This window comes from Cherax quadricarinatus, chromosome 22 (genome assembly GCF_038502225.1).
Source record: "Cherax quadricarinatus isolate ZL_2023a chromosome 22, ASM3850222v1, whole genome shotgun sequence".
Taxonomy (NCBI): domain Eukaryota; kingdom Metazoa; phylum Arthropoda; class Malacostraca; order Decapoda; family Parastacidae; genus Cherax; species Cherax quadricarinatus.
The window spans coordinates 40,928,605-41,141,104 of NC_091313.1; the positions used below are offsets into that span (position 1 = coordinate 40,928,605).

A 212,500-nucleotide genomic window follows, 5' to 3' on the forward strand; every position below is an offset into this window, starting at 1 on the left:
TATTGTTCTCAAACTACTACCTGACAAGCCAAGATTGTAATCTACTCCCTCTTTGAAAGCATACAGCTTAGCCAATTTATCAGTTCTATCATGCATCTGAAGACCAATGTGCTCTGTTCCACAAGGCACAGTACTCGCTCCCATCTTGTTCCTCATCCTCATATCCGACATAGACAAGGATGTCAGCCACAGCACCGTGTCTTCCTTTGCAGATGACACCCGAATCTGCATGACAGTGTCTTCCATTGCAGACACTGCAAGGCTCCAGGCGGACATCAACCGAATCTTTCAGTGGGCTGCAGAAAACAATATGAAGTTCAACGATGAGAAATTTCAATTACTCAGATATGGTAAACACGAGGAAATTAAATCTTTATCAGAGTACAAAACAAATTCTGGCCACAAAATAGAGCGAAACACCAACGTCAAAGACCTGGGAGTGATCATGTCGGAGGATCTCGCCTTCAAGGACCATAACATTGTATCAATCGCATCTGCTAGAAAAATGGCAGGATGGATAATGAGAACCTTCAAAACTAGGGAGGCCAAGCCCATGATGACACTCTTCAGGTCACTTGTTCTATCTAGGCTGGAATATTGCTGCACACTAACAGCACCTTTCAAGGCAGGTGAAATTGCTGACCTAGAAAATGTACAAAGAACCTTCACGGCGCGCATAACGGAGATAAAACACCTCAATTACTGGGAGCGCTTGAGGTTCCTAAAACTGTATTCCCTGGAACGCAGGCGGGAGAAATACATGATTATATACACCTGGAAAATCCTAGAGGGACTAGTACCGAACTTGCACACGAAAATCACTCACCACGAAAGCAAAAGACTTGGCGGACGATGCAACATCCCCCAATGAAAAGCAGGGGTGTCACTAGCACGTTAAGAGACCATACAATAAGTGTCAGGGGCCCAAGACTGTTCAACTGCCTCCCAGCATACATAAGGGGGATTACCAACAGACCCCTGGCAGTCTTCAAGCTGGCACTGGACAAGCACCTCAAGTCGGTTCCTGATCAGCCGGGCTGTGGCTCGTACGTTGGTTTGCGTGCAGCCAGCAGCAACAGCCTGGTTGATCAGGCTCTGATCCACTAGGAGGCCTGGTCACAGACCGGGATGCGGGGGCATTGACCCCCGGAACTCTCTCCAGGTAAACTCTAGGTAAACTCCAGCGCACGTGGGAGGGGGGATGGAAAGTATTCAGGCTCAATTCAGGGAACCGGATCACGGATCCAATTCCCTAGATCAAGAGCCCCTCACCAGCGTTAAGGAACCTCCCTTGAGGGATCAATAGACAGCCTATTGTACATTTGCTACTAATTATAGACCAGACTATCACAGATGTTGGATGGTTAAAAGGTGTTCGCCACACATTCAGGATGTAATTCCTCAGTAACACGCCTTCTTATAAACTAATATTTGTCATACACGTTACTTGAAACACCGATTCATCACTGAAACAAATTTGCAACGAAAGTAAGACAGACGTTTGTAGGCATGAAAAATGTTGAAGCCTTCCACACAAATTTTTGTCGAACATTCAAATCAATAATAATGTAACATATTGCTAAAAAAAAAAATCCTTGATTATCAAACTGACTTACTTGCCGATTTTCAGTCATCTGCAGTGAAGGTAGAGTACTTCTTTGCCCATTTTAAGCACTTTTCAACTTGGGATTTTTAAGTGGGCGACAAGTTTTCAGCATCCCTTCGATGCAGAGTGTGTAGGTTCGGATCCTGCTGTGGACTGAGAGATAATGTTTGTAAATAATTTCGCTTGTTTGCAAATTGTTAAGCATTTCAAAATCTATTTTGTAGTTCACTGCATGTGACAGGATTTGATGAAATAACACAGGTTCGATTTCCGGCTAGCTGCAGTTTGTTATAACCATTTATAAACTCTTGTTCGTGGTTACTTTAATATGTATACAACTCATGAAGGCTAGTAGTATATCAAACGGGAAATAGAATGAAATTAGTTCTTAGCTTACGAACCAGTGACCTATAGATTAGGTACATATGGTTCATGTATATTTATAAAAATTATGCCAATAAATTTGGCTAATTGAGTGGACTACATAATTATAAAGACGTTATTTAGGCTTGACAGCGTTAAGTAATTATTGGTCTACTATTTTTCAAATACAATTGTAAACTATTGAATATATCATTTCAATAACTGAAGAACATTTTAATTACCAGGCTATTATCCTAACGCTTTTCAACAGAAAATCAAACTAATATTGGCCAATACGTAACTACCTTATGTGTAGTGTTGGGTAATACACACTGGGAAACGTACATTAATTATTATTTGATATATGTGGCAGGCAATATGGCATCTTATTCATTAAAGCCTTCTATTTTTTTCATCCATATCATCCTTTATGATTACCAAATGTATTGCCTCTTCACTTGTCATGTAGTGAAGAATCTCCATCGATAATATTTCTATCAGCCACGATTACACTCGATCAGATAAGATTTTCTTCGGATTTTTAAAGCCGGAGGGTTAGCCACCCAGGATAACCCAAGAAAGTCAATGCGTCATCGAGGACTAACTTATTTCCTTAATCTTGTCCCCCAGGATACGACCCACACCAGTCGACTAACACTCAAGTACCTATTTGCTGCTAGGTGAACAGGACAACGGGTGTAAGGAAACTCGTCGAAATGTTTCCACCCGCCGGGAATCGAACCCGGGCCCTCCGTGTGTGAGGCAAGAGCTTTAGCCACCAGGCCACCCTACCAGGCCTGGTCCGTCGGTCCGTTGTCCCAGTACGTCATGTTTTTTTCTCCTGCGACGATAATCTTGTACACATAATGTGAGGGAGAAGGCCTCAATAACTTTAAAAAAGTGGGGGTTATGGTTGTTCAGACACCCAGGAACCATTAACGTGTTACTGCCGGCACTACCATCTAGCGGGCTGAGGCTAAACTTCAGTTTCCTTGGGTCTGATTTGCTTTAATTCTACTCCTGGGATTATTAAGCTTACCTGGTGTAGGCTAAAGTTTGTAGAAGTACTTCGCCACCACTCTTCTCCTGATCGGGTGAGGTGATCTATCAGGAGTATTTCTGTTGTTTCTGATTTTCCTGGTTACCAGCAGCAACAGCCTGGTTGATCAGGCTCTGATCCACCAGGAGGCCTGGTCACAGACCGGGCCACGGGGGCGTTGACCCCCGGAACTCTCTCCAGGTAAACTCCAGGTTACCAGTAATGACAATGAAGTAGAATACCACCCTTTGTCTTTCTTCAATGTTATACTTATTTAACCCTTATGTAACCAATGTTTTTTTTTCATTATCAGCTCTGCATGGAAGGAGTGTGCATCATTGCATTGCCACCTTTCTCACCCTGCACACTGACAGCTCATACACTACCTTCCTTGACCTTAAATCTGCTTTTGATGTAGCCAACCGACATGTAATTATTAGTGAACTTGCCAGAATGGATGTTGGAGGATGACTTCTCCGCTGGATTAAAGGCTGCCTGTCCAACAGAAAATCGTCTGTGTTGTTCCATGGGTATAGAGGTATAACTGAAGACTTTGAATTAGGAACCCCACAGGGAGGTGTACTCAGTCCCACCCTAATCAATGTTCTAATTAATACTTTATTTAATGCTTTGCCTAGTCAGCCCCATCATTATATGATTAGTTTTGCTGATGATATAATGATTCACACCACCGGCTTTTCCAACACCCAAAGCATTCTTAATCATGCACGAGCCTCGTGTCAGGACCTGGGGTTGATAATCTCTACTGATAAAACAGATACTCAATAGGCGTCCTCCTCAACAGAGAGGCGCAGCTCACCATATCCAGTTACATGATGGGTCTCTTCTAGAATATGTAACCAGATACAGGTACCTAGGCTTTGAGTTCCCACTATTTGGACCTGTTGTAACGAGACTTTGTCGCCAATACAAAGAAAGACTGAGAGCACTTAAAGTTGTGGCAGGTTTTCACCCCAGGTATGGTGCTAATGTTAAAATTGTAAAAATTATGTATCTTGCTTATAATAGATCATTGGTTGATTATGCTGCGCCACTACTTGCTCTTGTGTCTGACTGGAATCTTGAAGGGCTGGAAAAACTGCAGAACGAAGCAATGAGGATCATCCTAGGATGCCCTCGTACTGCTAAAATTTTAAATATGCGTGAAGAACTTGATATTCCAAGCATCAGAGATCGTGTTACTGAAAGAAATATCCTAATTGGGGTTAATATGCTCAGGCAAGCCCATTCAAACCCTTGCAAAGAAGCCCTCCAAACTTTCCTCAGCACTGGTGAACACTCCACCAGATGGATCGAAAAAACTGAAACCGACCTCCGCATGAACCAGATATATGATTTTTGTCAAATAAGGCAACAGCGGCACTTCTCTGCTGCATGGAATATTACCCCATTCCAAACAATCATCCCTCCATCCCCCCCCCTCCCCCCCAAAAAAAACTACTACTTAAATCACAACCAAAGCTTCGCCTAGAAGCCAAACAAGATGCCTTAAGCTGTATTGATACCTGAGTCACGCAGCACACTCTTTCACAAATTTTTATTTACGTTGATGGTTCTCTTCACCAATCCACTGGTGCAGCTGGTAGTGCTGCTGTTGTCGTACAGAGTGATGGCTCTCATAAAGAAATTGGAGTACGCATCAATAACTGGGCCTCTACCTTTCAAAACGAACTGTTTGCCATACTCCTTGCACTCAAATGCGTCCAAGTATCTGAGGTTGACACTTTATTTGTAACTGATTCTCTGTCATCCATAAATGCTCTCAAGTATAAATTGTGGCATGCTTGTGTCAGAAGCCAGACACAGGTATGGTAAGATTGTGGACAGTGGAGTCAGAGTGCACATGTGGCTTCCATCTCAAATTGAAGACCAATTTGAGATGGAAGCCACATGTGCACTCTGACTCCACTGTCCACAATCTTACCATACCTGTGTCTGGCTTCTGACACATGATAGAACTGATGAAATGGCTAAGTTGTATGCTCTCAAAGAGGGAGTAGATTACAATCTTGGGTTGTCAGTTAGCAGTTTGAGAACAATAATACGAAAAGAACTTCAACTGAATTTTACTGACTTTAGACTCAGGGAGATTGACACCAGTCAGTCCATCTATCATCATTCTATCATGCAGGAGGAGCCACATGTCTATGGTGCATCCAACAAAATAAGCAGACTCTTGGATGTCACTAGTGCCCGGCTCCGGCTGGGTTATAAGTATCTATGGCAGGTTAAATCACCACAATCAGATGTAGACCAAGCGAAATGTAAACTTTGCCAGATGGACTATTGTCACACCCTGCGTCATTATGTACTGGAGTGTGATAAAATTAATGAATTTAGAAACAACTCACTCAGAAATGTTCAAGAAATGTCTAAGTATTTTATCCACAGTGGTATATTACAGACCATTCTGGAGAAATACCCTGACTTTGCTCCTGAAAATAAAGCATTATTATGTGTGTGTGTGTGTGACCCAGTTAATATTTGCACTAATAACTCATTACAGTTGTGACCGGGTGTGGACATGTGAATGGCTCATTATTTTATAATTTGTTCATGATTAAAACCATGTATAGACATGTAGATGATTCATAACCTTGTAACTTGGTCATGATTGTGACCAGATCTGCCTGAGTTCATTACCTTTGTACCTTGTTCAGCTATCAAAACTTTGAGGCTCAGTCCCTGGACCCATTATGTACCTCTGTAATCATTTGAGTACCACCCACAGAAATATAATGATATTTCCAGGTGTCTGATACATTTTCCTTATCAGAATATTATTTTTCCAATATTACAATAATTATATTTTACTTAATTAACTAATTACAATAAATAAGGAAATTGTATTATTATTATTATAATCAAGGGGGAAGCGCTAAACCCGGAGGACTATACAGCGCCTGGATGGGGGGGGGGATGTGGAAGGCATTCAGGCTTAATTCGGGGAACTGGAGCACAGATCCAATTCCCTAAATCAAGAGCCCCTCACCAACATCAAGGAACCCTCCTTGAGGGGAAGGAAATTGTAGGGGACGTGTTGGTTCCCCCTTTCAAGTTTGATCATCACCACACACCTGCATTATTATATAAAGATTACTTTCCTATCAGTTACCAGTCAAATCACAAGGAAATTATTAAAATTTTCAGCATATTTATTTCTATCTTTTCTGCCTAGACATAATGACCCAGAACCACTAAACTCACCTTCATCATACCCTCGTATCTTACTCCATTTTCTTCTAAATAGCTTATTCATCTGAGCAACCTCTTCTCCAAGGCATGAATTGCACCCTACATAACGCAGATTATGCAACATAACTATAAATTGTTCTAAGAAGTCTTTAAAAAATAGTAAAGTGATAACTGCAGGAGACGCGTCAGTCGGCAGCCCAGCAGCAACACTCAGTTTAATGTTGGTCCTTGACGGAGAGAAGCACCGTCAACCACAGCTCCGTATTAGTCTTCTCAACTTTGCTGCTGTCATACTGTAAGCATTATAAAGTTATTTTCATGACTTTAAAGTTTATCGGCAACCATCAATCAAAAACACTGTGTTCCCTTAAATGGGAATTAATATAGCGGACCTGCCAGTCGTTCTAAATTTTATTTTTAAACTGTGGGTTATTGGTTTTATTAATAAGTGTACTCTCGGTACATAAATACCGAAGTAGAAAAATATCGCCACGCATGTTGAAAATGATATAAAATACTGATAATTTAATGATTAAGAGACATGTGCAGCAGTTGGGTATCTTTACTGTTGAAACGTTTCGTCTACACAGTAGACTTCTTCAGTCAAATACAGAGGCAGCAGATGTAGTAGTGAAGTGAAGATTATGTAATCAGTTCATCAACCTTGGGGAAATAGCATTTGAGGTGGTCAGTCCCTCAGCTTCACGGTCTGGAATAACATGAAGCTGAAACTTAAGCTTTATGTCGTTACCTAATTACCTTCCTATACTTGTGGGCCATGCCGCTCCTGTCGTCAATATTTTCTCTGCAAAATCCTCTTCAAGGGGGGGGGGGCTCCTTGGAATATTGAAGAGGCTCTTGGTTTGAGGAATGAGACCTTTTGGTCTCCTTCCTCAGACCGAACCTAATTACCCCCCCAATCCTCCCTTCCTTATCCCATTCTCCTTTTTCCCTTTCCTCCCCCCTCCCAACCTTCCCTCTTCCCCAACCCGTTTGTAGCCTCTGGGGTCCTCCCCTCTGGCATTACGGTTTCTAGATGGGGAGAAGTGTGCCGGGGTTCATCCCACTCCGTGGGGTTCCTCGGGAGTTGGTGTAGTTTGCCGTGGAATCTTGATTATCTGGAGGCACCCTGCTGTCTTCCTGGATTTCCGAGAGGTGAGGCGGGGTGTCCTGCAAGTGACGGGTGTAGCTCCAGAGGCTGCCTGTCAGTTATGGGAGGTGGCAGCTTAATTAAGGAGGTATGCTTTGTGGTGGGTTTCCGACCACCCTCTCTTTTGTCCGCTGTGGTGGCTTGGTAAGTGTGAGGTTGTTATTCCGGAGTGCTGGTTTACCAGCGTGAAGCGTAGGGTATGGCACGGGTTCCATGCTGCATCTGCACTGCTGGCGGTCTCGAGGTCCTCTCGGATGAAAGGGGGAACTTATGGCCCTTTCATGCCTTCTAGTGACCGTCCTGCTGTTTCTCTTTTTTCTTTCTATCTTTCATTTTTTCTTTAATATAATAAGAAAGGAGTACCACCATCATGGAGCCGTCGTTCCGTGATAACCCTCCTCCTCCCAGGCCCCTTTTTATTACCACATCCTGTTCTGACCCGGCTTCATTACTGGACCATTCTCCAGACTTTTCCCATACCCCTGTATCTTCTGCTGGTGACGCTACATCACCTGCTCCAGGTGGTGAGGCTCCGCTCATTTCTTCTAATGCCTCTGCCTTCCTCCTTCATGATAAAGTTGATAAGTTAGCCAAGAAGAGTACCCAGAAGGAGAATGTAGAATAAAACTTTGGTATATATGTGTCTAGCATAAGGAATAATATTAATAATGAAGGACTGCAGTTAGAAGCCTGAGTAGATCTATAACCCACTATGATAACATGAACGTAGATATGTTTATGGTGCAACTTGCAATGTGAACAGACTGACTGATGTTGTAGTGGCCAGGCTTAGACTTTGTTGCAAGTACTTTTGGCAGTTTGGGAGACACACAGATGATGCTCAAACTAAATGTAAATTATGTGATCAGGTATATGGTTACTCTCTTGAACACTATGTGCTTAGTTGTCCACTTATTGAGGAATACAGAGATAGACAGTATAATAACCTATGTGACATGTCAAGATATCTTATTAATGAAAATAAGATACCAGATATACTAAGCAAATTTCCTAAATTTGCTTGTAACAGATAAGTGAACTATAGATATGTAGATATAAATCCATATGTAGTCCTGTTAACCCTTTGGGGCCTAGTTCCTAGGCCTTTTGTGTATCCATATGCTCTTACGCTACCGTCCACAGGATGGATATGGGGTGCACAATAAACTAGCCACTTCGGTGGCAAAATCTCTATCTTGCATGCATTTAACTATGTGTCTGGTTTCCTCGAATATGGTGCAATGGTTTTTGGATCACCCACTAACATCAGGTTGGGCTACCCGCAGAACTACACCTAAACATTCCAGATACGCGACACCCACTTTCTTTACACACCATGTTTACAAGTACACAGTGGATTAAATTCTTTTCCCTACAACCAACATCTCCAACTGATTATCTTTCAGACCATAGTATTGGTAAAGCTGTTTTACAACACGTTGGTCAAATATATCCTTTCGCGCTCTTCAAAGTGGTGCTCACATTGTTACAGTTCAGAATGGAGAACAAGCTCGTGATCTTTCCCTTCAGGACCTTCCAGTTCTCAAAGTGGATACATATGTCCTGCCTGCTCATGGGTGGAGGCGGTTTTCCAGTAACATCGCTCGCTTAACATTTGACTGCCCTGAACTCCCGTTCTCCGTTTATATCGTGGGCCATTGCTTAGGGGTCCATAAAGTGGTCCCTATGCCCCAACAGTGTCAAAATTGCTGGTGCTTCAGACACCCCGCTAAATACTGCAAATCTGCAGTGGAGTGCACGGTCTGTGGTGCCAGGGATCATGCTGATACATTTTGCAGTCTTCCCCCACTTGTCTTAATTGCAATGAACCTCATCCTTCTTTTTTCCCATTGATGTCAGGTCTATCCTAATGAATAAGAAATTCGTTGTCTTAAGGAGAGTGAAGACCTTACTTATGCTATGGCTGTTTCTCGGCTCTGCCTTCAGGGAAATCTTCCTTGTGTTTCTAATTTTCGAGTAGCTAGGAGACCTCCAACATTGACGGTCCCCCTGCCTACCAGCTTCACTGGGGCCATGTCTTCCAGGGTCACCCCCATCTCTAGTCCTTTTGTGGTTTTAACCTCTGAAACCCCTACCTCCTTACCTCTTCCTACCTCTACCTCTTCACCTTCTCACCCACTAGTTTCTCAGTCTGCAAGGCCTTGCATGCCTGCACCTTCTTTGGGCCTATCACCTGCGAAATTGAACCTGTCTCCTATGCCCAAGTCTCTTCGTATTCCTCTAGTGCTTACAATTCCCCAACAGTTCTCCTTTTCGGACTCGGTGCCTAGTTCTCACATCCTTTCTAACTCTCACATAAAGGTGGAGGTTCACCCCCCTCATGTGGTCCCCTCTTCTCCTTTTCCCCTCCAAACTTCTTTCCCAGTCCCCCTCCAGCCTCCTTCCTCTCCCGTTCCACTGCAGGACTCTTCTGTTCCCGCCGGCACATCTCTCCAGGTTCATACTCCCCTCCCCTCTCAGACCTCTTTGGTTCCATCCAGTCTCCTCAATCTCTACTTGCTCTACCTCAACTGACTGAAGTCATGGTATCGGCATCTTCCTTGTCCGCTGAAACGCTTGATGCTGTCTCCAACTATACTGCAGAGATGAAACCCTCAATGGACACCTGTGCATCTCCTTATGCCCCTTCTTATTTTTCACAACCGTCACAGCAGTCTTTTCCTTCACAGCATTCTGATTCCTCCTTGCTTACACGCTTTCTATTCTCTCCACACATTGACTTCACTAACCCTAACAGCCCATAGATTTTATCGCTTCTCATTATTAGCATACCTGTTTTTGTGAATAATGACTTATTTACAATGGAATATTCGTGGCCTCAGGGGTAATTGGGGAGAGCTCCATGTGTTGCTATCCCCGAAGGTTCGTTCAACAGTTATTTATCCTGTTTCAGGCTATGTGCTGTTGCGTTCTTCTGATCCCTTACCTGATGGAACTTTTAATGAGTGTGCACTTCTTGTGCACATTGCTATACCGTTTCAACAGGTATTTGTTCGTTTTCAGCTGCATTATACCGCAGCCTGTATTTATTTGCACAGTTGGTGTGCAGTTTGCTCTCTATATCTCTCCCTTTTTTGTGCATTCTGTATCTAGGATATTGCATTCTTGAGCTCTTCTCTGCCGTCTTCCATCTTGTTGTTAGGTGATTTTAACACTCGCCACCATCTTTGGGGAGGGTACCACTGTGACTCTTGTGGTGATCAGTTGAAGACTCTTCTCACTTCTCATCCTCTTCATGTTTTAAATACAGGTGCTCCCACCCATTTTGACTCTCTCGCATTAATCTTTCTATCTGTTCCTCGTCAATTGCCCTTAATTACACTTGGTCTGTTCTCACGGGTTTGCATGACAATAATCACTTTCCTATTATTTTTACTTACACTGCATATTTCCAGCTGCCTCATAGCCCCTATTGGCAATTTGGATGAGCAAACTGGGACTTATATTCTCGTCTTACCGATTTATGTGAGGACCCTTTTTCGTCATCTTGATGAACTGGTGCAGCAGTTTTCGACCTTAGTTTTGACTGCAGCATCACGTTCTATTCCTCAAACCTCAGGCAGTCATTCTCAGACATGTGTACCTTGGCGGTCTTCTGCGTGTGCCCGTGCGGTGTGTTTGAAACGTGCTGTTTGGGACCGTTATCGATATAATCAGACTGCAGATCATCTTATGGATTTTAAGAGAGCAAGGGCAGTTGCTTGCCTCATCATACGCGACGCTAAACGCACTTGTTGGCAAGATTACGTTTCTACTGTTACCTTGACTTTCCCTGTGTGCGGTTTGGAAGAAGGTACGGAAGTTGTGTGGCAAATACACTCTGGACCCAGCTCCCATTTTTTGAGTTGCTGGTGTTGGTGTTGCAGAACCTCTTGAGATTTCCATGGAAATCGGGAACTATCTTGTTCCTGTCTCCCAAGGGTTTCACCTCTGTCCCTCGTTTCTCACTTCTAAGTCTACCAGGGAGCAATCACCCTTGGATTTCTCTCCTAATGGGATGGAGCTGTATAACGTACCTTTTACTCACTTTGAGCTGGAGTCCACGCTTTCCGCTTGCCAGTCATCGGCAGCTGGGCCTGATAATATTCATATCCGTATGTTACAGCATCTGCATTCTACAGCCCTTTAAGCCCTTTGTGCCTTTTCAGTCTTGTCTGGATGATAGGGGTTCTCCCTCAGCAGTGGAAATCTGCCACTGTACCTCTGTTTTACAATCCAGGCACTTCGGGCTTGTTACCTTTCAGTATCGTCCCATTGCTTTAACCAGTGTAGTCTGCAAGGTGATGGAACGATTGGTGAACAGACGTCTAATATGGTATTTGGAGACTTACAATAGTCTTTCTCCTCGCCAATATGGCTTTCACAAGGGCCTCTCTACTTTGGACCCCTTGCTCCACTTAGGTACATATGTGCGAAGTTCCTTTACTAATAAACACTCCGTCCTAGCAGTCTTTTGACCTCGAGAAGGCATATGACACCACTTGGAGGTATAACATCTTAGCCCAAGCCCACTCCTTAAGCCTCCGTGGTAATCTACCGGCCTTCCTAACTTTCTTATCTGAAAGACATTTTCGTGTCCATGTTGGTGCCTCGCTTTCCCTTTTTCTCTGGCCTATAAATGATCTACCTTTCCTTCTTCCATCGCATATTTGGTCATCACTTTATGTGGATGACTTTGCTATAGCTTACGCAGACGCTGACTGTTGCCTGGTAGCAGCCTCCCTTCAGGATGCGATTGACCATGATTGAAACCATGAGAAGTGAGCCACTTCTCATGGTTTTAAATTTTCTAGTATGAAACCTCATTTCATTACCTTCACTAGATATCCTCTTGTCCCAGATATTTCATTGTATCTCCACGGCTCCGCTGGTTGACACGGAAACCTCACATTTCCTCTTTGAAGGTAGCTTGCCATGGAAGGCTGAAGCCCTTTAAAATTCTTGGCATCGTTCATGGGGAGCAGATCGCCGGACTCTCCTCCGTTTGCATTCCACCCTAGTCTTGCCCAAGCTGGATTATGGCGATCAAGTCTTGTGTGGCTTCTCCTACAACTCTTTCCAAGTTAGATCCCCTTCATCACCAGGGTCTACGTTTATGCCTTGCTGGCTTTTGTTCATCCCCTGTTGAAAGCCTCTATGCTGAGGCGAATGTTCCTTCCTTAGCCGATCGTCATGATGCTCCTTACCTTCGTTACTTTGCCCGCTCTCATGACATTCGTGTTCCTTCTATGTATAGGTTGGTCACAGATATTAGTAGAAGCCCGTTATTTGTTGAGCGCCCCTGCTTTCTCCGACCGTTTTCTCTTTGTCTTCACTCTGGTCTTCTCTCCAGTTGCCTCCCTTGTGTGTTCATATAACGTCTGCCTTTTTCCTTCCACCTTGGGAGGTTCCAACGGTTCGTTTCTGTTCTCCCCAACTATCGTGTGCCAAAGCTCTCCTACCTGTGGCTGCTTCTCACTCGCATGGGCATTCCGTCACTGTTTATACAGATGGTTCTAAATCTTTTGACAGTGTTGGGTGGGTTCCAGGTAGTATTCCCTGTCGATGTTGTCTGGGGTCATTTGTTAGAATCAGCGAGTATTTTTACCGCCGACTTGCACACCATCCTCGTAGCACTTCTCTGTATTACATATATGTCTCTGTTGGCGTTTGTGATCATTTCAGATTCCCTCAGCGCTTTACAGGCCCTTCATCCATTGGTCCTTTGTATTTAACTTTGGTTGCGCCATCTGGCTAGCAAAAACAAAGACGTCATTTTCTGTTGGATCCCTGGACATGTTGATGTGCAGGGCAATGAACAGGTGGATGCTGCTGTGCGGTCAGTGGTGTGTGACCTTCCGCTTTCCTACAGAGATATTCCATTCAGGGATTATTTTACAGTCATCTCTGCCCGTCTTCACTGCCGTTGGCAACAGTGGTGGCTGAACATGCACCAAAAGAATATGCAGCAAAAAACTCGGCAGGAGATGCAACATTTCCCCTGTGATAAGCAGGGGTGCCACAAGTACACTGAGAACACAATAAGTGTCTGGGGTCCAAGACTGTTCAACTGCCTTCCAGCATACATAAGGGGTATTACCAGTAGACCCCTGGCTGTCTTCAAGAAGGCACTGGACAGGCACCTAAAGTCAGTACCTGACCAACCGGGCTGCGGTTTGTACATCAGTTTGCATGCTGCCAGTAGTAACAGCCTGGTTGATCAGACCCTGATCCACCACGAGGCCTAGTCTCGGACCGAGCTGCGGGGGCGTTGACCCCCGAAACCCTTTACAGGTATACTCTAGGTATGACATATTGCAATCTATTAAACCACATTTAAATTTGTGGCCATCTTCTTACCACTGTTTCCGTTCCCGGGAGACTGCACTCTCCTGTCTCCGCAATGGTCATACTGGCCTTACCCATGGGTATCTCATGGAACGACACCCTATTCCTCTCTGTGAGGTTGATTGGGTCCCTATTTTGGTTCTTCACTTTCTTGTGGATTGTCTGGTTTACCAGAGAGCTGCAGGATTTACCTCCGACGCTGATGTTCTACCGCTCTTACCTTATCTTCCCTTCTTACAGACGGTTCTGCCTTTGATTTATAATCACTTTTTGACTTTTTTTCAGCAACTGCTTTACTATACAAACTTTGACGCACAGCCCCTAGCGTCCCTTTCAGCCCTTTTCTACCCTGACCTTTGATCCCCTCACCATCTAGCTGTTCATAACCCCGGCACTATTTTCTGCCCTGAAACGCTGCATGACCCTTGTCGGTTTAGCGCTTTATTATTTGATTATAATAATTATAATAATTCTTTACGTTGTTACAGAATTTGGAGCAAAACTTTTCTCCCAGCTGAGAGACTGACCATCTCAAAACTATATTTTCGAGGTTGATGGATTACCTGGAGTTTACCTGGAGAGAGTTCCAGGGGTCAACGCCCCCGCGGCCCGGTCTGTGACCAGGCCTCCTGGTGGATCAGAGCCTGATCAACCAGGCTGTTGCTGCTGGCTGCACGCAAACCAACGTACGAGCCACAGCCCGGCTGGTCAGGAACCGACTTTAGGTGCTTGTCCAGTGCCAGCTTGAAGACTGCCAGGGGTCTGTTGGTAATCCCCCTTATGTATGCTGGGAGGCAGTTGAACAGTCTCGGGCCCCTGACACTTATTGTATGGTCTCTTAACGTGCTAGTGACACCCCTGCTTTTCATTGGGGGGATGTTGCATCGTCTGCCAAGTCTTTTGCTTTCGTAGTGAGTGATTTTCGTGTGCAAGTTCGGTACTAGTCCCTCTAGGATTTTCCAGGTGTATATAATCATGTATCTCTCCCGCCTGCGTTCCAGGGAATACAGGTTTAGGAACCTCAAGCGCTCCCAGTAATTGAGGTGTTTTATCTCCGTTATGCGTGCCGTGAAGGTTCTCTGTACATTTTCTAGGTCAGCAATTTCCTTGAAAGGTGCTGTTAGTGTGCAGCAATATTCCAGCCTAGATAGAACAAGTGACCTGAAGAGTGTCATCATGGGCTTGGCCTCCCTAGTTTTGAAGGTTCTCATTATCCATCCTGTCATTTTTCTAGCAGATGCGATTGATACAATGTTATGGTCCTTGAAGGTGAGATCCTCCGACATGATCACTCCCAGGTCTTTGACGTTGGTGTTTCGCTCTATTTTGTGGCCAGAATTTGTTTTGTACTCTGATGAAGATTTAATTTCCTCGTGTTTACCATATCTGAGTAATTGAAATTTCTCATCGTTGAACTTCATATTGTTTTCTGCAGCCCACTGAAAGATTTGGTTGATGTCCGCCTGGAGCCTTGCAGTGACTGCAATGGAAGACACTGTCATGCAGATTCGGGTGTCATCTGCAAAGGATTGATTACATGGTTTTTTACATCTCTACTGCTTCTGCTGCCTTCCTTTGTATTTTACTAATAATGTTACTTTGTAGACGAAATGTTTCATAATAAAGATACCTAACTGTTGTACATGTGTCATACTTATTAACTTCTTGCTGTCGTATACCATTATTATATTCACCTAACAGTATACCAGATGAGAAATTAAGTCAAACAGTATTTAAAGATACATTAGAGAGTGAAAATTAAAGCAGTTATAGAGTGCTAGCTTTCAATATTTCTCAGTATTTTTTTTCAGTTCCATTCTGTTTAAAATTCTCTGCAGTCATCAACGAAAAAAATCAACAGATTTTATTTTATTTAAGAAAATCCAATTTAATAAAAAAATATGAAATTGCAGTTAATTAAAAATAAATTTAAGTGTGAAATCGACCTGAGGGGAATTTTGTACTTGTTACATGAAAAATAATTTATTTTATAAAGCTGGTAATTTTACATTAACAAAGCTCAAAGTTGAAGCAACTTTCCTTTTATTTAAGGTAATCATCATTAAAGTTTGAAGCCATCAGAAGAGACATTCTCCAGTAATTCCACGGATTCCAAAATTTCCAGGTTTTATCAAATAATTTAGTGTATTAACAAATTTGCTCACAGAAACTAAATTTAACGGGTCCTGACCTGGAAGTAACATGCATCACTCCATAAATACTGAGCTCATTCAGGAGAGGTAGACTTATATATACTTAATGTGATTTAATTAAAGGGAATTAAAATATCACACTCTACAAAAACTAATAGATTTGCACCTACTCTCTCGGACATAACTGTCTGCCATCTTCGAACATGGAGGCGCCTTGAAGGTAAGCGGGAGAAAAAATTTTGGCAACCCCTAATAACAATACAGCGATTTATAGTATCATAGTTTTATTTGTCTAAGACAAAACAAGTTTCTTTGTTGTCTGACACGTGCTTGAGGAATGCATTCACTTGTAACTCATTTATTAAAAGTGTTTCTATCTGTGGACGTTGATCCCTGAGATTACATGAATATTATGAGAGGACAACATACTTGTAGCGGTGGTACTATTATTAGTAACTGGTATGATTATTAGTAGACGGTGAAGGACGCTGTGAACTGGAGATGCGCTTATGTTATGGCTCTGTCACGTGGCAGTCTCGTGGAAAATATATAATGGAAAAATTATACACTACCAGCCAGTTGATTTTCAATGTAGTGCAAAGGTTATGAACTGAAGCCAACCAGAGATGAGGTAATCAGTCCTTCAGCCTTGAATAAGTGCTCAGTTCAGAAGCTTCGATCAGTCTAATGCAGAGGCAGGAAACTAGAGTCAAAAGTCATCGTCATAGGTAGAGGATATCTAGTTGAAGTGAAAACCTAACAACATGCGAATACAAAAACAATATAACACATATTCAGTGCTTGAATAACTTGATTGATGAAACGTTTCGCCCGCACAGTTGGCATCATCAGTCGAATACAGGCAATGTAATACTGGAGACAGTAAAATAATAAGTTTTGGCATGATCAGTTCATTAGACGTAATAGGAGGTCAGTCCTTGAAGCATAAAGAATAGCCATGCTGCCATACCTTATATTCAAGAACAGAGTTTGAGGGAAAATATGCTCAAAGGCAGGGAATTACCTGGAGTTTACCTGGCTATTGGCAATCCATTATCTCCCCAACTGAGCAATCTGATCCTAACGAACCTAGCCTCGAAAAACTCCATGTATATATATATATATATATATATATATATATATATATATATATATATATATATATATATATATATATATATATATATATATATATATATATAGTATACATAGACGGAAGTTAAAAGCGTCCTGATGGAGCCACTATGCTACTCTGGAAGGATAGAAAGCAGATTGCCTGGGACTACACCTGTGCCGCCACATTGGCAGACACCTACTTGCCATACTCCGTAGCTGAAGGGGGGTGGAGCTGCCAGCCACAAGGAAACCCAGAAGATCCGCAAATATGACGACCTTCCCCCTTGCTATAACTTCATCCCAATAGGGTCGGAGACCCTTGAAGCATGGGGTATGTGTGCTCTAAAGTTCCTCAAAGAGCTGGGTGAAAAGCTTATCATAGAAATCAAGGACTACAGGGCGACCAGCTTTCTCTTTCAGAGTGTTGTGGTCCAGAGAGAAAATTTCCCCTCTGGATCGCAACACTGAGTCTCTGAAAGCGGAAGCTGGCCGCCCTGTGGTCCTTGGTTTCTATGATGAGTTTTTCACCCAGATCTTTCAGGAACTTGCCCCATGCTCCAAGGGTCTCAGACCCTATTGGAATGAAGTTATAGCAGGGGGAAAGGTCGTCATATTTGCGGATCTTCTGGGTCTCCCTGTGGCTGGCAGCTCCACCCCCTTCAGCTACGGAGTATGGCAAGTAGGTGTCTGCCAATGTATATATATATATATATATATATATATATATATATATATATATATATATATATATATATATATATATATATATATATATATATATATATATATATATTATTTACCGTTTAAGCCAAATCGTCCAGTTTGGTTTACTTGTCAAAGATGCATTTTGCGAAATAATTGGAATGAAAATTTGTTTTTGCATAAATCAGCGGAATTCGATCTGAACATTACGAAAAACAGTATGTAACTGATTTTAAGTAATAGTAAATGAATTTATGTTAACCTATGATATATATAGCAGATTTTAGCTAAAAAAATACGTTTGTTTTAGGGAGGTTACGTGAGGTATCTGTGCTAGTTATAGACCCAAAATAAAAGTCTTTATATCATTGTCAATCAAAACAGATGATTTATCATTATGTAAGAAAATTTTTTGGACACACACACACACACACACACACACACACACACACACACACACACACACACACACACACACACACACACACACACACACAAAGTCATGAAGATTGGGGAGGGGCAAAGAAGACCGCAGACAGAGTATAGGTTAGGTGGACAAAGACTACAGACCTCACTCAGGGAGAAAGATCATGGGGTGACCATAACACCGAGCACGTCACCGGAGGCACACATCAACTAAATGACCGCTGCAGCATACGGGCGCCTGGCAAACCTGAGAATAGCGTTCCGATACCTTAATAAGGAATCGTTCAAGACACTGTACACTGTGTATGTTAGGCCCATACTGTAGTATGCAGCACCAGTCTAGAACCCACACCTGGTCAAGCACGTCAAGAAGTTAGAGAAAGTACAAAGGTTTGCAACAAGGCTAGCCCCAGAGTTCAGGGGAATGTCGTACGAGGAAAGGTTGAGGGAAATCGGACTGACGACACTGGAGGACAGAAGGGCCAGGGGAGACATGATAACGACATACAAGATACTGCGGGGAATAGACAAGGTGGACAGAGATAGGATGTTCAAGAGAGGGGACACAGAAACAAGGGGTCACAACTGGAAGCTGAAGACTCAGACGAGTCACAGGGACGTTAGGAAGCATTTCTTCAGTCATAGAGTCGTCAGGAAGTGGAATAGCCTAGCAAGTGAAGTAGTGGAGGCAGGAACCACACATAGTTTTAAGAAGAGGTATGACAAAGCTCAGGAAGCAGGGAGAGAGAGTACCTAGTAGCGATCAGTGAAGAGGCGGGGCCAGGAGCTGAGTCTCGACCCCTGCAACCACAATTAGGTAAGTACAATTAGGTGAGTACACACACACACACACACACAACCATAGGGAGATCGACTGGGAAAACCTGGAGCCTCACAGGGGTCCTGACACATGGAGAGCCAAAATGATGGATGTGGTGCTGGAAAACCTCATGCATCAGCACGTCAGGGACACTACCAGAGAGAGAGGGGAGGATGAACCAGCAAGACTGGACCTTGTGTTCACCCTGAGCAGTTCAGACATTGAGGACATCACATATGAGAGGCCCCTTGGAGCTAGCGATCACGTGGTTCTGAGTTTTGATTATATAATAGAGCTGCAAGTAGAGAGGGTAACAGGAGTCGACTGGGAAAAGCCAAACTATAAAAGGGGGGACTACACAGGTATGAGGAACTTCCTGCGGGAGGCTCAGTGGGACAAAGAACTGGTAGGAAAGTCAGTAAACGAAATGATGGAATATGTGACAACAAAATGTAAGGAGGAAGAGGAAAGGTTTGTTCCCAAGGGCAACAGAATCAATGGGAAGACCAAAGCGAGTCCTTGGTTTACCCGAAGGTGTAGGGAAGCAAAAACTAAGTGCATTAAAGACTGGAAGAGGTACAGAAGGCAAAGGACCCAGGAAAATAAGATCAGTCGATGAGCCAGAAACGAGTATGCACAGATAAGGAGGGAGGCCCAGTGTCAGTCAAAGACCAGGTGATCAGGCTAAGGAAAGAAAGCGGGGAACTCACACGAAATGATCAAGAGATGTGTGAGGAGCTCAACAAGAGATTTAAGGAAGTATTCACAGTGGAGATAGGAAGGACTCTTGGAAGACAGGACAGAGGGGGACACCAATAGGACACCAACAAGTGCTGGATGACATACACACAACTGAGGAGGAGGTGAGGAAGCTGCTAAGTGACCTTGATACCTCAAAGGCAATGGGACTGGACAACATCTCCCTGTGGGTCCTTAGAGAGGGAGCATAAATGCTGTATGTCCCATTAACCACAAACTTCAACACATCCCTTGAAACTGGGCAACTACCTGAGGTATGGAAGACGGCAAATGTAGTTCCCATTTTTAAAAAAAGGAGACAGAAATGAGGCACTAAACTACAGACCAGTGTCACTGACGTGTATAGTATGCAAAGTCATAGAGAAGATTATCAGGAGGAGAGTGGTGGAGCACCTGGAACGGAACAAAAGCATAAATGACAACCAGCATGGTTTCATGGAAGGCAAATTCTGTGTCACAAACCTTCTGGAGTTTTATGTAAAGTAACAGAAGTAAGAGATGAGAGAGAGGGGTGGGCTTATTGCATCTTCTTGGACTGCAAGAAGGCCTTCGACACAGTTCCTCACAAGAGATTAGTGAAGAAACTAGAGGACCAGGCGCGTATAACGGGAAGGGCACTTCAATGGATCAGAGAATACCTGACAGGGAGGCAACAACGAGTCATGGTACGTGATGAGGTATCACAGTGGGCACCTGTGATGAGCCGGGTCCCACAGGGGTCGGTCCTAGGACCAGTGCTATTTTTGGCATATGTGAATGACATGATGGAAGGGATAGACTCAGAGGTGTCCCTGTTCGCTGATGATGTGAAGTTAATGAGGAGAATTAAATCAGATGAGGATCAGGCAGGCCTTCAAAGAGACCTGGACAGGCTGGGCACATGGTCCAGCAAATGGCTTCTCGAATTCAACCCTGCCAAATGCAAAGTCATGAAGATCGGAGAAGGGCAAAGAAGGCCGCAGACAGAGTATAGGCTAGGTGGCCAATGACTGCAAACCTCGCTCAAGGAGAAAGATCTTGGCGTGAGTATAACACCGAACACGTCTCCGAAAGCACACATCAACCAGATAACTGCTGGAGCACATGGGCGCCTGGCAAACCTGAGGTTAGCATTCCGGTACCTAAGTAAGGAATCTTTCAAGACACTGTACACCGTGTACGTTAGGCCCATACTGGAGTATGCAGCACCTGTTTGGAACCCACACTTGATCAAGCACATCAAGAAATTAGAGAAAGTGCAAAGGTTTGCTGCAAGGTTAGTTCCAGAGCTAAGGGAAATGTCCTATGAAGAAAGGCTGAGGGAGATCGGCCTGACGACACTGGAGGACAGGAGGGATAGGGGAGACATGATAACGACATACAAAATACTGCGTGAAATAGACAGGGTGGACAGACAAGATGCTCCAGAGAAGGGACACAGAAACAATTGGTCACTCTTGGAAGTTGAAGACTCAGATGAGCCACAAGGATGTTAGGAAGCATTTCTTCAGTCACAGAGTGGTCAGGAAGTGGAACAGTCTGGTGAGCGAAGTAGTGGAGGCAGGAACCATACATAGCTTTAAGACGAGGTATGGTAAAGCTCATGGAGCAGGGAGAGAGAGGATCTAGTAGCGATCAGTGAAGAGGCGGGGCCAGGAGTACACACACACACACACACACAGACATACACACACACACACACACACAAACACACACACACACACACACACACACACACACACACACACACACACACACACACACACACACACACACACACACACACACACACACACACACACACACAAGCCAGTAGAAGTTATAACGATATCTACAGTGTAGATAAAATAACACGTTACTGTCATTTTAGTTTAGTCTCTCTAAGAAACATAAGATAATAAGCAAATACTGTATTTATAGTAGCGAAAAAACAGGGCACTGTCGAAGATCAGATAACGGTGTCAGGCCATCTAACAGTCGCGTCCAGTGGCAGCAAGTAGTCAGGTTGGTCTTGTATCGTATGTTTAAGGGTATTTGAGATGTTGTTGGTAGTAGCAGTTTAGAATACTTTAATACAGTGGTGCCTTATTAATATTGGATTCTCTCTAGATCAACTCTTCCTTGTTTCGGTTCCTGTGATGTTTCTCTTTAGATGTATGCAAGACACAATCATTGTTGTTGTTGTCTGTGTTGCGTGTATTTCCATGTTTTCAATCCCGTGGAAAGTGCAACATGATTTATGTTTGAAAAACATCGAGGAATCTTTCTATGCTTTCAGATTTTAAAGAGGTTTTAAAATTATCATTTATTTTATGAGTCTAAGAATTAAAACAAATGAATTTCAGGTGTGTTGTAGGCTTCCAAGGATGCGACTTCTTTTGGTGGTGTTGGTGGTGGTAGCGGTGATGCTGGGTGGTGGTACCGTGGGTCATCTGCCGCCCCGAGAGAAGTCATATAAAATTTTATTTCTTCTAATGGCATCCCCGATTAGCCACAGGAACGTCTTCATTCCTATAGCAGAGGCCTTGGCTGATCGCGGTCACCAGGTGAGTCAATTTATTACTATCTGCGCTAGTACAGTAGTCATTAAGTCAGCACCTGGTAAAATATTTTCTAAATATTAGGGATCTTCTCAGATTAAGCTGAGGGTTCCTGCTTTGAGTTTATAACCTCAGGACTGAAAATATTGGTGATGTAATTTAAAATATTAACATTAAGAATATTTTAAAGTTAATTTACAGCTGTATAACTTAATTAATATTAGGCAAAATACAAATGAAGAAGAGCAGCCAGAGATTCACTGTAAGAAGCTGCTTCATGCATATATGGGACATATGCACCTTCATAGCTACGTTTTTTCTCACTTGTTTATAACATTTCTGTCTTAATTCCATCTACTCCAGCTGCTTAACCCCCTTCCATTCTACCCACTGCCTCACTTGCCTTCACCAGACTAACGTCTGGTTCATCCTCACTTCCTGCCTCCCTTTCTTTACCAACATTAATATAATAAATAATATAATACCTTTATTTCTACAAGTACATGTACATGTACAGGCCTAGCGGACATCAGTGACAATCAGTGGACCCTCGGTTTTCGAGCGTTCCGGAAATTGAGTAATTTGGATTGAGAGCAGTTTTTTCAGCGAAATTTCGTCCCGGATTTCGAGTGTTTGAGACACGTCCACCCCGTCGGTGACGGCACAAAAGTTACTCCCTATGAAAGCAAAAGACTCATCAGGAGATACAACATTTCCCCGATGAAAAGCAGGGGCCCCACGAGTACACTGAGAGACAACACAATAAGTGACTGGGGCCCAAGACTGTTCAACTGTCTCCCAGCATACATATAGGGAATTACCAATAGACCCCTGGCTGTCATCAAGAAGGCACTAGACAGGCAACTAAAGTCAGTATCTGACCAACCGGGCTGTGGTTCATACGTCAGTTTGTGTGCAACCGGCAGTAACAGCCTGGTTGATCAGACCCTGATCCACCATGAGGCCTGGTCTCAGACCGAGCTGTGGGGGCATTGTCCCCTGAAACCCTCTTCAGGTAAACTCCAGGTAAACTCCCTCACACGTATCACACTCAGTCTGCCTATCTCTCGTTGAGTAAGGAATACTCTGCATGTTCATCCATTCATCCATTCATTTTGGTACTTGTTTATTGATTGTGACTGTGAAACAAGTCACCATGGGGCCAAAGGAAGCTAAAGGTGTGAAAGGGGTGAAAATGCTAACGAAACAGAGATCACAAACAATCGAGGATGTGGAGAAGTTGCTGTTGGTGTGGGTGAAAGAGAAACAGTTAATGGGAGATAGTATTTCGGAGGGGATAATTTGTGAGAAGGTATGGCAGTTGCATGCCGATCTCGTGAACAAAATGTCTGGAATGAGTGCTGCTGTTAGTGAATTTAAGGCCAGCAAAGGCTGGTTTGAGAGATTTAACAAGCGTAGTGGCATACACAGTGAAGTCCTTATAGAGGGGGATTCCCCTTCCAAACAATAAATCCTCCCTCTCTCCTCCTCCCTGTCTTCCATACACCAAGAAGAGTCTTCAATATAGGTATGTAATGTTTATACTATTTATTTATATTTATTTATAATTGTTTTGTGTAGGTAAAACTATAGTTAATCTTTAAAAAATTATTTTTATGTGAATATTTTTGGGTGTGTGGAACGGATTAATTGGGTTTACATTATTTTTTATGAGAAATATTAATTTGATTTTCGAATATTTCGGATTTAGAGCAACCTTTTGGAACAGATTAAGCTCGAAAACCGAGGGTCCACTGTACTACTATATAGAAAGCCACTTGTTATACCTGGAGAGGGTTTAGGGGGTCAATGCCTCCAAAACCCTGGTGGATCAGGGCCTGATCAATCAGGCTATTACTGTTGACCGCATGTAAAAAGACGTATGAACCACAGCCCAGCTGATTAGGTACTGACTTTAGTTGCCTGTCCAGCACCTTCTTGAAGAGAGCCAGGGATGGATTGGTAATCCCCCTTATGTATACTGGGAAGTAGTTGAACAGTCTTGGGCCCCTGACACTTATTGCATTGTTAGGTAAGACACATATGCAACAGTTAGGTATCTTTATTTCGAAACGTTTCGCCTACACAGTAGGCTTCTTCAGTCGAGTACATAAAAGTTGATAGAAGCAGAAGATACTTGAAGACGATGTAATCAGTCCATCACCCTTAAAGTTTTGAGGTGGTCAGTCCCTCAGTCTGGAGAAGAGCATTGTTCCATAGTATGAAACAATATGGAGATGAAGTGACAGGATGGAGCCTTATATAGCGCCATATTGTTTCATACTTTGGAACAATGCTCTTCTCCAGACTGAGGGACTGACCACCTCAAAACTTTAAGGGTGATGGACTGATTACATCGTCTTCAAGTATCTTCTGCTTCTATCAACTTTTCTGTACTCGACTGAAGAAGCCTACTGTGTAGGCGAAACGTTTCGAAATAAAGATACCTAACTGTTGCATATGTGTCTTACCTAACAACCTGTCGGTATTTTATACCATTTTAATGTTCACTTATTGCATTGTCTCTTATCGTCCTAATGGCTCCCCTGCTTTTCATTAGGGGGATGTTTCATCACCTGCCGAGTCTTCTGCTTTTATAGGGAGTGATTTTCATGCGCAAATTTAGTACTAATACCTCTAGGAATTTCAAAGTGCATATAATCATGTATCTCTCCCTCCTGTGTTCCAGGGAAAACAAGTTGAGGAACTTCGACCATTCCCAGTAATTTAGGTGTTTTATCTCACTTATGCACGCCGTGAAGGTTCTCTGTAATTTTCTAGATCAGCAGTTTCACCTGCCTTGAAAGGTGCTGTTAGTGTGCAGCAATATTCCAGCTTAGTTAGAACAAGCGACCTGAAGAGTGCCATCATGGGCTTGGCATCTCTAGTTTTGAAGGTTCTCATTATCCATCCTGTCATTTTTTTCTAGCAGATGTGATTGATACAATGTTATGGTCTTTGAAAGTGAGATCCTCTGACATTATCACTCCCAGGCCCTTTATATTAGTTTTTTGCTCTATTGTGTGGTTGGAATTTGCTTTATACTGCGATATAGATTTAATTTCCTCGCGTTTTCCATATCGGAATAATTGCAATTTCTCTTCAGTGAACTTCATTTTTTTTTTTTTGCGTCCCATTTAAAGATATGATTGATGTCCTCCTAGAGTCTAGCATTGTCTTCAATGGAGAACATTGTCATGGAAATTCGGGTGTCATCTGCATAGTGCTGTGGCTTACATCCCTGTCTGTGTCAGATATGAGGATGAGGAACAGGATGGGAGCAAGTACTGTGCCTTGTGGAATGGAACTTTTCACAGTAGCTGCCCCAGACATTGTTAACTACTGCTCTTTGTGTTCTATTTGTTAGGAAACTATAGATCCATCTACCAACTTTTCCTGTTATTCCTTTATCACGCATTTTGTGTGCTAATACACCATGGTTACACTTGTCAAAGGCCTTCGCAAAATCTGTGTATACTGCATTTGCATTTTCTTTGTCTTCATAAGCATCCAGGACCTTGTCATCGTGGTAGAGTAGTTTGGACAGGTAGGATATAAAAGGTAAGTGGTTGGGCCACTTACCTTTTATATCCTACCTCTCTCCCCCCTCCCACCCTTTTCCAATATTTCTATCCTTACCCATCCTTCTTCCTTACCCATCTTACCAAAGCTCTGGTCATAAGAAGAAGAAGAAGGAGTCAGGGTCATCTACAGAGGCAGAGGACAAAGTCGTTACTGGGACTTTATTTGGATAATTAAATGCTTTAATCTGATTTATGTGGTATGTTTTACTCTTTGAGGGCTTATTAAGGGAAGCTACCACATAATTTACATCAGATAGTTTACTTATAATTTGCATAGGTCCTATAAATCTAGCTTTTAAGGTGTGGCCAAGTATAGGTTCCTGCACCAGCACCTTCTCTCCTGGACTGAAGGAGTGAAAATTTGAGTTTCTGTCATACCTCTGTTTCATAGTGTTTTGACGGGCCACCTGCAACCTTGAAGAAAGGTTGTAGAGTGTTATGCAAGTGTCTTCTCCCATCCATCCTTCCTTGAGCACTAGCAGAGGACCTTGTACGTTGTGCCCAAAAATTAGCTCAAATGAACTGTACCCTGTGGACTCCTGCACAGTTTCTCTTATTGCGAACAACAACAGAGGAAGCGAATCATCCCAGTCTGTAGGGAAATGCATGCAATAAGTTTTCATCATGGTTTTTAATGTTTGATGAAATCTTTCCAAGGTGCCTTGGGAATGTGGATGATAGGCGGTGGATAATTTATGAGTTATTCCTCACCTAGTTAATGCTACCTTAAACGCTTTGGCAGTAAAATTAGTACCCTGGACACTCTGAATAGACTTACGAATGCCAAAATAGGATATAAATTTAGTTTGGGCTTTAAGAATAGCTTTGTATTGATACTGCGCATTGGGACTGCTTCTGGATACCTTGTAGCTTTGTCCATGATAGTGAACAAGTACCGGTTTAAAGACTTGGATTTTGGTAATGGACCCACACAGTTAATGATAAACTCTGCAAACGGTTCTCCGTCTGCAGGTATGGGATGGAGTGGTGCAGGTTTAATGGGGTGTCCAGGTTTTCTTACTTGCTGACATTCCCTACAAAAGTGGATGTGATTCTTCACATCTTGCCTTATTTTTGGCCAGTGAAATTTTTAGTATTCTATTCGAGGTTTTTGTAATTCTTAAATAACCTCCTAACGAAGAATTGTGGACTACATTTAAAATTTGTGATCTAAACATTTTAGGAACTACCAATCGATCTGTCTTTTGGCTTCCCTCTTCCTCCTTACCAGTCTCTGTGCAGATCAATAAATCGTTTTTTATATTATATTTGACTGGTTGATCTGAGTGGGATTCACCCATGGCTGCCTGAAAAGCAAAGTTTAATGAAGGATCTTTTTGCTGTTCTTCTCAACAGGACAGTCCCTTGGGCATGGAAACAGAGATAACTGGCAATCCTGCAACCCTTGAATAGGAAGGCTTGATCTGGGTTTGTTCACTAAATTTACGAGGCTCTGGCCAGTTTTCCTTATAAAACAAAGAGTCATCCAAGGATGGGTAAGCATTCTCAACAGACATTCATTGGGATTTTGCCCGAGTTATGGCCAACATTGGAGAAGAATTAGTCACTATAGGTTCTGGACATTTTGTGTTATTACCCAGTAATAACACGACATCTTTCATAGGAAATCCCTCTGAAACACCTACAGTCAAATATCCAGTGTAATATTTACTCTGCACGTATATTCTATGTAAAGGGTCAGAAAATACCGCTTCTCCAAATGCTACTAAAAGAACTGAAAAGCGCAATGAGGTTTTTTCAGAGAGGACAAGTACCCCCTCTCTTATAAGGGAACAATAAGCCCTGGTATCCCCAAATGTTCTTACATCGGCTTTCTCTGAATTCTTCTGAAGGGAGACATGACAAGTACTGTAGTATGGGGCCATACCACACTCTACTTTTTCCTGGTTCATCTCAAAAGGGAGGATATTTATTTTACCTAAAGGTTGAATATTTTACCTAAAGGTTGGGGATTAACTGAGCAGTTAACTTTAACATGACCGGGTTTAAAAACCATGAAAGCAGGTCACCTCACTTTTTACTTTGGCTCCCTGTTGATTTTGTGGCTGGTGTCACTCTGTGTACTGGCGTCGTGGTTCACCATGTTGACCATGAGTTTGAAGTTGTCGCTCACCAGGTTGGCCACGAGTATGATATCGTGGCTCACCAGATGACTTAGTTGGTTGGCGTCGTCGTTTACTTTTGTCCTGCCACTTTGTCCTCCAGTCAGAAACTCATCTCTGATGATCTCTAATCATGCCAGGCTGTTGGGAAGAAAGATTAAACTGCTTGGACAAGGAGTGATTAGCCTCAAAAGTGTCAGCCAGTCTGGTTGCTTCCAATGCAGTGGTCAATGAATGATCTTCAAGAAAGACTAACCTCTGGTCCAACAGATTCCAGCACATGGACACGGGGGTCGTCCCACAGTTACTAAAAACAACAGACATAGCCCCACTCCACAAAGGGGGCAGTAAAGCAACAGCAAAGAACTATAGACCAATAGCACTAACATCCCATATCATAAAAATCTTTGAAAGGGTCCTAAGAAGCAAGATCACCACCCATCTAGAAACCCATCAGTTACACAACCCAGGGCAACATGGGTTTAGAACAGGTCGCTCCTGTCTGTCTCAGCTATTGGATCACTACGACAAGGTCCTAAATGCACTAGAAGACAAAAAGAATGCAGATGTAATATATACAGACTTTGCAAAAGCCTTCGACAAGTGTGACCATGGCGTAATAGCGCACAAAATGCGTGCTAAAGGAATAACAGGAAAAGTCGGTCGATGGATCTATAATTTCCTCACTAACAGAACACAGAGAGTAGTCGTCAACAGAGTAAAGTCCGAGGCAGCTACGGTGAAAAGCTCTGTTCCACAAGGCACAGTACTCGCTCCCATCTTGTTCCTCATCCTCATATCCGACATAGACAAGGATGTCAGCCACAGCACCGTGTCTTCCTTTGCAGATGACACCCGAATCTGCATGACAGTGTCTTTCATTGCAGACACTGCAAGGCTCCAGGCGGACATCAACCAAATCTTTCAGTGGGCTGCAGAAAACAATATGAAGTTCAACGATGAGAAATTTCAATTACTCAGATATGGTAAACATGAGGAAATTAAATCTTCATCAGAGTACAAAACAAATTCTGGCCACAAAATAGAGCGAAACACCAACGTCAAAGACCTGGGAGTGATCATGTCGGAGGATCTCACCTTCAAGGACCATAACATTGTATCAATCGCATCTGCTAGAAAAATGACAGGATGGATAATGAGAACCTTCAAAACTAGGGAGGCCAAGCCCATGATGACACTCTTCAGGTCACTTGTTCTATCTAGGCTGGAATATTGCTGCACACTAACAGCACCTTTCAAGGCAGGTGAAATTGCCGACCTAGAAAATGTACAGAGAACTTTCATGGCGCGCATAACGGAGATAAAACACCTCAATTACTGGGAGCGCTTGAGGTTCCTAAACCTGTATTCCCTGGAACGCAGGAGGGAGAGATACATGATTATATACACCTGGAAAATCCTAGAGGGACTAGTACCGAACTTGCACACGAAAATCACTCACTATGAAAGCAAAAGACTTGGCAGACGATGCAACATCCCCCCAATGAAAAGCAGGGGTGTCACTAGCACGTTAAGAGACCATACAATAAGTGTCAGGGGCCCGAGACTGTTCAACTGCCTCCCAGTACACATAAGGGGGATTACCAACAGACCCCTGGCAGTCTTCAAGCTGGCACTGGACAAGCACCTAAAGTCAGTTCCTGATCAGCCGGGCTGTGGCTCGTACGTTGGTTTGCGTGCAGCCAGCAGCAACAGCCTGGTTGACCAGGCTCTGATCCACCAGGAGGCCTGGTCACAGACCGGGCCGCGGGGGCGTTGACCCCCGGAACTCTCTCCAGGTAAACTCCAGGTAAACATTATCCACCAAAAGTAGCTGAACTAGGTCGCTGAAGTTGGCAACACCACTTGCCTTGTAACCACTTAGTGAAGGCTTTGGACAGCTGTCTTATAAAGTCTACATAAGATTGGCCCAGCTGACGCTTGCCCAATTAGAATTCCCTCCTGTACTTGGCGGGAATATACTGATATGCTCCAAGAACCGTTGTTTTAACAACCTGATAATTAACAAATTCTTCATTATTTAAAACAGCTGTGAACTCTTGTGCTTTTCCATAAAACATTGTATGCACTAATGCTGCCCAATGCTCCTCAAGCCACCTTAATGTTCGAGCCTGGTTTTCAAATGCCTCGAAAAACTGTTCAGGCTCGACTTCAACAAAACGAGGAACTAGCCGCACTGCCTTCTGCACACTAAAGTAGTCATCCACAGTCTGCTTAATTTGCCTCCTCTCCTTTTCTTTATCAAACTCTTCCTTAGCAAATGCTCGCTGCTCCCTCGTTGTTTCAAGATTGAGTTTGGCTAACTCAGGCACCAATGAAGCAGACCCACTCTGAGACAAGCCCGGTGCACCACCTACTTCACGAGGCTGCTGGTCTGATTGCTCTGGTGTTATCCTTCCAACATTACGAAGGAACCTAAGCGTAGATCGGCGATTAACAGCTCCTGTAGCGGGAGATACTGCAGTTTGGTGTGCCATAGATGCTTCAACCCTTAACTTTGTACGAATAATATTATAAAGCTGTGCAGCAGTGAAAGTTTGTTGACATTCTATGCCAATAGAACATAAGAACATAAGAGAGAAGGAACACTGCAACAGGCCTACTGACCTGTTGCAGTGTGGAAGTGGCCTGACCACCTAGTCAGGCCACTTCCACTTAAAGAAGGAGCAAGGCACCAGACCTGGTAGCCCAAGCTAGTCAGGTCCAACTCACACCCACCCACACCCACCCACACCCACCCACACCCACCCACACCCACTCATGTATTTATCCAACCTATTTTTAAAACTACACAAGGTCTTAGCTTCTATGACGGTACTCGGGAGTTTGTTCCACTCATTCACAACTCTATTACCAAACCAGTGCTTTCCTAAGTCCTTCCTGAATCTAAATTTTTCCAACTTGAAACCATTGCTTCGAGTCCTGTCTTGGCTGGATATTTTCAGCACGCTATTTACTTCCCCTTTATTTATTCCTGTTTTCCATTTATACACCTCAATCACATCCCCCCTAATTCTATGCCTTTCTAGAGAGTGCAGATTCAGAGCCCTCAGTCTATCCTCATAGGGAAGATTTCTGATACATGGGATCAGCTTTGTCATCCTCCTCTGTACGTTTTCCAGTGCATTTATATCCATTCTGTAATGTGGTGGCCAGAACTGTGCAGCATAATCTAAATGAGGCCTAACCAAGGATTTATAGAGTTGAAGAACAACCTGAGGACTTCTATTATTTATACTTCTTGATATGAAGCCAAAGATTCTGTTAGCTTTATTGCAAACACTTATGCACTGTTGTCTTGGTTTCAGATTACTGCTGACCAGAACTCCTAAATCCTTTTCAGTTTATAAGTGGCATGGTTATTGTCCTGTCCAACATTTAGCACTTTGCATTTGTCTATATTAAACTGCATCTGCCACTTCTCCGACCACTGCATCAGTCTATTCAAATCTCCTGGATTGCACTAATGTCCTTAATAGAATGAATTGGACGGCCTATTTTGGTGTCATCAGCAAATTTGCTTATGTCGCTATTTATTCCCTCATCTATATCGTTTATGTAAATTGTGAACAACAAGGGTCCCAACACTGACCCCTGTGGAACATCGCTTGTGACGTGCCCCCATTCTGATTTCTCCCCATTTATGCAAACTCTTTGCTACCTATTTGTGAACCACGCCTTTACCCAGGAAAAAATTTCTCCTATTCCATGTGCCTTAAGTTTCCTCAAAAGTCTCTGATGTGGAGCTCTACCGAAATCCTTACTGAAGTCCATATACACAACATCATATTCGTTACCATGATCTATCTCCTCAAACACCTTGGCGAAAAAAGTTAGCAAATTCGTAAGACAGGAACGACCTTTAGTAAAACCGTGTTGAGATTCATTTATCAATTTATGCCTATCAAGATGGCTACGAATTGCCTCGGCAGTTATTGATTCCATAAATTTTCCCACTATGGAAGTAAGGCTTATTGGTCTATAGTTCGAAGCCAAGGACCTGTCACCTGCCTTGTAAATAGGTATTACATTTGCCATTTTCCACTTATCAGGCACTATGCCAGTTTGTAGTGATATGTTGAAAAGATTAGCCGAAGGTTTGCAAATTTTCTCTTTACATTCCTTTAACACCCTTGCAAACAATTCACCAGGTCCTGTGGATTTGTTAGGTTTTAATTTCTCTATTTGTCTGAGGACCATGTCACTAGTTACTGCAATCGTGCAGAGTTTATTATCGCCATGTTCTACATAATTTATTATTTCTGGAATTTCGCTAGTATCTTCCTGAGTAAAAACTGAGAGGAAGTAAGAATTGAAAATTTCACACATATCCCTATCACTGTCAGTGATCTGACCAGAGCTACTCTTAAGTGGGCCTATCTTGTCTCTAATCTTACTTCTGTATACCTGAAAGAACCCTTTTGGGTTAGTCTTTGAATCCCTTGCGACCTTAGCCTCATAATCCCTTTTTGCTTCTCTTATTCCTTTTTTTTATTTCTCTTTTTAATTGAATATATTGATTTCTTAACTGCCCATCCCGTCTTTTGATACGCCTAAAAATGCCTCTCTTTTGACCAGTGAGATGTTTTAATCTATTGTTGATCCATTTGGGATAATTTTTTTTAGATCTAATTCCCTACTAGGAACAAAAGTTTACTGAGCAGCTAGAACTATGCTCTGAAAAACGTCATATTGGCAACCAACACCACCTACCTGACCCATAGTCAGATCATCCCAATTTAGCCCACCCAGGTAGTTTTTCAGTCCCATGAAATCAACCAATCGAAAGTCTGGGACAGAGACTTGATTACAGTTTACTGGGTAATTCCATAATATACTGAAACTAAGTGATTTGTGATCACTTTCCCCAAGCTCATCATAAACCTCAAGATTATTAATTAATGAATCTTTGTTGGCAGGCAGTAAATCGAATGAGCAATTCGCCAGCAGTGCTGTAGAGATAGTTTGGGCAGATTTAGTAGAGTATATTCAGACATCAATCGCCTGACCTATGTAGGTGGCATTAATTAACGCAACGTAACACGCTGTTTGTAATGCACGCAGCAAGCAGCAATAGCACAGTATGACTTGCGGGGTACACACACACAGTAGCAATTCTGACATGCAATAATGAAATCAATTGCAAGGCTGACACGCAATATCGAAAATGACAGCAAGGTTGATATGCAATGCCAAAAGCGATAGCAAGGTAATTTGAATAATTCTAAGACTAGCTCCAGCTCCCGGACATAGCTTCCATATTACGAACACAGGTAAAGAATGGCCTGTAACCTGATTGTAATGGGTTTTTTGAAGCAAAACAAACTCAGCAGTAATATTTAACTTGTATTTCCTTCACCATATATATATATATATATATATATATATATATATATATATATATATATATATATATATATATATATATATATATATATATATATATATATAATATATAATTATGTACATTTATGTACACTATGTAAAGGAGTTGAATATAAGTGTACTACACGGTGACAAAGAATGGCAAAACAGAAGCCAGAGAGAGAGCACCGTAATCAACCAGCTGCTAGGCAAGTCTGGCAAATGCTGATGGTGTGTGAACCACATCACCTCAGCATTTGGCAGACTCGCCTGTGATTGGACAATGAACCAAGGTACTGATTTAACAACAGGTACCCTAAAAAATCGTTCAACCCTTAGCACCCGGTTTACTGGTTGGGAGGCAGCCTATATGGGAGTGTGTACAAATGCCGAATAAATGTAACATACTTGTTGCATGCCACATTTCAGGGCGGCGGCAGCAAGTACCAAGAGCAGACATGTTGGGACCCAAAAGATGGTGAACTATGCCTGGCCAGGATGAAGCCAGAGGAAACTCTGGTGGAGGTCCGTTGCATTTTCCTGTCATATGGGCACGGCATTTTCTGGGGTAGTTAAAGTTGCACATCCCACCTGTTTTTCCAGATATTCCATGCTTGTAGATACCAAAGACATAGAATTTGCATAGGTTTAATTTCTGTTTGCCTTAGTTTTTTTGTGGCTGCATTCCCTGCTGGTGGAAATAAATGGTATAAAATATTGACACAATGGAAATATAAACACATAAGCAATATAATGTGATCCTTTATTTACAACGTTTCGCCCACACAGTGGGCTTCATCAAGTCACAGACAGATCTACCTGGGTGAAAGGTACGTGAGGATTTATAGGGTGGAGTCAGGTGGAGAATGCTACATATGACAATCTTCCGAGGAGGGTGATAGAGTCTAGGACCTTGGGTAATTGTTCAACCTCTTTATAAGCTACCCAAAGTCTTAGACTCTATCACTCTACTCGGAAGATTGCCACATGCAGCATTCTCCACCTGGCTCCATCCTATAAATACTCACGTACCTTTCACCCAGGTAGATCTGCTTGTGACTTGATAAAGTCCACTGTGTGGGTAAAACGTTGCCAATAAAGGATCACATTATTTTGCTTATGTGTTTATATTTCCATTCCCTACCAGTGTATGTTTTTCTGACTCCTTACTATCTTCAGCACTTGTATTAACAAGTGCTGAAGAGAGTAAGGAGTATTTTATCTTCACTATTCATTGGGGCATCATCCCCTTGTTTACTATCTCCAGTGGCATTGCTAGTTTGCAACTTTGAGGGTTGCATATCCTTGTCTACACCTGTTTCCCCAGCACCCAGCCCCACCTGTTGTCCCAGGATTCGACCCACACCTGTCGACTAACACCCAGGTACCCAGTTTTACTGATGGGTGAACATGCACAACCGATGTAAGGAAACACATCCAGTGTTTGCACCCTTTGCCGGGAATCAAACCCGGACCCTCACCGTATGAAGAGAGAGCTTTTGCTACAAGGCCACGGCCCAACAATTTTTTTAAATATTCTCTTCATCTTCTGAGTACCAACACTTCTGTTTTTAACTGCTAAATTCATTTGTTCCTTAAGTTTCCAAGATTTATTATCATCAGCTCTCCGTCTGCATTCTCTCGTTACTCTTTTAACGTTTTTTTTTTACTCTCCACATACCCGCCCTCCGTATATCACTTCTGCATTGTTAAAACCCTTCATATACAAACTTTTTTTCCATTACCACCCTCTTCATCTCATAGCTCCTCTTGTACCCGGACCCCTATACTCACAAACTTCTCCTGCACACTCTAAAGCTGCATTTTTAATCTGCCCTATTCCTCTATAACACTCTTCATTACCTGTGCTCTTTTTAACCCATCTTTCTCCCAGTAGTTGTTTATACTTGACCCTTAACCATCTCTTCTGATTTATGAACATTCACTTCTCTTTGTACCCTCATATTCCTCTTACTCTCACTCTAGTTACTACTAAACAATGATCTGAGAGGTCCAGAGGTCTACCTAACAACTTTTTATTTACTAATACAAAGTCCAACAAACTGTTATCATCACAACCTATCATAATAATAATAATAATAATAATAATAATAATAATAATAATAATAATAATAATAATAATAATATGCTTATTTACTACCAGTACATGTACAAGGTATACAGTCCTAGCTGACATCACTGACATGCTACTATATAGAAAGTCTCCTGTCATGCAAAGCATTTCGGACAGATTAAGTCAGTTTTGTCCCAGGATGCTACCATGTTAACGAACGAAATGTTAACGAACTGACAATTATAAAACTTGATAAACGTTTGTAATACAGTAATAGTGGCAGCTTAAGATAAGATGAGATAAGATTTCGTTCGGATTTTTAACTCCGGAGGATTAGCCACTCAGGAAAACCCTAGAAAGTCAGTGCGTCATCGAGGACTGTCTAACAAAATTCCATTGGGGTCCTTAATCTTGTCCCTCAGGATGCGACCCACACCAGTCGACTAACACCCAGGTACCTATTTGCTGCTAGGTGAACAGAACTACAGGTGTTTACCTGGAGTTTACCTGGAGAGAGTTCCGGGGGTCAACGCCCCCGCGGCCCGGTCTGTGACCAGGCCTCCTGGTGGATCAGAGCCTGATCAACCAGGCTGTTGCTGCTGGCTGCACGCAAACCAACGTACGAGCCACAGCCCGGCTGGTCAGGAACCGACTTTAGGTGCTTGTCCAGTGCCAGCTTGAAGACTGCCAGGGGTCTGTTGGTAATCCCCCTTATGTATGCTGGGAGGCAGTTGAACAGTCTTGGGCCCCTGACACTTATTGTATGGTCTCTTAACGTGCTAGTGACACCCCTGCTTTTTATTGGGGGGATGTTGCATCGTCTGCCAAGTCTTTTGCTTTCGTAGTGAGTGATTTTCGTGTGCAAGTTCGGTACTAGTCCCTCTAGGATTTTCCAGGTGTATATAATCATGTATCTCTCCCGCCTGCATTCCAGGGAATACAGGTTCAGGAACCTCAAGCACTCCCAGTAATTGAGGTGTTTTATCTCCGTTATGCGCACTGTGAAGGTTCTCTGTACATTTTATAGGTCAGCAATTTCACCTGCCTTGAAAGGTGCTGTTAGTGTGCAGCAATATTCCAGCCTAGATAGAACAAGTGACCTGAAGAGTGTCATCATGGGCTTGGCCTCCCTAGTTTTGAAGGTTCTCATTATCCATATTGTCATTTTTCTAGCAGATGCGATTGATACAATGTTATGGTCCTTGAAGGTGAGATCCTCCGACATGATCACTCCCAGGTCTTTGACGTTGGTGTTTCGCTCTATTTTGTGGCCAGAATTTGTTTTGTACTCTGATGAAGATTTAATTTCCTCGTGTTTACCATATCTGAGTAATTGAAATTTCTCATCGTTGAACTTCATATAGTTTTCTGCAGCCCACTGAAAGATTCGGTTGATGTCCGCCTGGAGCCTTGCATTGTCTGTAATGCAAGACACTGTCATGCAGATTCGGGTGTCATCTGCAAAGGAAGACACGGTGCTGTGGCTGACATCCTTGTCTATGTCGGATATGAGGATGAGGAACAAGATGGGAGCGAGTACTGTGCCTTGTGGAACAGAGCTTTTCACCGTAGCTGCCTCGGACTTTACTCTGTTGACGACTACTCTCTGTGTTCTGTTAGTGAGGAAATTATAGATCCATCGACCGACTTTTCCTGTTATTCCTTTAGCACGCATTTTGTGCGCTATTACGCCATGGTCATACTTGTCGAAGGCTTTTGCAAAGTCTGTATATATTACATCTGCATTCTTTTTATCTTCTAGTGCATTTAGGACCTTGTCGTAGTGATCCAATAGTTGAGGCAGACAGGAGCGACCTGTTCTAAACCCATGTTGCCCTGGGTTGTGTAATTGATGGGTTTCTAGATGGGTGGTGATCTTGCTTCTTAGGACCCTTTCAAAGATTTTTATGATATGGGATGTTAGTGCTATCGGTCTGTAGTTCTTTGCTGTTGCTTTACTGCCCCCTTTGTGGAGTGGGGCTATGTCTGTTGTTTTTAGTAACTGTGGGACGACCCCCGTGTCCATGCTCCCTCTCCATAGGATGGAAAAGGCAGTTCTTGATGAACACGGAGTTCCATGAGTCTGGCCCTGGGGCAGAGTGCATGGGCATGTCATTTATCGCCTGTTCGAAGTCATTTGGCGTCAGGATAACATCGGATAGGCTTGTGTTAACCAAATTTTGTGGCTCTCTCATAAAAAATTAATTTTGATCTTCGACTCTCAGTCTGGTTAGCGGCTTGCTAAAAACTGAGTCATATTGGGACTTGAGTAGCTCACTCATTTCCTTGCTGTCATCTGTGTAGGACCCATCTTGTTTAAGTAGGGGCCCAATACTGGATGTTGTTCTCGACTTTGATTTGGCATAGGAGAAGAAATACTTTGGGTTTCTTTCGATTTCATTTATGGCTTTTAGTTCTTCCCGCGATTCCTGACTCCTATAAGATTCCTTTAGCTTGAGTTCGATGCTTGCTATTTCTCTGACCAGTGTCTCCCTACGCATTTCAGATATATTGACCTCTTTTAGCCGCTCTGTTATTCTTTTCCGTCGCCTGTAAAGGGAGCGCCTGTCTCTTTCTATTTTACATCTGCTCCTCCTTTTTCTTAAAGGAATAAGCCTTGTGCATACATCGAGTGCCACCAAGTTAATCTGTTCTAGGCATACGTTGGGGTCTGTGTTGCTTAGTATATCTTCCCAGCTTATATTGGTTAGGACTTGGTTTACTTGGTCCCACTTTATGTTTTTGTTATTGAAGTTGAATTTGGTGAATGCTCCCTCGTGACTAGTCTCATTATGTCGGTCTGGGGCTCCACGCATACATGTCTGAACCTCAATTATGTTGTGATCTGAGTATATTGTTTTTGATATGGTGACATTTCTTATCAGATCATCATTGTTAGTGAAGATGAGGTCTAGTGTATTCTCCAGTCTAGTAGGCTCTATTATTTGCTGGTTTAAATTGAATTTTGTGCAGAGATTTAAAAGCTCGTGTGAGTGTGAGTTTTCATCAGAGCTGCCTCCTGGTGTTATTACTGCAACAATATTATTTGCTATATTCCTCCATTTTAGGTGCCTTAAGTTGAAATCCCCCAGGAGCAAGATGTTGGGTGCAGGAGCTGGAAGATTTTCCAGACAGTGGTCAATTTTTAACAGCTGTTCCTGGAATTGCTGGGATGTTGCATCCGGAGGCTTGTAGACTACCACAATGACTAGGTTTTGGTTCTCGACCTTTGCTGCTAAAACTTCCACTACATCATTTGAGGCATTTAGCAGTTCAGTGCAAAGAAGTGACTCTGCAATGTACAGGCCAACCCCCCCCCCCCTTTTGCCTGTTCACTCTGTCACATCTGTATAGGATGTAACCTGGGATCCATATTTCGTTGTCCAAGTGATCCTTTATGTGGGTCTCAGTGAAAGCCGCGAATATTGCCTTTGCCTCTGCAAGCAGTCCAAGGATGAAAGGTATTTTGTTGTTTGTTGCTGGCTTTAGACCCTGTATATTTGCAAAGAAGAATGTCATCGGACTGGTGGTATTGTTGGTACTGGGGGGGGATTTTTTTTCCGGCATTAGGAAATGTGTCGAAATGTTTCCACCCACCGGAAATCAAACCCGGGCCCTCCGTGTGTGGAGCGGGAGCTTTAGCCACCAGGCCACCGGACCACTGAAGGACGGCATGACAAGCAATCTGAAGCCAGATTCCTGGAGTTTACCTGGAGTTTACCTGGAGAGAGTTTCGGGGGTCAACGCCCCCGCGGCCCGGTCTGTGACCAGGCCTCCTGGTGGATCAGCGCCTGATCAACCAGGCTGTTGCTGCTGGCTGCACGCAAACCAACGTACGAGCCACAGCCCGGCTGATCAGGAACTGACTTTAGGTGCTTGTCCAGTGCCAGCTTGAAGACTGCCAGGGGTCTGTTGGTAATCCCCCTTATGTGTGCTGGGAGGCAGTTGAACAGTCTCGGGCCCCTGACACTTATTGTATGGTCTCTTAACGTGCTAGTGACACCCCTGCTTTTCATTGGGGGGATGGTGCATCGTCTGCGAAGTCTTTTGCTTTCGTAGTGAGTGATTTTCGTGTGCAAGTTCGGTACTAGTCCCTCTAGGATTTTCCAGGTGTATATAATCATGTATCTCTCCCTCCTGCGTTCCAGGGAATACAGGTTTAGAAACCTCAAGCGCTCCCAGTAATTGAAGTGTTTTATCTCCGTTATGCGCGCCGTGAAAGATTTCTGTACATTTTCTAGGTCGGCAATTTCACCTGCCTTGAAAGGTGCTGTTAGAGTGCAGCAATATTCCAGCCTAGATAGAACAAGTGACCTGAAGAGTGTCATCATGGGCTTGGCCTCCCTAGTTTTGAAGGTTCTCATTATCCATCCTGTCATTTTTCTAGCAGATGCGATTGATACAATGTTATGGTCCTTGAAGGTGAGATCCTCCGACATAATCACTCCCAGGTCTTTGACGTTGGTGTTTCGCTCTATTTTGTGGCCAGAATTTGTTTTGTACTCTGATGAAGATTTAATTTCCTCATGTTTACCATATCTGAGTAATTGAAATTTCTCATCGTTGAACTTCATATTGTTTTCTGCAGCCCACTGAAAGATTTGGTTGATGTCCGCCTGGAGCCTTGCAGTGTCTGCAATGGAAGACACTGTCATGCAGATTCGGGTGTCATCCGCAAAGGAAGACACGGTGCTGTGGCTGACATCCTTGTCTATGTCGGATATGAGGATGAGGAACAAAATGGGAGCTAGTACTGTGCCTTGTGGAACAGAGCTTTTCACCGTAGCTGCCTCGGACTTTACTCTGTTGACGACTACTCTCTGTGTTCTGTTAGTGAGGAAATTATAGATCCATCGACCGACTTTTCCTGTTATTCCTTTAGCGCGCATTTTGTGCGCTATTACGCCATGGTCACACTTGTCGAAGGCTTTTGCAAAGTCTGTATATATTACATCTGCATTCTTTTTGTCTTCTAGTGCATTTAGGACCTTGTCGTAGTGATCCAGTAGTTGAGACAGACAGGAGCGACCTGTTCTAAACCCATGTTGCCCTGGGTTGTGTAACTGATGGGTTTCTAGATGGGTGGTGATCTTGCTTCTTAGGACCCTTTCAAACCCTTTCAAACTCCTACTTGAACTCCTTGGATTATCGTAAATGCAGATCTACACTAACGAATTTAGTTTCATTTTCGGCTACCAGTCAGCTGTATGGATAAACCAGCATTTACCTGAGAGTGAATTGGGCCAGCCTCTAGAAATAGGAGGGTTTTTAACTTTTTGCTGCTTCTCCATTTTCTTTGTATGCGATGATATAAAGTCTGATGGCATGTTTGTATGATAGTTGTCATGTTACTAATGATGTGGTTCATAAGTCATTGCTAAATAAGCCTCTACTTCTACTGTTTTTAATATCTTGCGCTCATCTTTCTGGTACCTGGCACTGGTCTACCTGATGATATCTCAGTCTAGCTAGAATTGTTCCCTTGAACACTTCTACTTAGACTTCCTAATCATTTGTGCAACACTGCAAGATCCTGATGTGTTGATTGCAACATGAAAGGTCTAGAGTTATCTTTAATCTCCCCCCCCCCCAAATTTTTTTGCATCTTGTATCTCTTGTTCGCAATTTTTGCATATTATGTATATATACATTATATACATGTTGTGCCGAGAAAGTAAAAATTGGTCAGTTAGCAAAAACTCATTTAAAATTAAGTCCTTACTAAAATTTTCTCTTATACGTTTAAAGATATATTTTTTCTTTTATGTTAATGTAAAAATTAATAATTTTGAACCAAATGAACCTTAGAAAACTTACCTAACTACCGTCAAGCGCAATTTAATTTAGCCTAATCCAACTAAATATATTTTAGATAGCTTAACAATAATACAATAATAAACAAACACAAAGAAATATATTTTTTCGTTAGGTTCAGAATTATTTTTGGGAAATTATTGCATACACAAATTTTTGCTTACCTTATTCAGCAAGAAGAGCATTGCTATTTGAGCCAAAATCACAAGTTTTTACCTATTCGGCATGACATATATATATCCTACGTAGTAGGTTGGTAGACAGCAACCGCACAGGGAGGTACTACCGTCCTTCCAAGTGAGTGTAAAACGGAAACCTGTAATTGTTTTACACGATGGTAAGATTGCTGGTGTCTTTTGTTTGTGTCATAAACATGCAAGATTTCAGGTACGTCTTGCTACTCCTACTTTCACTTAGGTCACACTACACATACGTGTACAAGCATATATACGTGTATACACACCCCTCTGGGTTTTCTCCTATTTTCTAACTAGTTCTTCTTGTTCTTGTTTATTCACACTTATGTCCGTGGAGAATTATTATTATAATCAAAAAGAAGTGCTAAGCCACAAGGGCTATACACCACTGCAGGGTAGGGAAGGAAGCGAGGGTATTGGGCGGCAGAAGGGGAAAGGGATGATTAGTAGGTTACAGAAAACAGCGGGGCAGGGGATAGTGCGGGGGTAGAGGGTAGCAAGAGATTGAGGTAGAAAGGGCTGAAGGTATCATCATCAGAGTTTGTGGAGTAAGTCAGTTGTTGTCAAAAAGTCAACGAGAGTCCGGATGAAAGGTGGGTCCATCAGCAAGAAGGGAAGGTAAAGAGAGAGCAACAGAGCGAAGACGACGTTGGAGGCAAATTCTGCGTGCTCGTTGATAAAGTGCGCAGTCTAACAGAATGTGGCTGATGGATACTGTAACCTGACAATTCTCACAGAGAAGAGCAGGGCGCCTGGGCGCCTCTCCATGAGATATCCATGAGTAAGACGAGTATGGCCAATGCGAAGGCGGGAGAGAGTAGTCTCCCAACCTTGACACTGGTGACAAGAAGACGGCCAGTAACCTATACTCGGTTTAATAGAACAAAGTTTGTTATTGAGCAGAGCAGACCAACGTTGTTGTCAACTGGTGTGAAGGTGGGTAGCTATTACAGCAAAATAGTCCGGAAATGGAACACCTCTATATGAAATTGGTAGGTCATGTACTGCTGACCGTACAGCAGTGTCTGCCTGTTCATTGCCCTGTACGTCAACATGACCAGGGAACCAACAAAAAACAATATCTTTATGCTTGATAGAGATACAGCGTAGCCAAAGTTGGATACGGAGAACTAGGGGGTGAGGTGTATCAAATTTCCGTATAGCCTGTAGAACACTAAGGGAGTCTGAGACAACCACAAATGATGACACAGGCATAGATGCGATATGAATAAGTGCTGCAAGAATGGCATACAATTCAGCAGTAAAAATACTAGCCGAAGATAGTAAATGCCCTCGCACAACGCTGTCCGGAAACACTGCTGCGAATCCGACGCCGTCAGAAGATTTAGAGCCATCTGTGTACATGGCAATGGTATGAGAATGAGAGTGGAAGTGGTCAAGAAAAAGAGAGTGGGAAGCCACCGTAGGCAGTTGGGCTTTCGAGCAAGGGAGTGAGAAAGAACAGACTCGAACAGCTGGAACTTCCCAGGGGGGTAGGGAAAAGTGAGATGCTACATGAACATATAAAGATGGTAACTGAAGGGAAGACAAGAGCGAATGTAGGTGAAGAGAGAAGGGACGGAGCAAATAGGGCCAGTGAACAAATAATGTCTACTAATATCAGTGACCATTCTATAAATGGAAGGATTGCGGAGAACGTGAGAGCACACATAGTAGTGAAGGCAATGGACATCACGGCAATCAGACAAGGATGGAACATTCACTTCTGCATAGAGGCTCTCAACAGGGGAAGAGCGAAAAGCACCAAGGCATAAACATAATCCTTGGTGATGGATGGGGTTAAGGCTAGGGAGAGTAGCAGGAGAGGCCACTGAATAGATCTGGTCACCATAATCGAGTTTCGATAAAATGTGGGCTGAATGTAGGCGAAGGAGAGTTCGACGATCAGCTCCCCATGAAAGATGAGCAAGGGTTTTAAGAAGGTTCAGCCGGCTGTGACAAGTTGCCTTTAGAGAGGTAATATGGGGTTTTCAGGATATCCTACGGTCAAAGAGAAGGCTTAGAAACCTGACTGTATCACGTTCAGGGATACGGGAGCCATAGAGGTACAAAGGATGATCGGAGATGACAGAGTGTCTAGTGAAAGTAAATTGGTGAGTTCAGGTACTGGAAAATTTAAACCCATGTGTGGTGGCCCAATTGGAAACACGGTCGACTGCATGCTGGAGAGAAACTGTTATGAGGTGACAGTCAGCGCCTGCACAAGCAATAGCGAAGTCATCTACATAGAGTGATGACCAAATATTGGATGGAAGAACAGAGGCCAAATCATTTATAGCAAGGAGAAAAAGTGTTGTGCTCAGAACACATCCCTGAGGGACACCTTCAGCTTGGACAAAGTCCGGGGAGAGCACATTATTGACTCGAACACGGAAATGTCTGTCAGTTAAAAAGTTCTTAAGGAAAGATGGTAGATTGCCTCGGAGGCCTAAGGAGTAGGCTTGGGCCAAAATATTATACCTCCAAGTTGTGTCATATGCTTTCTCAAGGTCAAAAAATATGGCAATAACTGAGTGGTTATTCGCAAAGGCATTACAAGCATATGTATCCAAACGTAGTAAGGGTAGAACGGCCCTTACGAAAGCCATATTGACGAGTGGAGAGACTGTTGTGTGTCTCTAAATACCACATTAAACGTCTATTTACCGGACGTTCCATCACTTTGCAAACTGCACTGGTAAGAGCGATGGGACGATAGTGGGAGGCTTCATGTCCCGTAGTACCCGGTTTGCGGAAAGGGAGAACAATGGCAGATTTCCACAGCTGTGGAAGAGCTCCTTGTGACAAAATCAGATTGAAAAGGCATAAGAGGACTGCAAGGGCTGACTGATGTAAATGTTGTAACATACGAATATGAATGTCGTCGGGCCCAGCTGTCGATGATCGGCAAGCTGAGAGTGTTGCTTCCCATTCCTGAAGTGTAAAAGGAATATTATACTGTTCTTCTCTGAGAGAAGAAAAGTCCAAGGGTGCTAACTCTCTGGCAGACTTTAAGGAAAGAAACGAGGGGCAGAGATGGAGCCCCAGAGAAATACGGACCAGATGATTGCCAGTTTCAATGGCAACATCTAGAGGGTTTGTTATATCAACACCGGCAACCCACAGAACAGGAGCCGGGTCAGGAGAATATTTATCACTCAGTTTCTGTACTTTTTTCCAGACTGCACTCATAGAGGAAGCAGAGGTGATGGTGGAGACAATCTCACCAGCAAGTGCGTTTAGCGTCACGGATGACACGGCGAGTGATCGCACGCTTTGCTTAAAATCAAGAAGTCTCTCAGTGGTTCTATTATACTGGTACCTGCCCCACGCAGCGCATTTCAAACGTACTGCACAAGCACAAGCAAGAGACCACCAAGGCACACATTTCTGAGAATGCCTGCTCTAGGTTTGTGGTATAGAATGAGAAGCTGCAGTTAAAACTGAGGACGAGAAGAGGTGTAAAAGCTCATCAATGGAGGACGAAGAAGGAACCTCACTAAAAACAGTTAGTTGTGAGTAAAGGTCCTAATTTGCCTGATCAAATAGCCAGCGTGGGTTATGAAGAGGTGGTGAATATGAAGGGGAAGTAAGAATGATTGGAAAATGATCACTGTCATGTAAATCTGGGAGAACAGACCAGGTGAAGTCTAGTGCGGCAGAGGAAGAGCAGACTGAGAGATCGATGCAAGAGAGAGTATGAGTACGAGGATCAAAATGGGTGTGAGTGCCTGTATTTAAAACATGGAGGGGGTGGGTGGCAAGAAAAGCCTCTAGCTGAATGCCACGAGAATCACAGTGAGACCCCCCAGAGGAAATGATGGGCATTAAAATCACCAAGTAACAGAAGTGTTGACTGTAATGACGAAACAAGAAAGGCAATATCTGGAATAGATAATGCTCGAGAAGGAGAGAGATACAAAGAACAGAATGTATACCACCTATGCAGGTGGATACGGGCTGCTGTGTAATGAAGCGAAGTACGAACAAATAGCTGATGGTACGGAATATCAGTGCATAGAAGAAGGGCACTATCATTAAGTGTCCCATCAGGAAAAGGATCCGAAGAATACAATAAATTATAGCCTGAGATGGGATAGATAACAGCAGAGTGTAATTATGGTTCTTGTAATCAAACACCAACAGGGGAAAATTGGGAGAGCAACATCTGAAGCTCACCCCGATTACCCCTGAGGCCGCGTATATTCCACTGTAAATAGGCCATGATTGGCAATGATAAAGATACTAGAAATCCACAGGTAAGGGTACTTACGGACTAGAGGGGTTAGAAAAGTCCAGATGCGGTGGCAGCGGAAAACGTTCAAGCAGCTAAGGAACGGTGCGCAGTGAAGAAAGTAGTTGTGCAGATGGAGAAGAGGAAAGAGAAGGAACAGAGGGTGGATCAGTGTCCATTGATGGTTTGGTCTCTGCAATATATTCAGAGATTGCTTCAAGTGTTTCGGAGTTCAGAGACGTCGTATGAGACAATATTGGAGATGGAAGGAGGAGGAGTTTGAGTAAAGATCGGAACTGTAATGGACTGTACCAAGGTAGGGGGGCGAAAGGGTGGAGGGAACTGGAGAAGTGTGGGAGGGGATGGAAGAGGCAGAAACCTGGGAGGTGGTAGAAGAGGAAGAAACTTGGGAGGGAACAGGGGAGGAAGGCACAGTACGAGGAAGGCACAGTACGAGGAGAAGGATGAACCTCCACACTTGTAACAGAGCCAGTGAAAGGGGAAGACCCAGGTAAAATGTGGAGGTGGATGAAGGGAAGGAGGGGTTAAAGGAGATTTTTTGGACTTCTGAGAAGTAGAGGGATGATTGGGAGGAGGTGTCGTACGAGGTCTTGTCGATACTGGGGTTTGTGAGGGAGAACACGAAGAAGTGAAAACAGACTGAGGTGTTGAAGTAGGGATGTCTGAGCCCAGGACAGCAAAAGAATTAGATTTTAGTAGTGGAACCAGAGTTGGTCCGACGTGGGACGGGCTGGCAATTTGAAAATTGCTGCACCATAGAGGGAGAGGCCTGAAGCCTAGTCAAAGGAGAGCGGAGGTCAGACAAATCGAAGGAGTCAGTCGAAACCCTGGCACCTGAAGCGAGTGACGAAACAGCACCAGCAAGAGGTACAGGGGCCTTAGGAGTGTCTGAAGAGTGGTCGAAAGACGAGGCGAGGTCAGAATGGGGTGCAGTAACAAGAAGGGGCCTGGGGGTAGTGGGGTCATGGATTGGGAACTCCATGGTTAGTTTACTTCTTTCTTTTTCTTTTTAAGAAAAAAAAAGAAAGAAAAAATAAAAAGAAAAAAAAGAATGAAAAAGGGAGGACCGGGGAGGGATAGTTCCTAGGAGGAATGAAAGGGCCAGAACTCTCCCTCCCTGCCCAAGAGGACCCCGGTGGCCTGGTGGCCAAAGCTCCCGCTTCACACACGGAGGGCCCGGGTTCGATTCCCGGCGGGTGGAAACATTTTGACACGTTTCCTTATACCTGTTGTCCTGTTCACCTAGCAGCAAATAGGTACCTGGGTGTTAGTCGACTGGTGTGGGTCGCATCCTGGGGGACAAGATTAAGGACCCCAATGGAAATAAGTTAGACAGTCCTCGATGACGCACTGACTTTCTTGGGTTATCCTGGGTGGCTAACCCTCCGGGGTTAAAAATCCGAACGAAATTTTATCTTATCTTATCTTAGCACCATAAGTAGTGCAGATGCAGCATGGAACCCGTGCCATACCCTACCCTTCATGCCAGTAAACCAGCAATCCGGGGTAGCAACCTCACATCTGCCGAGCTACCTCGATGGACAAAAGAAAGGGTGGCAGGATATCCACCACAAAGCATACCTCCTTTGGCCACCACCCCTGGAATCCGAAAGAGGTGGCTTCCAGAGATACACCCATCACCCAAAAGACACCCAAAGCCACCCTCCGGGATACCGGAGAGGGATCAGAACATCTTCATGCGATCCAGATTCCACGGCAAACTACACCACCGCCAAGAACCTCAATGGAATGGGATGGACCCCGGTGCCCTTTCCCCTACCTAGGAACTAGCACGCCTGTGGGAAAAATCCTAAAGGCCAAAAAGAGGAAGGGCAAAAGGGAGGGGTGTGGAGGAGGAGGAGGAAAGGAAAAAGGGGAGGATGGGGAGGATGGGATAGGGAAGGGGGGATTGGGGGGTAATTAGATTCGGTCTGAGGAAGGAGACCGACAGGTCTAATTCCTCAGACCAAGAGCCTCTTCACCACGCCAAGGAGCCCCCCTTGAAGAGGTGTCCATGGAGAAGTGGAACGGAGTTCTTCCTCCGTATGCCTGTCGTAAGAGACTTAAAATGCCAGAAGGGGCTAGTAACCCTTTCTCCTGTATACATTACTAAATTTAAATAGAGAAACTTTCACTTTTCTTTTAAGGTCACCCTGCTCCGGTTTGTTGATATAATATATACATATATATGTATATTACTTATTCGTGTCGAATAAGTAAAACTTGCGGTTTTGGCTTAAATAGCAATGTTCTTCTTGCCGAATAAGAAGAGTGTAAATTTGTGTATGCAGTAGCGTCGCAAAAATCATTCTGAACCTAAAGAAAAATTATATTTCAACTGTGTTCGTTTATTATTAAATTATTGTACCAACAATATTTGTACCAACAATACCACCCCCCCAGTACCAACAATACCACCAGTCCGATAACATTCTTCTTTGCAAATATACAGGGTCTAAAGCCAGCAACAAACAACAAAATACCTTTCATCCGTGGACTGCTTGCAGAGGCAAAGGCAATGTTCGCGGCTTTCACTGAGACCCACATAAAGGATCACTTGGACAACGAAATATGGATCCCAGGTTATAACCTATACAGATGTGACAGAGTGAACAGGCAAAAGGGGGGGGGGTTGGCCTGTACATTGCAGAGTCACTTGTTTGCACAGAACTGCTTAATGCCTCAAATGACGTAGTGGAAGTTTTAGCAGTAAAGGTCGAGAACCAAAACCTAGTCATTGTGGTAGTCTACAAGCCTCCGGATGCAACATCCCAGCAATTCCAGGAACAGCTGTTAAAAATTGACCACTGTCTGGAAAATCTTCCAGCTCCTGCACCCAACATCTTGCTCCTGGGGGATTTCAACTTAAGGCACCTAAAATGGAGGAATATAGCAAATAATATTGTTGCAGTAATAACACCAGGAGGCAGCTCTGATGAAAACTCTCACTCACACGAGCTTTTAAATCTCTGCACAAAATTCAATTTAAACCAGCAAATAATAGAGCCTACTAGACTGGAGAATACACTAGACCTCATCTTCACTAACAATGATGATCTGATAAGAAATGTCACCATATCAAAAACAATATACTCAGATCACAACATAATTGAGGTTCAGACATGTATGCGTGGAGCCCCAGACCGACAAAATGAGACTAGTCACGAGGGAGCATTCACCAAATTCAACTTCAATAACAAAAACATAAAGTGGGACCAAGTAAACCAAGTCCTAACCGATATAAGTTGGGAAGATATACTAAGCAACACAGACCCAAACTTATGCCTAGAACAGATTAACTCGGTGGCACTCGATGTATGCACAAGGCTTATTTCTCTAAGAAAAAGGAGGAGTAGATGTAAAATAGAAAGAGACAGGCGCTCCCTTTACAGGCGACGGAAAAGAATAACAGAGCGGCTAAAAGAGGTCAATATATCTGAAATGCGCAGGGAGACACTGGTCAGAGAAATAGCAAGCATCGAACTTAAGCTAAAAGAATCCTTTAGGAGTCAGGAATCGCGGGAAGAACTAAAAGCTATAAATGAAATCGAAAGAAACCCAAAGTATTTCTTCTCCTATGCCAAATCAAAATCGAGAACAACGCCCAGTATTGGGCCCCTACTTAAACAAGATGGGTCCTACACAGATGACAGCAAGGAAATGAGTGAGCTACTCAAGTCCCAATATGACTCAGTTTTTAGCAAGCCGCTAACCAGACTGAGAGTCGAAGATCAAAATGAATTTTTTTATGAGAGAGCCACAGAATTTGATTAACACAAGCCTATCCGATGTTATCCTGACGCCAAATGACTTCGAACAGGCGATAAATGACATGCCCATGCACTCTGCCCCAGGGCCAGACTCATGGAACTCTGTGTTCATCAAGAACTGCAAGAAGCCCCTATCACGAGCCTTTTCCATCCTATGGAGAGGGAGCATGGACACGGGGGTCGTCCCTCAGTTACTAAAAACAACAGACATAGCCCCACTCCACAAAGGGGGCAGTAAAGCAACAGCAAAGAACTACAGACCAATAGCACTAACATCCCATATCATAAAAATCTTTGAAAGGGTCCTAAGAAGCAAGATCACCACCCATCTAGAAACCCATCAGTTACACAACCCAGGGCAACATGGGTTTAGAACAGGTCGCTCCTGTCTGTCTCAACTACTGGATCACTACGACAAGGTCCTAAATGCACTAGAAGACAAAAAGAATGCAGATGTAATATATACAGACTTTGCAAAAGCCTTCGACAAGTGTGACCATGGCGTAATAGCGCACAAAATGCGCGCTAAAGGAATAACAGGAAAAGTCGGTCGATGGATCTATAATTTCCTCACTAACAGAACACAGAGAGTAGTCGTCAACAGAGTAAAGTCCGAGGCAGCTACGGTGAAAAGCTCTGTTCCACAAGGCACAGTACTAGCTCCCATCTTGTTCCTCATCCTCATATCCGACATAGACAAGGATGTCAGCCACAGCACCGTGTCTTCCTTTGCAGATGACACCCGAATCTGCATGACAGTGTCTTCCATTGCAGACACTGCAAGGCTCCAGGCGGACATCAACCAAATCTTTCAGTGGGCTGCAGAAAACAATATGAAGTTCAACGATGAGAAATTTCAATTACTCAGATATGGTAAACATGAGGAAATTAAATCTTCATCAGAGTACAAAACAAATTCTGGCCACAAAATAGAGCGAAACACCAACGTCAAAGACCTGGGAGTGATTATGTCGGAGGATCTCACCTTCAAGGACCATAACATTGTATCAGTCGCATCTGCTAGAAAAATGACAGGATGGATAATGAGAACCTTCAAAACTAGGGAGGCCAAGCCCATGATGACACTCTTCAGGTCACTTGTTCTATCTAGGCTGGAATATTGCTGCACTCTAACAGCACCTTTCAAGGCAGGTGAAATTGCCGACCTAGAAAATGTACAGAGAACTTTCACGGCGCGCATAACGGAGATAAAACACCTCAATTACTGGGAGCGCTTGAGGTTTCTAAACCTGTATTCCCTGGAACGCAGGAGGGAGAGATACATGATTATATACACCTGGAAAATCCTAGAGGGACTAGTACCGAACTTGCACACGAAAATCACTCACTACAAAAGCAAAAGACTTGGCAGACGATGCACCATCCCCCCAATGAAAAGCAGGGGTGTCACTAGCACGTTAAGAGACCATACAATAAGTGTCAGGGGCCCGAGACTGTTCAACTGCCTCCCAGCACACATAAGGGGGATTACCAACAGACCCCTGGCAGTCTTCAAGCTGGCACTGGACAAGCACCTAAAGTCAGTTCCTGATCAGCCGGGCTGTGGCTCGTACGTTGGCTTGCGTGCAGCCAGCAGCAACAGCCTGGTTGATCAGGCGCTGATCCACCAGGAGGCCTGGTCACAGACCGGGCCGCGGGGGCGTTGACCCCCGAAACTCTCTCCAGGTAAACTCCAGGTAAATATATTTAACTGGATTAGGGTAAATTAAATTGCGCTTGTTATAATAAGGTTAGGTAAATTTCCTAAGGTATTTTTAGTAAAAAATCATTAATTTTTATCTTACCATAAATGAAAAAATACATCTTTAAATAAGTAAGAGAAAATTTTAGAAAGGACTCAGTTTTAAATAACTTCTTGCTATTTTACCAGTTTTACCTATTCATCATGACATATATATATTTTTTATTATCACACTGGCCGATTCCCACCAAGGCAGGTTGGCCCGAAAAAGAAAAATTTTCACCATCATTCACTCCATCACTGTCTTGCCAGAATATATATATATATATATATATATATATATATATATATATATATATATATATATATATATATATATATATATATATATATATATATATATATATATATATATGTATAATATATATGTCGTGCCGAATAGGCAGAACTTGCGATCTTGGCTTAAATAGCAACGCTCATCTTGCCATATAGGACAAGTGAAAATTTGTGTATGCAATAATTTCACGAAAATCATTCTGAAACTAACGAAAAAAATATATTTCACTGTGTTTGTTTAGTATCAAATTATTGTAAACGTCTTTAAAATATATTTAGTTGGGTTAGGCTAAAATAAATTGCTCTTGTTATAATAAGGTTAGGTAAGGTTTCTAAGTTTCTTTTGGTGCAGAATAAAAAATTTTTACATTAACATTAATGAAAAAATATATCTTTAAACGTATAAGAAAAAATTTCAGAAAGGACTTAATTTTAAATGAGTTCTTGCTAATTGACCAGTTTTACATATTCGGCACGACATATTATATATATATATATATATATATATATATATATATATATATATATATATATATATATATATATATATATATATATATATATATATATATATATGCAAAACAACCACTCTGAAAAAATAGAGAAATTCCAAGCGCTTTCTTGGGTAGAATAGTTTGTGGGTGAGTTGTGCAAAGGACCTATCCAAGTTGGGTCGGCGCGCGTCAGGTGTTTAACCGTTGTGGGATCTGATAGTGAGGTGTTGGCCAGACCCCTTATATACCTTCCTTGGATGCTTTACTTTCATAGTTCCTTGATAATGTGAGTAGTCACGAAAGCGCTTGGAATTTCTATATTTTTTCAGAGTGGTTGTTTTGCATATTCCGAAATCACCTGTTTACTGTGATCTTATTGCATATATATATATATATATATAATGTATATACACAAGAAACGGTAAGTTGAGTATTGAGAAACACCAATGAGACAAATCAGCTAAAAAATTTGAAAGCTTACAAGAGTAAGCTGGACAGGCACCTAATGTCAGTACCTGACCAGCCGGGCTGTGGTTCGTATGTCGGGTTGCATGCGGCCAACAGTAACAGCCTGGTTGATCAGGCCCTGATCCACCATGAGGCCTGGTCACAGCCCGGGCCTCTGGGGCGTTGACCCCTGAAACCCTCTTCAGGTATACTCCAAGTACCCATTTTTTTTCCATGTTGCAGGTGGAGGTGTTGTCGTGCCTCCCAGAATTCTCCACCACCAGGAACATCACACAATATAACATTGGAATCGATTTTTTGAAAGATTCTAATATGTTCGAAATTCTTGAACAGGAAGTCGGTAAGGATGTAATATAATAATATCTTTATTTCCTACAAGTACAAGGTATACAGTCCTAGCTGACATCACTGACATACTACTATATAGAAAGCCACTTGTTATGCAGAGCATTTTGGGCAAATTAGGTCAGTTTTGTCCCAGGACCACTTCTAACATACAGAGGTTAAATGACATTATATATATAGGCGGAGAATGCCATGTTGGGATGAGAACGGGTAGACGATGAGATCATGTGACTCCTGTGTTGTTGGGTGGGTGGTGCTTTGCTTGTGGTTTCCAGTGTTACGTTCTATTGTATTAGTGTTGGCGATTAGCGAGGCATCTAGACACCGTTGGCGTCTAAGGTCTTGTTGTGCCTCATCCCAGTTCATCAAATGCCCCGTGGAGTCTGAAGGTTCATACAGCCCTTGATTATCAAACCCTCAAAGAGTATTTGATGTGGTTGGCTCCTCCTTTTGGAAATAAAAGGATAGAAAATTTAATAACATAATAAGATAAACAATTTTATTAATCATTAAAATTAGAAAGAATATGAAACAATAACATGAAATTATTCCTACTTAAAGCAAAAATGAAATATATAAGTAATTATTAATTCAAAGCTAATATGTACACGAAGACGTAGTGTAAATTGGTGCAGTGCCGATGTCCTGGACACGTAGCTCTGAACAGTGGCTGGGAACGTCAAGCCATTGTTGATGAGGGGGGGGGGGTCACAGCTGGTCGTTAGTGTAGAAGCAGTGTCCCCAACACGCTTATATATTCTGCCGAGGAGAGGTTGACTGATCCTCTGAACACTACAGTTCTGTTGAGGTAGCTAAGTGACCAGTCAAGAACCACCATGAACGTTGTAGTTCCAACTGGGAGAAGGCTGCTTGAATGGTGTGTAACTGACTGGGAGGTTGGTTAAGTGTTGAAAGGGGACCAGTGTAGGTAAAGAGGTCCAGGTGACGTCTCTTATCTTTACAAGATCAAGGCTGCCCTTATCTTTATCCCGCATGAGCCGGATGACCCGAGCCGACAGTCAAGGCTAAAAAAAAAAAAAAGTGTTACACACCACTTGATAAATCACTCACACGACCGGCCTTTAAAAAGAAACTGTGAGTAAAAGATGACAACACTGTGTAAATTAAAAAAAAAAGGCAGAATAATTTGGAGTCTAAAACTCCAAACAAGAGTTCAGCTCTTATTGAAACCAAATCCCAAAACATAATAATTTAGACAGGAGTGGAACGAATACTTACAGATTTGATGGGAGCCGTAAGTCAAGTGATGAACCACAGGTCGGACTCACTCGTCACCTTTCACCGGGTGGAGAAAAGGGAAGGGCGGGGGAGGGGTAGTGGGAACTAAGCACCCACCCTAACTGAACCAGCAGACTGCTCAACAAACTATCACCATCATCCATTCAAACTTCCACCACTCCTATCTAATGAATTTTTTCCCTCACAAGTCTCTGTGGAGGACACAGGTGTACCTTAAGTCGTCTCTGTTACTGGCATTTTGATGCTCGTGCAGACGGAATGCCTGTTTCGCCTACACATCTCTTGGTACAAAATCCACAGGGGATAGTGTAAACGCCTGCTGTGGACGTTAGAGGTGTGGGGCTGCGTTTCGTAGTGAACTCTTTGATATATGAAGTGTTTATGTTGAAAACATTTATGTTACTCTTAGCAAGTTCCCGGCGAGTATTCGTGGCAACATCACCACATGGGAGCACTATGAACTGCTTAGAAGGCTGTTCCATGGGCGGTTTGTTGAGGATAGCTTGTGCCTTGAGTCTGTAATCTCAGATGAAGGAAGATGGAAACTAATAACGTGTAAAGGCTTGTGTTATATAAATACATTCTTCTTCAAGAAAACAAGGGCTGGAGATGCGAAGAGCTCTCAAGAAGAAGCTAGTGAGGACTCCTCTTTTAATGCGGGTGTCTTGGTATGAATAGAGGCGTATAAGATGGTCCTTGTTGGTAGGTTTTTCTATACACTTTGAAGAGAAGTTTGTCACTGTTGGGAGATCTGCACAGGAGGACGTCGAGGAAAGGAGAGGTCACCTGAGTGTTTGAGGTGGACTTGACTGATGGTGCCCAGAAGTGCGGAAAGGCATTTGGCAAGGTGGCCAGCTAATCTGTGTTTTGCACTCCCTGTGCACGAAGTGATAGAACATAGTGGGATGCCAGGCATGTGTCTTAGGAATGCCATACAGGCGTGCTGGTTTTTTTTGACCTGGTAAAAGTTCAAGTAGTTTCTGGCCTTGTTTTAAATCTCCTCAGTGATGCCAACACATACCAGTCTGTTTCAGTGTTACTTCAAAACACCCAAACTTTTCTTCAAAAGGCTCATAGCATCTTACGAAAATCAGAAGAAGGCTAGAAACTATTTTTTTTATATATTTTATTTAAAACATTACAAAATTACAAGGAGGTATAAAAGATAGTAAAATAATACAACAATATTGGATATGAACAAGATTCGCTAAACGTCACAACTCGAGTACAGAAAATTAGAAACACCATACAAAAGGTATTGTGGGAACTAACACGCAAAATACAAACATACCATTCACTATCATGCATTATACAAAGTGGTAATATAGCTGGCGCATACACAAAAACTGGGGTTTCCCCCCTCGCCAACACACACCTATCTAGAAATTATATCCAAATCATTCACACACTTAAATGATCACAACAGTATTCAAACATTAATTTAGGTAACTGATCCTGAACCCATCAGTGACTTAACAATGGATATTTACAAATCAATGGCGATATAGAAACACCAACGTCACAAAAACATACAAAATAACTACTATGGCAAAAGTGTAAAACTTTACACCTCAAAAACACATGTAAGGTTTACATGTAGAACATACACTTTCATTAGATAAACATCAATAATAATACTACCACTATGGAGTTCAAGATCTATTACGGCTTTGCAAAAATACATTTTATGGACATACATAGTACTATTGACAACAGTACAATACAACAAAATGTATGAACATGAAATAAATAAAAAATATCATCTGTGTGGAAAGCACATCATGACACAAAAATAATAAGAAACACGCCCCGGTTGCCCAAATTCGTTTGCACCATCTGACGTGCATCAAGGCTAAAAGACTTCACAGCTCCTAAAGGGTGTATGCACAAGCCTAAACAGATATTGCCACGTCTCCGTCACATAGAGGAAGCACGTATTACACGAAATCACACAGGTGTCACTCACCTGTCATTCATAATTAAGACACTGCTGGCCAGCCCGTTATAATACGCCTGAACCTCACACTAATCTCAAATCTCGTAACTCTAAGGCTTTATACACCGACGGGAAGTCCCGCTCCCATCTCCCCCCCCCCCTATACCAACTTATTGCAACATTTAGTTCTGTAAAACGTCCCCGCTAAAACCCGAACCCTACTGTTTCCATCGACATGCCTCATAGACCAGGACACTTAAAGATAATCAGCCACGATGTATGACACCGCATGTTGAACGCTAACCTCCACCCCACCAACATCAAAACTCAACGCCCGGAGCACTGACAACCTCCTCCCCCCCCCCCCGCCACCAAACGCAAAACCCTACTGAACCACTCAGGTACTACACCTAAACTCTTGCAGAAATACACTACATGAAAAGCAGACTCATCCACCCCGCCCACCGGACAACCCCGGTTCTCCCCCAAACACCTGTTATACAGTACTACCCCGGACGGAAAATCCCATATAAAAATTTAAAAACCACTTCCCTTACATTAGCAATCAGACGCAGTAGTTTAACCCTCCCCCAAATATCACCCCACGCACACATGGGGTACATTCCTTTGACTAGCACAACGAAATGGAGGAATATAGCAAATAATGTTGTTGTAGTGATAACACCAAGAGGCAGCTCTGACGAGAACTCACACGCACACGAGCTTTTAAATCTCTGCACTGGTCACAGACCGGGCCGCGGGGGCGTTGACCCCCGGAACTCTCTCAAGGTAAACTCCAGGTAAACCAGCAAATAATAGAGCCTACTAGACTGGAGAATACACTAGACCTCATCTTCACTAACAATGATGATCTGATACTAAATGTCACCATATCAAAAACAATATACTCAGATCACAACATAATCGAGGTTCAGACATGTATGCGCGGAGCCCCAAACCGACAAAATGAGATTAGTCACGAGGGAACCTTCACCAAATTCAACTTCAATAACAAGAGCATAAAGTGGGACCAAGTAAATCAAGTCCTAACCGATATAAGCTGGGAAGATAGACTAAGCAACACAGACCCCAACTTATGCCTAGAACAGATTAACTCGGTGGCACTCGATGTATGCTCAAGGCTTATTCCTTTAAGAAAAAGGAGGAGTAGATGTAAAATAGAAAGAGACAGGTGCTCCCTTTACAGGCGACGGAAAAGAATAACAGAGTGGCTAAAAGAGGCCAATGTATCTGAAATGCGTAGGGAGTCACTGGTCAGAGAAATAGCAAACATCGAACTTAAGCTAAAGGAATCTTATAGGAGTCAGGAATCGCGGGAAGAACTAAATGCCATAAATGAAATTGAAAGAAACCCAAAGTATTTCTTCTCCTATACCAAATCAAAGTCGAGAACAAAGTCCAGTATTGGGCCCCTACTTAAACAAGATGGGTCCTACACAGATGACAGCAAGGAAATGAGTGAGCTACTCAAGTCCCAATATGACTCAGTTTTTAGCAAGCCGCTAACCAGACTGAGAGTCGAAGATCAAAATGAATTTTTTTATGAGAGAGCCACAGAATTTGGTTAACACAAGCCTATTTCATATTATCCTGACTCCAAATGACTTCGAACTGGCGATAAATGACATGGCCCTGCACTCTGCCCCAGGGCCAGGCTCACGGAACTCCGTGTTCATCAAGAACTGCAAGAAACCCCTATCACGAGCTTTTGCCATCCTATGGAGAAGGAGTATGGACACGGGGGTCGTTCCACAGTTACTAAAAACAACAGACATAGCCCCACTCCACAAAGGGGGCAGTAAAGCAATAGCAAAGAACTACAGACCGATAGCACTAACATCTCTTATCATAAAAATCTATGAAAGGGTCCTAAGAAGCAAGATCGCCACCCATCTAGATACCCATTAATTACACAACCCAGGACAACATGGGTTTAGAACAGGTCGCTCCTGTCTGTCTCAGCTACTGGATCACTACAAGGTCCTAGATGCACTAGAAGACATAAAGAATGCAGATGTAATGTATACAGGCTTTGCAAAAGCCTTCGACAAGTGTGACCATGGTGTAATAGCGCACAAAATGCGTGCTAAAGGAATAACAGGAAAAGTCGGTCGATGGATCTATAATTTCCTCACTAACAGAACACAGAGAGTAGTCGTCAACAGAGTAAAGTCCGAGGCAGCTACGGTGAAAAGCTCTGTTCCACAAGGCACAGTACTCGCTCCCATCTTGTTTCTCATCCTCATATCTGACATAGACAAGGATGTCAGCCACAGCACCGTGTCTTCCTTTGCAGATGACACTCGAATCTGCATGACAGTGTCTTCCATTGCAGACACTGCAAAGCTCCAGGCGGACATCAACCAAATCTTTCAGTGGGCTGCAGAAAACAATATGAAGTTCAACGATGAGAAATTTCAATTACTCCGATATGGTAAACATGAGGAAATTAAAACTTCATTAGAGTACAAAACAAATTCCTTCCACAAAATAGAGCGAAAAACCAACGTAAAAGACCTGGGAGTGATCATGTTGGAGGATCTCACCTTCAAGGACCATAACATTGTATCAATCGCATCTGCTAGAAAAATGACAGGATGGATAATGAGAACCTTCAAAACTAGGGATGCCAAGCCCATGATGACACACTTCAGGTCGCTTATTCTATCTAGGCTGGAATATTGCTGCACACTAACCGCACCTTTCAAGGCAGGTGAAATTGCTGACCTAGAAAATGTACAGAGAACCTTCACGGTGCACATAACGGAGATAAAACACCTCAATTACTGGGAGCGCTTGAATTTCCTGAACCTGTACTCCCTGGAACGCAGGCGGGAGAGATACATGATTATATACGCCTGGAAAATCCTAGAGGGACTAGTACCGAACTTGCCCACGAAAATCACTCACAACGAAAGCAAAAGACTCGGCAGACGATGCAACATCCCCCCAATGAAAAGCAGGGGTGTCACTAGCTCATTAAGAGACAATACAATAAGTGTCAGGGGCCCGAGACTGTTCAACTGCCTCCCAGCATACATAAGGGGGATTACCAACAGACCCCTGGCTGTCTTCAAGCAGGCACTGGACAAACACCTAAAGTCGGTGTCTGACCAGCCGGGCTGTGGCTCGTACATTGGATTGCGTGCAGTCAGCAGTAACAGCCTGGTTGATCAGGCTCTGATCCACCAGGAGGCCTGGTCACAGGCCGGGCCGCGGGGGGCGTTGACCCCTGCAACTCTCTCCAGGTCTCCAGGTAATACCCGCCCTTTCCAAGGAACATAATTTAACACACCGCACGTCCCTCACACTCAACACGCGAAGCATTGACTCATACCTAATCAAATCCCTCCCTCCCAACCACCTGCGCAGTTCTTGATGCAATTGAATTAAACCACCCTGCATCCCACCCAGGGGTAGAAATCTACGTTTAACATAAATCGCCATTACACATGCCTGTAGAGTAAAGAGACCCAACCTTCCCTGGTGCAGTGGTGTCTCCACCACCACTCTCGTGAGCCAGTCGCAACCCGATCCCCACAAAAACCGATAGACTATGCAATAGACGTTTGGCATTCCCCTGCAACAGAGGATACAGCGCAGCAACATGCCATACTTTGCTGTAAAGCAGGACATTAATGACGACCGCCCTCTGATGCAGAGTTAAATGTTGCTGCCCTAGACCATCCAGTCTCCCCAAGACTCCGTCTACTACTCTCCCAGAATTACATGCCCGCATCTGGTCCACCTCACATAATGAACACCACATATAGTTAGACGATCAACCACCGTCCACCCGTCTGAACCCACCCCATCCACCACCCACTCCCCTAACTCCATAATCTTTGATTTTTCTCTATTAACACACAGTCCCATCGCCTTACTAAATACACCAGCAATTCTCCCTACATTGCGTAAGTGTTCCCTCGTATGTAGTAGCACAGTTGTGTTATCCACATAACCCACAAGGGCCGTTCGTTCACTACCCAAACCCCAAGACGACTCCACACCTCTTCCACATACAGCCCAGTAAAATGGGTCTTGCAATCATGCAACGAGCATTTGGGACATGGGACATCCCTGACGTATGCCCCTGCTCAGCTGTACAAAACCACCTAACCTTCCATTTACTTGTACTTTAAAACCCGCACCATTGTACAACGAAGGGTCCCACATGACAACCTCATTCCCAAATCCCTACCATCTCATAAACCTCCATAGGACCTTCCTTTCCACACTATCAAACGCCGCTCTCCACATGTATCACCTTGCCAAACACTTTCTTAACCCTATTCATCAAAATTTTTGCATATGTCTTATAGTCACAGCACATCAACGATATGGGACGATAGTCCCCGATCGCTAACGGTGCATCACGTTTCCTAACTAAAACCAACGCCACAGTACGCTGTGAAGTACCTAACACCCCACTCCTCTTCATAGCATTGAGTAAGCAAACCATAAAACCTCATATTACTTCCCAATGTTGAATATAAAATTCACAAGGGATGCCATCAATGCCTGGTACCTTCCCCTTACTCATTCCTTGTGGCGTCTCCTACACCTCTGCCTCAGATATAGGCCTACCCATGAGAAGACGATCATGATCATCTAACTTGCATCGTATTCCCCTCCCCAATTCCTGAATTGCTTCCCTGTTCACTCCTTTACTCTGCACTTGTAGCCTACTCCATGCACCTATATAAAAACTTATCCCCTCAGTTGTCGTTAAGACTTGTCCCTCAGTATACCCATCAACTTCTTTATGCACCACTAAACTCATAATTTCAGTCTCCTTACGCCTTTGCGTCTGACTTCGTAAGACAGGCTGATGGCTTATCACCTCATAAAGCCTCCTCAACCCCTCCCATACCGTAATGCATGCCCCATCGAAACGCTCATTTTTCTAAACCCTAATATGTTCTTTAACAGCATCAATCTTTCCTCTGGGTAAACCCCACTCACCTCTTCCTGCACATAACAATGTCACATATGGCCCTCCAGATACCCCATGAAACCATACTCCATGCGATTGGCCTCCTTACCCCAATGCATGTAAAAATCCTTTATTTGAGGCTTCACAATCTCATCCCACCACCTCACTAAATCCCACCCCTCCCTGGAGTCAACTCCTATAGATTCCTGTAGCTCTGTGAACATTACCTTGTCATCTGTACTCTGAAGCAGCCTCGTATTCAACTTCCAGTATCCTTTAAAATGTTTCGGTAGACCTCCCCATTCTAGCTCTGCAAGGACTCCCCGATGGTCGGAGAAAAAGGCATTCAACACACACACCTTGGTTACAACCACCCGCTGGGACACATACAACCTATCTAAATGTGCCACATAACCCCTACACACGAAAGTATGCTCAATCCCCCATTCTGAACTTCCTCCCACATCCATCAACCCCAGCCCCAGACACCAAATCACCCAAAATAATCAAACAATAACCCACATCCCTCGGTTCAACATCTTGACGGCGCACTACACAATTCCAGTCCCCACCCACCACTGTAATTTCCGGCAGAGACCTCAAATAGTACACTAAGAAATCTCTAACAAAAGTATTTTTAACATTAATATGTTCCGCCGGCCCATATACTCCTACAAAATCCGCCCTTCAACTACCCCAGTCCCCCACCACTAGCACCACCCGACCCTCCCCCCCCTCCTCCCAATGTCTCAGTACAAACGGGCTGGTCGCTTTTATTAACACAGCTACTCCATCTTTCAAACGCCCTGAGTGGGTCACAAACGGCATAGCCATCAATCTCAAATGAACATCCTGCTTTATGGTTGTGTTCTTGCAGAAAATACACATCCACGTCAAAACGATTCAACCACCCACGTACTTGCACACATTTCCGTACAGATTTCAGACCATTAACATTTGTAGTTACACACCTGAGCCAAAGGTGGCTTTCCTCTAGGGGCCACCACTCCTTTTCCTTCTTTGCGTCGTAAAGTACCCAGTTCGCTCTCCCCACACCTTTGGCGATCCCCTTGACTTTACCTGCCATCCTGGAACTCCCCGACGCCCCACCTGCGATTTTCGACCACGTCTTTTTCCCTGTACGTTGTCTAGGGGTCAAGATGTCATCGGAGTCTGACTGGGTTGATGCACGCTTCCTAGAAACGTCTTCAGCTATGTCCGTACAGGGAGTTCCCTCCTTGTGGATTTCTACCTCAACAGTATGAACTCTCTGACTGATCAAATCACCCGCATCTGCTATCTTATCATTATCATCTAAGCTTAATGCACCACCTCTGAACTCTTGGGCAAAGACACACATGACACAGAATGAACTTCGTGCATCGCTAAAACTTCACTCAAGGCAGATACAACAGTAGCCTCCATGTTGCCTGCCTCTCTTGCTAGAGGCGTCTCACTGCTTACATGCCCCATATCATCAAGGGTGGCATTCCCAGACAGTCACACAAGATGAATCCTGTATTGCAGCCCGGTCCACCTCAGAACTTCATGACGTCAGATGCATTGAGTCCTCCACAAATTGTTCCCCCGGAGCCCGTTGGGGCACCTCACCATCCGGACGACGATCACGCCCCATGGGCGGCTGCTGCTTAACACATTGAGCCACCATGTGATCCAAGACGCCACAGAGGCGGCAAGTTCTTCTCTTACTAGAATACGTAACGTAAACCTGGGTTCAAAAATCCTCCAGATGCACGTACGAAGATATCGGCTGGTGCAGATACATTTTCAAAGTATATGACCCCTCTTAAAGACCAGCATAGAGGCCGTCAGACCGCCTGTCCATGGTGGCCAGGTGTATTGTCCTGTATCTCTCAAACGCCTTACGTATATCTACTTTGTTGGCCTTGAAAGGCATGTTTCGCACACGTACCCACGTGTAATTTCGCGAAACATCATGTAATTGGACTGTCACAGCCGAGTTAACCTGCTTACGTATATCTTGATACTGGGTCACAATCCGCTCGTAGATCTCAGTGGCACAAAACTTGACGAAAATCCGGGAAACGCCATTTTAAGGCTACACCACACAGAGATTCCTACTTAATGCCATATGTATCATGGATGATTCCCGGCAATAACACATGTATCGATACACTGGTTATAGAACCTCGTGTTAGCTCGATACACACAGTATTGACGCATCGTTAGTTTAGTTTAATATCTTTATTATGCACCCCATACCCATCCTGTGGGTGGTAGTCAAAAGATTACAAAGGTACATAATGGGTCCAGGGACTGGACCCCAAAGTTATGGTAGCTGAACTAGTTACAAAGGTAATGAACTCCAGGTAGATCTGGTCACAATCATGGCAAGTTACAAAGGTAATGAATCAGCTTCGCGTCGGCGAACAGCATTCGCCATTGTTGTTGATTCAACAAAAATCCGCCACCAGGTGTTGGGACAGAGCAGAAGCAGCAGACAACCACTCAGCACGACGACTAAGCAGGGAATGAAACTAAACTTTTACCAGGTCAACCAAAACCAGCACGACATATAAGCCTGACATCCCACTACATCCTATTACTTCAGGCATGGGAGTACACCACACAGATTTTCTGGCTATCTTGCCAAATACCTTTCAGCACTTCTGGGCACCATCAGTCAAGTCCACCTGAAACACTCAGGTGACCTTCTCTCTCGAATTTCCAACCTGAATGTTAAAAACAAAAGCATGGCTTCCTTCGATGTCACAGCACTCTTTACCAACGTTCCTACTGATGCTGCAATAAACATTCTGGAAAAGAGACTCACTGAAAACTACGACCTCCTTTTACCTCTTCTAGATTTCATCAGTCTACTTCTTCAAGTATACCTGGAGTTTACCTGGAGAGAGTTCCAAGGGTCAACGCCCCCGCGGCCCGGTCTGTGACCAGGCCTCCTGGTGGATCAGAGCCTGATCAACCAGGCTGTTGCTGCTGGCTGCACGCAAACCAACGTACGAGCCACAGCCCGGCTGATCCGGAACTGACTTTAGGTGCTTGTCCAGTGCCAGCTTGAAGACTGCCAGGGGTCTGTTGGTAATCCCCCTTATGTGTGCTGGGAGGCAGTTGAACAGTCTCGGGCCCCTGACACTTATTGTATGGTCTCTTAACGTGCTAGTGACACCCCTGCTTTTCATTGGGGGGATGGTGCATCGTCTGCCAAGTCTTTTGCTTTCGTAGTGAGTGATTTTCGTGTGCAAGTTCGGTACTAGTCCCTCTAGGATTTTCCAGGTGTATATAATCATGTATCTCTCCCTCCTGCGTTCCAGGGAATACAGGTTTAGGAACCTCAAGCGCTCCCAATAATTGAGGTGTTTTATCTCCGTTATGCGCGCCGTGAAAGTTCTCTGTACATTTTCTAGGTCGGCAATTTCACCTGCCTTGAAAGGTGCTGTTAGTGTGCAGCAATATTCCAGCCTAGATAGAACAAGTGACCTGAAGAGTGTCATCATGGGCTTGGCCTTCCTAGTTTCGAAGGTTCTCATTATCCATCCTGTCATTTTTCTAGCAGATGCGATTGATACAATGTTATGGTCCTTGAAGGTGAGATCCACCGACATGATCACTCCCAGGTCTTTGACGTTGGTGTTTCGCTCTATTTTGTGGCCAGAATTTGTTTTGTACTCTGATGAAGATTTAATTTCCTCATGTTTACCATATCTGAGTAATTGAAATTTCTCATCGTTGAACTTCATATTGTTTTCTGCAGCCCACTGAAAGATTTGGTTGATGTCCACCTGGAGCTTTGCAGTGTCTGCAATGGAAGACACTGTCATGCAGATTCGGGTGTCATCTGCAAAGGAAGACACGGTGCTGTGGCTGACATCCTTGTCTATGTCGGATATGAGGATGAGGAACAAGATGGGAGCGAGTACTGTGCCTTGTGGAACAGAGCTTTTCACCGTAGCTGCCTCGGACTTTACTCTGTTGACGACTACTCTCTGTGTTCTGTTAGTGAGGAAATTATAGATCCATCGACCGACTTTTCCTGTTATTCCTTTAGCACGCATTTTGTGCGCTATTACGCCATGGTCACACTTGTCGAAGGCTTTTGCAAAGTCTGTATATATTACATCTGCATTCTTTTTGTCTTCTAGTGCATTTAGGACCATGTCGTAGTGATCCAATAGTTGAGACAGACAGGAGCGACCTGTTCTAAACCCATGTTGCCCTGGGTTGTGTAACTGATGGGTTTCTAGATGGGTGGTGATCTTGCTTCTTAGGACCCTTTCAAAGATTTTTATGATATGGGATGTTAGTGCTATTGGTCTGTAGTTCTTTGCTGTTGCTTTACTGCCCCCTTTGTGGAGTGGGGCTATGTCTGTTGTTTTTAGTAACTGTGGGACGACCCCCGTTTCCATGCTCCCTCTCTGGGAGCAGCCCGCCCAGTGCTGTGCTAGAGAAAGCGAAATTCATCACCCCCATTCCCAACACCGTTACCTGGCTAAGACACGTTGATGATATATTGATTTTCTATCCGAGATGTCTCAATATCCAGGCCCTCCTCAACAAGATCAATGCAGCCGAACCATTAATAAAGTTTACACTTTAACTCGAAAAAGATGGCAAACTTCCTTTCCTCGACGTCCTCCTGTTCAGATTTGAGGAATGACAGGGCGATATTCTTACCTTCAACCCTCGAAGATACTATACTTTCCGGAATTCCCCGTGTACGACGATACAGACGGTGGGACATAATCTCAAACGGGCGAAACGTGTGTGGCAGGTTATCCTTGGTACTTATATATGTGGTATAAACCTTGGTAATAAATACCGACAAGTTGGTTTAGAAAGACACGTAAGCAAACACTATAACATATTTATTAGAAAACGTTTCGGTCCTGGGACCTTGATCACTTCTAACATACAGAGGTAGAAAGACATTATATATATATATAGGCGGAGAGTGAGGTGTGACGCACGTGACCTGAGGAATGTCATAAGAACATAAGAATGGAGGAACACTGTAAAGGCCTACTGGCCCATGCGAGGCAGGTCCTTATCAAAACAACCTATACCTATGATGAGGACGGGTAGACGATGAAATCATGTGACTCCTGTGTTGTTGGGTTGGTGCTGCTTAAGTATCATGTATGCCAATGTTTTTGAAATTTTGTAGTTTCCAGTGTTGCGTTCTATAGTGTCGGTGACGGCGATTAGTGAGGCTTCTAGGCACCGTCGGCGTCTGAGGTCTGGTTCGGTGAGAACGAGTTGTGCCTCATTCCAGTTCATCAAATGCCCCGTGGAGTCTCTGTGGAGGACACATGCGTACCTTACATCGTCTCTGTTAGAGGCATTTCGATGCTCATTCAGGCGGACTGCAAGATCTCTGCCTGTCTCGCTTACATATTTCTTGGGACAGAACCCACAGGGGATAGTGTAGACGCCTGCTGTAGAAGTTAGAGGTGTGGGGCTGCGTTTCGTAGTGAGGTCTTTGATAGATGATGTGTTTATGGTGGAAACGCAGATCTCCCGACAGTGACAAACTTCTCTTCAAAGTGTATAGAAAACCTACCAACAAGGACGATCTTATACACTTTTATTCACACCAAGACACCCGCACTAAGAGAGGAGTCCTCATTGGCTTCTTCTTGAGAGCTCTTCGCATCTCCAGCCCTTGTTTTCTAGAAGAAGAATGCACTTACATAACACAAGCCTTTACACGTCTTCAGTTCCCATCTTTCTTCATCCGAGATTGCAGACTCAAGGCACAAGCTATCCTCAACAAACCGCCCATGGAACAGCCCCCTAAACAGTTCATAGTACTCCCATGTGGCGATGTTGCCACGAATACTCGCCGGGCACTTGCTATGAGTAACATCAACGTTTCCACCATAAACACATCATCTATCAAAGACCTCACTACGAAACGCAGCCCCACACCTCTAACTTCTACAGCAGGCGTCTACACTATCCCCTGTGGGTTCTGTCCCAAGAAATATGTAGGCGAGACAGGCAGAGATCTTGCAGTCCGCCTGAATGAGCATCGAAATGCCTCTAACAGAGACGATGTAAGGTACGCCTGTGTCCTCCACAGAGACTCCACGGGGCATTTGATGAACTGGAATGAGGCACAACTCGTTCTCACCGAACCAGACCTCAGACGCCGACGGTGCCTAGAAGCCTCACTAATCGCCGTCACCGACACTATAGAACGCAACACTGGAAACTACAAAATTTCAAAAACATTGGCATACATGATACTTAAGCAACACCAACCCAACAACACAGGAGTCACATGATTTCATCGTCTACCCGTCCTCATCATAGGTAGAGGTTGTTTTGATAAGGACCTGCCTCGCATGGGCCAGTAGGCCTTCTACAGTGTTCCTCCATTCTTATGTTCTTATGACATTCCTCAGGTCACGTGCGTCACATCTCACTCTCCGCCTATATATATAATGTCTTTCTACCTCTGTATGGTTTCAGAGCACTGCTTACTCACGATGCATTACTCTAACAGAGTAAAGATCAAACCAGCGAGTGGCACAACCAATGAGTCGTCCAAACTAGCACTTGCAGCTGTCGTTAGTGGCAGGCTGCAAGTCAAATGTAATGCGATTTTATCGCTCAAAGAGGCCTTTGTTGTCGTCTGTACAGACGACACAGAGGCTGAGAAACTACTTACCACCACTGCTACTACCACTCTACGAGACCAGGGATTTCTTGTCTTGACTTCCCCAGCACTGAGGGCCAGGAGAACTGTGTTCCTCAAGCGACTCGACAACCTTATCACTGTACAGGCCACTGAAGAAATCAAGTCATCTATCGAAGCAAAGAACCCTTGGGCCAAGGTGGACTTCATTACTAAAATACCCAATGCTTCATCCATGCTGAAGGTCACCTTCAGTGACGTCAACATGGCAGCCAGAGCTCTCGCTGAGGGCCTGGCTATTCACTACTTCCACATCAACCCAGCCTTCATCGAAGCAGAGAAATTCCAACATATCTCACAGTGCTATAATTGTTACTCATACTTACACACCACAAATGATTGTCCTACCAAGGACAAGAAGTTCTGCTCCACCTGTGGCCGTGAGGGTCATGACTTCAAGAATTGCACTACTGCTTCACCACCTAAATGCTTGAACTGCAAGAATGACCACCATACTCTTGCTGCCAGGTGCCCTACCAGAAGAGACATACTCAAGAAACAACAACAACAAAAGAAACCCAACCCACAAGCAACCACATATTCTGCTATCGCCAAGCTTCAAGCAGACACTACCAAGATACTACATGCCACGCAAGCTGCTCCCACCACTTCCCTGCCAGCACCTACTGCCGACTCCACCAAGATTCTTTGTTGCATTATGTATGCTCATGTACAGAATGCAGCTGAGCCTGGTTCCTTCAACACCACCATCAATGAACTTTTCAAACTAAATAATATGCCTGGCCTCACATTCCCTGCATCACCACCTTCCACTGAGATCCTAAAATCTACTGCAAATATTACCAGCATCACCGCTGCTCCACCGCTGTCACAACCTCCACTAGACACAGAGATGGACCAATCAGAGACCTCTGAGACGTCGGCAAAACCCACCAATGAGAGTCCACTACCGCTTTCATCCACTGCTAGAGCAACTGACCAGTCGGAAATCTCGCCTTCACCAGTTCAGCCACCAGCCAAGAAAGCAAAAACACAAGACACTGCGGATGCACCTCACGGTGCCACTGTCACTGACACTGCTGCACCACAACGGGTCCGATATCTGAAGGGTGTATACTTCTACACAACCAAGGAGTATAAGAACACAATGCTGTCTTCAGAAATCCATCATCACCTCCAGGACGGAACAGTCAAGTATACCTACGACCAAACTGCTACATACACCACTGCAGACATGACCAGACTACTCACTGCCAACACCCAACACCTTGTGGAAGTCAAGTACACCTCAAAGAGGAAATTCAGGATGCTTCAGAATAGGGACCTTGAAGACGGTACCCTCGTCTAGCACGACTATCCATGACCATTCACCCAGCACTTTGCTGTCCGCTAAAGCTGGGGTGTGGCTCCAATCAACCCTGTAACTGCTGCCTCTGCCCGACTGCGCTTCTCTTTGGGGAAGTCAGCGCAAGATAGAAGAAGACGACATCCTCCAACCGGAGGGCCAAGAAAGAAGAAAGATGATTATCGTCACCCCCCACCCGGGGGGCCACTGCCGGGTCACCATCTGGAGAAGACCTGGGCCAGAAGGACCTGCGAATCAACATGAATGAAAATGAACACCAACACACGACACTCCACACAGGAGAGCACAGCGCTAGCACGATCGACACCATGCATTGCCCTTCTAGGGCATGGTTGGTGCCAGAGCCCGAGTTTGTACCTTACAAGATGAGGGGGGTACTTGTGCCTCCTCCCATGGGAGACTTAGGTCTCAGACACTCCCTAGACAGGGAGCCAGTGCCGGGCCACCACTTGGAAGGGCCCGGGCCGGGAAAATACCGGCGAATCTTTAACAACAATCTGTATGTTAGAAGTGATCAAGGTCCCAGGACCGAAACGTTTTCTAATAAATATGTTATAGTGTTTGCTTACGTGTCTTTCTAAACCAACTTGGGATTTTGTAGAGAATCCTTACTTAAGCTTGTGTCCAGTTGTCTCTACTGAATAGCAACTGAGTTTGTAGAATCCATGAGCAGAATTTTACAAGAGATTCATATCATGTTCAATTATGTTTATTTTCGTGATGGAACTATTGTGAACAATGACCTGAGCTGCTGCCCACTCCGGCGGTTGATTACAAGTACTTAAGTGGTAAAAGATTGTATTCGACTCGTGAGCCTTCCTAATCGAGTACTCATGTTGGTTTTCTCTGATTGCTAGTGAGTGGTTTACCTATCTGCCCGACGTACCGAAGAGAAGATAGTGTGCATGGGACCTTTTAAACACCACTAATAATGTTGAATTGTGCATCTTAATCAACTTCTGCTTCACTGTCCCCCTGTTACTGAAGACAATTTTTATATTGAGTTTTTTCAGTGCATCACGCAGTCTGCCCAGATTGTCATTGTGTGGTAAAACCAGTATATTTTTCCTGGAAGGTACTTCCCTAGGTTCAGTCCTGTAGAAAGTCTTCCTGGGTGTCAGTAACACATCAAGAAAATTCCTAGGATATCTCAGTTTAGTGGCTGTGTTGAACATCTAAATTTCACCATCAAAATATTCCGGGCTACAGATACGCAAAATCTCTCAAAATTGTAAGAAAGACACTCCTTTTAGCCACAGACTTATGATTGGAATAACACATTAGTTGACTTCCTGTACACTGTAAATTTAAATTTGCTTTCAACGGGGTTGATTAGAACATCTAGGAAAGACCATTTGTTTCCTACTTCTCATTCTGTTGTGTATTTAATTGAGGATACTGCACCACTGAGTGTAGGAAGAAACTCATCAACATCGTGAGCTCTAGGCGAAAGAGAAAGACCATCGTCTACGTATCTAAATCACTTAGGTTTACTTGGAAGGATATCTTTAAGGAGTCTAATCTCATAGAATTCCATACCTTGTAGCTACGAGAATGATTTCACAAGTTTTAGTGATTACAACATTTGAAACATTGACATGATTGCAGTATACATAGCAACATACGTTCGTTTCCTAGCAGCAATTGTGTAAGTTAAAGAGTAACATATTATATCTGAGGCCTGAGTTATAGGAGACATTCAGGCTTTTAAGCATATCCCGAAATGAACAGGTTTAGGTAACTGCAACTGTCACACATCAATATATAAGTGATGGCTACTGTTATACATAACAGCATGTTTGAGTTGTCCAGGATAACCTAAGTCATTCCTAAATGACAACAGACATTCAGGCTTTTATGCATATCTAGGAATATAGTTACTGTTATAATACTAAGGATATGTTAACAAGTCTCTGTGTAAAACAGGGTAGGTAAATAGAATAGTAGTAGGTAAATATGTAGGGATCTTTGTAGGGACTCTCCTCTTTGGTAGTTTTTAGGACATTGTCTGACGTCTGGTAGATTTTGCCACCGAAGTGGTTAGTCTATTGTGCACCCCATATCCATCCTGTGGACGGTAGCGCGAGAGCGTATGGATACACAAAAGGCCTAGGAACAAGGCCCCAAAGATAAGATAAGATAAGATTTCGTTCGGATTTTTAACCCCGGAGGGTTAGCCACCCAAGAAAGTCAGTGTGTCATCGAGGACTGTCTAACTTATTTCCATTGGGGTCCTTAATCTTGTCCCCCAGGATGCGACCCACACCAGTCGACTAACACCCAGGTACCTATTTGCTGCTAGGTGAACAGGACAACAGGTGTTAGGAAACGTGTCGAAATGTTTCCACCCGCCGGGAATCGAACTCGGGCCCTCCGTGTGTGAAGCGGGAGCTTTAGCCACCAGGCCACCGGATTTATATCTACATATCTATAGTTCACTTATCTGTTACAAGCAAATTTAGGAAATTTGCTTAGTATATCTGGTATCTTATTTTCATTAATAAGATATCTTGACATGTCACATAGGTTATTATACTATCTCTGTATTCCTCAATAAGTGGACAATTAAGCACATAGTGTTCAAGAGAGTGACCATATGCCTGATCACATAATTTACATTTAGTTTGATCATCATCTGTGTGTCTCCCAAACTGCCAGAAGTACTTGTAACCAAGCCTAAGCCTGGCCACTACAACATCAGTCAGTCTGTTCACATTGCACGTTGCTCCATAAACACACATAGTGGGTTATAGATTTACTCAGGCTTCTAACTGCATTCCTATAACAATCATTTTCATTATTTGATTCTCTCCTAATATTATTCCTAATGCTAGACACAGTTATACCAAAGTTATATTCTACATTCTCCTTCTGGGTACTCTTCTTGGCTAACATATCAACTTTATCATGAAGGAGTAATCCAATGTGTGATGGGATCCATAGCAATTGTACATTAATTCCTTTGTCCTTAATTTTTGAGTATCTATACCTGGCTTCTCCAATGAGCATGTTGTTGGAGTCATTATATGAGTCAAGAGCCTTCAATGATGACATAGAATCAGTAATGATGATAGAGTCAAGCTCAGTGTCATAGGTTAGCTTTAGCGCCATTAGGATTGCAAACAATTCAGTTTGCAATGTAGACGCCCAGTTGTTAATTCTTATGCCTAACTCAACAAATTTATTATCGTTTTTAACAAGGGAGGTGGCAACAAGAGCAGATGCAGCCCTACCAGAAGACTTCTGTTTAGATCCATCAGTGTATATAACTTGTGATAACTTATTACTTCCAGCTAGGTGAGAAATTTCTTCTTGAGCAGTTGCTCTAACAAGAGATTTAAGGAAGGGATTACTAGCAATGAGCTTCTTGGGAGGGACTTGCAGGTATGTGATATTAAATGAACACATCTTCCATGGAGGGGTGAAATGCTCTTGTTGCCTACAGTGATACAGTTCATGCAGGTTATAAAACTTAATGTAATTGCACGTTTTCACAATCCATTTAGATCTGTGTGTATTTACCTCTAGACACTTGGTAAGATTCATTGTGACAGTGTCTGGTTCGTTTCTCAACATTCTGATACCGAGTACAGTGTTAATCTCAATAATCCTATCACTGATACTAGAAATACCAAGCTCCTTCCTCATGTTAAGAACTTTTGTAGATCTGGGACAGCCAAGAATAATCCTGAGAGCTTCTGAAACAAGCAATTTTTAGTCATGATGGTTTTGACTGTAAAATAGTTATGTGAGACATGCGCTTTCTTCTCCAGATATTTTGTAGTCTCTAAAAGAAGTCTAATCATTCGGTATATTATATAAAATAATCCAGACGTTGTAAGGCACATATACCCTGAGCAAACAGGTTGGTTCTGCCCATATCCTTTGTAAATAATGCTGATGCTTGACCATATTCTTTCGAGTTTGCACCACATCATTAACTTAACTAAATATCTAGATCTGCTGGACATTTCCTTAAATTTCCTCTTTAACAATTCATATATTGTCTTGCACATCAGCAAAATCTGTTGGTTCAATAAAGTTTCACTTATCGCTCACATAATTACCACCAGTGCCCAATATCACTCTTTAGATTGCTTCGATATTCTGTATACTTTTGCTCACTTGCTTCCCGTCTACTTCTGGTCCTCGTTAGGTCTTCAGTTCATATGGATCACCAACACATCAAATCTTGTCAAGCTCAGCACAGAGTCTTCATTCATAGCAGCCTCAAGAAAATCCTTGTTCCAGAACAGTGTCATTGACCCTGATTAAAAAATGTCTAAAATTAGACTGTTCAAGATAATAATGCAAATTGGTATGTTTTTAAATAATGTTCGGACTCTTTTCTGTAAATTCCTGTGTGATACTTCAAAGTTTTTCGCTCCTGTATCTTGCTGAATCATGAGTCCAATCTCTGTTGACCTAGTGAATGAAAACTTATCAACATACATTTATGTGTGAAGTAATGGCTGTTCCAGTGCTTAAACCATTTCCAGGAATTTCATTTACTACACCTGATGGAAATCCAGCCTCTGCTATCAACTTTAGCCGCAAGCCAGTCAGGGGAGTTGATTCAGTTAATTTCATGACAACGGTGTTGCCTATAGCACAAACTTCCAAGCAAGCAAAGGAAGTGAGAAGTTACCGGGAAACTCTGACCACAAACATCAGTTGGTATACAGAGAAGCGAAGATTTTTCTATTAAGTTCAGCATCTACCATGAGAGAGTTGAAGGTTTTCTATTATCAAGGGTCTTGAGAGCATCTATGTAAACACTATCACACTGCTAGATTTGCCAACCATTGTAGGGCGCATAAGATCGCATTTGTTTATGAACTGCCATTCAGAGTTAAGGTCAAAAGCTTGATGAACGAGCAGATTTCACTGCATTTTCAAGATTAGGTTTTGTTCTGAGCTGAGGAATAGCAGGCGCCGAGTAGGTTGTAGTCGAGGGTAAAATTAGCTCTTATGCGAGACGGACTAAATTACACAGCATCATTGTGTGACTGCCAGACACTAGTGAAGTCCACGGCAGCCTACTTGGCAACTGATACACTTTATCATCATAATGATCCTGCTGTTGCCCACTTTAGTTACATTCTCTGCTACTTCCCAGTCATTCAGGCCATGGATCTCCGCTCAAAATCAGTAAATTAAAAGATGATCAATTTGTGTCCTTTTCCGAAAACCAAACCTGATTACTTCTTATCTGCCCAGCACGGTAGATCCTAGTACAAACTTTGATGGAAACTGGAATTCAAGGAAGGAGGTCTTGAGTTCTTACCCGTACTCTTACGTAGACACACCATCTGCTGCATTTAGTAGTCATTACCATGAGTCAGCATGGAGTCAAGACAGCTGAGAGTAACTTTCTTGTATTATGTGAGCTGCATGTCACAGGAAGAGTACCCAGAAATAGAATGTAGAATATAACTTTGGTATATCTGTGTCTAGCATTAGGAATAATATTATGAGAGATGTATAAACTGGATATAATATTATATATTATTCACTAATTTTTGCAAGAGAGCCACTTCGGTTAAACACATTGAGAGAGCCGCAGCTACTGCAAGTTAGCGTAACTCAACTAAATTAAGTAGTACTGAGCTGCTAGTGAAATATAGTAAAGGAGAAAAATTAGACATGGTAATATTAGCCTGCATATCTTGTTATTGGCGGCTCGCGAGCCGCGCAATGAATACCACTGATTTTTTAGAGAAATACAAACAAAAATATATAATGTTCTTGTTAAAACAATATAAAGCATCAGAATGTAACGTAGTGTACAAACAGTATATGAAGTATAAACAAGTAGAGTATTAAAGCTAGTCACGAGTTACAGTGGAACTTTGTAAACAGAATTAATGAACATTATATAACACTTTACAACAAGCGCAGTAGTATTAATAAATAAGTATAACCGTTGTGAATTATTATTATTATTATTATATGAGCAAATTACCTGCATGAGGTTTACAGGTTATTATCTGAATTATTACAGGCAAGTAATTTGGGTGAGATAAGTGAGACTTAAGTCACCACTCACACAAAAAGCTAGACCTGACATTAAGTTAATTATTGCAATATTTAACATTAATACCAATAATGGTAAATTATAAAATAATGTAGATTGTAAATGACTAGGCTTGCTGGGTACACAAAATGTAATTATTGGACATAAATTACAATAGTGTTATTAGAAAGGAAATTCGTATTGCCATTTACCATTTAATTGCTGTAGATGAATCACACCATAACCTGCCTGACACCTAGACCCTGCACTGGCCAGCTAGAGATCTAAATGCAAGGACTAACGGTGCACTTCCCTCTGAATGACGGTCATATCCCTTATCTTCTGCCATTCACATGTAATTCTTGAGGTCTCGGAATTTTCCTGTCCCAATTCTTCAGCAGGGGACATTACCATGGGTTGCTAATTACGAATTCAAGCCAAAACCCTCCAATTTGACTTGGAAGATGCCGGATTATCAGCAGAATTTCCCACGACAACCAGTGTTCACAAATTGCAAATGGCATCTTCCTCTGCGGTGTCACTCCCCCAGCTGTTCTACCTCTCCCCTCTCACTCGAAATCTTTCGAAAGAGTCAAATCATCACATTTTATTACACAATTATTATATTCATTTATGTGTTCTACCTTTAGGAAAATTATGTAAAAATTTTCCACAACTGTGTAAGGAGTGCAAGAAATGTTATTAAATTTAAACTTTAATAACTGGTGATGTGTTACCTTTCTCTTATGAGGCTTTTGACTTTTAGTACAAATGTGGTTGCAGGGTCCATTATAAAAATTAATTACTGGTATATCATTAGCGTCTTCTTGTGTGGAAACTGAGAGAAAATAATGATTAATAATAGAGCACATTTCATTCTCCTCGTCAGTAAGATGCCCAGAGTTATTTTTAAAAGGTAATAACTTCTATGTCTGGATAAAGCCTTTTGGGTTTATTTTAGAATCATTTGCCATTTTAATTTCACAGTCCCGTCTCCTTGAATGTGAGTATATTGATCCATGAGATGGCTCTAACCATTTTTTGATATGTTAATAAATTCCTTTCCTTTCCCCTAAAAGATGTTTGTCCCTATTTTTCATCCATCTCGGATATTTTCCATTCGATCTCATTTCTATAAACGGAATAAATGTTCTTTGGGCAGCGTGTATAGTGTTTAGAAAACTGTCATATTGATAGTTTTCTTCGTTACCCCAGTCAACAGATGATGGGAGTTCTCTAAGCCCATTGTAATCTGCTGAACGAAAATCTGGGACTGTTACTGAATTATCCCTACTACTATACTTCCAATCGATACTAATGGTAATTGATTTGTGCTCGCTTACGCCAACTTCCTCTGTAATCTTTAGTTTATTAATAAGGGTATCCTTGTTAACCAGAACCAAATCAAGCAGGTTATTTTTCCCTAATTGGTTCTGTCACAAACTTCTCCATAAAACAATCTTGAGCTACCTCCAGGAAGTCGTTTAACTCAAGATTCCTAGTTAAGGAATTCCAATAAATTTTATTAAAGTTAAAGTTTCCTAGAGCTACTACGTTATCGTGCATTATGGCCTTAACAGTTTCTTCCCAAAGCAGTCTTCCTTGATCCCCCATCCAAGCTGGGGGATGGCAAATCACACCTAAAATAAATTTTTCATTCCCTTTCAAAAATTCTACCCAGACTGTGTGTGTGTTCTTTCACGGTTTATACTCACTTTGATGTAGCAATTTAAATGTTCTCTGGCATATAGTGCCACCCCACCACCCTTCCTGTTACTTCTTTGAATGTAGAATTACATAAAATCCAGAAAGTGACATTCGGCATGCTTGTCCCGATTCTTCATTTCAAATCATGTCTCAGTTTTGGCAAATATTCGCACCTCCAACTAATCTCAACTCATTCATCTTGTTTCTAGTGCTACAACTATTTGTATAAAATGTATTTAGAAACCCTCTCTTCTTTTATCCATTCCCTGCTCATTCCTATTCCTCCACTATATCTATTACTGTCCTTATCACCTAGTGACACTGACTTTACAACATTCGCCAATAACACGACCTCATTCTGCCTGTAACTGGTTTCCCTAAAACTCATAATATCACTACACTTAGAATTCATCCAGCCCAGTTCTATTGTATCATATTGCATTGCTTTACCACAAAATCTCATACCACTAACTATTTCCAGTTTAAAGCCCTAACAGCTCCCTACACTGGCCAGTGCCCCCACACCAGGACTACATACACCTTGAGCTATGAAAAAATATAAATCTCTTTAATAGTAAGTTAATACCTTGCCACACGGTGGTAGACAGTGCAGAGCATGTCATCCTATTTTAATTATAGGCATTGTGGAACACACTCTGTCCCAGAATTGTATAATGCATAATGATCGTAAAAGTAGTGGATGAACTTGAAGGACTGATTACTTGGCACTATGGGAAAGGGAAAAGCGACAATCCCATGTCTGTCATTCCATGTATGGAATTAGAAGGTAAGCAATTTTTATCAGAGAAAGGGGAAAAATTGCTCCAATATCGTAAATCACTAGACTCTCGGCAGCTTCCATTGAACAGTGGAGTTAAGGAAGAATGTACTTCCATTTTGTGTAATTTGTAAAGTTTATACTGAAGTATAATTTATTGAAGTACTTAGTTATTGGGGAAATATTGCTAAAATACATACTGTTTTCTCAGATATATTCGACCTGATTATGCGCTCAATAGTGCCACTGGTGGATGTGATGTACCAGTCTCCCGTAGTACTGGATCTTTACGAAAGGAGGAAAACATTTGACATCTTCCTGGTGGATCACATTTGTAACGAGGTAACACTTGATACTTTGGTTGTGATGCTACTTAATGCTTTTAATTAATTAGGAGAAACGAAGAAAGATATTGTGTTTTTTTTAATTAGAATGATAAGAATAATTTAAAACTGGAAAGAAGCTGTAAAATCTAGCTTATAAAACTGAATAGAGCTTAGAAGAAGATTATTTCATTTTTTTTGTGTTATATGTATCTATAACATGTCCAAATTATTCACTTTCACAGTAATATTCACGAATTGTTTGAAAGAAAAATGCACACTGTTATCATGATCATTCATTGCTTTAAATTCTTATGTATTTTTGATAGACTGGAAGATTTAGGTAATGTTTGCGCACAGACAAGGACGATGTGCTTACGTACAAGCAAGGAGAAGTGAATTAAAAGGCTTCAAGGAAGAATATTTGGATTTCTTCCTGAAGCCGTTTGAATATTCCACTTCCCCTAACACCCCATCTTTTCATATTTTTTTTTACCAGTAGGAATATTTTATTACATAATATGGTACAGAAGATCTAAGAGATACAATGTTGACATAAAGGTGGCATATACGGTACATGTTGTTATGTGTGTATCACCAATTATAAGGTGAAAATCTCATCCAGCTCCTCAGAGCTGGGGTGTGTGCCCAAAATACAGCAGGCATTACCCCTTTGAACAGCCGCACTGAGCCGCTGGAACAGAAAACTAGCTGCCCTGGGATCCCTAGTTACCCTGATGAGTCTTTTTCCCAGCTCCTTAAGGAATTTAGATGCATTCTTTCCCCATGAGCCAAGGGTCTCTGAGCCTATGGGAACAAACATATAATGATGGGCAAGTTCTCCATATTTTCTAGACTTTTGGGACTCCCTGAAGCTGGTAGCTGCCCCTCCTTCCTCCCTGGTGTATTGGAGATAGGTATCAGCCAAGGTAGATGCACATGTATAGTATGTATATGTATATATATATATATATATATATATATATATATATATATATATATATATATATATATATATATATATATATATATATATATATATATATATATATATATATATATATATATATATATATATATATATATATATATATGGTATAAACCTTGGTAATAAATACCGACAAGTTGGTTTAGAAAGACACGTAAGCAAACACTATGAGATATTTATTAGAAAACGTTTCGGTCCTGGGACCTTGATCACTTCTAATAAATATGTCATAGTGTTTGCTTACGTGTCTTTCTAAACCATATATATATCTATGTAGGTACTACCTCTATAACTGGACTGGGGACCCTCATCCTCAGAGAAGACAATAAACGTACCTCAGGGAAACTCAAGGTTCACCCCGGAGCTGTTTGAATATTTTCTTCTCCTACCACCCCCTATATTTTTTATTCTATGGGAAATTTTATTAATAGACAGAAAACACAAACATGAATACATTGGTACAGTGCATCAAAGATTATGAATTTCCTTCAGTTCCTCCGAAGCTGGACGCGAGCCAAGTATGCAGCATGCATTTCCCCTCTGGATTTCCACACTGAGGTGCCGGAACATGAAAGTGGCTGCCCTTGGGTCCCTGGTGGTGTCGATGAGTCTGGAACCCAATTCTTTAAGGAAAAGTGTGGCATTTTTTTTCCCACAATCCCAAGGTCTCTGATCCCACTGGGACAAATTGATACTGTTGGCTTATGTTCCTGTACTTGCTGATCTTGTACTCCTCCCTGTGGTCAGCAGCTCCTCCCTGTCACCCCACACTGTGATGGATATAGGTGTCAGCCAGTGTGGACACACAGGTATAGTCCCATGCTAAGAGCTTGACATTCTTCCAAGGATAGATGGTGATCCCGTCAGGGCGGTTTGCTGGGTTGTGGGTATTGTTGGCTGCTAGTGATCGGGGCTCCCTCTCGCTCTCTATATACATGTATTTGTTTATATATATTTTATATTGACATACGTTTATAAAACCTATATTTCATTATATGCTGATTACAATAATTAAAGTTTGCTTGAACACTACATTGTGAGGGAAGAAAGAATACCTTTGGGTTTTCATAAAATTTATATGAAAAAAATGACAGAATCTTTGCTTTAAAAGAACTTTCTGTTCATGTGACCTCACAATACCTCGTTCTAGAAAAAATCTTTGAAAATTTCAATTTTTTTTTTAGAGGAAATATTGATTTTGCTGGCGTAGCTACTGCTTTAGTATGCTTCTAATGTTAATATTAATATTAATATTAATATTAATCGTGTAGAGTGAAGCGCAAGAGTTAAGAGCTGCACCGGTACATAGCATCTCAGTATTTATAGTATTTATAGTGTTAACAGGAGTATATTTGTATATATTTTTACAATTATCTTTTTATTAGTTATTAGCAAATTTAGGACACTTGGTAAAACTTTTTATATGCTCCTGTAGCTCTTAATATACCTTGATATTTCATGTAGGTTGTGATAGTCTTTCATATCTAGTTAAAACTGTAGTTGATTTAAGAAAGAGATTAGTAAACTTCTTGGAATGTGCTTCATGAAGTGTTAGATTAACTAAATTTGTCTTCCATGGATGATAAAATATATATTTATTGTATATTTTATAATAGCATTTTTCTTTTATCCAGTTTTCATGGTCAGGCTAAATTGCTATGCTAATTTTAGTACAAAATATAAAATTTGCATGTAAAATACTGGGTACCTTTATTTAATAGTTTTTGCAATTCTTGTACGACATGAGACACTTGTGTAAGTGTTTACAAAAACAAGTCTGAGGCATCGAGATCATTATTTTTATGTATCAACAGCTGGCATATCCGTTTGTGTACGAGATGCCCTTCATCACTGTAGCTACCCCGGGCATGGACCCCACGCAGAGTGCCATAATGGGCAACGTTCTCAACCCAGCCTTCACACCTACCTTAATGGGCAGCATTTTTACCCAGTGGAATGTTTACGATCGTCTTCTCAACTTACTGGCTCACATCCACTATCCATTTATCTATTACTACTGGACGTACTTACCAGCACTTCAAAAAGAGGTAATATAACAAAAAAAAAAAAACACCCACGAGGAATAATTAAAACAGAAGACAATAAAAGTAATATATATATATATATATATATATATATATATATATATATATATATATATATATATATATATATATATATATATATATATATATATGTATATATATAGGCAGGTGCCAGAAGTCACCAGAAACTTACCACAGGTCAGCTGTTTTAATAATCTTCCTGGCTTGCTAGTGTACTCTCATATAATCTAGTGATACCAGTGAATAGCAGAATACAGTGTTGTAGTAGCAACTAACCAGTATTATAATGGTACTTAGTGGAGTGGAGTGACTTTCATTAGTTTCTTTTTTCTTGAAATACCAGACGTATACTGTGAATTTCATGTAACCTGTAGTTACCAGCGGTCGCAATATACACAACGAGAAGCAATTATTACTACAGAAAAAGCGTCCTTCCTCCAAAGTTTCCACCAGTCAACTATACTGATAATATAGCATTTATTGTGGTGGAGACGGAAAAAAACTAGAAAAGCTAGATACAGCGATTGATAAACAAGGGTTGAGGCTTGACCGTTCGTCACTGTAGGAGCTGCCAGAAATCACCGGCTCTTCAACACGCAAGTTATACTTTTGTATCAATCAAATCACATATTACTCAGGTAGATAATTTCAAGTAGATCCTTCATGTGTTAGCCCAAATCACCGACCAGTATGTTTTAAATAAGTGACCCACTGATCAGATCAGATCGACTGGTCCGAACCCTCGACTGGTCCGAACCCTTGATGGTCCGAACCCTTGACTGGTTACAAACGGTTTCAAGATAAGATAAGATAAGATTTCGTTCGGATTTTTAACCCCGGAGGGTTAGCCACCCAGGATAACCCAAGAAAGTCAGTGCGTCATCGAGGACTAACTTATTTCCATTGGGGTCCTTAATCTTGTCCCCCAGGATGCGACCACACCAGTCGACTAACACCCAGGTACCTATTTGCTGCTAGGTGAACAGGACAATAGGTGTAAGGAAACGTGTCGGAATTTCCACCCGCCGGGAATCGAACCCGGGCCCTCCGTGTGTGAAGCGGGAGCTTTAGCCACCAGGCCACCGGGCCACCCAGGCCACCGGGCCACCCAGGCCACCGGGCCACCGTTGGACAATAAAGCAGACTGTAAACGGATGGGGTTGTAGGCACCCTTATCAAACACAAACAATAAATATAAATCAGGAACGTACACAGTAAGCTGTCCAATATACAAGTACAGTTAGAAATAGAAATACAAATAGCTAGAGCTTCATTTAAGGAGGTTATTAATAGAATATTCAAGAGGTTGCTAGTAGAATTACAGTAAATCAACCATTCAAATCATTATGAAGCTCTGTGTAGTCTACAGTCAATCAAACAAACGGGCTTCCACATGGATAAATTGTCATTTTTGTGGAAATTGGTGTCACGCCCCTTGTGCAGATATCCAAGAACTAGCTACAAGCAGTATTAAAACAGGGAAGTGTTTTTGGGTATGCCCAAATGAGATAAATCTGTGGACTAAAATCACAAGGGTATTAAAAGAGGACAACATCAAAGCTGCTTTCATAGACAACCTGGAAGCTTTTTACAACAGATGGGAACATAAAAAGTCTGGGCTGAATGGTACTGCCCTTGATACTGGCCATGTAGTCAGAAACTGTAAGACTGGAGGTGATGTCCTGGTAGTCAATAAATGTGGGGCTGATAGTGCTGTCCTGGGAGACAGTAATGGTGAAGCTGGAGGTGCTGCCCTGGGAGACAGTAATGGTGAAGCTGGAGGTGCTGTCCTGGGAGACAGTAATGGTGAAGCTGGAGGTGCTGTCCTGGGAGACAGTAATGGTGAAGCTGGAGATTTTGTCCAGGTAGTCGGGAATTATACGCAGGAAGGAATACATATAAATGACCTCATAGGGGACAGGAGCCGTAGTAGGGAAACAAGTGTAGTCAAAGATAAGATAAAACCAATATTGCAAACTAGAAATACTGCAGGAAATAGCAAACAAGAGGACTCCACTAGCAATAGTGAGGATATATTACCAAAAACAACTGGTGGGAGCTCCATTGTTGGTGCTAGGGAGGATAGGAATAAGACAGGGAAACATGCACCAACAGGGAATACAGTCCCAGAAACCCAAGGCAAACGGAAACCAAGCCTGTACACATACTATGCACTCGGTATCTGCAGACATGGGAAATCTGGAAAAACAGACGGGACGTGCAACTATGACCACCCTAGAAAATGCCATGCCCATATGACAACAGGAAAATGCAAACTCCCTTCCTGTAAGCTTTTTCACCCTGAAATGTGTACCTCTTCAGTACAGGAAAGACTGTGCTATAACTTAAATTGCCAGGCACACCATCTAAAGGGTACAAAAAGATACAAAACATCCAGGCCATGGGAAAACCTGGGTAGCCACAGCCACTCAAGAGGGAGAGGTTTTTCAGTGCCAGGAAGGAAAAAAAACTGGCAGGAAATGGCAGAAATCGTACACCAAATCCAGTCATTCCTGGAGTGGAACCACAGTCGATGGCCTCCACTCCAAACCAACAGATACAGATACTAATGCCGGAAAAAAAATCCCCCCCCAGTACCAACAATACCACCAGTCCGATAACATTCTTCTTGGCAAATATACAGGGTCTAAAGCCAGCAACAAACAACAAAATACCTTTCATCCGTGGACTGCTTGCAGAGGCAAAGGCAATGTTCGCGGCTTTCACTGAGACCCACATAAAGGATCACTTGGATAACGAAATATGGATCCCAGGTTACAACCTATACAGATGTGACAGAGTGAACAGGCAAAAGGGGAGGGGGGGTTGGCCTGTACATTGTAGAGTCACTTGTTTGCACAGAACTGCTAAATGCCTCAAATGATGTAGTGAAAGTTTTAGCAGTAAAGGTCGAGAACCAAAACCTAGTCATTGTGGTAGTCTACAAGCCTCCGGATGCAACATCCCAGCAATTCCAGGAACAGCTGTTAAAAATTGACCACTGTCTGGAAAATCTTCCAGCTCCTGCACCCAACATCTTGCTCCTGGGGGATTTCAACTTAAGGCACCTAAAATGGAGGAATATAGCAAATAATATTGTTGCAGTAATAACACCAGGAGGCAGCTCTGATGAAAACTCACACTCACGCGAGCTTTTAAATCTCTGCACAAAATTCAATTTAAACCAGCAAATAATAGAGCCTACTAGACTGGAGAATACACTAGACCTCATCTTCACTAACAATGATGATCTGATAAGAAATGTCACCATATCAAAAACAATATACTCAGATCACAACATAATTGAGGTTCAGTCATGTATGCGCGGAGCCCCAGACCGACATAATGAGATTAGTCACGAGGGAGCATTCACCAAATTCAACTTCAATAACAAAAACATAAAGTGGGACCAAGTAAACCAAGTCCTAACCGATATAAGCTGGGAAGATATACTAAGCAACACAGACCCCAACTTATGCCTAGAACAGATTAATTCGTTGGCACTCGATGTATGCACAAGGCTTATTCCTCTAAGAAAAAGGAGGAGTAGATGTAAAATAGAAAGAGACAGGCGCTCCCTTTACAGGCGACGGAAAAGAATAACAGAGCGGCTAAAAGAGGTCAATATATCTGAAATGCGTGGGGAGACACTGGTCAGAGAAATAGCAAGCATCGAACTTAAGCTAAAAGAATCCTTTAGGAGTCAGGAATCGCGGGAAGAACTAAAAGCCATAAATGAAATCGAAAGAAACCCAAAGTATTTCGTCTCCTATGCCAAATCAAAATCGAGAACAACGTCCAGTATTGGGCCCCTACTTAAACAAGATGGGTCCTACACAGATGACAGCAAGGAAATGAGTAAGCTACTCAAGTCCCAATATGACTCAGTTTTTAGCAAGCCGCTAACCAGACTGAGAGTCGAAGATCAAAATGAATTTTTGTGAGAGAGCCACAAAATTTGATTAACACAAGCCTATCCGTTGTTATCCTGACGCCAAATGACTTCGAACAGGCGATAAATGACATGCCCATGCACTCTGCCCCAGGGCCAGACTCATGGAACTCTGTGTTCATCAAGAACTGCAAGAAGCCCCTATCACGAGCCTTTTCCATCCTTTGGAGAGGGAGCATGGACACGGGCCTCGTCCCACAGTTACTAAAAACAACAGACATAGCCCCACTCCACAAAGGGGGCAGTAAAGCAACAGCAAATAACTACAGACCACTAGCACTAACATCCCATATCATAAAAATCTTTGAAAGGGTCCTAAGAAGCAAGATCACCACCCATCTAGAAACCCATCAGTTACACAACCCAGGGCAACATGGGTTTAGAACAGGTCGCTCCTGTCTGTCTCAATTATTGGATCACTACGACAAGGTCCTAAATGCACTAGAAGACAAAAAGAATGCAGATGTAATATATACAGACTTTGCAAAAGCCTTCGACAAGTGTGACATAAGATAAGATAAGATAAGATTTCGTTCGGATTTTTAACCCCGGAGGGTTAGCCACCCAGGATAACCCAAGAAAGTCAGTGCGTCATCGAGGACTGTCTAACTTATTTCCATTGGGGTCCTTAATCTTGTCCCCCAGGATGCGACCCACACCAGTCGACTAACACCCAGGTACCTATTTGCTGCTAGGTGAACAGGACAATAGGTGTAAGGAAACGTGTCGGAATTTCCACCCGCCGGGAATCGAACCCGGGCCCTCCGTGTGTGAAGCGGGAGCTTTAGCCACCAGACCACCGGGCCACCTATGGCGTAATAGCGCACAAAATGCGTGCTAAAGGAATAACAGGAAAAGTCGGTCGATGGATCTATAATTTCCTCACTAAAAGAACACAGAGAGTAGTCGTCAACAGAGTAAAGTCCGAGGCAGCTACGGTGAAAAGCTCTGTTCCACAAGGCACAGTACTCGCTCCCATCTTGTTCCTCATCCTCATATCCAACATAGACGAGGATGTCAGGCACAGCACCGTGTCTTCCTTTGCAGATGACACCCGAATCTGCATGACAGTGTTTTCCATTGCAGACACTGCAAAGCTCCAGGCGGACATCAACCAAATCTTTCAGTGGGCTGCAGAAAACAATATGAAGTTCAACGATGAGAAATTTCAATTACTCAGATATGGTAAACATGAGGAAATTAAATCTTCATCAGAGTACAAAACAAATTCTGGCCACAAAATAGAGCGAAACACCAACGTCAAAGACCTGGGAGTGATCATGTCGGAGGATCTCACCTTCAAGGACCATAACATTGTATCAATCGCATCTGCTAGAAAAATGACAGGATGGATAATGAGAACCTTCAAAACTAGGGAGGCCAAGCCCATGATGACACTCTTCAGGTCATTTGTTCTAACTAGGCTGGAATATTGCTGCACACTAACAGCACCTTTCAAGGCAGGTGAAATTGCCGACCTAGAAAATGTTCAGAGAACTTTCACGGCACGCATAACGGAGATAAAACACCTCAATTACTGGGAACGCTTGAGGTTCCTAAACCTGTATTCCCTGGAACGCAGGAGGGAGAGATACATGATTATATACACCTGGAAAATCCTAGATGGACTAGTACCGAACTTGCACACGAAAATCACTCACTACGGAAGCAAAAGACTTGGCAGACGATGCAACATCCCCCCAATGAAAAGCAGGGGTGTCACTAGCACGTTAAGAGACCATACAATAAGTGTCAGGGGCCCGAGACTGTTCAACTGCCTCCCAGCATACATGAGGGGGATTACCAACAGACCCCTGGCAGTCTTCAAGCTGGCACTGGACAAACACCTAAAGTCGGTTCTTGACCAGCCGGGCTGTGGCTCGTACGTTGGTTTGCGTGCAGCCAGCAGCAACAGCCTGGTTGATCAGGCTCTGATCCACCAGGAGGCCTGGTCACATACCGGGCCGCGGGGGCGTTGACCCCCGGAACTCTCTCCAGGTAATTAATAATGATAGGAATGTAACGAATTTCACAAACAACATAAAAGAATGATTGTTTTACAAACTTGTGAATTTGTTTTTGAAATATCACATTTTTTTTTATGTGGGGAAAAGAGGCAGAAATTTTGCTAAATGTAAAAACCATACTAACTTTATTTTTTTTAAAGAATGAAAACAGCATAAATTACAGTAATTAGGTTCGTGACGAATTCGGATTGGTAATTTTTTATCAGCAGGTCAGTGCCCAAACAACTTGCAGGGTCAGTACATGGCTCTCTTGCCATATATGATTTTTGGTAAATATTTTTTTCTCCTTTGTTTACTGGGCTGTCTAATTGAAACTTGGGCAATGTATGATGGAAAGAGGCTTCTTAACGTGCACCAAAAATGAGAGAAATCGGATGATAAATAAGGAAACTCATTTATAATCAACTGCCTCCCCTGAGTCTCCTTACACATGCCTATTAATCTCCCTTAGCCTGCCTTTTTTCACTTAGTATTAAATATTATTCTAGGTGTTTGTCTTTCACCTGCTGGTACTTTTCACCTAGTAAAAAAATTACCTAGATGTAAGGCTCCTTACACCTCCAGTTTACCTAGCAGTTAACAGATTCATGGCTGTAAGTCTTCCCATCATACATGCTGCTCATAAACCATACCACGGGCGGGGTAGAACCCGCGATCAGAGAGTCTCAAAACTCCAGACCGGGTTCTATCCCCGCCCGTGGTATGGTTTGTTTGCAATCGTGTCATTACGATTTCGTGAGTCATGCTGTTCATGTTTATCAAGCAGCATGTATATATGCAGCTGTTAGTCTCTACTCGCAGCTGTAGCCCATTGGTGAGGCTAGTGGCGGCGGCCGCCGAGTCTTGCTTCCCGTCACTGAGGTCTCGGGATCGATTATTATTATTATAATCAAGGGGGAAGCGCTAAACCCGTAGGATTATACAGCGCCTGTGGGGGGATGAAAGGTATTCATTGTTAATTCAGGGAACTGGAGCACAGATCCAGTTCCCTAGATCAAGAACCCCTCGCCAGCATCAAGGAACCTTCCTTGAGGGGTCTCGGGATCGAATCGCTGGACATAATTCCTGGAGGGAACCACTCTACTACCAAAATTCGAACAAGTATATGGACTAAAGACTGGTAAAAAATATGGTGACTAAGATTCTAGCCTAAGAAAGGAATATGTATTTTAGCGCTAGAGGAGCGCTAAAATACATTAACAATTGTTATGGCAGTGATTCTTGGGAACCGCCTGTGGAGAGATGGTCTTGGTGTCAAATGGTTATGTGAGCAGTCGTGTGTGGTCATTATTTGTGTTTTGTTCTAGTGAGTATTTTGAATGTTTCTAAGTATAGATTTGCAAATGTTTCTTTGAACCCATTTACATTTTGCTTGTAATGTGCGTTTGTTTGATTAAATTGTAGGTTATTTTGAATACTGTCATTTACTCTCGAGCCATTCACACCAGGCTTATGAAGGCACAAACTGCATTATACATATTACACTTTCCCCAGGAGAACTAAAGCCCTAATTGAGTACCTACTGCCTATTTTCCAGAAAATGCTACACTAAGAAACAGTACTTATCAAAACTAATACCTTACGCTTTAAATATCCAATATGATCCTGTTGGGTTTTCCTGCTCTAGCCCAATTATGTCTCTCTCTTGAGTGCTGGAACTTTACCTCCTGTCACCTATATTATTACTACTACTTCTAAACGAGCAGGTGGTGACAACATATATTCTTAATTGAGAGAATTGAGCCTTATCATTCTTTGCTGCTTATTTTTACCTATCAGTAAATAGGTACCTGGGTATAAGTCTGCTGCTGCAGATCCTGGTTGCCATAGTATGCCTGATACTTTACTATAGATTATATTGAGTAAAAGTATGATAACTGTTTCTAGGGTACATTCATTTGTGTTAAATAAGGTAATTATATCGTCTGGTCTTCCTTAATTTTTGCAGATCTCGGAAAAATTCCCGGAGTTTCCACTGTTGATAGACATAAGCAGGAATCAGAGTCTGACGCTGATGAACTCCCACTTCACTTTCTCAATGTCTTACCCACTCCTTCCCTCTCAAGTGGAGGTGGGCGCCCTCCATTGTCGTCCAGGCAAACCACTGCCACAAGTGAGTTGATCAAGTGTTGAAGCTGCATTTCATCGGTGCATTACAAGTTAAGCATGCTCTATCGATCGAAAAATATATTAATTTTTTTTTCAGCTATTATACACTAACAATATGAACCATTAGAGAAATGGAAAAAGATCGAATTTGCACAGTAAGTAAACATCTCACATCTCACACACGTGTTATTAATTAAGCAAATTTAAAATTGAATCCAGACAGGATGCAGATGAGAGATAAACTGGGCCCAGGACAACACGATGCAGTATAATTTGTCTTCTATAGATAATTTTAAAAAAGTTGCATAAAGTTATCTTTCATTTTTCAATATCCGGTAAGTAATATAGCTTTGTTTACGTGTGTGTAATGAAAAATTAGGTAAAGTGATTTAAATAAGCCCCATTTATTTCATATGTATATAATTTTAAGAGATGTGGCGTTAAAAGATAAAGAATCTAACACAAAGTGGGAGTTGTCACAGTTGCTCTTTGCTGATGACACTGTGCTCTTGGGAGATTCTGAAGAGAAGCTGCAAAGGTTAGTGGATGAATCTGGTAGGGAAGGTAAAATGAAATTAAAAGTGAATATAGGAAAGAGTAAGGTGATGAGGATAACAAGAAGTTAAGATATTGAAAGATTGGATATTAGATTGGAGGGAGAGAGTATGGAGGAGGTGAATGTATTCAGATATCAGGGAGTAGACGTGTCAGCAGATGGGTCTATGAAAGATGAGGTGAATGGTAGAATTAACGAGAGGAAAAAGGTGAGTGGTTCACTGAGGAGTCTACAGAGACAAAGAACTTCATCCATGGAAGCATGGGTAGTGAATGTTGCAACAAGGTGAAGGCTGGAGGCAGTAGAGATGTCATATTTGAGGGCAATGTATGGGTTGAATATAATGCAGAGAATCCATAGTTTGGAAGTTAGAAGTAGATGCAAGATTAATAAAACTATTATCCAGGCAGCTGACCAGGGGTTATTGAGGTGATTTGGACTTGTAGAGAGAAAACGAAATAGAATGACTTCAAGAGTGTATAAATCTGTAGTGTAGGGAAGACGTGGTAAGGGTTGGCCTAGGTAAGGTTGGAGGTTGGAGCATGCGTGAGCATGGTAGGAGTGAATGGAGATAAATAGTTTTGAGGACTTGACGTGCCATTGGAGCGTGAACAAGGTAACATTTATGAAGGGAGTCAAGGAAACCGGCAGGCTGGACTTGAGTCCTGGAGATGGAAAGTACAGTGCCGGCACTCTGAAGGAGGGGTGTTAATGTTGCAGTTTTAAACTATAGTGTGAGAGTGCCTCTGGCATGACAGTAATGAAGTGAATGACGATGAAAGTTTTTCTTTTTCGGGCCACCCTGCCTTGGTGGAAAATGGCCGATGTGTTAATAAATAAATTAATAATTTCCCATAGTATTTTCACACAATGGCTACTTCGAGCAACCTAGGGAGAAAGCACGTTACAACTCATACGAATCTGTCCTCAGAGCACACTTTAAAAGCACTTGCAGATTTTAACTGTACACACACACACACACACACACACACATACACACACACACACACACACACAAACACACACACACACATACACACACACACACACAGTATGGGTTCATGGAAGGCAAATCTTGTATCACAAACCTCCTGGAGTTTTATGACAAGGTAACAGAAGTAAGACACGAGAGAGAGGGGTGGGTAGATTGCGTTTTCCTAGACTGCAGGAAGGCCTTTGACACAGTTCCCCACAAGAGATTAGTGCAGAAGCTGGAGGATCAGGCGCACGTAAAAGGGAGGGCACTGCAATGGATAAGGGAATACCTGACAGGGAGGCAGCAACGAGTCATGGTACGTGAAGAGGTATCACAGTGGGCGCCTGTTACGAGCGGGGTCCCACAGGGGTCAGTTCTAGGACCAGTGCTATTTTTGATATATGTGAACGACATGATGGAAGGAATAGACTCTGAAGTGTCCCTGTTCGCAGATGACGTGAAGTTGATGAGAAGAATTAAATCGGACGAGGATGAGGCAGGACTGCAAAGAGACCTGGACAGGCTGGACATGTGGTCCAGTAACTGGCTTCTCGAATTCAATCCAGCCAAATGCAAAGTCATGAAGATTGGGGAGGGGCAAAGAAGACTGCAGACAGAGTATAGGCTAGGTGGACAAAGACTACAGACCTCACTCAGGGAGAAAGACCTTGGGGTGACCATAACACCGAGCACATCACCGGAGGCACACATCAACCAAATAACCGCTGCAGCATACGGGCGCCTGGCAAACCTGAGAATAGCGTTCCGATACCTTAATAAGGAATCGTTCAAGACACTGTACACTGTGTATGTTAGGCCCATACTGGAGTATGCAGCACCAGTCTGGAACCCACACCTGGTCAAGCACGTCAAGAAGTTAGAGAAAGTACAAAGGTTTGCAACAAGGGTAGTCCCAGAGCTCAAGGGAATGTCGTACGAGGAATGGTTAAGGGAAATCGGACTGACGACACTAGAGGACAGAAAGGTCAGGGGAGACATGATAACGACATACAAGATACTGCGGGGAATAGACAAGGTGGACAGAGATAGGATGTTCCAGAGAGGGGACACAGGGACAAGGGGTCACAACAGGAAGCTGAAGACTCAGACGAGTCACAGGGACGTTAGGAAGTATTTCTTCAGTCATAGAGTTGTCAGCAAGTGGAATAGCCTAGCAAGTGAAGTAGTGGAGGCAGGAACCATACATAGTTTTAAGAAGAGGTATGACAAAGCTCAGGAAGCAGAGAGAGAGAGGATCCAGTAGCGATCAGTGAAGAAGCGGGGCCAGGAGCTGAGTCTCGACCCCTGCAACCACAATTAGGTGAGTAGGTGAGTACACACACACACACACACACAGAACTGGCAGGGAAGCCAGTTAATGAGATGATGGAATATGTAGCAACAAAATGCAAGGAGGCTGAGGAGAGGTTTGTACCCAAGGGTAACAGGAATAATGAGAAAGCCAGGATGAGCCCATGGTTTACCCAAAGGTGCAGGGAGGCAAAAACCAAATGTGCTAGGGAATGGAAGAAATATAGAAGGCAAAGGACCCAGGAGAATAAGGAGAGCAGTCGTAGAGCCAGAAACGAATATGCACAGATAAGAAGGGAGGCCCAAAGACAATATGAAAACGACATAGCAGCAAAAGCCAAATCTGACCCGAAACTGTTGTACATCCACATCAGGAGGAAAACAACAGTCAAGGACCAGGTAATCAGGCTAAGGAAGGAAGGAGGAGAGACAACAAGAAATGACCGTGAAGTATGTGAGGAACTCAACAAGAGATTCAAAGAAGTGTTCACAGAGGAGACAGAAGGGGCTCCAGAAAGACGGAGAGGTGGGGCACACCACCATGTGCTGGACACAGTGCACACAACCGAGGAAGAAGTGAAGAGGCTTCTGAGTGAGCTAGATACCTCAAAGGCAATGGGGCCAGATAACATCTCCCCATGGGTATTGAGAGAGGGAGCAGAGGTGCTATGTGTACCCCTAACAACAATATTCAATACATCTATCGAAACAGGGAGATTGCCTGAGGCATGGAAGACAGCAAATGTAGTCCCAATCTTTAAAAAAGGAGACAGACATGAAGCATTAAACTACAGACCAGTGTCACTGACATGTATAGTATGCAAAATCATGGAGAAGATTATCAGGAGAAGAGTGGTGGAACACCTAGAAAGGAACGATCTCATCAACAGCAGCCAACATGGTTTCAGGGACGGGAAATCCTGTGTCACAAACCTACTGGAGTTCTATGACATGGTGACAGCAGTAAGACAAGAGAGAGAGGGGTGGGTGGATTGCATTTTCTTGGACTGCAAGAAGGCGTTTGACACAGTTCCACACAAGAGATTGGTGCAAAAACTGGAGGACCAAGCAGGGATAACAGGGAAGGCACTACAATGGATCAGGGAATACTTGTCAGGAAGACAGCAGCGAGTCATGGTACGTGGCGAGGTGTCAGAGTGGGCACCTGTGACCAGCGGGATCCCACAGAGGTCAGTCCTAGGACCAGTGCTGTTTCTGGTATTTGTGAACGACATGACGGAAGGAATAGACTCTGAGGTGTCCCTGTTTGCAGATGACGTGAAGTTGATGAGAAGAATTCACTCGATCGAAGACCAGGCAGAACTACAAAGGGATCTGGACAGGCTGCAGACCTGGTCCAGCAATTGGCTCCTGGAGTTCAATCCCACCAAGTGCAAAGTCATGAAGATTGGGGAAGGGCAAAGAAGACCGCAGACGGAGTACAGTCTAGGGGGCCAGAGACTACAAACCTCACTCAAGGAAAAAGATCTTGGGGTGAGTATAACACCAGGCACATCTCCTGAAGCGCACATCAACCAAATAACTGCTGCAGCATATGGGCGCCTAGCAAACCTCAGAACAGCATTCCGACATCTTAATAAGGAATCATTCAGGACCCTGTACACCGTGTACGTTAGGCCCATATTGGAGTATGCGGCACCAGTTTGGAACCCACACCTAGCCAAGCACGTAAAGAAACTAGAGAAAGTGCAAAGGTTTGCAACAAGACTAGTCCCAGAGCTAAGAGGTATGTCCTACGAGGAGAGGTTAAGGGAAATCAACCTGACGACACTGGAGGACAGGAGAGATAGGGGGGACATGATAACGACATACAAAATACTGAGAAGAATTGACAAGGTGGACAAAGACAGGATGTTCCAGAGATTGGACACAGAAACAAGGGGACACAGTTGGAAGCTGAAGACACAGATGAATCACAGGGATGTTAGGAAGTATTTCTTCAGCCACAGAGTAGTCAGTAAGTGGAATAGTTTGGGAAGCGATGTAGTGGAGGCAGGATCCATACATAGCTTTAAGCAGAGGTATGATAAAGCTCACGGCTCAGGGAGAGTGACCTAGTAGCGATCAGTGAAGAGGCGGGGCCAGGAGCTCGGACTCGACCCCCGCAACCTCAACTAGGTGAGTACACACACACACATATGTACATATATGTACATATATATAATTGTTTTGGTAATCCCACACCTCCTAATTTCCGAACTACAAATTCTCTGCATTATATTCACACCACACATTGCCCTCAGACATGACATCTCCACTGCCTCCAACCTTCTCCTCACTGCAACATTCATCACCCATGCTTCACATCCATACAAGAGTGTTGGTAAAACTATTCTCTCATACATTCCCTTTTTGCTTCCTCGGACAAAGTTTTATTGTCTCGACGGACTCCTAAGTGCACCACTCACCCTTTTCCCCTCATCAGTTCTATGACTCACCTTATCTTTCATAGACCCATCTGCTGACACGTCCTTCCCTAAATATCTGAATACATTCACCTCCTCCATACTCTCTCCCTCCACGAACAAGTGATATTGATCAATAACGACATTGCGACTAGCCAAGGAGTCAACCCATGCTGCTTTAGCCTGCCTCATGGTGGGCGAAAACTGATGAAGCCTAAATCCACGGGACCACACAATGCTTAAGAGTAGCACATCCAGCAAAATTGGATGTATGTCAAGCATATCTCCTTGGGTAGCGAGTACAACATCCACTTCTGTTGGATGCCCTACTACTAAGGATTGTGTGCTCCCCTGGATTAAGGGATTAAGGCGTCATGAGTTTTCGCCCACCATGAGGCAGGCCAAAGCAGCATGGGCTCGACTCCTTGGCTAGTCGCAATGTTGTTATTGATATATATGTCGTGCCGAATATGTAAAACTGGTCAATTAGCAAGAACTCATTTAAAATTAAGTCCTTTCTAAAAAAATTCTTATACGTTTAAAGATATATTTTTTCATTAATGTTAATGTAAAAATTTATAATTTTGCATTAAAAGATTCTTAGAAAACTTACCTAACCTTATTATAACAAGAGTAATTTATTTTAGCCTAACCCAACTAAATATATTTTAGATTTGTTTACAATAATTTAATACTAAACAAACACAGTGAAATATATTTTTTTTCGTTAGGTTTAGAATGACTTTGGCGAAATTATTCCATACACAAATTTTCGATTGTCCTATATGGCAAGATGAGCGTTGCTATTTAAGCCAAGATCGCAAGTTCTGCCTATTCGGCACGACATATATATATATATACATATATATATATATATATATATATATATATATATATATATATATATATTTGAACCATTTACCAAACTGCGAACCTTGTACTGCCTCCAGAAACGGCACAATGGACGCATCACCTTACCACTACGCCACTGATCCTATAAGAACCAAGCACACAGCACGTAGCTATGTGTGTTTTGCCTTGGCCCGAGGACACTCGTGGCAGTGCTATCTCAAGGATTAATTTCAACCTCATCATCTTTGAATACCCGCCTCAACAAGCAAGTCTGTATAGCAATGAAATCACGAAACAAGTGATTTTAAATCACTTGAAGAATTAATTTTCTTTAGCTAAGGATCGTTTAAAAATTGTCGCTGATTGATGCATAAAAAACGACCGACATAAACTTGTGGTGGGTTGCAACCAGTGGAGTAGCTAGAGGGAGACCAAACTTGTGATGGGTTGCATCCGGTGGAGTAGCTAGAGGGAGACCAAACTTGTGGTGGGTTGCAACCAGTGGAGTAGCTAGAGGGAGACCAAACTTGTGGTGGGTTGCAACCAGTGGAGTAGCTAGAGGGAGACCAAACTTGTGGTGGGTTGCAACCAGTGGAGTAGCTAGAGGGAGACCAAACTTGTGATGGGTTGCAACCAGTGGAGTAGCTAGAGGGAGACCAAACTTGTGGTGGGTTGCAACCAGTGGAGTAGCTAGAGGGAGACCAAACTTGTGGTGGGTTGCAACCAGTGGAGTAGCTAGAGGGAGACCAAACTTGTGATGGGTTGCAACCAGTGGAGTAGCTAGAGGGAGACCAAAATTGTGATGGGTTGCAACCAGTGGAGTAGCTAGAGGGAGACCAAACTTGTGATGGGTTGCAACCAGTGGAGTAGCTAGAGGGAGACCAAACTTGTGACGAGTTGCAACCAGTGGAGCAGCTAGAGGGAGACCAAACTTGTGATGGGTTGCAACCAGTGGAGCAGCTAGAGGGAGACCAAACTTGTGATGGATTGCAACCAGTGGAGTAGCTAGAGGGAGACTAATGTTGTGATGGGTTGCAACCGGTGGCATAGCTAGAGGGAGACCAAAGTTGTGATGGGCTGCAACCAGTGGAGTAGCTAGAGGGAGACCAAAGTTGTGATGGGCTGCAACCAGTGGAGTAGCTAGAGGGAGACCAATGTTGTGATGGGCTGCAACCAGCGGCGTGGCTAGAGGGAGACCAAAGGAACGACCGCTCCCCCTGAGCACATTTTTCAAAGTGGTGGATTTTCAGCAATTTTTTAACTCTGTAGTTCACTTTTGCCAGTGATAATTGTGATCCATCTATCCTAACGTGTTCATATTATACCACATTTTTCTGACCTTACCAATAACTAAAACAGTTACGGAACTATCCTTTAGTCTGCTCACACACATAAAGTGCTACATTGGTTCTATAATAGGCGAGGATATATTGTCTTGGCTTTGCTCTTCCTTGAAAGAGAGTTGGCTACTGAGGTGCATTATACTAAAGTAGTGGATAATAACTCTGCTAGAATAAAGACTAGACGAGAGGTACTCTTGCAGTTGCTTCAGACATTTTTCACATTGCTTTGTTTTGTTTTCATTTTACGTCTAAAATTGAAACAATTAAATAGATTACAAAACATCGAATGTCATATAAAAAAGACCTGGAAAACCCTATCTGAAATTCTAGGAACTAAAAGGATATCCAAAAACAAAACAATCAAATTAACAAAATCAGACGAACCCCTACTCACCAACTGAAACAGCAGACAGACTAAATGTTTTCTTCTCCACCATAGAAAAGAGTCTAGCAAGCAAAATCCCAAGCTCAAACACCCGTCCATCAGACTACCTCACAGGCACCTTCCCACATAAACTATTCCTAGCTCCAACCAACCCAGCAGAGGTCTTGCTCATCATCAACACCCTTAAGAACAAGGCAGGAGGCATGAACAACTTGCCTGCTTTTATGTACAAAACAGCTTCACAAGTACTGTCACCAATTATTGCAACACTCTTTAGCAAATCCATTGAATCCTCCACCTTCACAGCAGTTCTCAAAATAGTGAGGGTTACCTACCCCGATCCATAAAGGAGATGATCAAGCTAACTTGAATAACTATAGACTAATTTCTAACTTACCACTACTCTCTAAAATCTTTGAAAAATTAATTCATTGACGGATCTATTCCTACCTCATCTCATACAACATACTAAATCCCTGTCAGTTTGGATTCAGGAATAATAAGAGCACAAATGATGCTATTACACACATTTTTTTTCAACAAACCGGTCGTATCCCACCAAGGCAGGGTGGCCCAAAAAGAAAAACGAAAGTTTCTCTTTTTTAAATTTAGTAATTTATACGGGAGAACGGGTTATTAGCCCCTTGCTCCCGGCATTTTAGTCGCCTATTACAACACGCATGGCTTACGGAGGAAGAATTCTGTTCCACTTCCCCATGGAGATAAGAGGAAATAAACAACAACAAGAACTAGAAAGAAAATAGAAGAAAACCCAGAGGGATGTGTATATATACATATATATGCTTATACATGCATGTGTAGTGTGACATAAGTGTAAGTAGAAGTAGCAAGACGTACCTGAAATCTTGCATGTTTATGAGACAGAAAAAAGGACATCAGCAATCCTACCATCATGTAAAACAATTACAGGCTTTCGTTTTACACTCACTTGCTAGAACTAATATATACCGCTCTCGAGAAGAAAGAAGTCCCACTGGGAATTTTCATTGGCTTACGTAAAGCTTTTGATACAATCGACCATCAATTGCTGCACACTAAATTAACACACTATGGTATAAGAGGCCACTCTCTCAACTACCTAAAGTCATACCTTAGTAACAGAAGCCAGTACGTGTACGCAAATTGTGCAAACTCTTCCACACAACCAATCACAGTAGGAGTCCCACAGTGAAGTGTACTAGGATCACTCCTCTTTCTCATCTACGTCAATGACCTACCGAATGTATCACAACTACTCAAACCCATATTATTTGCAGATGACACAACATACGTCTTCTCACACCCAAACCCAGTCATACTCGCCAACACTGTCAATGCTGAATTGCAGAAAATATCTATCTGGATGATAACGAATAAACTTACCCTAAATACTGACAAAACCAATTTCATTCAGTTTGGAACCAGAGCTGCAAATGTTCCACTTAACACAACACTAAATGGATCACCCATCACAAGACTCACAGAGGGAAAATTCCTAGGAATCCATCTAGACAGTAGCCTCAAATTCCAGACACATATACAACAAATTTCCAAATTTCTCTAAGACAGTAGGCATACTATCAAAGATACGGTACTATGTTCCACAATCAGCTCTCCCTGCACTGTATCATTCACTCATCTACCCTTATCTCACATATGGAATTTGTGCATGGGGATCAACAACAAATCACCTAAGGCCACTAATAACCCAGCAAAAGGCTGCAGTCAGAATGACAACAAATTCCCACTTGCGATAGCATACTCCACCTCCATTCAAAAGTCTAAATTTGCTCACTATAAAGAACATCCACACTTATTCATGTGCCTACTACATACATAGAATAATACACGGAAACATAAACCCTCCACTCAAACTTCTCCTCACCAACCTTAACAGGACACACGACCATAACACAAGATACAGATCTCTTTTTGATGTACCTCGTGTCCATATCACACTGTGTAAAAACTCTATGCACATAAAGGGCCCCAAAATCTGGAATTCATTACCAGAACATACTAAAGTAACCAGGCCTGAAAATCAATTTAAGACTCTTCTAAAAAACCACTTACTCGCCCAGGTCTAAATAATCAACATTCAATATTTAACATTATCAATAATTCTCCCAATTACTTAAATCTTAAAAATTCAAGACAACATATAGCATATTGAATATCTTTTGTTATACATTGTAATGTGACAAATTTGTATAACTATAATGCTTCAGTATCGATACTGTTCAAATTTCATTGTTTCAAATACTCAATTGTACTTTATATTCTAAATTGTTTACGGTAACTTTATCTTTGAATCTTTCATTGCTTGTTAATTATAAGTTAATTTTAAGCCTACCCATAATGCTCTGTATACAAGGGACTTTTGGCATGTTCACCCAACTGCTATAATTCATTGTACGACTATGTATCATGTCCAAATAAAATATATTAATATATATATATTTGAACACACATGTATTAATTATGTTTTCAGATTTATGAGCTAATTGTAAAACTTTTTTTATTTTTTTTTATTTTAAATACAAAATAACAGTTAAATATCTCATTTAAAACTGTATCACATATGTGTTTTGATTTAAAAAACAAATAAAAATGTATAATGAATTTAAAATTAATCTGAAAGTGTCATTATTTTCAATTTATTTATTTGGTCCTCTTTGTTGTTGGTAACTTTTTTTTTTTTGGCTGAAAAATGCCAACTACTTATGAAATTTTGTCACAACTTTTCATTCCCGTTCAGTCATATTACATTTTCTAAATAATTTCATCAGAGAGAGAGAAAAAAAACATCCGTCTATTCTATCTAAATCTTATCAATTTAAACAATGTTAGAAGTTGATAGAGTTTCTTTTATTTTCTGCCGACTTCCTTTTCCACATAATCCCTTATAAGATTTTCTTTTTAACTACCACTCATATGTTCTACAGGATCTCAGTTCATGGATTGAAGGAGCCGGGGAAGCTGGTGTCGTGTACTTTAGCATAGGATCCGTCACCAAGGGAGACACAATGCCCACCAAGTACCGTGAATTGTTCATCCAAGCTTTTAGCAAACTTGAGCAGCGGGTTATCTGGAAATATGAAGGCGATCTTCCAGGAGTGTCGGACAACGTTCTCATAAAGCCCTGGCTGCCCCAGCAGGATATTTTAAGTTAGTGTAACAAACATCAGTATTGCAGAACCTGTGGATATAATTAAATCTGATATTTATATGAAGCTTTAAATTGGTGCTGGTCACTGGATACAATGAGTGAAAGTGTCTCTTCACTCTTCGGATACAGAGTACAGTTACACATTCTCAATATTTCAAAATTAAGGTTCTGAGTAACACTTTTCTTTTACATCATATATTTCTCCGAAGATGATCCAGGAGTGAAGATGTTCATAAGTCATGGAGGTCTTCTGAGTACACAGGAAGCCATCTACCATGCTACACCCATGCTGGTTCTTCCTATCTTTGCCGATCAACCAAGAAATGCTGAAAATATTGCTAGTAAGGGAATCGGACTGTACTTAAACTGGCATGAGTTATCAGTTGATCGAATTATCACGACAATTCAAGAAATAATCAATAACCCTAAGTAAGTATGGATTTGATTACTAGCTTGAATGTTCCTGGGTTTAACACATAAGATGTATCATACTGTTACCACAAAATTACTGAGGGTTTCGTGGCTTACTTGTTTTGGTTATAAATATTTTAATCTCAAGGGGAAAATATATCGACATGGACTCATATCGTGGTTTCTATGGAGTATAATTGTGTAGCGGTCGCTAAACAATTATACTCCATAGAAACCACACCACCACACCATGGTGTGTCCTTGGGTAGAGAGTACAACATCCAGTTCCGCTGGATGCCCTAGGTTCAGTGGATAAGGGCGTCATGTGTTTTCGCCCACCATGAGGCAGGCCAAAGCAGCATGGGTTCGAGTCCTTGGCTAGTGCAGTGTTGTTATTGATATATATATATATATATATATATATATATATATATATATATATATATATATATATATATATATATATATATATATATATATATATATATGTGTGTGTGTGTGTGTGTGTGTGTGTACTCACCTAGTTGTACTCACCTAGTTGAGGTTGCGGGGGTCGAGTCCGAGCTCCTGGCCCCGCCTCTTCACTGATCGCTACTAGGTCACTCTCCCTGAGCCGTGAGCTTTATCATACCTCTGCTTAAAGCTATGTATGGATCCTGCCTCCACTACATCGCTTCCCAAACTATTCCACTTACTGACTACTCTGTGGCTGAAGAAATACTTCCTAACATCCCTGTGATTCATCTGTGTCTTCAGCTTCCAACTGTGACCCCTTGTTACTGTGTCCAATCTCTGGAACATCCTGTCTTTGTCCACCTTGTCAATTCCTCTCAGTATTTTGTATGTCGTTATCATGTCCTCCCTATCTCTCCTGTCCTCCAGTGTCGTCAGGTTGATTTCCCTTAACCTCTCCTCGTAGGACATACCTCTTAGCTCTGGGACTAGTCTTGTTGCAAACCTTTGCACTTTCTCTAGTTTCTTTACGTGCTTGGCTAGGTGTGGGTTCCAAACTGGTGCCGCATACTCCAATATGGGCCTAACGTATACGGTGTACAGGGTCCTGAACGATTCCTTATTAAGATGTCGGAATGCTGTTCTGAGGTTTGCTAGGCGCCCATATGCTGCAGCAGTTATTTGGTTGATGTGCGCTTCAGGAGATGTGCCTGGTGTTATACTCACCCCAAGATCTTTTTCCTTGAGTGAGGTTTGTAGTCTCTGACCCCCTAGACTGTACTCCGTCTGCGGCCTTCTTTGCCCTTCCCCAATCTTCATGACTTTGCACTTGGTGGGATTGAACTCCAGGAGCCAATTGCTGGACCAGGTCTGCAGCCTGTCCAGATCCCTTTGTAGTTCTGCCTGGTCTTCGATCGAGTGAATTCTTCTCATCAACTTCACGTCATCTGCAAACAGGGACACCTCAGAGTCTATTCCTTCCGTCATGTCGTTCACAAATACCAGAAACAGCACTGGTCCTAGGACTGACCCCTGTGGGACCCCACTGGTCACAGGTGCCCACTCTGACACCTCGCCACGTACCATGACTCGCTGCTGTCTTCCTGACAAGTATTCCCTGATCCATTGTAGTGCCTTCCCTGTTATCCCTGCTTGGTCCTCCAGTTTTTGCACCAATCTCTTGTGTGGAACTGTGTCAAACGCCTTCTTGCAGTCCAAGAAAATGCAATCCACCCACCCCTCTCTCTCTTGTCTTACTGCTGTCACCATGTCATAGAACTCCAGTAGGTTTGTGACACAGGATTTCCCGTCCCTGAAACCCTGCTGGCTGCTGTTGATGAGATCATTCCTTTCTAGGTGTTCCACCACTCTTCTCCTGATAATCTTCTCCATGATTTTGCATACTATACATGTCAGTGACACTGGTCTGTAGTTTAATGCTTCATGTCTGTCTCCTTTTTTAAAGATTGGGACTACATTTGCTGTCTTCCATGCCTCAGGCAATCTCCCTGTTTCGATAGATGTATTGAATATTGTTGTTAGGGGTACACATAGCGCCTCTGCTCCCTCTCTCAATACCCATGGGGAGATGTTATCTGGCCCCATTGCCTTTGAGGTATCTAGCTCACTCAGAAGCCTCTTCACTTCTTCCTCGGTTGTGTGCACTGTGTCCAGCACTTGGTGGTGTGCCCCACCTCTCCGTCTTTCTGGAGTCCCTTCTGTCTCCTCTGTGAACACTTCTTTGAATCTCTTGTTGAGTTCTTCACATACTTCACGGTCATTTCCTGTTGTCTCTCCTCCTTCCTTCCTTAGCCTGATTACCTGGTCCTTGACTGTTGTTTTCCTCCTGATGTGGCTGTACAACAGTTTCGGGTCAGATTTGGCTTTCGCTGCTATGTCATTTTCATATTGTCTTTGGGCCTCCCTTCTTATCTGTGCATATTCGTTTCTGGCTCTACGACTGTTCTCCTTATTCTCCTGGGTCCTTTGCCTTCTATATTTCTTCCATTCCCTAGCACACTTGGTTTTTGCCTCCCTGCACCTTTGGTAAACCATGGGCTCATCCTGGCTTTTTCATTACTCCTGTTACCCTTGGGTACAAACCTCTCCTCAGCCTCCTTGCATTTTGTTGCTACATATTCCATCATCTCATTAACTGGCTTCCCTGCCAGTTCTCTGTCCCACTGAACCCCTTTCAGGTAGTTCCTCATTCCTGTGTAGTCCCCTTTCTTGTAGTTTGGCTTCATTCGTCCTGGCCTTCCTGCTTCTCCCTCCACTTGTAGCTCTACTGTGTATTCGAAGCTTAAAACCACATGGTCACTGGCCCCAAGGGGTCTTTCATATGTGATGTCCTCGATATCTGCACTACTGAAGGTGAATACTAAGTCCAGCCTTGCTGGTTCATCCTCTCCTCTCTCTCTTGTAGTGTCCCTTACGTGTTGGTACATGAAGTTCTCCAGTACCACCTCCATCATCTTAGCCCTCCATGTATCTTGGCCCCCATGTGGGTCCAAGTTCTCCCAATCGATCTCCTTGTGGTTAAAGTCACCCATGATCAGGAGCTTTGCCCTGCATGCATGAGCTCTTCTGGCCACTCTAGCCAGTGTGTGTGTGTGTGTGTGTGTGTGTGTGTGTGTGTGTGTGTGTGTGTGTGTGTGTGTGTGTGTGTGTGTGTGTGTGTGTCGTGCCGAATATGTAAAACTGGTCAATTAGCAAGAACTCATTTAAAATTAAGTCCTTTCTGAAATTTTCTCTTATATGTTTAAAGATATATTTTTTTCATTAATGTTAATGTAAAAATTTTTAATTTTGCACCAAAAGAATTTTAGAAAACTTACCTAACCTTATTATAACAAGAGCAATTTATTTTAGCCTAACCTAACTAAATATATTTTAAATACGTTTACAATAATTTAGTACTAAACAAACACAATCAAATATATTTTTTCCGTTAGGTTCAGAATGATTTTGGCGAAATTATTGCATACACAAATTTTCACTTGTCCTATATGGCAAGATGAGCATTGCTATTTAAGCCAAGATGGCAAGTTCTGCCTATTCGGCACGACATATATATATGTTGCAGTACCATTTATGCCAGAGACAGGGTTCACTATTCTAGGGCAGGTTTGGAGGCACTGGCCAGTGCAGTGGTGGGAGCTGTTAGGACTTTAAACTAGAAAGCAGTGAAATATGTTATAATAGATTCATGCAGGATGATTTATCAGTGTAATGATATCGTGAGTTTTAGGGAAACCATTTAGAGGTAGAATGAGGTAAAGTTACTGGTGAATGTTGGAAAGCCATTGACACTAAGCGATAAGGACAATAATAGAGAGAATGAAGGAATAAGAATGAGCAGGGAGGGAAAAGAGAAGAGAAGGGTTTCTAGACAGTTGTTATACAAATATTATTATTATTTTTTTTTTTATTATCACACCGGCCGATTCCCACCAAGGCAGGGTGGCCCGAAAAAGAAAAACTTTCACCATCATTCACTCCATCACTGTCTTGCCAGAAGGGTGCTTTACACTACAGTTTTTAAACTGCAACATTAACACCCCTCCTTCAGAGTGCAGGCACTGTACTTCCCATCTCCAGGACTCAAGTCCGGCCTGCCGGTTTCCCTGAATCCCTTCATAAATGTTACTTTGCTCACACTCCAACAGCACGTCAAGTATTAAAAACCATTTGTCTCCATTCACTCCTATCAAACACGCTCACGCATGCCTGCTGGAAGTCCAAGCCCCTCGCACACAAAACCTCCTTTACCCCCTCCCTCCAACCCTTCCTAGGCCGACCCCTACCCCGCCTTCCTTCCACTACAGACTGATACACTCTTGAAGTCATTCTGTTTCGCTCCATTCTCTCTACATGTCCGAACCACCTCAACAACCCTTCCTCAGCCCTCTGGACAACAGTTTTGGTAATCCCGCACCTCCTCCTAACTTCCAAACTACGAATTCTCTGCATTATATTCACACCACACATTGCCCTCAGACATGACATCTCCACTGCCTCCAGCCTTCTCCTCGCTGCAACATTCATCACCCACGCTTCACACCCATATAAGAGCGTTGGTAAAACTATACTCTCATACATTCCCCTCTTTGCCTCCAAGGACAAAGTTCTTTGTCTCCACAGACTCCTAAGTGCACCACTCACTCTTTTTCCCTCATCAATTCTATGATTCACCTCATCTTTCATAGACCCATCCGCTGACACGTCCACTCCCAAATATCTGAATACGTTCACCTCCTCCATACTCTCTCCCTCCAATCTGATATTCAATCTTTCATCACCTAATCTTTTTGTTATCCTCATAACCTTACTCTTTCCTGTATTCACCTTTAATTTTCTTCTTTTGCACACCCTACCAAATTCATCCACCAATCTCTGCAACTTCTCTTCAGAATCTCCCAAGAGCACAGTGTCATCGGCAAAGAGCAGCTGTGACAACTCCCACTTTGTGTGTGATTCTTTATCTTTTAACTCCACGCCTCTTGCCAAGACCCTCGCATTTACTTCTCTTACAACCCCATCTATAAATATATTAAACAACCACGGTGACATCACACATCCTTGTCTAAGGCCTACTTTTACTGGGAAAAAATTTCCCTCTTTCCTACATACTCTAACTTGAGCCTCACTATCCTCGTAAAAACTCTTCACTGCTTTCAGTAACCTACCTCCTACACCATACACTTGCAACATCTGCCACATTGCCCCCCTATCCACCCTGTCATACGCCTTTTCCAAATCCATAAATGCCACAAAGACCTCTTTAGCCTTATCTAAATACTGTTCACTTATATGTTTCACTGTAAACACCTGGTCCACACACCCCCTACCTTTCCTAAAGCCTCCTTGTTCATCTGCTATCCTATTCTCCGTCTTACTCTTAATTCTTTCAATTATAACTCTACCATACACTTTACCAGGTACACTCAACAGACTTATCCCCCTATAATTTTTGCACTCTCTTTTATCCCCTTTGCCTTTATACAAAGGAACTATGCATGCTCTCTGCCAATCCCTAGGTACCTTACCCTCTTCCATACATTTATTAAATAATTGCACCAACCACTCCAAAACTATATCCCCACCTGCTTTTAACATTTCTATCTTTATCCCATCAATCCCGGCTGCCTTACCCCCTTTCATTTTACCTACTGCCTCACGAACTTCCCCCACACTCACAACTGGCTCTTCCTCACTCCTACAAGATGTTATTCCTCCTTGCCCTATACACGAAATCACAGCTTCCCTATCTTCATCAACATTTAACAATTCCTCAAAATATTCCTTCCATCTTCCCAATACCTCTACCTCTCCATTTAATAACTCTCCTCTCCTATTTTTAACTGACAAATCCATTTGTTCTCTAGGCTTTCTTAACTTGTTAATCTCACTCCAAAACTTTTTCTTATTTTCAACAAAATTTGTTGATAACATCTCACCCACTCTCTCATTTGCTCTCTTTTTACAAATATATATACAAATATATATATATATATATATATATATATATATATATATATATATATATATATATATATATATATATATATACATAAGATAGACAGAACATTAAAATGGTATAAAATACCGACAGGTTGTTAGGTATAAATGGTATAAAATACCGACAGGTTGTTAGACAGGTTGAGATTAGTTACAAGGGTAGGTAACATTGAGATATTTGCCATAACTGAGACGTGGTTTATTATGAAGAATCGGAACATATCTGTTGAATCACATTCAGGGTTTTAAGTTATTCCACATTGATAGAAGTAGCGAGAAGGGAGGTAGGGTGTCACTGTATGCCAGAGAACACTAAATTGAGTCGATGTGGTCAGTCGATGGACTGACCACATTGACTCAAGGTTGAGGGACTGATTACCTCATTCTCCTCCTGTTCTTCAAGATTCTCCTTTGTATGGACTGATGAAGCCACTGTGTGGCGAAACGTTTCCTCAATAAAGATACCCAAGAGTTGCACATGTGTCTAATTTATCAACTGTTGATAATCTAGAGATTGCAGAAGAACTTGGTGCTAGCCACTACAAATCTATTTATTACCCTTAGTATTGGATGCAAGTATGATAGTAGGGATAATTCAGTAACAGTCCTAGACTTTCGCTTAGCATATTACATATTACCTACCTTAGCATATTACCTATCATCTGTGGACTGGGGTAACTAAGAGAACTATCAATATGTAGTATTAATATTGGTAGAATTACCGACAATATGTTAAGTAAAAGGACGCATATGCAACTAATGTGACATTTTATTGTGGCAACGTTTCGCTCTCCAGGAGCTTTATCGAGCCGTTACAAACAATACATAGACACAGAGGGTATATATAGACTTAGAGTGACGTGTAATACTAGTGGTGGTAGTAGTAGTAGTAGTAGTAATATTAGTTGTACTAGTAGTAGTAATACAATATGGTAGAACAGTCAACTTGCACATGAGTAAAAGGTTATAAAAGCTATTACTTGGGTAGCAACAAAATAGGTTAGACAAATATTTTTGGTTGGATTAGAGAAGACCTGTTTCAATGTTCGTCCTCTGTAATGTGCATGCGTAGTTTTAGCAGCAGAGACTATGTGATGGCAGGGTTTACTGTTTTCAGGAGGATTCTAGCTAAGACTTAGATGATGAAGCTGTCTTTGTTTTGTTTGTGTTAGAAATAGCGATTAATGCTGATTCGAGGCACTTGCGTCTGCGGAAATTAGGTTCTTTGATCACTAATCGGACGTCCCTGAATTTCATGAAATGATTGGTGGAATTTCATCTTGTCGGTATTATATACAATTCTTGTACTACTACTACTACTACCACCACCTCTTCCTGCCTATATATAGCCGTCCTGCTCCACCTCTGTTAGTGTGAACTTTGTCAATGGTCCAAGTCGGACCGAAACGTCGTCGTAAGCTTCTCTCTTTTATGTGCGGGTTATTTGTGTATTGTACGCAGGAGTTGTTCAAGTTATTGCTCCTACATGTATTAATGTGTTCATTGAGGCGTGTTTCGAGGTTTCTTGCTGTTTCACCTACATAAATCCTGTCATAGCCTCCACAGGGTATAGTGTAAACCCCTGCATTGACTGGTTCATGGTGCTTGGATTTTATCCATTATAACTTTGTAAAGAGTGGTGTTGGTGCGTGGAGAATTAATGATCTGAAGAGCTCTTTTCCTGCAATCTTTGATGAAAAAGGAAGGAAAATGCAAATCAGTGAAGGTTGGTTAAGTACATTCCTCGCCAGGAAACTTAGGACTACAAATTCGGTATGTTCTTAGGAAAAATCCGATGATAATGCCTCTTTTGGTCTTAGTATCTTGAATGGAATAAAAGTGTGTGAGATCATTTGTATTTGTAGGTTTCCGGTAAAGTTGAAATCTTAGATTGTTATCTACTTTGTGAATGAGGACGTCTAAAAAAGGTAGCTTGTTATTGGACTCTTCTTCTAGTGTAAACTGGATCGCCGGTTCAACTGCGTTGAGCCTTGCCTGAAGATTCCGTACATCGAAACGTTTGGGAGTTATTACGAGGACGTTGTCCACGTAATGTAACCAAGTGACGCTTTTTAAAAATCTCTAGTAGGTCGATGCATGCAGGGGATGAGATAAAAAGCTGTAAGCCACCTGCCCAGAAGCTGGCTGCCTTGGATCAAAACGTCTAGCTTGAGCTGGACTCCAAGATAATGGTCCAGTGTGGTACGATCGTTAAAAGCACTGCGTACCTTGTTCCAAGGTTCGTAGGTTCGAGTCTCCTTCGGCCAGAGATCAGTGTTTGTGAACATATATATATATATATATATATATATATATATATATATATATATATATATATATATATATATATATATATATATGTATATATATATATATATATATATATAATGCAGAGAATTAGTAGTTTGGAAGTTAGGAGGAGGTGCGGGATTACCAAAACTGTTGTCCAGAGGGCTGAGGAAGGGTTGTTGAGGTGGTTCGGACATGTAGAGAGAATGGAGCGAAACAGAATGACTTCAAGAGTGTATCCGTCTGTAGTGGAAGGAAGGTGGGGTAGGGGTCGGCCTAGGAAAGGTTAGAGGGAGGGGGTAAAGGAGGTTTTGTGTGCGAGGGGCTTGGACTTCCAGCAGGCATGCGTGAGGGTGTTTGATAGGAGTGAATGGAGACAAATGGTTTTTAATATTTGACGTGCTGTTGGAGTGTGAGCAAAGTAACATTTATGAAGGGGTTCAGGGAAACCGGCAGGCCGGACTTGAGTCCTGGAGATGGGAAGTACAGTGTCTGCACTCTGAAGGAGGGGTGTTAATGTTGCAGTTTAAAAACTGTAGTGTAAAGCACCCTTCTGGCAAGACAGTGATGGAGTGAATGATGGTGAAAGTTTTTCTTTTTCGAGCCACCCTGCCTTGGTGGGAATCGGCCAGTGTGATAATAAAATAATATTATATATATATATATATATATATATATATATATATATATATATATATATATATATATATATATATATATATATATATATATATATATATACATATGTTCACAAACACTGATCTCTGGCCAAAGGACACTCAAATCTACGAACCTTGGAACAAGGTACGCACTGTTTACCAATACCTTGGCGTCCAGCTCACGCTAGACATTTTGATCTTAGGCTGCCACCTTCTAGGCAGGTGGCTTACAGCTTCTTATCTCATCCCCTGCATGCATTAACACATCGGCCGATTCCCACCAAGGCAGGGTGGCCCGAAAAAGAAATTTTTTTATTATCATTCACTCCATCACTGTCTTGCCAGAAGGGTGCTTTACACTACAGTTATAAAACTGCAACATTAACACCCCTCCTTCAGAGTGCAGGCACTGTACTTCCCATCTCCAGGACTCAAGTCCGTCCTGCCGGTTTCCCTGAATCTCTTCATAAATGTTACTTTGTTCACACTCCAACAGCACATCAAGTATTAAAAACCATTTGTCTCCATTCACTCCTATCAAATACGCTCACGCATGATTGCTGGAAGTTCAAGCTCCTAGCACATAAAACCTCCTTTACCCCCTTTCTTAGGCCGACCCCTACCTCGCCTTCCCTCCACTACAGATTTATACACTCTCGAAGTCATTCTGTTTCATTCCATTCTCTATACATGTCCGAACCACCTCAACAACCCCTCCTCAGCCATCTGGATAATAGTTTTGGTAATCCCACACTTTCTTCTAATTTCCAAACTAGGAATTCTTCATTATATTCACACCACACATTGCCCTCAGACATGACATCTCCACTGCCTCCAGTCTTCTCCTTGCAACATTCATCACCTGTGCTTCACACCCATATAAAAGTGTTGGTATAACTATACTCATATATTCCCATCTTTGCTTCCACAGACAAAATTCTTTGTCTCCACAGACTCTTCACTGCACCACTCACCCTATTCCCCTCATCATTTCTATGACTCACCTCATCCTTCATAGACCCATCTGCTGACACGTCCACTCCTAAATATCTGAATACATTCGCCTCCTCCATACTCACTCCCTCCAATCTGATATGCAATCTTTCGTCATCTAATCTTTTTGTTATTTTCATCACCTTACTCTTTCCTATATTCACTTTTAATTTTCTTCTTTTGCATACCCTACCAAATTCATCCACCAACCTCTGCAACTTTTCTTCAGAATCTCCCAAAAGCACAACATCATCAGCAAAGAGCAACTGTGACAACTCCCTCTTTGTGTTTGATTCTTTATCTTTTAATTCCACACCTCTTGCCAACACCCTCCCATTCACTTCTTTTACATCCCCATCTATAAATATATTGAACAACCACGGTGACATCACACATCCTTGTCTAAGGCCTATTTTTATTGGGAAATAATCTTCCTATCTCATACATAATCTAACCAGAGCCTCACTATCCTCGTAAAAACTCTTCACTGCTTTCAGTAACCTACCTCTTATACCATACACCTGCAACATCTGCCACATTGCCCCCCTATCCACCCTGTCATATGCCACTAAAACCTCTTTACCCTTACTCTTCACCAATATGTTTCACTGTAAACACTTGGTCTACACACTCCCTACCTTTGCTAAAGCCTTCTTGTTCATCTGCTATCCTACTCTCCGTCGTTCAATAATTACTCTACCATACACTCTACCAGATATACTCAACAGACTCATTACCCTATAATTCTTGCACTCTCTTTTGTCCCATTGCCTTTATACAAAGGGACTATGCACGCTCTCTGCCAATCCCTAGGTACCTTACCCTCTTCCGTACATTTATTAAACAATACCACCATCCACTCCAAAACTATATCCCCACCTGCTTTTAACATTTCTATCTTCATCCCATCAATCCCTTACCCCCTTTCATTCTATCCACTGTCTCACAAACTTTCCCTACACTCACAACTGGCTCTTCCTCACTCCTACAAGAAATCACAGCTTCCCTCTCTTCATCAACATTTAACAATTCCTCAAAATCTTCCCTCCATCTTCCCGATACCTCTAACTCTCCATTTAATAACTCTCCTCTCCTATTTTTAACTAACCCATTTGTTCTCTAGGCTTCCCCAACTTATTAATCTCACTCCAATTTTTTTTTCTTATTTTCAACAAAATTTGTTGATAACATCTCACCCACTCTCTCATTTCTTCTCTTTTTACATTCCTTTACCACTTTCTTAACCTCTCTTTTTCTCTCCATATACTTTTCCCTCCTTGCATCACTTGTACTTTGTAAAAGCCTCTCATATGCTAACTTTTTCTCCCTTACTACTCTCTTTGCATCATCACTCTTCCAATTGCTCTTCTTCCCTCCCACACCCATTTTCCTGTAACTGTAAGCTTCTGCTGAACACTCTAACACTACATTCTTAAATCTACCCCATATATCTTCGACCCCATTGCCTATACTCTCACTAGGCCATCTATCCTCCAATAGTTGTTTATATCTTACCCTAACTTCAGTTTATATACCTTCACCTCTCTCTTACTTGCTGCTTCCATTTTCCTTGTATGCCATCTACCTTTTATTCTGACTGTACCTACAACTAAAATGTGATCTGATATATCTGTGGCTCCTCTGTAAACATGTACATCCTAAAGTCTACTGAACAGTCTTTTATCTACCAATACGTAGCCCAGCAAACTGTCATTATGCCCTACATCATATCTCGTATACTTATTTATCCTCTTTTTCTTAAAATATGTATTACCTATAACTAAACCCCTTTCTATACCAAAGTTCAATCAAAGGCCCCCATTATCATTTACACCTGGCACCCCAAACTTACCTTCCACACCCTCTCTAAATGTTTCTCCTACTTAAGCATTTAGGTCCCATACCACAATTACTCTCTCACTTGGTTCAAAGGCTCCTATATATTCGCTTAACATCTCCCAAAATCTCTCTCTCTCCTCTACACTCCTCTCCTCTCCAGGTGCATACACGCTTATTATGACCCACTTTTCGCATCCGACCCTTATATTAACCCAAATAATCGTTGAATTAACGCATTTATATTCCCTCTTCTTCTTCCATAACTGATCCTTCAACATTATTGCTACTCTTTCCTCAGTTCTAACTCTCTCAGATACTCCTGACATAATCCCATTTACTTCTCCCCACTGAAACTTGCCTACCCTCTTCCACGGAGCCAAACCACTGGCTCCGTGGTAAAGTACTGTGGACTCTGATACAGAGTTTGCAGGTTCGAGTCCTGTTGTGGACGTAGAGACAATGTTTATATATATATATATATATATATATATATATATATATATATATATATGTCGTGCCGAATAGGCAGAACTTGCGATCTTGGCTTAAATAGCAACGCTCATCTTGCCATGTAGGACAAGTGAAAATTTGTGTATGCAATAATTTCGCCAAAATCATTCTGAACCTAACGAAAAAAATATATTTCACTGTGTTTGTTTAGTATTAAATTATTATAAACAAATCTAAAATATATTTAGTTGGGTTAAGCTAAAATAAATTGCTCTTGTTATAATAAGGTTAAGTTCCTTTTGGTGCAAAATTATAAATTTTTACATCAACATTAATGAAAAAAATATATCTTTAAACGTATAAGAGAAAATTTTAGAAAGGATTTAAGTGTAAATGAGTTATTGCTAATTGACCAGTTTTACATATTCGGCACGACATATATATATACGTATATATATATATATATATATATATATATATATATATATATATATATATATATATATATATATATATATATATATATATATATATCAGTGTGTGTGTGTGTTTGTGTACTGTGAATGCATGAATATGATTTCACAATTATATATACCAATTTAAACTTTCAAGATACAAGAGGAACGTACAGGAGATTTCAGCCTCTTTGAGGGACCAGATTACGACACCAAAAGAACGTGCAGTGTATTGGACGGAATATGTGATCCGTCACGGAGGAGCACCTCACCTCAAGACTCCAGGTGCCAACCTCTCCTGGGTAGAATACTTGATGCTGGATGTTTTGTTACTCCTCTTCTTGGCTGTTATCATCACCTTTTTCGTCGTTAAGAAGATGGTGTTACTGATCATAAAAAAAATATTTACGAATATACAGGCAAAAGATAAGCTCGCCTAATTGATGTTATCGGTATCAATGATTTCCCACTTTCATTGAAAAAATTAACAACTTATTGTATTTCCGTCGCTACCCGATCCCAGTAAAATATTCCCATGTCACATAACCCCAGTCTCTGTTGTCTCAGTGTATGCGAGTGGAACAGTGCAGAGTGAGGCGCAAGTTGATAATGCCATTAAATATTAACGTCGATAATTTTAAGGGAATCAGAAGAGGCATTCACAAGTCATGATATAAAAAAATAATATACAAATTTCTTCTAGAAAAAAACGGTAAATTAGGGGTTACACATACATTATTTGTAACTAATATATCCAGTAATTTGATTTTTTCATTGTTGTAAATCTAGAAAATCTAAAAGCATCATAAGATGATCTTAAAACTTGAAGAGATAAAACGTGTCGTCAGTTTAACATCTGCTCAAAACAAGTTTAAATACAACGGAACAATTATCAAAGCAAGTTGCTTCATGAAAACAGAGGAAAGTATTAGTAAGAGTGAGTCCAAGAGGAAGACATTACAGCACCATCAACCTGATCGTAAGATTTATCATTGAACATGAACGTAGAGTTGTGAACAGATTTTTAACAAATAATTCCAACGAGTTTCATTAGGATCTACTAATTCAGATTCAGCAGATAATGAATTAACACAGCTGGATTATGTTACCAATAAACGTATACCAGTAAATAAATATTCTAAATATAAATTTACTATAATAGCAGAAATTTCTAAGTCTTAGCTCTTGATTCTGTACAATACTATATATATATATATATATATATATATATATATATATATATATATATATATATATATATATATATATATATATATATATATATATATATATATATATACACAAAAGTTCCACTTGATGACTTGTTAAGTTTCCTATATGTAATAACTATTTACCATTCCTATTGGTAATTATGATTTACCATTGCCAGTACCTACAGTCATTGAGCTCATTAAAGTTTGTATTGCTTTGGAAAAAGTTTGTATTTAAAGACGAGTTTTACACTCAGAAGTTTGGTATGGTAATGGGAAATCCTCTCTTACCTGTCCTTAGGAATTTGTACATGGAATATTTTGAAACGACTTCTTAAGAGTATCCTTCCCAGTAGAGCTAAGTGATACAGATATGCTGATGTTTTATGCCTAGGAATATAAATATAAACCATTTTTTTGGTTGAATTTAATAGCCTAGCTCATCCAATAAATTTTACCATTGAGTTTGAACAAAATAATTCATTGCCTTTTTTTGATATCTTAATAATTAAGGGGAGCCACGATTTCAAAATCCATATATACAGAAAACTAACAAATAAGTGTTCTTATGTGCACTGTTATTTTTCGCCTCATAATGGATCTAAACTTTCTGTATTCTCATCCATGTTCTTAAAAACTTTGCGTATTTGCCGTTCAGAGTTCATAGATGAAGAAATCTTGAAGCTTTATGATATAGCTAAAAATATTTAATTGATAAATCCTTTTTAAAGGACAATCAACCATATTCAACTAAGAATATATTGGTTCTCAGACCGGGCTGAGGGGGCGTTGACCCCCGAAACTCTCTCCAAGTATACTCCAAGTATATCATGAAAACCTTCTTGACATACCTTCTTGACTTATGAATTTTAAAGCTGAAGTTGTATTTAAATGTCTTGATACAGTAATAAAAACATCTGACTAAATATTTTCCATAAAATCCTGATAGTTGTATCAACAAGATTCCTTGTACAAAATGTAATAAATTTTATTACAATCAAACTGGAAGAAGCTTTGAACTAAGATTATAATAACATAAATATTACACTAGAGGTGGACACGTGAAAGATTTCAAACACAAACTGGTTTTCAAAAGGCCAAGAAAACTTTATTAAGCAAGTCTATGGTTGAGAGAAATATTGAATCAAGCTTCATAAAAAATAGTATTGATTTAAATATGAATAATAATTTAAGGTTATTCAAATTAGATTCATTTATAATTAATAAAATTTGGAAAGAATTTAAGCTATGCATGACAGGTCCTTGACACTTCCCACCCACATCTTATTCTGAAGGGTGTAATTTTATATCTCATTGATTATGTGAGAAATCACGAAAACGCATGGATTTTCACTATTTTTTCACAGTGGTTGTTTTGTACACACACACATACACACACATACACACACACACACACACACACACACACACACACACACACACACACACACACACACCAGGAGCTAGGACTCGACCCCTGCAACCACAAATAGGTGAGTACACACACACACACACACACACAAACACACACACACACACACCACAATCTTAGAAAAGAAGTTGAAGGTGTGGTATACAAATGCAGATGGAATAACAAATAAGTATGAGGAGTGGCACGAAAGAATCAAGGAGACATCCCCAGACATAATAGCACTCACAGAAACAAAACTCACCAGAATAATAACAGATTCAATCTTTCCATCCGGATATCAAATCCTCAGGAAAGACAGAGGGAGGAGAGGGGGAGGAGGAGTTGCACTGCTCATTAAAAACCAGTGGGGTTTTGAGAAAATGGAAGAAATGGATGGCACGGGCGAAAGGGACTACTTAGTAGGAACAATCCAGTCTGAGGGACATAAGGTGATAATTGCAGTAATGTACAACCCACCACAGAACTGCAGGAGACCAAGAGAAGAATACGATGAGAGCAACAGAGCAATGGTCGACACACTAGCCGAGGTGGCCAGGAGAGCACACATGGGAGGAGCAAAGTTACTAGTTATGGGTGATTTCAATCACAAGGAGATTGACTGGGAAAACCTGGAGCCCCATGGGGGTCCCGAAACATGGAGAGCCAAGATGATGGATGTGGTACTGGAAAACCTCATGCATCAACATGTTAGAGACACTACCAGAGAGAGAGGACAGGATGAACCAGCAAGACTGGACCTTGTATTCACCTTGAGTAGTTCTGACATAGAGGGTATCATGTATGAAAGGCCCCTGGGAGCTAGTGATCATGAGGTTCTGTGCTTCGACTACATAGTTGAGCTCCAAGTGGAAAGAGCAGCAGGAATAGGGTGGGAAAAACCAAACTACAAAAGGGGGAACTACTCAGGCTTGAGGAACTTCTTTCAAGACATTCAGTGGGAGAGGGAACTGACAAGAAACCCAGTACAAGGAATGATGGACTATGTCACAACAAAATGCAAGGAGGCAGAGGAGAGGTTTGTTCCCAAGGGAAACGGAAATAATGGGAAGAACAGAACGAGTCCTTGGTTCACCCAAAGGTGTAGGGAGGAAAAAACTAGGTGTACTAGAGAATGGAAAAAGTACAGAAGACAGAGAACTCAGGAAAATAAAGAGATTAGCCGAAGAGCCAGAAACGAATATGCACAGAGAAGAAGGGAGGCTCAGCGGCAATACGAAAATGACATAGCATCGAAAGTCAAGATTGACCCGAAGCTGTTGTACAGCCACATCAGGAGGAAAACAACAGTCAAGGACCAGGTAATCAGACTGAGGAAGGGTGATGGGGAATTCACAAGAAACGACCGGGAGGTATGTCAGGAGCTCAACACGAGATTTAAAGAAGTATTTAAAACGGAAACCAGTAGGACTCCAGGAAATCAGAGCAGGGGGGTGCACCAGCAAGTGCTGGATGAGGTACATATAACCAAGGAGGAGGTGAAGAAGCTGCTATGCGAACTTGACACCTCAAAGGCGGTGGGACCAGACAACATCTCTCCATGGGTCCTTAAAGAGGGAGCAGACATATTGTGTGTACCATTAACAAAGATCTTCAACACATCATTTGATACTGGGCAACTCCCCGAGGTATGGAAGATGACAAATGTAGTCCCAATTTTTAAAAAGGGAGACAGACATGAGGCACTAAACTACAGACCTGTATCACTAACGTGTATAGTATGCAAGGTCATGGAGAAGATCATCAGGAGGAGAGTGGTGGAGCACCTGGAAAGAAACAAGTGTATAATTGACAACCAGCATGGTTTCAGGGAGGGAAAATCCTATGTCACAAACCTACTAGAGTTTTATGACAAGGTGACAGAAGTAAGAAAAGAGAGAGAGGGGTGGACCGACTGCATTTTTTTGGACTGCAAGAAGGCCTTCGACACAGTTCCTCACAAGAGGTTACTGCAAAAGCTAGAGGATCAGGCACACATAACAGGAAAGGCACTGCAATGGATCAGAGAATACCTGACAGGGAGGCAACAACGAGTCATGGTACATGATGAGGTGTCAGAGTGGGCGCCTGTGACAAGCGGGGTTCCACTGGGGTCAGTCCTAGGACCTGTGCTGTTCTTGGTATATGTGAATGACATAACGGAAGGGATAGACTCAGAAGTGTCCTTGTTTGCTGATGATGTGAAGTTAATGAGAAGAATCAAATCGGATGAGGATCAGGCAGGACTACAAAGAGACCTGGACAGGCTACAAGCCTGGTCCAGCAACTGGCTCCTTGAGTTTAACCCTGCCAAATGCAAAGTCATGAAGATTGGGAAAGGGCAAAGAAGACCGCAGACACAATATAGTTTAGATGGCCAAAGTCTGCAAACCTCACTCAAGGAAAAAGATCTGGGGGTGAGTATAACACCGAGCATATCTCCTGAGGCGCACATCAATCAGATAACTGCTGCAGCATACGGGCGCCTGGCAAACCTACAGATAGCGTTCCGATACCTCAGTAAGGATTCGTTCAAGACTGTATACCATTTACGTCAGGCCCATACTGGAGTATGCAGCACCAGTTTGGAATCCACACCTAGTCAAGCACGTCAAGAAATTAGAGAAAGTGCAAAGGTTTGCAACAAGACTAGTCCCAGAGCTACGGGAATTGTCCTACGAAGAAAGGTTGAGGGAAATCGGCCTGACGACACTGGAGGCCAGGAGGGTCAGGGGAGACATGATAACGACATATAAAAATACTGTGCAGAATAGACGAGGTGGACAAAGACGGGATGTTCCAGAGATGGGACACAGACACAAGAGGTCACAATTGGAAGTTGAAGACTCAGATGAATCAAAGGGATGTTAGGAAGTATTTATTCAGTCATAGAGTAGTCAAGCCGTGAAATAGCCTAGAAAGTGAAGTAGTGGAGGCGGGAACCATACATAGTTTTAAGGCGAGGTATGCTAAAGCTCATGGAGCAGGGAGAGAGAGGACCTAGTAGCAGTCAGTGAAGAGGCAGGGCCAGGAGCTATGCCTCGACCCCTGCAACCACAAATAGGTGAGTACAAAAAGGTGAGTACACACACACACACACACACACCGAGCATGTCTCCGGAAGCACACATCAACCAGGTAACTGCTGCAGCATATGGGCTCCTGGCAAACCTGAGAACAGAGTTCCGATACCTTGATAAGAAATCGTTCAAGACACTGTACACCGTGTACGTCAGGCCCATACTGGAGTATGCAGCACCTGTTTGGAACCCGCACTTGATAAAGCACGTCAAGAAACTAGAGAAAGTGCATAGGTTTGCGACAAGGTTAGTTCCAGAGCTAAGAGGAATGTCTTAACGTCCAGTATTGGGCCCTTACTTAAACAAGATGGGTCCTACACAGATGACAGCAAGGAAATGAGTGAGCTACTCAAGTCCCAATATGACTCAGTTTTTAGCAAGCCACTAACCAGACTGAGAGTCGAAGATCAAAATTAATTTTTTATGAGAGAGCCACAGAATTTGGTTAACACAAGCTTATCTGATGTTATCCTGACGCCAAATGACTTCGAACAGGCGATAAATGACATGCCCATGCACTCTGCCCCAGGGCCAGACTCATGGAACTCCGTGTTCATCAAGAACTTCAAGAAGCCTGTTACAAAAAACGCGATTCTAAAAGCTTAGAGATCTCCGGTGAATACTAGAAAGGACTGCCCTTCTAGCATCCAGCCTGTTACTGGGTTTTCGTAACAATTAGTCAGTATCCTTGTCCAACTATCCATTAAAATTCAGTATTATTCAATAGTGCTTCAGGATTACAACTGGTAGGCTACTAACTAGAGAAATTAAAATTTAATAAATTTATTAAGTCTAGAGGTATATTATCAAAGTAAATTAAATTAATCACAGTAATGAAAATAATATCACTTCTCTCGAGTTCAATATTATTGTGATGAAAGCACATATCACATTTATAATTCTTAAGTACCGTCTGGTACATTAACATTTAATAAGATATTACAAATATGTACAAGTTTGTGTATGCGTGTAAGTGCTCTAAGTAGTTCGTTATGTCTCACGACTCAACTAGATTTAAATAGTGACTGACAAAGTCCTCTAATAAACTAACTTCTTGACCGACTGGCAACCAGAACAGTCTGCTTGAATAACACAAAGAATGCTAAGCCCAATAGCAATATAACAAGCGACTGCGACACAGAATCAGGAACAAGGAGATAATATAACGACACTAAGTAGGGACCATCTGCAGATCCTCCACAAAAGTCACAAAACTCCCATAATACTGAATCTAAGTTCAGCATAAGAAAATACCCGACTGTGATCATACACAGAAACCAGTACAAATTAAGTCAGAAGCAACAGCTCAGGACCTGAGATGCTCGGAGTGTCTAAGCGACACACAACCTCAGTACAACGTCGAAAATCACTAAGTCTATACAATGTTCTGTGAACAGAGTTCTACAGAACTAACAAGAATAATGAGACAGAAAATCTGTCCAACCACCAAGCGAGTCTAGAGCAGACTGAAAACTTCACGAGAGGTGAGGACACCCCCCCTCGATCACGTGATAGCCCCGTGGACAGCACAGCTCAGAAGCTGGCAGCATAACGAGTGACAAGCGATAATTACAGTTGTTTGACAATCAAGACTTGAACTGAGTACATATTATGTACATCCTAACAACATAAGTCAAATAAGAATATAAAGCAATATATTTACAATTTAGCTATTATCGCAAATATAAGCAATATAAAATTATATGAAAAGATAATATACATTATATATATACATAATAATCATTGTAACCCATTCAGGGGTTGCAACACCCCCCCCCCTCAACACGACAGACGGTCGCACTAGGAGTTGCATTAATGTCTTTCACATTATTACTGATTACTCATATCAATACAATTTAATATAAATATTAATCAAAGTCTCTCTTGTGCCAAGCACCTCTACAATTTCACAGCATCCATCACTAGGATATGCCCCTAGTATTAGGGCAGTACACAGTATCGTATCTCTGCATACTCGTGGTTATGTACATCAGTGTAGAGACAGGATAGCGCTGACAAGGAGGGCACGTTGAGGCTCGATCATAGTAGAGGAGACTGCATTCCACTCTTAAGTAGTGGTTGTGGAATGCGAGGCAGTATGAACATCTGAGTATGAAACAGCTTAAGGTGTGAAGTGAGGGGGAGGGTCTGCGACAGGACAGTGTTGCGTCACGCAGTACATCACCCGCACCACACTACCCACTCAACACTCAGCTTGTCTCCTCCTCACACAACAATACTGTGAATACATAAATATAATAATTAGACATGACATGAGTATATATAGTTAATATGGGCTGGAGGGATTAAGTTACTTTACTGAATTTGACATAGCAAGTAACAAAAGGTATTTGGGCATAAAATTACGTTAATTTAATGTAACTGATAATTATTAAGGACGAGACAGGGCGTCAGCAATTACATTACAATGACCACTTATGTGTTTTATACTAATAGAATAAGGTTGGATTCTGAGGGCCCACCTCATGATTCTAGCATTTTTACTTTTCATGGTGTTAATATAAGTGAGTGGATTGTGGTCTGAAAAAACGTTAATTTTAAATGGGGAAGTGCCCAAATACACGTCTAAATGTTCCAAGGACACCACAAGAGCTAGAGCCTCTTTCTCAATAGTGCCATAATTTTTCTGGTGTCGTTTAAGCTTAGATGAATAGTAACATATAGGATGGAGAATATCAGTGGATGTTGACTGTTAGAGCAGCACAGCGCTCACTGCATAACCACTCGCATCTATATGTAAAAAGAAGGGAAGATTGAAATTAGGACTTTTCAACACAGGAGCAGAGGATAGTAAGCGCTTCAACCTTTTGAACGAGTCTGAACAATCTCTAGTCCAGGTGAACTGAACTTTGAAGAATGAAGAAGCCGCGTTACATAGGCCGAAGGGGGTGACGAGGTAGTTAAACAATCCATCTTGAACAGTAAAAGCAGATATTTCTTGAGCACGTTCAGTAAGCGGGACTTGATAATAGCCACGTAAGAGATCTAAACGGCTGACAAACTGGGCTCCTGACACACGGTCAATAAGGTCGTCAATGCGAGGTAGAGGATAACCATCAGGTAAGGTGACAGATTTCACTTTCCTGTAATCAGTGCACATCCTGAAACTACCGTCAGGTTTAGGCACTAAAATACAGGGAGATGCCCATGGACTTTTACTGCGCTCAATAAGTCCGTGAGATAACAGAAAATCAACCTCTTCTCTCAATGCTTTATGCTTTGTTGGACTCATCCTATATGGTGATTGCTTAATGGGTGATGCTCCCTGTACATCAACGTCATGTACACCCAGAGTACAACGTTTAGGAACATCACCGAACAATTCAGGGAAATGCAAAATCATGTTTTTAATATCACCAGCTTTATCACTCCCAAGGTTACTAAGAAAATCGTCTAGTGATTGTAGAGTCACTGAATTTTCTAAACGAACCTCTATACCTCTAGAGATGTCAGGTAGACTGACGTTTTCTTCCTCTGTCCTAGGAAGAATAGAAGTAGTAGGTAGAGGACTAGCGTAGTATGCCTTAAGCTGGTTAACATGGTACACATGATTAGATTTCTTTTTCCCAGGCGTACGTAATAATTTACGTCGCTAAGCTTTTTCACTGCTTCCAGGGGACCATCATACCTGGCTTGTAGAGCATGACCTGGTACTAATTTCCGGGCCATCACCTTATCTCCTGCTTTAAAAGAACGAGAGACAGCACGCTTGTCATAATGTTGCTTCATTCTAGCTTGGGCTGAAACTAGGTTTTTCGAAGCTAGCTCTCTAGCGGCTGTCAAATGTTGCTGCATTAATGAAGGTGAAGTACTCAATGATGGATTTGATTTTCCTGTCCACACGTCTTTTAACACTGCGAGAGGACCACGCACTTGGTGTCCGAATATTAATTCAAACGGACTAAATCCGAGACTTTCTTGCTCACTTTCTCTCATAGCGAACAGAAGAAAAGGTATACCCTCATCCCAGTCTCTAGAAAAATGCTCACAATAAGCTCTCATCATAGACTTCAATGTCTGATGAAATCTCTCTAGAGCACCTTGTGACTGTGGATGATAACTGGTTGAAAGTACAGACTTTATTCCTAGGTGGGATAATGCTTCTCGAAAGATCTTAGAAGTGAAGTTAGATCCCTGATCTGATTGTATCTCTCGTGGTAATCCAACCTGGGAGAAAAATTTCATCAGCGCTCTCACAATAGCACGAGCATTAATTTTTCTCATAGGAATAGCTTCGGGATAGCGTGTTGCAGCGTCCATAATAGTAAATAAGTATTGGTTTCCTAGTTTGGTTCTAGGCAAAGGACCAACACAATCAATAATAAGACGTGAGAATGGTTCACCATGCACGGTGATAGGAATGAGAGGCGCAGGTGGAGGTGTGTGCGCTGGCTTGCCTGTCACTTGACACACGTGGCAACGTCGCACATGATAAGCTACTGTTTCCTTCATCTTTGGCCAAGTAAAATGTTTTGCCAGTTTACCGAGTGTCTTCTTGACACCCAAATGTCCTCCTATGGGACTATTGTGAGCAAAATCAATGGCTTGTTCACGAAATGTAACTGGTAACACTACTAGATGCTTGACTCTGGTGGAAACACTATCAGCTGAGAACTTACATGTATTTTTCCCCATCAGTACACCGTTACTATAATAGTAACAATTATCGAGATCCTTTGCTTCACTCTCAGTAACTGCTATATCTCTCAGTCTTTCCAGTGACTGATCAACAAACTGATCCTTGATTAAATCATCATGAGTTAGAAATTTAACGTCAGTTGTGTCCTGACTAGGTTGATGACCGGGGGGAGTCAGTGTTAATGATCCTGGGCACAGAGCGTCACTAAACAACATATTCAACCCCAAATCATTGTCATCCACTAACTCAACAGGAGACAAGGATGTTCGTTGTATCTTTGACATAGCTCTAGTAATTGTGCTGAGAGGAAATAAAATAGGTTTCTCTTTACAAGCTTCAATGGCATAATTATCATCAGTGTTATTATCAATCACAAGTGGTTCTTTACATATACCAGCATGAAGGATATCGTTCCCTATCAACAAGTCCACTGACCTGATGGGAAATACACCACTGGATATACCCACTGAAATATAACCAGTATAATAGCTTGTTTGAATATATATTTTGTGAAGAGGCACTTTTATAACAGCGCCTCCATACGCTTCTAACAATACATCTCTTCTTGCAATAGGTATCATCAGTTATGGGCAGTACATCTTCTCTTAATAACGTGAGATAACTGCCAGTGTCTCTGAATGTAATTATCTCAGTTAGATGTGATTCGTCAAATCCTATTCTACCTCTTGAAAAGTAAGGACTCATCACTGAACGAATCTTTTCGTCTGATACACTTTCTGACGCTAGTCATCTATCCTGAGTAACATTATCTAAAACAGTAGGATCAGAGTTTTTTTTTTTTTTTTTTTTTTTTTTTTTTTTTTTTTTTTTTTTTTTTTTTTAATATATATCAATTCAATGGTAACCTAAACCTACGGGCTCTATAGAGCTCCCATGAAAAAACAATATGTAATAAGAAAACAGGAATAAATCAAGCATTCTAAAAATATTTCACCCATATCATTAAAACCACTACTAAGATGTAAGTCTGTTAGCACAAAACATAACAGTGCATGACCTTCAGACGTCGATAAATACTGATGCCTTCCTACCACATGCAATACTTCATGTTTATAAATATATTTCGCATTCACACAGTGCACCCACATTGTCATTTCATTACACACATACCAATAATTTCGTTGCAGATATATAATATTCCATCACATTACGACATCTGTCGTCCTTTGTCAATTGCATAATTAATAATTAAATTGAAGAACTTGTATCGTTCACAAAACACAACCCGCTCATCACACATTCAAAGGCACTTATATCTTAGTGCTATATTCATTCTCTTCCACACTAAACCCTTTCACACTGTCCTCATTGGGAAGCCAGCCCGCCGCGACCCCTTACGTTGCACGTAAATCCCATAAATCCCTCAACCGAAAACTCCGATAGCCCTCAGTAAAAGCAGTCTCCCAATTCCCTCCATAAATTTCCCTATTACGACACTTAGTTCTGTAAAATGTCGCAGCTAACACCTTTATCCTCTCATCCACGCCCACCTCCCTCATGGCCCATGACGTATATATAAAATCCGTGACCAAATACGCCACTGCATTCTCCACCATCTTACTCACCCCACCTATATCCAAACTTAAAGCCTGCAACACCTGCAACCCTCCCCCACCCATTAACCTGAACACCTTTCCTAACTAGACCCGCACAACTTCTATACAGTCACAAAAATATACCCCATGCAAAATTGTCTCCATGCTTCCACACGCTCTACATTCCCCTCCCTCCCTTATCCTCCTATTGAATAGGACAACCCCAGACGGCAAAATCCCATGTAAAAATCTAAACATTACCTCCCGAACACCCGGTTTTACACGTAATTGTTTTAGACGCGTCCATATTTCGTTCCACGCATACATAGGGTATGCTCCTTCAACAGCAGCCACCACTGACCTACCTTCCACTCCTTTGAGGACCCGCAATTTAACACACGACGGATCCCTCACTGTCATTAATAACCTCAACATGGCCTCACCAACTATTAAATCCCTACCTCCCCACCACTGTTGCATATCGTTACGTACTCTCACAAGTCCACCTCCCCTCCCGCCCCCCTCCCTTATATAACTTCTTTTTAGGTACACGCTCATCATCCTTTTTTCCAAAGGTAAAAGTCCCAGCCCTCCTCAACTGACCGGAAGTGTTAACACCGCTCTACTTAACCATTCGCAGCCCGATCCCCATATAAACCTAAAATCCCCATGTTGTAAACGTTTCACCTCACGTCTCATCATCGGGTACATGACAACGACATGCCATATCTTGCTGTACAATAGCACGTTCGTCACTATTACTCTTTGATGCAGCGTTAGTTGCGCCGCCCTCAAACCACCAAGTCTTTTCAATACTCCATCCACTATTTGCACCAAATTCACCTCTTGAGCCACCCGTGTATTTCTCACATAAATTATCCCACATATCATTAGTTGATCCACCACCTTCCACCCACCCCCTACCACCTCATCCCCATTTGTACTTTCCTTTAGGTCTAGAAACTTAGTCTTCTCAACATTAATTTTCATACCTGAAGCCTCTCCAAACACATCCACCACCTTACCCACCCTAAGCAAGTCCCTATTACCTCTCACCAAAACAGTCGTGTCATCCACATAACCTACGATACCAGCCCCCCCTCCTCTCTCCGGTCAGTACCCTCCCCACCTCCCACAACACACCTCCGAATGGCCCTATAAAATGGATCCTGTATACACGCAAACAATATTTGTGATAGCGAGCAGCCTTGGCGCAGTCCCCGTTGCATCTGTATTTTAACTCCTAGCCTCCCGTTAACCTGCACCCTCATCGACGCCCCCTGATACAATAATTTTGCCCAAGATATTATTTCTTCCCCAAAACCTTGCCAACGCATGAACCTCCATAATGGTTCCCTTTCTACACTATCATAAGCAGCCTTCCAATCTAACGCCAATACACCTCCATCACCCAACTCCCCCCATTTCTCTATAAATTCTCGAATCATGCCATGCCCTTCATACATCGACCTTCCTGGCACCCCATATTGCCCCCTATCAATTACCTTGCCTATTACCCTCTTGATTCTGTTCCCTAATATTCTCGCAAACAACTTATAATCTCCACACATAAGCGAAAGTGCCCGATAATCCATTACCGTTGACTGCTCCCCTTTCGGTGCCAACACCACAATGGCCGTCCGTTGCTGCTCTCCCATTACCTCAGCCGCCTTAAGTATGTTAAACAGCCTTACTAAAAAACCCCTCAGAACCCCCCAATTCTTTACGTAGAAATCATTTGGCAGTCCGTCTATACCCGGCGCCTTTCCCAAGCTCACTCCTGACAACGCCTGCCAAATCTCACACTCCGTAATCGGCCCACCTAATGCCACCCGATCTTGACCATCAAGCTCACACTGCACATACTCTTCCATTTCCCCCAGTGCCACTTCACGGAAGCCCACGCTTTGCGTATATGACTTAAACCAAGCGTCTACATATCCACTAATACCCTCTGTCGTTACCAATGCTTGACCCGCTCTATACCCTTCCATCCCTACATGTACGTTTAACCCCATCATCTCCATCATCACTCTTCTCTTTCTCTGGCCTCTTAACACGCAAGCCGACGGCCGATCACCCCATAGCACTTCTTCCAAACCTCCCATAATTTGCGCACCATCAAAACGCTCATTTTGCAATACCCTAATACTCTCCTTTAAACCCTCAATGTCCTGCACTGGATAGCTTGCTCCTCCTCTTGCATAACAGTCACGCAGCTGCTCTTCAAGATATCTTTGAAACCCATACTTTAACCGATTATATTCCCTCCCACGACAAATATAATATTCTCTGATACGATTTTTAGCCACCGAATCCCACCAATATACCAGTTCATCATCCCCCGGCGCCTCATCCACCAACCGTTCCCACAATTGCGCAAAAGACTGACGACATTCCTCACCCTACAAAAGCTTCACATTTAACTTCCAATAACCTTGGCCCCTTCTAGGCAATCCCTCCCATTCTAGGTCCACCATGACTCCTCTGTGATCCGAAAAAACCGCGTCCACCACACGCACTCTACTCACTATTACTGTTCGGGGCACATACAAGCGATCCAGTCTAGCCGCATATCCACGTCTAACAAAAGTATGTTCTACAACCCCACCCCCTCCAACGTCCATTAACCCTACTCCATTTAATAATTCCACCAAAATCCCTGAACAATACCCTGCCCCTCTAGGTTCCACATCCTTACGCCTTATCACACAATTCCAATCACCACCAATTACAGCTACACCCGGCAAAGCACGCAAATAATATACTAGGACATCCTTCACAAATTTATTCTTAATACGCACATCTCCCTCTGCCGGACCATACACACACACCAAACTCATCTGTACCCTACCCCACCACCCATCTACATGAATCACCCTCCCCTCCCCACCCTCACAATGCCTCACTACGAATGGGCTAGTTTCCCTTACCAGGATGGCAACTCCTCCTTTCAACCTTATCGCATGCTCCACATTCACATTATACCCATTCACCTTCAACTCATAACCTGGTCTGTAGTTGTGTTCCTGCACGAACACCACATCAACACTATTACGTACCAAATATTCACTAAACCATACACACTTTCTCTCTGCTCTCAATCCATTAATGTTCAATGTCATGCACTCGAAGCTTACAGAGTGGTTTTCCTTCTTGACCCTGGTACTGTCTTGCCACCAGATTGTTTCGTGACACCTCGGTCCCTCTCCCCCCCCCTTTAGAAACGCTCTTAACCAACTCCTGCCCCTTAGGGCCGCTGTGTCCTCTCTGCATAACTTCCGCCCAGGACTTTTTGCCAGTGCGCTGAGCAGGCGTGATCACGTCCTCAGAGTCAAATAGCGCAGCAGCGCGCTTCCGTGATGCTCCCTCTGCTTGCATCATGTCGTCTGTTACATTGTCCCGGTGGACCTCCACCTCCACCGCTTGCATCAAAATATTCTTATCACACTGTGCAGACTGCAGATCCTGTTCCACGCCCTGATCCACAGCAGACCCAAGAACTAGGTCTGGACTCCCAACCTTCCCAATACTCTTGTCAGCCAATAACACATTTAAAGCCATGGCTAATGAGTCTTCCACATCGCTATCACTCGCAGTCGTGGTGTTCTCGTCCAACACCTGAGCTGCGTTCAATGAAGGGGTGTCCCCCCCCCTCGTCACACCTGCTGACTCCATCTCCTCCGCTCTCTCGATCTCCTCACTCCAGGACCCACCTTGTGTAGGCAGAGTCACATAAGGCAAATCTTGCTCCACACCCTTCTCTACTTCTGTATGTCGTTGCCGTTGTTCCATGTTGCCACGCCTCCTTCCACACAGAGCCGCTAGGTGATCATATGACCCACACAACCGACAGGTCCGGCGTTGCCCAGCGTATGTCACAAACACCTGGGTCCGAAATTCTGGCAGCACTACGTACGATGGAATAGGGTAACATAACATCATCTTCACAGAATACGTTCCTTCGAGTTTCCCTGCATATGGCCCAGTAGCCCACTTCCCAACAGTGGCCATATGTACTGTACCATATTTGCCCATCGCAAGATGGATGTCAGAATCATCCGCCTCGAATGGCACATTTCTAATCTTAACCCATGTGTAATGGCGAGAAACGTCGTGCAGTCGCACGGTCACAGCGGAGTTAACTGTCAAAGTAACCTCCTGGTACTTGTCTACCACCGCCTCATACACACTTGCCAAATTAAACCTGACAAAGATCCTCGTTGTGCCATTCAGCGCTACTGCATATATCTCCTCGTTAGCAATACCATATGTATCTCGTGTGATTGCAGGTAGTAGCAGGTCCATAGAAGTTCCTGTCACAGCCCCACAGATAAGCTCAACACAGACTGTGTTTATGCATCTCCGGCTAGCCTGCGCCATGCTGTGAAAATATAACTGCCACTAATCAACGCCAGGGGCAGCAGCAGCGCATGTCCTCACTACTCAAAGGTTGAGTGACGAAATGAGGTAGCTCGCCTGAAAACAGCAGAGGGGTGCAGAGCACAACCGCACTCTATCGTGGTCAGGCAGCGAATCCAAAAAGAGGCATTACTAGGATTTTGGTGCCTTTGTTGCTCGGAAGAGGATACGACTTGAGTGTGGGCGCCAGCCACACGACTGTCTCTTGTATCTCTTTCTAACTTATAGCAATACTCTCTAGCATGTCCTTTTCTGTTACAATAGGTACATTTAACTTTCTTCTTCTCGATATCAGATTTCTGTCTAGCCACAGAGACAGATTCAGGATTGTGAGTTTTCCTGGTAAAGGTACGAGAAGTTACAGTAGCAGGTACATCAGGCCGGCAATGAGCAGCTGATTTAGGTTGCCAACTTCTATGAAAATTTTTAGTTACCTTGTTTTTCTGTTTTTTAGTACGTACAAGTTTGTGAGAAATTTCGTAATTGTCTGCTAATGCTGCAGTTTCCAGAATATCCGAGGTAGTATGATCGATCAGATATTCTTGTATGTCAGCAGACATACAGTTGTTAAACTCTTCGTGTAGTAACAACTGAACAAGGCTGTCGTAGTTGTTACACTTGGCAGACCTACACCACCTCTCAAATGCAACTTTTTTCTCATGAGCAAACTCTACACAAGTTTGATCTTGTCGTCGTTGTAATGTACGAAATGCGCTTTGATAACTTACAGGTAACAAGTTATATGTCTCTAGAATAGTTTGTTTGACAGCGTCATAACTACTGTACTTGGCAAATGGTAAAGCAGCAGTACAAGTTTGAGCTCTTCCTGTCAACGCTGTATGCAACAAGGTAGCCCAGTGCTTACGTGGCCAGTTCATAGCACGTGCCTGGTTCTCAAACACATCAAAATAGGTGTCTAAGTCACTTTCAAAAAACTTAGGAACCATGGATGCAGCTTTCTGCACATTAAATGTGTCCTGTGATCTATCAGTCTGTTGTCTTCCCAGACGAACATTTTCTCTTTGGAAATCTTCTTCGTTCCATTTCCTATGTGCCTCTATTTGTGCAGTCTTCAACATAATGAGGCGTTCAAACCTCTCAAACTGTTCCTGAGAGATAGGTCCAGAGGGTAATGGAGGAATAGGGAAATTAACATGGTCTGGACGTTCCTTAGGTCGGACACTTCGTCCAGCCATCTCTAGAGATTCTAGATCTGGTCTAGGATAAGTAGATACAGGTGTAGCATACACTGTACTAGTATTAGGCTGCGTCAAGCTAACAGTTAGGAGGGAAGGCGTGAGCGAGAACTGAGCTACACTAGGCTCAGACACTAGGCTCACTTCTGCCTTAGTTGCTCTTTCTTCTACGTCATCAAATAGAGTCATACTTCCTAATTGTGACACTAGGCTTTCTGAATCTGAATCATAATCAGACATCTCTGTATGAGCAGGAAATAATATATCTTTAATTAATGCTCTGACAGTTTCTGTGATGTAATTCCTGTTATATGTCACACCGAGATATTTGGCTACTTGCCAACACGTCTGAAGTTTTAATGTACTCAACTCAGACAAGGTCAGAGTATCAATTAACTGTTTCACTTTGGCATACATCACGAAAATAATTGTACTACAAGAGAGTGATTATGGGAAACTATAATCCTGATAGGAATTTTAGTGTTGGTGGTCTTAGAGTTAGAACTCATAAACAGTATTTCCATCTCCTTGGATCAAGAGACTCAGTCAGGTACATACATCCACCTGGTATGTTGTACAAGACTAAACTCAAAGTCTTCAGATTAGGAAAGTACTCAAAGTGTTTGATCATAGAGTTACTAGTATGTCAAACTGGACAATTTCTCCAACACCTTGGATCAAGAGCATCCCGGACAGGCCCCCATTTGTTACAAAAAACGCGATTCTAAAAGCTTAGAGATCTCCAGTGAATACTAGAAAGGATTGCCCTTCTAGCATCCAGCATGTTACTGGGTTTTCGTAACAAGTAGTCAGTATCCTTGTCCAATTATCCATTAGAATTCAGTATTATTCAATAGTGCTTCAGGATTACAACTGGTAGGCTACTAACTAGAGAAATTAAAATTTAATAAATTTATTAAGTCTAGAGGTATATTATCAAATTAAATTAAATTAAATTAATCACAGTAATCAAAATAATATCACTTCTCTCGAGTTCAATATTATTGTGCTGAAAGCACATATCACATTTATAATTTTTAAGTACCGTATGGTACATTAACATTTAATAAGATATTACAAATATGTACAAGTAAGTGTGTATGTATGTGTGTAAGTGCTCTAAGTAGTTCACTATGTCTCATGACTCGACTAGACTTAAACAAGTGACTGACAAAGTCCTCAAATAAACTAACTTCTTGACCGACTGGCAACCAGAACAGTCTGCGTGAACAACAAAAAGAATGCTAAAGCCCAATAGCAATACAACAAGCAACTGCGACACAGAATCAGGAACAAGGAGATAATATAACGACACTAAGTAGGGACCATCAGCAGATCCTCCACAAAAGTTACAAAACTCCCATACTACTGAATCTAAGTTCAGCATAAGAAAATCCCCGACTGTGATAATACACAGAAACCAGTACAAATTAGGTCATAAGCTATAGTTCAGGACCTGAGTTACTCAGTGTCTATGAGACACACAACCTCAGTACAACGTCGAAAATCACTAAGTCTATACAATGTTCTGTGAACAGAGTTCTACAGAACTAACAAGAATAATGAGACAGACAATCTGTCCAACCACCAAGAGAGTCTAGAGCAGACTGAATACTTCAGGCGAGGTGAGGACACCCCCCCCCCTCGATCACGTGATAGCTCCATGGACAGCAGTCGCCCAGCAAGAAGCCGGCAATATAACTAGCAAACAGCGATAATTACAGTAGTTAGACAATCAAGACTTGAACTGAGCACATAATATGTTACATCCTACCTAACAAAGGAAACTACGTCAAATAACTATATAAAGCAATACATTTACGATTTAGCTATTATCGCAAATATAAGCAATATAAAATTAAATGAAAAAGTAATAATTATATATATACATAATAATCATTGCAACCATTCAGGGGTTGCAACAAGGCGTCATCTTGGTGTTGGGAGTTCTGCCCTCTCTCTCTCTCTCTCTCTCTCTCTCTCTCTCTCTCTCTCTCTCTCACTCTTCATTCCCTCCCCTACCTCTCCCCTCCCTCTCCTCTTCTTTCTGTCCCCTTCATTTCTTCCCATATCTTCTCCTTTTGTCTCTTCTTTCTACCCTTGTTCTTTAGTCTTTCTTCTTCTCTCCTTCCCTTATTCTCTCATCTTCTCTCCTCTTTCCCTCTTACATCCCCTCTTCTTTTCTCCCCCTCCCACTTCAGAGTATCTACCCCCTCCCCCCCCTCCCGCTTCATCCCTCTACTCACTATTTTCATCCTCCGTAAGCTCCTCTTAATTCCCTTCCTTCCTTCCTCTCTCCCTCCCTCCTCCTCTTCTTCCTCATGCCTATCTTTCCTTCGTCCTTCTGCCTCTTCTTCCTCCTCCTGCTACTGCTGCTGCCTCTCCTACTACTACTTCATATATCACTCTCGGTCTGGTCCTGGTCGTCAGTGTCACCGTAACACGGAGATGTTGTCTCTCTCCTGGCTACCATGGATCCTACTAGTTATCTCTCTCTCTCTCTCTCTCTCTCTCTCTCTCTCTCTCGTCTCCCCATTACCTATCTACCTCTAAGCTTTCCCATTGTCTCCCACTCTGCTAAGCAATTCCTCAATTTGGAAACATAAACACATATGCAGTTTAATGTGATCCTTTATTGACAACGTTTCGCCCACACAGTGGGCTTTTTCAAGTCATACACAGATCTACCTGGGGTGGAAGGTACGGGAGTATTTAAAGTCAGGTTCAGAATGTTGAGGTCAGGTGGAGAATGCTGCATCTAATGATCTACCGGGTGGGCTTATAGAGTCTTGGGTAGCTTGGCAGGGGTATTGGACAAGTTGTAGACCTTCTGCAGTGTTCTATGTTCTTATGTGGGATAGCGATGAAGAAGTTTCTTTGCAAGTGGTTCAGCTATTAGTTTCAGGCAACATTGTCTTAGTTTTGGCTAACACTGTCTTAGTTTTAAGAACATAAGAACATAAGAAAGAAGGAACACTGCAATAGGCCTACTGACCCATGTGGAGCAGGTCCATGTTTCCCCCCGGATTAGCCCAATGGCCCACCCAGTCTGGTCACCTCCACTCAAGGAAGGAGCACGACGCCAGACCCAGCAGCACAAGCTAGTCAGGTCCAACTCACACCCACCCACCCCCACTCATGCATTTATCTAACCTATTTTTAAAACTACACTATGTTTTAGCCTCAATAACTGTACTCGGGAGCTTGTTCCACTCATCCACAACACTATTACCAAACCAGTGCTTTCCTATATCCTTCCTGAATCTGAATTTTTTTCAACTTGAAACCATTGTTGCGAGTCCTAACTTGGCTGGAAATTTTCAGCACGCTATTTACATCCCCTTTATTTATTCCTGTTTTCCATTTATACACCTCGATCATATCCCCCCTAATTCTACGCCTTTCGAGAGAGTGCAGATTCAGGGCCCTCAGTCTGTCCTCATAGGGAAGATTTCTGATACATGGGATCATCTTTGTCATCCTCCCCTGTACGTTTTCCAGAGCATTTATATCCATTCTGTAATACGGTGGCCAGAACTGAGGAGCATAGTCTAAATGAGGCCTAACCAAGGATATATAGAGTTGAAGAACAACCTGAGGACTTCTAGTATTTATACTTCTAGATATGAGATCGAATATAAAGGCGAATTTGAACGTCTTTTACTCAATGAAAGCACAAATGTAGAAATAGAAGATCAAACACAGGACTACGAAGGTGAAATCAGAGAATCAAAGGTGAAACGTTGTGGGCGTTCCACCTTCGGATGTAAAAACATGGAAGTCACTAATCAAAAAGGACTTCGGCTGCATCAATGTTCTAATTGTCTCAAGATTTACACTTACGAATCCAATTTAGCGCAACACCTTCTCTTTTGCCATACTCGGGCGACTGTTCTGGATGACAAGAAACTTCCTGCTCGGGGGCTTAAAAACCCCAAGGTTTACCAGTGTACTCAATGCAACAAGACTTTTAAATATAACAGTCAGCTGGAGAGGCACTTTCTCACCCACAAAAATAAACAAGTTAGTGCAAGTAATCTTACGGTTCGTAAGATTCAGGAACAAATTATGCTAACGTCTAACAATTTACTTTGCGGGTACCCAGCTCTCTCACCAAAAACTGAGAATGTTTGTGCTGGAAGACAGCAGTGTCCTCACTGTTCCAAGATTTACACATACAAAGGCTGGCTTGAGCGACACCTAACTCACCATTCTAACTGCGAGGAGTCAAGAATCCAGGATCAGGAGATCCAGCCCTTAAAAAAAACGGGAAAAGTGTAACATTCATTAATACCCTTTCTGCTCCGAGATTGACAAGTTCAAAGCTATGTTAGAGCAATACTTCGCTGTCCAGAACGTGGCCATCAGTGTCCTCACTGTTGCAAGGTGTTCGAGTACAAATCATAGCTCTAGGCACACCTTTCTAACAAGTCCAACTTGTACTCCCGTCATTCAGTTATGGGCATTGGTTTTATTATCACATAATATTTATTGCCACCATCCTGCCTATATTATGAACTCTATTAATGGACTGCAGGCTGTCTATCTCAATTACTGTATATTGTAAACATATGTGATTTCTGCACCTTGAATTTTGTTTTACAGTTCCTTTTAGAGGTTACCTGGAGGTTACCTGGAGATTATTCCGGGGATCAACGCCCCCGCGGCCCGGTCCATGACCAGGCCTCCCGATGGATCAGGGCCTGATCAACTAGGCTGTTACTGCTGGCCGCACGCAGTCCAACGTACGAGCCACAGCCCGGCTGATCCGGCACTGACTTTAGGTATCTGTCCAGCTCTCTCTTGAAGGCAGCCAGGGGTTTATTGGCAATTCCCCTAATGCTTGATGGGAGGCTGTTGAACAGTTTTGGGCCCCGGACACTTATGGTGTTTTCTCTTAGTGTACCAATGGCGCCCCTACTTTTTATTGGGGGCATTTTGCATCGCCTGCCCAGTCTTTTACTTTCGTAGGGAGTGATTTCTGTGTGCAGATTTGGGACCATTCCTTCCAAGATTTTCCAAGTGTAGATTATGATATATCTCTCCCTCCTGCGTTCCAACGAGTACAAGTCAAGTGCTTCCAAGCGTTCCCAGTAGTTAAGGTGCTTGACAGAACTTATACGTGCAGTAAAGGATCTCTGTACACTCTCTAGATCTGCGATTTCACCTGCTTTGAATGGAGATGTTAATGTACAGCAGTATTCCAGCCTAGAGAGAACAAGTGATTTGAAAAGGATCATCATGGGCTTGGCATCTCTCGTTTTGAAAGTTCTCATTATCCATCCTATCATTTTCTTTGCACGTGCGATCGTGGCACTGTTGTGATCCTTGAAAGTGAGATCCTCAGACATTACTACTCCCAGGTCCCTTACATTATTTTTCCGCTCTATTGTATGGCCGGAGTCAGTAGTATACTCTGTTCTAGTTATTATCTCCTCCAGTTTTCCATAACGGAGTAGTTGGAATTTGTCCTCATTGAACATCATATTGTTTACCGTTGCCCACTGGAAAACTTTGTTTATATCTTCTTGGAGGTTAACCGCGTCCTCAGCAGATGACAGCCTCATGCAGATCCTAGTATCATCCGCAAAGGATGATACGGTGCTGTGGTGTATATCTCTGTTTATGTCTGATATGAGGATAAGGAATAAGATGGGGGCGAGTACTGGGCCTTGTGGAACAGAGCTCTTCACTATGGCAGCCTCCGATTTAACTCTGTTGACCACTACTCTTTGTGTTCGATTTGTTAGGAAGTTGAAGAACCATCTCCCCACTTTCCCAGTTATTCCTTTAGCACGTATTTTATGGGCTATTACGCCATGATCGCATTTGTCAAATGCTTTTGCAAAGTCTGTGTATATTACATCTGCATTCTGATTTTCTTCCAGTGCATCCAAGGCCATGTCATAGTGATCCAGTAGTTGTGAGAGGCAGGAGCGACCTGCCCTGAACCCATGTTGCCCTGGATTGTGCAGATTTTGGGAATCCAGGTGATTTGCAATCCTGCTTCTTAGCACTCTTTCAAAGATTTTTATGATGTGGGACGTCAGAGCTATTGGTCTATAGTTGTAAAGTAAAAGGACACAAGTGCAACTAATGTGACATTTATTGTAGCAACGTTTCGCTCTCCAGGAGCTTTATCAAGCCATTACAAACAATACATGGACACAGAGGGTATATAAAGGCTCAGAGTGAGGTGAATACTAGTGAGGTACCATTTCGATGTTCACTAGTGGTAGTAGTAGTAGTAGTAGTGGTAGTGACAAAAGCAATTAATTCGTACATGAGTAAAAGGATATAAAAGCTATTACTTGGGTAACATAAAAATAGGTTGGACAAATATAAACTGGAATGAGGCAGGTTGTTTCAGTGTTCACTCTCTGTGCTTTGTGTAGTATATCCTTTTACTCATGTACGAATTAATTGCTTTTGTCACTACCACTACTACTACTACTACTACCACTAGTGAACATCGAAATGGTACCTCACTAGTATTCACCTCACTCTGAGCCTTTATATACCCTCTGTGTCCATGTATTGTTTGTAATGGCTTGATAAAGCTCCTGGAGAGCGAAACGTTGCTACAATAAATGTCACATTAGTTGCACTTGTGTCCTTTTACTTTACATATTGTCGGTAATTCTACCAACTTTATTATGGTCTATAGTTCTTAGCTAATGCTTTGCTGCCACCTTTATGGAGTGGGGCTATATCCGTTGTTTTAAGTGACTGTGGAATTTCACCCATGTCCAAGCTCCTCCTCCATAGTGTACTTAGGGCACGTGAGAGGGGTTTCTTGCAGTTCTTAATGAAAACAGAGTTCCACGAGTCTGGGCCCGGGGCTGAGTGCATAGGCATGTTGTCAATGGCTTTTTCGAAATCTATCGGAGTTAGGGTAATGTCGGAAATCTGGCATACATTTATGGAGTTTTGAGGCTCATTCATGAAGAAATCATTTGGGTCGTCGATCCTCAGATCGATTAGTGGTTCACTAAACACAGAGTCGTACTGGGATTTCAATATTTCACTCATTTCCTTGTTGTCATCTGTGTAAGTCCCATCCTGTCTGAGTAAGGGCCCGATACTAGATGTGGTATTTGCCTTGTTTTTGGCATATGAAAAGAAATATTTTGAATTTCTTTCAATTTCACTAATAGCTTTAAGCTCCTCCTGCCTCTCCTGGTTCCTGTAAGAGTCATTTAGCTTAAGTTCGATAGTCTCCACTTCCCTGGTCAGCGCCTCCTTTCGTGTATCAGATATTCTAGCACTCCTGAGGAGCTCAGTGACTCTTCGTCGTCGTCTGTAGAGGGAGCGTCTTTTTCTCTCCAGTTTACTCCTGCTCTTCTTCTTTCTTAGGGGAATATGCCTAGAACATGCTTCGGCTACCAGGAAGTTGATCCTTTCAAGGCACTGGTTTGGATCCATGTCATTAAGACATCTTCCCAACATGTTTATTAAGGAGAGGACAAAATGTAATAGCTCTTACGGGATCTTTTCCCCCTACGATTGTACCTTCCCCACCGCTGGTGGCGGATGCGGTCGGGACCCCCAAAGTGAACTTTTGCAAAAAGACATGTATGTACCTTCTGTATAGGACGACCATCAGGTCCACCAGAGTTTTACACACACATTTCTATGTGTTACATCGAGAGTTAAGAATTAAACACTAATTCTTTACTCTCTAGGGTCGAGGATCAACTCCTGTAGGTCCTTCCTGTTGGTAGATTTCACAGATCTGCTCGAGATTTTCACCACTGGTTTAAAAATATTTCAAGTAGACTAGAGGCTGATTGTTTTGAGAAAGGGGGAGTCTGGACGGGTTGTTAATTGAAATGTGGAAGATGGCTAATGTGGTTCCTATATTCAAATCAGGGGATAAGTCCGTTCCTTCAAATTACCGTCCAATGAGCCTGACATCTATAGTGGGCAAGTTATTAGAATCAATTATAGCTGACATTATCAAAAGTCACCTTGAAGAGCATAACTTGATAAATGAATCTCAGCATGGATTCACGAGAGGTCGTTCCTGCCTGACAAACTTACTGACGTTCCTCAATAGAACATTTGAGGCAGTTGACAGTGATAAGGAATATGATATTGTTTATTTGGATTTTAGTAAAGCATTCGATAGAGTACCTCACAAGAGACTCTTAAGAAAAGTGGCAGCTCATGGTATAGGAGGTAAAGTTCTAGCATGGATTGAGGCATGGCTTACCAATAGAAAGCAGAGTTACCATAATGGAGTGAAATCTGAATGGGGATTAGTCACTAGTGGCGTTCCACAAGGATCAGTTTTAGGCCCTCTCTTGTTCATAATTTACATTAATGACCTTGATGAAGGGATTACGAGTGACATGAGTAAATTTGCCGATGATACAAAGATAGGCCGTATAATTCACTCTGAGGAGGATATCAATGAACTCCAGGACGATTTGGACAAATTAATGTCTTTGTCTGAAAAATGGCAGATGAAGTTCAATGTGGATAAGTGTAAGGTACTTGCCCTTGGTAATGAAAATAACTCTCGAAGCTACAATCTAGGTGAAGTAGAGCTTGATCATACAGAATGTGAAAAAGACTTGGGAGTCATGGTAAGCAGAAATCTAAAGCCAAGACAGCAGTGCCTTAGTGTGCGCAACAAGGCCAACAGATTACTTGGATTTATCTCAAGAAGTATAAGTAACAGAAGTCCAAAAGTTATTTTACAGCTCTATACATCACTAGTGAGGCCTCATTTAGATTATGCTGCTCAGTTTTGGTCCCCTTACTACAGGATGGATATAGACTCATTAGAGAACATACAGAGAAGAATGAATAAAATGATTTACTGTGTAAGGAACCTCCCGTATGAAGATAGACTCAAAGCCTTAAATCTCCACTCTCTGGAGAGGCGTAGAATGAGAGGAGATATCATTGAAGTGTATAAGTGGATGACGGGCATAAACAAGGGAGATATTAATAAAGTACTGAGGGTGTCGAACCAGGTAAGAACCAGGAATAATGGATTTAAGTTGGATAAATTTAGATTTAGAAAGGACATAGGTAAGTACTGGTTTTCTAACAGAGTTGTAGATGCGTGGAACAATCTTCCCAGTGGGGTGATAGAGGCTAGGACTTTGGGTAGCTTTAAGAAGAGACTGGACAAATATATGAGTGGGAGGGGCTGGGTTTGATTGGTGTCATTGGGTACGGGAGTTATATCTTGGGAAGCTTTAGGTAGTAGTCGTTTTGATAAGGACCTGCTTCGCATGGGCCAGTAGGCCTTCTGCAGTGTTCCTCCATTCTTATGTTCTTATGTTCTTATGAAGCCAAGAATTCTGTTAGCTTTATTGCGAACACTAATGCACTGTTGTCTTGGTTTTAGATTACTGCTAACCAGAACTCCTAAATCCTTTTCGCAATCAGTAGTATTAAGATCTACATTATTTAGTTTATATGTGGCATGGTTATTTAACTGTCCAACATTTAGAACTTTGCATTTGTCAATATTAAACTGCATCTGCCACTTCTCCGACCATTGCATCAGTCTATTCAAATCATCCTGGAGTGCTCTAGTGTCCTCATTAGAATGTATTGGACGGCCTATTTTGGTGTCATCAGCAAATTTGCTTATGTCGCTATTTATTCCCTCATCTATGTCGTTTATGTAAATTGTGAACAACAACGGGCCCAACACTGACCCCTGAGGAACACCGCTTGTGACGTGCCCCCATTCTGATTTCTCCCCATTTATGCAAACTCTCTGCTGCCTATTTGTCAGCCATGCCTTACCCAGGAAAAAATTTCTCCTATTCCGTGTGCCTTAAGTTTCCTCAATAGCCTCTGATGTGGAACTCTATCGAAAGCCTTACTGAAGTCCATATACACTGTCTTAGTTTCAGATAACACTGTCTTAGTTTCAGATAACACTGTCTTAGTTTCAGATAACATTGTCTTGGTTTCAGATAACACTGTCTTAGTTTCAGATAACATTGTCTTAGTTTCAGATAACACTGTCTTAGTTTCAGATAACACTGTCTTAGTTTCATATAACATTGTCTTAGTTTCAGATAACATTGTCTTAGTTTCAGACAACAATGTTTTAGTTACAGATAATACTGTCTTAGTTTTAGATAACATTGTCTTAGTTTCAGATAGCACTGTCTTAGTTTTAGATAACATTGTCTTAGTTTCAGATAACACTGTCTTAGTTTTAGATAACATTGTCTTAGTTTCAGATAACACTGTCTTAGTTTTAGATAACATTGTCTTAGTTTCAGATAGCACTGTCTTAGTTTCAGATAACACTGTCTTAGTTTCAGATAACACTGTCCTAGTTTCAGATAACATTGTCTTAGTTTCAGACAACACTGTCTTAGTTTCAGATAACATTGTCTTAGTTTCAGACAACACTGTCTTAGTTTCAGATAACACTGTCTTAGTTTCAGATAACATTGTCTTAGTTTCAGATAGCACTGTCTTAGTTTCAGATAACACTGTCTTAGTTTCAGATAACACTGTCCTAGTTTCAGATAACATTGTCTTAGTTTCAGACAACACTGTCTTAGTTTCAGATAACATTGTCTTAGTTTCAGACAACACTGTCTTAGTTTCAGATAACACTGTCTTAGTTTCAGATAACATTGTCTTAGTTTCAGATAACACTGTCTTAGTTTCAGATAACACTGTCTTAGTTTCAGATAACACTGTCTTAGTTTCAGATAACACTGTCTTAGTTTCAGATAACACTGTCTTAGTTTCAGATAACACTTAGTGTCAGATAACACTGTCTTAGTGTCAGATAACACTGTCTGTGTCAGATAACACTGTCTTAGTGTCAGATAACACTGTCTTAGTGTCAGATAACACTGTCTTGGTTTTTCCTTTTTTCTTTAGTTATCCAATTATTTATTTAATATTTTCAGTTTCTGTACTAATTATCCTGACTGTTATATACATTTATTTAGTTTTTTGGTGGCCTTTCTATCTTTCCATTGTTAATTATTTGTTTATCAGGAATTTGCCTCTTTCTCGTTTTTGCCCACCATGAGGCAGGCCAAAGCAGCATGGGTTCGAGTCCTTGGCTAGTGCAGTGTTGTTACTGATCAATACCACTCGTTCGTGGCCGCAATAATATATATATATATATATATATATATATATATATATATATATATATATATATATATATATATATATATATATATATATATATATATATATATATATATATATATATGCAATAAGATTACAGTAAACAGGTGATTTCAGAATATGCAAAACAACCACTCTGAAAGAACAGAGAAATTCCAAGCGCTTTCGTGACTACTCGCATTATCAAGGATCTATGATAATGTGAGTAGTCACGAAAGCGCTTGGAATTTCTCTATTCTTTCAGAGTGGTTGTTTTGCATATATATATATATATATATATATATATATATATATATATATATATATATATATATATATATATATATATATATATATATAATCACTTGAGTTGTTTCCTCGTAAGATTTTAACATCATTATATACTAGTGTCCAAATTACCTTTACAATTGCTTTCCTCAAAGAATATTCATGTTGACATTATCAGGAGTTACTATGCCTCACTGTGGGTAAAACCTCCTTTAATAAACTATTTCCCTGTTAGAAGTATCTTACGTATCTTAACACCTCAACATTCCCTGACACTGTGTTACAAAAAACGCGATATCTAATAAGCATAGAGATCACCAGTGAATACTAGAAAGGACTGCCCTTCTAGCATCCAGCCTGTTACTGGGTTTTTGTAACAAGTAGTCAGTATCCTGGTCCAATTATCCATTAGAATTCAGTAAGATTCAATAGTGCTTCAGGATTACAACTGGTAGGCTGCTAACTAAAGAAATTAAAATTTAGTAAGTTTATTAATAACAAAGTCTAGGCGTGTAAGATCAGAGTAAATTAAATTAACAAATTTAATTTGATATAGGATACAAGTTGCTGCACTTCTCTGGTGTACAGTAGTATTGTGCTGAAGGTACATGTCACAACTTTATGGCTTTTAAGTACCGACTGGCACATTGTTAGCATATAATAACATAATACAAATATATACAAGTAAGTTTGTGTGTATGTGTGTAAGTGCTCTAAGTATATCGCTATGTCCCAAGACTCGACTAGACTTAACCAGTGACTGACTAAAAGTCCTCACATAAATTAACTTCTTGACCAACCTGGCAATCAGAACAGCTTGCTTGAACAATAAAGCGACTGTTAAGCCGAACAGCAATATAACAAGCAAAAGCAACACAGAATCAGGAACAAGGAGATAATATAACGACACTAAGTAGGGACCATCAGCAGATCATCCACAAAAGTCACAAAACTCCCATACTACTGAATCTAAATTCAGCATTAGAAAACCCCCTACTGTGACAGTACACAGATACCAGTACAAATTAGGTCAGAAGCTACAGCTCAGGACCTGAGTTTCTCAGAGTGTCTATGCGACACACAACCTCAGTACAACGTCGAAAATCACTAAGTCTAGGCAATGTTCTGTGAACAGAGTTACACAGAACCAACACAAGAAAGCGACAGAGACGATACACAAATAACCCGCACATAAAAGAGAGAAGCTTACGACGACGTTTCGGTCCGACTTGGACCATTGACAAAGTCACACTAACAGAGGTGGAGCAGGACGGCTCCACCTCTGTTAGTGTGACTTTGTCAATGGTCCAAGTCGGACCGAAACGTCGTCGTAAGCTTCTCTCTTTTATGTGCGGGTTATTTGTGTATTGTTCCAGTCACGGTATTGTGCCTTTTTGTTATTTATTGACAGAGACGATCTTCCAACAAGGGCCCACAAGGGAGAGGAGTAGAGGGACCTCTTGCTAGAGGCACGTCCAACCGACAATCATCAGCACAGCCCAGGCAGACTACTCCAGGTAAAGTGTGATCACCCCCCCCCCCCGATCACGTGACTCTCCGTGCTGCTGCTGCCCAGCAACGCAGAGAAGCCAGCAGCGTAACGAGCGAAACGCTTGTTAGACAAGGCTGTCAGCTACTTAACACTTGAACTATGAGCACTGAATAGTGTATAAATGTTACATCCTACCTAATAATATAAATAAGTCAAATAATAATATAAAGCAATATATTTACGATTTAGCTAATATTGCAAATATAAGCAATATAAAATTGTATGAACAAGTAATATACATTATATATATTGTGACCCATTCAGGGGTCCCAATATACTGCTAGAAGTATCTTACCACCTCAACATTCCCTAACACTGCTAGAAGTATCTTACCACCTCAACATTCCCTAACACTGCTAGAAGTATCTTATCACCTCAACATTCCCTAACACTGCTAGAAGTATCTTACCACCTCAACATTCCCTAACACTGCTAGAAGTATCTTACCACTTCAAACATTCCCTAACATTGCTAGAAGTATCTTACCACCTCAACACTCCCTAACACTGCTAGAAGTATCTTACCACCTCAACATTCCCTAACACTGCTAGAAGTATCTTACCACTTCAACATTCCCTAACACTGCTAGAAGTATCTTACCACCTCAACATTCCCTAACACTGCTAGAAGTATCTTACCACCTCAACATTCCCTAACACTGATAGAAGTATCTTACCACCTCAACATTCACTAACACTGCTAGAAGTATCTTACCACCTCAACATTCCCTAACACTGCTAGAAGTATCTTACCACCTCAACGTTCCCTGACACTTCTAGAAGTATCTTACCACCTCAACATTCCCTAACACTGCTAGAAGTATCTTACCACCTCAACATTCCCTAACACTGCTAGAAGTATCTTACAACCTCAACATTCCCTAACACTGCTAGAAGTATCTTACCACCTCAACATTCCCTAACACTGCTAGAAGTATCTTACCACCTCAGCATTCCCTAACACTGCTAGAAGTATCTTACCACCTCAACATTCCCTAATACTGCTAGAAGTATCTTACCACTTCAACATTCCCTAACACTGCTAGAAGTATCTTACCACCTCAACATTCCCTAACACTGCTAGAAGTATCTTACCACCTCAACATTCCCTGAAACTGCTAGAAGTATCTTACCACCTCAACATTCCCTAACACTGCTAGAAGTATCTTACCACCTCAACATTCCCTAACACTGCTAGAAGTATCTTACCACCTCAACATTCCCTGACACTTCTAGAAGTATCTTACCACCTCAACATTCCCTAACACTGCTAGAAGTATCTTACCACCTCAACATTCCCTAACACTGCTAGAAGTATCTTACCACCTCAACATTCCCTAACACTGCTAGAAGTATCTTACCACCTCAACATTCCCTAACACTGCTAGAAGTATCTTACCACTTCAACATTCCCTAACACTGCTAGAAGTATCTTACCACCTCAACATTCCATAACACTGCTAGAAGCATCTTACCACCTCAACATTCCCTAACACTGCTAGAAGTATCTTACCACCTCAACATTCCCTAACACTGCTAGAAGTATCTTACCACTTCAACATTCCCTAACACTGCTAGAAGTATCTTACCACCTCAACATTCCCTAACACTGCTAGAAGTATCTTACCACCTCAACATTCCCTAACACTGCTAGAAGTATCTTACCACCTCAACATTCCCTAACACTGCTAGAAGTATCTTACCACCTCAACATTCCCTAACACTGCTAGAAGTATCTTACCACTTCAACATTCCCTAACACTGCTAGAAGTATCTTACCACCTCAACATTCCCTAACACTGCTAGAAGTATCTTACCACCTCAACATTCCCTAACACTGCTAGAAGTATCTTACCACTTCAACATTCCCTAACACTGCTAGAAGTATCTTACCACCTCAACATTCCCTAACACTGCTAGAAGTATCTTACCACCTCAACATTCCCTAACACTGCTAGAAGTATCTTACCACCTCAACATTCCCTAACACTGCTAGAAGTATCTTACCACCTCAACATTCCCTAACACTGCTAGAAGTATCTTACCACCTCAACATTCCCTAACACTGCTAGAAGTATCTTACTACGTCAACATTCCCTAACACTGCTAGAAGTATCTTACCACCTCAACATTCCCTAACACTGCTAGAAGTATCTTACTACGTCAACAATCTCTAACACTGCTAGAAGTATCTTACCACCTAAACATTCCCTAACACTGCTAGAAGTATCTTACTACGTCAACATTCCCTAACACTGCTAGAAGTATCTTACTACGTCAACATTCCCTAACACTGCTAGAAGTATCTTACCACCTCAACATTCCCTAACACTGCTAGAAGTATCTTACTACGTCAACATTCCCTAACACTGCTAGAAGTATCTTACTACGTCAACATTCCCTAACACTGCTAGAAGTATCTTACCACCTCAACATTCCCTAACACTGCTAGAAGTATCTTACTACGTCAACATTCCCTAACACTGCTAGAAGTATCTTACTACGTCAACATTCCCTAACACTGCTAGAAGTATCTTACCACCTCAACATTCCCTAACACTGCTGGAAGTATCTTACTACCTCAACATTCCCTAACACTGCTAGAAGTATCTTCCCACCTCAACATTCCCTAACACTGCTAGAAGTATCTTACCACCTCAACATTCCCTAACACTGCTAGAAGTATCTTACCACCTCAACATTCCCTAACACTGCTAGAAGTATCTTACTACGTCAACATTCCCTAACACTGCTAGAAGTATCTTACCACCTCAACATTCCCTAACACTGCTAGAAGTATCTTACTACGTCAACAATCTCTAACACTGCTAGAAGTATCTTACCACCTAAACATTCCCTAACACTGCTAGAAGTATCTTACTACGTCAACATTCCCTAACACTGCTAGAAGTATCTTACTACGTCAACATTCCCTAACACTGCTAGAAGTATCTTACCACCTCAACATTCCCTAACACTGCTAGAAGTATCTTACTACGTCAACATTCCCTAACACTGCTAGAAGTATCTTACTACGTCAACATTCCCTAACACTGCTAGAAGTATCTTACCACCTCAACATTCCCTAACACTGCTAGAAGTATCTTACTACGTCAACATTCCCTAACACTGCTAGAAGTATCTTACTACGTCAACATTCCCTAACACTGCTAGAAGTATCTTACCACCTCAACATTCCCTAACACTGCTGGAAGTATCTTACTACCTCAACATTCCCTAACACTGCTAGAAGTATCTTCCCACCTCAACATTCCCTAACACTGCTAGAAGTATCTTACTACGTCAACATTCCCTAACACTGCTAGAAGTATCTTACTACGTCAACATTCCCTAACACTGCTAGAAGTATCTTACCACCTCAACATTCCCTAACACTGCTAGAAGTATCTTACCATCTCAACATTCCCTAACACTGCTAGAAGTATCTTACTACGTCAACATTTCCTAACACTGCTAGAAGTATCTTACCACCTCAACATTCCCTAACACTGCTAGAAGTATCTTACCACCTCAACATTCCCTAACACTGCTAGAAGTATCTTACTACGTCAACATTCCCTAACACTGCTAGAAGTATCTTACTACGTCAACATTCCCTAACACTGCTAGAAGTATCTTACCACCTCAACATTCCCAAACACTGCTAGAAGTATCTTATCACCTCAACATTCCCTAACACTGCTAGAAGAATCTTACTACGTCAACATTCCCTGACACTGCTAGAAGTATCTTACCACCTCAACATTCCCTGACACTGCTAGAAGTATCTTACCACCTCAACATTCCCTAACACTGCTAGAAGTATCTTACTACGTCAACATTCCCTAACACTGCTAGAAGTATCTTACCACCTCAACATTCCCTAACACTGCTAGAAGTATCTTACCACCTCAACATTCCCTAACACTGCTAGAAGTATCTTACTACGTCAACATTCCCTAACACTGCTAGAAGTATTTTACTGCGTCAACATTCCCTAACACTGCTAGAAGTATCTTACCACCTCAACATTCCCTGACACTGCTAGAAGTATCTTACCACTTCAACATTCCCTAACACTGCTAGAAGTATCTTACCACCTCAACATTCCCTGACACTGCTAGAAGTATCTTACCACTTCAACATTCCCTAACACTGCTAGAAGTATCTTACCACCTCAACATTCCCTAACACTGCTAGAAGTATCTTACTACGTCAACATTCCCTAACACTGCTAGAAGTATCTTACTACGTCAACATTCCCTAACACTGCTAGAAGTATCTTACCACCTCAACATTCCCTAACACTGCTGGAAGTATCTTACTACCTCAACATTCCCTAACACTGCTAGAAGTATCTTCCCACCTCAACATTCCCTAACACTGCTAGAAGTATCTTACTACGTCAACATTCCCTAACACTGCTAGAAGTATCTTAGTACGTCAACATTCCCTAACACTGCTAGAAGTATCTTACCACCTCAACATTCCCTAACACTGCTAGAAGTATCTTACCATCTCAACATTCCCTAACACTGCTAGAAGTATCTTACTACGTCAACATTTCCTAACACTGCTAGAAGTATCTTACCACCTCAACATTCCCTAACACTGCTAGAAGTATCTTACCACCTCAACATTCCCTAACACTGCTAGAAGTATCTTACTACGTCAACATTCCCTGACACTGCTAGAAGTATCTTACCACCTCAACATTCCCAAACACTGCTAGAAGTATCTTATCACCTCAACATTCCCTAACACTGCTAGAAGAATCTTACTACGTCAACATTCCCTGACACTGCTAGAAGTATCTTACCACCTCAACATTCCCTGACACTGCTAGAAGTATCTTACCACCTCAACATTCCCTAACACTGCTAGAAGTATCTTACTACGTCAACATTCCCTAACACTGCTAGAAGTATCTTACCACCTCAACATTCCCTAACACTGCTAGAAGTATCTTACCACCTCAACATTCCCTAACACTGCTAGAAGTATCTTACTACGTCAACATTCCCTAACACTGCTAGAAGTATCTTACCACCTCAACATTCCCTGACACTGCTAGAAGTATCTTACCACTTCAACATTCCCTAACACTGCTAGAAGTATCTTACCACCTCAACATTCCCTGACACTGCTAGAAGTATCTTACCACTTCAACATTCCCTAACACTGCTAGAAGTATCTTACCACCTCAACATTCCCTAACACTGCTAGAAGTATCTTACTACGTCAACATTCCCTAACACTGCTAGAAGTATCTTACTACGTCAACATTCCCTAACACTGCTAGAAGTATCTTACCACCTCAACATTCCCTAACACTGCTAGAAGTATCTTACTACCTCAACATTCCCTAACACTGCTAGAAGTATCTTACCACTTCAACATTCCCTAACACTGCTAGAAGTATCTTACCACTTCAACATTCCCTAACACTGCTAGAAGTATCTTACCACCTCAACATTCCCTAACACTGCTAGAAGTATCTTACCACCTCAACATTCCCTGACACTGCTAGAAGTATCTTACCACTTCAACATTCCCTGACACTGCTAGAAGTATCTTACCACTTCAACATTCCCTAACACTGCTAGAAGTATCTTACCACCTCAACATTCCCTGACACTGCTAGAAGTATCTTACCACTTCAACATTCCCTAACACTGCTAGAAGTATCTTACCACCTCAACATTCCCTGACACTGCTAGAAGTATCTTACCACTTCAACATTCCCTAACACTGCTAGAAGTATCTTACCACCTCAACATTCCCTAACACTGCTAGAAGTATCTTAGCATAACATATAAATATACTCAATCAAGGTTGAAAAATCTAAATAATGAAGACAAATTAAAATGAGGAGTCAAGAGAGACAGACACAAGCAATGGAGAGAGATATACACGAGAGTGATGACAACACCGCACCAACATGCATTCCTCGCTACATTTACTGTTTTATAACACGCAATCAAGAACTGAAGAAGGATCTGAGACTCTATAAACATAAATAATTCAAATAAATTCATATAATTTGTAAAACCTTTATTGTTATTCACCTAATGAATATATTCACGTACAGACATTACAAGCATTTCGGTCAGTACTTGTCTATCGTGCGTTTATGACAATCATTCTTCACTTTCTTCTTGTTTATAAGCCATCAAAATAATATATAGTAATATTTTTCCATTAGAAAGATTGTAGTAAAGGCTGAGATTTCTTGGAAATCATATATCTTCACCCCTGACGAATATTATTGATGCAGCTCTGTCAGATTATTTCTTTGGGAAAGAGCATATTGACTGAATAATATTAACGACAAAGTACATTGATAGAAGATAATAGATACTAAAGTTTTATATGACGAATACTTGGTTTTAAGATGTCGGACGATGGTGAAGAGCAGCGGGAATGTATGTGAAGGATGGCGTACGACAGGGGAGGACACAGCGGCTCCCACCATTATTGATTTTAAACAATGAGAAAAAGAGAAGGAACAGGGGTGGTATTTGAAGGTAAAAGGGAGGAAACCGAGGTAAGAGACACGAGAGGAAAAGTTAATGTATTAGAGTCCAATTAAACTTTTATTAAAACTAATTAAGAAAACAATATAAATATGCCAGTTAAATGAGCTTTCATAAATAAAATGAAAGCTTCAGTCTCTCTCTCTCTCTCTCTCTCTCTCTCTCTCTTTCTCTTTCTCTCCCTTTTCTGAAGGTTTCGCAGGGTTTAGCTCTTACCTTTACTTACAAACACATCTGGAAGCCTTAACAAGCTTTATCTTTATTAAATTTTTATTTTTATGAAGCTGGCAACTAGTGAACAGGATGAAGATAAAACTGTGGTCCAGAGAACCTCTTGTCAATACATTTTATTTTATCGATATTGTTATTCTAGAAAAATAGTTCCAGACTCGAGTCATTCTAGGAATGAATGATCATAGATGAAGTGATGTTTTGAGAACGAAACAGCCGGAATTTTGTTTCTCTTTGTTGCCCGTCCTGCGGTATAGAAGCTTTTTTCGTTGTCCTTCAAATGGAGCTATGAGTGGTGTGTTAACAGTATTAGCTTTGAACATAACAGCATGGCCACTTATTTCTCTTAGTTGTGAAAGGCTCTGCTGAAATGACAAATCCATCCAGACCGGGTCTAGGTTAGAGATAAGTCGTCTTGCGTGGTTCTGTTCTCTATCCAGACATTGCAGAAGAGATGGCGTGTAGGAAATCCAAGAAAATTGTGAATACTCAAGATATGAGCGCCCTTGTGCCTCGTATAGATCTGTGCAAGGAGAATGAAGAAAGAAAGGGAGGAAGTGAGTAATAGAAAATAGAAACACAGAAGAAGGTACTTTTACTTCCCGAGTGAAGCTGAATGATGAAGGGAACAGGAAAGCTGAGTCGTGAAAGAAATAAGTCGCGTCATAGTGCCAAGAGGCAATAGAAAGATTCATGCCAAGCATGAAGAAAAGACGCAGAAACGTTAAAGAGGCAATGATTTACCCACACATGATGAGAGAGCAAAGGAAGAAGCATGAGGACATAAAAAAATTACAGCAAATCATAATGCAGAAATCTGAGAAATAAACAGATTAGTGATAAGGCTGAGGAGAGATGAAGGGACGCTGGTGGAAAATGACAGAAAAGTATGCAAAGTGATTGGTGAAAGATTTAAAAAATGAGTCTTCACAGAACAAAGTAGAGAACTTCCGGTAGTCACTGTAGTGGGATCAGATCAACGGATACCGAAGATTATTAACGCATCAACCTAAAAAACGAAGTGATGACACTTCTACATGAGCTGGTGTAACAAAACAATGTGACCAGACAACATACCTCGATGGCTGCTGAGATGAGCAAAACAACTATGTGACCCAATAGCAAAGGTAGTCAGTTAATCTCTTCAGTCAAAACAATTGCTTGAAAATTGGAAAAATGGGACAAATAGGAGGAACTGAATTATAAGTCAATATCTTAGTATCTTAAACATGAATACTGTCAAGAACTCTGTTGAACCCAAAAAAAATATTAGAACACTGAGAAAAGAAAATTCTTTACATAAAATCAACATCGACATAGAATTTTATAAATTACCTCACCAGAGATTCGGAAAGTGGAGGAAGGAGCAACGTGCTAGAGCATCTTGGAGTAACTGAATGACAGAAAACATAGAGCAATGGTCAAGAATGAGACCTCAGAATATCAGAATGCTAGAGGATCTCCCATTCTTGAATGGGAAATCCTCTGACATTGTCACTCAAAAGTCCCTCACATTGAACTTCTGCTCCATGTATGGATTTGAGCTTTTAAAAATACTCCATTCAGTTTTTAATCCTTAAATTGGACCTTAGGAGAGCAACTGAACTTTATCCTCGGCTCTACAATGATCAGTGCTGAGAATAATGTAAAACTAATGATAAGAATAGGAATAGGAATGAACAATGATAAACCATAGGATTACTTCAGCAGACTATAGATATTGTCAAAGTGGCTTCTCGATCGTAGTACAAACAAATGCAAGTGACCTGGAGAAGCTGAGGGCAGACCAGACACACAGTGGAACTTAGAGAAAAGAAACAAATATCAGAGAGGGAAAAGGACTTGGGGTAAATATACCACCAACCATATCACCAGATACGGACAAATACCACAGAATACACATGCAAGGTTAGCAAACCTCAGAATAGTTTCCAAGAACTTGAATAGATAATCCTTCAGAAAATTATGTACATACGTTAGGTCAGTCATTGACTGTGAAACCAGAATATGGAGTCCACACTTTAGGAACTGAATAATTGCTAATCTCTGGAATTTCATTTACGTCTTCATGTGTAAAGACTGACAAAAAATAATCATTAAATAGAGAACGCATTTCCAGTTCCTTATCCGTCAGCTGTCCATTCCCAATTTTCAGAGGTCCTACTTTTACCCCTCACCTTCGTCCTATACACTTGAAAGAACCCTTTAGGATTAGTCTTTGATTCATTTGCAACTCTAATTTCATAGTCACGTTTAGCTTTTCTAATCCCATTTTTTACTACTGTTTTTAAACTGAACATATTGGTCAGTAAGGTTAACCTCTTCTCTTTTGATGCGCCCATAAATTCCTCTTTTCTCCCCTAATAGATGCTTCAGCCTCCTGTTAACCCATTTGGGATCGTTTTTATTTGACCTAATTTCTCTCTGGGGGATATATATACTCCGAGCACGGTGTACATTATTAAGAAAAAAATCATAAACGCAGATCCCTTTGTAATCATAAGTATGATCATCGACAATAAAATTATTAGCTACATAACCCCCAAAAAGATTAGACAGGTGTTCCCTCAGTGGTAGAGCACGTAGAAAGACAATCTTATAAACGAAGAAAAGCATGGTTTCAGGGAAGGAAATTCCTGTGTCATAAACTTACTGGAGTTTTATAACAAGGTAACAGAAGTAAGACACGAGAGAGAGGGGTGGATAGACTGCATTTTCTTGAACTGCAAGAAGGCCTTCGACTCAGTTCCTCACAAGAGGTTAATGCAAAAGCTAGAGGATCAGGCACGGATAACAGGAAAGGCACTGCAATGGATCAGAGAATATCTGACAAGGAGGTAACAGAGGCTCATGGTACGTGAAGAGGTGTCAGAGTGGACGCCTGTGACGAGCGGGAGTTCCACAGCGGTCAGTCCTAGTACCCGTGCTGTTTTTCGTATATGTGAGTGACATAACGGAAGGGAAAGACTCAGAAGTGTTCCTGTTTGCAGGTAGGTTTAAAAATGTAGTGTTAGAGTGTTCAGCAGAAGTTTGTGGTTACAGGAAAGTGGGTGCGGGAGGGAAGAGGAGTGATTGGTGGAATGATGATGTAAAGAGAGTAGTAAGGGAGAAAAAGTTAGCATATGAGAAGTTTTTACAAAGTAGAAGTGATGCAAGGAGGGAAGAGTATATGGAGAAAAAGAGAGAGGTTAAGAGAGTGGTGAAGCAATGTAAAAAGAGAGCAAATGAGAGAGTGGGTGAGATGTTATCAACAAATTTTGTTGAAAATAAGAAAAACTTTTGGAGTGAGATCAACAAGTTAAGAAAGCCTAGAGAACAAATGGATTTGTCAGTTAAAAATAGGAGAGGAGAGTTATTAAATGGAGAGTTAGAGGTATTGGGAAGATGGAGGGAATATTTTGAGGAATTGTTAAATGTTGATGAAGATAGGGAAGCTGTGATTTCGTGTATAGGGCAAGGAGGAATAACATCTTGTAGGAGTGAGGAAGAGCCAGTTGTGAGTGTGGGGGAAGTTCGTGAGGCAGTAGGTAAAATGAAAGGGGGTAAGGCAGCCGGGATTGATGGGATAAAGATAGAAATGTTAAAAGCAGGTGGGGATATAGATTTGGAGTGGTTGGTGCAATTATTTAATAAATGTATGGAAGAGGGTAAGGTACCTAGGGATTGGCAGAGAGCATGCATAGTTCCTTTGTATAAAGGCAAAGGGGATAAAAGAGAGTGCAAAATTATAGGGGGATAAGTCTGCTGAGTATACCTGGTAAAGTGTATGGTAGAGTTATTATGGAAAGAATTAAGAGCAAGACGGAGAATAGGATAGCAGATGAACAAGGAGGCTTTAGGAAAGGTAGGGGGTGTGTGGATCAGGTGTTTACAGTGAAACATATAAGTGAACAGTATTTAGATAAGGCTAAAGAGGTCTTTGTGGCATTTATGGATTTGGAAAAGGCGTATGACAGGGTGGATAGGGGGGCAATGTGGCAGATGTTGCAAGTGTATGGTGTAGGAGGTAGGTTACTGAAAGCAGTGAAGAGTTTTTACGAGGATAGTGAGGCTCAAGTTAGAGTATGTAGGAAAGAGGGAAATTATTTCCCAGTAAAAGTAGGCCTTAGACAAGGATGTGTGATGTCACCGTGGTTGTTTAATATATTTATAGATGGGGTTGTAAGAGAAGTAAATGCGAGGGTCTTGACAAGAGGCGTGGAGTTAAAAGATAAAGAATCACACACAAAGTGGGAGTTGTCACAGCTGCTCTTTGCTGATGACACTGTGCTCTTGGGAGATTCTGAAGAGAAGTTGCAGAGATTGGTGGATGAATTTGGTAGGGTGTGCAAAAGAAGAAAATTAAAGGTGAATACAGGAAAGAGTAAGGTTATGAGGATAACAAAAAGATTAGGTGATGAAAGATTGAATATCAGATTGCAAGGAGAGAGTATGGAGGAGGTGAATGTATTCAGATATTTGGGAGTGGACGTGTCAGCGGATGGGTCTATGAAAGATGAGGTGAATCATAGAATTGATGAGGGAAAAAGAGTGAGTGGTGCACTTAGGAGTCTGTGGAGACAAAGAACTTTGTCCTTGGAGGCAAAGAGGGGAATGTATGAGAGTATAGTTTTACCAACGCTCTTATATGGGTGTGAAGCATGGGTGATGAATGTTGCAGCGAGGAGAAGGCTGGAGGCAGTGGAGATGTCATGTCTGAGGGCAATGTGTGGTGTGAATATAATGCAGAGAATTCGTAGTTTGGAAGTTAGGAGGAGGTGCGGGATTACCAAAACTGTTGTCCAGAGGGCTGAGGAAGGGTTGTTGAGGTGGTTCGGACATGTAGAGAGAATGGAGCGAAACAGAATGACTTCAAGAGTGTATCAGTCTGTAGTGGAAGGAAGGCGGGGTAGGGGTCGGCCTAGGAAAGGTTGGAGGGAGGGGGTAAAGGAGGTTTTGTGTGCTAGGGGCTTGGACTTCCAGCAGGCGTGCGTGAGCGTGTTTGATAGGAGTGAATGAAGACAAATGGTTTTTAATACTTGACGTGCTGTTGGAGTGTGAGCAAAGTAACATTTATGAAGGGGTTCAGGGAAACCGGCAGGCCGTACTTGAGTCCTGGAGATGGGAAGTACAGTGCCTGCACTCTGAAGGAGGGGTGTTATTGTTGCAGTTTAAAAACTGTAGTGTAAAGCACCCTTCTGGCAAGACAGTGATGGAGTGAATGATGGTGAAAGTTTTTCTTTTTCGGGCCACCCTGCCTTGGTGGGAATCGGCCAGTGTGATAATAATCAAAAAAAATAAATGAAGTTAATGAGGAGAATTAAATCAGATGCGGACCAGACAGGACTACAAAGAGACCTGTACAGGCTACAAGCCTGGTCCAGCAATTCGCTCCTTGAATTTAACCTCACCAAATGCAAAATCATGAAGATCGGGGAAGGGCAAAGAAGACCGCAGACAGAGTATAGTCTAGGTGCCCAAAGACTGCAAACCTCACTTAAGGAAAAAGATTTTAGAGTGAGTATAATAACGAGCACATCTCCTGGGGTGTGCATAAGAGCGTCTGGCAAACCTAAGAATAGCGCTCCGATATCTCAGTAAGGAATCGTTTAAGATTCTGTACACCATATACGTCAGGCGCATATTGGAGTATGCAGCACCAGATTGGAATCTACACCTGGTCAAGTATGTCAAGAACTTAGAAAAAGTACAAAGATTTGCAACAAGACTAGCTCCAGAGCTTAAGGGATTCTCCTACGAAGAAAGGTTAAGGGAAATTGGCCTGACGACACTGGAGGACAGGAGGGTCAGGGGAGACATGATAACGACATATAAAATACTGCGAGGAATTGACAAGATGGACAAAGACAGTATGTTCCAGAGATGGGATACAGAAACAAGGGGTCACAATTGGAAGTTGAAGACACCTATGAGTCAAAGGGATGTTGGGAAGTATTTCTTCAGTCGCAGAGTTGTCAGGAAGTTGAAGAGCCTAGAGAGTGACGTAGTGGAGGCAGGAGCCATACATAGTTTTAAAACAAAGTTTGATAAAGCTCATGGAGCAGGGAGAGAGAGGGCCTAGTAGCAATCAGTGAAGAGGCCAGAGCCTATGACTCGAACCCTGCAACCACAAATAGGTGAGTACATACACACACACACACACAACCGAAACTGGGCAATTGACTGAGGCGTGGAAGACAGGGAATGTAGTTCCAATTTTTAAGAAAGGAGACAGGCAGTGTTAAACTACAGACCAGTATCACTGAATTGTATGGTATGTAAAGTCATGGAAAAGATGATCAGGAGAAAAGTGGTAGAGCACATTGAAAGGATTGGGCTCATACATGACAATCAGCAAGGATTCAGAGATGGGAAATCTTGTGTCACAAATCTACTTGAGTTCTACGATAAGGTAACAGAAGTAAGACAGGAGAGAGAAGGATGGGTAGATTGCATTTTTCTGGACTGCAAGAAGGCTTTTGACACAGTACCACACAAGAGACTGGTACAAAAAATAGAGGAGCAGGCAGGAGTAGTAAGGAAAGTACTGCAATGGATCAGCGAATACCTGACAGGAAAGAAACAACGAATGTTGGTACGTGATGAAGTGTCAGAGTGGGCGAATGTGTCAAGTGGGGTTCGACAAGGCTCAGTCCTAGGTCCGGTGTTGTTTCTTGTATACGTGAATGCCATGATGGAAGGAATAGAGTCAGATGTGTCGCTGTTCACTGAAGATGTGAAACTGATGAAGAGAATACAAGCGGACGAGGACCAGCTAAGATTACAAGGGGATCCGGATAGACTACAAGTCTGGTCTTACAAATGGCTCCTGGAGTTTAACCCCAGTAAGTGCAAAGTCATGAATATCGAGGAAGGACAAAGAAGACTGCAGACGGAGTACAGGTTAGGGGATCAAAGGCTGCAAACGTCAGTTATAATCTTCGTTATAATGCTTAACCCAAAATGTAGTTCAGCTGGGCTTGTGAGGTCTCTGGGGAGACCTAATTTAACCAATTATATGGTCACACCTTGCCTTGGCAAACGTCTGTCAGCCACGCCCACGTCTGAGGTCTTTTGTTCTTGACGGCATCAGACCTAGGCGTCAGGTCGTACACGTGGTTGTGGAGGGTGCTTGGACCACCATAAAAGCCCAAGGAAGAGCATGATCAGGAGATTCGTGCGGAGCTGCTGCTGGGGTGCAGAGCTCCTGAGCAGAGATTCGAGCGGAGCTGCTGCTGGGGTGCAGAGCTCCTGAGCAGAGACTTCGAGCGTAGCTGCTGCTGGGGTGCAGGGCTCGGGAGAAGGCTGCTGAATTCTCTGGAGGAGACTGTTGGAGGCATTGGGCAGAGTACTGGCTTGGCGCAGTACTCGTGCTGTGTAGGTCTTGGGACCTGTGGCTTAGTTCCTGTGATGAACTGCCCTCTGTGCTACATTGTAAGTTTATTCATTTTCGTCAAGTTGATTGTGTTCCCTGTCTCACTTCTTATACGTACCATCCCATTTATCTAAACAACAATAATGTTCTCTTGTTCCCAAATATATTATTGTACAAAGACTTAATAATAAACTGTGTTTGAGTAGAAGAGTAATACTCACTGCCCACCGTTACTTATTCTTTTTTCTTATATTTTATTATGTTTATATGAGTGAAGAATGGGCGAGGCATATGTTAGTGAGTAGTGTAGAGTTAATGAGAGTGTCGTGGTGGTCACCACTGACCTGTCATTACCCACCTACCTCCGCTAATCATCTCACTCTTACCACCTCGCCTGCCTCTCCCCTGCCTACATTAACCCTTACTCCCATATTCCCCACTTATATCCTATTCAATCATAACCCCCGTACATGACATGGTGTCTAAGCGGTGGTGGTTCTTATTATTTTTATAGTAGGAACCAGTCCCATGTGCCTTATTTTTGACTGCTCGGTTATACTTGTTATGCTACCATTTGCTACCACTTTTTTTTTCTTGTGTGTGTAAAATCTAAAGTGAATATCTGTATGATATTATAATCCTAGTGACCTTAACTGTCCTTTTTTGACGGTGGGTCTGAATAATTGTTTGGGTGTAATATTATATTTGGTGGAGTTGGTTGTTGGTTTGAGATAAATGGTGGAGAATATCAGTATTTGGGTGAGACTTTTAAGGGAAGCAATTAATGGCCGAAATTGAATATTTACAGAGGAATGAGAAGTCACCTAGCCCGCCTTGGAAGACTTACCCACAACTGTCACCCATTGAAGAGTTGCCTATGATTGCTGTCCACCTGATGTGCCCAGTCACCCAGCTGATATGCCCAGTCACCCAGCTGATGTGCCCCAGTAGATGTATTGCTGCCCTGGTCTGTCATCCAGTGTAGTGGGTGTCTGCGTCACCCAGCCTCTGTGGCCATCACCCACGGACCGCCAGGTACCCGCAGTTGCCAGGGATGGGTGACCGCACCTGCTGTTGATGACCTGAAGTGACCTCACCTCACCCCGAGCAACTGACCATTGCCTGCTACTGCTGATGTCGGCTGCTGTGATGCTGTCTGCTATGCTGTGGCCGTGCTGTAATGCTGTCTGCTATGCTGTGGCCGTGCTGTGATGCTGTCTGCTATGCTGTGGCCGTGCTGTGATGCTGTCTGCTATGCTGTGGCCGTGCTGTGATGCTGCGATGCTGCCTAGCTCAAGAGGAGGAGATGGCGGTGACGCTGCAGTGGTGTGTGAGGGATTCTGGCTGGTGTGCCAGGACAGGAGAATCTACTATGAAGGAGTTGCCATCCTCGGAGATGTGGAAGGAAGTGAGCCGCGGAGATGGACTCCAGCTGTTGGGACCAGCCTGCTTTCAAGGGCGGTATGGAGGCGTATCCTGCCTTGCTGGTCGACCTGTACGACCGGTATGCGGGGATGCCCTGCCAGCCATGAGAGACAATTGAGAGTGTGAGATGTCCCCAGCCTACTTTGACTTGCCAGAAGTGTTAGTGTTACCTGTAAGAAATAAGGTGACCTTGAATAAGGTCCAGTGATTATGGCCGCCTTGTTTTATGAGGCCAGTGAATCCTAGTAGTGGCACAGGATAATGGAGGGTCTTTGCTGCGATGCCTGCCCTGTCTCGATTTTCAGATGTAGTGTGCATGTGAAGTGTGCCGAAAATGCGACCTTGGTGGTCGTGAAGTGGTCCAGTTGCAGTTACTTGAAAGAATGCAACCCGTTGGAGCAGTTTTCCACGCCAAAGAAGCCTAGAGAGGTTTGGCCCAATGGTTAACGTGCGAGGGTGACTAGCATTGGCTAGTGCATTTCTAGTAGAAGTAGGGAAGGCACTGGAGCCCGATATTTAGGTTTAAGGAGAAATGACGGGTAAGGAGGCTTTGCACCAGAGATCGACTGTTATGCTGGCCAACTGCCAGAGGTACTGATTATGCTGCCTTGTGGTAGTTGAGGAGGTTGAGGGAAATATATGTAGTTGAATAATTGTATTATGTATAATTTTGTCTTTGTATTGTAATAGATTTAAGGGATTAGGATTAAAATAGTCTAATAACTAGGACAAATTGTCCTAGTTCTCAGATATTTTAAATTGGGGGAGAAAGGGGGATGTGATGTAGTTCAGCTGGGCTTGTGAGGTCTCTGGGGAGACCTAATTTAACCAATTATATGGTCACACCTTGCCTTGGCAAACGTCTGTCAGCCACGCCCACGTCTGAGGTCTTTTGTTCTTGACGGCATCAGACCTAGGCGTCAGGTCGTACACGTGGTTGTGGAGGGTGCTTGGACCACCATAAAAGCCCAAGGAAGAGCATGATCAGGAGATTCGAGCAGAGCTGCTGCTGGGGTGCAGAGCTCCTGAGCAGAGATTCGAGCGGAGCTGCTGCTGGGGTGCAGAGCTCCTGAGCAGAGACTTCGAGCGTAGCTGCTGCTGGGGTGCAGGGCTCGGGAGAAGGCTGCTGAATTCTCTGGAGGAGACTGTTGGAGGCATTGGGCAGAGTACTGGCTTGGCGCAGTACTCGTGCTGTGTAGGTCTTGGGACCTGTGGCTTAGTTCCTGTGATGAACTGCCCTCTGTGCTACATTGTAAGTTTATTCATTTTCGTCAAGTTGATTGTGTTCCCTGTCTCACTTCTTATACGTACCATCCCATTTATCTAAACAACAATAATGTTCTCTTGTTCCCAAATATATTATTGTACAAAGACTTAATAATAAACTGTGTTTGAGTAGAAGAGTAATACTCACTGTCCACCGTTACTTATTCTTTTTTCTTATATTTTATTATGTTTATATGAGTGAAGAATGGGCGAGGCATATGTTAGTGAGTAGTGTAGAGCTAATGAGAGTGTCGTGGTGGTCACCACTGACCTGTCATTACCCACCTACCTCCGCTAATCATCTCACTCCTACCACCTCGCCTCCCTCTCCCCTGCCTACATAATCCCTTACTCCCATATTCCCCACTTATATCCGATTCAATCATTACCCCCCTACATGACAATCTTGGGTTAAGCATTATAACGAACATGTCCCCTGATGCACACATCATTCAAATAACTGCTGCAGCAAATGGGCGCTTGGCAAACCTGAGAACAGCATTTCGACATCAGAGTAAGGGAGCATTCACGACACTTTACACCGTGTACATAAGGCCCGTACTGGAGTATGCAGCGCCTGTATGGTACCCACTCTTAGTCAAACTCGTCAAGAATTTGGAGAAAGTGCAAAAGTTTACAAGATTAGTCCCGAACTGAAGGGTATGTTTTAAATAAGTGACCCACTGATCAGAGCAGATCGACTGGTCCGAACCCTTGACTGGTCCGAACCCGGGACTGGTTTCAAACAGTTTCGTTGGACAATAAAGCAGACTGTAAACGGATGGGGTTGTAGGCGCCCTTATAAACACAAACATTAAAAATCAGGAACGTGATGGTAAGCTGTCCAATATACAAAAAGAGTTAGAAACAGAAATACAAATAGCTAGAGCTTCATTTAAGGTTATTAATATAATATTCAAGAGGTTGCTAGTAGAATTGCAGTAAATCAACCATTCAAATCATTATGAAGCTGTGTGTAGTCTGTGGTCAGTCAAACAAACGGGCTTCCACATGGATAAATTGTCATTTTTGTGGAAATTGGTGTCACGCCCCTTGTGCAGATATCCCAGAACTAGCTACAAGCAGTATTAAAACAGAGAAGTGTTTCTGGGTATGCCCAAATGAGGAAAATCTGTGGACTAAAATCACAAGGGTATTAAAAGAGGACAACATCAAAGCTGCTTTCATAGAAAACCTGGAAGCTTTCTACAACAGATGGGAACATAAAAAGTCTGGGCTGAATGGTACTGCCCTTGATACTGGCCATGTAGTCACAAACTGCTAGGCTGGAGGTGATGTCCTGGGAGACAGTAATAGTAAAGCTGGAGGTGCTGTCCTGGGAGACAGTAATGGTGAAGCTGGAGGTGCTGTCCTGGGAGACAGAAATGGTGAAGCTGGAGATACTGTCCTGGGAGACAGTAATGGTGAAGCTGGAGATTTTGTCCAGGTAGTCGGGAATTATACGCAGGAAGGAATACATATAAATGACCTCATAGGGGACAGGAGCCATAGTAGGGAAACAAGTGTAGTCAAAGATAAGATAAAACCAATATTGCAAACTAGAAATACCGCAGGAAATAGCAAACAAGAGGACTCCAATAGCAATAGTGAGGATAAATTACCAAAAACAACTTGTGGCCCGGTGGTCTGGTGGCTAAAGCTCCCGCTTCACACACGGAGGGCCCGGGTTCGATTCCCGGCGGGTGGAAATTCCGACACGTTTCCTTACACCTGTTGTCCTGTTCACCTAGCAGCAAATAGGTACCTGGGTGTTAGTCGACTGGTGTGGGTCGCATCCTGGGGGACAAGATTAAGGACCCCAATGGAAATAAGTTAGACAGTCCTCGATGACGCACTGACTTTCTTGGGTTATCCTGGGTGGCTAACCCTCCGGGGTTAAAAATCCGAACAAAATCTTATCTTATCTTATCTTATCTCCATTGTTGGTGCTAGGGAGGATAGAAGTAAGACAGGGAAACATGCACCAACAGGGAATACAGTCACAGAAACCCAAGGCAAGCGGAAACCAAGCCTGTGCACATACTATGCACTTGGTATCTGCTGGCATGGGAAATCTGGAAAAACAGATGGGACATGCAACTATGACCACCCTAGAAAATGCCATGCCCATATGACAACAGGAAAATGCAAACTCCCTTCCTGTAAGCTTTTTCACCCTGAAATGTGTACCTCTTCAGTACAGGAAAGACTGTGCTATAACTTAAATTGCCAGGCATACCATCTAAAGGGGACAAAAAGATACAAAACATCCAGGCCATGGGAAAACCTGGGTAGCCACAGCCACTCAAGAGGGAGAGGTTTTTTAGTGCCAGGAAGGAAAAAAAACTGGCAGGAAATGGCAGAAATCGTACACCAAATCCAGTCATTCCTGGAGTGGAACCACAGTCGATGGCCTCCACTCCAAACCAACAGATACAGATACTAATGCCGAAAAAAAAAATCCCCCCCCAGTACCAACAATACCACCAGTCCGATAACATTCTTCTTTGCAAATATACAGGGTCTAAAGCCAGCAACAAACAACAAAATACCTTTCATCCGTGGACTGCTTGCAGAGGCAAAGGCAATGTTCGCGGCTTTCACTGAGACCCACATAAAGGATCACTTGGACAACGAAATATGGATCCCAGGTTACAATCTATACAGATGTGACAGAGTGAACAGGCAAAAGGGGGGGGTTGGCCTGTACATTGCAGAGTCACTTGTTTGCACAGAACTGCTTAATGCCTCAAATGACGTAGTGGAAGTTTTAGCAGTAAAGGTCGAGAACCAAAACCTAGTCATTGTGGTAGTCTACAAGCCTCCGGATGCAACATCCCAGCAATTCCAGGAACAGCTGTTAAAAATTGACCACTGTCTGGAAAATCTTCCAGCTCCTGCACCCAACATCTTGCTCCTGGGGGATTTCAACTTAAGGCACCTAAAATGGAGGAATATAGCAAATAATATTGTTGCAGTAATAACACCAGGAGGCAGCTCTGATGAAAACTCACACTCACACGAGCTTTTAAATCTCTGCACAAAATTCAATTTAAACCAGCAAATAATAGAGCCTACTAGACTGGAGAATACACTAGACCTCATCTTCACTAACAATGATGATCTGATAAGAAATGTCACCATATCAAAAACAATATACTCAGATCACAACACAATTGAGGTTCAGACATGTATGCGTGGAGCCCCAGACCGACAAAATGAGACTAGTCACGAGGGAGCATTCACCAAATTCAACTTCAATAACAAAAACATAAAGTGGGACCAAGTAAACCAAGTCCTAACCGATATAAGCTGGGAAGATATACTAAGCAACACAGACCCAAACTTATGCCTAGAACAGATTAACTCGGTGGCACTCGATGTATGCACAAGGCTTATTCCTCTAAGAAAAAGGAGGAGTAGATGTAAAATAGAAAGAGACAGGCGCTCCCTTTACAGGCGACGGAAAAGAATAACAGAGCGGCTAAAAGAGGTCAATATATCTGAAATGCGCAGGGAGACACTGGTCAGAGAAATAGCAAGCATCGAACTTAAGCTAAAAGAATCCTTTAGGAGTCAGGAATCGCGGGAAGAACTAAAAGCTATAAATGAAATCGAAAGAAACCCAAAGTATTTCTTCTCCTATGCCAAATCAAAATCGAGAACAACGTCCAGTATTGGGCCCCTACTTAAACAAGATGGGTCCTACACAGATGACAGCAAGGAAATGAGTGAGCTACTCAAGTCCCAATATGACTCAGTTTCTAGCAAGCCGCTAACCAGACTGAGAGTCGAAGATCAAAATGAATTTTTTATGAGAGAGCCACAAAATTTGATTAACACAAGCCTATCCGATGTTATCCTGACGCCAAATGACGTCGAACAGGCGATAAATGACATGCCCATGCACTCTGCCCCAGGGCCAGACTCATGGAACTCTGTGTTCATCAAGAACTGCAAGAAGCCCCTATCACGAGCCTTTTCCATCCTATGGAGAGGGAGCATGGACACGGGGGTCGTCCCTCAGTTACTAAAAACAACAGACATAGCCCCACTCCACAAAGGGGGCAGTAAAGCAACAGCAAAGAACTACAGACCAATAGCACTAAAATCCCATATCATAAAAATCTTTGAAAGGGTCCTAAGAAGCAAGATCACCACCCATCTAGAAACCCATCAGTTACACAACCCAGGGCAACATGGGTTTAGAACAGGTCGCTCCTGTCTGTCTCAACTACTGGATCACTACGACAAGGTCCTAAATGCACTAGAAGACAAAAAGAATGCAGATGTAATATATACAGACTTTGCAAAAGCCTTCGACAAGTGTGACCATGGCGTAATAGCGCACAAAATGCGCGCTAAAGGAATAACAGGAAAAGTCGGTCGATGGATCTATAATTTCCTCACTAACAGAACACAGAGAGTAGTCGTCAACAGAGTAAAGTCCGAGGCAGCTACGGTGAAAAGCTCTGTTCCACAAGGCACAGTACTAGCTCCCATCTTGTTCCTCATCCTCATATCCGACATAGACAAGGATGTCAGCCACAGCACCGTGTCTTCCTTTGCGGATGACACCCGAATCTGCATGACAGTGTCTTCCATTGCAGACACTGCAAGGCTCCAGGCGGACATCAACCAAATCTTTCAGTGGGCTGCAGAAAACAATATGAAGTTCATCGATGAGAAATTTCAATTACTCAGATATGGTAAACATGAGGAAATTAAATCATCATCAGAGTACAAAACAAATTCTGGCCACAAAATAGAGCGAAACACCAACGTCAAAGACCTGGGAGTGATTATGTCGGAGGATCTCACCTTCAAGGACCATAACATTGTATCAATCGCATCTGCTAGAAAAATGACAGGATGGATAATGAGAACCTTCAAAACTAGGGAGGCCAAGCCCATGATGACACTCTTCAAGTCACTTGTTCTATCTAGGCTGGAATATTGCTGCACTCTAACAGCACCTTTCAAGGCAGGTGAAATTGCCGACCTAGAAAATGTACAGAGAACTTTCACGGCGCGCATAACGGAGATAAAACACCTCAATTACTGGGAGCGCTTGAGGTTTCTAAACCTGTATTCCCTGGAACGCAGGAGGGAGAGATACATGATTATATACACCTGGAAAATCCTAGAGGGACTAGTACCGAACTTGCACACAAAAATCACTCACTACGAAAGCAAAAGACTTGGCAGACGATGCACCATCCCCCCAATGAAAAGCAGGGGTGTCACTAGCACGTTAAGAGACCATACAATAAGTGTCAGGGGCCCGAGACTGTTCAACTGCCTCCCAGCACACATAAGGAAGATTACCAACAGACCCCTGGCAGTCTTCAAGCTGGCACTGGACAAGCACCTAAAGTCAGTTCCTGATCAGCCGGGCTGTGGCTCGTACGTTGGTTTGCGTGCAGCCAGCAGCAACAGCCTGGTTGATCAGGCGCTGATCCACCAGGAGGCCTGGTCACAGACCGGGCCGCGGGGGCGTTGACCCCCGAAACTCTCTCCAGGTAAACTCCAGGTATGTCTTACGAGAAGAGATTAAGGGAACTCGACCTGACGACACTAGAGGATAGGAGGAATGGGGTGATATGATAACGACTTATAAAATACCGACAGGAATTGATAAGACAGATAGGGCTCGAATGTTTCAGAAATGGGAAACAGGAACAAGGGGCCACAATTGGAAGCTGAAAACTTAAATGAATCATAGGGATGTTATTAAGTATTTCTTTAGCTGTAGAGTTGTCAGGAAGTGGAATAATATGGAGAGTGAAGTAGTGGATGCAAATTCCATACATAGCTTTAAGAAGAGGTATGATAAAGCTCATTGAGCAGGGAAAGAGTGACTTAGTATCGAGCAGTGAAGAGGTGGGGCCAGGAGCTATGAGCCGACCCTTGCAACCACATATCGGTGAGTATATATCGGTGAGTACATCAATCAAATAACTGTTGCAGCATATGTGCGACTAGCAAACCTAAAAATAACATTCAGACATCTCAACAAGGAATCGTTCAGGATCCTGTATACTGTGTATATCAGGCCTCTATTGGAGTATGCAACAGCAGTTTGGAACCCACACCTAGCCAAGCATATAAGGAAATTAGAGAAAGTGCGAACGTCTGAACAAGACTATTACCGGAGTTAAGGGGCATGTCCTACGAGGAGAGGTTAAGGGAAATCGGCCTGACGACACTGGAGGACAGGAGGATTAGGGGATACATGATAATGACATATAAAATACTGAGGGGAATTGACAGGGTGGACAGAGACAGGATGCTGAAGACCCAGATGAATCACAGGGATGCTAGGAAGTATTTCTTCAACCACAGAGTTGTCAGGAAGTGGAATAGTCTGGGAAGTGATGTAGGGGAGGCAAGATCCATACATAGCTTTAAGAAGAGGTATGATAAAGCTCATGGAGCGGGAAGAGTGATCTAGTAGCGACCAGTGAAGAGGCGGGGCCAGGAGTTGTGACCCGACTCCTGCAACCATAACTAGGTGAGTACACACACACACACACACACCTCATGCATGAACATGTTAGAGACACTACCAGAGAGAGAAGTGAGGATGAACCAGCAAGACTGGACCTCGTATTCACCCTGAGTAGCTGGGACACTGAGGACATCATATATCAAAGGCCCCCTGGAGCTAGTGATCATCACATGGTTATGAGCTTTTGAAACATAGTAAAGTTACAAGTGGAGAGGGTAACAGGAGAAGGATGAGAAAAGCCTAACTTCAAAAGAAGGGACTACACAGGCATGAGGAACTTCCTTTAGGAGGTTCAGTGGGAAGGAGAATTGGTAGAAAAATCAGTAAACAAAATTATGGATTATGTGATAACAAAATGCAAGGAGGCAGAGGAGAGCTTTGTTCCCAAGGGCAACAGAAATAATGGAAAGACCAGAAAGACACCTTGGTTTACCCAGAGGTTTAGGGAGGCAAAAACTGTGCCATAGAATGGAAAAAGTACACAAGATAAAGAACCTAGGAAAATAAATAGATTAGTCACAGAGCCAGAAACGAGTATGCACAGATTAGGAGGGAGGCCCAGCGACAGTACGAAAACGACAAAGCATCAAAAGTCAAGTCTGACCCGAAGCTGTTGTATAGCCACATCAGGAGGAAGACAACAGTCAAGGACCTGGTAATCAGACTAAGGAAGGAAGGTGGGGAACTCACAAGAAACGACCAAGAAGTATATGAGGAGCTCAACATGAGATTTAAGGAAGTATTTACAGTGGAGAGGGAAAGAACTCCAGGAAGTCAGAATAGAGGGGCACACCAACAAGGGATATACCAACAAAGGCTGAATGAGATACACACAACTGAGGAGGAGGTGAAGAAGCTGCTAAATGAACTTGATACCTCAAAGGCGTTGGGACAGGACAACATCTCTCCATGGGTCCTTAGAGAGGGAGTAAAGATGCTGTGTGTGCCACTAACAACAATTTTCATCACATCCATTGAAACTGGGCCAATACCTGAGGAATGGAAGGCGGAAAATGTAGTCCCCATTTTTAAGAAAGGAGACAGACATGAGGCACTCAACTACAGACCAGTGACACTCACGTGTATAGTATACAAAGTCATGGAGAAGATTATCAGGAGGAGAGTGGTGGAGCACCCAGAACTGAACACGCTTATAAACGACAACCAGCATGGATTTAGGGAAGGAAAATAATGCATCACAAACCTACTGGAGTTTTATGACAAGGTAACAGAAGACACAAGAGAAAGGAGTGGGAGGATTGCATTTTCTTGGACTGCAAGAAGGTCTTCGACACAGTTCCTCACATGAGATTAGTGCAAAAGCTAGAGGACCACGCACCATAACAGGAAGGGCACTGCAATAGATCAGAGAATACCTGAAAGGGAGGTAACAACGAGTCATGATACGTGACGATTTGTCAGAGTGGGCACCTGTGGCGAACGGGGTTCCACAAGGGTCAGTTCTAGAACCAGTGCCACTTTTTGGTATATGTGAATGACAGAATGGAAGGGATCCTTAAGAGTAGCGTGTCCAGTGGAACTGGATGTTGTACTCGCTACCCAAGGAAACATGATGGTTTTATCTGGAGTTTATCTGGAGAGAGTTCCCGGGGTCAACGCCCCCGCGGCCCGGTCTGTGACCAGGCCTCCTTAGGTCAGTGTCCCAGGATGCGACCCACACCAGTCGATTAACACCCATATATCCATTTTACTGATGGGGAACATAGACAACAGGTGGAAAGAAACACGTCCAATGTTTCTACTCTGGCTGGGAATCGAACCCAGGCCCTCACCGTGTGAAGCGAGAGCGTTAACCACCAGGCCACCAGAGGTTTAGGGAGGCAAAAACTGTGCCATAGAATGGAAAAAGTACACAAGATAAAGAACCTAGGAAAATAAAGAACTGTTATGCAAGGAGGGAGGAATATATGGAGAGAAAGAGAGAGGTTAAGAGATTGGTGAAGCGATGTTAAAAGAAGAGAGCAAATGAGAGAGAGGGTGAGATGTTATCAACATGTTTTGTTGAAAATAAGAAAAAGTTTTGGAGTGAGATTAATAAGTTGAGAAAGCCTAGAGAACAAATGGTGTGGATGACTCTCGTATGGTCCAGTGGATTAGGGCATCATGTGTTTTTGCCCACCATGAGGCAGGCGAAAGCGGCATGGGTTCGAGTCCTTGGCTAGTGCAGTGTTGTTATTGATCGATACCACTCGTTCGTGGTCAAAATAATATAAAATACAGCTCGTTGAACTAGTACACCAAAGAGGGACTAGAATGAAACTAGCCTAGAGTCATCCACATCATCGTGTGTCCTTGGGTAACGAGTACAACATCCAGTTCAGATGGATGCGCTACTCTTAAGGATCGTATGGTCCAGTGGATTAGGGTGTCATGTGTTTTCGCCCACTATGAGGCAGGCCAAAGTAGCATGGGTTCGAGTCCTTAGCTAGTGCAGTCTTGCTATATATATATATATATATATATATATATATATATATATATATATATATATATATATATATATATATATATATATATATATATATATATATAACACAACACTTATGCAAGGAGGGAGGAATATATGGAGAGAAAGAGAGAGGTTAAGAGATTGGTGAAGCGATGTTAAAAGAAGAGAGCAAATGAGAGAGAGGGTGAGATGTTATCAACATGCTTTGTTGAAAATAAGAAAAAGTTTTGGAGTGAGATTAATAAGTTGAGGAAGCCTAGAGAACAAATGGAATTGTTAGTTAAAAATAGGAGAGGAGAGTTATTAAATGGAAAGTTAGAGGTATTGGGAAGATGGAGGGAATATTTTGATGAATTGTTAAATGTTGATGAAGATAGGGAAGCTGTGATTTCGTGTATAGGACAAGGAGGAATAACATCTTGTAGGAGTGAGGAAGAGCCAGTTGTGAGTGTGGGTGAAGTTCGTGAGGCAGTAGGTAAAATGAAAGGGGGTAAGGCAGCCGGGATTGATGGGATAAAGATTTATTTATAAAATGTATGGAAGAGGGTAAGATACTTACGGATTGTTAGAGAAGTCCTTTGTATAAAGGCAAAGAGGACAAAAGAGATTTCAAAAAATTTTAGGGGAATAAGTCTACCTGGTAAAGTGTATGGTAGAGTTATTATTGAAAGAATTAAGAGTAAAGCAGAGAATAGGATAGCAGATGAACAAGGAGATTTAGGAAAGGCAGGAAGAGTGTAGACCAAGTATTTACAGTGAAACATATAAGTGAACAGTATTAAGATAAGAGTAAAGAGGTTTTTGTTGCATTTATGGATTTGTATGTAGGAGAGAGGGAGAATATTTCCCAGTAAAAGTAAACCTTAGACAAGGATGTGTGATGTCACTGTGGTTGTTCAATATATTTATAGATGGGGTTGTAAGAGAAGTGTATGCGAGGGTCTTGGCAAGAGGCGTGGAGTTAAAAGATAAAGAATCTAACACAAAGTGGAATGACACTGTGCTTTTGGAAGATTCTGAAGAGAAGTTGCAGAGGTTGGTGGATGAGTTTGGTAGGGTATGTAAAAGAAGAAAATTAAAAGTGAATATAGGAAAGAATATGGTGATGGAGATAACGAAAAATTTTGTGACAAAAGAATGGATATCAGATTGGTGGGAGAGAGTATGGAGGAGGTGAATGTATTCAGATATTTGAGAGTGAACTTGTCAACAGATGGGTCTTTGAAAGATGAGGTGAATCATAGAATTGATGAGGGGAAGAAGGTGAGTGGTGCACTTAAGATTCTGTGGAGACAAAGAACCTTGTCCATGGAAGCAAAGAGGGCAATGTATGAGAGTGTAGTTATACAAATGCTCTTATATGTATGTGAAGCACGGGTGGTGAATGTTGCAACAAGGAGAAGGTTGGAGGCAGTGGTGATGTCATGTCTGAGAGCAGTGTGTTGTGTGAATATAATGCAAACAGTTTGGATTACCAAAACTATTATCCAGAGGGCTGAGGAGGGGTTGTTGAGATGGTTCAGATACGTAGAGAGAATGGAACAAAACATAATGACTTCGAGAGTGTATAAATCTGTAGTAGAGGTAAGGCAGGGTAGGGGTCGGCCTAGGAAAGGTTGGAGGGACGAGGTAAATGAGGTTTTGTGTGCGAGGGGCTTGGACTTCCAGCAAGCATGTGTGAGCGTGTTAGATAGGAGATAATGAAGTCAAATGGGTTTTAGGATTTGACGTGCTGTTGGAGTGTAAGCCAGGTAACATTACTGAAGGGATTCAGGGAAACTGGCAGGTCAGACTTGGGTCCTGGAGGTGGGAAGTACAGTGTCTGTATTCCGAAGGAGGGGTGTTAATGTTGCAGATTTATAATTGTAGTGTAAGCGTGCCTCTGGCAAGATAGTGTTGGATTGAATTCAATTCAATTCAAAGTTTATTCTCTATAAGGATTACAATGCTGAGTTTACAGAAATTTGGTTATTGTTTGGTTTACATGTAGTAAAATTGTGATTACAGAGTGTACCCTGCCTTGGTGGGAGATGGCCGATGTGTTAATAAATAATATATATATATATATATATATATATATATATATATATATATATATATATATATATATATATATATATATATATAAACACTGATCTCTGGCCAAAGCAGACTCGAACCTACGAGCCTTGGAACAAGGTACGCACTGCTTTACTATTCTCACCACACTGGACAATACTTTGGCGCCTAGCTCAGTGCTAGACGTTGATCCAAGGCAGCCAGCTTTGAGCATTGAGCTTGGGGCCAAGGTATTGTCCTGTGTGGTGAGAATGGTAAAGCACTGCGTACCTTGTTCCAAGGTTCGTAGGTTCGAGTCTCCTTCGGCCAGAGATCAGTGTTCGTGTATATTTCGCCTGCTCTTGCGAATTCCTTGCATATGTATACATATATATATATATATATATATATATATATATATATATATATATATATATATATATATATATATATATATATGTCGTGCCGAATAGGCAGAACTTGCGATCTTGGCTTAAATAGCAACGCTCATCTTGCCATATAGGACAAGTGAAAATTTGTGTATGCAGAGTGTACCCTGCCTTGATGGGAGATGGCCGATGTGTTAATAAATAATATATATATATATATATATATATATATAAATATATATATATATATATATATATATATATATATATATATATATATATAAACACTGATCTCTGGCCAAAGCAGACTCGAACCTACGAGCCTTGGAACAAGGTACGCACTGCTTTACTATTCTCCCCACACTGGACAATACTTTCGCGCCTAGCTCAGTGCTAGACGTTGATCCAAGGCAGAGAGCTTTGAGCATTGAGCTTGGGGCCAGGGTATTGTCCTGTGTGGTGAGAATGGTAAAGCACTGCGTACCTTGTTCCAAGGTTCGTAGTTTCGAATCTCCTTCGGCCAGAGATCAGTGTTCGTGTATATTTCGCCTGCTCTTGCGAATTCCTTGCATATGTATACATATATATATATATATATATATATATATATATATATATATATATATATATATATATATATATATATATATATTTATATATATATGTCGTGCCGAATAGGCAGAACTTGCTATCTTGGCTTAAATAGCAACGCTCATCTTGCCATATAGGACAAGTAAAAATTTGTGTATGCAATAATTTCTCCAAAATCATTCTGAACCTAACGAAAAAAATATATTTCACTGTGTTTGTTTAGTATTAAATTATTGTAAACAAATCTAAAATATATTTAGTTGGGTTAGGCTAAAATAAATTGTTCTTGTTATGATTAGGTTAGGTAAGTTTTCTAAGATGCTTTTGGAGCAAAATTAAAAAAAATTACATTAACATTAATGAAAAAAATATATCTTTAAACGTATAAGAGAATTTTTTAGAAAGGACTTAATTTTAAACGAGTTCTTGCTAGGTTAGTTTAATATGTTTATTATGCACCCCATACCCATCCTGTGGGCGGTAGTCAAAAGATTACAGAGGTACATAATGGGTCCAGGGACTGGGCCTCAAAGTTTTGATAGCTGAGCAAGTTACAGAGGTAATGAATTCACAATTTACAAAGGTAATGAACTCACAATTTACAAAGGTAATGAACTCCAGGTAGGTCTAGTCACAATCATTACAAGTTACAAAGGTATTTACAGATTACAGAGGTACACAATGGGTCCAGGGACCGGGCTCCAAAGTTTTGATGGCTGAAATAGGTACAAGGTAATGAACTCACAAGTTACAAAGGTAATGAACTCACAAGTTACAAAGGTAATGAATACTGTAAGAATGGTTACTTACGTTTATACATGGCTGCAATCATGAACAAATTTTAGAGTAATGAGCAATTCACACTTCCACACCCGGTCACAACTGTAGTGAGTTATTGGTGCAAATGTTGATTGCTGAGTCTCTCTCTCTCTCACACACACACACACACACACACATACAAATTCATACACACACACACATAAACACACACACATACACACACACACACACACACACACACACACACACACACACACACACACACACACACACACACACACACACACACACACACAAACTCATACACACACATGCACACACACTCATACACACACACACACACGCTTACTCAAACACTCACTCATATACACACACACACTCATACTCACACACACACACACACACACACACACACACACACACACACACACACACACACACACACACACACACACACACACACACACACACACACACTCACACACACACACACACACACACACACACACACACACACACACAAACACACACACACACACACACACACACACACACACACACACACACACACACACACACACACACACACACACACATGTATAATCCACCACAGAACTGCAGGAGGCCAAGAGAGGAATATGAAGAGAGCAACAGAGCAATGGTGGACACACTTGCTGAGGTGGCAAGAAGAGCTCACTCCAGCAGAGCAAAGTTGCTGGTTATGGGGGATTTCAACCACAGGGAGATTGACTGGGAAAACCTGGAGCCACATGGGGCTCCCGAAACATGGAGAGCCAGGATGTTGGACGTGGTGCTGGAAAACCTCATGCACCAACATGTTAAGGACACTACCAGAGTGAGAGGGGAGGATGAACCAGCAAGATTGGACCTTGTGTTCACCCTGGGCAGCTCAGACATTGAGGATATCAAGTATGAGAGTCCCCTAGGAGCTAGCGACCACGTGGTTCTGTGCTTTGAATACATAGTAGAGCTGCAAGTGGAGAGAATAACAGGAGTAGAATGGGAAAAGCCTGACTATAAAAGAGGGGACTACATAGGGTTGAAGAACTTCATGCGGGAGGTCCAGTGGGACAGAGAACTGGCAGGAAAGCCAGTAAATGAAATGATGGAATATGTAGCAACAAAATGCAAGGAGGCAGTGGAAAGGTTCATTCCCAAGGGCAACAGTAACAACGGGAAGACCAGAACAAGCCCCTGGTTTACCCGACGGTGTAAGGAGGCAAAAACAAAGTGCAATAGAGAATGGAAAAAGTACAGAAGGCAGAGAACACACGAAAATAGGGAGATCAGTCGCAGAGCCAGGAATGAGTACGCACAGGTAAGGAGGGAGGCCCAGCGACAGTATGAAAATGACATAGCATCGAGAATCAAGACTGACCCGAAACTGTTGTATAGCCACATCAGGAGGAAGACAACAGTCAAAGACCAGGTGATCAGATTAAGGACAGAAGGTGGAGAACTCACAAGAAATGATCAGGAGGTATGTGAGGAGCTGAACAGGAGATTTAAGGAAGTTTTTACAGTAGAGACAGGAAGGGCTGTGGGAAGACAGCACAGAAGGGAACATCAAGAGGGAATATACCAACAAGTGTTGGATGACATACGAACAACTGAGGAGGAGGTGAAGAAGCTCTTAAGTGACCTTGACACCTCAAAGGCGATGGGACCGGACAACATCTCCCCATGGGTCCTTAGAGAAGGAGCAGAGATGCTGTGTGTGCCTCTAACCACAATCTTCAACACATCCCTTGAAACTGGGCAACTACCTGAGAAATGGAAGACAGCTAATGTAGTCCCCATATTTAAGAAAGGAAACAGAAACGAGGCACTAAACTACAGACCTGTGTCTCTGACATGTATTGTGTGCAAAGTCATGGAGAAGATTATCAGGAGGAGAGTGGTCGAACACCTGGAAAGGAACAAGATTATAAATGAAAACCAGCATGGGTTCATGGAAGGCAAATCTTGTATCACAAACCTCCTGGAGTTTTATGACAAGGTAACAGAAGTAAGACACGAGAGAGAGGGTTGGGTAGATTGCGTTTTCCTAGACTGCAGGAAGGCCTTTGACACAGTTCCCCACAAGAGATTAGTGCAGAAGCTGGAGGATCAGGCACACATAAAAGGAAGGGCACTGCAATGGATAAGGGAATACCTGACAGGGAGGCAGCAACGAGTCATGGTACGTGAAGAGGTATCACAGTGGGCGCCTGTTACGAGCGGGGTCCCACAGGGGTCAGTTCTAGGACCAGTGCTATTTTTGATATATGTGAACGACATGATGGAAGGAATAGACTCTGAAGTGTCCCTGTTCGCAGATGACGTGAAGTTGATGAGAAGAATTAAATCGGACGAGGATGAGGCAGGACTGCAAAGAGACCTGGAGAGGCTGGACATGTGGTCCAGTAACTGTCTCCTCGAATTCAATCCAGCCAAATGCAAAGTCATGAAGATTGGGGAGGGGCAAAGAAGACCGCAGACAGAATATAGGCTAGGTGGACAAAGACTACAGACCTCACTCAGGGAGAAAGACCTTGGGGTGACCATAACACCGAGTACATCACCGGAGGCACACATCAACCAAATAACCGCTGCAGCATACGGGCGCCTGGCAAACCTGAGAATAGCGTTCCGATACCTCAATAAGGAATCGTTCAAGACACTGTACACTGTGTATGTTAGGCCCATACTGGAGTATGCAGCACCAGTCTGGAACCCACACCTGGTCAAGCACGTCAAGAAGTTAGAGAAAGTACAAAGGTTTGCAACAAGGCTAGTCCCAGAGCTCAAGGGAATGTCGTACGAGGAAAGGTTAAGGGAAATCGGACTGACGACACTGGAGGACAGAAGGGTCAGGGGAGACATGATAACGACATACAAGATACTGCGGGGAATAGATAAGGTGGACAGAGATAGGATGTTCCAGAGAGGGGACACAGGGACAAGGGGTCACAACTGGAAGCTGAAGACTCAGACGAGTCACAGGGACGTTAGGAAGTATTTCTTCAGTCATAGAGTTGTCAGCAAGTGGAATAGCCTAGCAAGTGAAGTAGTGGAGGCAGGAACCATACATAGTTTTAAGAAGAGGTATGACAAAGCTCAGGAAGCAGAGAGAGAGAGGATCCAGTAGCGATCAGTGAAGAGGCGGGGCCAGGAGCTGAGTCTCGACCCCTGCAACCACAATTAGGTGAGTACAATTAGGTGAGTACACACACACACACACACACACACACACACACACACACATGCACATATGTGGTAATGCTTTATTTACAGCTAGCAAAGTCAGGGTATTTCTCCAGAATGGTCTGTAATATACCACTGTGGATAAAATACTTAGCCATTTCTTGAACACTTCTGAGTGAGTTGTTTCTAAATTCATTAATTTTATCACACTCCAGTACATAATGACGCAGGGTGTGACAATAGTCCATCTGGCAAAGTTTACATTTCGTTTGGTCTACATCTGGTGGTGGTGATTTAACCTGCCAAAGATACTTGTAACCCAGCCGGAGCCGGGCGGTAGTGACATCCAAGAGTCTGCTTATTTTGTTGGATGCACCATAGACATGTGGCTCCTCCTGCATGATAGAATGATGATAGATGGACTCACTGGTGTCAATCTCCCTGAGCCTTAAGTCCATAAAATTCAGCTGAAGTTCTTTTCGTATTATTGTTCTCAAACTACTACCTGACAAGCCAAGATTGTAATCTACTCCCTCTTTGAAAGCATACAGCTTAGCCAATTTATCAGTTCTATCATGCATCTGAAGACCAATGTGAGATGGAATCCACAGCATGTGCACTCTGACTCCACTGTCCACAATCCTACCATACCTGTGTCTGGCTTCTGACACAAGCATGCCACAGTTCTGTCTGAAGGGTAGAGGCCCAATTATTGATGCGTGCTCCAATTTCTTTAAGAGAGCCATCACTCTGTACGACAACAGCAGCACTACCAGCTGCACCAGTGGATTGGTGAACAGAACCATCAACGTAAATAATTTGCGAGAGTGTGTGCTGTGTGACTAAGTTATCAATACAGCTTAAGGCCTCATGTTTTGCTTCAAGGCGAAGTTTTGGTTGTGATTTAAGAAGTAGTTTGGGGGGAAATGGAGGAATGGTAGTTTGGAATGGGGTAATATTCCATGGAGCGGAGAAGTGCCGCTGTTGCCTTACTTGACATAGATCATGTATCTGATCTGGGGATTCTCCAACACCCAAAACATTCTTAATCATGTACTAGCCTCGTGTTCTTGCTAACTGACCAGTTTTACATATTCCGCACGACATATATATATATATATATATATATATATATATATATATATATATATATATATATATATATATATATATATATATATATAATATAGGGAGGTACCACCTCTAGAACTGTCATGGGGACCCTCATCCTCAGAGAAAATAATAAACTTGCTTCAGGGAAAACTCAAGATTCTCCCTGAAGCTGTTTGAGAATTTTCTCCTACCACCCCCTATATTATGTATATATATTTTATTTAAAGACAAAATACATTGACGAAACATTCACAAAAATATGATACAAAGTAAAACAACATAGGTAACTCAGAGCTACATCTCGAATACTTCGTCCAGCTCCCCTGCGGTGGGCCGCGTGCCCAGAATGCTGCAGGCATTTCCTCTCTGGATCGCAACACTGAGTCTCTGAAAGAGGAAGCTGGTCGCCCTTTGGTCCTTGGTTTCTATGATGAGCTTTTCACCCAGCTCTTTGAGGAACTTTAGAGCACACTTGCCCCATGCTCCAAGGGTCTCCGACCCTATTGGAATGAAGTTATAGCAAGGGGGAAGGTCTTCATATTTTCGGATCTTCTGGGTCTCCCTGTGGCTGGCAGCTCCACCCCCTTCCACTACAGAGTATGGCAAGTAGGTGTCTGCCAATGTGGCAGCACAGGTGTAGTCCCAGGCAATCTGCTTTCCATCCTTCCAGGGTAGCATAGTGGCTCCATCAGGACGCTTTTGACTTCCATCAGACCTCTGTACTTGGGGTTCCCGTTGAGCTGGGCAACGGGCTGTGGCGAGGCTTCTCTTTATTATGTCATTGATCTCCTCATGTCTGGCATACTTCCCTTCTGCTATGTGGCACACGAGACCATGGAGTCCGAATTGATCAGCTGTCGCCCTGCCGCAAATACACCTATGTTCGGTGAGGATGGGGGCGGCTAGGCGAAGAGCAACACCAATCCGAATGGCCTGTGGGTCGAGACGGGTGCCCAGGGAGGAATTGGGAACAGCTAACAGGAAATCTCCTGAGTGTGGTGCCTTCACTGCCAGGAGACGAGCTTTGTTCTTTCCTGAAGCATTGGAGAGCATTGTGTTGGCGATTTTTTCCATGATTGGTTTGTCCCAGTGGGACTGTTTGTGCTGTTTGGGAGGAGCTGGTCTACTGGAGGAGTCTGTAAGGGTGTCCCACCGATTTGCTGCTTCAGTAAATCTGGGGTCATGAGCTCCTACCAAGTCTCTCAAGCGTTCGGGCACTATCTTCTTGACTAATGCACTGGAAGCCAAACACGAAGACAGAAAAGCAGGTAAAGCAACATGCTTTGCTTTACGCACCCCTATACCTCCCAGTCGCACTGGGAGGGTTGCCTGATCCCATTGCTCATCCTCTAGTGACAGGTTCAGTGCCTTCTTAAAAGTTGATCTCAGGTGTGCGTCATATTCATCGAGTGTTGGGTTGTCAAAAGAGGGTGCACACCTCAAGAAGTAAGTGAGTCTTGGCATAGTAAGACACCTTGTGAGGAGGTACAGATCATCATGGGCATCAAGATCGCTTATTCTCTCCTCCATTCTCATAAGATCATTCAATTTGTCCCTGAGGACAGTATTGATGGCCTGGTGACCCAGCGGTGCCCCCAAGAGGGTACTGTTGGACGGAGTTGTAGTTGAGATTTCCGGGAGGATTCTTCGCACAGCATTGATTATTTCCTGGTTCGCTGTGATGATTTCACACTTAGAGGGATTGAGGATGAGTCCCAAGCCTTCTCCCTGTGTTTTCACCAGTTGTAGGTCGCCCACGAGGGACTCTTCAGTACCTGCCAGAGTGCCGTCATCCAGGTACCAGATATTGAGCTCACTGCGTAGGCTGGAAGTTAGTTCTCTTACTGCCAAGCAGAAGAGAAGTGGAGCAAGTGGGTCACCCTGCTGAACACCCTCTGATGATTGAATTTCATGTTCTCCAAACAAAAGAATTGAGGGTTTGCTGTAGCCGGCTGAAATGAAGGGAAAGAGACTGGGGAACCGAACCCGAACAGCTGGCAAAACAGCATCTCTCCTCACCATATTAAAGGCATTTCTAAAATCAAGTTTGACTATGGCCTTGTCTTCTGGTAGGTCCCTGATGTAGGCCCTTGCCGCATGAGCTGCAGCTTCACTGCCTTGAGAGACCCCAAAGCCCAGTTGGTGTGGCTGGAGTAAAGTGGCAGCTTCTAGGCGAATGTTTCTCACTGCTGCTTTGGCAACGAGACGGCGAAGAGTGTTTCCAACTGCAATGGGTCTGATTCCCCCATCCCTCTTCTTCAAAGCACACAGTGAGGCTCCAAAAAAGAAAGGTTTAATTTCTTCTGGGATATATATATATATATAATATATATAATATATATAATATATAATATATATATATATATATATATATATATATATATATATATATATATATATATATATATATATATATATTATTTTTTATTAACACATCGCCCGTTTCCCACGAAGGCAGGGTGCTCCGAGAAAGAAAAACTTTCATCACCATTCATTCCATCACTATCTTGCCAGAGGCACGCTTACACTATAGTTATAAATTTTCAACATTAAAACCCCTCCTTCAGAGTGCAGACACTGTACAGTAATGTGGCTATTGTATCAGCGATGTTGGATTTGTTAGTCAAGGAGGGAGGTATTTTAAGTAGAAGGTGGAAATGAAGTGTGTCAGATATAAGGTTGAGTTAGATAAACCTAATCTTAGCTGTGTCAAAAAAAAAAACTCGTAAAGAAATTTCCCCGAGAGTTGTAATAATCGCCGAAATATAAGGTGTCAGTTTGTATGCACTGTATCATTGATATTTAAGTGCCACTCCTGGTGCAATAAGTGTTACTCATCGTATCTGAAATACGTAATGCTGTGAATATTGTATAAGCTAAACACAGAGTGAAAGGAGCTGCGGCAACTGTTTTCTAAAAGTCGTGAGAGGGATAGACCGAGTATAAAATGGATCGCAAGAAAGATAAGTTCCCACACACTTCTTCGACAAGGATCATACAGGTGAGGTGACGGTAGATTCTGTGAGATGACAGTATATGCTCTGAATTAACAGTACTTGCTGAGGTGACTGGATAAGTGCTGGCGTGTGAGAAGAGGCCGTGAGTTGATGGCACATGCTGTGAGGTGATGATATATGTTGGGAGGTGATGGTATATGCTGGGAGATGATGGTATATGCTGGGAGATGATGGTAAATGCTGTGAGGTGATGGTATATGCTGTAAAGTGATGGAGCATACTGTGAGGTGATGGTATATGCTTTTAGGTGACGATACATACCTGGAGGTGTTGATTCCTACTGGGAGGTGACGATACATACCTGGAGGTGTTGATTCCTACTGGGAGGTGACGATACATGCTGTGACGTTACTGTATAAAATGTAAGTGACGCTATTAGTTGTAAGTTGATGGTACTCTGAGGCGACGGTACATGACGTAAGGTGATGTTACATTAAGTGAGGCGACGGTACATGACGTAACGTGATGTTACATTAAGTGAGAGGACGGTACGTGACGTAAGGTGATGTTACATTAAGTGAGACGACGGTACGTGACGTAAGGTGATGTTACATTAAGTGAGGCGACGGTACGTGACGTAAGGTGATGTTACATTAAGTGAGGCGACAGTACATGACGTGATGTTACATTAAATGAGGCGACGGTACATGACGTGATGTTACATTAAGTGAGACGACGGTACATGACGTGATGTTACATTAAGTGAGACGACGGTACATGACGTGATGTTACATTAAGTGAGACGACGGTACATGACGTAAGGTGATGTTACATTAAGTGAGGCGACGGTACATGACGTAAGGTGATGTTACATTAAGTGAGGCGACGGTACATGACGTAAGGTGATGTTACATTAAGTGAGACGACGGTACATGAGGTAAGGTGATGTTACATTAAGTGAGACGACGGTACATGACGTAAGGTGATGTTACATTAAGTGAGACGACAGTACGTGACGTAAGGTGATGTTACATTAAGTGAGACGACGGTACGTGACGTAAGGTGATGTTACATTAAGTGAGACGACGGTACGTGACGTAAGGTGATGTTACATTAAGTGAGACGACGGTACATGACGTAAGGTGATGTTACATTAAGTGAGGCGACGGTACGTGACGTAAGGTGATGTTACATTAAGTGAGGCGACGGTACATGACGTAAGGTGATGTTACATTAAGTGAGGTGAGGGTACATGACGTAAGGTGATGTTACATTAAGTGAGGCGACGGTACATGACGTAAGGTGATGTTACATTAAGTGAGGCGACGGTACATGACGTAAGGTGATGTTACATTAAGTGAGGTGACGGTACATGACGTAACGTGATGTTACATTAAGTGAGACGACGGTACATGACGTGATGTTACATTAAGTGAGACGACGGTACATGACGTAAGGTGATGTTACATTAAGTGAGGCGACGGTACATGACGTGATGTTACATTAAGTGAGACGACGGTACATGACGTAAGGTGATGTTACATTAAGTGAGGCGACGGTACATGACGTAAGGTGATGTTACATTAAGTGAGGCGACGGTACATGACGTAAGGTGATGTTACATTAAGTGAGGCGACGGTACATGACGTAAGGTGATGTTACATTAAGTGAGACGACGGTACATGAGGTAAGGTGATGTTACATTAAGTGAGACGACGGTACATGACGTAAGGTGATGTTACATTAAGTGAGACGACAGTACGTGACGTAAGGTGATGTTACATTAAGTGAGACGACGGTACGTGACGTAAGGTGATGTTACATTAAGTGAGACGACGGTACGTGACGTAAGGTGATGTTACATTAAGTGAGACGACGGTACGTGACGTAACGTGATGTTACATTAAGTGAGGCGACGGTACATGACGTGATGTTACATTAAGTGAGACGACGGTACATGACGTAACGTGATGTTACATTAAGTGAGGCGACGGTACATGACGTGATGTTACATTAAGTGAGACGACGGTACATGACGTAAGGTGATGTTACATTAAGTGAGGCGACGGTACATGACGTAAGGTGATGTTACATTAAGTGAGGCGACGGTACATGACGTAAGGTGATGTTACATTAAGTGAGGCGACGGTACATGACGTGATGTTACATTAAGTGAGGCGACGGTACATGACGTAAGGTGATGTTACATTAAGTGAGGCGACGGTACATGACGTGATGTTACATTAAGTGAGGCGACGGTACATGACGTAAGGTGATGTTACATTAAGTGAGGCGACGGTACATGACGTAAGGTGATGTTACATTAAGTGAGGCGACGGTACATGACGTAACGTGATGTTACATTAAGTGAGACGACGGTACATGACGTAAGGTGATGTTACATTAAGTGAGGCGACGGTACGTGACGTAAGGTGATGTTACATTAAGTGAGGCGACGGTACATGACGTAAGGTGATGTTACATTAAGTGAGGTGAGGGTACATAATGTGAAGTAATGGTACGTGATGTGAGCAGTGATATGAAGGTACCTGGTGTGAGAAGAAGGAGCATATTGTGAAGTGATGGAGCATGATGTGTTTTGATGGTACATGATGTGAGGTGACGGTACATTATGCGAGGTAACGATACATGATTTGAAGTGAAGGTATATGATTTGGGGTGACAGTAAATGATGTGAGGTGACGATGCATAATGTGAGATATGCTGTGAAGTGATAGTACATTATATACACTGACGTTACACTGAGTAAGATGACAGTCCTTGATGTGATGTGGTAGAAGACGATGCGGTGATGGTACATTATGTGAGGTAACGGCACATGATGTGAGATAATGCTCCATGATGCGAGGTGATGGTACGTGATATGAGGTGATAACGGAAGATAGGTGATGACGGTACATGGAGTAAGATGATAATACATTCTGTGATATAACTGTACTTGATGTGAGATGATGGTACTTGATGTGAGGTGAAGCTACATGATGTGAGGTGACAGTTCAGGATATGAGGTGATAGAGGTGCATAGTGTGAGGTGACAATTCATTCTGTGATATGATGATACATACTGTTATATGACAATACATGATGTGATGTGACGGTAAGTGGCATAATAACCCTCCCTTGACTAACTGACCAGGGAATAGCTCCCTGGGGAGTGCAAGAGAATCCTTGACAAGGGAATAGCTCCCCGGGGAGTGCAAGAGAATCCCTGACCAGGGAATAGCTCCCTGGGGAGTGTAAGATAATCCCTGACCAGGGAATACCTCCCTGGGGAGTGTTAGACAATCCCTAACCAGAGAATAGCTCACTGGGGAGTGCAAGAGAATCCCTTACCAGGCAATAGCACCCTGGAGAGTGCAAGACAATCCCTGACCAGGGAATAGCTCCCTGGGGAGTTCAAAACAATCACTTACGAGGGAATAGCTCCCTGGGGAGTGCAAGACAATCCCTGACCAGGGAATAGCTCCCAGGGGAGTGCAAAACAATCACTGACCAGGGAATAGCTCCCTGGGGAGTGCAAGACAATCCCTGACTAGGGACTAGCTCCCTGGGGAGTGAAAGACAATCCCTGATCAGGGACTAGCTCCCTGAGGAGTGCAAGACACCCTGATCAAGGAATAGCTTCCTGGGGAGTTCAAGACAATCCCTGACCAAGGAATAGCTCCATAGGGAGAGCAAGACAATCACTGACCAGGGAATAGCTCCCTGGGGTGTATGACAATCCCTGAGGGAGATGCATATAAGTTCTTCACACAAGACGACGATGCCCCAATGGTTGGGTAGTTGGGGGGGGAGGAGGCGAAGGAACATTTATGTTCAAACACGTTTCATATCTCTTATACATCAAATGGTACACTACAGTAGACCACAGTACAGTAGACCACAGTACAGTAGACCACAGTACAGTAGACCACAGTACAGTAGACCACAGTACAGTAGACCACAGTACAGTAGACCACAGTACAGTAGACCACAGTACAGTAGACCACAGTACAGTAGACCACAGTACAATAGACCACAGTACAGTAGACCACAGTACAGTAGACCACAGTACAGTAGACCACAGTACAGTAGACCACAGTACAGTAGACCACAGTACAGTAGACCACAGTACAGTAGACCACAGTACAGTAGACCACAGTACAGTAGACCACAGTACATTAGACCACAGTACAGTAGACCACAGTACAGTAGACCACAGTACAGTAGACCACAGTACAGTAGACCACAGTACAGTATACCACAGTACAGTAGACCACAGTACAGTAGACCACAGTACAGTAGACCACAGTACAGTAGACCACAGTACAGTAGACCACAGTACAGTATACCACAGTACAGTAGACCACAGTACAGTAGACCACAGTACAGAAGACCACAGTACAGTAGACCACAGTACAGTAGAAGACAGTACAGTAGACCGCAGTACAGTAGACCGCAGTACAGTAGACCACAGTATAGTAGACCACAGTACAGTAGACCACAGTACAGTAGACCACAGTACAGTAGACCGCAGTACAGTAGACCACAGTACAGTAGACCACAGTACAGTATATCAAAGTACAGTAGACCACAGTATAGTAGACCACAGTACAGTAGACCATAGTACAGTAGACCACAGTACAGTAGACCACAGTACAGTAGACCACAGTACAGTAGACCACAGTATAGTAGACCACAGTATAGTAGACCACAGTACAGTAGACCACAGTACAGTAGACCACAGTACAGTAGACCACAGTACAGTAGACCGCAGTACAGTAGACCACAGTATAGTAGACCACAGTACAGTAGACCACAGTACAGTATATCAAAGTACAGTAGACCACAGTATAGTAGACCACAGTACAGTAGACCATAGTAAAGTAGACCACAGTATAGTAGACCACAGTACAGTAGACCACATTACAGTAGACCACAGTATAGTAGACCACAGTACAGTAGACCACAGTACAGTATATCAAAGTACAGTAGACCACAGTACAGTAGACCACAGTACAGTAGACCACAGTATAGTAGACCACAGTACAGTAGACCACAGTACAGTAGACCACAGTGTAGTAGACCACAGTACAGTAGACCACAGAACAGTATATCAAAGTACAGTTGACCACAGTATAGTAGACCACAGTACAGTAGACCATAGTACAGTAGACCACAGTACAGTAGACCACAGTATAGTAGACCACAGTACAGTAGACCACAGTATAGTAGACCACAGTATAGTAGACCACAGTACAGTAGACCACAATACAGTAGACCACAGTACAGTAGACCACAGTACAGTAGACCACAGTACAGTAGACCACAGTACAGTAGACCACAGTATAGTAGACCACAGTACAATAGACCATAGTACAGTAGACCACAGTAGAGTAGACCCCAGTATAGTAGACCACAGTACAGTAGACCATAGTACAGTAGACCACAGTACAGTAGACCACAGTATAGTAGACCACAGTACAGTAGACCATAGTACAGTAGACCACAGTACAGTAGACCACAGTATAGTAGACCACAGTACAGTAGACCATAGTACAGTAGACCACAGTACAGTAGACCACAGTACAGTAGACCACGGTACAGTAGACAACGGTACAGTAGACCACGGTACAGTGGATGACGGTACAGTAGACCACTGTACAGTAGACCACAGTAGAGTAGACCACGGTACTTACTCAACGGTGCAGTAGACCACGGTACAGTAGACCACAGTACAGTAGACCACAGTACAGTAGACCACAGTACAGTAGACCACAGTACAGTAAACCACAGGACAGTAGACCACGGTACAGTAGACCAAGGTACAGTAGACCACGGTACTGTAGACCACGGTACAGTAGACCACGGTACAGTAGACCACAGTACAGTAGACCACAGTACAGTAGACCACAGTACAGTAGACCACATGATAGTAGACCACGGAACAGTAGACCACAGTACAGTAGACCACAGGACAGTATACCACATTACAGTAGACCATAGGACGGTAGACCACAGTACAGTAGACCACATTACAGTAGACCACAGTACAGTAGACCACAGTACAGTAGACCACGGTACAGTAGACCACGCTACAGTAGACCACGGTACAGTACACAACGGTACAGTAGACCACAGTACAGTAGACCACGGTACAGTACAGTAGACCACGGTACAGTAGACCACAGTACAGTAGACCACAGTACAGTAGACCACAGTGCAGTAGACCACAGTGCAGTAGACCACAGTGCAGTAGACCACAGTAAAGTAGACCACAGTACAGTAGACCACAGTACAGTAGACCACAGTACAGTAGACCACAGTGCAGTAGACCAGAGAATAGCTCCCTGGGGAGTGCAAGACAATCCCTGACCAGGGACTAGCTCTCTGGGGAGTGCAAGACAATCCCTGACCAGGGACTAGCTCCCTGGGGAGTGTAAGACAATCCTTGACCAGGGACTAGCTCTCTGGGGAGTGCAAGACAATCCCTGACCAGGGATTAGCTCCCTGTGGAGTGTAAGACAATCCCTGACCAGGGACTAGCTCTCTGGGGAGTGCAAGACAATCCTTGACCAGGGACTAGCTCCCTGACGAGTGTATGACAATTCCTGACCAGGGACTAGCTCCCTGGGAACTACAAAACAATCCCTGACCAGGGAAAAGCTCCCTGGGGAGTGCATGACAATTCCTGTTCAGGGACTAGCTCCCTGTGGAGGTGTAAGATAATCCCTGACCAGGGACTAGCTCCCTGGGGAGTGCATGACAATCCCTGACCAGGGACTAGCTCCCTGGGGAGTGCAAGACAATCCTTGACCAGGGACTAGCTCCCTGTGGAATGTATGACAATCCCTGACCAGGTAATAGCTCCCTGGGGAGTGCATGACAATCCATGACTAGGGACTAGCTCCCTGGGGAGTGCAAGACAATCCCTGATCAGGGACTAGCTCCCTGAGGAGTGTATGACAATCCCTGACCAGGGAATAGCTCCATAGGGAGAGCAAGACAATCACTGACCAGGGAATAGCTCCCTGGGGTGTATGACAATCCCTGAGGGAGATGCATATAAGTTCTTCACACAAGACGACGATGCCCCAATGGTTGGGTAGTTGGGGGGGGGAGGAGGGGAAGGAACATTTATGTTCAAACACGTTTCATATCTCTTATACATCAAATGGTACACTACAGTAGACCACAGTACAGTAGACCACAGTACAGTAGACCACAGTACAGTAGACCACAGTACAGTAGACCACAGTACAGTAGACCACAGTACAGTAGACCACAGTACAGTAGACCACAGTACAGTATACAACAGTACAGTAGACCACAGTACAGTAGACCACAGTACAGTAGACCACAGTACAGTAGACCACAGTATAGTAGACCACAGTACAGTAGACCACAGTACAATAGACCACAGTACAGTAGACCACAGTACAGTAGACCACAGTACAGTATACAACAGTACAGTAGACCACAGTACAGTAGACCACAGTACAGTAGACCACAGTACAGTAGACCACAGTAAAGTAGACCACAGAACAGTAGACCACAGTACAGTAGACCACAGTACAGTAGACCACAGTACAGTAGACCACAGTATAGTAGACCACAGTACAGTAGACCGCAGTACAGTAGACCACAGTACAGTAGACCACAGTACAGTAGACCACAGTACAGTAGACCACAGTACAGTAGACCACAGTACAGTAGACCGCAGTACAGTAGACCACAGTATAGTAGACCACAGTACAGTAGACCACAGTACAGTATATCAAAGTACAGTAGACCACAGTATAGTAGACCACAGTACAGTAGACCACAGTACAGTATATCAAAGTACAGTAGACCACAGTATAGTAGACCACAGTACAGTAGACCATAGTAAAGTAGACCACAGTATAGTAGACCACAGTACAGTAGACCACAGTACAGTAGACCACAGTATAGCAGACCACAGTACAGTAGACCACAGTACAGTATATCAAAGTACAGTAGACCACAGTACAGTAGACCACAGTGCAGTAGACCACAGTATAGTAGACCACAGTACAGTAGACCACAGTACAGTAGACCACAGTGTAGTAGACCACAGTACAGTAGACCACAGTACAGTATATCAAAGTACAGTAGACCACAGTATAGTAGACCACAGTACAGTAGACCATAGTACAGTAGACCACAGTACAGTAGACCACAGTATAGTAGACCACAGTACAGTAGACCACAGTATAGTAGACCACAGTATAGTAGACCACAGTACAGTAGACCACAGTACAGTAGACCACAGTACAGTAGACCACAGTACAGTAGACCACAGTACAGTAGACCCCAGTATAGTAGACCACAGTACAGTAGACCATAGTACAGTAGACCACAGTACAGTAGACCACAGTATAGTAGACCACAGTACAGTAGACCATAGTACAGTAGACCACAGTACAGTAGACCACAGTATAGTAGACCACAGTACAGTAGACCATAGTACAGTAGACCACAGTACAGTAGACCACAGTACAGTAGACCACGGTACAGTAGACCACGGTACAGTAGACCACGGTACAGTGGATGACGGTACAGTAGACCACTGTACAGTAGACCACAGTAGAGTAGACCACGGTACTTACTCAACGGTGCAGTAGACCACGGTACAGTAGACCACAGTACAGTAGACCACAGTACAGTAGACCACAGTACAGTAGACCACAGTACAGTAGACCGCAGTACAGTAGACCGCAGTACAGTAGACCACAGTATAGTAGACCACAGTACAGTAGACCACAGTACAGTAGACCACAGTACAGTAGACCACAGTACAGTAGACCGCAGTACAGTAGACCACAGTATAGTAGACCACAGTACAGTAGACAACAGTACAGTATATCAAAGTACAGTAGACCACAGTACAGTAGACCACAGTACAGTAGACCATAGTAAAGTAGACCACAGTACAGTAGACCACAGTACAGTAGACCACAGTACAGTAGACCACAGTACAGTAAACCACAGGACAGTAGACCACGGTACAGTAGACCACGGTACAGTAGACCCACGGTACTGTAGACCACGGTACAGTAGACCACGGTACAGTAGACCACAGTACAGTAGACCACAGTACAGTAGACCACAGTACAGTAGACCACAGTACAGTAGACCACATGATAGTAGACCACGGAACAGTAGACCACAGTACAGTAGACCACAGGACAGTATATCACATTACAGTAGACCATAGGACGGTAGACCACAGTACAGTAGACCACATTACAGTAGACCACAGTACAGTAGACCACAGTACAGTAGACCACGGTACATTAGACCACGCTACAGTAGACCACGGTACAGTACACAACGGTACAGTAGACCACAGTACAGTAGACCACGGTACAGTACAGTAGACCACAGTACAGTAGGCCACAGTACAGTAGACCACAGTGCAGTAGACCACAGTGCAGTAGACCACAGTGCAGTAGATCACAGTAAAGTAGACCACAGTACAGTAGACCACAGTACAGTAGACCACAGTACAGTAGACCACAGTGCAGTAGACCAGAGAATAGCTCCCTGGGGAGTACAAGACAATCCCTGACCAGGGACTAGCTCTCTGGGGAGTGCAAGACAATCCCTGACCAGGGACTAGCTCCCTGGGGAGTGTAAGACAATCCTTGACCAGGGACTAGCTCTCTGGGGAGTGCAAGACAATCCCTGACCAGGGATTAGCTCCCTGTGGAGTGTAAGACAATCCCTGACCAGGGACTAGCTCTCTGGGGAGTGCAAGACAATCCTTGACCAGGGACTAGCTCCCTGACGAGTGTATGACAATTCCTGACCAGGGACTAGCTCCCTGGGGACTACAAAACAATCCCTGACCAGGGAAAAGCTCCCTGGGGAGTGCATGACAATTCCTGTCCAGGGACTAGCTCCCTGTGGAGGTGTAAGATAATCCCTGACCAGGGACTAGCTCCCTGGGGAGTGCATGACAATCCCTGACCATGGACTAGCTCCCTGGGGAGTGCAAGACAATCCCTGACCAGGGACTAGCTCCCTGTGGAATGTATGACAATCCCTGACCAGGTAATAGCTCCCTGGGGAGTGCATGACAATCCATGACTAGGGACTAGCTCCCTGGGGAGTGCAAGACAATCCCTGATCAGGGACTAGCTCCCTGAGGAGTGTATGACAATCCCTGACCAGGGAATAGCTCCATAGGGAGAGCAAGACAATCACTGACCAGGGAATAGCTCCCTGGGGTGTATGACAATCCCTGAGGGAGATGCATATAAGTTCTTCACACAAGACGACGATGCCCCAATGGTTGGGTAGTTGGGGGGGGAGGAGGCGAAGGAACATTTATGTTCAAACACGTTTCATATCTCTTATACATCAAATGGTACACTACAGTAGACCACAGTACAGTAGACCACAGTACAGTAGACCACAGTACAGTAGACCACAGTACAGTAGACCACAGTACAGTAGACCACAGTACAGTAGACCACAGTACAGTAGACCACAGTACAGTAGACCGCAGTACAGTAGACCACAGTACAGTAGACCACAGTACAGTAGACCACGGTACAGTAGACCACAGTACAGTAGACCACAGTACAGTAGACCACAGTACAGTAGACCACAGTACAGTAGACCACAGTATAGTAGACCACAGTACAGTAGACCACAGTAGAGTATATCAAAGTACAGTAGACCACAGTATAGTAGACCACAATACAGTAGACCATAGTAAAGTAGACCACAGTATAGTAGACCACAGTACAGTAGACCACAGTACAGTAGACCACAGTACAGTAGACCACAGTACAGTAGACCACAGTACAGTAGACCACAGTACAGTAGACCACAGTACAGTAGACCACAGTACAGTAGACCACAGTATAGTAGACCACAGTATAGTAGACCACAGTACAGTAGACCACAGTATAGTAGACCACAGTACAGTAGACCACAGTACAGTATATCAAAGTACAGTAGACCACAGTGTAGTAGACCACAGTACAGTAGATCATAGTACAGTAGACCACAGTATAGTAGACCACAGTACAGTAGACCATAGTAAAGTAGACCACAGTATAGTAGACCACAGTACAGTAGACCACAGTACAGTAGACCACAGTACAGTAGACCACAGTACAGTAGACCACAGTATAGTAGACCACAGTACAGTAGACCACAGTACAGTAGACCACAGTACAGTAGACCACAGTACAGTAGACCACAGTACAGTAGACCACAGTATAGTAGACCACAGTACAGTAGACCACAGTACAGTATATCAAAGTACAGTAGACCACAGTATAGTAGACCACAGTACAGTAGACCATATGTTATGACCAAGGTCATAATGTGATTAATTTATGTGTATTATCCACTTAATATTATACTCTGGGTTTCTTTAATATTAGCTAAATTAAAGATTCCACTAGTTTATAATATTATCTGATTTAGGAATATACCCGGGTATGATGTATATATATATATATCTTGAGTAATGTGTTAGATAGGTACTCCTGGCTAAGGTTTATAACAAGGTATCTCCATTGTTGGGTAGTTTGCACCGCTCTACCCTCTCCCCCTTTTGACGAGTTGATGTCATGAAGGAATTTACTGATATGGCAGTTCACTCTCTCTGCTGACTCAGTGTGCATTGACTGAGCTACCCTCCTAGTACTCCGCCTTATTCTCACTTGGATAGAGAATTGTGTTATAGAAACTCCTGATCCAGCTTGTGGTTTATTGTGAAGTCTTCGGACAAGCATATACTGTTATCTTCAGGTTATGATGTGACGTCCAGTGTTAAGCTTAGAACTTTATGATATATTCCTTATGCCAGGGAGTTACTCAGAAAAAGTGTTAATTCTCAATATATGTACTTACACACAAGTAATGTTACTATTGAGGAAGCGATATTATTCCTCTGATCATTGTCAAGTGTAGTGACCATATTGACATGTACATTCTATTTAAGAGTTTTCTTGTGTGAAGGAAAGTTTCTGACAGTGATATTTAATAGATATTTATGAATATCTAAAGTATTTAAGCTTTTAAATAAAAAGAAACTTGAAAAGTCTGAGTAACTATTATTTGTGCCTTACATTTCTAAGTTTGGAAACATATCCTTTCATTCTATGAAGTGTGTTGTTACGGAGTGCACTAACCTGGCTAAAGATTAAGATTTGAACCGTAACAAGTGGGGGCCTGTTTCGGGAGCTTTGAACTTCTTGACCATGGATCGTGACATATCACAGTTGGTGAAGGACCTGACTCCAGATACGCTGAAGACTTTACCACTACAACAATGCTGGCAAGTTGCTAGATATTTAGGAGTTTCATATAACAATCGTTATATAGCGAGTACTGTCCGTTCTATAATACAGAACATACTGTTTTCTCAGCCCTCTGATACTGTCCCGAGGTTGGACTCGCATGACAAAACACCCTCGGAGGAATCTTTGTCCCTTGGAGTAGCTCATTTGGTGGCTTCATTTGAAGGCCTCACTTTGGGAGCAGAGGCTATGTCTCGGGACAACGTACCGCCTGATTCGTGTAATGAGAGCCCATTAGCTAGCCCTGGTCATGTGGGGGCGACCGGAGGTGGAGCTCGTCCCAAGCTTCGCCTAGAGGGACTCTCTCCTCCCACTCCTCCAGTACCTTTGACTCCTCTCACACTCGAACACTTTCAACGTCTGGAACATCTTATAAAGTTGCAAACAGAGCAACTGGAATCCCAGCGCCTGCTGTATAAAGAGGAGTTCGAGAGGGAAAACATCAGATTCGAGAGGCAAAAAGAAGAAAAGAGTAAGTCTCCTGCTACTCAAGCCTTGACCTTTGACCTGCACAGGGCTGCCTCATTAGTGCCCAGGTTTTGTGAAACAGACTTGGACACTTACTTCGACACATTTGAGAATCAGGCACGAGGGATGAGATGGCCTCGTGAACATTGGGCTACCTTACTTCACACCACACTTAAGGGTAAGGCTCAATCTTGTACTGCAGCTCTCCCGTATGATAAGTATGCAGATTACGAGGCAGTTAAGAAGATCATTTTAAAGGAGTATGACTTACTTCCTGTAAGTTATCAGCGCACCTTCCGCTCTCTACGAAGACTGCCCGGCCAAACCTGGGTAGAATTTGCCCGGCAAAAGAAGGTGGCTCTAGAGCGATGGTTGAGGTCATCTGAGTGTGATACTATGGAGCGTCTGATGCAGTTGATCTTGCAAGAAGAATTTCAGAACTCTCTGACGGGCGATGTACGCTCCTTTGTTATCGAACACCAGACTGCAGATGTGTTGGCCTCTGCTTCTCTAGCTGACCACTTTGAGATAACCTCTCAAATGACCAAGGAAAAAGGGTCTAGAGAGAAAGCCAGGTTATGTTCTCCTAAGAGTCAGTCTTTCTCTCCTAGGAAAATGGATCAGCAGACCTCTCCTCCTCATTCAGCAAAAGCCTACCAGAATGTCGTCTACAGTAATGGTAAAGGAAAACCATCTTACGAGGGAAATGCATCAAGAAGAGGCCCAACTTGTTCTTATTGTCAGAAACCAGGCCATTGGAGGCGCTTATGTTTCCAATTAAATCGAGACCGTAGGCGGTCAGGTTCTGAAACATTACCTGTACAGATGACGTCTTCCTCAAAATCGAAGTGCCTAATTTCCTCTGAGTTGTTCGCAGACAAAGTTTCGGAAGCCATGTTGCCTTACTTCTTTAAGGGTAAGGCTGGTGTTACAGAGGACCAAATGGTGGACATAGTATCCTATCGGGATACGGGAAGCTACCTGACCTTACTGAGAAAAGGAGTACTTCCTCTAAATGATGACACTTATATTAACCTGGATGTTTTGCTAGAAGGTTACGGTGGCACTATCACAAGAGTACCCCTTCATAAGGTATATGTGAACGTCGATTCATATCAAGGTGAAGCTGTTGTAGGCCTTTCTGAAACTGATTTTCCCATTAAGAGTGTAGATCTATTGGTGGGAAATGATTTAGGAAGAGGAGGAATTTGCCAAGAACCTTATGTTATAGAGAAGTTCTCTGGAGAGAATTATGCCATTGAAGGGTGTAAGGAAGGTCCTCGTCTATTCCCTCTTACAGCCATAACAAGGGCTATGGCCAAGAATTTGGAACCACTGCCTACTCCTGATGAACCCTCAGATTGGGGTTTGGATACTCTGTTCAGTGCCAGTGATCAACAAGAAGTCGAAAATCAGCCTCCAAAATCCCAAGTGGTAGATTTTGCCCCATTACGGAGTAGCGATTTTAATCGTGAAAATTTAGTAAAAGAACAGCTTGAAGACCCGTCGTTGAAACAGGCAAGGGATCAAGCGCTTACTGAGATGGAAGCTGAGGGTAAGGAAGAATGTTTTTATTACTCTGACGGTATCCTGATGAAGAAATTTCCGTCGACTTCAGCTAATTCATGTCTCAAGCCAAAACAGCTTTTGGTTTTACCTGTCCGGTTTCGGGAGTTAGCATTGGAAGTGGCACATTCTAGCCCCATGGGCGGACACTTGGGAATAAGAAAGACTTTAGGAAAATTAGCCCGATATTTCTTCTGGCCCAAGATGAAGGATACCGTCACTGAGTACTTGAGAAACTGTGCTATTTGCCAGCTCATTGGGAAGCCTGCGCATAAACCTCCTCCTGCACCCCTCTTGCCTATTGCCGTAGAAGGCGAACCCTTCTCTCGGCTCGTAATAGACTGTGTGGGACCTCTCCCAAAAACTAGGCTTGGCAATCAATATCTTCTTACGATAATGGATACGACTACTCGGTATCCAGAGGCTGTGCCCCTTCGCAAGATTAGTGCCAAGGCTATTGTGAGAGTCCTATTTAGATTCTTCGCACAGTTCGGATTCCCTAAGGAGATTCAATCTGACAGAAGGACGAATTTCACATCAAAAATTTTCCGTGAAGCTATGTCCAGGGTTGGAGTTAAACCCATTGTTTCAACCGCATATAGACCCCAAACCCAGGGTGTCATAGAGAGGTTTCACCAAACCCTGAAGATCATGATGAGGGCATACTGTGAGCAGTTCTCAACGGACTGGGATGAAGGTATTCCTTTCCTCCTCCTTGCCTTAAGAGAGAGCGAACAGGAGAGTTTAGGATTTAGTCCTTTTGAACTCATTTACGGTCATGCGGTCCGAGGACCGTTAGTAATGTTAAAGGACGTATGGTCTGGGAAAATGGAGCCTTCTTTATGTTTATCCCCCTCGGCAATGCAAAAACACTTGGTTTTTACTCGGCAATTGGCCGCTGACAACCTCCGACAAGCTCAAAACCGTATGAAACAACATTATGACAAGACTGCTGTTGAGCGTTCATTAAATGTGGGAGACAAAGTGTTAGCTTTAAAGCCGGTGCCAGGCCATACCTTGCAACCCAAGTATGAGGGTCCAATGGAGGTGATTAAGAAGCTGAGTAAGGTAAATTACGTGGTAAGAACACCAGGAAGAAGAAAGTCGACCCGAACTTACCATATAAATCAGCTAAAGAAATACTACGAGGGACTTGTTCCTGTGGCTGCGGTGAGGTCACCGGAAGGTGACTCGAGTAAAGAAGATTGTTCACGTGGAGTAGAGATAAGACTGAAGAACTCGGAAATAATGGAAACCTTAGATGAGTATCTCGGTAACTTAGAAAAGGAAAGATCAAGTGAAATCCGAGACTTGATTTCCACTTATGGAAGTCTCTTTGGAGATGTCCCCAGACAGTGCACCATGGGGATCCACGATGTTGACGTGCAAGGAGCTGCTCCGATTAAACAAGCTCCATATAGAGTCAGCCCACTAAAGAATAAAGCGTTGCGGGAGGAAATAAGTTTCTTGTTCGATCATGGTTTGATTGAACATAGCAAAAGCCCTTGGGCTTCACCGTGTGTCCTTGTACCCAAGTCGGACGGTTCATTTAGAATGTGTACCGACTATCGGAAAGTAAATTCCCTAACAGTGCCTGACGGATTCCCCCTTCCCAGGGTTGACGACCTAATAGACAGCGTTGCCAGTGCTAAGTATGTCAGTCGTTTGGACCTCCTGCGTGGTTATTATCAAGTGCCTTTATCGCCTCGAGCGCAGGAGATTTCTTCTTTCACCGTGCCTGGAGGCCTGTTCAACTACAGGGTGATGCCCTTCGGGCTCTGCAACGCTGCCTCGACCTTCCAGAGGCTTATGAATCGGCTAACGTACGACTTGGAAGGAACGGAAGCCTACCTAGATGATCTAGTAGTATTCAGCGATGACTGGCCTCAACACCTGATTCGGCTGGAAGCTCTCTTGAAAAGGCTAGATGAACACCATTTTACCGTCAACCTTGCCAAGTGTGAGTTTGGTCAGGCCCGGATAAAATATCTGGGATTTAATATAGGGCAAGGCACGGTTGCCCCCGTTAATGCAAAGATTCATGCTATTGTGGATTTTCCTGCTCCACAGGACAAGAAAGGTGTACAGAGGTTTCTAGGGATGGCCGGTTACTACCGCCGGTTTTGCCCTAATTTTTCGCAAGTGGCAGCACCGCTGTTTGAACTTACAAGTTCTAAAGTTCCTTTTAAATGGACGACTACAAGTGAGTTAGCCTTTACTCGTCTAAAGCGTCTACTTGGTTCATCTCCAGTTCTACAGAGTCCGGTGTTTGACGTTCCCTTTACTTTACAAGTGGATGCCAGCGAGTATGCAGTCGGTGCTGTCCTTCTACAACCTTCCTCCTCTTCTGATCTTTTACACCCAGTCTGTTATTTTTCTGCAAAATTGAAACCCCATCAATTAAGTTATGCAACCGTTGAAAAGGAGGCACTAGCATTGGTCTTAGCCTTGGAACACTTTGAAGTCTATCTCGGGACTACCCCTCATAAAATTAGAGTAAAAACAGATCATAATCCCTTAACCTTTTTAAACACCATGAAGGCTAAGAATGCTAGAATACAAAGATGGTCCCTTAGGATACAACCTTTTTCTATAAGTATTAACCATATTAGAGGAGCTGATAATGTTATTGCTGACACTCTGTCCCGTCCTTAAGACATGTAATTAAATTTGAATTTATAAAAGAGGATTTATAGTGCACTTTTATAGGTATGTATTTGTTTAATGCATTTTCTTAATGCTATTTGTTTACTTACAGTTATCTGATTCTTGTAACCACTGAGGAGACCTGTCACGTAAGCCACCATATGGTATCCAGAACTTATTTCTGTGGTGGCAGTCTCCTGTTGTCTTACCCTGACTTCTCCTGCTACCAATGGTCACTTAAGGCCTCTTTATGAGAAACACCTCTATCAGAAGCTCTGGTTACCTGGTGTCTACACATACGTGGTTTGGCGACACCAGACTTTTAATTTTCTTGTTGGAGAAGCAACATTTGTCATCAGGGTCTTTGTCAGAGGAATGACTTATATTCTGGCTTATATTCTGTTTTTGAAGTCCTCTTTTACGGCGAAGTTTAGTCCCCGAAAGGGGAGGGGAGGTGTTATGACCAAGGTCATAATGTGATTAATTTATATGTATTATCCACTTAATATTATACTCTGGGTTTCTTTAATATTAGCTAAATTAAAGATTCCACTAGTTTATAATATTATCTGATTTAGGAATATACCCGGGTATGATGTATATATATATATCTTGAGTAATGTGTTAGATAGGTACTCCTGGCTAAGGTTTATAACAAGGTATCTCCATTGTTGGGTAGTTTGCACCGCTCTACCCTCTCCCCCTTTTGACGAGTTGATGTCATGAAGGAATTTACTGATATGGCAGTTCACTCTCTCTGCTGACGGAGTGTGCATTGACTGAGCTACCCTCCTAGTACTCCACCTTATTCTCACTTGGATAGAGAATTGGGTTATAGAAACTCCTGATCCAGCTTGTGGTTTATTGTGAAGTCTTCGGACAAGCATATACTGTTATCTTCAGGTTATGATGTGACGTCCAGTGTTAAGCTTAGAACTTTGTGATATATTCCTTATGCCAGGGAGTTACTCAGAAAAAGTGTTAATTCTCAATATATGTACTTACACACAAGTAATGTTACTATTGAGGAAGCGATAATATTCCTCTGATCATTGTCAAGTGTAGTGACCATATTGACATGTACATTCTATTTAAGAGTTTTCTTGTGTGAAGGAAAGTTTCTGACAGTGATATTTAATAGATTTATGAATATCTAAAGTATTTAAGCTTTTAAATAAAAAGAAACTTGAAAAGTCTGAGTAACTATTATTTGTGCCTTACATTTCTAAGTTTGGAAACATATCCTTTCATTCTATGAAGTGTGTTGTTACGGAGTGCACTAACCTGGCTAAAGATTAAGATTTGAACCGTAACACCATAGTAAAGTAGACCACAGTATAGTAGACCACAGTACAGTAGACCACAGTACAGTAGACCACAGTACAGTAGACCACAGTACAGTAGACCACAGTACAGTAGACCACAGTACAGTAGACCACAGTACAGTAGACCACAGTACAGTAGACCACAGTATAGTAGACCACAGTACAGTAGACCACAGTACAGTAGACCACAGTACAGTAGACCACAGTATAGTAGACCACAGTATAGTAGACCACAGTACAGTAGACCACAGTATAGTAGACCACAGTACAGTAGACCACAGTACAGTATATCAAAGTACAGTAGACCACAGTGTAGTAGACCAGAGTACAGTAGATCATAGTACAGTAGACCACAGTATAGTAGACCACAGTACAGTAGACCATAGTACAGTAGACCACAGTATAGTAGACCATAGTACAGTAGACCACAGTATAGTAGACCACAGTACAGTAGACCTCAGTACAGTAGACCACAGTATAGTAGACCACAGTAGAGTAGACCACAGTACAGTAGACCACAGTGTAGAAAACCACAGTACAGTAGACCATAGTACAGTAGACCACAGTACAGTAGACCACAGTACAGTAGACCATAGTAGAGTAGACCATAGTAGAGTAGACCACAGTACAGTAGGCCACAGTGTAGTAGACCACAGTACAGTAGACCATAGTACAGTAGACCACAGTACAGTAGAGCACAGTACAGTAGACCACGGTACAGTAGACCACGGTACAGTAGACCACGGTACAGTGGATGACGGTACAGTGGATGACGGTACAGTAGACCACAGTACAGTAGACCACAGTACAGTAGACCACAGTACAGTAGACCACAGTACAGTAGACCACATTACAGTAGACCACAGTACAGTAGACCACAGTACAGTAGACCACAGTACAGTAGACCACGATACAGTAGACCACAGTACAGTGGATGACTGTACAGTAGACCACAGTACAGTAGACCACAGTACAGTAGACCACGATACAGTAGACCACAGTACAGTGGATGACTGTACAGTAGACCACAGTACAGTAGACCACAGTACAGTAGACCACAGTACAGTAGACCACAGTACAGTAGACCACAGTACAGTAGACCACAGTACAGTAGACCATAGTACAGTAGACCACAGTACAGTAGACCACAGTACAGTAGACCACAGTATAGTAGACCACAGTACAGTAGACCACAGTACAGAAGACCACGGTACAGTAGAGCACGGTACAGTAGACCACGGTACAGTGGATGACGGTACAGTAGACCACAGTACAATAGACCACGGTACAGTAGACCACGGTACATTACACAACGGTACAGTAGACCACGGTACAGTAGACCACAGTACAGCAGTCCACAGTACAGTAGACCACAGTACAGTAGACTACAGTACAGTAGACCACAGTACAGTAGACCACAGGACAGTAGACCACGGTACAATAGACCACGGTACAGTAGACCACAGTACAGTAGACCACAGTACAGTAGACCACGGTACAGTAGACCACAGTACAGTAGATCACAGTACAGTAGACCACAGTACAGTAGACCACGGTACAGTAGACCACGGTACAGTAGACCATGGCACAGTAGACCACGGTACAGTAGACCACAGTACAGTAGACCACAGTACAGTAGACCACAGTACAGTAGACCACAGTGCAGTAGACCACAGTACAGTAGACCATAGTACAGTAGACCACAGTACAATAGACCGCGGTACAGTAGACCACAGGACAGTATACCACGGTACAGTAGACCATAGGACGGTAGACCACAGTACAGTAGACCACAGTACAGTAGACCACCGTATAGTAGACCACGGTACAGTAGACCACGGTACTGTAGACCACGGTACAGTACACAACGGTACAGTAGACCACAGTACAGTAGACCACGGTACAGTAGACCACGGTACAGTAGACCACGGTACAGTAGACCACGGTACAGTAGACCACGGTACAGTAGACCACGGTACAGTAGACCACGGTACAGTAGACCACAGTGCAGTAGACCACAGTGCAGTAGACCACAGTACAATAGATCACGGTACTGTAGACCACGGTACAGAGACTACAAACCTCACTCAAGAAAAAAGATCTTCGGGTGAGTATAATACCTAACACATCTCCTGAGGCACACATCAACCAGATAACTGCTGCAGCATATGAGCGCCTGGCAAACCTAAGAATAGCGTTCCAACACCTCACTTAGGAATAGTTCAATATCCTGTACACCGTGTACACCAGGCCCATACTGGAGTATGCAGCACTAGTTTGGAACAAACACCTGGTCATGCTATTTCCACTTAAGGGGAATATCCTATGAAGAAAGGTTATGGGAAATCGGAATGACGACCCAGGAGGAGAGGAGGATTAGGGGAGACATGATAACAACATACAAAATACTGCGACGAATTGACATGGTGGACAGAGACAGGATGTTCCATAGATGGGACACAGAAACAAGGGGTCACTATTGGAAGTTGAAGACTCAAATGAATCAAAGAGATGTTAGGAAGTATTGATTTTGTCATAGAGTTGTCAGGAAGTGAAATAGTTAGGCAAGTGACGTAGTGGAGGAAGGAACCATACATTGTTTTATGATGAGTTATGATGAACCTCATGGAGCAGGGAAACAAAAGGACCTAGAACCGATCATTCAAGAGGTGGGCCCAGAAGCTGTCTCGACCCCTGCAACCACAAATAGGTAAGTACAAATAGGTAAGAACACACAACACACACACACACACACACACACACACACACACACACACACAAACACACTCTCACACACACACACACACACACACACACACACACACACACACACACACACACACACACACACACACACACACATCACACATGAAAGACCCCTTGGGGTTAGCTATCATGTGGTTTAAGCTTCGAAGACACAGTAGAGCTACAAGCGGAGGAGGATGCAGGAAGGCCAGGGCAAATGAAGCCAAACTACAAGAAAGGGGACTACACGGGAATGAGAACTTCCTGAACGGGGTTCAGTGGGACAGAGAACTGGCAGGGAAGCCAGTTAATGAGATGATGGAATATGTAACAACAATGTGCAAGGAAGCTGAGGAGAGGTTTGTACCCAAGGGTAACAGGAATAATGAAAAAGCCAGGATGAGCCCATGGTTCACCCAAAGGTGCAAGGAGGCAAAAAAAACAGTCAAGGACCACGTAATCAAGCTAAGGAAGGAAGGAGGAGAGCCAACAAGAAATGACCGTGAAGTATGTGAGGAACTCAACAAGAGATTCAAAGAATGGTTCACAGAAGAGACAGAAGGGGCTCCAGAAAGACGGAGAGGTGGGGTACACCACCATGTGCTGGACACAGCACACACAACCGAGGAAGAAGTGAAAAGGCTTGTGAGTGAGCTAGATACCTCAAAGGCAATGGGGCCGGATAACATCTCTCCATGGGTCCTGAGAGAGGAAGCAGAGGCACTATGTGTACCCCTAACAACAATATTCAATACATCTATCGAAACAGGGAGATTGCCTGAGGCATGGAAGACAGCAAATGTAGTCCCAATCTTTAAAAAAGGAGACAGACATGAAGCACTAAACTACAGACCAGTGTCACTGACATGTGTAGTATGCAAAGCCATGGAGAAGATTATCAGGAGAAGAGTGGTGGAACACATAGAAAGGAATGATCTCATCAACAGCAGCCAACATGGTTTCAGGGACGGGAAATCCTGTGTCACAAACCTACTGGAGTCTATGACATGGTGACAGCAGTAAGACAAGAAAGAGAGAGGTGGATGGATTGCATTTTCTTGGACTGCAAGAAGGCATTTGACACAGTTCCACACAAGAGTTTAGTGAAAAAACTGGAGGACCAAGCAGGGATAACAGGGAAGGCACTACAATGTATCAGGGAATACTTGTCAGGAAGACAGCAACGAGTCATGGTACGTGGCGAGGTGTCAGAGTGGGCACCTGTGACCAGCAGGGTCCCACAGGGGTCAGTCCTAGGACCAGTTCTGTTTCTGGTATTTGTGAACGATATGATGGAAGGAAGACTCCGAAGTGTCCCTGTTTGCAGATGACGTGAAGTTGATGAGAAGAATTCATTCGATCGAAGAACAGGCAGAACTACAAATGGATCTGGACAGGCTGCGGACCTGGTCCAGCAATTGACTCCTGGAGTTCAACCCCACGAAGTGCAAAGTCATGAAGATTGGGGAAGGGCAAAGAAGACCGCAGATGGAGCACAGTCTAGGGGGCCAGAGACTACAAACCTCACTCAAGGAAAAAGATCTTGGGGTGAGTATAACACCAGGCACATCTCCGGAAGCGCACATCAACCAAATAACTGCTGCAGCATATGGGCGCCTAGCAAACCTCAGAACAGCATTTCGACATCTTAATAAGGAATCGTTCAGGACCCTGTACACCGTGTACATTAGGCCCATATTGGAGTATGCGGCACCAACTTGGAACCCAAACCTAGCCAAGCACGTAAAGAAACTAGAAAAAGCGCAAAGGTTTGCAACAAGACTAGTCCCAGAGCTAAAGGGTATGCCCTAAGAGGAGAGGTTAAGGGAAATCAACCTGACGACACTGGAGGGCAGGAGAGATAGGGGGGACATGATAACGACATACAAAATACTGAGAGGTGGACAAAGACAGGATGTTCCAGAGATGGGACACAGCAACAAGGGGACACAGTTGGAAGTTGAAGACACAGATGAATCACAGGGATGTTATGAAGTATTTCTTCAGTCACAGAGTAGTCAGGAAGTGGAATAGTTTGGGAAGCGATGTAATGGAGGCAGGATCCATACATAGCATTAAGCAGAGGTATGATAAAGCTCACGGTTCAGGGAGAGTGACCTAGTAGTGACCAGTGAAGAGGTGGGACCAGGAACTAGGACTCGACCCCTGCAACCTCAATTAGGTGAGTACAACTAGTTGAGTACACACACACATGCAGTGATATACAACAGGCCTAGTGTCTAATCGACATGTGCCTAGGACAAAATGGTAATTAACAGAACACCAACAACAACAACAACAACAACCAAACACGCTGTCCCAACACAACCCACAAACCACACTTAAAGCCCCCACCCTACACTATGCTGTAGAATCCCACAGCACATTGCCAGGTCCTCCACCCCCCACAGACCCCTTAGAACACAGTGTTGGAGAGGAAATTGAAGGTATGGTACACCAATGCTGATGGAATAACAAATAAGTGGAAGGAGTGGCATGAAAAAATCAAAGAGGCATCACCAGATATCATAACTCTCACAGAAACTAACCTCACAGGAATGATAACAGATGCCATCTTCCCAATCGGATATCAGATCCTGAGGAAAGACAGGGAACAGAGGGGGTTGAAGAGTGGCACTACTCATCAAAAACCAATGGGATTTTGATGAGCTGGAGAGGGGAGACAGAGGAGAAGCAAGAGACTACATAATAAGAACACCGCAGTCTGGAGATCCCAAGGTGGTAATTGCAGTGATGTATAACCCACCACAGAACAGCAGGAGGCAAGGCAAGAGTATGATGAGAGTAATACAGCAATGGTTGACACACTGGCTGAAGTGGCCAGAAGGGCTGATGCAAGCAGAGAAAAGCTGCTGATTGTGGGTGATTTCAATCACAAGGAAAATGTCTGGGGGGAATCTGGAACCACATGGGAGCCCAGAAGCGTGGAGGGCTAGGATGATGGAAGTAGTACTGGAAAATCTCATGTACCAACACGTAAGGGACATTACCAGAGAGAGAGGAGAGGATGAACTGCAAGACTTGACCTAGAATTCACCTTGAGTAGTGCAGATATTGAGGACATCACATATGAAAGACCTCTTGGGACCAGTATCCAAGTGATTCTGAGCTTCGAATACATAGTAGAGTTACAAGTGGAGAGGGAAGCAGGAAGGGCAGGGCGAATGACGCTAAACTACATAAGAGTGGACTACACAGGATATAAGAACTTCCTGCACGAGGATCAGTGGGACACAGAACTGAAAGGGAAGTCAGTAAATGAGATGATAGAATATGTGACAGCAATGTGCAAGGAAGCTGAGGAGAAGTTTGTGCCCAAGTGTAACAGAAATAACGAGAAAGCCAGGATGAGCCTGTGGTTCACCCAAAGGTGTAGAGAGGCCAGAATCAAGTGTGCTAGAGAATGGAAGAAGTATAGAAGGCAAAGGACCATCCATAATACATACACGCCACTTACTGAATCCCGCCCTCTACCCTGAAGTCCCGAACATAGAATATATGTTTAGTGCTACCACGGGTGGAGTCCAGCCCCTTGTTGCCTTACCCCACCCCCAGTTGCAGCAACCTTTGAACCGTAAGACTCCGATAGTTTGCAGGAAAATTGTTATCCTAACTTCTAACATATATGAGTTTATTTCTAGAAGACGTTTTGGTGATGCTTGCTGCAATTTCCCTGATCCTAGCTGATCCCCCGGTTTCCCACATACCCCACGAGATATAGAGGAAATCAGCCACCAAGTACATTATTGCTCTTCGTACCTCCCTTGACACTCCGCTAACGTCCAATGTTAAGGCCCGTAAGGTTGAGATACTTCCCCCGCTAAGAAAATCAAAAACCCACCCCAACCATGAACGAACTTTGTCCAAGGTATCACAAAAGTAGACCGCATGAAAAGCTGTTTCTTCTAGACTGCAACGTAAGCAATCCACCTCCCTTACCAAACCCATCCTACTTAAGACCGATTTTGATGCTAAAATCCCCATGACAAATCTGTACACCAATTCACGAACCCTCGGTGCCAACTTAAGTTTACAAAATCCGTCCCATATTTCCCCCCAATTATACAGCAGAAAAACAGACAACCCCTACACAATTTCCCTACGGCATCATATGCTGACCATTCGCCCCACCCGGATCCATTGCACATTTCTCAACTTTAACAAGAAACGCAACATGTCCTCACACTCGATTAATTCCCTGCCGCTCCACCATTTGCGCATTTCGATCATTACCTGACCCACCCGGATGCCCCTCTCACCGCCCGCCCTGAGGAACTGCTGCTTTACATAGAGAGCCTTCACCAGTGGCCCCAAAGCCAAGAGACCTAAATCCCCACGACGAACATGAGTCATGTCAACCTCCCGACTTAACCAAGCTCTCCTGAAACCCCAAACATAACGTAAGACCCTTCTCTGCAGTTCCTGAATATCCACATCTCTTAAAGGGTACACCTCAGCCACACCCCATACCTTACTATAAACAAGTGTATTAACCACTACTGCCCTCTGTTTCAATGAGACATCCCCAGCTCTTAATCCCCGAAGTCGACCTAAAGCCTTGTTGACCACCAATTCAGAATTTACCCTTCGTCCCTCCCTCTCATCTGTCATGTACACGATACCACATATTTTAAGTTGCTCCACGACTGACCACCCATACCTTTCTCCCAAACCCTTCCCCACCCATGTACCCACCTCCAATAATTTCGATTTTGCCCTATTGATGCACATGCCAGTCTCTGCCCCAAAAAACTCAACAACCCATCCCACAGTCTGCAAGTCCTCCTCCTCTTTTAACAAAATCGTGGTATCATCTATGTACCCGACCACACACACTGCACAGTCACTGCCCAGCTCCCCATGCCCCAAACCACCATCCACCAGTTCATAAAAGGGGTTTTGCATACAACCAAAAAGCAGCTGGGAGAGGGGGCACCCTTGCCTCAAACCCCTTTCCATATGGACCCACTGCCCCAACTTATCGTTTACCTGTACTCGTACCATTGCCGAGGCATACAAAGTATCAACCCATCTTACAATCCCCTCTCCAGAACCCTGCTTCAATAAAATAAGCCTCAATAAATCCCTATCAACACAGTCGTAAGCATTTTGCCAGTCAAGCCCGAGGACACCCCCCCCCCCCGACATTCCCCTCAAAACTCCCTAATACGTACATGTCCTTCCCTCATGCTCCTACCTGGTATGCCTAGCTGTCCCTCGTGAATAACCGACCCCATGACCTTCCTCATCCTGTTCCCTAAAACTTTTGCAAAGATTTTATAGTCCGAACACATAAGAGATATTGCTCTATATGCGCTCAGATCCCTTCCCCCCTCCCTTTTTGGACACCAACACAACTACCCTCATACTTTGTGTCATACCCATGAGCATGCAATTCAAAACATCAACCAAACAATGCTTAATACTTCCCCAATGCGCCCTATAAAAATAATTTGAAATGTCATCTGTACCTGGTGCCTTTCCTTTACTCATACTAAAAATCGCCTCCTCTACCTCCTCCACTCGAATTCTACCTTCTAGTACCATCCGATCCCTGTCACTTATAACTTTTCTGAAATCCCTCCCCACCAGGCCACCCACATGAACCCCCCCTACTCCCCGCCATAGCTTTTCCCCAAACCAAAGATCAACATAAAAACTCATGCTGTCCGTGGTGAGGAGTACCTGACCCAGCAGGTAACCACCCAAACCTGTGTATACTTCCAATTGCAAGAGGGACGTCGCCTGTTGTCTGACCCTAAAATTTGCGCAAGACACAACCCGAAGGTTTGTCACCCCATAGCACCTCTTCCATACCTGCTCTGACTCTAACCGCATTGAAACGTTCATTGTGAATTTCTGCAAGTCAACTACAGAGATGTTCAGTGTCGTCATACCTACTACTCCCACCCCCCACATAATAATCATTTAGCTGCCCCTCCAAATAGTTTTGTAGCCCATACCTCCACCTCGCCTCCTCCTTCCCCAGCTTCCTATAATAACTCGCTATTTTGGGTTTGGCACACGTTTCCCACCATTCCAACAAACATTCACCTGCCTGTTGCATTTCCCAGAGATTCTTCCACCAATCCTGAAAAGTGGACATATCCCCCTTCCCCTCCAATAGCCACACATTCAGTTTCCAATAACATGGACAAAGTCGGATCATTCCATCCCAGTTCAAGTTCACTAGCAGTGCACTGTGGTCTGAAAACTCCACATCAAAGGTCTATACATGCCCAATTCGAATTTCTTGTGTTACATAAAGTCTATCCAGATGGGCCGCATAACCCCTGCGGACGAACGTGTGCTCTACAACCCCACCCCGCCCCACCACGTCATAAACCTCTGCATCCCCCAGCAAATTCCTTAAGACAGGTAAAACGCACCCTGCCCCCCTCGGCTCAACATCGCCATGGCAGATAATGCAGTTCCAATCCCCACCCAAGACTGTAATTAAAGACAATCCCTGAGTGTGAAACGTTAAAACCTCCCTCACGAAATCTATTTTAACTTTAGAGTTGCTTTCTGCTGGCATGTAAACTCCAGTAAAATAAACCCTCACCTGACCCCAATACCCATCTACCCTCACCACCCTCCCACCTCCCCCTTCCTCCCATCTCAAGACACGCCAAGGGCTGGACTCCTTCACCGCTATAGCTACCCCACCCTTAAATTTTAAAGAACTGCTAACATACATTTGTTAGCCTTTTAACTGTAACTCTCGCCCAAACTTATAATTGTGTTCTTGTATGAAATATACATCCACAGCGTACCTGTGCAAAAACCACTCCATCCATACATGCTTAACCTCCACCAGCAGGCCATTTATGTTGATGGTAACACACTTGAATTCACAAAAGGAGGTTTTCCTCTATGTTTGTGGGTCTTTCCTGTTCCCACACGTACATTACACTGACCTTCTTTGACATTAGACTTCCCAAGACCCCCAACGCCCCATGCCCTACTTGTATGCTGGGCACTTGCCACAACCCCTTCCATAAGAGTTGCCTCAGCAACTTTCGACCATAATTTCTTCCCTGGAAGCTGTCCCGGTGTCATGACCTCGTCCATATCCCACACTACCGCCGTCCATTTGCGGGAACCAACTTCCACACACATCTCCTCACCAGACAAGGCCTCCTGGTGGACTTCCACCACCACCCCATGCAACCATGTCATCATAGTTTCGTCCAGGTCCTGCACATTCCGTGAATCCTCCTTCACCAACTCTTGACACTCCGGTGGAACATCATGGCCATGCTCTGCCCCATCCAGGAGATCGTGTAGCACGCTCTCCAGCAAACTCTCCTGTGACAACTCCACAGGCTCCCCAAGCCCCACAGATGGCATGGGCACATTTGTAGTGTCCACCGACAGGGTGGCACACGCCATAGACAGCGTTTCCTCTTGTACCTCCTCACTCCAAAGCTTAGTTCCCTGTACAGTCGAGGGACCAGTCCCCAGATCGAAGGTCTCGGTTCGTAGGACCACAGGAGAAGGTTCCCGGATGCAGACAACCAGGTGCCTGGAGCACTTAGCAGCCATATGGTCATAGGAGTTGCATAACCTGCATGTCTCCATTGGCTTGAGTAGTGAACAAAATCCTGGGTCCTGTAGTTTTCCAGATGGACGTAAGATGGAATTGGCTGTTTTAATTTCATCTTGAGGAGCCCTCCGGGAGCCCCTCATATGGGCCCTCTCTCCACACTCCCTTGGTAGCTGCATGCACAGTGCCATATCTACCAAAAACTTTCCAAAGCTCATACTCCTCTGCCTCGAAAGGCACGTTCCTTACTTTGACCCAGGTGATGTATGTGGAGACGTCATGCAGACGTACTTCTACAGCTGAATTCCCCACCATTCTTCTCTCTTGGAAAGCTTCCACAATCCTGGAGTAAGAATTTCACAAAAATCCTTGACATCCCATTGAGAGCTACACCATATAATTCCTCGTTGGGGATGGCGTTGCGAATAATGTTAGGCAACAAGACATGCATCGTTGCACCACTGAGAGAGCCATGGATGAATTCAACACAGACCGTGTTTACTCTTCTACCCTGACGGTCCGCCATCTTGCGTACTGTAGTACACAGTTTGCCACCAGGTGTAAGCAGGAGCAGGCTCAGAAAGCATCCTTCTAGCCTGCAGGTTGAGAGACGAATGACAAGAAACTGTACCCAAACAGATTCTGTATCCAATGCTTCTAATTTTATATCCTGTCTAACACAACAATTTAAATTATATCCAACATACATCGCCACTTCACCACTCTTCCTATTGACTCTATCAGTGTGGAATGGTTTGTCCTTGTATGTGACATTCAGAAGGCATTTCTCTATGTTTCAGATTAAACCAGGTTTCCGTTATAGCAATAATATCAATGCTAACTGTAAATGCGATTAATCTTATCTCATCTCTCTTATTTCTTACACTCCTACTCCTATTAAACATTTAGGGAGTTAGTCACTTGCTGCCCTCTACTGTCTTTTTGTTTGTTGACCAGTTGCTTTGCCTTTATTAGCAACTTTATTATGAATAATATCTTTTACACTTATTTGCCTGGAGTTTACCTGGAGAGAGTTCTGGGGGTCAACGCCCCCGCGGCCCGGTCTGTGACCAGGCCTCCTGTTGGATCAGAGCCTGATCAACAAGGCTGTTACTGCTGGCTGCACGCAAACCAACGTATGAGCCACAGCCCGGCTGGTCAGGAACCAATCCCTGAGGTATCCTGATAATATCTGCTATGTTCAACCCTAGTGCTGCAACCTGACTGTTTCCTACATTCATCCTTACCTCTACATTATATCAGTTTAAAGTCCTTGACAAGTCAGCAAAGGCCCCCTCGATTGAGTTGGCTAATGCTACTACCCCTGCCTCAGAGAGATGTACCCCATCCTTTGCATACATATCATGTTTGCTATAAAAATTGTCCCAGTTAACAATGAATGGGATTGCAAATTCCTTGCAGTACCTCTCTAGCCAGCAATTTACACCACTTGCTCTAGACATCCACTTATTGTGGATGTCTAGAGCAACATATGATTGGGACCCTTCTATTATACTTAATTAAATTTATAGCTGACCTATATTTATCTAGCAGCTCCTTTCTCCTACCCTTCCTGATATCATGGCCACCATCACTGAGACAGATAATGAGCTTGTTCCCATTACCTAAAATGATATTATCCAACCTGTAGACTATGTCATCAACACCAGGTCCTGGGAAACACACACTCTGTCTCACCTTCCTATCTCTATTACAGAAAGCACGGTAAATATACCTTACCTGTGAGTTACCTACAACAACAATGTTCTTACCTTGATTATCAGGGGGGTTAGTGGTACCTTTAACCTCACCAACCACTGAAGTACACTCGATTTCCTACCTTCAGATTTTCTCTATTAACCTTCCTTATCTTGATGCTTCTACTTGTAGTGGGAACCACTTACCACTTGAAGCGGCTGCCACTCTCCAACTCACTGCTGATAACCATTTCTCCCTTACCAACTCCATGCATTTCACACTCACCCCCGAATCCATGTAGGTGAATTTTCAACCTCCTATTTTCCTCTTGGAGAAGTAGAACCTCCTTCAACACTTTAACCTGATATTCTACAACACTGCAGGAGCAGCCATGGTGCTCTATAACCCTCCACACTAATGCCCCAGACAGGTTAGGACAGAATGACCTCTCATATCCACTAACCTCAGTGTACTGACCACTGACCTTAGGAAGGCCTGCATATCTTATACATGTACTTGAAATTAAAATTATTATTATTATTATTATTATTATTATTATTATTATTATTATTATTATTATTATTATTATTATTGTTGTTATTATTATTGAAATTTTCATTATTCCGTGTGGTTTTCATAATTTGATAGATTTTACCACCGAAGTGGCTAGTTTATTGTGCACCCCATATCCATCCTGTGGGCGGTAGCGCAAGAGCATATGGATATGCTGCATTCAGAATGATAACAAATTCCCACTACAGGCAGCACATTCCACCAATATTCAAAACTCTAAACCTACTCACCATACAAAACATCCATACTTATTACTGCACCTACTACATACATAGAACACTTAACTCTGATATTAACCCTCCCCTCAAACATCTCCTTGCCAACCTCAACAGAACACATGACCATAACACAAGGCACAGATCACTCTTTGATGTTCCTTGTGTCCATCTCACACTATGCAAAAACTCAATGCACATAAAAGGCCCTAAAATCTGGAATTCATTACCTGTGAATGTAAAAGAAACACTGTTTATAAATTCAAGTCTCTTCTCAAAAATCACTTACTCACCCACAACTAAATAAATACTGAATAATTGTATCTCATAAATTGTATCTCGTAAATGTTTCTCATTATTGTATCTCATAAATGTCTAACCTGTGACCCAATCAAACTTTATTTTTTAATTACATTACCTAACAGAATACTCCATTCTACTGAATGCTCAGCAACAGAGTAAATGACCATATGACCTGTCTTTGTAATACTCATTTGTGCTTAATTGTTATCTGTTTACAATAATGTTTTTACCACTGAATGTATCATTGCTTAGTTAATGCTAAGTTAATTTTAAGCCTGCCCATAATACTCTGCATACAAGAGGCTTTGGCATGTTGCACTGTAATAACTGTATTCCTTTGTACTTCACTGTATCATGTTCAAATTAATAAAAAAATAAATAAATACACAAAAGGCCTAGGAACTAGGCCCCAAAAGGGTTAACAGGTGTGTGGAAAATATTTTAATCTTCCGAAGCTATAGTGCCTAATAGGTGTTTAATGTGTCGATATGGGTCAAAAATGTATTTGAAAATGGAATAGAACCAACAGGGAAGCTCTGCGCCTGCGCTGATGGGCAGGGGAGAGGTCGAGATGGGGCATCAGGGGAGCGGGAGTGTTTGGAATGGAGTTAAGAGGCTAGGAAAGCATGGGACCAGGAAATTGGCATTCACGACAGCCTAAGGATTAATATAGGCCTCACTTCATAATAGGAAGTGTCG

At 42.7% G+C, this 212,500-nt stretch overlaps 1 protein-coding gene across 2 annotated transcripts; it reads left to right on the forward strand.

Moving 5' to 3' along the window:
• The first annotated feature begins 6,405 nt into the window (after window positions 1-6,405).
• Window positions 6,406-114,207, forward strand: LOC128689827 (UDP-glycosyltransferase UGT5). 2 transcript variants are annotated; one of them, XM_053778318.2, is made up of 9 exons: window positions 6,406-6,519; window positions 22,023-22,223; window positions 52,642-52,759; window positions 77,657-77,787; window positions 80,571-80,804; window positions 88,750-88,914; window positions 99,705-99,927; window positions 100,138-100,357; window positions 113,155-114,207. In XM_053778318.2, the coding sequence occupies exons 2-9, from the start codon at window positions 22,044-22,046 to the stop codon at window positions 113,435-113,437; spliced, it is 1,554 nt and encodes a 517-aa protein (XP_053634293.1). In that variant the 5' UTR covers window positions 6,406-6,519; window positions 22,023-22,043; the 3' UTR covers window positions 113,438-114,207. The 2 variants fall into 2 exon arrangements, with proteins under 2 accessions (XP_053634293.1, XP_053634292.1); XM_053778317.2 differs by lacking the exon at window positions 6,406-6,519 and adding an exon at window positions 21,664-21,681.
• The last annotated feature ends 98,293 nt before the right edge of the window (window positions 114,208-212,500 follow it).

Coding starts and splice junctions, on each gene's coding strand:
- LOC128689827 (XM_053778318.2), top strand. CDS start 22,044: ATGCGACTTCTTTTGGTGGTGTTGGTGGTGGTAGCGGTGATGCTGGGT. Junction 52,760..77,656: donor AATTCTTGAACAGGAAGTCG/GTAAGGATGTAA, acceptor CTGTTTTCTCAG/ATATATTCGACCTGATTATG. Junction 88,915..99,704: donor CAGGCAAACCACTGCCACAA/GTGAGTTGATCA, acceptor TATGTTCTACAG/GATCTCAGTTCATGGATTGA.